The sequence below is a fragment of the Melospiza melodia genome, chromosome 1, assembly GCF_035770615.1.
Source record: "Melospiza melodia melodia isolate bMelMel2 chromosome 1, bMelMel2.pri, whole genome shotgun sequence".
NCBI lineage: Eukaryota > Metazoa > Chordata > Aves > Passeriformes > Passerellidae > Melospiza > Melospiza melodia.
In genome coordinates this window covers 6,589,652-6,830,579 of record NC_086194.1, presented here as the reverse complement: position 1 = coordinate 6,830,579, position 240,928 = coordinate 6,589,652, and the positions used below count along the sequence as shown (strand labels likewise).

Here is a 240,928-nt window from a genome sequence, read left to right as displayed (position 1 = left end):
AATGTGTGAAAACTTCCTTCTTACAGGTGTCTTTCATGACTAAAAATATTCCCTTAGTACATGATGGAAACTGTTCACTTAGACTTTCTTCCACTTTCTTACCTTGTGAAAAACACTGTCAGCACCTTTCCTGACTGAGTAAATATTGACTCTGTTCCCTGCAGTTCCAGGTGATACTGAACTGGAGCAGCTGCTTTGTCCCGAGAGCAACAACCTGGTGCTGGTTGCTGCCATCAGAGCTGCCACCAGCCCAGCTCTGATTGTCCTCACGTGGGAGAGTGATTCAAACTACAAACAGTGGCTCTCATTCCTCATAGGGTGTGTGGAGGGGAGAATCTGGTAGGAAAGTAGTGCTACCTGGAAATGCCATAGAAACCACATGGATGCAGCTTTGGAAAGCAAAGTTTGCTCCAGCCCAGGCACTGCAGCCTCCTCTGGTAGAGGGGGTGGCAGGGAGGTGCCCAAAAGCATCCTGGCATCTCCCTATCACTCGTCTGCACGGGCACATCCTTCAGCCCTCTGGCCAGGGTATTTTTAGAGATAAGGGTTCAACCACTGGTAATTTTTTAATATCTGTTTTATAGCACAAATTCTGTCCCTGTTCATGCAGATGCTGTGGGCCTGCCTGCGTGCTGCAGTGTGCAGAAAGCCAGAATGAATTTGCAGTTTTCACATAACCACATTCAAGCTTCCCATTTTCACATTATTACAACTGCTGTTCACATGCTGTGGACACAGGACTAGCAAAAATAGGGAGAAAATCCTCCTCAGTAGCACAAAACTGTGTTTAGAGAATTTCCACCCATTCTTTCTGGAATTCAGCTCTGAAGTGTGCATTTGTGAGTGGCAGAACCACGATGTGACCCCACCAGCACGAATGAACAGCAGTGCCACCAAAGCACACTCTGCTTGTGCTGGCACTTGTAAACAAAACTAAAGAAATCTTGTCGTTTTTAATACAGATCAGTTTTCCACAGAGCTAGAGAAATGCTTGTTCCAGCATAAGGGAGGGACAGGAGTAAGTAAATGAGGGTGGGGAGAGGAGGGGTGACTCAGCAGCACTGCAGCATGTTCCAGATTAAAGGCATAGTGTAACTAAAGCTGTGCTCTAGGGCCCTTCATGTGGCTCATTAGAGGTCTCAGCCATGAAAAAGAATTAATAAAATGTCATTAGACTCCAGTTCTTGTGCATTCTCCCCTCTGGACTGGCAGCAAGCAGTGCTTACAGATCTGAGGCCACAGCAACAGCTCCAGAAGCTCCTTTTCTTTCACAGGCAGGACCATGCTGCAGATGGAGGGGTCAGTAAATGTCCCCTGTGGCTCCTGAAAGCCTGTTTAGCAGTGCAGGTGCAGAAATGGGTTCTATTTTAACCAGCAGGACTGTAATAACTTCTGATTGATGCCTCTGCTTTCCTGTGCATTTCCTTGCACAGCAAGATGTCTGTGAAAGATAATTATTCTGAAGGGCTTGTCTTGGAAAGGTTTTCACCTACTCTGGATATTTTTAACTGCTTGGGTGTAAGAAAATGTTTCTTAGTAGACTTCAGCCCTCAGTATTTTTCAGAGATGCTCTGAACTGAGGAAAAATCCCCCTTTGCTGACATTGATGAAAAACATTTTCGTGTTTTATTTCTGGAATCCTTTAGGTAGAGGGTCTGAGATCAGCTGGTGTTTACTGTTTGCTAGCAAGTGAAATCAGTTGTTGTGTATCTGAGGCCTATTCATCTTTTATTGAGGGATACTGTGGTGCTGGGAATGAATGTTGGAGTAAAACAGAAAGAACAAGCCTTGATTTCCAAGGCCTGAGCTTTTGTGCTCATGGCAGACAGGAGGAATCTGACTGAAGCAGTTCCAAGACATGGAGAACACTTCTGGCCATTTTTGGAGGGAGCACAGGGTGAGTTGGAGCTTTTCAGTTTGGGTCCAAGTAGAAGTGAAACCACACGTGCTTAATCCTGTCTCACAGCAGGCCCTGTAGCTGCTCCCACTGAGCTCTCCAGGCAGCTTTAGGAGTAACCAGTTTACTTCCAAAGTTTCTGTGAACTTTCACCCATATTGAACACTTATTAAGGGTAATTTCCAGAGGCAAATGCCATTCCGGATAATTTAATGCTGCCTTTGTAGCCACATAATGCATTTATGCAAAAGGAATGTTCTGCAGACACTGCTCTTTACTCTTCAGGACTTCATTTAAATGTGGTTTTGAAAGTCACTTTCTTGGTACTCATTTGTTTTTCTGGTGGTTGCAGTCAGACCTGTTCCTGCTGAAGTGAATGGGCAGGAGGTGACCTGTACTCACACATCAAACTGATTCCTTCAGAAACAGCCCTGTGGGACTTGTGTCCCTGCCAGCTGCACACCAGCCCCTGCAGGGCACCCACCCCTCTGAACTGGATTAATCCCTTAATTTGCTTCTACCAACATTTTTCCAGCGTTTCTATGTGAATCTTGCAAGCTGCAATCCCTGTGAGGAGGCAGGAGGGAGCAGAAACAAGAGCAAGGCTGAGCTGGATGTACTTTGTAACCTCTGCAGCAGCAAGGGCTGTGCTGCGCCTGTGGAAGCACGCCCAGAGCAAACACTGGACACACTTCAAAACACTCCTTGGGAAGGTCCTGCTTTGCTGAAGGACAGGGCAGGTAATTGTGCTGCTAATTGCTGCTGCAGGAGCTGAAGGTACAAGTCAGAGCTGTTCTGCATTTGGGAGGGGGTGGCTGTGCGTTTGCATGGGCTGGATCAGTGTAAAAATACTTGGTCTTGAGTTACCTTTACTACCTGGAATCTGTTGTGGTTCTTTCTCCATCAGAAAAAGTAGGTACAGGCAGCAAAAGGGAGCCATGTGTCGCAGACATTTTTTCACAGAAATCCTTTCTTTCAGATTTCTGCATTTTCTGGGAAGCTGAGGGCCCCCAGAAAGAGAATGTAAACAATTGTTATCAGCTGCTGTAGAATACAATGAGATGCACCTTGTTTGGCTCATGTTTCTATGTTTATAATTAAAGGCCAATCACAGGAGCAAGCTGGGGACAGAGTCCCTAGACACAACTTTGTTATAAATTCTTTCTTTCTATTCTTAGCGTAGCTAGCAGCATCTGCAAACTTCTCTCTTTATTCTATTTAGTATAGTCATAATGTATTATATATCATATATCAATAAATCTGGCCTTCTAATCAAGAAACAAGATTCACGTCCTTCTCTCACCATAGAGACCTTCAACAAGTCTCTGTAATAGCCATGCACTGTTTGTCCAGCCTGATTTCCCCACAGACACTCACCCCAGCCCTGCCTTGCTGTTTTCCCCCTTGGTATCTTGTCTTTCAGAGCCACATCTGATGTGTTGCATTCTTTGAGCGTGTTTGTGATGGTGTTCACAGGGGTCCAAGGAAGAGGGAAAAGATGAGGATCTGACTCCATGTTTCAGAAGGCTTGATTTATTATTTTATGATATATGTTACATTAAAACTATACTAAAAGAATAGAAGAAAGGATTTCATCAGAAGGCTAGCTAAGCTAAGAATAGAAAAAGAAGGAATGAATAACAAAGGTTTGTGTCTCAGAGAGTCCGAGCCAGCTGACTGTGATTGGCCATTAATTAGAAACAACCACATGAGACCAATCCCAGATCCACCTGTTGCATTCCACAGCAGCAGATAATCATTGTTTGCATTTTGTTCCTGAGGCCTCTCAGCTTCTCAGGAGAAAAAATCCCAAGGAAAGGATTTTTCATAAAATGTGTCTGTGACACGTTATCTTATTTGTCATTAATGTCATTTATCATCTGAACTGATCCCAAGGCTGTGCTTGATTTGAGGGAGAGCCTGGCAGAGGGAGATGGGGGTAGGCCTGGAGCACAGCCAGGGCAGAGGCACACAGGGGATGTCACTTGTCCCACAGCCCTCTGAACTCCTCGGGAGCTCAGTTTGCAAACACTGCAGCAGTGAGGAGGCTGCAGCAGGAGCAGGGAATGCACAGGCACAGCCCCAATTCCTCATGCAATGATGCTGTGGAATGCTGCCCTGGGAAAACACAACCTGAGCATCACACCTGGGTTGCTACAGGGAGAGGATTTCAGCAAAGGGCCCCTTGGTGTGTGGGGCTGTTCAGCCCTAAATGTATAAACAACAGGAGCTCAGATAATGCACAGTGCCTGGATTGGACATTCACAGCCACAGGTGTGCTGTCCCCCTGCTCACAGCACTCCAGAAGTGTTGAGATTTCACCTGAACAGGAGAAATGCAGGAACACCTTGCCACAGTCCAGATCCTCAGCTCTGCTCAAGCTGCTGCCTCTTGAGTAGCAGCACCCCAGAGTGCTGCCAAAGGCCATCAGCAGTGCCGCCCAGCCCTAGAGCGTGGAAAAGCAACAAACTTCCCTAAAAGCTCTGTAATTCCCTGTATTCCCAGTGCCCCAGCCAAGACAAAATGAAGCATTTACAGGATCAGGATTATTAGGCAACTCCCTCCAAAGGAGCAGTGGAAGAAAAGGAAGTTAAAGGTTTTTCTTCAAAATAAATCCATGCCCAGGATGGATGAGTTCTGTGTTGCTGCTGACAAGCATCCTAAAGTGAGACAACTCCATTGCAATTTGGGCCAATAAAGCAAATAAAGAGGGAAGAACAGAAACCCTGCAGTGGTGAACTCCCCTAAACAAGCACAGAGTGAGCTAGGGGCAAGGGAACAGAAACCAGATAAATAAATAGACACTGCTTCAAAGGGAGAATGGGATGAGAAAGAGAGAGTAAGGGAAAAGACCTAATCAAAAGAAGTGGAAGGAACAAAACCAGAAACTCCCACAAATGAAAAAAAAAAGCTGATGCTCCCCTCTCTGACCATGTGGAGGAGTATGGATATATATCCTGAAAATACAATTTAGGTTTTAACAGAGTGAAAAGCCCAGTGCTGGAATATGACAGGCAAGTAATAAGAACTGTAAGGAGATAGAAACTGAAAGCATCACTACTACAAACTTCAGCTATTTTTCCAAATCCATGTATGGCATTGGAAGGTATTTCTTATCTCAGTCCTCTCAGTCTTCTGGCTCAGTAAATAGACAAAATTTTGGACCATAGCATGGTTCCAGAGGGAGTGAATGTAAAGATGATGGCACAGCTCCAAGGGTTGGCCCTGCAGGATCGTGGCTACTGCAGTTCTCATGTGCTTCATGGACAATTGTGTCTGTCACAAACATGAACAAGGAGGAGTCTGGTGCTGCACATCAGGCAGGGCTGTCCCTCTGCACCTCCTGGGGAGCTTTGAGCAGGATCCCTGCTCACAAACACTGGATTTCCAGGCTGCTGCTTTTCTGCAGGCTCCCCAGATCCCACCAATCCCATCCTCAGGGCTGTGATGAGGTGGGAATCTGCTGTAGGGAGTGGGAAAGAAGGCTGGACACAGGGAATGAGCATGCAGAGTTGTATCACCACAGCCATCACTGAGAAATTACAAAACCCCCTGATTCCTCAGGAAATAGCTATCCTTCCATCATGTACCTATTCACTGAAAGCTGTTACTCCTGCTGGTTACCAGCACTTATCCTGTAAAACTCCATAATCCAGAAGACTAAAGGTACAATTAGACTATCCCAAAAAATGCAGGTCTCTCCTAAAAGCCTGTCTGCTCCTCCAGGAGTGAATCACTTTTGTGTATAAATGGCTTTCTTTTGCTTTAGTTCCCAGCTCTCTCCCCAGGTTGGATGAATATGTGGTGTTGCAGTGTGTTGGGGATGGGTGAGATCAGGGAGCAGCCAATCTATGTCCCTTAACATCACCCAGCTGTTAGGCTGGTTTGTTGTGCCCTGGCATAATTGCATGTTAGGTCAGTGTTCCCCAAAATTACAAGATGCACTTAAAAAAATAATTCTAACATTCATTTTTCAAGTAAATGTGTAAAGGGTAGATATTAACCCAAAGTGTTCAAAATCTGTAGTAGAGGGGGGAAATACGACTTTCCTGTCTTGGTGTCTTTCTCCCTTAAATTCTGCATCCATCAAGTGCTGCAGTCACCACCAGACCCCGCAGCTCTTTCCACAGCGAACTCTCCAGCGCTCGGATCTCGCTGTTAACCATTCCCAGGCTCCCAAACCCCGCCTGCCCTTCCATGCAATCCCCAGCACTTTATCGACGCCGGGACCCGACGTTTCTCCATCAATCAGCGTGCACGGGGAACGCTCGGAGATAAATTCTATTTATTTATTTATTTGTTTATTTATTTATTCAAACTCAGCAGCCCAGCCGAACGGCCCCTCCCGGCACCGGAGCCTGCGGGACAGGAGAGGGGCAGCGATAAATCCCCCTGCCCGGGGAGGAGACCCTGGGATGAGAACGGGGATGGGGAATGCGATGGGGAAGGGATGAGGAAGGAGATGGGGAGAGGAACGGGGATAGGCACCGGGACAGGGATAGAGACATGGATAGGAAGGGATGGGGATAGGAACAGGGATGGGCACGGGGATAGGGGCTGAGATGGGGATGGGGAAGGGAGGAGGAAGGAGACGGGGACAGGAATGGAGACAGAGACGAAATTGGGCTGGGGCCGGGGACAGGACTGGGACGGGGATAGAGATCAGGATAGGGACAGGGATAAGGGACGGGGACAGGGGCAAGGACTGGGATAACTAAGGTGATGGAGATCGGGGAAGGGCCGGGACTGGGACTGGGACGGGCATAGAGACCAGGACACGGATAAGGGACGGGGATCGGGATGACGAAGGTGACGGAGATCGGGAAAGGGGCCGCGGGCAGGACTGGGACGGGCATAGGGACGGGGATAGGGACTAGGACAGGGACAGGGATCGGGACAGGGATCGGGCTGACCAAGGTGACGGAGCTCGGGGCCGGGGCGGGGATAGGGAGCAGGACAGGGACAGGGACCGGGACAGGGACCGGGACAGGGATCGGGCTGACCAAGGTGACGGGGATAGGGAGCAGGACAGGGATAAGGGACAGGGACCAGGACAGGGACCGGGCTGACCAAGGTGATGGAGCTCGGAGCTCGGGCCGGGGATAGGGAGCAGGACAGGGATCGGGACAGGGATCGGGCTGACCAAGGTGACGGAGCTCGGGGCCGGGGCGGGGCCGCGCGCGCGGGACGCACCAACCGCCGCACGCTGCGCGCGCACGCGCGCGGGCCCTTGGCGCGCGCCTTTCCCCCCTCCCTTTCTCCCCCCCCCACCTCGTCCCCGCTCGCCCTTGCCCGCCCGGCCCCGCCCCCTCCCCTTCGAACGCGGCCGTTGCCGCTCCCCGGCCAATCCCCGCCCGCCGCCGCCGCCCCGCCGGCCAATGGGCGTGCGGCGGGTGGGGGCGACGCGCGCGCCAGGCGGGGGTGACGCAGGGAGTTTTTTCCTGTGACGCGCAGGTGCGTACGCGGGGCCGGCGCGCGGCGGCGGCGGTCACGTGGTGCGGCCCCGCCGCTGCCAGCGCCGCGCGTCCCGAGCGCGCTCCGGCCGCCGCCGCTCCCCCCGCGCCCCCCGCATGTCGCTGGCGCCGCGCCCCGCGCCCCCACAGCCGCCCGCCGCCGCCCTCCGCCGCAGCCGCCACCGCCGACGCCCTTGATGTGGTTCGGGGCCGGGCGGGGGAGAAGATGCCGCCGTCCAAGTCCCGCAAGATCGCGATCCTGGGCTACCGGAGCGTGGGTGAGCGCGGTGCGGGTTTCGCGGCGGGGGTGCGGGCGGGGTGCCCCGGGTGCCGCCGCATCGCCCTCCCCCGCGGCGGCGGCGGCAGGTGCAGCGGAGGCAGCGGCGCTTCCCGCCGCCCCGAGCGCGCAGCCGCGGCCCGAGGGAGGGAGCGAGGGAGGCCCCGCCATGGCGGCGCCGCAGAGCTGCGGGCCCGCGGCCGCCGTGCCCTTAATAGGAAGTTTCGCCCCCCGCACTCGCCGAACGCAGCCCGGAAAAACGGGATCGGGGCAGCTGCGGAGAGGGTCCCTCCCCGCCGGCTTGGCTGCGCTGGAGCCCAGCTCCATGCAGGCTCCGTATGGAGCGAGCCCGGAGAAGGGCAGCGGAGCTGGGGACGGGTGTGGAGCGCGTGTTCTGTGAGGAGCTCGGCCCGGGGAACAGGAGGCTCAGGGGAGGCCTCATCGCTCTGCACAAGTCCCTGACAGGAGCTGCCGCCAGGTGCGAGTCGGGCTCTGCTCCCAGGCAACCAGCGGTAGCACATGAGGACATGGTCTTCAGCTGCGCCGGGGGAGGGTTGGGTTGGTCACCAGGAAAAATTTATTCTCAGAAAGACCGGATCGGACCCTGGAACAGGCAGCCCAGGGGGATGGCGGAGTCACCGTCCCTGGAGCTGTGTAAGCAAAGACTGGACGTGGCACTCAGTGCCGCGGGTGACACGGTGATGTTGGGTCCCTGCTCCACTTCAGAGCACTTTTGCAGCCTCGGTGGTTCTGTGATTTGAGCCAGTTTGAACCCTGGGGAGGCCGGGCGGGTGTGTTGCCCGTTCCTGCCCCCATGGAGGTGTTCGTGAGGCGGCAGCAGCAGCGCAGCCGCTGTTCCCGAGGGGCCGCCTCGGCTCCGGGCTGTGCCCGGCACGGAGCGGGCCCCGCCGCTGGGACGAACTGCCTGGAAGCGTCCAGCACGAGTCCGTAGCAGCTGATAGAGGGTTTTGTTCCCTATAAAAGTGTGATCCTCTCTCCTGCTGCATCTGATGGAGAGCGGTTTCGGATGTTTCAGCGTTCGGGTTCTTGAAGCAGAGGGGGGAGCAAGCTGTAGTACAGGCGGTGCTAATCGATCAAGCTTAAAAGCATAGATCAATGTGGAAGATAATGTGTGGTTGGGGAAAAAAAAGATGCTACAGAGTGATACTACTCTGATATAAATGGGGATTTTACATTGAAAGCAGACTATATCACTGATTTGTTTTCCATGGCACACATCATAAAGAACTCTTTAAAAAAAGCATTTTTAAATATAAAAAAGACTAAATAAGGAGAGTTTTTTTTTTTTTTTTCGCATAGCTGCAGCCATGCAGCTTGATGTTTGAATTTGTTTGATAAATTTGTCCAGCCCTTAAACAGAACAGTGAGTAGTAGATTGATCAGTTTACACGGTCTGTATGACATCACTTGTTGCAGTCTGTTCATTGTCTTGTTGTTATGTTTTCTTTCTTCTTTGAGCACTGGTGGGAGCAATGCAATGGGCAGTGTAAGTGGGAAGGGGAAATGCTTGAAATTCTGTTCTTAGGAAGTCTGTGGTGGGGACTGAGTGTACTGTTGAGCTTTGGTCCTTCATCTGTTGACGCTGACAAGCAGCAGTCAGAAAATCAGATATTTGTGGGGTGTAGAACCAGTTGAGGAGAAATAGAGAAGTAGTGTAATGTTGTCATTTGGTTGGTGATGTGAGCAATAGTGCTCGTGGAAAGGATGGCCAAAATGTTACCTAACTGTTAAGACCTACTGCTGAACTTTAGCTAAAGTTTTCTGGGATTAGTGTTGAATTTGGCTCGATAGGACAAGACCAATTTTATTAGGAGAGCTACAAGTTGTAGGAACATAGAATTAAGAGGAAGGGAAAAATCTGGAATTTGCTTTCGTTTTCATTAAGTTTCTTGGCAAATACTTAGGTAAAGGTTCAAGCAGTAGAAATGGGCCATTGAGGTTCTCCTTCCATCTTGTGAAGCTGTTAGAGAAGCAGGAAGGTTAACCTGTGAGATTTAGATTGTCCTCTGCTTCCCCAAATGTGCCTCCTAAAGTGTGGTAGGATGGGGGCCGGGTTTGACTTCAGGGAAACTTTTGATTAAGTCTTGCTTTGTATTATGATGGCAAGAATATCACTTGGACCCTGGGTAAGAAAGGATATAATCTCATTTTAGGACAAGTGTTTGGGTGGCAGAAAAGGAAGTACGTTTCTTTTGGAGGAAATGCTGCATTGTATAGAGGTAATGCTCATTAAAGTGGGGAATAATTCCAGAATCCGAAGGAAATGCTTTCTACATTTCCTTTTGTAATTCGGGAACAACATTGTTTTGCCATTAACATTAATCTCGACTCTGGAATTAGGGAGGTTAACTTTGGTGAGTTGTAAAATGCTTGCAGTTTTATAGGCTAGCCCTAAATGCTTAGGGGGCCTGCTCTGGGAAGTTGGGAGCTCCCCCTGTAACTGCAGTGTTTGAAATGAAGCTGTCATGAAATGAGGAGCTGTTTTTCCCATGTGTCTCTCAGTTAGGCGCTGAAATAACCAGGTTTTGATGATGATGTTTGTCAAGCAGGGAGCTTTTCCCCACAGCTGTTGATGGAACAACCCCGTGGGCCTCTCAGGTTACAAGTGTGTGCAGTGAAGGGTGGGCACGCCCTCCCTGGGGATTTGTGAAACAGGGGCTGAAAATTGTACTGGATTCCTGCTAAGGCCTTGTTTGTTTCATTACATTAAAATTTAATCTTATCCCGGTGCTGTTGTCAGGTAAACTGGAGCTTGGGAGTGGTATTCTGGTATAATAGTTCTGAGAATAGAAAATTCAGGAGTCTGCTTGTTTGAATACACTCCCTCTATCTTTCAACACCGCCATCAAGCCTTTCATATGTGAAACTTTTATTCTTTGCTGATGGGAGAGATCACAGTGGAAGCCTCGTGAATTCCCAGGCAGTCATACTTTCTGAGATGCAGACAGAGTATTTGCCAGGGTGTTTTTTGGTGAGGAAGACTGATTATCTGTGGATACAGCATGCAGGTCGTGGCATGACGTGAGACAAAATCACACAAGAATGTCTCTGTTGGGTTTTGCTCAGGCTTAAATTGGTCTAAGAAAGTTCAATTCCATTATGTAATTGTGCTTGTCTCAGCAAGGTTCTGGGTAGAAATCAGATGGATTTCATCCCAGGGTCTGAGTTTCACAGCAGAGGAACTTGACTTCCATTACTGTTAGTTGGGAAGTGAGCAGAGTGGATCAGCTATTTGAGATTTGATTCTGGAAGAAATCTATCTTGTGCATGATGAAGCATAAAATTTTATAAAGTTACTGCCTTCACTAAAAAGAATTTTCATATTTGTGTTTTGTTCATAACTTAATATCCCAAATATAATTGGAAATAATGGATTTGCTTGGAAATAAATCAAGCAGGACTAAGATTTTCTGAATCTTTTTAGAGTAACAGCCTCTCTAAGAAGCAGGGTAGAGTTGCCAAAAATGCTTTGTGTTCAGTTTCATTCTCTGTTTATAGAACAGATGTGCAAATTCAGACCACAAATGCGTGTAGGAAAGAAGAAGTTTCTTAGATCATGTTGTAAAGCACCTTATTACTGGGATTCTCTGTGTTCTATTGAATGGATGGATTTAAGATAAGCAGGAAGGTATTGTTTGGATCTGCTGCTTCAGTTGTAGGTCTTTATCTCAGCCTAATTTCTTTTGTGCTGTTTGGGTAAGTTGTGCTGCTGGTTTTACAGATGTACTTGCAGAAACAGGAATTCTCTTTCTGAATTTTACATGTTTGGACTGGTCATCTGAAAACGCTGTCCTGGGCAGTTTATGGCTCTGAGGGGAAAATCCAGGTAATAATAGGGAACTTACCTATTTTCTTCCCTGGATAAATAAATCAACTTCTTTTGTGTGAGTAGGTGTAGAGCAGACCATGCTGCAGGCAGAAGGAGTCATGGTCTGACTGCGGCATGCAGGTACCAAAAAAAAAAAAAAGTGATGGAACAAAATCATCTGTCAGGATTAGATTTGTATGGAAAGGCTTCCAGGTGATTGTATTCAGCTAAAAAAATGCCTCTGCTCCCTCCAATTTGCTTGGAAAGCAGGAAGGCAGAAAAAGCAGTAACTTCAATATGGACCTGTAAATAGTAAAAATAATTGTTATGGCAAAAGGTGGTTTGAAAAGAGGAGTTGTGTGAGTGTTAGGAGGTTAGCGGGGTAAAATGGAGCTGGGGCTTTGCTGTGGTGCCTGAAAGATGGCATCTGCTCTCACAGCAGCGTTCCGCCCCGAGCAGGGATCCCTCTGGGATTGGATGGGAAGTGGTAATTTTAGCAGGCGATAAATTGCCCGTGTAAATGTCAACAGAGGAGGAACGGAGAAATTACCGCTGTCGTGTGCTGTAATTTGGTTTACACAACCGGCTGTGGCCGCAACACGGGCAAGCCTGAGATTGAGCGGGGAAACTGAGCGGTTCGGGAGCCAGCTGATGTGTGAGGTTACATTTTGCTGTCCCCTGGAAAGTGCCAGGATGACTCCAGGGCCCTTCCCTCGCCGGGGCCGGGGCCGCGGTTGGCGGTGCCAGGGCCGCAGTTGGCAGGGCCGCGGTGCCAGGGCTGCGGTTGGCGGGGCCGCGGTTGTTGGTGTCAGGGCCGCGGTTGGCGGTGCCCGGGCCGCGGTGTCAGGGCCGCGGTTGTTGGTGCCGGGGCCGCGGTTGTTGGTGCCGGGGCCGCGGTTGTTGGTGCCGGTGCCACGGTTGGCGGTGCCAGGGCCGCAGTTCGCGGGGCCGCGGTTGTTGGTGCCAGGGCCGAGGTTGGCGGTGTCAGGGCCGCGGTGTCAGGGCCGCGGTTGGAGGTGCCGGTGCCGCGGTTGGCGGGGCCGCGGTTGGCGGGGCCGGTGCCGCGGTTGGCGGTGCCAGGGCCGCAGTTCGCAGGGCCGCGGTTGTTGGTGCCAGGGTGCGGCAGTGCTGCAGGAGGGAAGGCTGCAGCTCCCAGGGGACGGGCTGAGGCTGGAAATGCCAGCTGTAATTGCATTTCCGTGTTAGTGCTGCCATAGTGGCTGCAGCAGGGAAAGTTGCTACGGAGCGTTTGATAGCAGTAGCTGGAAGCGCTAGAGGCAGCGTGTTCAGCTGTAATATCGAGCCACCGTGGGGTTATTTGAGGACGCTGCTCGAGGATTAACTCTTAAATTGCCTGCTCTGATCTGTCAATGGTAACGCTTGCACGTTTTGCTTGTATGTACGGGGGCGTTTTGGTGTTTGATTACACAACTTGAAGTTAACATCGACAGGAAAAGCCAAATGAAATGTAGCTCCTGTAATTGATAAGCTATATAAAGTTGGAGCTCTTCATTTAGATGTACTCCGGTGCCTGGTGTGTAGGCTCTGTCTGAGGCTGCCCCCTCTGCAGTACAGGCTGTGTGACCACGCAGCCGGCATTAGCAGAGCAGGCTAAAAAGTGATAAATGCCATTCTGATTAATTTCCTGTAGCTCTCCTGAAGGTGACATCCAAGGGCGTGCTTTAAAAACTGCTCAGCTTCATTGTGTATTCCATCCAAAATCGAAACAGCTTCTCTGTGGGATGTTCATAATGCACTCAGGCTCTGCGAGTGCTGCATGAGTCAATTGGTTGGTGTCATCTCAAATTCTCCTAAATCAGAAGCTGCAGACAGGGAGCGTGGTGTGTAAAAACACGAAGTGGTCCTTGCCAGTCGTGAATTGGTCTCCTTAAGGATTTGAGAGGTTTCCTTTGGTTTTCCAAGGTTTGTATTTGAAGTGAATGGAAGATTTGTTGTGAATTTGATAGTGTGAAAAAACAAAATCTGCTTCCTGTGTTTGGGGATGGTTGTTCCTTAAAATTTCTCTCTTCCAGTCTTGGTCAGGATATTGGCATTACCCTGTGGTCCTGGCCTTTGAGGGCAGCTCTCCTGTAAATGAGGATATGTAGGATGGGGAAAAAGGGAAGTGTGGACAAACTCCATGTTTTGTGTTGCCTAGCAGACCTTTTAACAAGATTTCAGATTAAGTTTACTAAAAGCATATTAATAGGGACCATTACAGGTTGCATTTCCTTTTGGAGAAATACAAAGGATGGTGGATGCTGAATTGGGTTTTGTGTGGGGTAAAGTTGCTTGTATTGAACTTGTCACAAGGAAGGAAACTGAGGCAATTTTTGAACAAAGTGCCAAAACAGGACTTCAGGTGCAGCTTTTCTCAAGAGACATCCAAGCCACTTTCTTTTTTAATTGCCACATAAGGAAGGCAGATGCAAATGAACTCTGTAGGGTGGGGCACCTCTTGGCCCAAGTTGAGTTAACCCCAAACTGTGGCTGGAAGTTGGACCTTGCTACTCCCACCCAGGGGTGTGATGGAGGCTGTCCACCAGCTCAGGGGATTGATTTATTTAAAAAGTGAAGCAAAAGGAGGGAAAGTTTTTGTATCCTTCAGCTGGTCAGCTCAGTGAGTGCAGCCTGACAGGGGGAGTGGGGTCAGGAGCACAGGATTTTGTTTGAAGGTGGTGTAGGCTCTTTGTGGCAGTGCAGATTTCCCTTCAGTCAGACTTGCTATGGAACCACATCTGTAAGTGTTTTCCTCCACCACCCGAGACAGGCAGGGATGCCTTTTGGTCAGCTTTCAGCAGTGGAACTTCTGAACTGGACCTGTTGTCTTGATGGAAAAAGATGGCCTTGTGCAGGGGGTGAGATGTGTGCTAGGGAGCCATGAGGAAATTGAGTTCTTCAAGGTTCTTGTTTAAATAACCTTCTGTAGTCTAATCTAATCAATTCATGCAGAATTGAGGAAAAAATTGCTTGACCTGGGGTAACCTTAGACCTTGTTCCAGAAGTCTCTAAATTCAGATGGTGCCTCAGGTGATACAATCTGGAATTTTCTGGAAACACGTGCTAGTAAAGATGTTGCAGTGGAGCAAAGCCAGAGCTTCAGGAAAAGACCTGTAAGAACATGGAGTCCAACCCTTAACCAGCACTGCCAGGCCCACCACTAAACCATATCCACACACCTTTTAAATACCTCCAGGGCTGGTGGCTCACCTGGTTCCCTGGTCAGCTGTTCCAATGCTTGACAACACTTTCTGTGAAGAAATTTTTCCTGTCATCTAATCTAAACCTCTCCTGGCACAACTGTTTTCTCTTGTCCTATTGATTGTTATTTGGGAGATGAGGCTGACTTCCCACTTGGCTACAACCTGTCCAAGGATGTGAAAGGCTACAGCCTGTCCAACAAATGAAAGGATTTGGAGTCACTGATTTCCTTCCTAGGTGGAAAACCAGTGGAAACAACTCTAAACTGTGTTGCTTTTCAGCTTTATCTTCTGCCTTTGGTAGGATACCTTTGAAAGTATCTGTTTCTGGCAATTACTGGTTGACCCCTCAACCTGGCTGACTCCTCCTTTGGTTGTGTTTATCAGCATTTGGAGCCTAGGGTGAATCACAACTAGTTCATTGTTGAAATGCTCTGGTTTTCCTCAGTTTACCAAATGCATGTTGATTGCTGGGCATGCACATTTTAAGAAATGAAGGATGCTGGATGAGACAGTGGTGAATGAAGCATTGGTCAAACAGATTACACAGGTTCTTGTAGTTGTTGGTTTTTCTGGGTCTGGATTGAAGGCACTTGAGACACTAGTTCATGGCAGACTCAAGTGTTTATTATTATAAATAAAACAGGCTCACAACCATGAGTTTGGCAGCTCTTCATTAGCAAGGCACAAAATGGCCAACAGTCTCTTGTTCCAAGGTCTTTTAAAGCTAAACTATCCAATTAAGAACTGACACCTGGATTATTTCCCTTTTAACCCAATAACTGATCCCACAGAGCTGCAATGGGGACTTTTCTTCCCCATTACAAAATTCCACCCAAACCCATGGAGAAGAAGGAAGGAGAAGCATGAAGGAGAAACTCAGGACAACATCCTGTGCCCTCCATCTTGAAACTTAAATTTCTCACCAAGTGATACACCTACACTGCTCTCTATAATCTATTTCACACTTTTGTGGATTCTGGTCTATCTTGAAGTCTGGGAAACTTTCTCCATGAATGAGGGTCAGAGTCAGTGCTGCCCTGGGGGTCAGGGCACCCCAGAGCAGACAGAAATATTCCCAGTGCCCTGGGTTTCCACAGGTTCTGAAAATGCAGATTTTGCATTATGAAGCACAGTATTCCACAAGATGAAGTTAGGACAAGCAAAGGACCAGCTTGAGCCTTGGGGGCTCCTGCAAAAGGGAAATCTGCAAGAATTTCTTATGGGAGTTCTTGTGTGAATTAGAGAACTTGGGGCTTGAACAAAAGGAGGAAATGTACAGCAGTTTGATTTGGGTGGAATCATCAGGAGTTTGTGGGTAATGCCCAAAGGTTATGAGGCATAAGACTGAGTGCACGATTTCTGAAGGGCTTTTAATGAATGAAAGATCATCTGTGACACTTGGAGGGTTAGTTCAGAAAAGTTGTGGTCTGTGTTAAATAGATATCAGCTGCAGAAATCACAATTCCCTGATAGATTATACTTAAAAAATTTTTTTTTTTCTTTCAACACTGTTTTTAAATATGACACTAAAATCTCAAAGATTGAGGAGTCAGTATTTCTGGGATGGTTGTCAGTGTTGTTGGGTGTTTTAGATTACAGGAACCAGAACATTGTGTGTGCCAAACCTAGTTATTTGTGTTCTCTGGGGTATGGAGCTAAATTAATTTTAATTTGGAAAAAGATGGAATATATAAGTGGTCCTCAGTGTGTGGATGTAAACATGTGCAAGTGTAACACAAAATTAGGATATGAAAGTGTCTCTTGACAACGTTGTCTCCAGAGTTAGTGGGATACATCTGTCTAGCTTCAACAGCTTGTCAGATTGTATTGCCAAAACTTCATTCAATATGTATGACCTCCTTTAAAGGTACTCTTGCTGTATGCAAAAGAGCTGGGATGCATAATATGTAGGAAAACTCCATTAAATCTGCCCTAAAAACTGTCAAAACAATCAAGCACTTGACATTAATGCAGTAAAGTGTATTTTGCTTCAAGGCTTGTTATTCCATCAATAACAAATTTTTGGTCTTCTGAAATCTGTTTCAAAATTAGCATTTTTTAATTAGAATTGGAAGTTTCTGCTTTGAAATGTGCATATAAACAAGCACCATGTTGCTTAGTCTGCTGAAGTACCTTCATTGCTTTCTTGGAAATTGTGTTTCCTTCTTTTGTATGGTTTGACCCTGGTGAATAAATTCAAAAGGAAGGTGTTGGTTGTGCTGTTTCAACCTTCATATTTTGAGAAAAAAACATCAAAACTCTTCATAAACCTTTTGAAGTTGCTAAACTTAAGTATAAAAATGGTTCAGCTGGAAGGTAATGCAAGTTTTTCTGGGCAGTGAAAGCAGAAAGAATAAGTTGTTTGAACGTTACAAAATCTTGTTCCTTATACAGAGTGTACAGGAGTCTTAGGGCACCTCAGCCTTTTTTCTGCTTCTCCTTCTACAACTGCACATTTTTATTGCTTTTATCCCCAAGTGTGGTGATGGGACAGAGGAGGAGCTAATGTGAGACTTGCAGAGCTGTTGGGTTGGTGTGCAGACAGACAAATAGAATGTTGTGCTGTGTCTCCTGAAGCCTGAGCTGACTTTAGGCTCTCTTCAGCTGTAGTTCAATGCTCAGCTGCTTGTCCAAGCTGTGTGGTTGTGTCACAGGAGCCCTGGGAAGTGAAGTATCCAGCTGGTGTTCTCAAGGGCTTCCTCAGGTGGGGCTGGACTGGCTGGGAGGTGCTTGACTTGTGAAAAAGTGGAAAAATAATTTATTTTCAGGTTGCAGGTGTCATCCTCATTTATCCTCCTGGGATACTTTCAGAGGGGTTGAGGGAGGATGGGAATGAGGTGGCAGGGGTGAGGTTTTTTTGATTTGTTCTGTGTTTTTCTTCTTCCCTGCAAAGGTCAGAATTCTGTATTGTGATCTTTTAGTACTACATAAAATGAAAACTGAGAATAGGCAAGTATGATTCTTATCCAAAATCTCTTAATTTGAAGCATCTATTGAGCCAACAGATGGATACATGCTGGTTGGGAAGGTAAAGCCAGCTGGCTGCCATGGCAGGCAAGAATTTGATAGTAAGATACAGCAAACAAGGGTTACCTATTCTATCTTCTCTGCCCTGTGGCAAAATCAACCATGTCATGTCATATCTGACAGATCTTTGGCTTAAATTCCCTTCACATTTCCCAAGGTTGGGGGCTTTAATGATTCTTCTGGTATTCTACACGGTGTTATTCTTACCCTGGAGTCTTTATTTTTGCCCTGCTGTTTAACCCATGTGCATCAGGCAGAGATTTTGGTATGTTACTGCTTTAAACCTGCCTTGCTGTTGACAGATTGTCCTGTGCATTCAGCAGCCACTCTTGGGTGGATGGGAAGGGTGTAACTGCAGGAGGCTTGCAGCCAGCCTTGCTGGGGAGGGCTTGATGACTAACTGCAGCTGGGTGAAGTGCAAGGCTGTGAGGATGGCATTTAACAGATTGTGCCTTTCTTCAACCCTGATAAATGGAGGGGAGGAGCTTCCCTGATCAGCAGAAGTGACATGGAAGGTGCCTGTGCAGTTAATTCAGAGGAGATGAAATGGAGAAGAGACAACAGTAAGAGCAAAAAGCCATCAGAACCTGGTGGTGTGGAGAGAGCTGTGTAGAGGAAAGAACAGCTCAGGCACACACTGGGTTTTATGTTGGTGTGGTCATGTGCAGATCCACTGGGGTAGCACACAAGAAATAGTCAAGGCTCAACAATATGAACATTAATCAAAACTCTGTGTCCAGCAGTTGTGGACAGAGATGTGATGGAGTTGACTGTAGGGGGATAAAATATAAGAAAATAAAGATAGTGTAGAAAGTAATCTTACCCCTGAGGAGTTGCAGCTGTGCCAATTATCAAAGATCAGGAACAGGCCTGACTTTAACAGGCCACAGCTGTAACCAGTGAGGAGAAGATGCTGTAAAAGAGTGGGGTGGTGTTGAGAAGGGGACTGGAGTCAGCTGGCTGCTTTGTGGAGAAGAAAGAGGCAATGTCAGTGCTCTGAGGAGATGCCCATGAGAAACACCAAGAAGGTCTGAAACTTTTGTGATAAGGAGAAAGCAGTATGGAACCCCTCCAGTAAGATGACAGCAGCTGACCATGTCTTGCTGTGCTGGAGGAAGGAGGAGTCAACACAACTCTTTGCCAGTATCCCCAAAGACCTTCCCTGTTCTGTGCTAAGAGGTTTTGGTGTTGCAGGGTTGGTGCTGCAGTGCCTGATGCTTGATGCAGCCTTGGGGGCTCCTCCTGTGTAGGAATAGCAGGTGAATGGTGCTGGGTGCTGGTGGCAGCTGTCCATCAGTGTCAGGGTTTATTGCTGGCATTGGGTCTGTCAGACCTTGGACCGTCAGTGGTGACACAAAGAGCCTGAAACATTGACTGACCACCCAGCAGTTACACACTGCTGCAGAGTGGGGCTGTCTGTTGTTGCCAAGATCTTCTAGTGGTTATTATGCAGCTTGATTTATGTATTATTATAATCTGTTGTACAAGTGGCCTGCACTTGTGGGCTCAAATCAGTTTTATCTTCCAGCTTTTGCTGCAGTTGGTGGAGAGCTCTGTGAACTTCCTGCAGAGTAAGGCTGAAACTTCTTAGCAGTAGTTACAGAGTGTGCATCACATGATCTGATTGGATAATGCTACCAAGAGAGGGAATAATACCACTACTCTCCTGTCAGGATTTTGTCAGGAACTTGCCTTTTGCCATCTTATAACAAGGAAAAGAGAAATACATCTCCTACTATTCTTACAATTCCAGGAAACTCTCTGGTCATATGCATTTCAGTAGTACTGCCAAGATGGTCTATTCCACCCATTTCAGCTGCTTTTGGTATTACTGGGTGTTAGAGTATGCTCAGGGTCATGTTCCTAGACTTGTGTTTGTAAATGATGCCAGGAAAGGTTTAGTGATGTTTTCAAAGCCTTGGCCCTCTGCTTGGTGGATCTGTGAGCAGGGATTGGTGTGTGGTGGCCACAGTGGTGGCAGCTGTGAATCCTGTGGCTCCAGCCCTCAAGGTCCTTTTTAGGGAAGACCTGCATGTCAGTGGAACTGAGGTCTTTCATGTTGGTAAGGCTTCTCTTTCTCTCTTACTGGTCTGAAAATGCAAGTGAGATTTGTGGAAGGAAGGGTTCATCCTGTTTCCTAACAGAAGTTGAAAGTTGAACAGGCCATGTCTGTGCAGAGGGTAGGGAGCTGGTGCTGTGACTGCAGCTGGAAGGATCCTCTTGGAAAAAGAACGGCTCTTTAAGTTGTACATCCCAGAAATCTTTAGCTGCAAAAAGGAAGTGACTGGAATTTGAGAGTTTGATCCCTTGTGTGGAGACCAAAACCTTGAAGATAGAAAAGGGAAATGCATGGAATGTATTAAAGCAAGGGAGATATGTGATTTCTCATGACATAGCATTTTAAAATGATTTAATGATGAAACAATGGCAGTTCCTGAAAGGATCTTTCAAAGACATTTCATTTCATGTTGTACATACCCAATGATCCAAGGAAAGGTCAGGTTTATTCAAACACCTCATGAGCTGCTTGAAGTGTGTGTACAGGGAGAGAGGACTTGGGTTCTACCCAGCAGCAGAAGTTGAATTTTGGCCCTTTGGAGAGGAAGTCAGCACACATTTCAGGCTCTTTACCTTTAGGTGTGTCATAAACTGCAATGTTAGGGTCTGATCTTTAAGCTTAATAAACTTCCCTTTAGGAGTTGTTAGGGTTTAACCCAGCAGCTGAACACCACACAGCCCTTCATTCACCTCCCCAGTGGGACTGGGGACACAGGTGGGGAAAAGATAAAATGGAATTGGGATAAAGACAGTTTAACAGGACAGAAAAGGAAAGGTAAATGATAGTAATGGTAACAAAATATACAAATGATGCACAAAGCAGTTGCTCACCACCCACCTACCAATGCCATTGAATTTCTGCTGCCACCTGAGATATTTTAAGCCTTGTGCTGTGGGAAGGTGCTGCAGGGATGCACAGTTTCTGCAGGAAGTCTGAAGGGGATACAGAGGATGATATTTATCTGAGAAATACAGGTTGACTGTCTGGGGTAGCAATGTCTGAATTTCCTTTGCACTTAAGGAACACCAGGATGCAGCTCCCCTGACCTGTTTGAAGCATGCATTCCATGGCCTGGTGAGGTATATGCCACAGAGGTTGTTGTTTTGGTTTTTGGGTTTTTTTGGAAGCTTTGTAACACCTTTTCCCATCTTTGACAACTGACAGTAAACACATGGAATTAAAATTCCTGTAACTTATACAAAGGGAAACAGGAGGAAAGCTGCAGCCTGGTGCTTTCCTGCCAGCAAGGGTAGCAAGCAGAGGTAACTGGACTGTGTGCTAAAATGACTAAAAGATTTCTTGACTTTGCTGTAGTTACTGACTTTATTGGAGACAAAATGGACTGCCTGGAAGTGTAAGCCATTGCAGGAATGCAATGGAATTTTTCCCCACATACTTGCTTGGACATGTGATACATTGCAACACAGTTTAAGTGAGCACTGAGGGATGAGCACTGCTGTAGGATGGAACAAGCCTGCTGCTCAATATCAGGGAATAAAGCACATGCTCTCTTCTTGCTTTCTTTACAGGAAATATGATCTAGATAGCATTAGGACCCTTGGCTTGTGTTCAGAAGGCTGCTGACCTAGCAAAGGCCTGCAAGTACTCGTGCGAGTACAGATTGCTTTGAAAGCTGAAGAAAATAAAGGAAGCCATGTGGCTGCTCTCAGATTTCCTCTGGCTTGCAGAGGAATACCTTTGATAAACCTCAAGAAGATTGTGCAATGCAGATGGAAGGGAAACAAGCATCTCCCAGCAGGCTCATGCTCTGGGGTGTTACAGACCATCATGAGGAACTCCTCCTTTACAGCAGAAGTAGTTCTTGCTACAAAACCTTGCTTGAGACTTCAAATGTATTTCCTTAGATGCTAATTTAATAAAATAGAGCAGGAGAAGGCAGGGAAGAGTTGTAGCAACAAGACAGAGTGCCAAAGAAGTTAAAGAAGAACTTTGGTTGTTCTGAAAAGCTCCTCTGCTCTTTGGTTTGTCATAAAGGGTTCTGCAGTGTTTGAAGCTCCTTATCACATCACCAGAAGATGTGTCATTGAGGTCCTGCAACTTTCACTCCTTCAGAACTAGAACCTTTAGTCTGTCCTCCAGAAAGCTCAGAGAGCATGTTGAGAGAGGAGTGCTACCAACTACCACTCTGTTGCAAATCAAGCACGAGTACCATGAGCAAGTGCAGGAATTGAGGAAGAGTTTTGTCTCTAAGCATCAGAAAATATTTTTCTAATCCCGTTACTGTAATGCTGACATCACGAGGGAATCACTACAAAAATGTATAAAACTACAGCTCACTGTAGATGTTTATTGAATTCCTCACAATTAGATGCAACTAAATTCTATTAGACTTTTGAGTAAAACACAAACTACTCATTGTATTTCTGTCTCCAGAGATTTAGAAACAGAATTCGTTATTGACCCAGATGGATCATTTTTATAGTCATTAGACTAATTCACCAAATACAAAGCAATGATCAGCAAAACAGGAACTACACAGCCATAATTAGTACCTGGGGGGGTGTCTTAATTAACTATAGAAAGTTGCTAACGATGTGGCCTGAGATGAATGATGAGCTAGTGATGGGTTCTGAGATAGTCTGCAATCTTGTGAGAGGATCTTTGTCAGAGAGGGATGCTGTAAATCCTCTTTGCAACCCAGTCAATCTCCCTTAGCTCCAGGAAGTCGTTCAGTCCCACTCTGTGCTCTGAGGATGGATCATCTGCACTGTGGAAATGCCAGCGTCTCCATTTTGTGCATCTTGGGATTGTGAATCAAAGAAGATAAAGATCCCAACATTCAAGTTAAATCAGGTGTATCTTTTGGTATGAAAACTTCATCTCTGTGCAGTGCAATAAGTTGAATGTGCTGCCAGATTTACCTAATTTGATGTGACTGACAACATTTCATTATGAAATTTGTTGTGTGCTTTTTGTGACAAAGCCTAAAGTAGTTTGTTTTGTAGGGAGACTGGGTAGACCTAAGGAGACTAACTAGGTAAGTCTGGTTACTAAGCTGGTCTAGAGACTAGCTTGGGTAAGGTGCTGTGCTTGTGGTAGGAGTAGATGAGATGCTGGCAGCTGTTCAGTGTTGAATGATTATGCAAACCACATAACCATGCATTTTAATAGCAAAAGATGGGTTAAAGAAACTGCATCTACACTGCCAACAGAGCTGCAGCTCCTCAGTAGCTGTTGTTCTTGAGCAGGACAAACTGTTTACTGATGGCTTGTGTGGGCAGTTGCAGGGATTGAGAAACCCTTCCTGTTGAGATAAGCTGCTCTGTGCTGCCCTGCTTGCACAATGCCCTGCTTGTGGAGCTGTTGTTTGACTGATTCGCTGCCTGCTTGCATCATTTCTGTCTCCTGGGCTCGGGGAGAAGTTTGGCTGCCGATGAGGGTTTAATCTGGGCTTTCCCTGTGTCTGTTGCAAGGAGGGCAGGGTGTGAGATGGGGACAGCAGGCCGGTGGTGGTGCACAGAAGGGGGGCATGACCTCTTTGGGGAGGCCAGCTGTCCTGAGCCCACCCAGGCTCTGTTGCTCATCTCCTTGGTAAACTGCCTAGTGTTGTAAAGCTTGAATTTTAAGGCTAGATTATAAATACCACAGCTCTTGTCCAAGTAGTAAAAAGATGAGTAAAACGCAATTTGGCAATTGTTTTGCCTTGACAGTTGCAATGGCATTTGAAACTGATGTGCTATGATGGCACTAGTCAGAGTGCTTATGCATCCTCTTTATGGTGCAAGTGGTCTAGTGTATGAACAGAAACACAACAGCTTTAGCTTTTGAACTGGATTTCTGTCTGAAAATCTGCTCCTTTTCTGTTTTGACAGTGGAAAACTCTTTTCTTTACCACTCTCACATAATACCATAAATAATGAATTGTGTATGCAAATACACTTTGGGTACTTCTGGACAGCTTAAGCTGAGTTTTCAGTTACCTGGGACTCATTTTCTAAACTTTCCTGAAACCCATTTCTTGCAGCCCTTCCCTTCTGTGCCATTCTTTCAGGGAGAGGGAGAGTCAGTAAACTTGGAGGATTTTGCTTACAACTCTGCCATGGAGTACCTGGGACTTTGAGTTCCTGTAGCAAAGCTCTGCACCCAGCTTCCAGCCTTGCTTCAGCTCATATCACTTCTCCCTTTGCTATCAATGGAGATTTATTTTCTTGAAACTCAGATACAGTGAATATCTTGAATTTACCAGCATGGAGGATGCTACAAGGAGAAGCTTAGCAAGCTGCAAAAATGTGTGGCTGCATTCCAAAGGAGAATGTTAGAGCTGAGCCTCTTTGAGGTGTGCACCCTTGAGAAATCAGCTAATCAAGCCTCTGCTGCTGGTGTCAGACTCGCTGGTGCTGCTGAGGCCGAATGTGCCCGTGGTGCCTGCAGATGCAGACAGCCTGTGTTCCCTGCTGTGCCCCCAGATGGAGCTGGCAATTGGCAGGGCAGTTGTGTTTGTGTTGCAATCCTTGCTGAAAGCCTTGCCTGATCTCTGTGGGGCAAGAGCAGATAGGAGCTAAACTGTCAGCTCGATTTTCCACTCTGTCCATGAGCATAGGTCAAAGACCTGGAATAAAACCTGTGGGACAAAGTTCAAGCCAAGCTGTTGGTCACAGGGTTCTGCCTGCTGCTTGCTTATGGGCTGAGACACGGGGTGTTAATGACTCATGGTTTAGATTTGTGTCCATGGAAGCCTTGGTTCAGTGGGATACAGTTGCCTGCACTTCCCCGAGGGGTAGGTGCTGAATCCCAGACTGGAGAGTTTCCCTGTGCCTCGTGATCATGAACACATCATTACTGGAAAGCTTGTTATAAAGCTTGGAGGAATTTAGGAGGAGAGTGTTGGAACACTGGTTTTATCTGTTTCCTCTTCTGTCACTGTTAGGAGGAAAGCAGTAATTAATACAGCTGGGTGTGAAATGCAGCATTTTCTGTTGGCTCTGACTTCTTTCTGCTATTCAGTTTCCAGGCTTAGCACAGACAGAAGGCAGCAGTCAAGTCTTTCAGTTAGTTCAGAATCCTTCTTAGGAGGAAAAAAGTTCACTTATAATCTTTACTGAATTTAGTTCTCTTACCTTGAGGATCTAACAGCCTAATATAGGGGTAGTTAACCTTTTCTTTTTTAAATGGAGTGCTTAATGTGCTGGTATTGGCAAAGAATCTGGGAGCATGAACTCTGGGTAGCAACTTCATAAGTTTATAGCTAAAGGAGAAATAGCTTGGAAGTTTGCTCACTTTCTAAATGGTGTCCAAAATACACAGTTTCAGAAAGTTCCTGGGAGGCACAGTTTCAGTCCTTAATCTGATTTTATTGGGATGATTTGGGGGTGGGGTGTGTGTGCCTTGCTGGGGGAACAGCAAATGAAATTTAAAGTGAAATGTCCTCTGTCAACTTGTGCATTGTGAGGATGACACTTTCATGATGAGAAGACCAGGAAATGTATCTTAAGAACTTGATGTTAGAAAAAGCAACTTGATAAAATCTTGGTGATGGTTGGTCTTTGTGGGGTTTGTCTGGAAATCTTTTTAGCATTGTTTCTTGAATAAGCTGATGATTGATAGGAGAGAGCAAAGGAGTAAACATGGCAGAGAATGAAATGGAAGACAGTTTTTTTAATATCTCCTGAAGGAATGCTTAGGAAAGAACATTTTCTGAGTTCTGGAAGTGGGCAGTTTTTTTACCCAAAGCAATTTATTCTTTTAAACAATGATACTGTATATTTCCACCACAATGTTGCTTACTTGAGAGGTCATTGAGAGGTTTCCACTGAGTTGGGTGGTTTTGAGTCAAAATTTTAACTTGAGGTTGTATTTTGTTTGTGCTTCTTGATGGTGAAAAGAGTATAAAGGAGCATGAAGAATGTACTCGTGTCCAAAGCAGCTAATGCACTTGGCAATCTCTGTAAGAGGGTATTTGTCCAGTAAACATAATGTAATAGGATCTAGGAGATTCCCAGATGTACATGATGTGCTGTAATGGAAATTGTGTTAAGGCTTCAGTAATGCTTTGAGAAGTCTTCAGTTGCAGAGCTTTAAAGGTGCTTTTTATGGTCAATGTATGTGATTTGCCATCTTATAAAATATTTCATGACTAAATGAATTCCCATTTTTTCAGTTTGCTACGAAGTTCAGTGCTTTGCATTACTCTTGAAGTGAAATGGGGAATGTTGTCTTCTAAAGTAGCAGTTAAATGGCTTTAAAGAAAAATCCAATTATGCCACTTCAGTCACTGCTTAAAATACAGCATCCACTGGCCTGTTGTGGTGTGGCAGTGGGAGGATTAATAGGAGAGTATATTGGTCTCAAGAATTTTGAGATCATCCTTTTGTCATGGGGAATCTGTCCAGTCTCCTAGTAAAACCAAATTTGGCTTTTTGATCCAAGTTTTCTCTGTGGTTACTGAAAATTATTTTGAATTTTACTTGCATCTTGACAGAAAAACGTTCCAAGTATATCAGTTTGTTAAATTTAATTCTATGAGGATCATGCAGTGCTGCTTTTAGATTCCTTTTAAACTGGAGGAATAATTTAAATTATGCCCTGTTAAAACAAAAGCAGAACATATGCTGAGTAGCTTTTGCAGTGCTTTTTATATGTTCAGGAGACCCAGTTACTAGAAATAGGCACTTAAATTAAAAATAGGTCAGTTGTCATGTATAGATAGTTTAAATGAACCACACAGAGCTCACATTGGATAGATAAAAAATTGGTGTATCTACTGGAAAGCAGTGAAGTGATAACAAGCAGATGATTTTGTTTCATTCCAGATTTTTCTTTCCTTTGCTTTACAGGAAAATCTTCACTGACGATCCAGTTTGTGGAAGGACAGTTTGTTGATTCATATGATCCAACCATAGAGAACAGTAAGTAAATAACTGCCAAGCTCCTCTTCTGTACCAAACTAATTTATATCAGAAACCATTGGGGTTATACATATTACTTGTGTGGGTATTTACATATTAACATTAAAGTCCATTAATTACCACAGAAGTTTTATTATTCTTTGAACCAATACTGCATTGCTGCACCATGGAAATCACTGTGTGCACATTTCTCCAAACAGCTGAACTTTTAACATTAAATGAAGAGACACCTAATGAATCTGGCTAAAATGCACCTCCTTATATTTTGTGTGTTGTTGAGCATCTGCTTCCCCTAATGTACTTGTGGCACTTTAAATCTTTACATCACACTATATGAAAATGTGCCACCAAATACAAATACAAATATTCCAGAGTCTCACATAAGGTCAGTATACCCAGATGAACAGAAAGCCAGCAATACCCATCAGGATTAAACCACTTAGAAGGTAGGCTATGATAGCATGATAATCTTTTCAATTCCTCCTTTCCAGCAGCTGGATAACAAGGCTGCTACACAATCAGCTTGCTGCAAATACTGGGTATTTGACTTCTCAAGTGGTTTTTTTCCTCTTAGCAGTTCTTTTAAACATAATTTTAGTACCTTTGTGAGTAGCTGGCATAGCAGGTGAGTAAAGACACTAATGCTAAAATGCTGCCAAGAGGAAAAAGTCATTTCAGAGGTTACCTGGCGTTCATTACAATCCAGCCACCTCTTTCTGAGCTAGCAGTGCCCATAAAGTACTTGAACAACTGCAGTGCTGGGCTGAGTAATTTGATCATGTTGGCTTACTTTAGTCATGTGGCAAATGAAAGTGGTTTCATGACCATAGCTCTGGGGTTCTTGTATTTTAATGACTTGTGTAGCACACATTTTTAGTGTTTTGAACTTCTGCAGTAGGATGTTAAGCCTGTGTGATGATACTCTGGAAGTTTGAATGAAGCAATCAGCAGAACAAGGGGTTTTTTTTTAATATATATATATGTGTGTGGTACATAATTACAAATCAGTAGCTATCAGGATATTTTACTTGGAATGGTTTTATTGCCTAGAACTGAAATTCAAATGCTACTTTTTGAGAAACTCTATATTTGCTTTATATTTTAAGTCAGATTGGATAATTTGGCCCTTGGTCTCAATGTTAGCTCTTATACAGATATTAATGCTAACACTTTCCATCATCCTTTTCTACTTTGAATTATAAGTCAGGTATGTCTTGAATTAAGGCTGCTAGCAAAATACTGGGGTTTGAGTTTCTGTGTTTATAATCTTAATTCAGTTGGGGCAGGTTATTTTTCACTGTCTGTGCCATATAAATGCAAATTATTTAAAGTAATCTTTTAGTTATATGCAGCTGCATGTGAATGAAGAAGGACTGAGAGACATGGAGTCAAAGTCTTTGCAAAATACTGAATCTGTGTCTTGTTTTAGGATTTTGACACATTGGTACAAGATTTGTTTTGTTTCATCCTTTACTTGTTGTCTGTAGCTGCTGTTTGTAACTCTGTGTGTCTCACAACTTCAGCATTTCTGAACCATACGAAAGTACCCTGCAGGTGAATTTTGCTCTTATTTGACTCTCCTGGTCTGCACTGTGTGCTTGATCTGAATTGTGAAGATTTGTTGGGAGGGGGCATCTTGAAAAGCCTTAACTTTTCAGTTGGTTTCTTTCTTGTTTGGAAAACAAACATTATTCATTTGGTGTAAGTCTTGTGATCTGTGGCATGGCTGGGGGAGTTTGCTTTCTGAAAGGTAGAGAGTTGAAGGGTCCTTCTGACATCAGAAATTGTTGCTGGGAAGTAAAGGTTAAAAAGATAAAAGTTATGCCCTGGGGCTCAGAACAGTGGGAAATCTGTCCCATCTTTAAGCCCCAGAAGGTCTGATAATGTCAGAAATGCTTCTGTGAAGAACAGACAAGAGAACACATTGTAATTTAATACTAAAATTCAAAACTTACTGAAAAATTTTTTAAGACATATGTGAAACTGGGTTTGATGGGTTAAGTAAAAAATAATTCTTTTGACTTAAGAATGTAGTACTTTTTTTTTTTTTCTAAATAGAAATCTTTGTTTAGCGAAGTCTTTGGACACTCCCAGCTGTGTTTCTGATTCTGTGTAGGGTCAAAAGATACAAAGTACATGAACAACTCTTAGACTTTTCCTGGCTTGTGATTTGAGATTTGGTGGATGGTGTTGGCAAAAAGGGTTGAAAAGTCCAGGTTCTTATCCTATGGACAGTGTTGGAGAATGTTGGTTTTTCCAGGGCATTGTAGTAAGGTGTAAAACCTTTCAGTTTCATCTGGTGGTTGGGTCTACACATGTAACAAAACTTGGACATGAAAAGCATACATAGCAAAGGATAGTCTGGCCTGTGTGATTTCTGTTTTGTCTCCAGAAATTGTTCTTGATAATTTGTTACAGTATTCTATCAGCAATGAGGAAATTAGAGGAAGCTGCAGTACTGCTGGTAATGCACTCTTTATAATTTTTGTCCTCAAATAATAAAACTTGCACAAAATGTTGGCCTGCAAAGCTAAACTGTATGTAAGGCAAGCTGTAATCAAACTCTTACAGGAACAAGTTGTGTCATTTATAAGCCTTGAGCAATAGGAGTAAAACCTAATATTGTAGAAACATCAGGTTTTAAGTGTGAGAATCTCTGCCTTTGGAAGTGATAAAAGGAAAATAAGGTACATCAGATTTTCTTTACTGTTTGTGAAGGTTAGGACAGCTTCTCTGCTACATTTTCCTTTGCTTATATTACATCAGCACCAGAAAGTTAATTTATTTCTGTTCCTTCTACCAAACTTGTGTGTCAGGAAGAGTAACTTGTATCCTTTTGTGGCAGCAGTGCAGGTAAGAGATAATTGCTTTGGGAAGAGACTTTCCCTGTGTGAATGTCCCAACAGGAGTGACATCTCCAATGGATGGCTATTCCTGAGACAGCCAGGTTGAGAAACAAGTGGAGCTGCTGCTTGCAGGGGTGTTGGAAAGAGAAGGAAGATCCTTGGAGAGCAGGAGTGTGTGCAGGGAGTCTGTGTGGGCACTGGGCTGGATGGGGCTCTGCAGGCAGATCAGCTCACATCAACCAAGAGCAGTGCAAATTAAAGTGCAACAATTTTACAGGAATGAAAACTAGAAGCTGAATTTGAAACTCAAATAGGTCAGAAAGATCAGGTAATGAAGATGTGCACTTAACTCCACCCACATCATCTTTGCAGGGGTGTCTTGTGTTGCAAGTAAAATTACTTGAGTGCCCAGGTCTCAAATGTGTCCTCCAAAGCCTGCCTGGCTGCTTTTTGTTTTTGTTGCAGTTATTGAGGGCCTTCTAGCACTGTTTCACAGCTCTGTGTCTTCCTTTCTTCCCTACATTGCTTCACTAGCTCCCTAAGGAAAGGAACATCTTCCCCCATGCTTCCTGCCTCCATCCCATGTTTTTTAATACAAATGTGAGTAAAAGCATATTAGAAAGGGGCAAAGGGCTGGAGGACCCCTACTCTAGTGTAGGTTTGGATGGGTCTGACAGAGAATCTTCAAGGCTAAACTTCTGCCCATGCCTTGGCAACTGCACTGGAAGGGTGAGCTGTGTTTCTCTGGAGCTGCTGGTGAGCAGCCTTCTAAGGGGTGCAAGTGAGGCTTCTGAGGAAAACTAAAAATAGCTCTCTTGCATCACACATCTCAGTGTTGAGAAAGATGTCCTGGTGGATTAGTGGCAGGCATTGACTTTGGAATGCAGGCAAGTAGAAAGAGGTGCTGGAGGTGGTAACCAAGGAAAGCTTGGGAGGTGATTGCATTTAGCTACCAGCCATGTTGTGGCAATCATGTTACAGCACCCTTGTACCTTCCTTCAGTATCACTATTGATCTAAAGGCTGCATTTCTTTGCCTGTTACTGTTTTTTTGGGGGTTTTTTTTCCAAGTAGAATGGTTTGTTTCCACAGCAGCTGTCATGGAGCTGCACATGCAAATAAATTCATTCCTGCTGGTCTAATTGCAATGTGCTTCATCTTCAGGTAGTGATGATCACTGGAGTTATATGTTGCAAGGTGAAAGAGTGTCCTGTTCCAAAATCCATGTTCCAGTTAATGAGCAGTGTTTTGGTGATGCTCACATTATGATTTAAGGTGAGGTCAAGTCTGCTGAAAAGTGTCCTTGGCCTACCAGGAAGAGCCAAATTGTGCAGGGATTGTGGTTTGTATTGTTGTTTGTCTTGTGCACAGGCACAGCAGAAGTCCTAGGATGATAGGTGATGGAATTGGAAATGAACACTTTGGCTGGATCAAGGGGACCGGGTTTTTCACAAAATTAAATTCTTAACTAGGAATGGTTTTAAAAAGCTTCAGCAAAGAAATGGAAGTCATTAGTTGTGACTTCATTGAGGCAGATTTATCTTCACACAGTGGGCTGTGCTTGGTGCTGCAAGGCTCTGCACTGCACTAACAGCTCTCCTCACCAGGCTGTGCTGACTCCTTCACTGTTCCCCTTCTCCTGTCTCTGTCACACTGTGCTTTCTGTAATGATGGTAATGACATCATTGCTGGCTTCTAGAACAGTCTGAAAAAACTGCTGTCTGTCCCTTTTTAAATATTAACTTCATGATGCCCTTGAAGTTACTTTGAGTGCAGATGCTTTGATGTGTATGTGCAGTGTCAGGAGACTGGAGAGCTGTTACTGCACACCTGTAAATGCAGTGTGTCTCCAGAGGAGCCTGTTTTCCCTCTGACTCCAGGCAGGGATATTGTCTATAGCAACACTGCCTCAGTTTGTCCCCATCACAGCATTCATCCAAGATAAAGAGCCACTGTGGATCTGTGTTTCATAACCTAAAACTTTGAGTTGTGGGCAGCAATCACAGCAGCATCCAGACTGGTTTTGGGGCAGCACATGTGCTAAAGCAGCTTTCTTAGGGGATAACAAGGGTAAGTAAGGCAGGAGCTCTCTTTGAGGCTCCATTTCAAATGTCATTTGCTGATTTTGTAATGGAAACTATAGGTACACTTGACACTGTTGATTTAGACATTGTTAGGGTGGCTTTGCTGTTTGAATTGCTCCTTTTTTTCGAGGACTGGATTTATGAGGTGGGTTGAAACCTCCAGTTTCAGCTATTTCAGCCCACTTATTCAAGATAATGCTCACATTGTGGGGACTTGACAGAGGGGCAGGCTTGGGCTGGGAGGAGGAAAGCTGGCCAATTCCATCTACTCCAGGCGTGGGCAGGGACTGCACAGCAGGGTTAGGAGCATTCAGCTGTGCAGCTTTGGGAAGCTCTTGGCCAACTCAGCTCACCTGAGTGACCTGTTCATCTCACTCTGTTTCCCTGCTCATCACTGCAGGGGCAGATGAGGTTTCTGAGGACTGCTACTAGTTGGGAAACCATCCCAACTAGAGGATAACACAGACTTTACTCAGTGTGTCAGCACTGTCCAGCAGTGGTGTCTGGAGTGTGTCTCAAAGGCCACATGAGACATCCAGAGCCAGGTTTGTGTGCTCTGCTTGGGACATTACTCCTGCAGGAGCTGTGGCACTGTTTGCTTTTGCAGTTGCATAACACAAACTCTGGGTAGGATTCCTTGGCTCACAGCATGTTGGCATTTCATGACTCTGAGGAAGAGCAGCAATTCTCATCACTTCTAGGGACTGAATGTACTTTGTGCTGGGGACTGCATGGGCTGCTAGCTGCAGCAAATGTGAAAGTAACATGGTGAACTTAGCTAATTGTCATCATTTGGATTTAATATAATCATAAGTTCTGTGTGTTTTAGCCCCAAAGATTTTTCCTTTTTTCAGTCCAGATCACTTACTCATGGTATTTACTTTTAGGAAATTGATCTTGCTAAACTGTTTGGAAACCAAGGAGAAGACCCTATAATAAGTTCAAACCTAGCTTTGATGCCAATTGAATTTTAGTTGTCTTGTGTTAACACAAATAGTGATTGTCTGGATCTTGTAGAAATGCATGTAAATCCCCCTTTTTATTCCTCTTATTCTCTCTTTTACTTAAGAGAGCAAGAAATAAGCTGCTGCATCCAGAGTGAGAATCATCTGAAATCTGAAATTCAATTTCTGAATTTTGCTACCTGCAATAGATTAGTTATAAGTACAGCATCTGATTAGCCTTTTATTGCTACTTAAAACCTGTAACTGGAGTTCTTTACTTTCTGCCTTGGCTGATGATAGCACAAAGGAGTGATTTCTGATCTCTTCCTTGTGTGTAATTCTGACCTGTTTATTTATTTCTTGTTGTAGCTTTTACAAAACTGATCACAGTAAATGGCCAAGAATATCATCTTCAGCTGGTTGACACTGCTGGCCAGGTAAGTTACCTTTCCTTGAATCTTTCTCCTAAGTTATGACAGCAGGTATTGATATTCCTGTTGGGCTAAGTTGGTAGTGACTGCATTCAGAGGTGAAAGTTGACTTAAAATTATCCTGACTTGTTGTTTAGTCACTAAAGAACTTCTTCTGTAGTGTTTATTTAAAGGCTTTGGTTTGTGTTTTGTTACTGGGCAGAGTTCTTTTTCCCCCTATCTATTGAATGAGTACCTAAAAAAGGGGAGGGGAAACTACCTTAACTCTGATGTCCATAAGTTCATCAGTAGCTTGAGTAATATTTACAGAGTAAATGAGCAGTCTTGCTTCAGATGAAAAAGGGTGCTTCAGTAAACCATGGGCAAATTTTTCATGGCTTTTTAGTATTTGTCTGCTCCAGCTCCACCACCATGACTTGTATCCATGGAGCAGTCATGGGCAGCAGACAGATCCATGTAGGTGGTACTCACTGAGTTAGCAATGAAGTGCTGCAGTTTGGCTGCATTCTAACGTGGTGGTTCATGTGTGTGTCTGTAATGGCAGGGAGGGGGTGAGGAGCAGGGAGCACGTGTCCTGCAGTGTGTCCTGCAGCCTGCTGGGAGCTCTGGCAAGGGCAGCTCTTCATTATTTACAGGTCCAGGGGTTCATTACACACTGCTGCTTGGCTGAACCCGTGCACCAGAGTGCTGTGTCTGCTGAGAGACTCTATATGAGGGAAAAAACTCATCAGGGACCACTAATTAGACTGTATTGTTATCCTAAATTTCTTTTTTTTTTTTCTTTTTTTTTTTTTTTTTTTTTTTTTTTGCTTACATGCTCTTGTCTTCCATGATCTCATACAATGCCTTTGGGTTTTTCCAAGCGATGAGTAGTATTAAACAATGTTAGTGTTGCAAAATATGCTGCCAGTACTTAAGGCTTTAAAGGATACCTGCTTCTAGCTGGGATGTTCAGAGGGGTTGTAACTCTCTAGATATGTTTGATTGCTCTCTTGGAAGAGAGCTGTGTCACTGGGGAATAGCCATGCTGTATTTATAAGGTGTCAGCCCCCGGTGCTCATCAGCAGCATGTGTGATCACTCAGAGGTGTCTGAGCACAGCCCTGGCACAGGATTGCTGGGTGGGGAGTGCTCTGCAGAGCAGAGGGTGAGGGGCAGGCTGAGCAGTGTGAGCAGCAGCAGCAGCCCCACAGGTGTCACTCAGTGCCATTGTGAGTGCACTTGCATTACAGCTCTGATTGTGCCACGTAGTGATAAGAGACAAATTCCTCTTGGAGGAGGAAATTGCCTTCTGGGAAGGCAGTGTGACTCACCACTAACATACCTCTGGTGCTGAGGATTGATTTCATGTTATACAGTATTGTGGAACCTAAATAGCTTCTTTCCCAGCCTGTGGTTATTTTCAGATTTAATTCTTCATGGAATGATTTGAACTTTGATTTCTGGCACACAGGCTTAGAGGGGGGAGATGGTGTTGGGGTTTTGGAAGGTGTGGCTTGGACAGATTTCTTTCTCAAGTCTGTCTTGCTTAATGGCCCATAGGGAGTTCTCATGTGCATACAACACAGCAAGAATTGTATTGCAGATTTGTTAAATACTTTTGAAAACCTGGCTATGGCCTGAAAAGTTGTAGCAACGTTGTTTTATCACTTGACAGATTTTTTAATTTGACCCATGAGTTTCAGTGAGCATAGCAGCTTGCCTTCCATCTCCTAACAAGCTAAAAATAAAGTCATGAATTAGGAACAGTTGAGATTATGGCACTTGTTTTTCTTGGTATTCATCCTCTGTCCTGTCCCTCTTTACTTTTCTGGTTATTTACTGAGCTTTGTGCAGTTCAGTCCAGCAAGGGTCTTGATACAGGGTCACAGAAGAGGGGTGTAAAAGGAAATCTTACCTAACACCAAATTCCAGCTGGGGCAGTCCTGGGAATTTCCAGGTAAAGTCAAGCCACTGCAGAGTGGCACTTTCACCTTTTTTACACAGACTTAGCTCAGATCCCTTCTGAGTATTGACTTTGGGATTTCATGTCCAGCTGGAGTGGCACTTTGGCATTTCAGAGAACATGGGGGAGGGCTGCCCTCAGTGTGTAGCAATAAAGGCAGCTTTTGCCAAGTGTTATTCTTTCAAACTTTTTTTTGGCTGGATCTGTGAAGTTGATTTATAAAGAGTTTTTCCTCTTCTGCCAGTGAGGGAAGTTTGATTCCTTTTGGGTGTCTTAGATTTAAGCTATGTGATTGCACTGCTCCATCTGTTCAGCCATGACAATAACAGAGAGGTTATTTGATCTTCAGCTAAAATTAACATCTTCAAAAGCATAGGTTTAACAATTTGAGAACTCATACATTAGGAAGTATGGCTCTTGTCAAAATGGAAATGTTTCCTGGGAATGTTTGTTGGAACAGGTTTTTAGCATTGGATTCATAGTATTTGTGTTGCATTATTTACAATATATCAGTCTGGTTTGTTTGCCTATTTGGTCAGTCCCTTTTCTAGAGGGGTAATAAATTCACTGAGTAAATTTCTGGTGGTTTTGTCTGGTCTTCTATTTATGTAAACACTTGTCCTATAATGTAAACTTACAGTTGTCATGAAGCAACTAATAACTGTATTTTTTGCATTTGATAAGCAAAAGTTAGCCACAATTATTCACTTCTTACCAGATTCCTGTGGTAATTTAGATGTGATCAGTGTCATTTGAAATTACAAACTGCTAGATCCTGTTGTCAGCTGTTGAAATTAAGATTTTGAAATGTATCACCAGCAAGATAAGAGGCATAATTGCTAATTAGTGGTGGGACAGAGTGGATGTTTTGTACTAATACAAACAGATAATTAAGCAGGATAAGAGGATTGAGAAGAGCTTCAGCTCATCCATAGTCTTAGAAGGAATAAACCATAAAAGCTTTAGATTAAATTGTAGGGTATACAGATAGACTTTTAGCCTTCTCTAGGTTTGGTTAAGATGCTGCTTGTGACATTATGTGAATGTACTTCCTATACAAAATGTCTTAGAGATGTGACCAACTTAACTGATGTTAATCTAATGGCATCAAGGTCTGGACTGTGTCACCCTTAATTTTAACTGCAATATTCCTTCCACAGGATGAATACTCCATATTTCCTCAGACATACTCCATAGACATCAATGGCTACATTCTTGTTTACTCAGTCACATCAATAAAAAGGTAAGAAAATCTGTTTGTGTTCTTCTCTTTAAATAGTTTCTGGGTTTAGCTACTGCCTCTGCTGTATTTTGTGTGATTATTTCAATTAGCCTTTGTCCTTTAGAAGTAGGAGTGAATATTAATGTTTTTTCAGAAATGTCCCCTCGGACCCAAATGTCACAGACACTTTGCAGACTCATGTGCAAGGTACCATGTAAGAAATGAGACAGTGTTAAACTACATTGTTTTGAGGTGTAAGAAGTACAAAGGATAATTTCAGAAATGAGTTCATTGCTCTTGCATCAGATAGAAAGGCAGACATAAATACAAAGCTGAAGGCACTGTACATTTAGGTGAAGTACCCAAGTAGTTGCTTGATCCCTCCTTCAGCTCTGTGGCTTTTCATAGTGCTGAAATTCCTTTGACTTCTTGTATTGAATTAACCATAGAAATACTCATATAAACAGTAATGGATGGCTTTTGGTCTGTAAACCCTCTCCTGGCATGCTGCAGCAAATAATCCTCCCTGGAGGTTGTCCCAGAGGGTCCCTCTTGTCCTTGCTGTTCCCTGTCCAGAGTCCATCTTGCCTGGAGTCATGCAGGACACATCAGCCTCTGTGTGGCTTTGCCATCCTCTGTTATTTTCTCCCTTCCTCTGGACATCTTGCTTTGTTTAAATACTGCTTATCCTTGAGTAGCTGTTGGTTTTCTAATATTGCACAACATCTTTATTAGGTCAGCTGAGTATTTTCTGAAATTTTTGTTTGAAGAAAGTGATTAAGACCTTAGACCTTTCAGTCTCATCAAGTAGGAGAAGTTGATGCTTTCTTTCTATTTTCAAGGCAGTTGATGAGCTTTTTACAAGTGCTGAAGTGTTTCATATATTTTCCTCTGAATCAAACAAAACTGGTCATTTCCAGCTCTTTGATAGACTGTCATAAAATACAGGTAAAGCAACTTGCCTGTTGGCTCTTTTTCCTTCTCAAAGGAAGGATACAGTCTGGTTACAAATTTCTGCTGCTTGCAAGGTCTTTAATGTTGAACAGATTTCACAGTTCTTCATTCTTGCTTTTCATCTTCAGTTCTGAAGTAGAGAAGGGCAAGCATGTGTTAGGCTTTTATGTGTGTCTAGAGATACTAAACTACCAAACTCTCTCTGGGTCTGAGCTTTTCTGTGAGAGGTTCAGTGCTGGTGCTGGGTAACTTGTATGAAATAGGAGTCAGTATTCTCTGCCTGAGTAGACAATGCTTCACTCCTAAAGCAAATACAGAGAAGTTCACTGATAACTGGGTGCTGTGAGGACAGAATTGCCTTTGACTGAAACCAGTGTACATCCCTCAGGGGATTCTGCAACCTGTGCTGTTCCCTGTTTGGCAGCTAAAGGGTTTGTTCTTCCTCAGGCACTCCAGTTGTTGCCTCATGATGTCTTGAGCTCACCAGGTGAAGAATGAACATGTTTTCCTTGGGTGCATTCAATCAGTTACACCAAGTTATGGTAAAAATACAAACAGGACAGACCAGGTTAAGGCTGTAGGTCAAAAATCTTTTCATCAGTATTTATTCTTGGTCAGTTTATTCCAAGTTTTTTGTTGTTGTTTCTTCCTTAAAATTTCAGTGTCCATGATCCTGTCTTGTTCAATTCTTGATGTTCTGTATCAAGGCAGTGTTTAGGTGATAGGAAGTCCTTCCACAGTAACTCTGTAGCTTTGATGACTTGCCCTGACAATGGGATCACAGTCTTCATCTGTCCTGACTTCTGTCAAAGTGTGTATATTGATCCAAATATTGATCCAGCTGGGTGAGAGCTTTGACAGCAGACTTAACAGAAATGCTCTTTTTAAAGTTATCAGCTTCCCTGCTAACCTCCAGTGGGAAGTTTAAATAGGACTTGAATGAAAGCTAATGCCCTACATTTTTCATATTGCCAGGCTCTCAGCAGCAAGGTTACTGGAAGGCTTTTGCTCTAGTTCAGCTTAATTAAATTCCAATTTTGTATCTTGCTAGGTTCCATGATTTTGTGTAACACATTTATCTGACAGCTAGTAATGGGGTTTTTTTGTATTTCACACATTGAGTTGTTTGCTGTAACCCATTTGCTTGACAGAACTAGAAGGGACCTCTTACAGTCTCCAAATCTCTCAGTTTCACAGCTTGATGTGATGGTGCTATTTTTGGATTGGTCAGTCCTTGCTCCTTTTTTGTCCTTGCTCCTTTCAGCATTATTAATTTGGAAAGCTTTCTAGAACATTAATTGGTTGAGCCAATTTAATTCCTGGCAGTTCTTAGCAACTTGTTTCTGTGTCAGAATTGTGTTGCAGTTTACGTAGCACTTCTTCTGTGGCTTCCATCTTGGTGTGTTAACAAGGATCAGCTTTTTATTTGTAGTATTTTCACTAAGAAAGGAAGGTTGTGAACAATCTCAGAGAAGCAGATAGGTACCCAAAGTGGGGGCATGGAGAGCCCAGGTTCAAGAGCACCTGGCAGCATTGTACAGGGGAGCCTCAGGCAAGGACCGGGGTGCTGTGCTGTGGTGTTTTTCTGGCTTAGCTGGAAGCAGCACACCTAACTGGGGAAAGGAAGCAGTGATTGTACTGTCCCAGGGATTCAGTTAGCCTGTGGGTAGGGTGCTAGGATTTTTCTTGTTGCTTCTGACTGATAAACACTTTTGTGGTCTGTAGCACATGGGTTTTTGGTACCATTTTTATTCCTTCATTTTGCAGGGTCACGTAGATCTGTGTGTACTGATGCCTCTCAACTCTGTCGCAGCCAAGCTCCATTTAACTCTTATTTTCTTAATAGTTATCATCATCCAAGATGAGTTCTCAAGACTAGAATTTCAGTAATACTCTTTCAGCATAAGCTCCTTATGTCCCTAAAATCCTTTCATTGATTTCACATTTTTCATTGATTCCACATTTTCCCCAGTGTAATTTGTAGTATCCTACTTGAGTTACCAGTAGCAATTTGTGCCAGACTAACTCACACTTCTATTTACAAAGAACTCATTTTCTTGATAGGATACACTGAAACTATTAGCTGAGCATGGGGAAGCTTTGTGTTCCACACAGCCTCAAATATTATTGCTGCAGTCAGACAAATTGGCCTGCTTGACAGAAAATTCATCTTAAATGTGGTAGAGCTTATTGTTCCAGAAGGGAGAAGTTTTGCTGCTTTGAATTGTGTTTTTAGGCACCAGGTCTTTGATTGCTCTGAGCTGGAAGTGTGTTTGATTGCTGCTCTATTTTTAAGGGTTTCAATTCTAATTGAAATGCAGTGCAAGTCAAGACACTGCCTGTAGCTAGCAACCTTGGAAACTGGGAAGTTTTTGGTCCCTTTTCTGCTGTCTAGTTGTGTGTCTCATCCCTGAGCCTCTGCCTCTCTTAAATCCAAGTTGTGCACTTCATGTACCAGCATTTTTTCCATAGTGTAACCAGAGGAGTGCAACATCTGCTCTTCAACCCTGTTTATAGCTTGTTCTCAGAAGTACTGAATGTCAAATGCAGTGGATTTTGTTAGTGAGGTTTTTGATTTGATATCCTACAGTCCTGCCATCCAAACTTCACCTGTGTGGTAGGGGAACAGACAAAGAGTATTTGAATAATCACTGTTTCAGTGCCATCTTGCAGATCACTTTACTCACTTTTCACAGAAAATTAGAGTTTTGGCTCCTTTTGGCTTTTACATAAATAAAACTTAGTAATTATGTATGAACTAAATGATGGAGCTTGCCTAACTAATTACTTTTTCTTCCAATTTGCTTTAATTTGACATACTCATCCAGGATTGTTGGACTGCAGCAGTTAAATTTCTCACTGCAGATACAAACCAGATGAGAGGTGGGAGGGACTTGGGGTGATTCTGTGTTAGCTGCATCAGTCCTGGGTAATGTTATTTATTTCTGCAAATACCATAACTGGGGAGGTGTAAGGGTAGGCTCAGGCTGGTCTCTTGCTGCTGGGACCAGTTTGCTGTTGTTGCACAAACGGGTAAGACTTTCAGCATCTGTGTAGTTGTGCATACATAGAGTAAGTTTTAAACACAACCTACATGTGCATTTAATTGCTTGTGTATTGGGTATTGAGGATAAACATCAGAGTGCATGTGTGACTTCATCCCTTTATTTTGCAGTTTTGAAGTGATAAAAGTTATCCATGGCAAGTTATTGGATATGGTGGGAAAAGTCCAGTAAGTAGTGACACTTTCATCTCATTTCATTGCAGGCATGTTGCTAGTGCTTTGTTCAGTATACTGTAACTGTTCTGAAGTTCTGAACTTTCTTTCACAGAATACCCATTATGCTGGTTGGAAATAAAAAAGACCTGCATATGGAACGGTATGTGAACTCCAGAATGTGAGAAATGCAAGGCAGCAGCCTGCATTCCTGTGGCTGCACACACTGGGTTTGTTCTTGGCTTTCCAGAGCTAAAATGAAATTGTAGGTTAAAATAAGTTACTGGCAAAGGAGTTGTGTCCAGAATGTGAACTACGAACCGTGAACTTCTGTTGTAATGTTGATTTTTGCTGTGAGGTTCCAGGGACAGTCATTTAACACTCTGTTTTTTTCATAGTAAGTAACAGAAGTGTATTTGTAACAGCAGCAATACCAGATGATATTACAGATTGTGAAAACAAAGCAATGCTTTGGGACAACTGCTCTTCTGGGTCACAGAGCAGTTTTACCTGGCCCAGAAGTGCATTTGACAGCAGCCAAAAGCAAATGCTTTGGATCAGACTTCACAAGAATTCCTATTACAATGCACTTAAGTGCTTTAGTACTCTTGAGGTATTTCTTGACATATCAGATTCCAATTCTTCTGCAAGTTATAAGAAACATATTTTTCTTTCTCTGATCAGGGTGATCAGCTATGAAGAAGGGAAAGCTTTAGCAGAGTCCTGGAACGCAGCTTTCTTGGAATCTTCTGCTAAAGAAAATCAGGTAATGGATTTAAGAGTCACTTTATTCAAATAGCAGTGTAATGGATGACTCAGAGTTCCACTAAATAAAGGAAGCTGAAATATTTGCATGCACTGCACAGATATTTTGTGGAGATGGAAGCAGAATGGCTGTCTGCACTCAGCTTTATGTACACAAGTTTTTCCCTGCAACTGTCAATGGGAGGAGGAAGTGAAGAACTGAAAGTTCAGCTTCACTGCACATATCAGAACACTTAGTGACAAATTAAAACTCACATCCACAGGGTGGGTGGAACAGGGTCTGTTACCTCAAACAGGAGTCACTGCTGCCAGAGCAGTGGCTTGGTGTAAGAGGATGAACCTCATGTTTAAGGTGCTGGGCAGGCTCAGTCTCTCTAATGGGGCAATAATCATTTTGTCTGATATTTATGGTCAACAATTCTGCAAGTTACTTGAGTGAAGTTGGATTTTTTCCCCTGAAAGAAAAACTTGGATTATATTTTGCCACCTGATATGAAACACTTGGAGTTAGTTTATCAGTATTTCTGTTTCTGGCTAAGACTTGGATTAACCCTGTCAAAACTGGCATTATGGAAGCATGAAATTTCACAATATCTTCTCTGTATGCTGGAGAGCTTCAAATGCATACAAAATAAACTGACAGTGTAAAGAATAAACCTGTTAAAAATGTCTGATCTTTTTTTCCACCCCTTTATTTTAAATAACTTCTGGATTAGGCAAAGCTGTTGCCTGTGCTTTTTTTTTTCATTTGGCATATGTTCACAATGTGCAACACCACAGCATTTCATATCCAGCCAAAGAATATCTTACTGATAAATTTTCTGGAGTTTTTATTGCTCTTGAACCAAGAAGAAAAAAGTCATGTTTATGTATTTAAATCAGCTACAAGCTTTGTAGGATGCTTGGTATGCCCTGTGTGTTAATTTGCTGCAGTGACAAAGTCCCCTGTACTGCCATGTATTTGTGCTCCTGTATTCAGTTAAACTGCCAGCTGGAGTTTGTATATCAAACATGGTACCTTTCAGGGAAGTCAAAATGGGAATTGTATGTCAGATACTCAAAATCTGTACATATCCCACCAGAAGAATTCAGAAGTCCTGTACATTCTAGCTGTCAAAGGTCTTCCTTTCTGCAGGACCCTTCAGAACAGTGATCACAGGTCACTGTAAATTCCATCCCTCTGCCTTTAGTAGCAGGTTGTTAGGGGCAGGTGCCTGAACACAATTCCTGCTCCATGCCTGCTCTATAATACACTTGGTAAATTTGCCCATGTTCAGAAGTCTGGCAGATCAGATGTCACTTCTGAGCTGGGTGCCTGCAGCCTGCACCATCCTGCTGCTCTCTGGGTGTTTCCTTTGGAGGCTGGGGATGTGTGGAGTAAAGTGTGGAGGAGCCCAACCCTGGCACAGCTGCCTCAGTCTTCTCACACATCTCCAGCTCTGAAGAGGTGGAAGATTGAGTTTAGAGAGCCAAGTGTGGAGTCTGGAGCTGTGGGGTGCTGGGGAAAGAGGAGACAGCAGGCATTGTAGCATCCCTCCCTGTGAGCTGGACCAGGAGCACTTCTGAACTCATTTGGGTTCTCTCCTCCAAATCCCAATGTGACAGGACCAAAAGAGCTGATACATAGACTTCTGTCAGGACAGGGCATCTTCTCTTCCTCTGAAGCTGTGTCTGGTCTGGGGGTGGGGGAAAAGGGTTTGTTTTGCATTTGGTAACAAGCTGTGTTGTCATTTTCCTGGTACTGAGTGTTCACCTTATGTAAGCCAACATTACTGGAAGGAGAAGTCTCTTGGCCCTTTGTGCATTGAGGTTCATCCAAATAATCACCTGTACTGGCTTGGTACTGCAGATGTAACTTGACGATCCAGATTAATTCCAAACTCCTTCCAAAAGTGCCTCAGCTTCTGTTTGCTTAACAGAAAGCTGGTTTATGCTTAAGGCATGAGCTGAACTGGATGAGGGATTTGGAACTTGAGCAGAGAGTCAAAGCTTCTTGACTGGGGGTATATCTGTTAATTCTCTCTGAAACCAAGCCCATGTGTACTTGGAGGAGTTGGAGCAGAAATGTAACAATTTCTGGTGCCTGTTCTGAGATGGGATGTGTACATGATGTTCTTCACAGTGGTGAGGAGAGGGAGTCCCTGATAGCAAAAACTTTTCCCCCTTTTCTATCTTCCTGCTTTGCCCCTGCCCAGGCCCCCAAAAAATCCTTTTTAGAGCATCTGTGAGAGTCCAAGGAGCATAACTCAAGTATACTGGGCAATTAAAATAGTTCTATAGATTAACTTAAACAAACTATGCATATTCTGCCAAGAGTTATCAAAAGATAACATGTCCCAGAAGTGGCATGACTTGGAGTAGATGGAAAGTGAGAGAGGCAAAGATTAAAGCTGTGTTGATGATAAATGATAGTGGCTGGCAGGAGTTCTCAAGGTCAGATAGAATTGAGTATGTGCCAGCTCCTGCAGAGCTGGGTGACCTGGTAGGACTTTGGGAGGAGCCTGCATATCACCAGCACATCAGTCATCAAGGGGAATCCCTGGGCTTTGGGAAGGCAATCCTGACAATGGAAGAGACCTCTCTGAGATGACTGCTGGGCTGGTACTGTCATGTCTTCTCAAGCTGCTTAATTATTACCAGCCATGGTGCACTGCTAACTTCAAGAACTTCAAGTCCTTTCTTGTGGAATTCCCTATGTAGTGTCACCTAGGCTGTGGTAGAGTGCTTCATCTTAATCCCAGTGCAATAACATCACTCTTGGAAATACAACCAGAATCCTAAGTGGTTTTAAACCCAGGTGAAGCTGGGACCCAACTTCTACTGGAAGAATTTAGGAAGTAACAAGCAACTAAATTGTGTCCATCCAGTTATGCAGAATGCATTAGATAAATTGCAAAAGGAGCAAGGAAGTAGGAAAAAAAATTGCTTCATACCAAAATGGAGCTCTCTTAAAAAGCAGTTTCTTGGTTATGCTGCTTTTTTCAAGGGCAGCTTCATCTTGGAGTTCAGAAGATGCTCTGCTTAGTAAATGCTTCACAGTAGTTTGGAATCCAGAGATCTGACATGTTTGAACTGGCAAAGGATGGGGGGAAACAACCCTCTTTTACCTGGCTATTATTCAAATTCCTGTGCCCAGTTCTGTGCTAGGATAAACCAGTAGTGTGAGCAGCTGAGGGTTTCTTCTTTGAAATAATAAATCAGCTGCCAAAGGGTGACTCTGGCACTGTGGGCTGGATTTGGGTGGTTGCATCTTCCTGCTGCCTTCTGGCAGCACATTCCCAGCTCCCTGCCTGTGCAGGATCTGCCTCCTGAGCTGTGTGCTGCTCCCACTGAGGGCACATCTGCAGCAGCAGCTGAGCCTCTGGTGTCCCTGTGGGCAGCAGGTGCTGCCCAGGCTGGCATCTCTGCTTTGCTTGGGGACAAAGGGAAAGGGAAAAGCCAGATGCCTTCCTGTGGGCTAGGTGTGACCCACATTCCAGAATTGGACCATATGGAGGCAGATGCATATAAAGTCTGGCTGCATCCTTTATTCCTTGTCACAAAACATCTCCTTGTGTTGTTTAAAGGCTCAGTCTAAAACTCCTCAGCACGTTTGAGCTGAATGCCAAATTCCAAGGCTGTAGGACAGTAATTAAACCTTGCCAGTGAATATGTATTTTCTGTGAAATGAATTAACAAACCCTGTGAACTCCTACATCTTAGTGCTTCAAACAGCACATCTCTGACAGGCAATGTGCAGCTTTTTGGTTGACAGAGTAAGTTGTGGAGGTTTTTTAATGGGTGCTGTGAAACGTGGGCAAAAAGACTTTGTTTATTAAATTGAAGCCATTGAAAATTTCAGCTCTAAGGAAACAGGGGTGCAGTATGTTTGTAACTCAGTGCATCACCAGGTTTAGATTAAAGGAAGCTCTTCATTAGTGGAAGCAGTTTGATAGCAATTGCAGTCCTGGCCATGGTTCTCTTAAAGCCTTAATTTGCCCAGGAAATGTGTTGTATCATTACTGAACTAAACAAGTCTCTGCTGCCAGGTTCTGTTGGGATTCCAGGAAACTCCATTATATGGAGGAATACCCTATTTTCCAGCTGGTGAAGTACTTTAAATAGTTCCAGAGATTGTACTGTGCACAAACAGTATAAATGTAGGAAACTAACATTAAGTCTAATCTTGTTAAGATTGCTGTGGGGCTTCAGTCAATGAGATTAATTTGGAAGTGATCCAGTTAAGAATTACATCTTGTGGAGGTGGAAAAACATCTGTTAAATCAGAATATGTAGCCATAAATCATAGGGTGCTCTTCAACCTGCTGATTAAAACCAACAAAACCCCCTTTTTATCCTCTTTCTATAATGAATATACTTTCCTATGCTGGGAATTCCTGAAGTGGATGGCCAGAGGTTGGATCAAATGTCAGTCTCAGATGGTCAGGAGACCATTTCCAAGCTGAAGATTCACACCCTGAAGCTCTAGTCATGCAGTTCAGGCTGTTTAAAATGTAACCCCTTTTCTCTCAGGAGGACTTTATCAAAGGATATTGCTCAATATTTGTGACAGTTCAGCTTGTGCTTTCTGCTGGTGTCCTTGCACTGTGTGTAATACAGATCTTACTCACAGGGACAGTGAGAAAATCAGGAGTAGTAAAGTCACCCCTCATACTGAGCTGTGCAAAGTCAGTGTTGAGAGCTGAAAAAATTCATTATCTTAAAGATTCCTGAGAGCAAACTGATTGGTTTATTCTCCAAAGCAGCACAGCATCCAGACCTTCTGTGCTGTCAGTCACTCAGGACAGGCTCACCATGCAAAGCAAGGTGATTACAGTTATTAGCTTTGTTGTGAATCTGGCTCAGTTTGTGCCTGCCCTCCCTGCTGAGGATTGCTTGGGATGAGGGTTTGCACTTCCCTTTAAAACTAAAATTACTGTGTTTGCCCTCCTCACTTTTGGAATAAGCATTGAATGTGTGTTTATCTGCTGATGTAGTTGATAAAACTGCTCATGTTTTTTGTTATTGTTACAGTAAGTGGGCAGCCCCACCTTCCTTCCTAAACTTGTGCTCTCTCTTTGCAGACTGCCGTTGATGTTTTTAAGAGGATAATTTTGGAGGCAGAAAAAATCGATGGGGCAGCTTCACAAGGGAAGTCTTCATGCTCAGTAATGTAATTCCACTGCAGAACCTGAAAACACTGGGAATACATTCTACCTGAAGAAGCAAAACTGCCCATTATCTTTAAGGATAAACTATGCTTCTTTTTTTTTTTTTTTTTCCTTTTTTTTTTTTCCAATTTTTTTTTTTCTTCTGTTAACCTGAAAGATAAACAGTTGGTTTGGAGCCTTTCCCTTCAGATTATGTTAAACTCTGACTCCTGTGCAAATGGCTTCACTTCCATTTTCAAATTTTAAGCAATCATATTTTCAATTTATATATTGTATTTCTTAATATTATGACCAAGAATTTTACTGGCATTAATTTTTCAGTGTAGTTTGTTGGTTAGAATAATCATCAAAATGATGCATATTGTTACACTACTATTAACTAGGCTTGGATATCAGTGTTTCTTTGTGTTAAATGTATACTTGTAAATAAAATAGCTGCAAACCTTAAATGTTCTGTTTATAATTTTTCGTTGATTACTCCATATCAACTTTTTTTTTTGTTTTTTTTGTGAAAAATGTTCACCTGCTGACCTTAAGAGAAGGCCTGAGATCCTTGGAGCCAATGGATTGTTTGACTATTGCTCGGGAAGTTGTTTGCGAGTGATCCCAAACGTTTTTGCTACTGGAACTCCAGGCTGGCCAAGCAGCTCTGCTTTGCTTTGTGCCCAGTCACAGGAAGGAGGGACAAGTGCCAGCTTTATTTGGAAGGGAGATGCTGGGTTTCAGTCAGAACCTGCTCTGTGTTTTCCTCTGTAACCGCTGGGTGAAGGCTGCGCAGAGCCGCCCCGAGTCCCTGCGCTACGGACTGTGCACGCAGGCTGGTGGCTGGGAGTGCTGTCAGGATGGAGTGGATTTATCCAGGTCACAAGCTTAGACTTGTTAAGAGAACAAAAATGTCATTTAAAATAAATTGCACGTCCTGAACAAATCGGTGTGGGCTGTTTGTTGTGAATTCCTGTGCTCCTGGTAGAGGTGAACGGCCTCCTGCTGCCTGGCCATGCAGAGTTCAGGGGTCCCGCTCAGCTTTCCTGACCAGCTCCAGGCTTTTCCTTGCCTTTTGGACTGGAGGCTTAGCAAGCTCTAATCTTGGAAATAAACTCCTTACAACTATATATTTAAAAAATTTGAGTTGACCTACTTTGTATTGAAAAGCAGAACAAAACCCAAAACAGTAAAAACAAACAAGGCTGATTCGGGGATGAGCTAATTAAATGAAATATTTTGCCTGCACTTTTGTGTTCATTTGAAAACTTAAATTTCTGACAGGAGTAGATAGGAAGGGAAAGTTGGAACGTATTTGCAACCAGAATTAGCTTTTACCTTCCAGTCTGTGCTGAAAGATACAAATGAAGCATTTTGTTCCTTTATTTTCTTTGTGCAGTTGTTCCCTCATATGATACAAAAAGTGGTCTAAACCTCTCAACAGTGTACGTTGGTAAGCTTGGGATTTTCTTTGGTCATCGCGAGAGCAACTAGTTAAAAAAAAAATGCCCTTTTTCTCCACTTAGGATATTTCCAGTTTTTCTGAAAGCCCATTTTCCATGAATTCACACACCTTGTGCCAAGCACAGGTAGAGTAGCTGGATCATTGCTCTGCATGATGGATTGCTGGAGTTCGAGTCCATGCTTTGATTTTGGACCCAGACTGAGCTGGGGCTGTTCCCTGCCCAAGAACCTGCAGCATTGCAGTGAGGGCTGCTTGGCTGGCAGTGGAATGGCTGAGGGTGCAGAGCATGGCCTGAGGAGCTCAGCACAGGGTGTGTCAGTCAGTGTGATCCTTCAGTGCCCCATCCCCAGGACGGATGAGCTCTCGCATGACCCGAGGCTGTGACATTGCATGACGTGTTCTGCGTCACAGGGTGGAAATTGTGGAGTAACACAAACCTCAGTGACCACATCTGCTCCATTTTTTGGTCAAACTGGCTGCAGGGGTACTGGTATCAGTCTAACCCCCATAATAGCTGCTGTATTGCTTCTTGAGGTGTGCCAGCTGCTAAGAGTTTTACAGGAGATGCATGAGGGTACGTGCAGTTTAACAGTCTGGGATAACTGAGGTCCTGCCTGCCAGTGGTGAGGCTTCCCAGGAGGGCTCAAAGACAAGTGCAGATTCTCTGGATGATTTGTGCTGGGACTTTCTGAGATTTGAAAGGGCCATTTCACAAGGCCATGTATTGAAGGACAAGGGGCAATGGCTTCAAACTGCATGAGAGTAGGTTTAGAATAATTGATAGGGAGAAATTCTTCAGGGCAGTGATAGACTGGAACAGGCTGCTCAGAGTTTATGGATGCTCCACAAAGCCAGGTTGGATGGTGAACCTGCAGAAGGTGAACCTGCCCATGGCAGGGGGTTGGAACTGGATGGGCTTTTGGGTCCCTCCCAGCCCAAGCAATTCATGCACTCAGTGCTGAGAGATGTGTAGTGCTCTTGCATTTGCCATAATAGCTGAAAATTTGAACTCATCCACATATGTTATTCCCTTCTTCCTCTTTCTGCTTCATCCAGTAAAAAATGGAAATTATTCCACTCACCAAGCCTTTCTCTGCTAATAAGATCTAAAGACCAGCCATGTGCAATAGTCTTGCAGTTCTGCTGAAATGTGTAGTCAAGTGTGATCAGTGAATTCCTCCTCGTCCTTGGCTGTACAGATTTCACTTGGTTTCTCAGGGTGGCACCTTCAGCAGCTGGAGTCTAACAGAGGCTGTGGCAGCCTTGTGCTTCCTGAGGTGGCACAGGTTGGGTTCTTCACCCTGAGAGCCCTGAAGGTGGGGATGGGCAATTGGGAAAGTCCTGTTATGTACAGAAACAAAATCCTGCTTTTGTAGCAAACTGCTGCTTTCCTGGAGTTGATGAATTTTTACAGCCTTGTTAAAGTTCTCTGATCCAGGCTAGGAAAAGAATTAAGTAGACTTAATAACTTTATTAAGGGATGATCATTTGCAAAGGTGAAAGTGCAAAGATCATTTTCCTGTTGAGAGAAATGAGCAAAATTTTTTCATGTGAGGTTGAACACAGTCCACCAGTTCCCACCTTGGACATACTCAAAAGCCCCTTGGACACGGTCCCAAGCCACCAGCTCTGGGTGGCCCTGCTTGAACAGGGCTTGGGCCAGGGGTCCTCCAGGGGTCCCTGCTGACCCCAGCCATTCTGTGGTTATGTGAGGATTGACTACTCTAAGTCATGTTAAGTTATCACTGACTTGTGTGGATTTATAATGCCCTGGTTTGGAAGTGACTCCTGCCTTGCTTGTGCCCCTGTCCAGCTCCTGGCTTTGCTGTGTGAATAATCCTGGGAGCCAGGGCTGGAGCTGCCCATCTCCCAGCCTGCAAATGCTGAGGATGAGCAGGGCAGTGGGGCAGGTGAGCTCAGCAGGGCAGGATGGACTGCAGGTGCTAAATGGAGCTTTCTTTTTCCTGTTGTTTCCATGCCTAACAAAGTTTGTCCCTGCCTGCTTAACTCCGTGACGGGAGTCATCTGTGGGTCTGTAGTGCTTCTTCCCAGCTTCTGTAGAGGGTTGGTGGGTCCATGCTGAAGAAGAAAAAAGCTGGAAGAGTGTTTCCATTGTTCCTGTGTGCCTGCAGAAGCTCTGCTGTTGAATCTGGATGAGGTGCAGATGTCCCAGGTGCTGTGTGAGGTGGTGCAGGTGCTGATGATGTGATGTGCCCAGGCTTGCTGGGCTTACCCTGCTAATTAACACTGCTGAGCCTCTCCAGAAGGAGAAATCATCAGCTTCTAATTAGCCCTTGTGTAATCTGGAGTGGTCATCTTCAGAGCCTTTTGCTAATACTGGGTGATCTTCACAACTTCATCTAAAAAGTCAGCGTTGCTCCCCTTCAAAAAGTGGGGAGGGGGAGTGAAAACCTTTGCACAGATGCCTTCAGCTATTGGGAGTATGCAGAAATGTGGCTAAACTGGTGTGAGTGATGGGTGTCCTTAGCATCCAACTTTTCCTTGGATATCCTGTTTCCTTACTGGAACTTTTACTTTTTTGAAATACAGTGAAAACTGAAAGGATTTCACACCCCAGCCTTTCTGATGCTTTCCAAAGTGAAACCCAGCTCCCATCTCAGTAAGATGCTGAGGTGTGTGATGATCCCTGGACAGAATATTACCCGAAACAAGGCTGTAATTGGCTAAACCTGACCACCAAGTCTCCTCTCCAAGGTGAGAAGCTGTTTTTCCTAATAGGAATCTGGCCAGATCCATCATTTTGTGGCAGAATTTGCTGAGTGTGAGGAGGTTATTTGGAGTCCTTACCCCACATGGGTGACACGAGGTGTTGCTGACGTGGGATGGGTCAGGGTGTGAGATGACCACCCTTGGTAGATAGAGATATTCCAGAGATTTTTATGTCCTAGTCCATCCATGCTGAGGGCAACACATTGAACCCCAAACCATTGCCTGGGAGCTGATTCCCATTTCCAGCAGCAGTGATGTGTTCTGCCAGTGAGGGTGTGGGTTGGATGTTTTGCAGAGATGTTCTGCAGGCCCCTGGCAGCTCTGGGGGGTAGCACGTGCTGCCCTCAGGTACAGGGGTGGGTTCATCACCAGCAGAAATTGGGACTTTGGGCTGAGGAGGGCCAGGTCTTTGACAGGCAATGTGTATTTCACACAGAAACTCCACTCTGAGTCAAGAGATGGTTTCTCACTCAGGTCTGTTGCTGCTCTGAGGAGTCCCACAGGATGTGCTCATCATTCCCAGCAGCAAGGCAAAAGTTTTTCAGTGAGGAGGAGCAAAACTCATGGTTGTTTCACATTTAATGAGCTCAAAGTATCTCATACTGAGGTGTGTGAAAAATCTATGAGCTTTTCAAAGCAAGATGGTGTTTTGAAAGCCCTGAGCTAGGGATTTTCCATTCCAGGTCTTAACACTGCTTTGTAAATATTCCAGGCTCCTCCAGAAGCTGAAGTGTGGCCCTTTCAGAGGATGTGGAGCAACTCCTTGGCTGCTGCTCCATTGCTGGTGATTTGTGTGGGGCTGTGCCAGCTGTAGGAGGAACCTGTGAGCAGAATGCTCATCCTCTGACAGGGAATGTTCCATTCACTCCCAAAGATTCACCTCCAGGAGCCACACCCTGCTCAGCTCCCCTGGCTCTGGCCTGGGCAATTTGGAGAGCAAATTGTCTCTCACCACTTCAGTCCTCAGCCCTGTGGCAGCAAAGGCCAGCAGAGATAGCACAGCCTGGAGCTGCCCTGGTGGACATCAAACCCAATTCCTTCCTTAAACCAAGCCCACAAAAGAATCTCAGATTTTTGGGTTCTGGCTGTTGAAGCCAAATACTCAAACTTACAAGTTCATTTCCAATGCTTCATCCTTTAAGCAGCCACAGTGGAGGAGCTGCCCAGAACTCTTTTACTGTGGGGCTCATGGTCAGATGGACCTGGGCACGAGCAGGAGGTGAGGCAGCCCCAGCATCATTTGCCTGAAACGCTCTTAATGGCCACAGGCTCCTCAGGCTGCTCTTTTCTCTCTTCCATTGGCAGCTTTTCCATCTTTGGCAAGGAGTTAAGGGGCTTTGTCCAGGAATTATGATTTGCCATTCTTCCATGTTCTTTTTTCCCCATCATTTTGCTTTTTTTCTAGAGATGGGTCGTTTCTTATTTCATATCTTTAAGGTGATTTATGAAAGAAATGAGGATAAAATTGCCACAACCTCTTTCCATCTCTCCTGAAGTAGCTTTTGAACCTGTTGGACAATTTCTAAGAAATTTGACAGCTGGGCACAAGTCTCAGATTCATCAAGCTGTTGCACATGGAATTAAACGTCACACGTTGAGAGAAACAGGAAAATCCCCTCATGAGACAGAGCCAGAGGAAGCCAGGCTTTTGTGGTTCCATAAAAACCTCCTGAGGCAGAGTTTGCTTTCCTGGGTGCTTTGGGGCAGTTTGCCATGGGTTTTCCCCTCCAGGCACCCACAGCCCATGGCCAATGCAGAGTGCCTGAGCTGTGACCCCAATGGGTGGAGAGTTGGGTCCCAGAGCCAGCAATGGTGCCACCCCATTGTCCTCATGCTCCCAGCCATGGCTCAGAAGAGGGACACGTCTCCTTCCCTCCCAGGGCACTGACTGCCACGGGGAGTGGCTGGTTTTGGGTTTTTGGGAGCACCACTGATGCCCCCGTCTTGGCTGCAGCTCTCCCAAGTGGGACTTTCTGCTGTTACTTTTCCCTGCACCATCTGGTGATTAATCTAACACCTTAAAATTAGCACTGGTGTTTCAAAGAGGTTTTGGGCAGGGTTGTTTTTTTTTATTTTTCATTTTTTATATTTTTATTTTTCATTGTTTCCTGCCTCACAGCACAACACACACGTGTGGGCCGTGTTCCTGTGACGCCAGATTTGCCCGCATCAGCTGGAGGATGTGTTTCCTCTCCCAGCACAAAGTGCCACCTCTCTCCTTCATCCCAGTCAGTGACATCCTCCAGCTCAGCCTACGTGTGTCTGCACACGTGCTCATTAACTTTTACATCTTAATTGAGAGGGTGGCACACGTTTGAGCCCTAATAATGACATCCCTTCTGCTGAAGCAGTCTTTAATCTCCAGATGAAGCAGTGAGCCAAGGCAGCAGAGTGGGGCTGCTGGCACACCTGAGGATGGGAGCAGCCTGCCAAGAAAGGAGGTTTCAGGGTTTGATTTGAAACATGTGCCTGATGGTGCAGGGATGGAGGCAGCAGCAAGGGGCGGTGATGGAGGGCCAGCGAGTGAGGAGGAGGATTCAATGAGCAGGAGCTGTGTGTGAAGTCTCTTCCAGAGCTATTAAAAAGCATAAAAGCACAAATCTCCTTTTAATGTGGCCCTTTGGTACATCTCTGCATGCTGCTCCATGGGCCACCCCCACACATCTGCCTTTACCTCTTCCTAGCCTGGCTCATTAGTATGAACTGATGGGATTTATGGGCTGGGAGCTTCCTTTGCTGTTTGTCCTGGGAATATCACAGTTTAAATCTCTGGATATCCTTATAACAGAGATGAGGACTTTATGGTACCATATAGCTGCAATTTAAGTTACTTTAATAGGGTAAATTTATGGTCCAAAAGTTCCTCTAATCCTGACTTACAGCTGTGAGTCAGGGCTTCAGTGCTGGAGGATCAAAACATTCCTGAGAATGACGCTCGTGAGTAACATCAGTGGGTTTGGGAGCCCAACCTCTGTGCTTTGGAGGGGATCAGATCCTTGGATTTTGGAGGCGCCATTTAGAGAGGTTCAAAGGTTGAATGAGAAACATTGGTTTGACAGATGGAGGGCAATGTTTGTTGGTGGGGAGTCTTCAAGGACACCCTCTCTTGGCTGCCACACTGCAGGAGGTGGGAAGAAGCTGGGAAAAAGCAAACATAGACATAGAGAAATTATGTGCCATGCTTAGAGATGCTGCTGAGGAAAAAGGACGGGAAAAAAAAAAAAAAGAAAAAATAGGGAAAAACAGAGGGGGGAAGTAAACAAGAAATAGAAATAAAGATGAAAAAAGTGTTTTAAAAAAAAAAGAAGTCCTCCAAAAAGGAGCAGTAAATGTGCACTGCTAATCGACCAAAGCCCTGCCAAGCAAATCTTTTGTCAGATCATCTGCCCAAAATGAAAAGCCCGACTCAGCAGCCCCGTTACCGGCGGTTCTGCCTACGAAGCAGGACGGGCAAAGCCCCGGTTCCCGCGGCTTTGTTACAGAGCCCTGGCCGGGCCGGCCCCCCCCCGGCCGCCCCTATATAGCGCCCTCTCCAATGGTCTGTCCATCGCAGCTCTGCTGGCTCCCGCTCTTGCTCTGGGATAGCAGCCAGCAGAAAATGTCCCAATACTCAGGAAAAGTAAGTAACGACCCGACCCTTCCCTTTCAGCCTGGGGCTGGAGCATCCTCCGGGTGGAGGATGAGGATGAGGATGAGGATGAGGATAACAGAGCCAGCAGTGGTGTGAGCGGTGATCCCGGGAGCAAATCTGGTAGCAGGGATGGGGAGGGTGTGGCAGAAGGAGCTGCATTTCGGGAGCTGAATTTCCCGTTTAAACATTCCTGATGGAAATATGTGTGAGTGAGCACGAGGCGGCGAGAAGTGTCAAATGCGGGACGCGCTGCGTTCCCAGAAAAACAAATATGCTGCTTAGGAAAAAATGCCAGTGATGCTTTTGCTGGAAAGCAGCTAAAATAACCCAAACCACCCTGAAATGATGCATCTGCAAGAAATTCCCATGTGCTTGGAATGGGAATCCGGCCATGTCCCTGCTCCTCAATGCAGGCCCTTTCTCCTCCTCCCCCCAGATCACTTTCTACGAAGGCAGATGCTTCACAGGCAGGAAGCTGGACGTCTGTGGCAGCTGCAACAGCTTCCAGGACCAAGGTTTCCTCAACAGGGTCAACTCCATCTGTGTCCAGAGCGGGGCTTGGGTCTGCTTTGACCACCCTGACTTCCGAGGGCAGCAGTACATCCTGGAGCATGGAGAATATCCCGACTTCTACCGCTGGAACGGGCGCAGCGACCACCTGGGCTCCTGCCGCCCCATCGGCATGGTGAGTGGCATCTGCTGCTGCTGTTGGCTCTCCCAGCTGGAGCACCTCTGGGTTTAGTTTATCCTGGTCACTGGAGCCAATTATGTGAAAATTGCCATAAAAATGTGTGTTCTTTAGGAGTAGGGTGTCCCATTGAGTTTCCTGGGTGGGTTTGTCCCTGTTCAGAGCAGTCTGTGCAGTGAGGCAAAGTAGAAATTTTCCAAAGTAGAAATTTTCCAAAGTATAAATCCATTTTGGTTTAAGTAGAATGGACATCTTTGAGTTAAGTATGTAGCTTGCTGTGTAGTCTGGCTAGCCTAGGCTCAGAGAAACTGCTTCAGAGAAAGACAGAGATAAGGGGAGGGGAGACAGAGAGTGACAGAGAGACAGAGACTGCTGTGAGAGCAGGTCAACCTGACCTAGGAATTCTTTCTGATAAAGAAGAACTAGCAGCAAATGTGACACGAAATTCATAAAAATGAATATATATGAACCTATTGTGAATTTGTATGCATATGTATTTGAGAAGGGGATAAAAAGAGACCTGAAGTCCCCAGAAGTACACCTGTCATTTTAGGAGAACGATTCCCACACATGTCCAACGCTGTAATGAACACACCAGCTTTACAACTTTCACAAAAGTTGTAGAGTTTTGTTTTTCTCCCCAAAACAGCAGGCCACAAAGCCAAGACAGTTTCCTGTATCCTCAGGCAGGGGGAAGATGCATCTTCTTCCTCTCACAGTGAAACACAGTGCCTTTAAGAGGATGAGGTTTTCCAGATGAGATGGCAAGGTCCTGCTGGTACCATGTGCTTTTCCTTTTAATGTAAGCTGCTGTGAGATATTCAAGGGGGAATTCAGAAGGAGATTCATTGCCCGAGGCAAGTTTGAGCTGCAGCTGCTCCATCTCCCCACGTACCCAAAGGGGGAGAGGGCAGCCCAAGGGCTTCCTAACCAGGCCACAGGGCTGCTCCTAGCAAATTTTAGTTGAATTCTCTGCTGTTGCAAAACCACCCTCCGACCCTGGTAATCCTAAACTAAACCCATTATTTTCCCTTCCCCTTATCAAGCTTTTAAAAGCACTGTCCAGAGGAAGGTTTTAAATGGGAAGATTAAAAAGTAGCAAAGAGAAATGAGTATGGGTTGGGTCTTCACATTGATTCTCGTACCACTGAGGGCCTCTGGGCAATGATGAGCCCAGCTGGAGCTGCTGGGATTTCTCACTGGCCCTGAAACTGCTTTTGGCACAGCAGCAGATCTGTTTCAGGTCTGTAACATCATTCCCAAAGCACCTCCATGATCCATTTGTGGAGGGATGCTCTGGCCCAGGCCCTGGACCCTGGCCAGCACAAGGATGTGCTCCTCCTTTCCTGGCCCAAGATGTTCCTGTGAGGTGCCAGAGAGGGCCTGGAGGGGTTTGTGCAGTGCAGATTCCCTGAGGAATGTTTGCTCAGGCCCGGTGTCCGCCTGGCTGCTGAGGGTTTGGCATGGCAGCCCAGCTTCTCGTGTGCTGACGCTGTTTATTTGAAAAATGCCTTTAGGTATTCTTTGAATTTGGCTTAAAAATATCCTTTGAGCTCTCTCTGTCCCACATAGCTCTGCCACAGGCTGCAGGGATGTCCCCACAGTCATTTGTGACACGTGACCATCGAGGGCTCACACAGCAATGATGATGCTGGGAAAGTTTCCTTTTCTCCCCCCTGTTTTTATTTTCCTGAAAGAAAGGCACAACATCTCTCACGAGGAACAGCAGCTGTTCATGAAACTGGAGGCAATACAAGTTAGTTTAGGGGAATAATCCAACATATTTGTACACTCAGGATATGTTTCTTTTTTCCTGTTTGGGTGTGCAGAGTGTTGGGGCTGCAGCTGATGCTGCACTTGGGATGGAGGGGTTGTGGGTTTGTGGGGGGATCTGCAGATGGATGAGGGGCTGTGTGTCCCTGAGCACTGGCATCCTATGATGTGTTAGCATGGGCACAGCAGCACAGGAAGGCACAGCAGCACAGGAAGGTGCAGCTGGGCACAGGTTTGAGGGATTTTTGGCTGCTTTCATGGTTGGTGTGCTGGGAGGCAGCACAAGTTTGTGCGAGCTCTGTTCATGCTGGCACCAGTGGTCTTGCATTGCTTTTCACATTCCCTTTCCAAAGCACCCTTCTGTCTCCCTCTCTGTCTGATACAAGCCAGAGGAATGATTTGTTGTGCTGTTTGGGTGTTGCTGTTGACTCCAATCCCTTTGTCCCCAGCACGGCGAGCACTACAGGATCGAAATATTTGAGGGGAGCCATTTTAGGGGTCCCAGCCTGGAGCTGACAGAGGATTGCTCCTTCCTGCAGGGACAGGGCTGGGACAAGACCTGCATCAATGCCCTCAAAGTGTACGGCGACGGCGCGTAAGTAACTCCACACCAGCCACTGCCACTCCTGCCCCGGGCACTGCAGGGGCTGCAGACACCCCTCCCTCATGGAAAACCCTCCCAGTGCTGGGGACACTTGGAGAAAGCCTAAAAATATTTGTCAAGCCTTTGGTTAAAGGTGAATGTTGGTCACTGCCCACTGTGAGCTGCATCAAAGGGGTGTGATTTCTGGAGGGTGGCAGTTAAGCACGAATTGCAAGAACTCTGAGACACCATTTTAAGGTGTATGAAACAAACCTAAAACCATCTCCCCTTCCCCTTCCCCTTCCCCTTCCCCTTCCCCTTCCCCTTCCCCTTCCCCTTCCCCTTCCCCTTCCCCTTCCCCTTCCCCTTCCCCTTCCCCTTCCCCTTCCCTTCCTCCCTGTTTCAATCCATGCTGAAGCTCTCAGGGAGCCTGGGCAGGATGTCAGTTTTGCCTTTTCTGTGACATTTGGTGGCAGTTTGTATTTTCTCAGTGGTGTTGGTCCTTTTTGTGTTTTTTTTTCTCTTCTTGTCAGACCGGCTGTTCTCTGTCTGTCTCCCCTTTCCTGTGTCTGACAATTGTGTTTTCACTGCAAGCCTGCTGAGGGCTGGGGAATGCCACAACACCTTCCCAGAGCCAGGCAGAGGGAGGCTGGAGGGAGGCCCTGGGGCAGAGGAGGGAGCACAGATTCCTTGTTCTTCACCTGTCCTGGATGTGTGCAGCTCACAGACACCTGGTGTGAGATGCTGGGCCCTTTGTGTCCATTTTTTTCCCCTAAGAATAGAGAAAGGTTGTTGCCATCAAGATATCCTGACAGCAGCAAGTGTCCTGCAGGAGCCTTTCTGATCCAGCCAAGGCCTCTCCACTTTCAAAAATCCAATTAGGCAATGGCAGCTCATTAAGGAGCAGAGCTACCCACTCCTGATGGGAGGAAATGGCTGGAGCCCCCCAGGGACCCTGTTAGTGCTGAGCATTTGAGTACCAACACCACAAGCCACAAGGGAGCCTCTGAGTACTCTGGCAAGAGCTTCAGGGCCAATTTACTGCTTGGGTCCCTGCAGCAGAGCCTGGAGCTTGGGAAATTGGGAAGCTGCCCGGAAACTTTCAAGCACTTGAATTTTTCATATTGATTTTCCCCCTCAAAATACAGAAAAGGCCCAAGGCTTGCTCTCCCTCACATGAGAGTCTGGATTGTTAGGGTTAACATTACAGGACTTCTCAAGGTCTATGAGTAGTGAGAAAAACAGAAAAAAATAAAGCACGGAGAGGAGCATGGTGAGGAAACTTGCTGAGGTTTGTAGCATTACATTCAGATCCTGGGAAGAGCGGTGTTGGACATGCTTGGAAAGGTCTGTAAAGGCAATTAAAGGCAGGACAATGCAGAGGGACCTGCTGTCCTGGGCTGCAGGAGGATGGAGGGAAAGATGAGACACCACTGCAGAGAGGTGAGAGCAGGGAGAGAAAGGGACCCTATAGCACCCCTTTTCACCTCAGGATGGGAGAGAAAGGGACTCTATAGCACCACTTTTCTCCTTTGGATGGATCTTCTAAACCCAGGTGCCTCCAGAGGTGCTGCAGGTGCAGATGGTGCTGGGCATAACCTGGCAAAGCTGTCCCAGGACTCATCCTTGGATGTCTGGGGAGCAGAGGAGATGGGGTCAGTGGAGACAAAGGCAGTTTCAGCCACAGCATCCCTCTGTGATTTTCACCCTCAATTCCCACAACACGACATCTGTTGGATACAGAAATATTTGTTTTCATTTCAAAACCCGTGGATGGTGTCATGTGCTGATAAAAAGCTGCTGCCTGCGCTTTGTGGAGGTGGCTGTGCCAGCGGGAAGCGATGATGGATCATCTGGAAACATGGCAATGGAGACAAACATCAGCCTTTGGCACAGTTCATGGTGAGCCTGAGGGGGCCAGCACCTTCCCTGCTGCCTTTCTGGGGCAGGCAATTGCTGCCCCCACAGCCAGAAGGGTGATGGCAAAGCTGTTTAAGGCACGCTGGCAATGAATTGCTGTTTTGGAGCAGTTTTGAGGTGTCACCACCCCCTCGGAAGCTGCTGCAGGTTTGTGGTGAACTCCAGTATCACAGATGGGATCATCTGATTTCAGATGAAGATGTGGGGTTCTTGTCCTCCTTTGTGCCTCAGCCACTCCACTGAGGACAGCCTGGAAACTGCAATTTTAAAAAGCTGAATTTGGTTTGCAGCCCAGGAGAGAATACCCCAAAAAGAGCTTTTCACACTACAGTGGAATAACTTGAAGGAATCAGACCAACCATTTATTCTACTGAACCATTCATGAGTGCTTGGTAGCTGTTCTGCAGTCAGGTTGTGAAATACAAAGCAGAACATGTACCCAAATGCTGCTGCCCAATGAACATCACACATTTCTCAACAAAGGTGATACCTGCCCATGGCACTGCTCAAGTCCTACATGGAGTTAAATAAGTGACTTTGAGCTCCACTGAAAGCTTCCTGCTTGGTTCAGGCTGATGCTACAGCATTCCCCTCCTCGTTTTTCAGTGTGAGCAGCCAGTGTTGGCTTATAGAGTTTGAGTTGGTTCCATGAGCATTTTATTCCCGTGTCCGCTGGGATGATGTGCTAATGAAACACAGCACTGAGCTGTTTGAGGGCTGTGTGCTATGTGCCTGGATCAGCTCTCCCATGCTGGGCTTGAGGACAAGATCATCTCTTTCTTTTTTCTTTTCTGGGCTCCTGACTGACTTGATTTCCCCTCTCAATGATGGTCCCAGAGAACGTAAATTTCAGGCAATAAAGGAGCAGCTAAGTGAGCCATACAGTCCTTCACTCATCACCTTGCACTGCCAGCACACTTCACTCCCATCTTTCTGCTATTCCTTTTATTCCTTTGCTTTTTGGGTTTTTTCAGCCTTCCTTTAAGCAGAGGGACAAGTCAATGGGGGTTCTTATCACCACACCAGGTCACTCACTGCTTCTCTCTCCACCAAAGCCTGTCCCATTCCCTCCAGGTAATGGGGCAGACACATCAACCATGTGTTTGGACAGAAATCTTGGGAAAGACAAGACAGTGAGGGGCTGCTCTTCCCCCTGCTCTGTTCTCCAGGGTCCACCTGTTGTTGAAACATGTCTTAGAGCAGAAGAGCTGAAAAGAAAGAGGAAAAATTTATAAATTGTCATTAACTAAGCTGAGGACACTTTCTGTCACTGCACACTGGGATATGTGGTGGGGGAACACTACGCTCACAGGTGAGCAGTGGGCAGCCTTCCCCACGTGCTGCAAAGGGAGCACCAAAGGAAAAGACTGGGGATGATTTTGTAATTCCAGTTTGGATATAAAATGGCTGCAACAAGTGCCAGAGAACGAGGTTTGTTTGCAGGAACCACATGTCAGCACAGGGCTCTGATACTGCAGGATGCTCTTTCCCAAAATCAAAGCACAATATTCCATGCTGGTGTCCACATGCTGGTCCTGCACAGGCTCTGGGAGAAAGGACCACCACAGTCCCACCCCATATCCTCTCAGAAACACAAAACAAATATGTCAAAGAACATGGAAGGTGCCTTGGGTAAATACCCCAAACTTTTCTTGTTTTGTTTTTTAAATAATGCCCGTGGGTGGCTGCTTTTATAAACAATTTTTCCAAAGCCTCCAGCTTTTTTGCTTTGGGTTAGACAGATCTGAGTTCACCAGCTGTTGTCTGACCCTTAAGGCCCAGCAGTCTTTGACCCCTCCAGTTCTTGAAGAAGTTTCTCCCTGGAAATCCCACACTCAGTAGGTCCCAACCCCAATGTCCCAGCTGAATTCCTGCAAAGACAGACCACAGAAACCAAATTATTTGGAGGATTGCATTTCTGCCTTGCTGTCATTGTTGAGCATATAAACAGGAAAAGCAGCTGAGATACTCATAAAATCTTTAAAAATACGGGGAAAAGAGGAAAGAGGCAGAGATGAACAGCTCAGTAATGTCAGGGTGGTAACCTGACCATAAAACTGTCAGAGCAATGGCAAAATTTGGTTAAGAAGCATGACAGACTCACATAGAGGACAGGGGTAACATTTGTGGCCACAGAAAGAGCATGTGAAGTGGAGAAAAGCAGCAAAATTGTCCTTCTTGACCATCAGAATTGCTCCTGACTCGACCTTCAGGTGGAGAAAGACATGTCACAAGCCAGGGTGATGGAGAACGATGTAGCCAAGCCAGGTGAAGAAGTCAGGCATGCCAAAGTCACCAAGGTTATTGAATGTTGTATCCATTTGACTGCATTCCAAGGGAAAATTGTCATTAATTCTGGATATAGAGATAAAGATGACCAAGCCAAGCCCTGCTCTCTGTTGGAAAGCATCAAAGACGCCATTAGGAATTATTAACAAAGAGAGAAATTACTAAATATGGTTCCCATTATAGTTAATGAACGAGTTCAAAGAGGCAAAATATCCATCAAGCATTTCATGTTTCTCCTTACAGTCCTTAAAAAAGGGACAGTTCCTAAAAAAGGGGTTTATGCAGGGGCTGAGGGGACTCATGTCCTTCTTTAGCTCTATAAATGCTATTAAATTGTTTCTGTTGCACATGGTGAAGCTCATGTGAATGTGAAGCAGGGAGCCCTTGGGCCCGGGTTTTATTGCTGGTTAACCCAAAACATCTTCCAAAGGCAAGGTCCAGTTTGGCTTTGTGTGCCTGCCAGGCCACGCTGGGGGAGGCGCCCACAGCGAACTCCACCAGGAGCATTTCCCTGTGCGGGGTGGGACTGGGAACCCAGCCCTGTGGTTTGCAGTGCAGCAGTGCCCGAATGCAGCCCCTGGAGCAGCCCCTGTGCAGGAGCAGGGTGCTGGGCCCAGGTGACCCCCCCTTTGTGCCCAGGTGGGTGCTGTACGAGGAGCCCAACTACCGGGGCCGCATGTACGTGGTGGAGCGCGGCGAGTTCGGCAGCTTCAGCGAGTGGCAGGCGCGCAGCGCCAGCGTCCAGTCCATCCGCAGAGTCGTCAACTACTTCTAGCTGGGCTGCCCCCCTGCCAGCCATGGCCTGCTGAGACTGAGCATCGCCCTCCTCCCCACCCACTGACCCCCGGAATAAATTGTTAAACACCAGCTGTTGGCTCTAAGCAGGTTTTTTTATATAACTGGCATGAGTTTATAAGAGAAGAGGCTCGTAATCTTTCTAAGCTTGATTTAGATCAAGCTGTGAGTTTGCTCTCTTGTTCTGCAGTGGTTTATGAGGAGGGGCCAGAACTGGTGGTGACACACAGATCTAGGAACTTGCCCACCCTTGTGGTTGTGGTCTGGCACATGTTCCCTCTGCCCCGACCAGGGCCACCATGTGATGGCCCCAGCTGACCCCTGGTGCCTGGAGGGGGCCACGTGGATGCACACATGGGTGGGGAGCACAGACTCTGAGCCACTGGGAGCCATGTGAGGACACATGTGAGGATCACAGCAGGAGCTGGGTGACTTGTGAGGTCTGTCTGAGCAGGGCATGCTGGTCTTTGTAAAAAGGTGAAAGCCACCATTCATCCTGAGTTAGTTTAACTTTAGATCAGCATGCATTAAAAATATATATTATAAAAAACCCAAGCCTGAAGGCACAAAACCTGAGCAACCTTCTTTTTGTTCCCAACCCTTGATGATAATGACATTTTGAGGGATCAGCAGCAGGGGATAACAGCCACTGCCCTGTCATTTATTTCACAACCCTCTTCCCGTCTTTCTGCCCCTTCAGTGCTCCTGGTCCATCCCAGTTGTTTCAGTGCCCCCAAATCCCATTCCATGGTTGGCAATTGGGATGGGAACCACTCTGCCCCTTCACGTATGGACTGTCCATGGCTAAAGGGCAGCCTGGGCTTCTCCTGGCACGCAGCCCCAATAGTGCAGTAGCCTCCTTCCTGTAAAATCATAATCTGTGTTCAGCATTAGCTAGGGTGTTTCTGGCTATTTCAGAAAGGGGTAATTTCATTCTCTTCACTCTGTTACTCTATTAGTTGTTAAGCCTTGGCTGTCTGATAGATCCTGACAGGCATGGTGCCGGCAGAGCTGCAAAGCTCTGTGCTAATCCAGTGGGAAGGCTGCTGATCTAACCCCAGCCCCAGCCCTCTGAAGGGACCTGAGTGAGGCTGACAGCTCCCCAGCACGCTGGAGCGTGAGCTGTGTGCGCCCTCAGGGCTGCTCTGTTTTGCAGGTCTGCCCTGGGAATCTGCCCTTCCCTGAGCGATGGGGAGGAGCAGGGCTGTGCTCTGTGCCTGGGGCTGCTGGGTCCCTGCTGCATCCCAGCCTGGCACTGGACCTGCCTGCCATTCCACCAACTCACACTCAGCCACCTGGATCCTGGCTCCCTGTGGCTCTCTGTGGGATCTCAGCACCTCAGGACTGATGTGCAGAGTGACCCAGACCACCCTTGGGGGGCTCGGGAGTCCTGGAATGTTGCCAGAAGTGTCTGGTGGCTGGACTTTGATCCTGCACAGGAGATAACACCTGTATGAGGATGGGAGGATTTCACTGGGTGAATGGTGAAGGGATGGGTTAATTAGAGTGTAAGACACAGGGTTTAGGATTTCTTTACAGGGGGGTTTAGAGAAGTAAGATGGAGGAATTGGGGCATGTCCTGTCCTTCTTCTTCTTCTTCTTGGCCTCCATCTTCTGTGGTGATGTTGGCACTTTGGGATTGGTTATAACTAAAAGTGCACTGGTTAATAAGGGTAAAAGGTATTGGGGAAAAATGATAAATATTGTATATGTAACTTTGAGTATAAAGATAGGTGACCGCCCCAGGGGCTCTCAGTGTGCTCATGGCTGGCTGCTGTGCAGACCTCTGTCGGGCCGAGAGAAAATCTTTTAGATAAATAGCTAATAAACACTGAAGAGTGAGAAAAAACCTGAAGCCTCTTTTCGTCCTTTGGAGCGCGGGCTGCCCAAGGCCACCCTGGGCCTTTCCAGGTCATTAAAACAGCCGAGAAACCGGCAGCTCTCCACCAGCACCAGGACTGGGGTCACTGGTAACAACTGGGCCTGAGTGAGGACATGTGCTGGTCCCGTGATGAAGTGACACTGTTGGTAGAGTTGCATCGATTGAGATTTGCCCCAGCTGCACACATGCTGGATATGTGTTATGAGGGGGTATGGAAATGCAAAAAAAATTCCACCTTGTGAATTTAACAGCAGTTTGGGTTAAGGCAGTTTGGTCTGCCTTAGCAGTGATACAGACAATCGTGTCCTCTTGTAGACAGCCTGTTGTCTGGATGTATCCTCCATGAAAATCATCACAGCAGCACTTACACCAGCTCAGCTCTGGACTTCAGTGGCCGTCCAGAGCTGAGTCCTGGGTGGCTTGTGGTGACATGATCCATTAGAGCTGTAAAAATATTTAAGATCTTTAATGGGTTGCAAGGTATTTCTGTGTCAGAGAAGGCAGGGAAATGATTCATTCATTGAGTGGGATGCACAAATGTACAACTCGTGCATCAACTCTTGCGTATTTCATTTTCTTTTAATTAGATGCAGCTTATGAAAGATTTTAGGAGTCCTTCCAGGATTAGCATTGCTCTTGCCTCATGAAGGCTGTAATCGGCTCCTGAGCAAAATGCACTCTATTAAAAGTTAATATTCAGTCATATGCAGTGCTCTCTGTTGTGACCTCCTGGACATTAATCTGTTAAAAAAAACCCCAAAGTGGTCCCAGAGAAAGACAAGCATCGAATTGTGATGAGCTTTAAAGGAGGCTTTTCATTCATCTGAAACACATTCAATGTCACAGTGCAGCACGAAGGGTAAAGAAACAAAGGCTTTTAAATATACAATAACTGGAGTCCCAGATGCTCCAAGTATTTGGGGGACAAAAGAAAAGAAAACAGAGAACAACCATCCACCCACATTCCCCTGGGAAGAAGAGCATAAGCCCAGACACCCCCACATCTGGGTTTGTCAACACTCAGTGCACCCAGCCAGGGGAGGTGACTGTCCCACTGGTGTTGGGGTCAGAGCTGTGACATCACAGACACTCTGCTCTGTGGCTCCCAGTGGTCAGTGGCTGAACTCCCCTGCGTGCAGAGCAGCTTCAGAGGGACCCATCCCGACATCCCTGCCCGTCCCCAGTGGGAGCGTGGGCCTGTGCACGTACACACAGCTGTACAGGCTGACTCCAGCATCCAGCCACTCTGTGCAAGCCCACTTCATCTATACACTTCAAACTAATTATTTGTTTATATGCTCTAGTAGATTAATATTTGCTGCTTAAATTGTGGGAGTATACTTAGGATCCCAGTCCTGGGCTGAGCCATGCCTTGTGCTAGGAGTTAAAAGCACAAAAAACACAGTCTGTTAATCTGTGCTGTTGTGTGGAACCCTGTTTGTAACCAGCGAGCGTTTAGCTACCTATAGCACATTTTACACAAGTCTGTAATATGCCTACAGAGTAAACACTCATCATTTATTGACATCTGATATCCCATTTATGAGCACACTCCCAATGCAAAAAGCTGGTCCCATGTGAAGGCTATTAAAAAAAATTCCTCTGTGTGCACAAGCCTAATCTCGCTCAAAACTGGCAGCAGGGAGTTGAATTCCATCTATTTTTTGCTTACTTGAAACCTAAGTAGGGTGGCCATGGGCCCAATCCAAACAGTGATGCTGCAGGAACATGCATTGCGTTGGCAGTGGGGGGACGTGGCTCTCGTTCTCTTCCTTTTCCCTCCCCCTCCTTGCTAAATCTGCACTTGTTCAAAGGACAGAACGTACAGATCCCATATGTTCGCTGGTGGCTTGTTGGTGCTTTATTCCCCTAAAAAAAAAAAAAAAAAAAAGTGGTTATTGACATTGCTCTAGTATGAAATGATTTGTGAATTTATAGAGTATAAAATATAAATGACAGAAATGCCAGCTCGATGTGAAGTGGATGTGAGATTGTGCAGCAGAGGTTTGAGCTGCACGTCATTAAACTGTATGGCTGAATGAGCTCTGCTGGTGAACAGAGCAGGCAAGCAATGGATTAAGGAAATTGGAAACTGTTCCACAAAATGCTGAAGATGAAACAAAGATTCAAAGTGAACAAAAGGGACAAGTTATTAATTACAAGAGAGAGAACCAAATGAAATCAGCTCCATCTGGAAAACCAGGAAAACCCTAATAATAATCAGCGTTACTGTGCTTGGCTAAGCTGCTGCAGTGTAATATTCAGAATAACTTTGAATTACATCTGGCCCCAAAGCAAATAGCTCCTGCCAGAATGCCTGCACACACGAACGTCCTTTCTCTGTAGCTGGATAATGTGCAAATGTGATGGAATATCTCTTTCAAATGAATCCTTGGAAGATATCTGAGGAGCTGCAGTGCTTTTGCCTTGCTGTACTACTTGGCACATGCACATATAGTGAAGGTAGGGAGGAAGCTGCCTACTGATGCACTGCTGGCATGTGTGATGTTGTCATGTTCAAATCAATCTCTCCTCACTGCTTACAGAGGCAAAAGGGCTGCACAGCCACCACCTCCCCTGTGGAATCAGAGATGTTATCCTGCTATTGAGGCTGCCCCACACTCACACCTTCCTGGGATTTTTTCTCTCCTCCTCCAGAGACACCTCTCTGGACCTGGTAGAAATGAATTCACTCCTTGGTGTCTGCTAGAGCTGTTTTATTACTTCTTTAAGTAGGAAGTCTGGCTCAACAGTGACCTCTTTGACTGAGTGCAGAAAGGAAATGAAGAGCTTCAAAAGGTCTCTCTGAAGTCTGGCACCAGGAGGAGAGCCCTGGTCATTGTTAAAGCCTAAGCAATGGCAGGGTAAAAATGTAGAGAAAACAGAAGAGGTTGGCATGAGAGGCTGGGGGGCCTCCTTCCCTGGAGATATTTAAAATCTCTTTAATTTAAAATCTCTTTGGACACAGTCCTGAATAATGTGCACCGGGGGACCCTGCTTGAGCAGGAAGGTTGGAGCAGATGAGCTCCAGTGATTCCTTCCAACCTCACCCATTCTGTGATTCTATAATACTTGGGACCATTGACAGATATTCTGGCTCCCGTGCTTCATCTAGTTTGGTTTTCACTTTCTTTTCTTTACACATTTTCTTCAATGTTGTATTGAAGTCAAGGGAAAATTAACTTGAGTGAAAACACATTTGGCCTTGAAATTTTTACTATCCATGGGCTCACACCCTTGTCCAGGAGTAAATCTGATAAACTTAACAAGACCTGAACCAGATAATATCTGCGTAATCTGGTCAGCATCATCAACATTGCAAATGATGATTTGTTTGGGGTTTCAATTTTAAATAATCTGGTTTATTGGAGAGGTTAAGCACAGTTAAATCAACCTTCAGTGGTTGAGGCTCATGTAGCCTTTTTTCTTCCAAGAGTCACCCTTCAGTCAGCAGAGGAGGTGCAGTAACATCCCACACAATTTGAGCTATTACCACATTTACTGGTGGCTCCATGGCAGAAACCAAACACACATGGAAAAGAGTGGAAAAGGACAGAAATAAAACAAATATTAATTTTCCACGGAGCACTGAAGAAAGAGCAAGTAGTGTACCAGGTTTTCCATGGGCAGCTGACCATCTTTACATGAGGCAGAATGAGACAGTTTGTAATCAAGTCAAGCTGTCCTGGTTTAAGCATGTGAACATATGGAGGAATGTACCAGTGTGTTCAGTCAAATTGTCTGTGAAGTAAACATGAAATGGTACAGAAATTGTTAATGTAAATTCCTGCTTTGAATATGATGATCTCTAGTGGATTGCAGTAAATCCACATGTCCTGCAGGCATTTGCACCTGCACTCAGTCCAAAAAGCACTGAATGCTGCCTCTCAGTCAGAATGGTTTTATGTGCTCCTGCTAGGGAGTTTGGGATGGTGAAGAATCAGTCCCTGCTATTCCATGATAAAAAATGCAATTTAAAAAATATTTTGTTAACTCATTGCAGCAGTTCTGGTATGCTGCCAGACAGTTTGTTTAGCCTGACATAAACTAAGCTCTTTTCTCATGTAAGTGTTTATTGGTGGCCACCAGTGCTGCTCATCATCTGTGATGGGGTAAGTGAGCACTGCAACTCCTTCCCTGCAAGACACCACAGCAGGCAAGGCTCATGGTCAGCACAGGTTTGTTCATGTTTTGGGAGAGGTGCTTTTAAGCTTTGATGTGTCTGCCCTGTGATTGTGGTGGTGAGGAGGTGGGTGAGTGATCCTGACTCACAGATGGGCAAAACTCTGTGGTTTCAGCTGACCTTACCCTTGCTTTTTTTTGGTGTTTTTTTTTTTTTTTTTGTTTTTTTTTCTTTTTGTTTTTTTTTTTTGTTTGTTTTTTTTTTGTTTTTTGTTTTTTGTTTTTTTTTTTTGTTTTTTGTTTTTTGTTTTTTGTTTTTTGGTTTTTTTTTTGTGCTGCTGGAAACCAAGAGCTTAGAGAGAAATAGCAAAAGACTGTTCATGGGACAGACCTCTTCCTTGCATGCTTTGCTGAAGGTGGCCACCACTAAAACCAGTCCCTTACCCAGTGCTACAGAATCCATAAGGCACCTGCACAAAACTGAGCCCTGTCTGACACAGAAACACCCAACATTGTGAGCCTCCTTTAGTTCTGCAGGGCAGGCTGTACAGAAATCCTGCTCTTGAATCAAGTTTTCAGGAAGACAAAGCACAGTGTGGGCCACTCCACACACAGAGCTGACCTGCTAAACTCTGTGAGGGCAACAGCTGCTCCAGCAATGTAAGTGGGAATCAAAACTGCTGAGATTTGCAAAACTTTGTGTGGTTGTCTTTGGTTTTCTTGGCTGGTAATGCAAGAAGAAAACAATAACATTTGAGTCATATGAACCAATAATAATAGTAATAATAATAATAATAATAATAATAGGATTTCAAAGGTTTTATTTAGTGTGAGTCTTCCTGTTATTGACTTGCCCTTCGAAATGATTCTTCTGAAAATAATAGAGCCTCTTTTTTTTCACTGAGGGTTGGGGCCAGATTAATTTGTCCTCTCCCTTCTAAAAAGAGAGGAAAAAACCCAGGCAAACACCATTTTGACTTCTGGAATTTATCATTTGTGTTCAGATCTCTCTATAGAGTTGACAATCAGCCTTTCAAAGGTTTCAGACTTCTCTTCTTAGAACTTATTAATAAATTATATTTAACAGTCATCTTCTTTGACAATTAAACATCACACACCCGATCAGAACCAGGGGCTTCCACAACACTGGAAATACTTCTGCTTATACTGAATTATTCATCTTTTCAGCTGCATTAGACAATACAGGTTTGGAAACACACAAAAAAACTCTGGTAGGAATCCAAAATTTCTGTAACAACCCCCCAGGCCTGGGATTTGTCTAATAGTTTGCTATTAAAGGGTTCTTTGCCTGGAAAGAAGTACCAGACAGAGTTTCCCTTGTTCTAGTTCTTTGTTTATTTTTTTTCCTTTTTCTTTTTCTTTTAATTTGGTATTTGACTGCTCAGCATAAACTTGCTGTCAAGATGATGGAAGCTCCAGGGGGGGACAGAGGTTACCAGCTTCTCAAAGCTTGCACTGATTTATTTCAGGAGTTTTTCCTTCCCCAACCTCCCAAGTAAGACAGAATAACAATAGTATGAATAATAGTAACAACAACAACAATAAAAACATTCTAATCAGTGATTTTTCCATTAAGGTTCAAATCCCCCCCTAGAAAGACCCAGCAGAGCATTTTAGCTCGTATGGAAAGGACCCAAAAGTGTGTCAGGAGTTGTCACTGGCAGCCCTTTGCTGCTCCTGCCTTCTGCTGGGTGCAGCAGTGCCGGGGACGCTCTGATTTCCCGGCAGCGCTGGGTGATTACCCGGCACTGAAGGCACTCAGTGCAATTAGTGGGAATTAGGGCAGGCCCAGAGCTGTGCCTTGGCTCCTGCAGCCTGTCCCAGAGGGACACCGGCTGCTTTAGGAGCCTGGTGCAGGACTGGCTCATCAAGCAAGCCAGAGAGTTCAATCACATTTATTTAGCATGACTGCACCAATTTAGCGCAGCTGAATAGCTGGCCCACAGCGTGCACATGTTCCTAGATGGTTAAAAGTCACTCTTCACATTTCCCTTCCTGTTCATGTGCTCCAAGGCTGCATATTTCAGTAGTGCCTCTGGAAAGTAGCTATTGTTTTTATCTTTTCAGTGGTTTAGTTGTGAAATTCATGCTTGGAGAAGGGGTGGAGGAAAGTCCCAGAACAGCCGACCGAGGTAAATAGCATTTCCTCTGTCCTAATTCTTTTCTTCTGTCACTTCTGTGCCTTTGCAGCTCCCTGAGAATCCATCTCCATGCCTTAAACATCAGATATTTGCTGACACCCTTGTAGAGTGCTGATCAGATGAAAACAGTATGTCAGATTCAAGGCTGGAAGTGAGTCAAGGCCATTTGTCTAATCAGCTTCTCTTTTTCTTCACCAACACAAAAAATCAGAGTAGAAAGCACCTTCCTCATTAACAAAGAGTAATGGACACCAAAGCAAATTTAGAGTGGAGAGAGGAAAAGTATATTCCCTAAGTTAGTAACCTTAGCTAATGCAACTGATTTGACTTAATTGAAGTCAGTTGTAGAACTGGGCTCTGAATCTTTCCCTCACTGCATGGCTCAGCCTAGCAGGGAACCCAAGGGTTAACAGCACAACTGCTGGTCCTCTTAGAATATATCTCTATCACCATGAGTAATGCATATTTTGAGCAATTGCATCCAAAATGAACAGATCTGTGAGAGGAGATGAATCCCTCACAGAGCAGAACAGGAAGAGCCCTCAGCTGCCTTCCAAAAGCAGGGGATGGTTATTTCCTAGGTCCTAGTGCCTTTCCCAGTGTATCCCAGGCTCAAACACCTAATCAGCATGATTATCATCACACAAATGCTGCCAGAGAGTCTGATTTGTACAGTCATTTCTTTGCTAAATGAATAACCTTTCCAAAACCCCGTGATGCTGGAGCCTCTGCCATAATTCTGCATTTTGGATGGCTTTTTCTGCCTGGTTGGGGTTTGGCGCTTGTGTAAAGAGGTGTAATAAGAAAAGTTACTCACAGGAGAGTGTAAGATAAAGCAGGCAGCTCAGCCTGATTGAACCAAGGCCTCATCCTCCTGGGGCTGAAGCCTGGCCATGGGGTGAGCAGATGCAGCAGCTCCTATTGCTATTTCAGGGGGAACTGATCTGCTTAGAACAGGGGAGGGATTTTATTCTGGGTGAGCAGATGTTTTGCTGAAGTGGTGTGAGCAGCAGGGAGCTGTGCTGGGTCTGTGTATTTCTTTGTCCTTGGATCTCAGTGGGTGCATTGCTGCTGCCTTGAGACAGTTTCCTTTGTTGCCATGATCAAGGGTAAATTCTGTGTGAGCCCACCCTGCCTCAGACCCCCAGAAGGTCCCTGCTGGTGTGACAACAGCCCAGGCTCAGATTTCTGGGGGTATCTCAGAAGCAGCTTTCCAAAGCACCCCTTTGGGAGCAGTGGACAACTAACAACCCGTGGGTGACTTGGCTGAGCCTCCTGGCCTTGGTTTCCTAGCACAGGCTCTCCTTGTCCCTCTTTGGAGGTGGAATGGGGGAGCCCAGCTGCCCTACAGCTCCAGAACCAGGGCTGAGCCCCAGGGCACTCTGGTGCTTTTTGTTCACCCTTTCCCAGAGCTCCACCTCTGCTGCTGGGGCTTCACAAGCCATGTGTAAGTGCCTGTGACTTTTCTCCATGCCAATTTATTCTTGGATGCCACCAGGATGTAGCACCAAGCCCTCTAAGGAGCCCAGGGCCCTCTCTCTCTCTCCCTTTATGGCCTTAATTCTTGGCTTCTTCTCTGAGTCACAAAATGTCCCTTTCCCTGCAGCCAACTCACTGCTCTTTCTCCTGTTTCTTCTCCATTTCTCTCTCTCTTTCTCTTAAATAGTTGGCAGGAGGCCCTTTCTTTCATAACTTCCAGTCATTTTTGCCAGGTGACCCTGTGAGTAATCTCCCCCAACAAATAAGGGAAGGCCCAGTTAAACGACCACTTCTGGCAGGAAGAATATTCCTCTTTTGAACCCCCTCATTATTCTCTCCAGTGGGTCTCTCAGGCAAACAACACAAAATCCGGATCACCCGCATCCCCAGACCAGACACAGCTCTGTGGCACACGCACGTGGTTCTTATTTCCCCCCCAGAGAATGGCTCTGGGAAGGAGTTAACCTCTTGAGGCCAGGAAAAAGGCAGCAGAAGATGTAATAGCTCCAGTGATTCACACACAATATTCCATAAAGTGGCACGGCAATTGCCTTTATTTTCCAGAGTCACGCACAACCATTATTTTTTTTTTTTTTGGTCAAGTTTAACCCAACAGACATTTTAAATGTCACGGTTTATACCCTCGATGAATTTCACTTGTGAGTGTTGTTGCTAAGACAGACCATATTGTGGCATCAATGTTTAATCAGGCCATTCCCTCAAACTCAACAGGGAGTTCTGCCTGAGATCTGGTGGTATAAATCATGAAGTTCTGCTGTTAGCAATTTTTATTACTCACTTTATGCCTCTTTGTGAAAATGAAGGGAAGATAAAAGGAGAGGGAGAGAGTTTAACTGAAAAATGAAATATTACAACCTTTCTGATGAAATCTGTCTACTTTACATCTGTGAAAGTGCAGCATCAGCCCCCCTTGGAATTCAGTTTGTTTTTCCTCCCAGTGCTTAGATGCCTGAGTTTGGTACTCCTGACACTTGCTCGGTGAGGAGCTGGATGCTTGAGCCCAAAGTCTGGTGCTGGGCCACATGTGAGTTGGGGTATCAGCAGATTGCTCCTTCACCATCACCTTTCTGACCATGTCATGCCAGTATCTGCTCCGTTTTCCAGGACAAAGAACACTCCCAGAATCTCCCAGCCCCACCTAACCCTTTGTTCTGGACGTGGTTCAAGTCTGCACAGACTGTATCAGTGCATTGTTTTCGTGGGCAGCTGGAAAACCTCAGGAATGAATGGAAACAGACGGTTACAGACCAGCTAAATTGCAATCTCTCCTCTCAGCAAGAGAGGACTCCAGTTAGGGTGCCTTTCCAAAACAAGAGTGAAGGGATGAACACTACTGAGAACTCAGGGGGGACATAAAAAGGAGAGCAGACACAAAGAAAGATTTATTCACCAGGAGATGTGTGGGTTATTACTGAGGAGTGAGGTGACATCCTGACACCTGATCTGTAATGCTGGCATCAGTGTGTGGCATCAGGCTTGCTTTATGTCCCCCCTCAACACAACATCAGCCACTCTCTGTGTTTTGCACTTGGATTGTGCCATTGATTTCCATGGGATTTTGCCAGGCACTGGCACTCTGGGCCCAATGATGCTGCTGCTGTCCCAGTTCTATTCAGCCCAAGAGGAACATGAGAGACAGAATGCACCCACTGGTGAGCCCAAACTCACACAGACAGAGGTGGAGGTTGTAACAGCACAGCTTCCCTGAGCAAACCTGTGTTAGATCAGGCACAAGTAAAGTCCAGTCCTAAGGGTGAGAGTATGTGAGAAGGAAAAGCCACGTATCTTGTGAGAGGAGAAATGCACAAAAAGAAAAAGAAGTGCCAAAAAAGAATAGGTGCATAATGGGAATATTTTCTCTGCAAATCCAACTTGAGATATCCCAGCTGAGCAGTTCAAGCTTTGGAGGTGCTGGTAAGCCTCATGGTGGGCTGAATGTTCACCCTGGTGTCCTTCTCTTTACCAAGGACCACTTTCATATTTTGTGGAGAAAATAAAGAACAGTATTGGCTCTCACCATGCTATGGCAGGGTCACAGAGTGGGGCATAAGCTTTGACATCCCTTGGAATGGTTTGATTTCCTCCCACCACCAACTACACCCACCTAAGACCTTCCCTGCCTTTCTCAGACTCCTGGAAGAGCTGTGCACTTCTTGTGGCAGCTGTGTCAGAAGCAGGGGCAGTCTGGACCTGAAAGCCTCGTGCAAAGCTCAGTCAAGGCTGCACAAGATTATTCTGTGGTCAGTGGGTTTGGTATCAGCTGTTCCTATAACTTTCTCAGCAATAATGAGGTGTAAGAGATCGTGACTGCTCCCGCCTTACCCAAGGTTTGGCTCTGCTAATAATGAGGCAGACAAACAACTGAGAAATCTTCCAGAGGCCAGATGTGAATGCAATTGTTAAAATACTGCCTGGGTCACTGGCTGCAGCTTCAGCATTTTTGGAAATTTGTTTTTGTACCAGTGTCAAAGGCACTGGGGCTCTCTGCTTGCATCAGTACAAATCTGGATTAATGCAGTTAAAACCAGCAGAGTTGTATCCGTGCAAAAGCAGTTAAAATGGGCTCAGAATCAGACTCAGAAAGTTACCCTCGTGTCACTTAGTAAGATATATTTCTTTTGGCTTCCACTTAGATTTGGTCCTTAAGGAGCCTGTCATAAGAGATATATGGGCTGGGCAAGAGGCCAACTTACCGTCTGGAAGGAACAGCAGGGCTCCCATCGAAGGAGGGAGCAGGGTAAAATGAGCTTTTGACTATTATTTTGTAATTCCGTAAATATTTGTGATTTTGAATTATTCAGTAAAGTTCCCACTACGCTGTGACGTGATGGAAGGGCCTTGTCATCTACAGACTGTGTGGGGAGAAACCCATTTACAGTGATCTTTGAAACAGCGGCCGTGAGATCTTACACTTCCTGGCATGTCACAGCCCAAAAATTTCTAGGAAATTGCAGCTGCTTTCTTAGCCAGGGAGATAAGATGCCTTTGCAGCAGTGCTTTTAAGCCATTGCTTCATCACAGCAGAAAGTTAATGCAATCCTCTCTCTGCCTACTCCAAGTGCACAGCTAAATTCCCATTGCTACCAGGGCCTGACATTGGAGTCAGCTACTAAGAGCCCATTTGTGCAACATTACCATTCATTAGGTCATTGGATAGCAGCTGATTCTCCAGATCTCAGGCTTTCAGACTCCTGGCATTGATTGGGGGCACCCAGGTGAGGCAGTAGTAGGGAGCAGGGATGTACATGGGTTTTTCAGATGGGTGTTCTTGTTAGGAAACTCATAAACCCAAGTATTTTCTGAAATAAATGTTTTGGAAATACAGTTTCAGATCTAGTTAAAAACCAAAGGAATGTTACATATAATTACAGAAGAATTCTGTGTAAGTGACAGTTTCCAAGTATCTTTTGTCCTGTAGGGGAATTTGCTAAATGCTTATACCCAAACTAGATTTCTGAGCACTCTGGGGCATTTTAAAGCTGCATTTTAAGAGGAAAGGAAGAACTGTATTGCCTGTAAAAGGGGCCAGTTGCAGAGGGGTCAGAAGGAGATGCAATGCTGAGTTCAGCTGTGCATCTTGGGTCTGCAGTCTCGGTCTGCAGTCTGCCCTTCCACCCCAACTTCAGAGTAAGGCAACATCTGCTCCATGGTGATAATTGAACCCATGTAAACTTAATTTGCCTTCACCAATGTCGATTTTTACTGCAAAGTGAAGCCATTTAGATGTTGATAATATTTTGGATTAAATCAAACCAGTAGAAGCTACATTTAAATCTATTTAAGGTTAAATTTTATTTACATTGTACCAGTGTAGCTGGATTGATTTTTAAATCAAATTTAACTTTAGCAGGGAAATTTTCTTAGAGTAGTTTGCTGAGTGAAGGAGCTTGCCTCTGGAGACACCATGTAACATGCTTTTGTTTGTAGTTCTCATTGACTGTAATGATGTGGCTGAATCAAAATCCAACCAAGGCTGGATGTCCATGTAGGATGTGCCGCTATAAATCTTTCAGGCCCCTGACAGCAGTTTTAAGAGAGTTAGTTGGCTTTTGCAATTTTCCAAACTGAAGGACAAGGTAATACTTAATTATCAGCAATTTTGAAAGTGATTGGTGTTGACAGCCTGAAGCAGAGCAATAGATGAAAGATAAAAAACCCTGGCAGCTGGAAAGGCCCTTCTTTAGAGAAGGAGGAGGGGCTGGGATGATGGAAAGGGTTAATTCTCCAAGAAAGATAATTTGCATTGCTGCACACTTTATTCATTTGTTTTTGGTCGAGCTCTCTGTGCTGACTTCTTTGGGGTGTTATTGGCTCTGCTGCTTTGACAGAACAAAGAACCTTTGTTGTCCATCAAAGACCATCCAGATGCCCAAGGCCCCAGGAGGGGGAGGTGGACATGGAGGAGCTGCCTGTGTTCCTTCCTCCACAAACAACAGCAATAACATTATTGGAAGCGTTCGCAGCATTACCGAAATATTTTCAAGGGAAATGTTCTTCGGCATTTATATCAGCGCAGATAGTGGGGTAAATACTGACTTAGTAATTTCTGGGATCCTGTGGTGTGTTTCTGAAGGTCTGGCAAGTGAGTGTAAGCACAGATAATTTGGGATGAAGAGGATTCACAGAGGATTTTGCACCTGATCATTACTGTCTTGTGTGTGTGGAAAATAAAGTGCCTTCCCATTCTGTGTTGTTGCTGGGTCAGAGATGTGAGAACAGGTTGAACCTTTGGTGGAATGAAGGTATGATTTGAAGATAAAAGTCTCAATTTGTTCTACTTAATTACAGAGAATCTGGAACCTTCTGATGTTGGACCCCTGTCATAATCCATGGTGAAGGGCAGAGGCATCCCTCTCCCCTTCCAAAATACAGTGTAGCTGATCTAAACTCTGCATCCTTCCTTTGCTTCTGATAATTGCCTGGAGACTCTAAACTTGGCTCCAAACTTAGCAACAGCCACTGGATCCTGCCAATCGTGTATTATGAATCCAGCCATAAACATCTAGAAGCTCTCTTAAGGTTTTTTCACTGCCTGGATGTTCTAGGAGCAGATCATGCATCTGTGTATGTACACATCTGTCTGGATGAAGGAGCATTAATTGCAGAATTTTGGCCCTGAGGAGAAAAATCAAGCAGCAGATAACTTTCTTTTACTTTCTTCATTGTCCTACAATTAAAAACCCACCACAAGAACACAAATACAATAAAGAAAACATACCTAAAATTCAGGCAGATGAAAACAACTGAAAAAAAGATTTTAAGAACCCTCAAGAAAATGAATAAATATTCATTAAAATATTCAAAAGCTCAGATGTTTTCATTAGTCACCACAGGAGGGAAACATTAATTTGAAATAATAATATAAAACCTTGAAAAGAGTTTAAAAAGAGCAAGGGGAGGAACAGCACACCCTCTGCTCCCACAGCTGATACATGGCTGAGCTGTGGCCAAGGGTTTCCCCTCTAGCTCAGCCTCCCCTTGAGATTTAAACTGTGCTGGTTTAAAATGTGCAGACCTGCTTGAAACCTAACAAAATAGCCCTTCCCTCTGAGTTTTTCCTTTTATTCACACCATAGGAACACAGGAAAATAAAAAGGAGTGCTAATCTATCCTACAGTTTCCCAAGCAAGGACTCTGGGCAGGGGTTTGTGAGTGGATTTGACAGATGTACGAGCAGATGGTGAGGGACACTCCCTGAGAGCACCCGATTCCCAGGCCTGTATGGCCAAAAAAATATCTTTTCACGGATAATGGGATTTTCAGAGGGAAGAAATACAGAATTCACGTCTCACACCAGAACTTCTCGGTCATTTCTTGAATGCACAAGGGTTGTGTGGAAACGTTTGTCTTCAGAAAAAAGCTGGCTTGGGCCCATAAACCACAGGGCTCGACCTGACCCTCACAAAACCCAAATCTGCAGCCCAGCAGCTCCGTCTGGCAAGTTCCTCCACGGCTGCATGGCTGTAACTGGCAGCTGAATCGGGATCACCTCCTTGTTTACATTGGGTGTGACATATTAGTCCCGTTTGGCCTCTGCCAGAACGTGCTGTGCAAAATAACACATCCCAGGAATTATCCATTGAACGCACGCGTTTCTGTCCTGCCCACACGCTGGGGCACCTCGTGCCAGAGCAGGGCTGGGGCCTCATTAATGTCAGCGAGCATCTGCTGAACCCCAATACTGCACCAAAATTGTAAAATGGAGCCCGGGGGATGGGGATTTGACACAAAAAGGTGTTACTCTGATAAGTTTTGCGATTTCTCTATCCTAGTCCTGCCAGCATTTTTTAGCTACAATTTAGCAGCAGCTCCCTTTTGTTGAGGGGGGAATCCACCTGAGACCCTGCTGCTGCCTTGCGGGGAGCTCACAGCCTCTCCACATTACCCAGGAGATTCAGCCTTCCTACATTTAATTGCAGCACGGTGGGACAGAACCCTTGAGCCCATGCTGTCAGAGCCCTCGGCCAGGTGGGGTCTGCAGCAGCACAAAGCTGGGGCCCAGCGCCAAAGCCGTGCCCACGGGGTGGATGGGCAAGGGGCAGCGCTAATTAAAAGAGCCCCAAAAGCTTCGGGTCGGGGCAAAGCGAGACAGCGGGTTTGGGGCTCCGGAGGGGAAACGTGGCAGGAGCTCCCCCGGGGAGAGCAGAAGAACAAAAGGCGATGGCTTCCCTCAGTCCGGCTCCCAGCACAAGCCTCTGCGTCCCCCGGCAGGCACCGGAGAAGCCGGGAGGAAACGCCGGTGCCCTCGGGCGTCCTGAGGGGCGAAGGTGCCGCAGGAAGCGCTGCCTCCCCCGGGACGAGCCCGGGGCCGATGCGGGGGTGCCGTCGGGCTGCTCCGGCTGCGGTGCGGTTCTTAACGAGACCCCAGCCCGGAGAGACCCTCCCGCCCCGCCGGGACCCTGAACTGCGGTACGGGCGGCTCAGCCCCGGGGAGGCCGCTGCCTGGCAAGGGGGATCGCGGCGGGCAGAGGCCGTCCCGGCGGGGCAGCGCTGCCGGGCACCTCCGGAGAGGAGGACGAGGCGCAGAGCGGCAACACCCCGGGGGAGCTGCACGGGCGGGGCGAAGCGGCCGCCGCGGGGGGAAGCAGCTCGAACGTGGAGCGGGAGGTAATGGAGGCAGGGCCGGGGCGGGGGGTGAGGGCCCGCCCCGGGGTGGGCTGAGGGGGCACGGCGGGAGCCCTTCCCGCCTCCCCGCAGGGCGGAGGCGGGCGGGGGGACCCTGCGCTCGGCCCGGCGGTGGCTCCGGTGCCCCGGCGGGAGGAGGTTCCCCCTGCCCGGAGCAGGAGTGCGGGATTGCTCCGCTGGAGCCGTGCTCGGGGCGGTGAGTGCCGAGATGCAGCGGGACGGTGCGGGAGGGATGGCGGCAGCCCGGGGCTTTGGGGGCCGCCTGAGCCCGGGCTCCCCTCTCGGAGGCGTCGCCTCCTCGGCGTGCCCAAAGTCAGCGCTAAGATTGCTTAAAAAGCAGCAGCCTCGGCGAGGGCACCAGATAGCGGTACCGCCGTCCGGGCTCAGTCCCTCAAGGGGCTGGAAGTGCCCCGATTGCCCCGATGCCCATGGAGAGGGCACAGCGGGCAGCGTGTGCGCCCATCCACCGCCGTGGGGCTTGGGATCCTGCGGGGAACCGGGCGCTCAGTGCCTTCGGCTCACCCTGGCTGGGGCAGCGATGCAGCCACGGGGGGACGAAACGATTTAACGCGCTCTCCCCCGTTCCCCCTTTGTGTCTCTGTGCAGAGCCCGGACCGCCGCGCTGCTGTTTCGCACTTGAGGTAATGGCAGAAGCCGGTCTGTGGGGCACGGCCGGAGCTCCGGAGCCCCACGGTGTGCCGTGATCTGCGGCGCGATGGGCAACAGCGGCTCGGCCGTGAAGGTCTGCACGGATCACCAAGGCGGCATCAACTGGCTGAGCCTGAGCCCCGACGGGCAGCGGCTGCTCACGGGCAGCGAGGACGGCACGGCGCGGCTCTGGAGCACGGCCGACAGCCAGTGCCACGGCCACTTCCAAGGTACGGCAGCGGCTTTCGCCTGGGCTCTGGGTCTGAGCATGGCACAGGCCGCTCAGCGTGTTCTGCTCTCGCTCAGTCCCTGCGGGCAGCCAAAATCATGCTGGTTTTGATTTGGTGCTTGTTACAGCAGCGTTCAGCAGGAGCTGTTTCAACCCAAAACAGGTTATCAGCGCGACTGAATGCACGGATCCTTTTATCTCAGGGTGTGCGAAGTTTAACTTATGTCACTTTCTAAAAGCCCTGTTTTACCCTGTGAAAAAAAAAACCTGACTTTCTGTTATTCTCTCTCTTTTTTTTTTTTTTTTTTTTTTGGTCCTTTTAATCATCTAATTTCCAGGTGGTCTTTATTTAGAACCTCTTGACCCACAAGTCTGGCAAGGAACCTTGCTAAATAGGTTACTTCTGTTTTCCCTCTTCATCTGACACACAGAAATGTTAATTGCTGGGCTTTTTCAATTTAAATTCATTTTACATTAAAAAAAATAAATTATTAACCTTAGACTGGCATGTCAGTAATTGAAAAGAAAAAAAACTGGAGACAGTGGACATGCAAAAGTCTAGATGTGGGCTAAAGATGTTTGTATTCCCACGAATGTTCTTTTCCTACAGAAAAAAAAAAAGAAGCTGTTAAATTTGGAATTTCTAATGTTTTTTTTTTCTTCCAAAGAAGAAATCACATTGCTGTGATTTCCTTGTTGTTTGTTTTCTTGCTTGCTTGTTTTTCACTATGGAGTATTGTCTTTCTTCCCCACATCCTGCCATGGTTCTAGCTTCTGGAAAACTCACTGCATTTGCTTTAGGCTTAGAAATCCCTTTAAACTAGAAAGAAAAATGTATTGGATAGCATCCATTATTATGGAATCTGCCAGTGTTTGGGGTAAACTCTAAAGAAGGTTGGGCTGGGTGGTTTGTGAGCTGCCTGTCAAATCAGATAATTGTATGTATTTTATAATTATGCAGGCACACAGTTGTCATGTCAATTTTAATTTTACAAGCTATAATTACTGATAAACCTGTATCTCTAATGCAGTTTCAAGCTCCACCACAGCACAACCAGCAGACTTGTATGGTGGCTGCTTTTGGCCAGACCAGCACCAGACCTTGTCTGCCACATGGGGTTTTGGCACCCTGTGTGTGGGTCAAGTATTCCTGATGGTTAAAATCTGCCTGGCAGACTTTGGTGCAGTAACCAAGGTGCTGTTTTGATCTCAGAGCTGGATTGCATGATGCTGTGAGAAAAATCCCACTGATTGAAACCTGATCCATTCATGCTGCTTTGCAAAAAGTTTCACAAATATGGGAGAATGAGTGTAGTTTTGCTTATAGCCCTGGTGATCTGTTTAATTTTTGGCATCTGATGAAGTTGTTTTAGAGGAAACAAGCCATATGTTTGTAACATGGATTCTGGTTTGCTTTTGAACTACAACAAGGCTTTTAAACTTCAGGAATTGTACTGAAATCTGGTTTTTGCAGTCAGTGAAACAGTGTTTTACTGGGCAGTCTGCTTTCCCTCACATTTTTACCATCTCTTTATTTTACAACATTCTGTTTTACTATTACCTTTGTCCATCTGTCTCTCTTTAATCACAACTGTCCTTCTTTCATTTATTTATTTTCTTTTTTTCCTCAAAGAATAGTATTTAAGTCACAGTAGGGCCCACCAACTTCAGCCATGACTGTCACTGTTGTAAATAGTGACTTAAGAGGAAACAGTTCTGCTCTGAAAAACTTTCAGTGTAAATGTTAAAGCAGAAGAGTGCAAGGTAATAGTAGTCCAATGATTAGATAGGTGACAGCAACTTCACACAAAAGGCTGGGACTTGAATCCTAAGGTGATTTTTACATGTGGTGCCTTTAATATTACAATAGAAAAATTTAATATTACAATAGAAAAATGACACATCTTGCTAAGCACTAGCAAAAGCTTGAGGTGGCAATATTGATTCCTTTTTTTTGGTGTTGCCTTGTTTGTCAGTGTGACATTTTTAAAGCAGTGGTTGTGTCTCTTTTTATTGTAACTGTAGAATCCCTGTGTACTCTACATATTGTGTAAACAATTGTGCTCTAATCCTCCCTCCCTCCCTTTCTTTTCCTTAAAGGAATACTTATACTTAGAAAATTGTGGGGTTTACTCATGTGGGGGAAAATATTGGCTGGCTATTTACTTGGTATGTCTTTTTGTTTGCTTTTCATTCTGCCTGGACAATGAAACCAAACTTGCTGGTAAGTCTCAGGTCATTTTCTCAGAGTTTCTTGCTTTGATTTATGGCTGTGTCCTGACAATTGGTGGCCTGGGTTGAAATGCTGCCTTTTTCTCCCTGCTTTCAGAAGAAGGAGGCAAAAACATTTTTTAATTAAAAATAAGCTGTTTTTTACTGGTTTCAAACTTCATTAGTCTGAGTTTTATTATATTGATATTAGTCTATCTCATTACATTTTTATAACACTGTTTGATTTACCTGCTTGGTGGAACTGCACAGTTTTACTCTTTCACTTAGTCCTGATATCAGTGAAGTTTCCTGCCGTGACTCGAAATGTGTTTTACACAAGTCTTTAAGCATGAAAAGCACAGCGGTGCATTTAAAACTGCAGTTCTGCTACATTTGTTTGCATTTTTCTTTTGGCTAAGGAGAAGAGCTGGACTGACCTGTCCTTTCTGCACTCACAGTGACTGATTCCCTTTGTTATTCCCAGGGCATGAGAGCTACATCACCTTCTGCCACTTGGAGAACGAGGCTGCCTTCACGTGCAGCGCCGACCACACCATCCGCAAGTGGGACGTGGTCACCGGGCAGTGCTTGGCCATTTACCGAGGCCACACTTCCATTGTCAACAGGTGGGCTGTCCCCCCGTGCTCCTGTCATCTGCCATCACACACTCCATCATTTCCCTGCGTTTCCCCACTGCTACACTCATGAAAGGGGCTGTGGAAACCTCTGAGTTCGTGTTCTGTGCTGCAGTGATTGGTTTTTCTAGCAACGCTGCTGACACAGATAGGAGAGAAATGAAAGGCACACAGCAGGGGAATGGAATCCAGGGCTAGGAATGGAATTCCAGAAGAAATGATCCAATTGATAACAGATGCTGCTGATAAATAGGTTTAAAAACATCCTGTCGAGCTTTTGTGTCAGCAAGAGGGATAAAGTCAGGGATTTTTCTGTAATTATCATTCCTTTTTGGTCAAATGAAGTTTAATAATAAACTTACTGTGTGTGGCTGATTGGACTTTCCATTTAAAGTGCTTATTAATAGTTGGACTGGATTTAATTAATGGCAAATAGAGCAGTCAAAGATTGGTATTTTTTTAACATTTCTTTTCTGGTGGGTGTGTGGGCTTTTTAGTTCCTTTCTAAACTCAAAACACATATGATGTGTAGTGAGATTCTGTAAATAGTTAGGAAGGCTGGTTCTGTGTTTTGGCACAGGCCTGATTTTTGCTTGAATCAGCAAAAGGGAAATGTGTTCCCCATTCATATGACTTTGTTGCCTGTTTGAAAGGTTCCAGAGGACCAAGCTCAGCTGACAAAGAAGGCAGGTTATGGATGTTTCCTATCTCTGGTTTGGAAATATGAGCTGTAGATTTTTTTCTGGTTTTGTATGTTTGTGCAACTACAACTCATTATTTTGAAGGCCCAGGAAGTTGAATTCCTGAGGTGCAATCTTTGGTTTGCTCTTCAATTATGTAATAAGATGGGTGCTCATGCTTTACCTTTTTTGAGATCCTGAGCTAAGTGGAATTAAGCATATTTTTTTTTCTCACACTCTCCTTATTCGATGATGGAAAGATGGTTATTTTGGACACTGTAAGTTACAGTTCAGATTCCTGGAATGTTGTTTTGTTGCTTTGATGTTGTTTTGTCTGTTTAAAAATAATTTTTTATAAAGAAATATTAGTGAATAATTAACAAGAAGTAGCTAATTAAAAAAACACCCAACAAACGCAAACCAAACAACAAAACAAACTTCTCGGTATTATATATAACTTCTGAAAGTTCATATTCCTTGCTGGAAGTAATTTTAGCAAAACAAAATGCACAAAGTTACAATGCCATATTGTAAAAATATCTGCATCAATATACTTGTATGAGGGATCTCAATTTTAAAAGTAGAAACAGGGAAGTGCTTGATTTTTTAAAATGCCAAAGATGTTATGTCCATGCTGCTGTGGGAATTGTGTGTGGTGCTTTGGCAGCACTGATTTCTTGACTTTCCCAGTCAGGCAAGGTAACTCAGGAGTACTGAAATTGTGACAAAAGATGGTTATGAAAGAAGAACAACACTGTTCACATGCACAACCTTTATTTTCTGCAGAATCCTGGTTGCTAAGGACTATCTCTTCAGTGGCTCCTATGACAGGACAGCTCGCTGCTGGAGCGTGGACAAGGAGAAACAAATCCAGGAATTCCGGGGCCACCGGAACTGTGTGCTGACCCTAGCTCACTATTCCTCCAGGGATGTGCTGGAAGAGGAGGAGGAGGAAGAGGAGGAGGAGGAGAAAGTGAGCAGGGACCTGCTGGTGACAGGGAGCACGGACTGCACTGTGAAGGTCTGGTGGGTGTCCAGCGGGCGCTGCTACCAGACCCTGCTGGGACACACTGGGGCCGTCTTATGCCTTATCCTTGATGCACCAAACAGGGAGCTGTTCTCTGGCAGCACGGATTACACCATCAGGACCTGGAACATTGTCACTGGAGAGCAGCTGAAAGTCTTCAAAGAGCACCAAGGATCAGTCATTTGCCTAGAGGTAAGGGCAGAGGCTTCCTTGAGGGCCTTTGTGTGTCTGTGCCTTAACTCATGTGGGTCTCAGTTATTTTTCATTCATAAAGAAGCTCTTCTGAGACAGATTATAAATGATTAGCTTAAATATTTAGGTACTAACAAAATAATAGTGCTCTCTGGTCTTGAGACAAACCCTCTAAAACACTTAGTGATCTCCTCTTATTTTCTGGTGGCTGCCCTGGTCTAAGTTCTAGCTAAACATCTATTTAAATTCCACTAGGTCATGGAACTCATGGGTAGGTGTGCTGAGAGCACTTTTCAAGTGAGTGGGATTGTGTAGTCAGGCTCACCAGACTTTGAAGAAAATAACCTGAACAAGTAACACAGGGTCAGGTAATTTAAAAAGGGGAGGGGAACAACAGTCAGTAAACCAGACAACTTCAAAAAAACAGACCCAAAACTGTGGGCAAAAGGTAAGAGGAAAGCATAAAGCTGAAACAAATCCTACATTAAAGACCACACAGACAAGATGTGAGAAAAAATAAAGAAGAAACAGATGGCCAAGACAAGAAAATGGGCAAGAAAAATGGAAAAGAGAAGCAGAGCATGGGGGAGAGAAATCAGGAAATGATGGAGGAGAGAGAGAAAAAATGTAATGAGATCTGAAAAACTATACTCTGTTTTTCTATTTGCAGTATTTTTCTATTGAATGCTGCCAACTTTGTTAACATTGCAGGGGGGAGGAGGAGGTCAGGCAAATGAAGCAAGAGGGGAATGATAGTTATCCACAAGCTCATTATCCACCAGAAAATGCTAATAGTGCATTTAAAGAGAGTACATGCTGGTCTGTCACTCAGTTTCAGGTCAGCATAAATGTTTATACATGGATGTGTCAGGCTGAAGTTAATGACAGAAGCTTTTCTCCCTCATCTCCCTGTTTGTGTTTGTTGTCCATAAGTTTTTTTTTCCCTTACAGAGGCCACAGGATGTATCTTTAATAGCTGTTTAATAAAAGTTGCCTTTGTCTCTAAATAAGGTAGTCACAGCTGACACTAGAAGACTAAAAACCTGGGAATGCTGAAGGAATTCTGATTTCCTTCACTTTTAGAAAAGAATAGAAAAAAACCCCACACAGTATCATATTGCCCTGGAGTAATGTTTGTCTTGCTTGGGTAAGTTCTCAGTGTTAAATCTTGTTTTTATGATATTGTGGTAATATACTCTGAGGATGCTGAAGTAAATCTGCTGCTGTCCTTAGTGTCACGCTATGTTTTGTTGTTTAATTGTAACCCTTCTCCAAGGCACAGATTGGCAACAACAGAGCTTGCCTTAATTTAATTGGGTTCTTGCTAAAATTGTTACACAAAGCTGGCTTGACCCTCTCCCAGAAGCCTGGGAAATTCAATTATGCCCTTTGAATGCTCAGGAATGAGCAATGCCTGTGAGCACAGAGTTAAGCAATGGCTTTAAGCAAACAGAACTTCTTGTAGAGGAGAAGAAAAGCAAAACCAGTACATCTATTTGGAAAACCTGAACAATTCAGAGTACACAAGACTGCTGCTGCTGCCAAGACTGTGTTGGCAGCAGTCCTGGCCAAATCTTCTGGAGTGACTGGTAGCCCCTCTCTTCTCTCATCACCAGTTAATGTTTGGGGCTGGGAGGGTCCAGCTGAGGTACAAACAGCCCCTACAGAGAGCATTTAGTGTCCAGGCCTCTCCAACTTAGCCCAGCTTAAGCAGTCCCTGCTGGTGAATGGCTTTAGGCTGTCCATCTTTCCTAATTCCTCCCTCTGCCTTTCTGGGTTCAACACTGTCCCTTCTGTTCCACTTGGCTGCCTCTCAGCACAGCCCACATGGTATTTTCATTCTTTTAGAAAGGGGTCAATCACCAGAATCTGTACAAAGATGTTTCAACAGAAAGGAAACTTCCTGAATAGAGGTGTGTTTTTTATTATTATTTTTGTTTTGTTCTCAGAAAGCTTTTGGGGCCTTTTTTGCCTCAGGCTTCCTAGTGACAGTGTTGGAATCTGTGGCAATGAGCTGGGATGGTATTTTTCAAACCCTGGGTCAGGAAGCACTGGGAGGTAGTTGTGAGTTGCCCACAGTAGCCAGAAGTTTTAATTGTTGACAGTAATTCATTTTCTTCAGTGCAGCAGTGAGCTGCTAATTGCATCAGATTTTCACTCTGCTGTCCTGGAGGAGCTGAGTTGGTGCCAGCAGTTGAAGGCAGTTACCTGTTCTCTGGGTGGTACAATGCTTGTGTGGGGAGAAAAAAAGGGAAGGAAAAAATAAAGACTTCTTTTCGTTTTATTTTATTTTAATAAAGATCCCTAAGGGAGGATGACCTTTCAAAAAGTTTGAGAAATGCTCAGTGTGATTTCTCATCCTGGACACAGATCAGGAAAAATTTGGATATTGAGACCATATTTTCCCCAACTTTAAAAAGCTGTTATTGATGGGAATGCCCCAGGATGTTCTGAACTGCTGCAAATTAGGTCTGGCCTGTTCCAGTCATCTCCCATTGCTTTACAGTAAACACCAATAGTGTTACTGGAGCAGTGAATGGAAATTCCTGGAGCTTCTTGAGGGAGTTTTCTGGGTAGACAGCCATAAAGCACACCCATGTTTTCCACCCTGCTTCCTGCACTGGTGGTGTGTGGAAAGCAGAGAGGGGTGATGCCCCAGACAGGTTCAGATTTTAAACATTCCCATGTTGCTCTAAGATCCTTTAAAGTGTTGTTCCAGGTAGTGTAAGTAGAGGAGCCCGGAGACAACTCTCATCTAGCATGGCAGAACAGAAAGTGTTGGTGCATTTGGGGCTCTCCCTTGTGCCTGTCCTTGGTGGCTCTGGGCAGGGCAGTGATGAGCTTGAGCTGCCCTGTTCCCCAGGCTTGTGCTGCTGTCTGGGGCTCAGGCTGGTGAAGGTGACCAGCTGAACCCCCCTCGTGTGCTCTGCTGCCACGGGGGTTCTGCAGCTTGGCACAATGCCATTTTTCTCCTCCTTCCACCATTTAAACTGGACTGAGAGGGGTTTTGCTGGGAGAACTTTCTATCTGCTGTGGGAGCTGTGTTAGGTGTTTTGGCAGCATTGATTCCTTGACTTTCCCAGTCAGGCAAGGTAACTCACAGTGGAGCAGCCAGAACTCTTCACTCTCCTCCTCCTGCAGTGTGTTGATGGCTTGGCAGACAAAGTACAGCAGCTGTTTTGGGAGCTCCCTCTTCATATAAGAGCCAATAATGAGATTTTACAGGAAGCGATGGGAAAAAGCAAGGGTGGGCTGAGTGTAACCACATAGCTCATGCTCATTCTTCCACTTAAAATTTCAGGCCTGGCTAGAGACCAGTATTTGCAATTAATAGTCAAATATGCATTTTCATTAATGTCTACCTGCAATAGGCTGAATAACCCTGATTTAAATATTTACTTATGTGTGTTTTTCTAAATGTCTCTCCTAAGTAGCTTTGCAAACTGTTCACAAGGATTGCTTTGTCCTTTGCTGATTGTTCTGCCTCTGAGTATTTATCAAAATTGTGCTGCCAAAAGCTGGCAGAGAGAAATGATCCAGCTTGGAATTTAGCTTGGATCCTACTGCAAACATTCTTGCAAGAAAACTCCCTTTTGAAGAACATGAACATGAGTGGGCAAGGGCTTGCTTCTGGTTTTCCTGCAAAAGTTCCTTTGTTTGGACCATTCCCTTCAGTTGCCTTTTAAAGCTGACTAGAAGAAAAGAATGCTTTGAACAAAGCCACTGCCTGAGCTCTGTTTATGTGCTCAACTGTTGTGATCACGGGGACAAAAATGTTTTCTTGCCACACCAGTTAAATTCACATATTTTTTGCAGTTTGTGTTTGTATTTGTTGCATCAGAGGATGAAGATGTGAATGAGTGGAATGTGAAGTTGTTCAACACCTGTAAGAACAAAACACGGAGCCATCACTGTGTACTGCAGTAAAAAAGTTGAAAAACATTCTCTTAACAGCCAGCCCAGAGAGCTCATTCTAGATGGATTCTCAGGAAAAAAAAAAACCCCAACAATTTCTTGCCCTCAGGGAGTTTGTTAGCTTGTTAAAATGGATGTGGTTTGAATGGGATCCTGAAACTCTGAACTCAGCCCAAGGCTTACATAGTTGTATCTTGACATTGGTCCAGCTTGGTGATTCTTGACTTAGAAGTGGCTGTGAACAGAAGACCCAAATTCCAGATTGTAGGAACACTGACCCCCATGAGAAGAATAAGCTGGTGATGGGGTTTGTGGCTGCTCATGTGAGCTCATCCTGAAGCTCATGAGGGCCAGTCTGAGTGCACTGACCCTCACCAAAAGGATGTGTCCAAATCTCTTTGGAGAACTAATTGCCTCTCCTTGGCTCTCCAAAACTTGTTTCTCATAGCAAAGGGTAATCAGGAGGGCAAAGTCCATTCCTATAAGGTTGAAATATCTGCTAAACAGCTCTTTTGCAGATATTTTTTGGCATTTTTACAGGTAGAGGTTGGCTTAAGCTGCTGCATTTATGCAGTTCAGCCAAGCTTGTGAAGCAATAGGATTGTGATTGTCTTGAAAACCAACCCTGGACGTGATAATTTGTTCTTTATTAAAATTCTGGTGTGTTTGTGGGCTACAACCAAGGTTTTCTCTTATTAATGAGACCTGTAACTACTCAAGTGTTTACAACTAGTCTTCTGCTACTGCTGTTACTCTGCAACTCACAAGCAGTTTGACTGAACTTTTTCAAGGAATAGTTACATGTCCAGTACTTTGGGTCGAGGATTAAGACAAATTTTCTCCATTCACATGTCAGTGTTCCATCTGGTTCAAAGCAAAATTTCTCATGAGAAAAATTAACAATCCAGAATTGCAAATATCAATGCAATGTTTTTTTTGTTTTTTTTTTCTGCTGTCTGACTGAGGCTTTAGAACTGGGCATCAAACTTTTATCAGGTTTTTAATGTTTTTGAAGCTACATGGGTTTGAAATGCCCACTCAGCCCATTGGTATCTGAGCTGCAAATCTGTTCTGTGTTGTCCACACTGCTGCAGGTGTCCTTGCCTGGCCATGGTGTTCTGTGGCCAGGAGCTGTGTTGGGCAGTTGGCCAAAGTGAAGCCAAGTGCTCAAAAGCCAGCCAAGGAAAATACAGCTTTAGAAATGTCACCTCTTCTCTGGGCAGACACAGACTGGAATATGTAACTGTGTCTGCTAAACATTCTGAAACCACAGAGTGTGGGGCCAGCTTGTGAGGTGCTTTCGCTGGGGGAACAGTAAGTGATGATAATTATTATTTTAAATATAGAATAAATGCACATATTTGAAGTGTTGCAGCTTGGGCTGGAGTTGTAAGCTAGACCTATCTTTAGTCAAGAAAGGAGTGACCCCACCTGAATTATTCTGGCCACAGCTGAGAAGGTTGTCTTTGTTGGGTATGGGAAATAATGAGTTTTAAGGCAGGTTCTGTTTCAGATGTGCCTCAGGATGAGAGGAATTGTGCCCTAGACCACAGTGACTGTAAGGGGGGTGTCCTTAGCTGTGGAGCTGTGAACCAATTTAGATGAGATTATGCCTATCATATCACTAAAGACAGATCTGATTTGCAGCTCCAGCCTGAGCTGAGAGCTCTTGAAGGCTTTCTTCACTGACAGCCATTTCATGCTGTTTTATAAAAATCCCATGGCAATGGGGGGCTGTGTGACAATCAGAGCCTGCCCTGGCTTTTCTCTTGGCTCTGCTGCAGGCTCAGTCTGTGGCATCTGGTGGATTGTTTAACCTGTTAATACTTCCTTTCCCATGCCACACTGCACTGCCTGCTTAAATGAAGGAAGGAAGGAAGGTAGGTAGGTGGGTGCATGGAAGTGTTTAGTGTTTCATGGGGCAGCACAGAGGCTTTGAATTTAATTGAGATGGTTCATGTGCTGACCACCTCACCAGATCTCAGACATTGGAAAGCCAACCCTATCCAGGGCTGCACCCAAGCCAGTACAGGCAGCAGGTCAAGGGAGGTGATTCTTCTCTGTTCTTCTCTTGTGAGACCTCACCTGCAGTGCTGCATCCAGCTCTGAAGTCTTCAGTACAGGAAGGACATGGATTGTTGGAGCATGTCCAGAGGAGGCTGCAAAGATGATGAAGAGGGAGACAAGCACAGAGAGTTGAGTTGTTCAGCCTGGAGAAGAGAAGGATCCAGGGAGATCTTAGACCCCTTTCTCATGCCTAAAGGGGCTCCAGGAGAGCTGAAGAGGGACTTTGGACAGGGCTGTGGAGTGATGGGACAAGGAGAAATGGCTTTAAACTGAAAGAGGGTAGATTTAGATCAGGAAGAAATTCTTTCCAGTGGGGGTACTGAGGCCCTGGCACAGGTTGCCCAGAGAAGCTTTGACTGCTCCATCCCTGGAAGTGTTCAAGGCCAGGTTGGAAGGGGCTTGGAGCAACCTGGGATAGTGGAAGGTGTCCCTGCCCATGGCAGGGGTTTTGAACAAGATGATCTTTAAGGTCCCTTCCAACCTAAACCATTCTATGATTCTAAGGCTCTTAAAATCCTGATGCTATAAATTACCTGAGTAAACCCACAGAACTTCAAACATTTTTGTATCTAACAAGTTAGCAAATCTAGGTAAGCTGCAGCTCTCCTGTTCATTGATACACCCACTTAAATGTAGAAATGAACTGGTATAACCTAATGTACCATTAATGCAGAATGGCATTTACCTGTGGGAGGTTATAATTTAGTGTTTTTCCTTGCTCAGTGGGTGGGTTGATGCTGCTAGCAAGATGTCTAAAAAAGAAATGCAACAACTTGGCCACAAACCACGCAGCAGGATCCCAACTCCAAGCATCCTCTTCCATTTAGCAGGTGCACATGACAATGCTCTTCATGCCTGTTCAGGGAGAGACTGAAATTTAAAAGTCCTTCCTCAGGCTAACTTGTGGTTCTTGGTTTTGTTAGTGCTGCTGGCCATTCATCCTCTCTCCTCATGGAGATGTAGATTAATGCTGTTTCTAAAACAGTTTAAAAGTAATAGGAAGTGACATTTCAAAGTACTGCTGGCTTTTTACAGTGGTTTGTGCTTTACAAGCTCCTGGCATTCAGCTGTGAAATCTCTCCCATGGGCCAGGTTCTGCTGGGAGGGAGTGTGGCATGTCCTGCTCCAGCTGAGCTGGTGGCAGCTGTGGCAAGGGAGCCTCTTGGTCTGCCTGCTCACATTTCTTGTGTGGGTTATCACAGTGCCATCACTGTAGTGCTTCATTTCTTAAAATACCTTTTGCTTCACGTTGTAACACAGCACAAACAGTGCTGTTTGGTACCAAGCTCACTTCTGATGCCTTTTGGGAATGGGGTCATTCCTTTTTGGATTGGAAGTGGAGATGGAAGGGCATGAACATTCCAACCTTACAGATACAGAGTGGGGACCAAATCTAAGGTGGCAGGAAAACCAACCCTTAAAAGTGCTCTAGAAGCAAGACCACAAGCTGATTTGTCATTTGCTGGTTTCCTGGAGATACTGGAGAAGCATCAGGGGTTTGTGCACTGCTGGTCATTCAAACCTTCTGATATGTGTGTCTGGTGGACAAATACCATTCAAATTTCACTTCTTGGTGGGGGCTCAGGGTCCTCCCTCCTGTCTCTCCATCCCTCTGATACAGAGGTTGCTACAAGTCCATAAAACTTCCCTTGAGCCACAGCTGGGTGTTGGAGTGACTGGCTGCTTTCAGCAGGAGTTGGGCTCTACATAGCAATGGCTGTGAAAACCTTCAGATTGATGTCTTTATACAGAGAATGCCAGATTTTTCTATGCACTATGGAATTTTTTTCTTGCTGAGCTTCCAAGCTTTGTGTAGCTTGTTTACTGTGAACTGGTTGGTTTTTAGTTTTGCACAGGTCAGTTATTTTCTCTCTGTCTCTGTTCCCCAGCTGCAATCCTTCCTTTCATTATTTTCTGTCCTATGTGGAACAAACTCCATCCTTCCTACCAGTGAGTTCCCACAACGTGCAGGATGCCTGCTGTCATGAGGGGTAGCACACAGCAGAAGATGATCTGCTTGAAGATGTTTAAAAACCTGTGTCAGGATAATTATTTATTTAATCATTCAATAACAGTCTAAAAAGACTTGTGGAAATGCAGATACACAACAGTTTCAAGGAAGTATTAGTGTTTCTGAATACTGACTTTGTGCAGAGTGATCATACTAAACATAAACCCTGGTTTATGGTCTGTAGGATTTTAATATAATTTACCTTTTAAAAAAGTTTTTGTTACTCAGAATTGTTCTGAACTTTTTTGTAATTAAAAAGTAACAATTGGGTGAGAGTTCTTGTCAAATATACTTTGCAGAAACAATGCTGCTGGGGGGTTTTTGAGGCTTTAGTAATATAACTGATAATGGAGGTAGGGTTAGCATTGTTAAGTTCCCTGGAATCCTGCCTGCTGGCACAAGCAGATGGGCTAGGCTTTTGTCTTCTGAAAGCTGGGGGCTGGTTTTAAGACCCAGAAATCAATGGGAGATGTGACTATGAAGAACTCAAGGTTGGTTTGCTCACCACTCCTCTGTTTCAAGTGCAGCTTGTTGCTCTCTGTGCTGGAAAATGTGACTTAGGATGGGTCCCTTCAGTGCAGCTCTCTCACAGAGGTGCCTGGGAGGCCTTTGCTGATGTGCTTTTCTCTCCCCTCAGCTGGTGAACCGTCACCTGTACTCGGGGAGCGCGGACAGGACGGTGAAGTGCTGGTTTGTGGACACTGGGGAGCGGATCCAGACCTACAAGGCTCACAAGCACAGCGTTAGCACTTTGAAATACCACGCTGGCATCTGTAAGTTGCCTTTCCTGTGTTCTCCAGCCCTCTCCAGTCTCCTTTGCCATGTCTGTGTTTGATTGAAGGTTGTTAATGGAGAATAATTTTGAACACTTGTGAAGTTTTCAGTTTTTTTCAACTCTGGCACGTTTATGTTCAGTACCAAACTGCTGCACCACTCCATGTGGGAAGCTTAGGTCTTCTCTCCATTTTCCACCTCCCTCTTCTCACAAATGAAGAGGCAGTTGTTTTGTTTCTGTCACCAAGGGATGTGGCTTAAATCCTGAGCTGTCTGGTTGTTTGTGTCTCTGTGGTTTAACCTCAACTAGTCTGGTGTCTGTCACCTGCTTCTGCTGTGTGCTGGGGACAGCAAGTGCTGCTGCTGGACACACAGCCCTGTGCCTCTCTCTGCTGCCTTGTAGGCTCTGTGTAACACCCTGTCGTGAGCCAGAATCACACCTCAGATGCTCACTGCTCCTCTCTAACTGTTAGGCTTCCTGCTGAGGCTCTGACCATCTCCCAGACTCATTTTCCACAAGTTCTTTACCTGTTATCTGTTATCATATGTGGATTTGTTCCCTAAATCACTTTCCTCTAGTAGCCAGGCCTTACTAATGCTCAGGACTCAGCTCTCCTACCTTCAGCCCTCCTGTTTACAGTGGTTTCTGTCCATCAGTGTCTATTGCTGACATAACAGTATATGCTGACCATCAAACCTGTTTCCCTCTTTAAATCCCTCTGTGCTGGCTTTCCTTCTGCATGTCTGGGCTTGGGTTGCCAGACAGCACCTCTGTTTTGATCAGTGAACCTCTCTGTGTCATCCTGGTCTTATTCTGCTTCTGGCATTTGACTTGATGTATCTTCACTTGTTTCCCAAAAAAGAACTTTCTCTCCTTCTCTCCTCTCCTACCCTGAAGGAGATGGCCATGGCTGTCTTAAGCTAACCTAGACATTCACAGATCTTCCCTGATTTTGATTTCTTCCCTTCAGCTTTGAAGTGAACACATCACACGGAATGAGTGGTTGTTATCTGGGCCTTGATCTCTCTTTTGGCAGCTCCTCAGTGTGGTGGTGATAAATAGCTGACAGGTGCAAGATGGTGCACGTTAGCAGAGTTGTACCTGCACAGTTTAGTAGCAGTTGCCTGGCACCATGCTTTCCTGATTGTATTTATAACCCAGGAGCTGAACTGATTTCCTAATTATGTTTGGAAACATAGCATGTAACCAGGCCCAGAGGTAGAATTTTAGCCAGGAAACCTTGTTTTGGTCTTCCTTTCAGCATGATCCCCACATCACTGATTTTCTCCAGTAAAATATTTATTTATAATTTATGGTTATTTCAGCTCTCCTCACCTCCATGGCAGAATTACCCCACTCTTCCCTACCTGCAGGTTGTAATTTCTGCTGGTTTCAGCTTCCACAGTTGGCTAGAAGGCTGAAATGGAAGAGGGTCTGAACCTACACTGCACCTTCAAGTTATTACTGCTCCAAGATGCAGGCAGGTAGAGCAAGGGAAATGAACCAGAAATTTTAATCTGGGATAATCACTGGTAGACAAAGTACTGATGATTTTGTGTGTGTGTTTTCCCCCTTTTAATGATAAAGACACAAACCAAAGCATTGATTTTGTCAAGACTAGCCAAAGGCCAGTGATCTGTGCTAAGCTGATGTTTGCCTGATCCTGTGCTGAACAGGAATGTCTGGGTGGGAGACAGGGATTGTCTCCTTCATTAGTGACACCTCCAGAGCTGCAGTTGCTCAGTGCTGGGTTCCTGTTGCTCATTCCCTGACTTCTGGGACTCTGGCTGGGCCCTCTCAGGGGGCTCCCCTGTTGGGGGAGACCCTCCTGGAGTGGTTTTGTGTCAGAAAAGAGACACACTGGATCTTTTTGGTCTTCAGGTTCTTTTTTATTGTTATCTTATCTGGAGTTTTGCACACTGTCCACACCAGGCTCAGGGCACTGGAAAAGCACCACAAAAATGGCCAAAAATCTCTTGTTCCAAGGTATTTGAAAGCTAAACTATCCAATTAAGAGCTGACACCTGGATTATTTCCCTTTTAACCCAATAACTGATCTCACAGAGCTGCAATGGGGACTTTTCTACCCAATTACAAAATGCCCCCCAAACCCATGGAGAAGAAGGAAGAAGCAGCATGAAGAAGAAACCCAGGATGACACCCTGTGCCCTTCATCTTGCTTCCATCCACAACACACTAAAAATCCCAAAACCTAAATTTCCCACCTAAGTGATGCACCTACACTACTCTCTGTAATCTATTGCACACTTTTGTGGATTCTGGTCTATTCTGGAGTTTAGGAAACTTTCTCCATGAGTGAGGGTCAAAGTCAGTGCTGCCCTGGTCAGACAGGGAAATATTCCCAGTGCCCTGGGTTTCCACATTTCAGTGTTGATCCTGCTCTTCATGCCACCTGTAGAGACTTGACCAAACTGTAAAGAAAAGGAAGTTTTAGCTCAAACAAAAGTTTCATTATGTGATGCCACCTCCATCAGCTCTGCAGCTTTCTCTCTCTTCCCCCTCATTCTACCACCTTGTCCCTGCCATACACATACATTATTTATCCACAACACTCTTTTTTTAAATTAAAATGCAGACAATATTGCTGTATTTAGTCAGACCTGCAAAGAACATCCTGCTAGTGTGATAGAGAGTTTACAGAGTTATTTAAGATCTTGTTTTAAATCAAATGTAAAAATACTAAAAGTGTCAAACAGGGAGTATCAAATTGTTCCACTTCAAGGGTAGAAAAAAAAGCTCTGGGAAAATATTAGGAACTTGTTTGAATGCATTATATGCACTTTAATTAGTGAAAGAGGAAATTTCCCCCTAAGGATTAATTTATAAACTATGATTGCTTGCATTATTGTTGTGCATTCATCACTTATTTCCACAGTATCTAATAATTTTGTTAGAATTAGAATTATAAAGACATGTTAACTGGATACCAGTGTTGGAAGTAGTGCAGTTTAAAATACAATCTGCTCACCTGGGACAGATCAGAACTGCCTCTCAAAAATGTGGAAAAAATTATTTAAATTATGTTTGTTATGGTTTATGTCACATTTGCACCAGTGCAAGAACATGAAAGAACATCTCAGCCATGAAGTGGTAATTTTCTGTTAGAAGATCTTAATTCTGCTGCTTTCTCTCTGATCAGAGCCCATTGCCCCAAAGGGTTTGTGGGCTAAATAAGAAAACAGAGTAGAAGAAAGAGAGGAAAAATACATGTCTGTTTCCAAAATCACTTTATAGTGTACAGGGAGTCTAAAAAGATGTGAAAACTAAGCATTAAATCATCAGAATGTGTTTCCAGTGGCTTTCCTCAGTCTGCTTGTGTAATTAATAGCATAGGGAATATTACAGCTGGTTCTCAATCTAATTTATTTAATGATATGTTGATTATTTTTCTCTTAAAGTATGTGCACAGCCATTTAAAATTTAACGTAGTTTATATTTTTTTCATGTTACAAAAGCTCCAGGGGAACCTTTCAAAACTGTTCTCCCAAGGGTCTATGAAAATTAAGTAAAAAATGAAAATTAGTTTTATTTTTTTGTTGTTGTTTATTTCACAGGTGGTATATATAAGTAAGTATTTAAATGCTAAATCTGGGTTAGATCAACAGCTCTTCTTTGAAATTCAGAGGTGGAGAGAGACTTCCTAAATGCAGAGTGACAGTTCAAAGGATATAAAGGATGTCTGTCAAAAAGGAAATCCTGATGGCAACAGCTGAAGTAAACTGGCAGCTGCATCTTGAAAACAGCTCTTAATTGGTTCCTACCCTCTGCATGTCTGTAACAGAATTAAATTATTTCCATTCACTGGTTAAAAATCAGTACCTGTTCCCTGCTTTACTTTGTTGCTGCTCATTTGCAGAGTGGGACATGATGCTTTTTCAGGACTCTGCTGGAAATTGAATTATGGTGGCCCATATAAAGTGACATTGATTTTCCACATCCAGATGTTCCTTAGATGTGCACCCAGGAGGTGCCCAGCTCCCTGCTGTTTCATTTGAATTTAAAAAGCTTGTGGCAGTACATAGTCAGTTCTCTAATTTGTTATTATAGTCCTGAATTTACAACTATGATAATTTTTTCACGCCTTTTTAGAGATTCAGTTCCTGACTTCTCCTAAAAGATAAGGAATCTGTTGGCTCCAGGCACACCAATTCTGTAAAAATCTTCCCATGCTAGTGGCTTTTACAAAGACATGAAATGCAGGGAGCAGAGAATATATTGCTTTTTGCAGCTCTGAAATATTTATGTCTAGAAAAACTTGAGGAGTTTGGGTTAACTGAAGGGAAGTGTTTATCAAGAGAGTTTGTAGCCTTTAAAGCACATGAATGGGCTCATTTTGGGGCATATTGCTAAGTACAAAATCTAAATATTAACACTGCCTTACAGTTCCTGGATGCAGCAGTCTGGGGATCTGATGTAAAGAACCTGAAGTGTTGAGAAATTGTTCTTTGAACATGTAAGGTGCTCTAAGGAAACCTGATGAATAGCCAAAATTCCTGGTCATGCTCAATTTAGTTACCCCAGCCCTGCCCCTCTTGCAGCAGCAGAAGTAATGGAAACAGTGGAGTACTGAATGGAAGGCTGTAAATAACTCTGGTAAAACAAATGAAAGGTTGAGTGGAAATCCTTAAAACCAGACTTGAGATAAATTGCCTGCTTAGAATTATTACAGGCAGGGAAATAGCTGTGGAAGAGAAGAGCAGAAATAGATACTTGAAACATGTAGAGTGAAATGCTGGTGTGTGTAGGAACTTCAGGTTTAAATCAGTTCAGTGTTTTAAAAAATACAACTCAAGTCAAGCATGCTGGGGTCAGCAAAATGGTCTGGTTTGAGGAGAGAATCCAAATGATATGTCATGCCCCCCTGGGAGCTGGTTTTAGGTACATTTTTGAACTGGTATGAACTGTCCTCCTGTGGCTGCTCACATCTGGCTGTGTGTCAGTGTTCACAGGAAGTGGAGATGCCTGTGCAAGAGCTTTCAATTCCAGGAGTGGAGTCCTGCAGAAGATCTTCCGAGGACACAAGTTCATCATCAACTGTATCCAGGTCAGGAAGGGCTTTCTTGCTGGGGTTTCTTCCTTTTGATTGCTCCCTCATTTTTTTTTGTGGGAACTGGTGTGGCTGACTGTTCTGTGTGTCTTGGATTGGATGTTGTTCTAGCATAATACTTGAATATTCTGTATGTAATTTTAGAAAAGCTTGTAACTAATCATAAGGATAAGTGAAACCACGGAACGAGTCCCCAGGGACAGCCCCATGTCTGGGATTGGGGTTTTTTCAGGTCAGGTTGGATAAGCAGCCATGAGAACTGAGGCAGATGAACTGATGCTGTGTGGGGCACAGAATGGACTCCAGCCTCATGAGACCCTTGCCATTACAAGACACTGATGATAAGTGTTGCAGTGCTCTGAGGGGAAAAGAAGTTCCTGCCTTATGCAGGCAGAATAATTATAGCATTGTCCCCCAAAGCACCCGGGGCATCTCCATGGCATCTCCAAACAGCTCAGGAGCGATATCTGACCCACATCCTGCCAGGAAAATGGAGGAGTTTCTGCCCCTGGCTTAAAACTGAAAGTTAATGTTGTTTGCAGAATGTCTAGGCTCAAGTGAGGCTGGCATTTAATAGTTACATTAGGGGGAGTTAGTAATCCTTGGTGGCCATGCAAAGACCATGGAATCATAGAGGGGTTTGCATTGGAAGGGACCATTCCAACCCACCCTGCCATGGCAGGGACATTTTCCACTAGACCAGGTTGCTCAATGTCCCTTCCAACCTGGCCTTGAACACTGCCATGGATGGGACAGCCACTCTGAGAATCTGCATCTCCCTGCACTGGGAGTGTAAGTGTAAGCTGTGTGCAGGATGAAGATTTTCATTAACAATGGGAGACATTGTTGGTAATTCTGGCAGGCTGACAGTCCAAAGAAAAAGAGAGGAGATAAAATTCCTTTTGGAGTTGATCCCAAGCACATGAAGTTGTAAATACAGTTTTCTCTTGGATATTCTTCTGAATTAGCAAGTGGCTGGATGATCTTAAACTGCAAACTCCTTGTGCTGGGCAGTTGTTGTGCAGCAGGTGGCATCTGGATGTGTTTGGGGAGTACCTGATAGAACCACCCTGGGCAGCCCCAAGTATTGATAAGGCCAAAGCTTGGCTTTTTCTTGTTCTTCTTTGTAATTGAATTTTCAAAAAAACTTGGGAAGAGAGAGGACTGAGAAGTGGCAACCTTAAGATGATCTTAGGTATAATCATGAGGGCTGGATGAGAGGTGTGGTGCTTCATGTAAGCCAGGGAGATGCTCACTGTCACAGGCAACCACAGGGCACCCATGGGGTGGGCAGACTGATACAGGAACAGGAAGATCACCAAGACTGATGGCTGGCTTCCAGGGCAGGACAAGGGCAATTGGAAACATTATCAATAGCAGCAAATGGGCCATGAAGGAAATGAAACCACAGCAGTGAATCCAAGTTAAATTACTGCAGGTTTTGAAGAACAGTGGAGTTTGAAGGAGGAATTGTACCTATAATTTAGTACAAAGAAAGAAGGGAAGTGAGAAGGAAGCATTCCTGAACCCCTGCTGCCCGCTGCTGATGATTTTGGTGTCTCCTTAAGTTGCACATCAAAACCAGCAGTCTGAAAACAGTTCCAGCAGAAATTCCCAACCACAGCCTGCTCTGACATTGGGTTTAGTTCTCCATTGCTTTTCTAGAGGATCTGGGTTATTATTAACTCTTGCTGTTTGTGGCTGTGTGAAGTGGCTGAGAAATGAGTCCTGACTTGGTAATGTCTCATCCCACTTCAGCAGCTTTTGTGATAATTTACACTGGCTCTTGCAAGGAGCTCAGGCCTGAAGTGTTGGGATCAAGCTGTGTTTGCTGTGATTGTTGGCAGTTTGATTGTGCTGTGACCCTGTGGTTCCAGATCCACAACGAGCTGCTGTACACAGCTTCCCACGACGGCACGCTGCGGGTCTGGGACATCCGGGGGATCTGCAAGAGGAACAAGCGGCGCCCGAAGAAGGAGAGGTCTGTGCAGGGCAGGAGCTCCCAGAAGGGGAGTCTGGCTCGTCTCTTCAACAATAAAGTTGGCTGTATGATACAGCAGGAGAATGGGGAGCATGAGGCTGTTGAACTGATGTGACTGTCCAGAGCAGGCTTTATGTCAGTGACCAAAGCTGAACCTTTGATTTTCTGCACCACTGTGTCCATGTAAACCAGAACTTGGAAAGAGATGGGAAGTGGCTTCGTCTGAACCTCTGTGGAAGAGCCAGGATTCTCTGTGGCTGCCAGATGGACTCAGGTCAGATCCTGTGGCTGGGATGGCTCAGCTGAGCAGCTCTGGGGTCAGCAGGGGAGGCAGCGTGGTTCAGGTGAGGAAGCAATGAGTGCAATTAGGAACTTCCCTTATCATTGCTGGCATCAGTTCCCTGGCACAGAGGTGTTTCACCTCTGGCTGCCCAGTGTCTAATGAGATGTTTTCCCATTCCTGTTGCCCCATGACCCCTGTCCAGCCCAGTGTGGCAGTGAAAGGTGGCCTTGAATTCCATCTCCACAGCTGACCTTTGGGTCAGTCCTTGGCTGACAAGGCCAGTGCAGGAGGGTTTGGCTCTGCAGCAGGACTTTAAAGCAAATTGGACTTCTCTCTGGGAAGCTGGGAGTAGTAGGACAGAAATGAATTTAATTGGTTTTTTAACAAAATATAACCCACAGAGCAAGCTAAACCTCAGCCCTTTTGTGCCAAAGTCACCTGTTTGGTGACCTTGTGTTGCCTTTCCTCCTTCCAAAGCTGTGTCTTGCTAGGTTGCCAGTAGCATTGGATAAGCAGTCAAACTCGAGTTTTCCCAGTCTTTTTCCAGGTTCATCCTTCTCTGATAACCACTGAGCCATGAATTAACAAGGGTTCTTATATTTTTCTATTTGCAGATATAACTCTTTGTAGAACCAGTACAAAAATATCTAACCACATGTTTTTATTTTTATGGCTTTATTTATTCTGTACTACAGCAAGATAAAAATGCTGTAATCCTTTTTTTAGAATGGATTAATAAACATGTGGCATCTCCAGACAACTGCCTGTCTAGTTTTTATTTTTGTCTTATATATGGGGAGGGGTGTGGCCTGGCTGTAGAAGCACAGAAGAATGGATGGAACAGGGGGAAAAATCCCCATATACACTTTTGGGAACATTTCTTGCCTTTCCCTCAATGCTGAGGTTGGAGTTGGGTGTGTGTTAAGCTGTCCTGCCTCCCAGCAGGCACCAAAGTGCCAAAGCTCAGTTCTCCTATCAGGGGAAGGGGGACCAGACACAAAAGCACAGACTGAAGGGACAGCAGGGATGACAGAGAACTGCAAGCCCTGACTCAGCACTGCCCTGGTGGCACCAAAGCCTCCTGTTCTGACACCTTAACTCTGTGTCAGTGGGTCAGAGCCATCACAGGCCCTGCTCTCCTCTCCTGCTTCAGTAGTTCTTACCTGGCAGGTTTCCACATCTAGTAGGAAACAACACTTCAATTTTGTCAAATGCCTACCAAGAGACTAATTTGGGAGGCCATCTGCATTGTGCAGCCTTAATTGCAATGGAAACCTCTCAGGCTGGTCATTGTGGCTCAGTGGCACGTGTCAGTGAGCTGCTGCTGGCTTGCCATGCAGCTGTTTGTATTTTGCTTCTGAGGACAACACTAAGTAGGAGGCCTTTAGGAGCTGGATGGAGTTCCCCAGAGCCCCTGGGCTGTATTTTGTGTTTAAAACTTCACACACAGGATGTGAGACACAAGAGCCTATCTGGGCACACAGCAGCAGAGAGAGATCTCAAGAAGTGGAATTAGTGAGTCATTACCACTTCTGCCTGTTGCTAAACATATCACAGTGCCTCCAAATGCACGGTCAAAATTAACTTACAGCTTTCAGCCACTGCCTCCTGCTCTGCTGATCACTTACAACTGCTCTGGCAGAGTTACATCACTGATGAATGGCTGCTCTGACAAGCACTGCATGTTATGATGCTAATTTTAAATTCCCCAAGGACAAACCTTCCCTCCTGAAGTTGTCGCTGCCAGTTTGCTGTGCAAGCCACTTCAAAGAGGAGAATTGCTGCATGTGCAGCTCAATGCTGCCTTCAGTGCATGCCCAGGGGCTGGCCAATGCCAGGAGGCTTCAGAAGGGAGGAGCAGAACTGTGTTTCCTCCTCCTTCTTGTTAAAACTACATCCATGACTTGCACGTTTTCAATTATAAATTCTTTTCTGTATTCTGTTTTCACTCTGCATTTTGTCCAGGGGTTCCTCGGTGCTGGCCTGTACAGAAAACAGGATATAATAGGTGCTGAAGCTCATCCTGCTGGCTTTGGAAATCCTTCAGCTTTCAGGCTAGAGACACAAAGCCATTCAATTTTTACCGCGCTTGCCCTGATAGAGAAGAATGAAATGCAAATAATTCTTTAATAGTGTAATCACTGCCTGGATTTTGCTGTGTTTGGCTGGGGGGATCAGTGTAAAACCCCAGCCTGTGCTGCAGCCCGCTCATTCCCCGTGCTGGAGCTGAGCAGTCACCCCGCAGGCCACGGCCCTGCTCCCTGCAGCGCAGAGCAGTTCACGCCCTCATTTCCCGGCTGAGCAGACACTGTCATACACGCAGCGCTGATGTTCTGGCTGGAAGTGGAGAGCGCGGCGCTTCCCTGCTCCCACCGCTCCAGACGGGGCCTGGGCTCCCTCTACCGAGAGCGTGGAGCCATGGAAAAGGAATAAACCCCGTCCAGGCAGAGGAATGTCTGTTGCCGGCGCAGAGGAGTGCTTGCACGGCAGGAAAAGTGATATTACAAAACCACAGAAACCCCCCAAGTGCTTCTTCAGAACGCTGGAGCTGGACACAACCACTGAGCCAGCACCTGAAGCAAGCTCTGTTCAACAGCTGATTGCAGAATATCCTGTCATCCCCCAGAAATCCATCAACCTTAAGCCACACACCTGCAGAGGTGTAACAGAGCTGAGGGAAAGTGGCTGTTTAGTTATGAAAGGAAATTGCAGTGGATCACTCCCCCAGTCCCAGGACAGGCCCTGCCAGGTAGTTCCCACTTTTTTAACAAAGCACAAAGGTCTCTCAGCGAGGGCAGAAGCAGCACAGAGTTACCTTTATTGCCTGTGTAAAACACCTGTAGGAAGGGACAAGCAGAACACGGTATAAACCCATGCACAACAGATACATTAATGTCTCTTAGAAATCTTTCAGAAGAAAACCTGGAAAGCTGATACACCTCTACAGCCTCATGAGCTAAGGTTTCTTGTTTATAAACTCATGTTTTTCTTTTAAAGCTGGTATTTTAAAATGGTATAGAAATGCTTCTTTGCTAAGTGAGTTAACTTATTTCACAATAAAAATATAGTTTAGTTCTATTAAATTTTCTTCTGAAAATAAATGTTTCTATTTCTCTATGACAATAAATTACAATGTATCACAAATGTAGGCTTTAAGCAGAGTTACAAATAAGCAGGAATTAAGTATTCCAAGTATAGTCTGATGGAATTCAAGGCCCTTAGTAAGAGATAAGCTGAAGGTGCATTTATAATCCAAACTCAATTTGACAAGGTAAATACATATAACTGAAGTAGATTTAATGGGATTATTGCTGCGGTACTTGTATATAGGATAAGTATTCATGAATTATCTGCTCCTCTTCCTCGAGTGTTAAATCCAGATAATCCTCTTCATGTTCAGGAATATCCTCTAGGATTTCATTGACTGCATCAGTCTCCATGTCTTCATCTGTTGGTGAACTAGAGGAACCTTCCAATAAAAAGCAGCAGCAGTGAATTCACCAAGAAACAGCCAGTGCTCTCCCTGTTTCACCAGCGTGGCTGTTCTGCCAGCCCCTTCCTGCACAACCACCTCTTACAATTCCTCTGCAAAGGACAGGGCAGGAAGGCCAATTTTCCTTATTATTTAAATATAGTGCAGGAAAGCCTTTAATTATACAGCAGGGATTACTACAGCTCTGACAAATAATGAGAGAAAAAATATATGCAAGGTTCTTCTTTTTAAGTGGAAAGTTATCAATTCTGGTTCTGTCCTGTAAGGGACATGATGGAGGAGTATGGAGGCAGGTCTGGAATAAACTCCTTCGCCCTGCCCAGGACACCCTGATGTCACCTTTTCTCCTGGGCTGCACCTGCCCTGTCACCTCTGGTCCCTTTGTCACTGTCACTACAGGGAACAACAGCTGCCTTCCTGTAACTGTGCTCCCAATAAAACCAGCCTGAGGGATTACTGCAGCCCTGTGCCACGACTTCAGCAGAAATTGCTGAACTATTTCCTACAAAAGCCAGAACAGCCTTGCCTTCCCTTCCCACCCTGCTGGATGCAACACTCACCTGCAGACTCTGTGAGCAGGTCCTTGGAAGAAGTGGATTCCTCTGATGGACTGGACCCTTCTGAGGACAGCAGCAGTGAAGGGGGAAGAACTCCCCCATAATGAGCAAGGGTTTGGGAAGCCACGTGGATGTTCCCTTTGAAGACCTTCAAGGCTTGCTCTGCCGACTCACGGCTGAAACCCATGTATGTCAGCTGCAGGGGGAAAAGGAATAATACAGAAAATGTGGGAAATCCAAGCTCATCTGACACCAGGGTCTGACAGGAATCTGACTCTGCAGCTGACAGTCATCCTCTCACACAGAGAAAAGCACTGCATGCCAGGAATTCCAGGACACTGACTCTGGTTTACTGGAACAGTTAACAACAGGGCAGTGACCTATTAAAGGCATGGGGATGTTGAGCAGGATCAAGAGCCTCTTGTCTAGTACCACACCAATTATTTTTCTGTTTTCAAAAGGAAACTTCAAAGCACTCCAGTGTATCAGGGGGGCACATGTGTTTTTGCTAGGCAATAGAGTTTTCTTGCCTGGCATCAATAACACAGCCACTCTAACTACAGACGAGCTTGTCAGACAGCCTGTCACGAGAAATACACATTTCAACTCTTTCCCTTGTGCACTGCAGAGTTTAGAGACTTGAATAAATTTCTCATTTGCTGTCTTTTTTGGGATAGAGCATTACAGTGCACACACTTTCCCTCCACACCCACACATGGCACGTTGGTGCAATGGGCAGGAAGTACACACAAATTACATGTTAGCCTGAGTGACTTCAGCATGAAGAGTGAGTGGATGCCAGACCCTGGAGTGTGACAGCCTGAGTGACATGGGTCCAAGAATACTTGTATACCTTTACTTCAGGAAAATCTGCAGTCTTTGCAAGCACAACTCAGAAACAAGGCAACCAACTCACAAGAAAGCAAGTGGTCTAGCTTACTTGCTCAATACTTTCTTGGGAAACCTGAAACTGGTCCATGGCCACAGAATCATCATCATCATCTTCCAAGAGTAACTCAGGATTGTCAAGAATAAACTACAAGAAAAGAGAGAGATCAGAATAAAGTGACAGAGCTACAACAGTCCTAAGCACAGTTGTGTATGCAGCCCAATGGTTGATATAAGCAAACCTCAGCCAATTTAAGTGACATCTGATTTATTGGGTCATGAAGTGCAAGTTCAGTCTTTACAGTTCAGAAAAGGGAGCTATGAACTAAAAAATGTAGACTACAGAAAATAGGAATCTGCTAAACAAAAAAAACCAACCCAACCAAATTTCTTTTGTACAACACTACTTCTACAGAAAGATCACTTACCTTAAAGGCTTGGTCCAGGTTTCCCCGTGTCTTTTGAAGAGCTATCTGAGCAGCTCTCTCTGAGTAGCCCATACTCTTCAGGGTGTTGATGTCCTCCAGTCGCCGCCGCCTTTTAGCTCTCTCCTCCCTCCTGATCTGCGCCTTTTCCTGCAAGAGCACAGGCACTGCAAGCTCACTGTGCATGGGAATGCTTTAACACACAGCCTCTGCATGAAGGGCTTCTTGGATTTTTTTTCTTCAAGTTTGAATCTCTTGAGGAAAAGGCTTTTTTTTTTTTTTTTTTTTGTAAATACAGACTGTGCTGCCAGACACTGGCTCCTAAATAAAGCTGCATTTCCATGAGCCAGCCCTGTCGCCACACTTCCGCTCTGCAGATCGGATCTGGTGCCATCACAGCTATTCCAGGCCCTGTGTGGTAAGTGACAAACCCATTTGGCAGATGGGCCCACAGACAAGACTTGCCAGGGACAGACAGTCAGAACCAGGCAGGGAGCCAGGGAGTTCTGTTCAGTCTTCCCTCAGCCAGCTGGCTCTTCTGTCCACACTTCACTGTCTGAAGTCTAGAAGTGCCTCCTCAGCTTACCAGGCATCACTTCAGATCTGGACAGCACTATCTTCACTCACTCTACCACAAAAAAATCTTTTCCTTCCTGGATCTTCCAAGTACAAACCCACAATAGGGGGCAGCCAAGCCTGGGAGTGTCAGCTTGGTCCTGGTGGTTTATTCCCATGTCACTGCTGAGTAGCAAACACTGGTGCAAAGCCTTCCCATGTGCCTCTGTAGCACAACCACAGGTCTTTGGCACGCTTGTCCCATCTGTTTTGAGACAGAGCTTCCCCTGTTAGTGCATTAAGTTTTGGTTTCAAACTTGTGCCAACACATCCAACTGTCAGCTACACCAACAGTGCCAGAGCGGGATAATCCAAGTCCTTAAATCAGCACCACACTGCCCTGGCCACACAACCCACATCTCATGGACACCCCAAGTGAGGTGATCTGTGATTTAATGCTTCCACTGCCCTTACCTCTCTCCTGTTGGTGATCAGATTGGCAGCATGCTCCACATTGCCGTGGCACGCTCGCAGGGCAAGGCGAGCCTCCTGCTCTGAGAAGCCCAGGAGCGACAGGCGATCCACTTTGTCAGGATCTATGGACAGCTCTGCGTACAAAGAGGATGCCTGCATGTGGGAAGGACAAAGTGACACCACTCACACTGTTGAAACACAAACAAAAAATGCCTCCCTGTTTCAAGAATAGGTTCCAGATGGAACCCCAACTAAGGGGCTGCAGTGAAGGACTCCAGAGTTTTACCCAAAGGTGTCTTACCTTCTGAATGTACTCTGCAGCCTCCTTTTCTCTGCCACTGTGGTAGTGCCCAATCCCTTGAAGGAGGTAAAGCCGCAGAAATAAAACCTTCTCCCGACCATAGCTTCCCTGAGGAATTGTTTAAAGAAGGAGAGGGGACCATGTAGATAGAAGCATGTGGTAGAACACCAGTTCATTATCAACAGAACACTCTACACATTTAGAGAAGACACAGTCTGGGTTTGTGACACTCAGTGTGGACATAAAGCACCACACCTAAACCCCTGCTGATGTCTGTGCATATAAACACAAGTTTGTCATGACCTTTTTGCCAGGCCCAATATTTTCCCTGTGCTCACAATTACAGAATCAGGTAACAGGCTGATGATACACAGGAAAACTTTAAGCTTCTAAAAGCCAGTCTTGCAATACTTGAACAGTAACTGAATACATGTAGGAAAAAAATCCAACCCTAACTAAATCAAATCCAGCATACTTTGATGTCAACAAGCCTCTCATGGTTCTCTCCATAGCATCTCTGGAAGCACCTCTGTGCTGTGGACAGCTTTTTCTCTGCATCATCCAGGCAGTCCAGCTGCTCCAGACGGAAGTAGCACCACACTATATCCAGCTGCAGCACTGCGTAATTATCAACTGTGTTCAGCAGCTCCGTGCTACACTCACTGGAAAATAAAACAGTTAATTTTTTTTTTTTTCTGGGAGAGGGTTGTTTATTTCCCCTTCCCCCCACCACTTTTTAACATTTCTAAAACAACACTAGAAGCGTGCACACTCATGTTGGAGAAAGCACACTCTTTGTATCTGAGGCAGGAAACTGATGCCAGGGGAACAGGAATCAAACGCTGATCCCCCATTCCATTCACTGACACCCAGGACTGATGCCAAGGTAAAGCATCACAGTAACAAAATGAGCTGTGGCTACTGTTTAATATGGCATCTCTAAAAGCATAATGGAATTAAACCCTGAGTAATCTTTGGGAGGACTGAGAAACTGCCTCAGTGCACATGAACATGCTGAGAACTGTGCCAGTCTCCTTGCACACCCACACAGATGAGAAACAGACAGGGACAGTATTACTTTTGGGATCTCAAAAGAGCAATTTAGGGCTCTGACAACTGATAGGAAATGAATTTACTTGCAGAAGGCCTGGTATGGTTACTGACCTCAGCTATCTGCTCCACCTTTTACAAGAAATTATTACTTCACAAGAGCAACTGCAAATGAATATCCGTAACTGTCTCTCAAGCTAATGCAATTTATAACCTGGTACAAGAATATTGACAGTTTCTGTTTATGCTGTTATGAAAGATTAACTTGCCCAGAGGCAGTATCTGTTTCAGCTGTTCTACATGAAGCCACCTGTCACTGCAAGTCAGAGCTTTATCTGCTGTTTCCCATCTGCAAGAGGGGGTGTGGAGCAACCCCAGGCAAAACTAGCCCTGATTTATATGCACAGGTAGAGGCTGTGCTGTTCCTTTATGGGCTGACAGTAAAGACAGACACAAGGACTCAAAATGTTCTTACCAGAAGTGTTTATCAGCATCCAACAAATATGGCAGTGCTACTTCATATTCTTTCTTCTTCATTAATGCTCTGCCCTTCTCATGGTAACCCATAGCCAGCACAAGTGCCTAGAAAAACAGATTGAGACTTTTGACTGCAGCTCCCCAAATCAAAGAGGTCAAAGGAAATATCCAGGAAATATCCATCAGAGTTTTTTTCTTCCTAGAAAAACACCAGTGCTATCTCACACTGCTTCACACTTTTCTCCCATCTGATAATGTCAGATACTGTCTAGTTAAAAGCAACAGATGTTACTGGCACAGGAAATGCTGCACCAAGCTCACTTTAAGTATGCAACCTCAGAGAGATTTTCAATGGTGAATGATACAAAGCTCAGCATTTTTCTGGGTGCTGCACTTTCTGACAGCACCAAACTTGTTTTGCTTTGCTATCACAATTATCTTGCAAAACCTAAGAACTCACCTCCTAAAAAGCCTCAGAACTGAAAATTAAATTTTGAGTGTGTCAGGAAAACACTCCTGCAGTATAACAAATGAAAATGTAATATTAATTCTGGATGGAAACAACCTGCAATATTTCCTCTGATCCTTGATCAATACTGATGAAATTTTGCTCACTTAAAGCACCACTGGATGCTTTAAGTCTTCAGGTGAATTATTACATTCAGCACTTCATCAGAACTGCCTGCAGACTCATCAAGTTTACAAATGGAAATAAGGCCTAAGAAACAAATACTTTCATGCCTTTCTAGGACACCCAAAATTTATAATAGCACAAAGATCAACAAAATTAAAGCTGTTCTTAAACCCCAAAGTAAGATATGGACCACACAGGGGTCAGTGCCAGATCAGACCTGCAATGTGATCAGGAATCAGAAGTTGTCTCCAGAAGACTGAAATATTCCCCCCTATAGAGTTCTACTTCAATTGTATTTCAAAATTATTTGTATTAAACAAACATCTAGTGGGCCCAGGGTTACATCCCCAGAAAGTCTGGCTGTATTTCAATCCCATATTTTAAATGTTTCACACTTTAAAGAGCCATCTTAGTGGCATTGTAAGATGCTTTTCACCTACTTTTTTAGCTTGAGGAGGAATCTGAATTGACCTTCCAGTTTGATTAGCTATATCTAGGTATGGGACAGAGTCTGGATCCAAGTACTCCTCTGAAAGATATAAAAAAGTTTAAAATTTAAACACCACCTTCAACAGAGCAACTCTACTGCCATTAAATATATTTTAGTAATGTTAAACAAAACAGCAAACAACAAAAAACCCCAGAATTACATATAAAGGCTGCCTGTCTGTTTTTCTGGACATACCAACTCTGGCCAGGTAAACATGAGGAACTTCTAGAAAGGTCACTGTGGAAAAGGCCTTGTGCATGCAGAAATTTAGACACAATATCAGAAGTTCCATGAATTATAAAGAAGTATTTTTTTTCAGAAGACAAAACACTTACGTTTTACACAACATAGCATTCAAAATGATTTATCAACTAAAGGTAGAGTATTTAAAAAATACAACTGAGCACAGTTGATAAAGCTGGAAAAAATACAGCTCAGTATTCTCCCTCCCCACATGTTTAATGCTTGTTATCAAACTACCAATTTTGTTCTCACTTCCATTTGTTTTACAATGAAAAGATGATTTTCTTGTAGACAAAAGACAGTTAAGGAAGAGTTTGTTGAGATTAAAGGCTTCTGCCCTGTGGTTTCTCTCATGTGAAACAAAAGGATTGTTAAACTCTCAGCACACTTCTCATAGACCCTTCAGCCTGGGAGCCCATTACAGACTCTGCTTTTCACTCTGGCATTGGCAAAAAAATATAAAGAGACCCAACTCAGGATTCAAAATTTGGGGTCTATACCATCCCTTATGTACAAAAAAAGCAAATACTTCTGTCATGTACTCAAAATCTGATTTTGTGGTAAGAAACCAGAAGCCACCAGCTTTGAAGCTTTGTTGGGGTGTTTCTGCATTTGGCAGGAATTCGTGACCTGCTCAGCTTCACAGCTCCTTGCTTGTGGATTTGTGAAACAATGGAACAGAGAAGTGATTTAAACTCACCACCAAGCACTGCAGCTCACAAACACAACCTCATTTTGAAGAATTATTACTGTTAAATTAACTAGATCCCTTTAACTTAATCCACAGTTGCCAGGAATCAACATCCCAAGGGAATGAGAACACCACAGCCTTGTGGCAGATGACAGTGACAAATGAGCTGCTCTGCACAATGAAACCATGGTTACACACAGCCATAGCTAAACTACAAAAAAAAAAGTGTTTAATGACTTAAAACACATTATGCACTGTGCTTTTGTCTACAATAAATCTAAAGCTTCTCACAAGTCATCAATCCCTTAACTGCCAAGTGCTAATTAAACTATTGATTCATATTATATCCTTCTCAAAGTGCCAAAGTTTTTTGTAGTGTTCTAGTTGTGTGAAAATGGTGGAAAAAAAAAGTTTTAGCCAACTTAAAATCCAGTTTTCAAGTAGGTAGAAACCTAGAAAAGTGTGAACTGAAATTCAGCCATGGTATAGGCACTCTTCCATGTTGAAAGGCGTGTGGGAATGAAATTTTGGACCCACAAAAATTAATGACCACCTCCCTCCCTCCCAGTCTAACAAGCCCACTTACCTCTCTCTGCTAGAATTTCCAAGCCCTTCTTAGTTCTCTGCATCTTGTCATTTATTTCTTTTTCTTTCTTACACTGAAGCTCTTCCTCCTGAACTTTCCTTTTGGTTTCCTCATCACTCTGTTCCAGTTGAAGCACCATCACTTTGGCATTGTGTGTGACACCCTGATCTTCAAGGGTTTTACCTGCAAAATAGAGGGTGATTAATATAATTCAACTACTGGAACTACTGAAATTGCAAGACTTGAGAACTCAGTCAAAGCCCCTAAAAATTACTGACGCAGTCAGCAAAATTTAGAATCACTCTTGCATCTCAAAAGTGCTTTTGAAGTTACTGGCATGTTTCTTTACTTGTTTTTTTTTTTTTTTTTTTTTTTTTTTTTAATACCATTATTTATATTTCAGTTTATTGATCTTCAGGCAAAAACTGCAATAAGAACATGCCCAGGATCATACACCACAAGAAAACAGGACAGAAAAACTGGGAACTGAATCCAAGTTCCTTCTGCCAATTCTGTGGTTCTAATTCTGATATATTCCAGGGCCATCAGCAAAGAAAAAGCTCTATCATCACTTCCCACATGTCTGACAGGTTGAGCATGGGCAAAACATTACAAAAAGTCTTTGAAAATGCTCTTATACAATAAGGTTTTTTGAAGAAATTTAGAGTTTCTCTTAAATGTGCATTTTCAGTGTTTCAACACCAGAAAAGGGGATTTTCTACATTCATTACAGTATTCCTTTAATTGATCTAATTCTATTCAAGAATTTGGATTATTATAATTTAATACACTTCCTGTAAAGCAGAAACCAACAAATATAACAGTTGTTTTTTGGAAATTAATGGAGTTGCAAGGCATTTTTTCTTCTGAGAAGCAGAAAACTAGAAAACTATCATAAAAGTGTCTTTAACTAGAGATACATACCCAGATCAAGCTGCTTCTTATTTATGATTATTTTGACAGCATTTTCTTGTAATGCATATTCCTGTGCTATCCTGTGAAATGAATAATTTCATCCATGAACATTAATTTTTAAGCTTATACAATATTGTTGATTCAATAGCAATAAAACCTAAAAATAAGTGCTTATAAATGGCTTAATTTTTTTGCTACAAAAGGCTGCTAGAAGTAAAATAACACCATCAAAGAGGTTTATGTACTATATAGAGAAAACCTATACTATATAGAGAAAAAAGGGAAAAAGCAAAACAGACAGAAAATTATCTGTTTTTTTTTTTTAGGCTTAAAAACACAAAAGAAAGAGAAAGTCATGTTCAGTGTTCAGAGGATCTGCCTGGTTACAGACTTGGAACACTGGTACTTGCTGGGGATTTACACAGAACTGTCTTCTTCCTGTTTTCCATCTGTTAAAGCACAGCTGCTCCCATGAAGAACTGCCCTACAGGGACACTGGACATCCTGTTCAGAGAATACATGCTAAGAGAAAGCTTAAATCAAACAAAAAGTGGGTTTGTTTGCATTTTAATAAAATGCTCTGTGACAGGGTGGTGTCTCATGAGAGGAGCACAAAGGGTGATTGCACTTACTGGGATCTGAGCTCTTTGCCTGTGATGAACAGACTGGTCTCCAGTGGGATTTTCCTGCTCTGTAGTAATTATGTTGGGTGGGGAAAAGAAAGAGGGAAAGAAAAGCATGATACCAATATACTCTGGACATTTTATTAATTAACTGCTCTACAACAACATTTCTTTTCCAAACAACAATCATATTTATGGCTGGACATACATAGCAATAATTTCCACTTCTGTACTTGCTATAATGCTAAAAATAAGCATTATAACAGCAGGATATTCAGAATTAAATAAATCTAAATTCAGAGCCAAACAATTTAAATTAATTTAATTATGCACGTCCAATCTTAACTGTGCTTTGCAATTATGCCACTCACCTGTGACTGGCTAAGTTATGATTAATTCCTATTAGTGTCTCTGGTCCCAGATTAGATAAACTGGAATTTATAATTAATTCATTCCCCTATTTGCCCAGCAGCATTATAAAGTAGAATTATGAAACTATTTGGTTGTTTTAACTGCATGGCAATCACTTAAAACTCTCTACCCTTTAGCCCAGGTAATTATTTTTCACTACAGGAGTATTTTATGCATGAAAATAGGAGTTGAAACCTGACTCAAAGGGCAAAAGTTAATTCAGTTCTCTGTTGGAGAAGGTTTTAGGAGCCTGCTCTACAAGGCTGAGCTTGGAATGGGCTGCCAGGGAGGTGGTGGAATCCCCATCTCTGGAAGTGTTTAAGAAACTTCTGGAAGAGACACTGAGTGCCATGGTTCTGCTGAACCATGGTTCTTGGTTGGTAGGGATTGGACTTGATGATCTTGGAGATCTTTTCCAACCTAATGAATCTGTGACTCTGTAATTCTGTGTATCCATGAAGGGAACAGGCCAGTGCATCACAACAGAAAATCCTGCTCCTCATGTCCAAGTTCAAGTGACATCAATATGCTGAATCAACTTTAGGTATTCTACAGCTGAAAAAAAAATCTGCTCTTCATTGCTAATACAAGAAGTTACATGAGAAGGAATCAAATTGAAATAGACACTTAAATCTAATTTACTTATCTTAATTGGAAGATTATTTGCCATTAAATCCTAAAGTGAAAAATTACTCATCTCCTCAGTATTATATTCCTTTGCCATGCTATTTCCATATACCTGGGAAACTAAAATATGCAATTTCCCCCTCTCCATTTCTTCTATACCTGACACGGATCACTCATGAAACACCTGAAAAAGCTGTAGTGAAAAAAACCTCAAAGTAAACCTACTCAAACCTCAAAACAAAGCCATCTATGCAGACTTTTCTGCAGTGTTACTCACTTTTCTACGAGGCAGATAAATATCAAGTCTTGCAATCCCAGTCACTTTAAAATTCTCATTTCCTGTCCCACGCTCAATTGCTTTACACCGGATTTCTTCCAGCATATTCTCTGTATCATTTTTATTGATATTCAGCTTGGATGAGTATTTTTCTACAAGCTCCTGAAAAAATGACAAGAAAAACTGGGAAAATGCACCAGCAGTCAGACGTGGAAGATGTATGACATCAACTCAGAGAAAATATTTACCTTCATCTCTTCACCAGCTTCCTTTTTTTCATTTGTGTATGGTGGTTTCCATAGCTGAATTTTGTCCTCTCTTAAGCAGCTTGTCAGTTTTGCTATCAAATACTTCTTTTGTGCCATTCTGTTAAAATAAAAGCACAGTTGGAAGGGAAAAGAGAGAAAAATAAAGAATCCTTTAATACAGCTTTCCTGTAGTAAGATATTCTGCTTTTCAAGAAGTCTAAGTGACATTCTGGAACTCTGCAATAAATGAGGAGTATTAAATTCATTCCATGCATTTTGGTGGGGAGGGGAAACTGAGGCCAAACTACAAGAAAGAATAATTGAAAAGAGGGTGAAATTTGGATTGGAGTAGGGATAACTTACAAGGGCCCTGCCATTTCAAGACAAATTAAACCTCTTCCCATCCTCTCATGTGAACTGGGATTGCATCAAAATACATAAAAATTGACAATTCAGTTGTTCTGCCCTGCTCTGGATTCACCAATTCTGTCTCAGCTCAGACACAGCAGGAAACTCTGAGCTAATCAGCATGACTCTGGGGAAAAAACCAAACATCCCAAAAAGCAGGGAAGGCAGACAGAGAGCAAGGAAAGCTGAGTGCAGAGATCTCAACAGAAAAAAAAAAAAAACCAAAAACAAACTCCAGGTGCATGATAAAGCATGGGAGAGTTGTGGCTCTTGGACAGCTTGGGAAATATCCTTTAAATTAGACAGAAAAGCATTTAAAATGCTGGCATACATGCACTAAGGTGGCCATGAAATTCAATTAATCAGTTTCACTTCTCTCTCAGACTGGTTCCCATCTTTCATTCTTGTTTAGTGGCACACATATCTCAGGAGAAAAGGGAAAAATTCCCTCAATTTCAAAAGCTGCTCCTGGCTCAGAAAAACACTCCTTCAGGGGGTAAAAAAAAGTAGGCAAATATTCAATTTATGGTAAGTTTACCTGTCAGCCTTACCTCAAGCCCAGTTTCTTTGAGCTACAAAGAATTCCCTGCAAGCTGCACTGACAACAGTTTCCCCTAAAGAGGAGTCAGAGGGATGAACTGGGGAAGTGGATGGTTTAATAACCCTTCCAGCTGGATTGCTGTCATTTGCACAGCGTCTGTCAAAACCAGCACAGACAAACACACATTCTTTTTCCTGCTGGGATGCCTCTGCTATTATTTGAGAGCCAAGGCAAACAATGGCATTTACAAAGCTAAAAGTGACAAAACCACTCCATTTTCAAAACATTGCTATTAATGCAGCTTTCCCCCTTTCCCAAAACACACCAGGGAATTCTCATTAAGAGCCTGTAACCATCACTTTCCCCATTTTAAGTTATGCTGAAGACCCATTTTATAGCTACAATTCTGCTTAACATTTGCAAAAAAAGTTACTCATGGTTCTGGGTCACTCAGATAAAATTTAAAATTGCAATCTACGCTTAAGACTAAGAATTGTAAATACAGGTGACATTTATAAACTGGTCATTCACCTGTTTATCAATACTATAGCTTGGTAAGTTTGTGATTTCTAATTAATCAATCAAAACAGAAAACACTACTGCAGTCTTCAATTAAACTTATTCTACTAACACTCTATTTAAAAAAATAAAACTTTTACTTTCACAAGCATGAAACCTATGATTTTATATGTAACATTTCTAACACTTATAATAAATTCCATCACTAAATTGCATTAGAATCCATAGCAAAAACATTTGTGACTTACTCTTCCATCAACCATGAAACGCCACAAGAGCTCCTGAGGCAATTTCACTTTCGCTATGAGTTTAAAGGGACTTTCTCAAAACTCACTGGGGTAAACAACGGGGTTATTTCCCCAGAAACGCTCTTAATGCAAGACTCAGCTGTTGTAAATAAAATGTCACCCTCTTAGGCCAGTTTTACGTGAAATAAAACAAGTGGAGAAGTAAGACGCGCGACCTAAGATGCAGCAACCAGGTTCAAAAGGCAAACTGCTCACGGAAGGAACAGGGGGCTGTCAGAGTGGGTGGATAATAAAGCAGGACACATCGATTTTACCTAAAAATGAGGCAAGCACAGCTCTGACACACTTCACCGCGGCTGGCCGAGGGGAAGCACTGAAACAGCGTCATGAGCAAACCCTCGGGGACAGCAGCTCCATCCCTGCGAGCCCGGGCATCCTCATCCCTCCCCAGGAGCGCTTCCAGCGCCTCCCGTGCCGGGGCAGCGCCAGTGCCCCGCTGGCCCCGGGCAGTCAGCACGGGCCCGGCCCCGGGCACCCACCTGCGCCCCGCGGGCTCGGCACAGCCGCCGCCGCCGGGGGAAGCTCGGGGGCCGACGCAGCTGCTCCCTGAGCTGCTTCCCGGCAGGAGGGAGGCGAGGGCCGCGGTCCCTGAGGGAGAGGATGGGCAGCGGCTCCTACGGCAGCCCGGAAGGCCCAGGGAGACGGGCGTGACGTGGGTGAAGCCGCGCCCCGCCCGCCATGGCCGCCCTGCCCTCACTCGGAGGCGCCGGGGCGTGCCCGCTGCTGGCGGGCGCGCAGTGTGGCAGAGTTCCCGTGGGTCGGGTGTGCTGCGGTGGTTGGTCTCTGCCTGCTTCAAGACTAGTGAAAAAGAAAGGAATTACAGAATCACAGTGTCAGTTAGGCTAGGGAAGAGCTGTGAGGTCATCGAGTCTGACATATGGCGGAACGCCACCATGTCAGGCAGACCATGGTGCTGAGTGCCGTGTTCCCGTCTTTACTTATAATCTGCAGGGACTGGGACTCCACCGCCCCCCTGGGCTGTTATTCCAGTGTCTAATCTTCTTTTCCATGAGGAAATTCCTCCAAATATACAACCAAAGCTCCCTGACACAGCTTAAGGCCCTGTCCTGTCATCCTGTCCCTAAGGGGATCCCCCATCCATGTGTAAGAGATGTGCCAGGAGCATGGCCATGTCCTGTTATCCTGTCCCTGAGGAGATTTACCCCATCCATGTGCAAGAGAGGTGCCAAGAGCATGGCCTTGTCCTGTTATCCTGTCCCTGAGGAGATTTACCCCATCCATGTGTAAGAGACTTGCCAAGAGCATGGCCATGTCCTGTTATCCTGTCCTTGAGGAGATTTACCCCATCCATGTGTAAGAGACTTGCCAAGAGCATGGTCCTGTCCTGTCCTCCTGTCCTTGAGGAGATTTACCCCATCCATGTGCAAGAGAGGTGCCAGGAGCATGGGCCAGGCTCTCCTTGGTAGTGCCCAGCAAGAGCCAGCGGGCAGAAACAGGGGCACAGGAAATTCCGCCAGAACATGAAGAAAAACTTCTCCCCTGAGCAGCGACTGAGCACTGAACAGTTTGCCCAGAGAGGCTGAGGAGTTTCCCTCACTGGGGATATTCCAGAACCATCTGGACACAATCCTGTCCCATCTAGGATGGCCCTGCTGGAGCAGGGAGGTGGGACCAGGTGACTGCTGTGGCCCCTTCCAACCTGACCCGTTCTGTGGTTCTGTGAGACATAACCCATGAAACAGCAACTTACAAGTTCTAAGTCACATCCAATTGTTAGAAAAATAAATTAATTATTGGTAGAATTGCCATGTTAAGGTTTAGGGCATGACATGTTTCAATGATCTCAGACCTTGGGGAAGGTTAAGAGAGCTTGGTAAGAAGGAGCTACTACTGATAGTGGACACAAAGAATGCAGAATTTACAAGCCACAAGGACATTTGGCAGAACTCCCAAGATAAGGAAGAAATAAATAAAACCAACTCAGTAACTGTGCTGAAATCAGCTCCAACTGGGTAAAAGGTGATTCTGGCAGGGAAACATCACAACAACTGACCCAAGAAACCCACAGATTCAGAAGATGAAAATGTGCTTATTAGCATAAGAAGTGAGAGAATCATTAACCAGTAGAAGATAGAATACTAATTAAGAAAATACCTATCCAACTTGTAGCAGATCAATAATAATGACTTTGCTTGCTAAAATGTATAAATAGTAAAAAGTAAATAGTAAACTAAATAGTAATAGTAAAAAAGTAAATTGTAAAATGTTTTGATAGTGGGTGTGCTTGATTTGTGGAAGACCACCAGCACCCAGGCTTGTAAAACTCCAAAATAAATAATGTCTTTCTCAAGTGTGTAATTATTGGCTTGTTGCACACTGGTTATTGTGACAACAGCAAGACCTTCTGGCTCCAGAGCATCTGATGGCTCATCCATGGAATGTGATGGGGGTCCCCAAGGCTGCCTGAGGGACTGTCCCTCCGGGAGAGGCTGGGTCTGGGTTGGGGGTGAGTGCTCTGCAGCCACCCCTCAGCTGCCACCATTGTGTGTGTGAGGCAGAGTTGTGCAGGTTGGAGTTTTTTTTCTGTATTTTTTGAAGGCAGCAGTGTTGCAGGTGAGATTTAGCATGCAAGTTTGTATTTCCCCATCAGTGGGGGTGACAGGGTCTTGCCTGGTTTGTGGTGCTGTCAGAAGTTAACCTGGGTTCAGAAGCTGGGCTGGAAGAATCCATGAGGGCTGTGGAAAACCTGGTGCTAAACACCCCTTGGTGCCAAACACCGGCTCAGGTTGAGGCAGTGCTCCAGTGTCACTTCCAGTCCCCAAAATGTCCAGGAATGGGAACAGGGAGCAAAGCTTCAGGAATTTGGCAGTACAACACGGCTGCTCAATACTGTGTTTTATATTTGAGGTCCTCAGCGAGTTGGGGCTCATTTCTGGAATGTTTTTGCTGCCTCTAAAAGACAAATTTTTCTTTTAATGGGTAACACCAGTTACAAGTAACTCACGTGGGCTAATTCTTTCATGTGACCCAGCAGCATGCTGTCCAAACAGCAAAGGGATTTCATTCTATTTTATTTATGTGTGACTGAAATAATTGCTCAGCAGTGTGATTTATTCTAGAATGGATGGACCTGAAGGACTGTCCTAACATTTTTCTTAAGAAGTCAGGTAAACTACCATGAGAGTCCCATTTCCAGCTTTGGAAATGGGAACCTCAGAGGGATTATGGGCTTGTGAACAAGACACTGAACTAGAATTTCAGGATTCTAGTTCCCCCATGTGCATAAATCAGTAAGGCTTGCCTACTGATAGAGTAAATTTGCTTTATGGCAGTCTTGAGTTCAGTGCTTGAAACTTGACTACATCTGTGGTGACAGCTCCTGCCCATGATGGCCAAACATGAAGAAGTTAACAGGAAAGGATTTGCAGATCAGGTGCCTTTCAGAAGTGGGACTTCCTAGTATTTGAAGTTTTAGGCTCTTTTCTTATTTTTCTGCTTCATTTTCACTACAGCTACTTTAGGAAAAAAAACCTGTAATTTTCTTGTTAGACAATTGTGTGTGTGTAATATTCCAGTCTCTTGAAATGTTAGAATAGCAACTTTTCTCACAACTGAAACTACCCCGCTAACAAGTGAAAACTTAATGAAAATGCTCTTTAATAATGTCCTTGGAAATTAAATTGAAAGATTCTCCAAAGGCAAAATGCCTTTTCTAAATTAGTTCCAGTCAGTACAAAGCACAGTAATATCCTAGAGAAGCCTGAGGAAAGGACAAAGTGTTTGTATGAAAGAGTTTACAAAGGAGTTAGTTACTTAGTCCATGCATAAACCTGCACTGACTTTAAAACCAAAGTTTTCAAGGTCCATGTTTAATTAAGATAACTAAATCAGTCAAAGGACAATGAAGTTTTTGAAGTATTTCCTTGCAGGTAGTTTCTCATTTCATGTGGACTAATTGTTATCTAGTATTTCTCCTTGTTATATCTATTAGGTATATCTATTCTTTATTTTCTTCCCCTTCTTAATCCTTCTTTAAATACTTCAACTACTGTGAAGAAAAAACCCAGTTGCTATGATGTCCCATGTCTACCCATCATGAAATAGGGAGAAATTTACCATCTCCAATTTTTGTGAAGACTACATTTGAAAAAGATGTGTCAGAACACTTGCAGCCAGAAGTGGGTGATAAAAAGATCCTGTTTGTGTCATTGAAAAGCACCTGCAAGAAAGGGTCTCATCCCTCTAAAGATCTTGAAGAAGGGGAGACCTCCTTAGTTTTCTAATTAAACACTGGGGATATTTTTATATTATATTATGGTATATATATATTATGGTAATATTTTTGTTATAAATATATTATGGTAAAATTTATGTGTCAGAGAGGAATTATATTTACTACATCTCATTACAACAATAGACATGAGTAGAGGTTTTATTAATTGATTTTAAAAATACATCAGAAATTATCTTGAATATCTTGAAAGTGAATGATGAAATAATGTGTTAAAAATTATAAAGATATTAAAGATTATGTAGTCAGAATCTTCTGTGTCTAATAACAGCAGTAAACCCTCAGCAGGCTGATCTGTGTAACTAGAAGGCTACTTTGCTATTTTATGTTTTAGTCAACTTTTTGACTAAGTTTTAGGTATTACTGAATGTCCTCATTGTGAGACATACAACCCAAGCCTCCTTGCAGCTTCGGAAATTCTGGGCCCTTTCCTATTTGGGAAAGGATAAAAGGTCAGTTTGTTGCAGGCTGGCATGCCTTTTGTAGCAGAAATGTGCTGATGTGCCCAAAGTGCTGCAGTGGGTGATTTCAGAGGAGGCTTTTGGCAGGAGCTTGAAATGTTGCAGCCGTTCTCTCTGCCGAGACTGTTCAACACACTTGAGCTTCCCAGCTGCCTGAGCTCAGCCAGTTCACTTGCCCCTGCTGATTCCTCGGTCTGCAGTGTGCCATTTCCCTTTGAAATCAGTCTCTGGTTGTCAAAACCCCATGGTGTGCTGTGGCAATGGGAGAGATCCCAGGAATCTCCTTGTCCCAAGGCCTGCCCCAGGCGGTGCCTGCCCAGGTGGACGCGCCACAGCAAATCCTCTTCTGAGTCGCCACCCTTGGTTGTCTCCAGTGGGACCTTTCTGACAGGGACGTCTCCTCTACATGACTTTGACCTTTTAACTTTCTTGTTAATTAGAACAGGGTTGATCATTGATTCTGGCAGAGCAGATTCATGTCCACCTGCAGGAGAAATGCATTTGTGCACGTTATTATGGTGGCAAAAATCAAGGGTATGTTTTCTGCAGCATTAACTCATCTGAAAAGCTTTAACATGAGTTTAAACTGTGCTCTTTCTTTCAGTGGCTGAGAGTAGTGCAAGTTCTTTTGATGCCAGGTTAAGGAGTAGAGCTACTTCATGCTTGCTTTTGCAGCATGAGGGCATAAATGGTATCCGAGATTTAGTTAAATGAAAATGGAAATTTGTCAAGACAATATTGATCTATCTGGTACTCTAAGACTCATTAACAGCACAGATTGAGAATTGACTTTCAGTAATTAATTGCTTGTAAGCAAAACTTCTTAAGGTGAGTAGGGACTTGCTCAGTGTGTTGGCAAGTGCTGTAATTTGAAAGACAAAAATGTTTTGTTTGAAGTTTGTATTCACAGCTTAATAATATTGTGATTATTTCCAGATGAAACAAGTTGTGAATGTCTTCTTTTTCTTAATGAGGGATCATTAACATTATAGGCTTGTATTTTAATATTTTACTGCAATTTTACTATTCCAGTTGGAATAAATTGTATAAATAGCTTATCACACTAGTTTTGCTTGAATGATAACTTAGAGGAATCTGCTTCCTCTGTGAATGGTATAGCTGTAACAGCTGGAGAGATTCTGGTCTCCTTTTTTGTTTAGTCTTCTACCCCTATAAGCCTAATTTCTAAAGCACTATGAAAGTTAATGTTAAAAATGTTTAAGATATTAGATAGATAAAGATATTAATGCTACTTAATTACGTGTAGCAGTCACCAAATTGCTGGACATGACCGGTTTTCTGTGTCTTGAAAATGAACAGAAACTGATCTATTACACTAAAGATAATTCACTGACACTACTTAGACATACTTCAGATGGTATAAATATAAAGTAGGGGTTTACAGAATGCCGGCCTTATTTACAGGGTTGACTTATAGTGACTGTGTCTGTTGCAGTGTAAGTTCTGAAACACATTAAGGGGAGAAAAGTAGACATAGAGGAGTGCTGATTATATTTTGAGTGTCTCTGAACAACTGTTTTAAAAGGATTGTAACCCTGAGTTTGAAATTAGGCTAGTTTGAGTAGGAGTAGGCAGTTTTTTCCCTGCACAAAAACCCAACAGCACAACCTCTGCTTTACAGCTGCCTTTTGTGTCATCTTTACAAATATGTATTAGGAGATGTCAGACCCAGCTGATTTACTGGCAGTAAATGAACCTGTAAAACAGGGATTTTGCTAAGCAAGGGCTTTCACTGCTGCCTTTCTCTCCCACTGCCAAAACAACAACCCCAGCATAATATCACAGAATTTTTCTGCTCCTTGGCCATGAAGGGTTGATCTGATAAGAGCTGTTTTGCAGCATGGCTGGGAGGGAGGACCGTGTCAGACCACACTGGCTCTCATGCCACGTTACTGGGAGAAAGGAGACTGAGGCACGTGCAGAGCTTTGAGACACAGGTGTGTTTATGCATCCCTCTGTACAGTGAGGTGTGCTAAACAGAATTTCTCAAGGTGACACCACTCAGAGACATAAGGATACACAGTTCTCTCCCCTGCAAGAGTGAGAATCAAAGTTATGACTGGACCTCATCCAAGAAGTAAAGCTGAATGCCTGTTTCTTATCCAAGAAATAAAGCTGAGCTTGGCTGGCTACAAAAACGTCCACGTGCAAATCAGAGCCCTATGTGCTGTGCAGAACAGCACCAAGCTGTGAAAACCAGAGCTTGTTCTCTGTGAGAGAAAAACCAAGAGAGAATGGAACTGAGAGACTGAGGTGAAGCACCTTTGCATGTTTTTGTGGTGTTAACTGTGCTCTTGGCTGGGCTGACATTGATAGGCAAGACCAGAACATCTAGAACCTTATAGCTGGTCACCACAATAATTATGATCTGTCTTATGAGCTGATCAGAAAGTTCAGAGTGACAAATCTAGTTCAATTTTAATAGTGTGCACTGGTTTTGAGTTCAAGGTTGATTTGATTCCTTGCTTGGCTACAGGTGCAGCACACAAAATTGAGCAATGACCTTGGATAGAAATGTGATAGTCCTGAACCACTGGGTATTGAATTAACACACCTCCAGCACTGTCCAAACTTCTCAAGAAAGCTGCAATTATACAGATCTTTATTTCTGATTTTCTATATCTTTTTCCTCCATGTAAATTGTACTTTTATATTTATATGTAAATTGTGCCATGTTGCACAGTTGTTTACCCTCTGGCCATATGCTGTCATCATTAATAGATTCTTTTAAGGTTCTGGAGTGGCAAAAGTTAATCTTATCTCAAGTTAGCTTGGGAAATACTTGGAAGAGATTTCTGCAGTCAGAGCCCCAGTATTTATTCTGTTGTGACTGCATGTGCTGAATACTCCCACTTAATTCCTAAAGTAAATACTGTTTTTCAGCTTCTTAGCCAATAAATAATGAATGCACTGCTGTATTATCCCCTAACTGGTGCCTTTCAAATCTTCTCAAGGTCTTTGTTCTCAATAAATCAGGAGTGGGCAGAAGCATGAATGTGGCTGTGTGTATTGGGGAAGAAACAGAACAATGTTGTTTTCAGGTGATTTCTTGGTTACTAACCCCTCTGTCCAAAAAAAAATAAAGAAGTTAAAGGGTCTTAAGTTCTGTTTAGAGGTCCAAAATTTCATGACTTCTGCAGACAGGAAGTGACATACAAAGCTAAAAGTCCTCCAGAAAACTTGGAATTACCATTCCAACTGTGGTGCAACAAACCTACAGTGCTCAAAATCCCCGTGGTTCCATGGAAGGACAGCAGCTCTGCCAGGCAGGAGCAAAGCAGGGTTTTACTGGTAAGAACAAAGGCCTTTGGCAGGGACTTTTAAGACCACAAGGGGCTGAAGGTGATCTCCTTCCATGAGGGTTTTGTGTGTCTGGCCTTTGAGGTTCGTGTGTATGTGTGGGGTTTGTGGTGGTGCTGTTGTTGTCACCCCTTTCCCAGCACAGCCATAATTTTACCCTCTAGGGTAAAACAATTTCCTGTCAGTGCAAACCACTGATCCATACATGGACTGCCTTTTGGAACTACCTGGAATTTCAGGATGGTGTAGGGCAGTCCTCATACGGCAATGTTCATTTCTGCTCCACATTTTCCTGAAAATTGATGCATGTAACAGGTGCAAAGTGTTGAGCCATGCAATAGGCTTTCCCAGCTCCCACAGGAATGTGTAAGGTAAACTTTTAGGACCTTGAGAACTCAGTATAACAAAAAATTCCCAAATTCTGGCTGCTTCTAACAGTGACATGAGTACTTTCCACACAGATTGTTTGAAGATAGAAATTAAGTGCAGCAGGTTATGTGGTTTTGTGAATGTTTTGGGGAATGTGCATGTATATAAAAATATTTGTATGTGGATTTTTAGCCCTACTACATTTTAAACTCCCTAGAATCTTGTGCAGTTCTACTTTCTTACATATTTTACTCTTCATCTAAAAATGTCCTTGCAAAAAATCTGCTCTAATTACATTCATTATATCTGAAACTTCATTTGAATTAATCTGAATAAAGGCTTTTGCTCCCTTTCTTTTAACTAACAGATTTTTGCTATAACTGATGAGATGGGCTGTTTTGTCTTCAAGTTAGCTGCTTTTTGATACCTGATAAAATAAGCTTGTAAATATATGTTTTTCTTCCTCACAGAGATTTTAATTCTTTTAACATAAGAATTTCAAAACATTTGGATGAAAGAATATTGAAGAAGCAAATCTGTTGTATAGTTCATAATTACATGGGGTTTTTTTCTGATTGTTTTGATCATGAAGTCTTACACAGCCAAATGCTGGAACTGCTGAAAAATGTAGAGGAAAATGTAAAAAATGAAATATTCTAAGTCCTACACTTGTTGAGGTAAATACTAATATGAGAGGTGTATGAAGCATGGGGTTTATATTAAAATTAAATTCAGAAGACAACTTCATTAGTTGTCTTAGTATTCTCAATATCACTTTAACTTGGAAAGCTAATGTATCAGTGTAGTATTGTCAGCAGGAGTCTAACTAAAAACTTTAAAATAATTGCAAGTTTCTTATATAAAATCTGTTTGATATGGGAGGTAGATGAGTGATACATATTCTTACTTGTTTTTCTATTTATGGCCTTTCCAAGCAATATGCACTGAAAATAGTTTCAAAACAGTAGCTTTTGTTCAAAACTTGTATCTTAGTTACCCACTATGACTTTTAATTAAAATTATATTTTAACAACCCACCAGCTTGTGCTTGTTACTTGATATTTGCCATTCTTTCCTGTAGTCTTTCTTTACACAGATAGAGAAGGGAAAAAGAGAAAGATGACCCAGAATTGCTGGTTCTGATGGAAGCATTCAAGAGAGCAGATATATTACAGAATACATTGCACAAGTACACTTATCATAGACATGAACAACATGGTTACTGTAAAGGTTACTGTTTCTGTTTAGGACTTTATTTTACTGATATAAAACCTGTAAAACCTTACCTCAAATATGTTCATCTGTTTCAAATACATAAAAATATTTCACTGACATGAAGCTTATAGATATAAATTTAAAACCACCTTTCAGCAAAACAAATAAAACCCCAAAATGACAGAAGAGGAATTCAGTTCTACATCTCTTGAAGCTGAACTCAAAAAGAAAAAACTGAGTGTTATTAGAGATTTAAAGAAATAATCTTTACATTACATAGGCATTTTTTTTTCTGCAAATAGAAGCGTACCTGTTTTATATACAATAATGTGTGGTTGCAGTTTTTGCTTCTGTTTTATATGGTCATACTGCTCCTCAAGCATGCTTACATCCATCCTGCTGAGCTTCTTAACACCATCTGAAACCTGTGGCTCTGAGCTATGAGTCACTAAAAAAATACCAGTCACGTATTTGTAAGCCTTCACCATCTGTTCCAACAAGGAAGAAAAAGCCAAGCAGAAGCAGGACATTTCCTTCATTGTGCTGGCAAAAAAAAAAAAAAAAGCAAATCAAGTGTGAAGCATCTGAAATCTTCCTAAATGAAGGAGTGACTTTCTTCCAAGCACGGTGCCTTGTGTCAGGAGCTGCCTGGTCTGCACTGGAGCTGTGGATGTCACTCCGGTTGTTTTCATGCCGAGTGCCCGGAGCTCCTGCAGACAAGAGTTCAGGATCAGGACTGCATAGCTGGATTCAATGTTTACTTAAGGTTGTGAGCATATGAACCTTTGCCAAAAAAAACAGTGAAGTACAAACCCTCACCGAACACAGCCAAACACAGAAAAGGCTGGGTAATACTGGTTTATGTAGCAAAGTTAATTCTTAAATGCGGGCTGTTGTGGAGGGATCCCCACGCCAGGAGTTCCACCTGGGAAATATTTTTCTTTTTTCCTGTGTATTTTGTGTCTTTCCCCCCCACTCTCCCTTCCTTAACTTTCAGTTACATTCTTGCTGACGCTTCTTGGGGCAGTGGGGTGGGAGGGGAGGGTTTATCAAGTTTCATACTTTTGTGCTTATTGTTGCCTTTCAAATAATATGTTAAAAATATTCAGGCCTGGGTGCAGAGTCAGAAAAATATGGGCCAGAAACACTAAGAATTGGGAGGCTGGAGGCAGGAATGCCTTACTCTGACTCATTTAGGACTTCTGCTGTTCTTTAAAATGAAATAAACTACAGAAATAAGAATTTTGTTAATGAGAGCTGAGAAAACTTTAAAAATCCATGGTAAGCTAAATTTTAAAACTTAATGTTAACATTATTATCTCACAATGAGGCAAAAATTTGAAAAACATGTCTTTTGATCATATCAGGTAAAGTATAAATCTTTGCTTGGGCTGTGTACTGCAAATTTTTATCCCTGAGATAGGTCAATCAAGGGCCCAAGACATTAGTATGTGAAAAAATTATGCAGTTCAACTGTAGTTTTAATACAGTTGTGTATCTGCTCATTCTCATGCAGTGACACATTTTTGGTAAGAGTTCAAAAGGACTATCTAAAAATGAATTTGAGTAAATAGTCGGGTATTTCCTAAGAGCCACTTTGAGTGCAAGACTGAAGTTTTGTAAACAAATGTCATCCTCTACAGACAATTTACCTTTTGTGTGGCATAAACCAAGTAGGGAAAACAATTCTTATCTCTATTCTCTGCCCCTGTTGTTTTTGCACGTGTGTTATGGAGATTGTTTACTGAGATTGAGTTCTTAATTGGGTTCTGGTGATGGTTGTTCATATTTATTGGCCTATGAGGTCCAAGCTGTGTCCTGACTGTCTGGAGACAGTAATGGGTTTTTGGAGACAGTAATGGGTTTTTCTTTAGTATCTTTTTAGTATTATTCAGTATCTCTTTATTATAGTTTTAATATAGTATTAATATAATATAATATAATATAATATAATATAATATAATATAATATAATATAATATAATATAATATAATATAATATAATATAATATAATATAATATAATATAATATAATATAATATAATATAATTTTAATAATGCAATTTGTTCAGCCTTCTGAGTCAATGGAGTTAGATACCCATCATCCCCATATGTTAGGGAATGCATATGATAAAGCACGACAGAAGTCACAGAATCACAGAGTATCCTGAGTTGTGAGGGACCCACAGGGATCATCAAGTCTGAGTGAATCCCATACAGGGATCAAACCCACAACCTTGGTGTTATTAGCACCATGCTCTAACCCACTGAGTTAAAGTCAGTGGAATTGTAGGGAAGATTAGTGGTTTGGAGTTGCCATTAGGGAAAAAAAAATTATAGTTTCTCTTAGAAATGGATAACATTCCTGTCACTTTGATGATAGGCTTTTATTTATCCATTGGTCTCTTCAAGATACTTTGTGAGGGGATGTTTCATTCATGGAATGTTAAGGGTTGAAAGGAACCTTAAGGACCATCTTGTCCCAGCTCCCCCTGCCATGGGCTGGGACACTTCCCACTAGATCAGGTTGCTCAAGGAATTGTCCAGCCTGGCCTTTAGCACTGCCAGGGTTGGGGAATCCACAGCCTCCCTGGGCAACCTGTTCCAATATCTCACCACTCTATTTCTTTCTAATATCCCGCCTAAACTTCCCCTCTATCAATCTGTACCCTTCACTCCTTGTCCTGTCACTACAAATCCTCATGCAAGGTGCCTCTCCATCTTCCCTGTAGGCTCCTTTCAGATACTGGAAGGTTGCAATGAGGTCTTCGCACAACTTTCTCTTCACCAGGCAGGATGTTAAATCCTCTCTGTAAAAGTCAGTTGTGCTACAACAGTTACATCTGTGTAGTTGAAATGGTTACATTCCCCTTGTGCACACATGGGAAGAGCAGGAAGATGTGTCACACTCTGGTAAGGAAGGTGTGTTGTTACATGGTATCAAGGAACTGAGTAATAAATTCCAAGTTTTGTTTCCTTACAAAATACTGGGACTGGTTGGGAAGCAACAATATGCTATTATAAAATTTGTATATAAGGAAGAGATGCCATTTACTGAGACCCATTAAACAACAACAGAAATGAGCAGAGGTTGTATTTGTTGATTTTAAAAGTTATAAAGATATTAAAGATTATGTAGTCACAATCTTCTGCAGCTAGTAAAAGAAGTAAACCCACAGCACGTTGACCCATGTAAGTAGGAGGTCTACTTTGCTATTTCAAGTTTTTGACTTAGTTTTAGGTATTACTGAATATCATAAGACATATAAACCAAGCCTCCTTGCAGCTTCGGAAATTCTGGGCCCTTTCCTATTTGGGAAAGGGTAAACGTTCAGTTTGTTGCAGGCTGGCATGCATTTTGTAGCAGAAATGTGCTGATGTGCCCAAAGTGCTGCAGTGGGTGATTTCAGAGGAGGCTTTTGGCAGGAGCTTGAAATGTTGCAGCCGTTCTCTCTGCTGAGACTGTTCAACACACTTGAGCTTCCCAGCTGCCTGAGCTCAGCCAGTTCACCTGTTCCTTCATGTTCCTTGGGTTGCACATAAATGATTGACTGAATCAGGCTGAAATCCTGCAGATCTGGGGAATCCCCTTGGAGGTTCTGTGCCTGCAGGTGACAAGACTCTAGATACGCAGTGCAGAGTTCTGGGAAGGCTCAGCAGGCTCACATGTGTAAATCTGCTGCAGCTGACTTGTTAATAATTACTCCTGCCTTCCCAATATGCTTGTGTCTTACAGTTGGGTTACCTACCTCAGCTGCAGTCCTTTCCTGCCTTAGCCAGAGAGAGAACAATAAATACAATACTCTGACAGACACTGTGGATACTCTTGAATTTGGCTTCTCTCTACCTCAGAAAAAGCATGTGTCATGTTAGAATTGTTCTGATGTATCATGGCTTTGTTAGATCTGCTTTGATACTCTGCCTTCAGCAGTGACAAACACCTGGTGCTCTCTAGCAAGCAGTGCCTCAATGGCCTTGTTTGTCCCATGTTCTGAGTTGTTGTCACATGGAGTCTGCCTCTGGACCTTCAGGCATTTGGCTTATACATTGGGACAGGAGATTTAATTAACCTCATTACAGTTGGAGCTGGCATTCAATACAAACATTATTAATGGTCATAAAAGTTACCCAACCTTTTTAAAATTCCAGTCACACTGTTTGACTCTCTGACCTCCTGTGAAAGTGACTTGTGCAGCCTGCCTGTGTGTGTGGCAGGAGGAATTACTGGGATAGCATCCTTAAACCAGAAACACAGGCTCTGTCTTCAGAGATGTGAGCTTCACTTCTCATTAGAGGGGCATTTAACATGTAATGAGTTTATATCTGATCAGAAATTATTTTTAATTATTTGTGCTGCACCATTCCCTCAGCATCAGGAAAAGCCACCACACGTATTCACGTGAGTGGTTTACACAAGTCAGTCCCCTCCCAAGCAGTGCCATGGGTAAGCAACAGAACCACAGAGCAGGTAAAGGAGCCAGATGGCCAGTGAGACAAAGGGAATGGGCCCAGGTGGTGCAGCAGAGAGGAGGAACTGCAAACAGGATTAGCTCAGCCAATCCTGTATACACTGCAGTTTGTTTGCTTCTCAGGGAAAACTTGTGAACAGAGTCTGCACAGAATTGTTAAGGCTGGAAGAAAGCTTTAAGATCAGCAAGTTGACCCAGCACCACATTCACCATTAAACCATGTTCTCAAGTACCATTCCCCAAGGGCTTTATAACCCTTTCCATGAAAAAATTTCCTAAAATCCAGTCTGAACCTCTCCTGGTGCAATGTGAGGCCATTTCCTCTCATCCTGCCACTTGTTACCCAGAAGAGACTGAGCCCCACCTCACTATGACCTCCTGACAGGAGCTGTAGAGAGTGAGAAGGTCCCCCCTGAGCCTCTTTTTCTCCAGACTGAGCCCCCACAGCTCCATCAGCTGCTCCTCACCAGTCTTGTGCTTCAGGCCCATTCCCAGCTCAGTTGCTCTTCTCTGGACACGCTCCAGCTAAGTCTTTCTTGTTGTGACAGGCCCAAAACTGCACTCAGGGTCTGAGATGTGATTGAATCAGACTCTGGAAGTGTGTATGCTTTGTGTGTATGTGTGTTTGTGCAGGTACATTTTGCTATCAAGGCATGTCTCTGTGTCTGTATATACACACACACATATATATACATGTGTGTGTGTTTTTTGTGAATAATTTGCAACCAGGGTGTGATTAATAAAATAAATTGCAGCTCTAATCTCCATGACATCAGAAAATACATGAGGTTAATTGTGACTTTGATGTGTAGTGAGCTGGTGCAGCTAATCCTTGTTATGCCACTGGGATAAACTTGAAAACAGATTACCCACAGGTTCTATTCTTACAGCATAGTGGAACAACTTCCTTTTAGGTATTACTAATAAATAAAAATAAATTCCTTTTTCCATGCATGCCCACCATTTGATTTGTTTTTAAATCAGTCAGTCAATCTTTAAATCGAGTTACCTGGAGCTCCAGAGCCCTGTACACTTTCCCAGTATGCAGCAGGTGGCACTATTGGAGTGGCATGGTTGTGTTTGCCTGATGCTGACTCCTTAGAGATCTCCATTTGGGTTGCTCTAGATTGCAGAGGAGTATAAGCAGCCAAGCCATTTCCTAGCACTGCCACATGTATCTCTGAGCAGCACCACAGGTTCTGAAAATTTATTGCCGTGATTAGGTTTGTGTCAAAACTCATTCTTTTTTAATTGAACAAATTCCTGATCAAAACATCATCTGAGTGGTTTTCACTTGATTATCCACTGAGGTCTGAAGTGCCCTATTTCCCTTAAGGCTTTTCTTCCATCACAATGGAACCAATTCTTCATTTCCTTGAGGCAAAACCAAATTTGAAATACTTCATAGTCCAAAAGCTGTGTCTTTAGAACCTGAAGTAGATGTTTACTGCCCTTGACCTTGGTTGCAAAATCTCATTTAAAAAGATGCCACTAATTTTATCTCAGACTAATTAATTTGTGTGTAGTAAATTAGTTTTTTATTAAAAATTGTTTGGAGGACCTTTTAGGAATAATTGTTGATTTAAAGATAATTAAAAATGCTCATAATTGTTAACTGACTGAATGCACTTCCTGTAACACTGGGTTTTACTGCACACCTGAGACTAGAGGTATATTATTCATGATATTCGTGTGCTGAATTATAGACATGTTCAGCACTGTTCATGGAGGTTAAAAAGACAGAATACAAATATCTGTACATTTTAACTGGCACTGAGAAGGAAAATCAAAGTTACTGTGCTAATCCCCTTTCTCTTGCTTTCTATAGTACTTTCTAAATTTTTATTGAAGTGCAGTCCTGAAGTGTAAGAAAGTGACTATTTTATTGTTAGAAAATGGAATGGCACAAAGAAAGATAGAAACAAGGTGGCTGCTATTATTTGGATTCCAGGCAGTATTAGTAGAATCAATAGTAATTGTTTACTTTTTAGTGAGATTTTTGATAAGAGCACACACATTTCTATTGTTTGAAAGCACAACCTTAAAGCATGCCCCAGCTACAGAGTGTTGTGAGTAGAGCACAGGACTTTCTGATGGCACAAGATTATTTCTGGTGCTCTTTGCATGTCCTTGCTAATGGGGTGAAGGATCCTATGGTGGAAGTGTTCAAAATGATCTTGAGATGTTTCCTCTGTCTGATCTTTCCTGTGCTTTCAGACCTAAAGGATTCAAGTATTTTAAAGGATTCAGGTATTTTAAACCTGCCCTTCAGGTGCCTCTGAAAGGCTGGTGAGCTTGGGTTGCATGTAGTCCCTCTTCCCATTTCCTTGACAGGATTCTAAATACCCATTTTACTCCTTGTGCCTTTAGGTAAATATAATTATGTAGTGTGTGTAGGTAGGTATATCCCAAATATCTCTGATCCTGCACTCTTGTCTGGATGTCTCTAAAGCTTAAATCAAGCACACCAAGTCAGCACTGAGGGTTTCATACCAAATATCTTGTGCTTTACATGCTTTTACCAAGAAAGGTTGGACCAGCTGATCCTTGAGGTCCCTTCCAGCCTGGTATCCTGTGATTCTATGATTCACTCACTCATCTGGCTTTGTGGGTGTCAGGAGCTTGGTGCTATCCAGTCTCCTCTGCAGAACCACATTCTTTGTTGTTTTTTTTTTCTTTTTGTGGATGGTAAATGTGGTCAAACAGAAATTACTGTGTTCCTGCATGTTAAATACAGTGCTGCTCTTGAGGAGCTAAATGCAGCAGATGTTCTGTATGTGTTTTTTGTGCCTGACATAAGCAGCATTTAAAAACCTCAGTTTTTCTGTCTTGACTTGCTGAGGATTAAATCCTATTCCTTTGGAGTGTTAGTTGCTACAAAAACTAAACTGAAATGTGCTTTGTTAGAAAGCTGCTCCCTCTGTTGGTTGTCTCATTGATAGAACTGGAATCTCTCCTGGGCAAACAAACAGCCTCCCAAACTGAGGGTCAGGAATTTTTCATTTTGCAGCTCTGCTATCCTTGCCCACCAAGAATTTCTGAAATTACCTTTTAGAAGTGAAAATGTTCAGAGGCAAGTCTAAGAAGAAACTGAACCTATTTACCAGTTAGAGATTTTAAACAAATGAACTTTGGACATCTTCCCTCACAGTTCCCCTGGCCTCCTTCTTTTCCGTACCAACTACTTTTCTGACTGTTTCCTATCCATGGAGTTATGAAGGCTACAGTTCTGGGAGGTGACAACAGCCTGTGATTATTTGTTCTGCCAGAAGACATAACAGCCGTATAGGAATTCTGTGGGGATTTCAAGCAGGGTCTAAAACAAATTGTGTAAGCGATGTAACTTTTCACCTAAAAATCCACCTTGATTTTTCCACCTAAAAGCTACAGGATTTTGATTGCAAGATTTTTGGTCTGTCCAGGATGGTGCTGAAAAGAGGTTTGTCCCTTATTAGTGTCCAATTCAGGTATTGTTTGAGTAGGAATGAGTTTATCTTTGATTGCTTTTAATCAATAAGATGTACTTATCTGTAAGTGAAGTTTGATAAGAATCAAATACAGCATGAAAGAACTGGTTAATGTCTTGTTAATGAAAAGTTTTATCTGGATGACACCATCTTGCTTCTGATATATTTGCTTTTGAGCACCAGAACACAAACCACTTTAGTATTCACCTTCAAGAAGCACTGCTGGGTGCATAAGTTAATTTTAATAAGCCTTGCAAATGGCTGTAGTTAGGATAGTCCTCCAAAGAGGATGGTTAAGTACTGTTACTATTGTTGGAATGAATGTGGACTTGAAGCCTGTGCAGAGGAGGAAAGTGTCCTAAAAATAATTTGTTATTCAGAAGCATCCTTCACTTCCATGCAAAAATCTCATGAGGACTTTCTACTGCACTTCATAATCACTGATAGCCTAATTGAGTCAAGGAAATTACAACTGTAAAACTAGAGTATATAAACTACAGTATATAAACTAGAGTATGTAAAACCAGATACAATTCCACAGTGCCTGATTCAGTACCCACTGAAGTCAAAACATCTTCTGATCAATTCAATAGAAGTGAAATTGGATGATTGTATGCTCATGATCAAATAAAAGCTGCAAACTGACCAATACCCATGAACCTGATGGTATAGTAGAGATTGTGTATTGAGCCATCATTTATACTCTTTTCTTGTACCCATTTTTTTGTGTGCTTGTGTGTGTTTTTATATGGAATCCTGCACCAATTCCTCATGAGTTCTCTGTAAAGGGCCTTAACTGGTTAATGCAGTACCACACCTGGCATATTGAATATGCACATGTCAAAAAATTAACTCAGCTAGTAAGTTTGTGGAGTAATTACTGTACTTAAATAATCAACATTTTTAGTCTCTATACAATGACTGTGCTTTGGGCTTCCTCTTGTGGAATTCATTTACAGGGATTTCACTGGATCTTTGACTGTGCTTTTGTGGAACCACAGAGCGGGTCAGGTTGGAAGGGGGCACAGTGGGTTATCCTGGCCAACATCCCTGCTCAAGGGTTGTCCTAGGGCACATTGCATGGAATTGTGTTCAGATGGTCCTGAAACGTCTCCAGTGAGGGACATTCCAAAACTCTACAGCCTCTCTGGGCAGCCAGCACAGTAACAAAGTTCTTGCTCACACTCCCCTGTTCACATCACAGCCAGTAAAAAAACAGCCACCTCAATCCTTTTAAACATTGAGTTCTTATTCTTACAGAGTGAAGACTTTCCACTGCTTTTGGAGGTATGGACAAACATAATGGTTACCACAAGATCATGTGCAAAAATAACTTCAACAGATAAGCACATATTTAGGGAAACAAAAACATTATTGGTATTATAATGCCATCTCAATAAAAAGAACAGAAACTTCATCTTTTATTTTATGGTACTGTGGTATTTTATATTTTCAGTACTTGGTTAAACATTGCTGGAGATTTTGTGATAAGAGTGCTTGCAATGCCAAATAGAAAGGGAATGACCTTTAGGGCAATGCCATTGTTCAGATATTGTTCTAGCAGGTAGGTCCAGTGCTCAGGCTGAGACTATTTCTTTTTTAAACGTGATGTGTTAATGTGTTACTGTTGTGTTACTTGGAGCTTAACATTGTAAACATCTCCTTCCTCATTAGCAGCAGTGCACGTGACTCAGGTTTCTTGGCAAAAAAGGTTGGCTTGCATCTGACCCAGCTTACTATGCTTTGTGTTTCTGAGGGTAATTAAAGGGCCACAAGATTTCTTATTGGGTAAAGGATAACTGTCCTGGCAGAGTTAAAAATGCTTGTACTGACACGGGCTGCTGTGGTTTATTGCATGTTTGTAACTTAAGTCTCTATTTGCAGTACCCATACCTGTCCCATTGCTTCTGCTGGGCCCACCTATGCAATGTGGAATACCTGCTTGGGGCTTAGAAACATTTGGCTGCCTGCTACTTAAAATAACTAGTTAGGTGCCCAAAATCTACTTCTGGGAGCAGGAGGATTGTTAGCTTTGTAGCTGCCCATGTGTTTCCTGTGGAGGTGTGAGTCCTTCCACATCCCATTAAATTATGTAGCTGGTATAAATCAGGTTAGCTGGACTGCTGTCAATACAGTCACCCTAATTTAGAGCAAGGATCTGGTCCATCTCCTCTCTAGCCTGGCATGTCTCAGATGATGTGGTGAAAATGAAGCCTGGAATTTAGGCTGTCACTGTTTTCCAAGGAGTTCCCCAGTACAAAGCTGAAGAGGTTGTTTAAATCTAAGTTCATATCAGGGGGGCAGTTGAGATCACAGGCAGGTTTTGATACTGGAATTGAGAATAAAAAGTGAAAAATCTCAGTGTGTAGGAATGTGGGATACAGTTAATTTGTGTTTTGCAATGAATTGCTATAAATGTGCAGTTGCAGTTAACTGGCAGTGGGGTAAGAAAAAATAGCTTTAATTGGCACCCTAGTTGTAACTTATCTAAACAGCCAGGGGCCCAGGAAAGCATGGAAGTATTGCTTCTCCATCAGGTCAGAAACTAGTTAATAGGAAAAGGGGAATAAACTTGCTTTTCCCTTTACTCTGCTCCACGTGTCTTGAGTGATTAATCTGTGCTTTGCCTCGAGCTGTTAATCTGCAGTGGTGACATTTCAATTATAAACGGCATTTTGTCCATCCCCTCTGGAAATTCTGGATTTGTCAGTGCTAAAACCTCACCAGTACATGAATGCAGCTTCACTGATAAATGCACAACTACACCTTCTTTGCTTTCAGGAGACATTTTTGGAGGCTATGGTGTGAATTTGAGTCCAGAAAGAACAGCAGCAATGCACATTTTCCATACTCAAACAATACATTTGAGACAACGCTGCCTTGATGAAAAGATGGGCAACAGAATGACCGGGTGAAACATTGATTCTACAAACTTCCTTACTTTCTTTTGAGAAACCTGAACAGTGAAAGTGGCAACAAAAACATTCCCACTTTGTCCTTCAGTGGATTCTCCTCCTGAATTGTCTTGGTCCTTTATTCCTAATGAAGATTGTTAATACAAGGGAGGTTATTCCAGTCCCAGCTTTTCTGTGCTGTTTAAGTCAAGTTATTTCTTGTTTTTTTGATATTGTTCTGACCTAATTGCTGAAGAATAGAACTGATTCTTACATCCTCACAGGATTGCTTTTTTACTTATAAACTCTGGTTCCCTTTCTACTAGCCAATACCTCCTTTGAAAAAATTAAAATCCACTCATTTTTCTTTTTGAGAAGTATTCATCATTCTTTCATTCAGATTTATGTTTCTTGTTGTTTTTTCAAATCTTTTGAATATTGCAGTGTTTCCACCCTCAGCCTTTGAATCTGTCACTGTTTACAGGGACTGTGCAGCCAATGAAAGGGCTGAGCAAACCTCTCCTCTCTGGCTCACCAGCCACATTCTGCATTAATAAAAAACCCAGCCTCTGTGTGTTATTTGATCCTTTGTTTTCTGATATAAATTACACTGAGGAAACAGTTCTTGGTAACATTTCAAAAATATTATTTCCTTCACAGCCTCTGGTTAAGTGAGACCTTTGTTCAGGACAGGTTCATCCAGCATGAGCTCTTCAGGGGCAGGCAAATTCCACCACTACCTTGCGGCCATTGTTCAAAAGCTTGTTCTTTATAATAATATAGAAATATTGTAAGTATAAATCTATGCATGTTAAGCTTTGAGAAATCACTGGATATATTTTTAAATGCTCGGTCTATGACAAAATTTGGTAATATTTTATACTTAGAATCACAGAATGTTCTGAGTTGGAAGAGACCCACATGGATCATCAAGTCCAACTCTTAAGGGAATGGCCCATACAGGGATCAAAGCCACAACCTTGGCATTATTAGCACCATGTTCTGACCAACTGAGCTATCTCAAATTAAGTGTTTGTACTGTAAAAATATTTTAAGATCATGGGCATGCAAAGCCTATTTGACTTCATTAAGGCTCTGCTGAGATACTGCCTTGATTGCAGAGTGGAAGTGTATTTTAGATGAGTCTTCTTTCGATTAAGGAACACCACTTTGCTTGTCACAGGCAGATAATGCAAAACCCTAAAACCTCCCCAACCATCCCAAGTGAAAAAAGGCAAACTAGAAAACAATAATTCAGCCAAAGTAACAATAGTGGGGTTTTTATTGGAATGCTGTGAGTGTTTGTGCTGATTAGAGTGTGATACCACAACAGGGCTGTGGGACAGCAATTGCAATAACACTATATTATAATTTAAATAATTCCTTGGTACTGTGGTTTGAGGTTGCTGATTTTGATTTGGTTCTGGACCCTGGGTGGCTCCTGCATGGCAGCTCTGGTGTTCTCTCACTGGCCTGGGTGCTGCCCCTGGGTTTCCCTGTGTGAGGGTGCTGGTTATCCGTGCTCAGCTGCCCCATGCACCATCCTGGCACAGAGTGACCCCATCACATCATCCCACCATCCCACCATCCTGATCCCAAGCCCCTCAAGATTTGAACAAGGGTCTGTGTCAAACTTTGCAGGTGTTTATTTTTTTTTAATTGCTAACCAGTAGCTGTAGCTGGACAGTTAGGATTAAGCCGCTGCATTGTGAATTCTCTATGCTTGGCTAATCTGTTGTTTTAAGGAGCAGGGAAGACAGTCCTAAGATGAATGGGCTGGACAGGAGCCACCAAGAGTGAATTCAGCAGAACTGAGCAGAAACGGGGGGAAAAGTGATCACAGCAGCAGGTAATCTCGACCATCAACTCATGGACCTACCATCAAAAGGGACTCAAATGCCGGGAAAAGTAATATAATTTGTAACCAATAAAAGCTGACGCCTTTGTTATAATGTATAAAGAGTGTAAAGGTTTGAAGACCTGCGCTCCAGCCTTTCGTGGGTTACCACCCGCTCCCTGCTTTGCTCAGTCGGGAATGAAGGGACAGCATCACCTCGCCCCGGTGTGCGAACTGGGGCTGCGCAGCGGGGAACGGGCTGTGTTCGGGACAATCCCACCGCAGCATCCACATCACCATGGCCTCGATCCTTCATCACATCACCCCCGAGCTCTATAGGGCCGTGATCGGGACAATCCCACCGCAGCATCACATCACCATGGCTTCAATCCCCCACCACATCACCCCCCGAGCTCTGCCCGGCCCCTCCATGCGAGGGATGCAGCTCTCGTCCCTCTCCCTGCCCCCTGAGCACTCATTAACCTCGGGACAATCCCACCGCAGCATCACCCCGCCATGGCCTCAATCCACCGCCACATCATTCCCCGAGCCCTAACGGGCCGTGATCGGGACAATCCCACCGCAGCACCACATCACCATGGCCTTGATCCTTCATCACATCTTCCCCCGAGCTCTAACGGGCCGTGTTCGGGACAATCCCACCGCAGCACCACATCACCATGGCTTCAATCCATCCACCACATTAACCCCCGAGCTCTTCCCGGCCCCTCCAAGCGAGGGATGGAGCTCTCGCCCCGCTCCCTGCCCCCTGAGCACTCATTAACCGCGGTGCCGCCGCTCGGCGGGGCCGGCCCGGCGGCTCCTGCCCCGGGAGGGAGGCCGGGCCAGCAGAGCCGCCTCCTTCCCGCTCCCTGCCCCGGCTGAGGGCCAGGGCCGTGCCGTGCCATGGCCGCTCCCTGCTACCTGGGCTGGGATTTCAGCACGCAGCAGGTACCGCGCCACCTCCCCCGCCTCTCCCCTCCCTCGGCCCGCGGCGGGGCCGGGGCTGGGGCTGCCCTTCCCTTCCCTTCCCTTCCCTTCCCTTCCCTTCCCTTCCCTTCCCTTCCCTTCCCTTCCCTTCCCTTCCCTTCCCTTCCCTTCCCTTCCCTTCCCTTCCCTTCCCTTCCCTTCCCGCTGCGGGGCTGCGCTGCCCGGTTCGGCTCCGAACGCGGGCCGGAGCTCCCCCGGAGGGATGAGCAGGGGATGGCGCCGCCGCCGCTGCCGAGCCAGACCGCGGCCAGGCCTTCCCTCTCTCGCCGCTTCCGTCCCCTCCCCGCGCCTTCCGTCCCCGCTCTCCTCCTTCCCAAGGCGGGTTGTGTTTCCCGGGCGGGGCTGCTCGCCGTTCCCGGGCCCGGCCGGGGCTGCGGGGAGCGGAGCGGGGCGGTGCTCCCTGCCCCGGCTCTCCCTGCCCCGGTTCTCCCTGCCCGGTTCTCCCTGCCCCGGTTCTCCCTGCCCGGTTCTCCCTGCCCGGTTCTCCCTGCCCCGTTTCTCCCTGCCCGGAGCTCCCTGCCCGGTTCTCCCTGCCCCGGTTCTCCCTGCCCGGTTCTCCCCGCCCGGTTCTCCCTGCCCGGTTCTCCCTGCCCCGGTTCTCCCTGCCCGGTTCTCCCTGCCCGGTTCTCCCTGCCCGGCTCTCCCTGCCCCGGTTCTCCCTGCCCGGAGCTCCCTGCCCGGCTCTCCCTGCCCCGGTTCTCCCTGCCCCGGTTCTCCCTGCCCGGAGCTCCCTGTCCCGGGCTCGCAGCCGCTGCAGCCCCACACGGCCGGTGCAAAATTATTCACGGAATTACACAATGTTGTGGAGTCTCCGTCGCTGGAGACAGTCGATGTCTACTCAGAATCCTCCTAAAGCAAGGAGGTTAGACCGGATGATCCACTGTGGTCCCTCCAACCTGACCGATTCTGTGAGTCTGTGGAAGGGACCTCTGGAGATCATCCAGTTCAGACCTCCTGCCAAGGCAGGGTGACCTGGACACAGGAATATGCCCAAGTGGGTTTGGAATGTCTCCAGAAAGGGAGACTCCGTGTCCTCCCTGAGCATCCTGTTCCAGTGCTCTGCCAGAGTCAATGTAACAAAGTTCTTCCTCATTTTGAAGCAGAACTTCCTGTGTTTTATCTTATGGCTGTAGTAATTCTGAGTGATTTCTGTGTTTTAAGATGTCTGTGGCCTGCACAGAGTGCATATACCTGGTTGTTCTCATATCACCTTCACCTTCATCCCTTTCCATTTGCCCCATCTGCAGCAGTGGGTTATATATCTGTGTCCTGCTTCCCCATCCTGCTAAGGATGGGTTAAATCCTGGAGAACTGTGGTCCTTCTTTATATGCAGGCTGCATATAGACCCCTCTGCCTGCTGCTGTAGGAGCTGGGATTTGCACCCTAACCCAGCTTCCCAGTGTCTTCGTGTGAATCAAGACTGAACCTGGATGCTCAGGTTTCTGCTTGAAATTCTGATCTGTCAGCACAGCCAGGTATTGCTGCCCTGTGAATAGAAACTCTGCCCAAGTTGTGCAGAGACCTGAACATGTTAAAAATAGGTGTTCGAGCATAAATCACCATTATGGTTGTGCTGAAGTTTGGGAGCTTGAAAAGACACATCCAGGTTAGGTTGATCAAGTGTTTTTATGGGGACATGCTGCAAGCAGAGAGCCAATTAAGCTGCAGTGGGTCAGAGCCATTTTTAAGCAAGTGCAGGTTGGTAATGAGTTGTGCCAGGGCATAGATAATGGCTCTACAGTGCTGTGGTAAAAATGGGGTTGGCCTTGTTATTTGAATGCAGCTCCTTGAGATGACAGGATTGTAGGTTCTTTTTTTAATCAGTTCCTTTAGCAGCAGCTTGCACTCTCCCCCTGGTTGAAATAGGCACAGAATGTGAGCTGCTTCTTGCTTTTCTTCTCAGCTCTTACTGTCTTTCTGCAGAGCTAGGTGAACTTAAGTGAAGATAGATGAGGAAAGGTTGTGGTACCCTTCTAATTCCTGCTTACAAGAAGGCTCAGCTTTATGGAGTTGGGGATGTTGCTTTCTGTGGCATTAGCTCAAAATACACTTGTATAATGCCCTCTGAGCTTTTCCAAATGGGCAGAATTTAATTTGCTCACCATCTGGGGAGCAGGAAAGGTGCTCAAGGTAGCCTAAAGGGTCTGTGAGGTTCCTTGGTAAGATAAGGCAAAAAAAAAAAAAAAAAGGAGGTGACAACAAAAAGAAGGTGTATGACATCTTTAAGATACTGTATTCTTTGGAGGAATTGGAAAAGCTGGCTACTGCGATGCAAGCTATGAGCCTGGTAACATGTTTGCCATTCTTTAACACATGCCTGTAGCCCAATCTTGTGCGTTACAGGAGAAAGAAAATACAAACAAACAAACCCACATGTTGCTGAATAGGTAACATTCTGGAAATTCTCATAACTTGTTTCATGTAAAATTATGCCCTACTTTCAGTGAGTTGTATGAATTGGGGTGATTTTTTTTGTTCATTTTGTCTGTGGGAATTAAATTATTATAAATGAGTCATCAGTGCTATTCAATTATTGCTCGATTTTGTTAACTTCCTGTTTTATATCTTCTAGTTGAAAGTCATTGCTATTGATGAACAGCTGAGGGTCATTTATGAGGATAATGTTCATTTTGATAAGGACCTTCCGGAATTTAAGTAAGGCTTTTTATATTTTACATTTTATATTTTACTTGGATAATGTAATTTAAAGCTTTGGAGATTGAGGTGAGGGGACTGTTGCCCTATTTGGTCTCACTGATATTTATGGAGGCACAGAACATTTATGTTCATGTTTCCCACTCTGCAAGGGTAGTATATGCTCTTGCCTTCCTTAAATGTAAATGTAACAAGAGCTCCCAAAAGGAGATAAATTAGAAATTATACTCCAAAATATTACATATAAATAAACCATTCTTTTTCTTTTGGAACTTCAGACTTGTGGACATGACTGGGTGGGATGCTCTCAGAACAGCATGTAAATTGCATGAGGGGAACATCTAAAAGGCATTTGGAGATAAATTCAGTTGTTAAGGTGTGGGATGACAGTATTTGCTTACTTACATGATAGACTAGAATTGACAAATGTCATCCTCCAGTCACAAGTTTCAATAAAACACATTTATTTACTTGATGAATTGAACTTCATCTTTGAGGCTCAAGTCACTAATTGTGACAGAAATAATTATGAATCACATGCAGCCAATGAGCAATATCGGCAATGGATTCTATCACAGATCTTTAGGATCAGGGCCTTTCCTTAAAAATCACTTATTTTGCAATTATGTCAAACATGTCACCTCCTAGGAGCTGGCTTTTACTTTTCCATGTTTCAAACACTGATCCTTGCTCTTAACATAAAAGCATTGCAAATTCTCTTTGGTCATTATAAACTTGAAGAACTCTACTTGGCAGGGGAAAAAAAATTGCTGAATTTACCAAGAGAAAATCCTGTTTTTCTGTAGGACTCAAGGTGGAGTCTACATTCACAGTGACAGACTGACAGTCACTTCACCAGTGCTTATGTGGGTCAAGGTATGAACAAACTTTACATGGATCAACTTTTTCCTTGCTGTGAAAGTTTTTTGTGAGCAATAGTGGAACCTATCACTCAAATCAAAATAGTTCTTTTGCTTACATTCTGTTTCTTTGAAGTGTTGTTCTGTGTCTTTGGTATGCAAATAGGAATGCTATCAACAAACATAGTAGAAATTGCTAACATTTTGATGGGTTTTTTGTTTGTTTCTTCACTTTCTACTATTATAGCATTCTACATGTGAGAAATTCCTTCCTGACTTTCTTTCACTTGAAAAAAAAACTATTTTTTCCCCCTCATACACAACTGGGACAGCTGTCACTTTGCCTTCCTTGAATCTGTGTTTTTGTAGCACCCATATTACTTAAACTATTTAATTGAGAACAAGTTCTGCTTGTCAATTGATGTTGCAGCTGGCAAGTGGTGAAAGGGCAATTTATTCACTGGTTCCCAGTAACTTTGACTGATGTTTATTTCGAAGTACAGCATTTTTAAAAATCTTAAAATAAAGCCTTTCTTACTTCCGTGCAGATTTTGCAATATTTATGTGTAGGCACAGAGTTTGGGGTAATTGGGAGTGGGGCTGTGGCTGAGCCTCATCCCCAATGGGCACAGCTGTGAAAAGCAGGTGAGCAGCATTGACAGCAATGAGCCATGGAGAGCTCAGGTGTGCCAATCACCAAGAGGAACAGAGGGCACACAGGTGCAGTACATCAAAATCAGGGGTATAAAAGGTCGGGCTGCAGAACAAGAAGGGCAGATGCCTGCAGACTTCTGAGGTGGGAGGATGGTGCTCTGTATGGGCAGACATCTGAAGCCTTCTGATGTGGTAAGGTGTTGTTGAGCATGGAATTTAAAGCCTTCTGGAATTGTGTGGTGATGCTCTGTGTGTCCTGGCCATCTCAACTGCGACACTTGCATGATACTCTGTAAATTTTTCCTACTAGAGGGATTTGAATAGTTAAAATATTAGAAAGGTCACAGAACCCCCAGCTGGTGATCCACAGTAGATGACAACGGTTTGGTAAATTTGCTTGCAGTTGGTTTTTTGAACCATAATGAAGCGGCACCGTTGTGATTATTAAATTAATAATAGAATGATATAGATATATGTGATGTTTGGAAGTCTTGCAGTGGTCCATTTGTCAAGAGAGTCTGGGAAATGCTGATCTAAGTTAAATGATTTAAAGCTAGATTAATTTTTTTTTGCTTTAAACTTCAGGAAAATGTGTCAAGAACAAAATTTACCTAGGTGCTTGAAGTGCTAAAATCACTTGAATTATCTTTCTGTTAAAGACTCTGTGAGTTTGTTGACACTGGGATTATTGGTATTGAGGTTACCTAATATCTTGTAGGATGGGGTGCAGGGAGTACTCTATTAAGAGTTCATAGATTTTCAAAAGCAAGAACAGAAAAGATAATCTTTCTGTGTGTCTAGCACTCTTAAAGTGCTTTTCAATAAACTGGAGTTCTTTAATTTTTGCCTCTTATTTAGGATTCAAAGAGTGGATCTTTGTGATTTAGTTTCTTTAAGGATCTTATTTTTTCCCCTGCGTGACTCAACTTTTCTTTTATGGACTCTCACTTAATAAATTAATTTATGTAGATTTTTGAAAAGTCCATAGTCATTAACTAATTTTTCATTATCTGCCAATGAACTCTTATCAGTGATGACATGAATTTACTGTTTAATTCCAGATTGTGAGTATGCATAATTTGATAGCTCGTTACTGTCATTCTTGATTCTGTTTGTTGTTGTAGGCTCTGGATGTGATCTTGGAAAAGATGAAGTCTTCAGGCTTTGACTTCTCTCAAGTCAGAGCAATGTCTGGTGCTGGCCAGGTCAGTTTGTACAAAAATGTTCAATTTTACTGCATTTCTTTGACTGAGTATAAGGTTGAGTGATAAATTTAAACAATTGTATGGCAGAAGACTGTAACAGCATAAAATAATATCTAAACTTGTAAAAAATAGTATCTAAACTTCTACATAAGCATCCACAGACATTCCTGAGGGGAGCTGGACACCTGAAGCACACAGAGCAGTCACTGGAAGATGGTGAGAGTGGAGGATGAGGTTTGCAGTGTAATTGTTTAAATCAGCTTAGTGCAGAACTGCTTGGCTTCATGTTGTTTTAATTCTTTGTTAATTTTGGATTTCAGCAGATCCAGGTGCTTGTGGAAAATGGGGTAGAAAAACCAGCAAGGAGCACAGTTTGCTAAAAGCACAGCAATATCCCACTGAGCAATTTTTTGTTGGCTTGGACAGGGATCTGCACAGAAACAACAAAACCCAAATGATGCAGAAATGACAAAAATGGCTCCATGATTTAGCCTGTAGAGCATAATGCCTTTTTTTTTTTTTTAAATTTATAGAACCCACCCTGACATTTAGTCAGTTAGGCAGTCTCCTCCTAGTACTCCAATGAATCAACAGAGGCTTTTATAACTTTCACAGATGATATTCAGGGTGAGGACAGCACCAAAGCAACAGCTAATTCTGACATGTGAGGTTTAGGTTATTCATCTTGATGTATCTGGGACTAATTAATCAAGCCCCTTGCTTTCATCTCCATATTCCATTGATTGCAGTTGAAAGTCTGAGCAAAGTGTCTGAAAATCAGAGCTGGTATCAAGGCTCTGTTATGAATTCTTCAGTGGAGCATGAGTTGGGGACTGCCAAGTAACCCCACCTTACTCAAGAGAAAAAAGGGGGCGATTTCCAGGCTGCCCATATTCCCTTCATTTTGCCCCCTCCAGCAAGAGGGACAGGCTTGTAACTGATGGGTCAAGGGGCTCTGCTGAAATAGCACAGAACTAAATCTTGACTGTGGAACCCTGAGTACAGCTCAAAGAGCCCCCAGATAAGTGTCTAATGCCATTAGCAATACACTAATTATCCCTACTAGAAAATTCTGTGATTCAAAATAATAGTCTGATTTAGTGTCTGCTTTGCTCAGTCTTAAATAAGAGATTTTTTTTTTTTTTGTGAGACCTTAGATTTGAAGTAGGCCATTTTTTGGTCCTGGTTTGGGGAGAGCTCTTTTGTTCCTTAAAATGTAAGATCAGGACTTTGATGCTTGGGAGGGCATTTCCAGCTCCTGTTTCTGTGTTTCCTACAGCAACATGGGAGTGTGTACTGGAAAAAAGGAAGCATCCAGATTTTAAAGAATGCATCACCTGAACTGCCTTTGCACCAATCACTGAAGGTAAGGTTGCACAAAAGCTCTGGAGGGAAGGCTACACTGTCCTTTTTCTGATCCTCACACTTTGCTTTTCTTCCTCTTTTTTGGCTGCAAGCCCCTGCAGCATAAATGAAATGTAGTAGTTATTCCTTCAGTTGCAGGACTTTTGACATTTCATTTTCTCCTGGATGACAGTATGCTCTGCTTTAAAAGCTTACAGGAGCCAGTGGGTGTCCCAGAATCTTTCTGTGTCAGAGTAACAGCCTCTTTGTTCTTCTAGAAAATGTAATATTTTTGTTTACAATGTGTAAATATCTTACATTTTTAATATATTAACAAAAAATTTGTGGTGGGACTGCTGTACCTGAGTTTCCTTGCAGGATGTGCAAATGATTTCATAAGAAAATAGATCTATTTAAAAAAGACTATTTTACACTTGCCTCTGAAAGGATAGAAGTGTAATGTAGTGTGGACTTAAAAACCTAACCAAGTACCTTGTTGACCTCAACATTTTGTATGTGTGTGATTGATGAGCTTTGAACACAAACTTGACAAGATTTTATTTAAAAAGAAAAATTGGGAGGACTCAGCTTTTCTCTGGAAGGCCCTTCTTCCCTTACTTCAGTGTCAGAAAGGGCAGATATATGTTGAAAGGGAGACTTTTGTGTTAAATGTGCTAAGTTATTAGTTTTGTAACTGTCTCATCTGTGCGAAACTCATGGAAATGGCATCAAAATGCTGGAATAAATGGTGTATTAAGCCTCAGTTGTATTTCCAGGTGGTTTTGCCATGCATTAAGGAGAAATGTGTTGTTAGAGCTGTGGGAAGATAATCTGATGGTTTGTGAAGAGATTCTAAAAGGGGCTGGGGTTTTGGCTGCCAGAAGATGTGAGAGGTGACAGCAGAAAGAGAATGTTGCTTCCCTCTGATGCCAAGTTTGGGTTGAACTTTTCATCCCTGGCCAACCTTGTACCCAATATCAGCTTTCTGTAATTGCTGAGAGAAAGGCAGCAGGCGTGTCAGAGAGCTGAGCTGTGAGCTGATACCTATAGCTGCTGTATTTCCTTACTCTAGCAGGGAATTCAGAGATCAGACTGGCTAATGGAGGGTGTTGTTGGTTACAGGGCTGCTTTTCAGTCAGTGACAGCCCCATCTGGATGGATTCCAGCACAGCCTCCCAGTGCAGAGCCCTGGAGAGAGCCCTGGGGGGAGCCCAGCACCTGGCCAGGGTCACTGGCTCCAGGGCCTATGAGGTAAGGAATGGATGGGGGGGAAATGCCCAGCAGAATCCTGTGCTGGAAACAATTCTGTCAGCCCAGGGAGCTGCAGCAGGTAACCATCAGCCATCACCTAGGAAAGACGGAGCTTCTGAAGGAACCCCAACCATACTGTGCTTTGCATTAGTCTCACAAAGGGAGATACAGAAATTGCACAGTGAAATGAGCCAAACACTGGAAATTCTGCTGCAGGAGGCAGTTGGAGCATTTGGCCAGGGGCTCCCAAATGCAGTGTTGGGTGGCCATGCTTAAATTCTCAGGGCCTGCTTGTCCCCTGGCAGCATCTTGTGTGGCCACATTTCTATTGGGATGCAAACCCAGTTTGTGTTACACTTTTGTTTAGGGTAAATCCATCCTCCTATTTGTGAATCATGCTCTAGGTTACTCCTGCAATTAAAAGATTGGCCTTTTAATATTGCCTGGAGGCTGACAAGCAGCTCCTAAGAGAAGTGTTTCAGAGGCTTGGGACACTGTCAAATTCACTGTCACTTGTCTCCTCTCCCTGAGTCTTCCCTCCTTGTAACTGTGACAATGAGTTCTGGAGTGAGATCAGGGCTGCCCTGCAGGCACCTCAGCCCCTGATTAGTCAGAATAAGGCTTCAACCTCCCAAACTGATGTTTCTGTTTCTGAATCATCATTATGGCTGATGTTGAAATCAGACTTTGCACACCACTAACACTTTTTTTTTCACTTGTTAAATGTTAAGGTGTCAGTGTTAAAAGGTTTTTTGATTAGCTGACACAATACATGGATGAAAAATAAATATTCTTAAAGCTGTTTTTAGCCTGGGCTGGAGTATATGCTTTGAGTATGAAACTTCCTGCTTTAATTTCAATTCACCTGCCTCACAGGCAGGTACATAGATTGTGTAGCTTAAACCTTTTCAGGGATTTGAAGGCAGCATTTGAATTGTGCTGGTTCCTCTGCACAGAATAAGTGTGATTCATTCCATTGAACTGTCATTTCTGAAATGTAAATTATGGATAGTAATGCTTTTCCCCATGCCTTTTTTTCAAAAGGTGAACAAAATTCTCATAATGAGACTATGTGTTATACCCTGTTTAGTGCAGATTGCCTGCTGTGCACTGACTTTCATCATGCATCAGGCAAATTAAATATCCAAAGTGCAATGTTCTGAACTCATTACACAGAGTTAATGATTATTGACTCCATTTAGGGTTTGTGTTTCTAAGCATTTGCATTTCTTTCTCAGCGTTTTACAGGAAACCAGATAGCAAAGATTTACAGCCAGAATCCTGAGGTCTACAAGCAAACTGAGGTTGGCTTAACTTCAATTCCCTTATTGGAAAACATGGTTGAAAGTCTTTTAAAATTTATTTTGTGCAGATGTTTTTACAGACCTTTTTGCTAAAGATTATTCTGACTCTTGTGTTTGAATTCAAGATGAACATAGAACTTTAAAAATTCTGTTAAATTATTAGTGGTTAGGCAGATAAAAATCTGACATTGGTTCTACTTTGAGGGTTATACTTCTCAAGCTGGTGAATTGAGCTTTAAACTGAAGTTGTTGGGGGAGGAGAACCTCAGACCATCCCACTCCTATCAGTTTGGTGCCAGAAGGAGATGCTCAGAACTTGGAGAGGGATGGCAGGTGAGCAGGAGAGCACCTGGAGGACACCAGCAGCCAGCAAAGGCACCTTCATGGGTGGAACAGATTAAATGTCTGAGCAAACACAAATGGCAGGGGGAATAAATAGGAATTAGGGGGTTCTGGTCCTTTTGGCATCATAGGGATGCCTCCTGGAGTGTTGGAATGGTAGGATACAGGCTCTCCTAAGCTGGTTCATAGTCAAGGATCATCTCCTCCAAGCTCTGAAGTGATGCACCGCAGCTAAGATTAAGCCAGGCAAAAACATCAGGAGGGCTGTGTGGATGAACAAATTGCTCCTGGACAAACTCAGACACAAAAAAGAAGCCTACAGAAGGTAGAAATAAAGGCAATAATATAGTAATAAAGGCAGAAATACAGAGAGGCCCTCTGAGCAGTTTGGGATTAGGTCAGGGAAGCTAAAACCCTGACAAAATTAAGCCTGGTCAGGGATATCAAGGGCAAAGAGAAAAGCATTTACAGGCATGTCAGTGTTAAAAAGACTTTTGAGAAATGTAGGCCCTCTCCAAAGGAAATGGGAGACCTGGTTAGCCAGGCTGTGAAGAAGGCTGGGTACTCCAGGACTGTTTTTGCCTTGACCTTCACTGGCAGGAGTTCCAGCCACTTCACCTGAGCCACAGCAGGCAAAGGCAGGGACTGGGATGATGAAAACCACCCAGTGCAGGAGAAGATTGAGTTCAAGACCATCTAAGGAACCTGAAGTTGCACAAGGATCTGATGAAATACTTCCATAGATCCTGAGGGAACTGGTGGTGGAAGTGGCTAAGCCACTATCCGTTGTGTTTGAGAAGTTGTGGCAGTCTGGTGAAGTTCCCACTGACTGGAAAAGGAGAAACATAGACCCTGTTTTTATAAAGGGGAGTAAGGAAGACCTGGTTTTCCATTACTTCAGTTCTTGATAGCATTTTTTTTGTGTGTTTATTTTTTTAAAATCTCGCCCCTGTATGAAGCAGTTCATTTCATGAGAAAGTGAATTGCAAGTGACTCTATTTGGTTGCAGAATGCTAAATTTTAATTTTTTTTCCCCTTCTTTTCTTTTACATTCTCATTGTAACTAGAAAGGTATGAGATGAAACAACACTGATACATTCTGGTCATAAGATTATGACTAAATTTAGAGAAAGATATTTTACTGGGGGGAAGTGGGACTGAGAACTGATTAAACCAATTTCAGACTTTAAGGGCTGTTTGAACTGATGGCAACTTCTAGCAATAAAACCTATGCAAAAATGCATTCAAGCACAAAACATCTCTCTGCCAGAGCTGCTCTTAGGGCCCCTCAAGGAGCACTTAACAGCTTGGCAGTCCCAATGACATGTGGAAGGTGGATGTTTTTGCTCCTGTAGGTCAGCTTGCTAAACTGGCTGGCTGATTCTCAGTTTAACTTCATCCTTTTTTCCTTCCATTTCAGGCAGCTAGTGCCCACTGGGGCACCACAGAAGGTAGGCCTTTGTTACCTGAGCACAATGTGATGTATTCTTGGGGAGAGATGCACCGAGAGCAAGTGCATCATTAAATTTCCTGGCCATTGCAACCACCTCTTAGATCTCTGGCTACAGGCTGCCCTTGAATGCTGTGAAGCAGTGATTTTGTGATCATTAATAAAAACCTGTCACTTCTGGCTCACTCCACCTGTGGAGGTTTGATTCTGTTTAGTTATTGGGTGGCAAGCATATTTCTTCTGAGTGAGTCGCAGCACAAAATGAGGGATTTGTCTGCTTTTGTGCCAACTTTTTGGCATCAGGCAGTGCCTGATCATGCAGAAAGCCTGGTGGTGGCTGGTTAGCCTGGTAGCTCACACAGCAGATGTGAAGAGGAGGAAGGTTCATGGTGGATCAGTGTCATAGGGGGCATTTTTTGGCAGCCCTGCAGCTGGAGCATGCCCTGAGGCAGAGCTGCAGGCAGGGGCTCAGTTCAAAGCTGTTTATTGTAGAGTAACTCCAGGGAGGTCCAGGGGCTCAGCTGGAAGGAAGGCAAAGGGTCACAAAGAGATGCTAAAGGTGCTCCAAGAGCTTCTAAAAGGTTCCAGACCTCTACTACTGTGGGTGGGACAGAGCAGGGTTCTGAGCATCGACACCCAGGTGGTTTTGTGTTTTTTGTTTTTTTTTTTTTTTTTTTTTTTTTTTTTTTGGGGGGTGTGTGTGTTTTTTTCCTTAGAAACTGTTTTCCTTAGAAAATGAGGTTCTGTAATAGACTCAAGTGGTGGATTCATGCTAACACAGTATGGTAACATACCAGGTGTGTTTTGCATGTTTCAGAAGGCAGAGCTATTAACAGCTTTTATCATGGGGTTACTTGTAGATTGCTATGTGCTGTATTCCTGTGATGGTCAGAACTGAATAATCCTGCTAGGTGTGTTTTTGTGTGCTTCCTGGGCCTAACCTTAAGCATCTATTAACATTTACTACTTCCAACTATTTTATTTGCTTTCTGCTTTCTTTGAAGTGATTACTGATGTGATTCACTACTTCTCACTGTTTTTGGTTTTTTTGCAGAGAATTTCTTTGGTCAGTAGCTTTGCAGCTTCCCTTTTCCTAGGAGCTTATGCACCCATTGATTACAGTGATGGTAAGTGTGGGCTTTTTTCATAGTAACAGTTTAATAAGGAAATTTTCCTTCCTATCCCCTCATTACATAGATGGGGGACAAGGTGTCTGGTATTTGTTTTCAATCTTTAAATTTTAATGACAAGTATACTAGATTTTAAGCTAAGTTACTTCTTTCAGTTTGATGTTTGCTATGCTCTTCTCTCCCCATCATACTGATTCCCACTTCTATCAAATGGATCGACAGAAAAGATTCTTAAATATAATTATAGCTTTTTTTCATTATTTTGTGATGTATAAAGGAGTGGTAAGATTTTCTAGAGGCATCAGAAAGTTGTGGAATCTTAAACAAAACTTCAGAGTTCTGATATTTGTTCTTTAGTTTTGCTGGTTTAGCTCAGAAATGCACAGGATGAATATGATGTATATTGTGATGATTTTTTTTCCCCACCTAACTGGAGTTTGGATCTACAACAGAAGCATATTTTCAAAATTAACCGGGAAAAACCCCATAAATGAAGCAAAATGCACTAAACTCAGTTAAAAAAAATCTTCTGTACCTCTCCATTCATCATAACAAAGACAAATAAGTGACAAGTCTGTCTCTCTTTTCTGTTGTGTGTTATCTTTTAAATGCTTAATGTTTAAACTGCTTTTAAATAGCAATTTAAAATGGCAATTATGAAGGAAAGCATTTTCATGGGACCTCTGCTGTTATTTCTAAAAACATTTCTGATTTCTGCTCTGAAACTAAGAGAAGGTATATTTCAGAGCTGAAAGGTTAGATAACAAGGATCTCCATGGATTTTTTGCATTATTGAGACATGGTTGACACCCCTGTGTTAAGACCAATTCATTTTTTCTCCTTTGTTATTCCATCAAATCTTGCAGGAAAAGACAAGACACCTCAATTTTAGCTAATGGACAACTTACTTGCTATCAGACCTTCCAGTTACACTTGAGACCCCAGAAATGGCAAGGCAATCCATGCTTGTTTCATACCACTTGTGAGATTATTATATCTGTTTTCTGGTTCCGTCCTTTCAGCCAAGTATTCCACAGCTGAATTTTATTTTTTGTGTATTATTGGCAACAATAATTCCTTGGAGATTTTCACTTTGCTCCCCAGCAGGTCCAAATACTGAGTACTTGGGATGCTCAGCCACCTACTGTATTTCAAAGAGAGATAGTGATAGCTTTAGCTGCCTTTTCTGATAAAGAAACATATTGGTTTTATATTTTTCAATGAGAGTGCAGTGTTAATTTTGATTTGAATGTTGAAAATTATAAACATTAAAAATATCTCCTGTTTGGGTTTATTTTTTTATTTTTTTGGTGATGTTACTTTACCTTTTCTGCTTGGAAGCAAGTGGAGGAAAGCCATGCTTCTCCAATTTCAGAACATGAGAAATTGTTGCAAAACAAAATGTTTTAAAGTAAAGAAAATTTAAATTTCCTTAATTGGTACATTTCCTTAGAAAATGAGTCACATTTTTCAAACATCTGCAGGAGAGTGTTCTGTTACACCTGTGGGTATTTACAGAACCTGAAGAAATGTTATGGGCTGTTCAGAGCATGTAAGATTATTAAATCTTTGTGTGAAAAAAGATAAGAGAACTAAGCAGGATGTTACAGTTCTCTTTACAAGACAAAAGATTTTTTGGCATTGTAATCTGTATTTTTCCTCATTCGTTCCTTTCTTCTGTTAATATAATGAGAGAATTCTAATTCCAGTAATAAAATATAAGTATAATGGATGCAGTAGTTATTTGGATGCAGCTGAAAAAGTGGTTTTCTTGTCACTTACAATTTTTTGCAATTCACTTGATCTTTTACTTAACACCTGTGTATTGTAGTTTAAAATGCATCTCTCAAAATAATATTCAGATAATAGACCTATTCTTCATTTCTGTAGGTTTAACTTCAGGTCATATCATCTTTAAAAGACCCTGTCAAATTGTTTAGCTCTACACAATAACTTATCTCCAAATTGGCAGGTTATTGTGGGAAATGTGCTATTCAGTTTCAGAATTTTTTCTTCTTAAAGGTCCAATCTTTTAAGGCTCAAATCACTTGAGAATGGCTAAGCAACCTGAGTGATTGATTTAAAAAAAATGAAATTACCTTCTAGTGGAATGAATGATTTTTATTTCTATTGTGCAGATGTTAAAAGTAAGATACATCTGGGACCTCAAAGTTGAACACTTGGAGCATTGTTTCTTTTAGAAGACACCTTTAGGAACAGCAATTCAGCTCTTGACCTAGAGAAACCTTATCTTTTGAAATGCTTTTCTAAGAGCTTTAGGCAAATTGTAGCTTAGCATATTTGTTTTTTGTTGTTCTACCAAGGATGTGTTGGACTGAAGCTTTTTCCAAAGGGGTGTGGTGGGATGGATTCACTCCTCCTGTAGCTTGTGTGGTGTCAGCAGTTACACTTGTCATGGCTTTAGCTCTCTGAAAAGGCAACCCAGAGGGCTGTAATGCAGAAATAGATGAACTTAACTGCTTATAAATGTATGCAAATATTGATCTTTACTTTGTGGCTTAATAAAACCGGTTAGTCTGCATGGCTGGGCCATTGTAATGGAAGTGTTTGTGTTCTCCCCTTTTCCCCCAAGTGTTCAAGAACTTCTGTATTTGTAGCAAATATTAACAAGTCCTGCTTGTGCTCCTGGTCATTCTGTGCTAGAAGTCAGTGATTGCAGTGAAATATGGAAATTTATTATTCCATGTTTTGACCCTTTCCTTAGTTCTTACTGTGCCATGGCCTTGGCTGTTGGCCTTCACTGCTGATGGCGTGATGGGTCAGGGCTGCCTTTGGTTTTTGCTTGTTTTCTCCCCTTTTCTTCTCAAATTATTACTGATTTTGTTAGTTAAACTTGGTGATGTTTAACAAGAGGAGAGGTGCTAGAGGCAGGAACTCCGTGTGAATCACTCTTTGTATAATCAGAGGAGCATGCAGCTCTTTTTATCTTCCACAGAGACTCCCATGCCTACAGCTGGATGGGATAAATCCAGCCCAACAGATGAATAGTTCTTCTAAAACAGTTGTTTAACATTTTTAAAATCAATTTCTGAGTTTGGGGCAAATTCCCTCACCTCTCTTTTCTCAGGGCATGTGAAAGTCTTTGTGCTACTGCATCTACCAGTCAATAAACTGAATGGTTGTCTCTGTATTATGTAAACATTCAGTTATAAAGATTAGAGGCTTTTCTGGTTTATGCAGGAAAAATTGAAGGCTGCCCTGATGTCTTGTAAAATTGCATTGGAGGATTCTGGTGAAATGTTTCTCTGGGTTTGTGGGCTGTGGACAAAGAAGGACTAAAGAAACCAAACAAAACTTGCAGAAAACAGCTAATCTTTCTGTAGAAATACCCTATTTAAAGATTCTGTTCCTCACTGCTTTAGTTTAGTGAAGAGGTTCTTGGCCTTTTAAATCATAGACTGTTCCAGTAAAATTTATAAACTTGTAGAAAGTTCTGTTATGCCTGAGAGCATGGAACACGTGGCTGCTCACACCCTCTACCTCTGAAAAGTGCAGGTGGTAACTCTGGCTGAGTTTACCTTGTCAGGACAAAGTTTACCCTGGGAAGGAGGGAATGGCTGGATTTAAGAGTGATCTCTCATAGCGACATCAGATATGCTGGATTAAATCTTTTCAAAGTGTGTGATTTTGATGGCAGAAAAGGGATCCTTTGCCCTTTGGGATGGTTGTTGCACTTTGTGCTCTTGTCAAATTCCTGCTGTTTCATCATAGGCCAAATATTTTAAATAATAAATTGAATTGATTGATTTGGATAAAATTAATTCTATTTTTATGTCATTAAGTATAACCCAAATATCCTGCTGTTTGGCTTGGGTTATTCCAGTGTCTCAGCTCGAGTGTGCAGCACTTTCTATTTACAACACCATGTGGAGCACTAGGTCCAGACAACACTGGGGCTGCCGGGGATTGTACTGATAACCATAAAGTTTGTTTTTAAATGTTGTTAAACCCATTTTTAAGCCTGTATGAAAAAGTGTGCTGGGAGTTGATAGGGTGGGCTCACTTTTGCTTGTGTAAGCAGCAGCAGAGTGTGTGTGGAGTGTATTGAAGGCGCTTTCTCAGAGCAGAAGCACTGCTGGAGCTTTGTGATGTGCTGCCTGAGGTGGGGCTTGAATCCTTCTCTCCCTCTGCATCCCAGCACTGCCAGCAAAGTCTTCTTCCACAGGCACTGCATGTGGCATCAACTTCACCATCTTCGATTTGAAAAGCTTAAAAATGTATTGAACAGAAGGAAATATCAGGCTTTCCACTGTGCTCAACTGAGGATGTGGCTGTGTTTCTGAGATAAATAAATTGAGGGCTAAGCAGTCTTTGGAATAATTTGTATTAATCTAGAATAAGATTGATTGGATTGGTATTTATCTAGAATAAGACTACTCTATCCCTGAGCAGCACTAACCAGAAATACAGATTTTCATGTCTAATGTTCAATTAAAGGCATGTTAGAATCATAAGCCAGGGGTGTGGAGTGCTCAGTGTGTTATATAGATTTGGCCACTAACCAGCTTCAATTAACTTTTAAACCAGCAATAAGACAGTGAGAAAAGAGCAATGAGAAACCAAACCAAAACTGTGAAGGCCTTTCCCAGATCTAATGATAGTTCTGGTGAGAAAACAGGTGACCAAATCAGTTATTTAGATTTTTTTTGCATCCTGTAAATAATTTCACAGAATCTGGCCTTAAGAGGTTTGCACATTTGCAGGTGTTGTGGATTTCATTGGGCTGCTCAGCATGCCTGAAAATCATGGCTTTGGTATTCAAAGCTGGATACCAAATTATCCTCAAAATTAGAGGCTTTATTTGAGAAATTGGAAAGGGAAATGTTGATATGGAGGAGGAGTAGACAGTGTGGATTTAGATGCTTATAGGATACTCTGCTCAAAGGCAGGAGTAATGTAAAGCCATCCCACTGAGGGGGGAATTTCTTCACTTTTAGGTCTCTGCTGAGCACAACACATCTCCAAGGGACATTGCTCCATCACTTTTAGTTACTTCTATGAAGTCCTTGTCTAAGGTGGAAGATTTGGGGAGGCATTGATATTCCTGTCTTTACTCATAATTTGTGAATGACTGAATTGCCTAGTGCCTTGTACATCAGAGGAGCATTTTCTGCTACTTTTGCAGGTGAAAGCCCTGCAGAGACTAAATTATCAGTACCCTTTATTCTTAGAAGGGCTGAAACCATTCTCTTTAAATGGAAAACATACATCTGTGACGGTGTTCACAGGGGTTCTTGGATGAGGGAAGAGATGAGGATCGGACTCCATGTTTCAAAAGGCTTGATTTATTATTTTATTATATATATTATATTAAAACTATACTAAAAGAATAGAAGAAAAGGTTTCATCAGAAGGCTAGCTAAGAATGATAACGAAACCTTCTGTCTTGGACAGAGTCCAAGCCAACTGATTGTGATTGGCCATTAATTAGAAACAACTCTATGAAACCAATCACAGATGCACCTGTTGCATTCCACAGCAGCAGATAATCAATGTTTACATTTTGTTCCTGAGGCCTCTCAGCTTCTCAGGAGGAAAAATCCTAAGGAAAGCATTTTTCATAAAAGTTGTCTGCGACATACATCTGTAAATTTTCAGATGGAATTTGAAAATTGTTGTTGGAGTTTTCTGGTCTTCTGCTTAATCCTGAGCACTTCCTCTTTTGATCTGTCTTGTAGGTTCTGGTATGAACTTGCTGCAGATTTGGGAAAAGGCATGGTCAAAGCCCTGCCTTGATGCTTGTGCCCCTGGATTAGAGGAGAGACTGGGATGCCCTGTCCCATCCCACTCAGTCCTGGTATGTCCCTGGCCAGAAGAGCTGCAAGCAACAAGGGGAGTTTTGCTGGGAGTTATGCTGATGGCACTATTTGTGTGTGCAATGCTGCTGCTTTAGTATTTCCAGCTGTGTTGTGAAGGTGTTAACCAAGCCTTTGGGAACTGGCATCCATCAGAGCTTTGGTCTCCTTGGATTCTTGCATGCCCTGGGCTCTGTGAGAGACTTTTTGGTAGATGCTCCAGTGATGAGAATTTCTGGGGTCCTCTCTCACACCCCAGAGTCTCTGGTCACTGCAGAGCTGTGCATGGGAGTTTATTGCTGCAGAAACAGAGCCCAACATTTGCGTTTCTCAACAGAGATCTTGTTTTAAGCTGTTTGTAGAGTTAATGAGGTAATCTTTGTGAATAATTTGGGATATTTAAAGCTCCTGAGTTCACGTAGCATAATGGTGAAATCAAATCAAGCCTCGCATCTCCTGAGTAAATGAGTTTAGTCTTACTACCCAGCACAAAAGCAGCTATTCTTTAGCTGTGCACATGTGAGGCAGTGGAGATACCTATCACCTGAGCCCTCTGAACTCACTGCTGATCTGTAATGGAGAGCAACATATTAAAAAAATCCTTATAGACCTCCTTGTGTTTTTTTTATGGGTAGTTTTCTTCTGTTTTTTCTCAATGGCTATCAAATGTGGCTTAAAAGAATACAGTTCTTGACCTCTAAAATAATAGGGGTCGTATTCCAGCATTTGATGCTGTGATGTATATTAATGTTGTGTTTCCTCTTATGTTTATATTGAATTTCTAATTTCTAGCTATTAATATTCATGTATATGTGCAAAACAGATAGATGTGTTTATGGTACTTGATGTGAATAACTGAAGAAAGACCCAAAGATAAAATGCTGCTATTTACTAGCCTACTTTTAAATCTAATCTGAGGGTATTCCTGTGAGGTTCTCAACAACTACAATTGTAGTGCACAGAAAAAAGTGCATTAAAATTTTTTAAAATATTCATTTATACCTTAAATGTTCAGAAATTATTCTTGTAGCTGCTCTAGGGTTTTTCAGTTCTGTGTTACAATACATTGTCATATATTGTAAGATTGCATTCCATTTTTTTGAGCTTTTTTTCTTCTCTTTCTTTCTTTCCTTAGGGGCCCATTTCTCCATATTATAGTCAACGTTATGGGTTTAGCCCAGACTGTAAAATAGTAGCATTTACAGGAGACAATCCAGGTGAGATGATTAACTGTGCAAGATCCAGTGGATATGATTATGTATGTGATGAAATTCTAAATCTATCTTATTGGTTCTCCTATAAAATGAAAGAATATTGTTTTTTTCTGTATTAATTTCTTTTTTTAAAACCCTTCTATCACTGATTCTTTTGAGATAGAGATAGCTCAGATAGGCTGTGTGTGACAAATTAATTCTTTTGCCAAGTAATCAGAAGTGAATTCATTTGCCTTTTGATAACTTCAGTTTTTGTTATGAGAAACCATCCCTACTATCAACTGTTAACATTTTAGCTTGGAGAATATGAATTTGAAAATGTATCTTTTTTCAAGCAAAAAGGTGCAGATGGACCTTGTTGGCTTTCTCTAAGAATTAGAGATGTCCTTTTCTCAGACTAACAGATCTCAGTATAAGGGAAGGTGTTAATTCAGGGTCAGTTTTTTGAATCCTGGAGACTGTTTCAGAGTAAAGCAAGTGTTTCTGTTTCTCCAGACTGTGAAAATAAAATACTTCCCATATTACAGTAGCTTATGCAGGTTTGAATAATGATAGAAGTTCATTATGATATATTTTACATTCTTATTCTGGGAGTTGGGTAAACTCTGCATTTCCCAAAAGTCCAATTTTTTCTTCTAGACACCCAAATTCAACTTAGACAAGAAATATGTGATTAATCTGATGAAAGTGGGAGTGTTCCTCCTTTAAAGTGTGTTGTTAATCAAGAGTCCACTGCATATGAAACCTGAATATGTAAACCATCAGAAAAGTCATGCTGTTTTGTAGTCTTGTCTTCAGCATTTTGATTTTATTAAAATAAAAATCACACCCTCACCCAAAAGTTTTGCCCATATTTTATGGTGGATACCCAAGGTCACTGGGAGCATATTTGCCATTTATATTGTACTTTGAGATGGTGTTTGTAATGTGCTATGATGCCTCAGGTAACAGGCTGTAATTAAGTCAAAGATCTACCTTTATACCTGGGATTCTTTTTGCTTTCAGCATCACTGGCAGGGATGAGACTTCAAGAAGGAGACATTGCAGTAAGTCAAAACACTCTCCTGAAAACTGTCCTTGGGTGCTTGAAATACCTGAAATGTAAATAGCTGCAGGTTGCCAGTTAAATACACCTGCTAGTGTTGATTTGCTGCTTATTGGATTCATGCTTGTTCTATTTCTATCAATCTGTAAGCTGCCTGAAAGATTTTAAGTAAACTCTTGTGACTATTTTTAACTAACACTGCAGACATTAAAACCCAAGTCTCCATCTAGTATGTATTTCACTGGCATGACAGCCTAAGTCAGAGCTAGCTTCAGCACGAATCCAATTGACTTAATGTGTAATTTAAAAACAATTAGTGGCAATAACAAATGGTTTTAATTTAATTTCTGTATTGCTTTCCATGCACATTGTGATAAGGCTTCAATTATTTTTTTCCCCTGCAGATTAGCCTTGGCACAAGTGACACATTGTTCCTGTGGATCCAAGAGCCAACTCCTGCCTTAGAAGGTCATATTCTCTGCAATCCTGTTGATTCTCAAACATATATGGCCCTTTTATGGTAATATAATTTATTTTTTTTACATCTGGGATCGATAACATATATTTCTTTCTCTGTGTTAGTGCTTTTTATTTCTTTTGTGAGATGATAATGAATAGAACATTCAGCATTCTCTATGGTATATGGCAATCTACTGCTGAAACATTTCCATCAACCTTATAGCATTCCTATTGTTTAATCTGAGGAACTGAAACTGCAGAGTTGTGGAGGATAAATTCTCATGGCAATAAAAAGCTGAAATTATTTCGGTGTATGGATAGAGCCAGGTCTCTGTGTACCTCAGGTAATGCATTTAATGTGCAGGAATAACAAATCTGCTGAGATGGGATGTGAAATGTGTGGAGCCTGACCAGGCTGTGGAACTTCTGTGCTCCTCTGGTGGTCCAGAGGGGTCATAATGGAGTAGGTGAAGATTCCCTTTCCAGAGAGGAGCTTAATCAGTGATGGGATGCATTAGGGCTGTGCTTCAGGAAAATATTGAGATCTCAAGAAGCCCAGCTGAGAAAATGGTCCTCGTGGTAGCTTTTGGCTGCTGTGATTTGGGTGTTGTTTGGCCCCATGCCAGCCAAGGAGGTGGACTGGAGCTGTGTTTGCCCTCACCGAATCACTGTGTTCTAGATTAAAATTTGCAATCTAGGTCAAGTATTTGCAAGTAATATACAGCTAAATTTAGTGCCTAAATGCCCTGGATTGTAGTTGCCTGAAACTCAGAACTTCAGCAAAGCTCAAGTCTGCCCTGGAGCTGTAGTGTTGAATCCCACCTGCGCAGTAGTAGATGAGTGTTCATGAGGCTGAGTTCAAAACCAAGATGTCAATTGCAAGTTACTGAGTTTTGTTTTGTAATTTCCCAGCAGGTTTTGTTTGTTATGCTTTGTTTTATGTGGGATTTTTTTGTTTGCTTGCTTTGTTTTTAATTTACATTTGAGTTTTTCTTCTACCCAATGTTTTCTTTACTTTTGCTGTGTAAAAGAGCTGTACAAACAACCTGTTCATAATAGGAAATCAGATACTGAGGTATTTTTTTGAATAAATGTTACACTGCTGTTCTTTCACTGCAGTTTAACATGCAGTTTGGTGGTGGCCTTGGCAGGGCTGAGTTAATCCTTCCTGCTCCTTCTGTGTAGTCATTTCTGAGCTGACCCTGCCCCTTTGGCGCCAAGGCTCTTTATTTCTAGAATATTAGAGTTAATAGGGGATTCTCAGTAGAGAATGAATGCCTGAGCTACCAGACAGGGTATTTGTATGGAAAACTCAAATAGCTTCAGCTGGTGCTACTGAGCAAGTTCAAGGATTTCCTTGCCCTCATTTTTGATATTTCTGTGCTTCTTCTGCTGAGCTGCTCTGATAACTCTGTGCTGGAGAGGGTTCAAGCTGCTTCCCCCTGGGTTCAAGTCCAGTATTTTGCAGGAGTGTGATATTCACAGAGAGGGTGACAGCATGAACTGTGTAAAGACCATAAAAAATGAAGAGATGCACATTTTACTGCATAGTTTGCTAACTGGCTGTGGTGCTTTCCTTTGCCAGATCCTGGCACAGAGCTAGACCTCATCATAGTTCTTGCTGGACCCAAGCTGGTTCCACACAGGTACCACGTTCCTGAAATCATAAATGCAACGTGGGGACACTCCTGCTGCTCCTGGCAGAGCCATCTCAGAGTGAGGGGTGGCAGGACACCTCTCTGAGGAGATGGCTCAGCTGTGCAGAGCTGGCCTGGGTTTGGCATGGCCTGCCTTGGACCTAACCTGACTCACTGGAGAAATGCACGCCCCCATCTCTGCTCTGTGCTCCCCAGCACCTCCTGTAAAAGCTTTCTCTTATCTTGCTCTTCCTTCTCTATCTCTTTCTATAATGAAGTGCTTACATCTTTTAACTTGCCCAGCTTTAATTCAGCTGATAAACTAAACAACAATGTCAAGTAAAGGAAAAAAATGCTTTAAATCTAGAGGTAAACATTTTGGAAAATACATGTGGTGTGTTTGTGTGTTTCAGTTTTAAGAATGGCTCTCTGATGAGAGAGAGGATCAGGGATGAGTGTGCTTCAGGCTCCTGGGATGAATTCTCCAAAGCCTTATCATCAACTGATGCTGGAAACAGTGGAAACTTGGGTATGAGCCTTGGCAGGGCTGGGACTTTGAGGGTTTGCTTGGACTCATACTGCAGTAGATGTTGTACCTCCTTTTTACTTGGGTCATCATAAAGGTCAGGAATGAAGTTAACTAGAGCAAGAGAAATTCCTAATGTGTGCTTGGAAATGCTCTGTTGACAACCTAAGTGTCATCACAGTGTTTTCCTTCAATGTTCACTGACTAAGAAAATTATATTTATGGATCTCCTGTGGTTGTTGGAAGGATGTTAGTAACATCTTAGCTGCAGAATGTTTAAAACTAGTAATTTCTGAAGGAGGTTTTCATTAAAGTTTATTTCTTTTTCTGAAGACTCAAACCAAGTGAATTAAGTACCTCCATATTATTTATTTCTCAGTCATTACTCTAGAATCTTGTTCATGCATGTGTACAAAGCAATGATGTCAAGGGATGCCTGGATTTCCTGCATTTTCCCTAGTGTGTGTCACAGAATCATTTCATCCCTGTTTTTTCCCCTGTGTTATGCTTAGTAAGTGAAATGTAACAAAATTCTGATGATGGAAATATTTTAAAAATACTATTAAACTCATGGATTTGAAGTTTTTCATTATTTTCTCTCCCACAGTTTAACATTTTACAAGTCTAATATATAGCTCTGAAATAAGCTGTTGAAAAGTGAGCACATGTCTAATCAAGATTAAAATGGACCCATTGCAGAGCAGGGTATGAAATCATCACCATCATCTCAGGTGTGAATTGATATAGGTAAAATTAATGTAAAAATTACAGGCAGCAAAGTTTTTAAATGTAGATATTTAAGCTATAGAAGGGTTCACTCCTTAGCAAAGTGAATTTAAGATAGAGCCTCTGACACTTTGAGATTAGATTTTTCATTTTTAGAAGCTCTGTTATGTTGTCTGTCAAATCCAGTCTCTGTGGGGTATTAAAATGACCAGGAATCTCCTGTCACTAGAAGACAAATCAATTCTAGTGTTTTAGAAAATGGGAAGAAATTATTCTAAAACCCCAAAGTCAGCCAGTTTAGACAATATTAAAAAAAATTTGAAGCTGATGAAAATATTGTTACTGAACCAGGACAGTGCCTTAAAGTTTTAAAGCTTGTGTTATAGTGTATTCTCTTGAATATTTCACTCTCCTATAAAATGGGTGTTTCACGAAAGGCATCCTCAATAATCTGTGTACTAGGATAACCTCTGGGTATATCTGTAACAAATGGAATAATCTCCATAATTTAAGTGCCTGGGGGGAGCAAAGCAAAGGCACAGCTGTTTAAATACCCCTCTCCTTTTATTCCCTGTGCTCCCTGTGGTGTGGGGATTGGCCTCTGCAGAGGTTTGGAGGTCAGGACTGGAATGTTGGGATGTGCTGCCCCTGCAGATCTGTGGCACACAGAGTTGCTTGCTGGCAACTCTGCAGAGTGTTTAACCAGAAAGGTTGTGCGTGCTAAAGCACAGAATTATTTTGGGTTTTATTTTGCCAGGTCTGCTAGGGCAGCACAGTTTTGTTCCAAGGTTAGAACCTCAGAAACTCTCCTTAGTTTCTTAGCTATTCTGTCCAGTTTTTCTGTCCTCATTTTTTTTTCTGGTCTCCTTTCTTGAATATCTTTTCTGACCAACCCAAAGAAATCTTTTCTAGCTGTCTACAAAGCATTACAGCATTTCCTCAGATCTCATCAAAACTATTCAGAGACCAGCTCTGCTTCGTGACTTAAAATATCTGATGTTCTCTAATAAGCTCATGAAATCTAATCCAGGGTATGAGATGTTCCAATATTCCTGTACTCTTCTTACCAACTTCTCATTTTTTTCTGTGTGTGGTTTTTTCCTCCTTTCACCCTTGCATATGACCTACTCAAATATTTCTAGTGTGAGTTGTGTATTAGCTGTGTTACTTGCAAATGTGTGCATTGTGGTAGATGTATCCTTTCTTGTAGGCTTGGTGTTTATTACATTTTTTGGCATGTTTAATATCCATACTTGGGAAACTGAGGGAAACACAGAATTATTGAATATCCTGAGTTGGAAGGGATCATTAAAGTCTAGCTCCTGGCTCTGCACAGGAGAGCCCCAAGAATCTCACCACATGGCTCAGAACATTAAGAAGTTGATGTGTGGACTGAAATTAGTAAAGAGACAGGCTGTGTGGTGACTCATATTTCTAAGTACATGATAAACATCTGTCATTTTAGCTGTGTGCAAAAATAAAATTCTAGCTTTGGACCTGGGAGCAAACATGACAACTTTAATGTTTCTTGATGCAGGTTTCTACTTTGATGTGATGGAAATTACTCCTGAAGCAGTTGGTGTTCATAGATTCGACAGAAACAACCAAAAGGTAGTAATAATCTGGTTAATGTCTCAAACTTTGAAGGAATGCTGTCAAGGTTTCAAGTTTTTGCCATTATATATTTTTTTTCTTTCTGTCTGAAATATTTGCTGTCCAGTTCCATTTATTGATGCAAGTCCCTGGAATGATTTTCATAAGGAGGTATTTGGTCTGTAGCTTGAGAGCATCTACAGAGCAATGTCTGAACTAGAACTTGTTTGGTATTTTTTTCATGATATACTTTCTTTACTGGAAAATGTGGATTTACTGAAACCAGCACTGTCTTTGAGACAGGATTAACTTTAAGCTTACTGAGAACTTAGCACATGTACATGACTGAGGCCTTGTTTTTTAAATTTTAAACTCATAGATAAAGGTGTGTTGAAACTTTGGGCTGTAATATTTTGTCTATATATGTGTGAACTTACAGACCTCATTTTTCTGTCCTGCATGACTTGGAGTAACCTACAAGCCACAGAATGGTATTTAAGTAAGCACAGGCTCAAGTCCAAGTGGAATAAAATAGAAGTTATGGAAAGTTCTTTGTATATTGTTTTTTTGTTTTTTTTTTGAGGAATGGCTGTTATTTAGATGCCTGGCTTTCCGGGTGGTACTGAAACTCAGGAGATGTCTTTGATCAATCATGACTCCCAGTCGATCAGACCTCACATAGGTGAACAGAGATTGATGCTATCTGGTGTTTGCAGTGCAGCTCTACTCTCTGAAGTGTTGGCTGTTAAATGAATGCTTAATCACTTCTGGCTGTTACACAAATGTAGGCACTTAGTGCAGTGCATGGAGAAACTCAACTTCATGTGAAGGATTCCCTCTATTTGTTTGCAGTTCAATATTCTGCTGCTTCTGTTTCCTCATTGATGAAAGGACAGAAAAATGTTATAGATGGAAACAAAATAAATTAATGAAAAGATTACATGGTTTCACTTTTGTGAAGACAAATTTTGTGAAATAGATTTAGACTTCTGTGGCATTGCTTAATTCATCTGAATTTTGTATTATTTTATAGTCTGTAATTGCTTTAAATTTATATTTTTGAGATATTGATTCCTAAGCAGCTCTTGGTGATGGGATATGCTTAGGGAAAAGTTTACAACTTGCCCTAAACTTCTTCCCATCGTGCATCAACTTCTAGTTTGGTGTATTTGCCAACAGCATTGAGGTTATGGGTTGTGTTCTCTGTCATGAGTCTTTAGGTCCATCTTGTGTGTATGAGTGCAGAACTGAGCCTAGATGAGAGCAGACTTCAGGGTGAAGGCAAAGATAATCAATTGTAAACCAGTCCTGTGTTTTTAACCACTCTGCAGCTTGGCAGTGAGTGCTGGGTAAGGAGTTGGTAATTCATCCCCTCTTTGGTACAGGTTCCAAGGTTTCCAAAGGAAGTAGAAATACGAGCGCTGATTGAAGGGCAGTTCATGGCCAAGAGGATTCATGCTGAGAAGCTGGGATATAAAGTCTGTGAGTATGATGAGAACTAATGGCACTGGGGGCCAAAGGCAGCAATGTCAGTGCTGTCATCCCTGTCCTGCCTCATGGATACAGAAACTGGTGTGAACTCTGAGCTTGGTCTCAGAAAAATTATTGATGGTGTGTTGGATGCAAGTTTTTGCAGACGGTAGCATTAGAAGGACCAAAGAGGTTTAGCTTTAAGAAGACTTCTTTTTCAAGTATTCTTGCTGTCTCATTGTTTCTGAGCTGCATTTTCCATTTTTAAATAAGAGTTTGGCCTTTGATAGATGTTTAAGTGAAAAGAAGACCAGTCTTCTGCCTGAAGCACAAGACTGTAACTTAGAAAATCTGAAATCTATGCTCAGTTCTTGGATCTGCCATAAGCTGGTCACACACCTCTTTACCTCAGTTTTCTGTTAATAAGGCAGAAGCCCTTTCCCTGTCTTGTGATTTAGAAAGCCAGAGCTCCAGCTTCCTAGAATTTTTGGTATGAATAGTTTTTAGCACACTGGAACAGCAAAGTCAGCCAGCATTTTACCTGTAGAAGTGGATTCAGATCATTACTTGGTGTACAATTATACAAAAATAATACAGACAAGCCTGAAGATTTTTATTGATGTTTTCTCACAGTGTATCAGCTAGTGGTATCTTTAACATGCTGAATTAACTCATCTGGAGGATTGTTAATAAATATTTTATTTTTAAAAATCATATTTTTATTTACATCCTGATCTCCTTCACAAGTTATTCCTACCCCCAGGCTTTTATCAATAATTATGAAGGACAGAATATTTCTATTGTTTATTTTTAAGAGAGAACTCCAGGAGCTGAAAGTTGAGAAAATGCAGAGATACTGGAACAAATCACAAGGCTTGACAGCACCACCTCATAAATTTACACTGTAAAGGTTTTTGTGTTATATATTTTCTTATATAGTTGAAACTGTATTTATCTGTGGGGATAATTTATGGAGACAGGCAGAGTTTCAAATAGACTGTGTTTAAAATACCTGTTTATCCTTCCTTCTTAGATTCTGCTGCACCAAAATCTTGGTTTGTATAGCCCAGAAAGCTCATGGCTGAGGATACTTTTGCAGTCTGTAAATGTCAGGGGTTAGACAAGCACCAGAGTGTGAGAAGAGCTATTTGAGATATCAGACAACCCTGACACAGGAACAAATGTGGATAAATTATCTGTAAATACATTTAGGCTGAGTAGGACAGCCAAAAATCCAAATAGTTGTAGGACGTGGCTTAATAAGCTTTGAGAATTCTCCATTAGTATTTTTTAAAATGCTGTAGATGCCTACAATGAAAAGGAGACATGTGTGATTGGATTATATTCCTATGGATTCTTTGGAATATTAGATACATTTTTGTTGCATCCCTAGGGCCTTTTAGCTATTTGGTAACTTAACAGATGAGTTGCTTTAAAAAAGAGCTGCTGTACATAGTGTAGGCTGTGTGCATCTCCCACTTCTCCTTAGTGGTATTATTTAAATGTCATACTCTGTTTGTGTAGTGATGGCAGGCTCACATCTGCATTTGTTGTGTGACAGCTCTGGAAACAGGGTGTGTTCTCAATGTGTTTCAGGGTAAGGATGAGCTTTGTGCAAATTACTCCAGCATTGCCAGACTTTCTCTTGTTTAATAGCTGCTGTTTTTCAGGCTGCCTCTCTTTTTTCTTTCCTTTTAATGTGATTTAAAAGCTTATTTATTTTTTGGATTAAATATGCAGTCTGGACCCTTGTGTTTATTCAATTCCTTTTAGGCCTTGCCTACATGGGGGATTTACTTTGATATTTCCAGGAATCAAGCTGATTTACATTCAGAAATATAATCACAGCAGGGTAAATCTTAGCTTTTTTTTATTGTTGTTGCTGTTGTTTGCACTGATGGGAGAATACAGTAAGAGGGGCTCACAAGCTCTGGAAGGTTCTGTGATGACACCCATTAAATCAATGTGTGACAGAAATGGATGTGGCATGGTCAGTGACAACAAATGCCTTGCTGGGGTGCCCTGAGGTTTGTGTGGTGCTGTCACAGTGGTGCATATGAGTCAGAAACCTGGCTAAGAATTTCCCTAGCTCTGGCACCAAGGTGCTGGAAAATGATTTTTGGCAGCTCTGATCCTGCCTCTCTGTTCCTGGGCCAAATGCAGTTTGGATGGCTGTAATCAGAAAAGCAGCAGCGTACGTGAGAGAGAATTCTGTAAAAACAAACAAATAAAAACTGCCATATAGAGTTCTTGGTTATGCACTGTGAACATGAAAAACATTAGATAATCCCTTAGAATTAGCTTCCAGTTAATGAATATATTATCTTGCAAGGAGCAGTGTTTTGAATCCTCAGTCTAGCTGGTGCTGTGGGAAGGAGTGCAGTGATGCTGAAAGAGCTTTTTATATGTGAGCTTTTATTCCCAGCTGGATGTGTCCAGCACATTATAAATCTGATATAAATGACAAATAATAGTTTGAAATACCCCTTAAAGCAGCTCCTCGGGTGCTGTTTGTGCTGCCTGTGACACGAGCTCAGATTTCAGTGTGGCTTTGGTGCCAGTAGAGGGCAGGGGATTCTGTCTCATGAATTTTGTCTCCGAGGCTGGGACGTGTCAGCCTTGTTCTGAAAATGGCACACAGTCACCAGATGATCCTTGGGAGAAAGGTTAGACCTTATATTAATTGTGATTTAAGGGCTTTCAAAGTGTGTGTCACTCTGTTCTAATTGCTCTAATCTTTCTCAATCAGGTTTCAGAGGAAATCATTCAGTAACACCCTGTATCCTGTTTTGCTTATGTGCTTAAGGGGTGGACTGAGTATTGAATCTAGAAACAAACAAGTGAAGTTTGGTCTGTCCCTGTTGTTTACATCCTCCCATTCAGAGATTCATGAAGATAAGGTGAGGGTTTGCTGTTCTGCCTTTATTTTCCTGAATTTTGATGGTATCATAAACACCTTCTATTTTTTCACTTCCTTTTACTGCTTGCAGCCATTCCCCTCGGAAAGCCAAGCTCACAACTGCAGTTCAGAGGATGGACTTAGAGCCATAGAGCTTGCAGCATGGTTAGGGGACTCTCTGAAGTCAAAACCATGGTAACTTTGTGGAGAAATGACAGTGTCTGCAGTCAGTGACACAGGTGGTCACAGCAGCTATAAAGCTGTCAGTGGTACAGACTGATCTGCCAGTATATACTTCAATAATCTTGATGATCACTTCACAGTTGCTGCTGTTCCTGACCAAGCAATCCTGAAGTTCATCCTAAAATTGACACTGGCTGGAAAATGTTGCCGTGGTTCTTGCTTGGACCTAGTGAGGCTGTCCTGGTGGAAACCCACAAAACTGAATAATTTTGGGAGCAAAATCCATCCCCCACTTTACTGATAGGTGAAGTAACTATGCCATGATGTATGTTACATATGCTGAAGGAAAACAGCACGCAGGTAAGGGCTCTGTGCTGATCACACATATAGTCAATAGATATTTAAATTACATTTTGCTCTAGAGTGTAGGAACCTTCATGACAATGGTGACCTGAGCCCTGAGTCAGCGCATATTGGATCAGGTGTGTGTTAGAGTTGTGTCAAGTCAGCTTTTGTGGGACTGCAGCAGCAATTAATAAATCCTGCCATGTAGGAAGGCTGATTATCTGGGGTGGGGTCTGTGTTGAAGCTGTTAACTTTGGACAGGGCTTTCTGTCTTGTTTTTGTGCCTATCAGTGATCCATAATACTCCAATTGCCCAAGGTGCTGTTCTGTCACCTTTGCACCCTCAGGAATCTGATTCTGCCACCCAGCTGTGCTCAGCAGGGGCAGGTGGGTAGAAGGTGCCACATTTTATGAGAGCAGGCTTTGTCCATAAAATCCTGTCTGTGATTATTGTGTAATTTATAGTTGCTTACATAAATCCAACACCCACAAATGATGTTGGTGCCTTGAATTCTAGTGACTGTATTGGTGCTTAAGTGCTGGCTGGGATGACACTGACATCCCTGGGGCTTTGCACTGCTGTAAGAATGAGCTGATCTTTTTTGGGTGCATTCTTGAAAAAAAATAGCAGTCCTGAAGTGCTAAGAAGAAAAAGAGGAATGTCTGAGCATGCTGGGCCTGATTTCTCAGGGATTAGAGAGGGGACTTACATTTCTGAAGAACTCAGTTTAAGATTACATGAGGGTGAACCCCAAGGTGATGAATTTTCTTTTTCCTCAGGTGGTGTTTCCTTCTGATGCTCTTCTCAGCAGGCTGGAGGTAGCAATAATGTGGGGCTGTTTTCCTGCATGGAAGGCAGTCTGATGGAGTCAGGAATGCTCAGAAAATAGAATCAAGGAATCCTTAAGGTTGGAAAAGAACTCCAAGGTCATCACATCCAACATTTGACCTAACACCACACTAAGACATCTCATGAAATGCCATGCCTACGTGTTTTTTGAACACTTCCAGGGACAGTGACTCCACCACTTCCCTTGTTCCAAACTATCACTTAGTACAACATGAAGCAGTTGTGTTTTACTGTTCCTGTTATCATGTAGAGGCACAGAAACCCAAAGGTGAGACCTGAGGCTGTTACTCCACAACAAAATATTGGATTGGAGGATGAAATGGCTCTCCTTCTTAGCAAGGCAGGATGTCACTGGTCCTTGGGATGCTTCAGGGATGCCTTTGTGTCTGGCTGTGAGACAGATTTTCCTGCTGCTGGTTGTCCTTGACTGTCTGGCACTTGTGACTGTGCTCTCCAAAACTCCTGTGAATTATTGGGAGTGGGGATTCTTGTTCTATCAACCTTTGCCTGCACTGCTGAGTGTGTGTTTACTCCAGTTGTAGCAGTGTTTTGGCTGAAATAAGGAACGCTGGGAGTGAGGCCATTTTGTAGTTGCATACGGATTAAATTGATGTTTATGCCCTGTGGGATTTAAATTTCTTGGAGAAATCAATACTAAAATGTTGTGTTGGCTTCGTGCTTGTCTCTTGCTGTTTGCTGCTGAGAGTGCTGACGGTGTTTCAGCAGCACGAGGCTGCTGGCTTTGTTAGGAGCCTTTTGCTTCAGCAAGCTTGTGAAAACAGTTTAAAAATTATTAGAGGACAGTGACAGGTTGAAGTTTTTGTTTTGGAACAATAGTGAATAGCAGTAACAGGCAGATTCAAATGTGGAACAGAGATGGGGCAGAGTGTGCTGCTTGGCATGCAGTACAAACAGAAATGCCTTGCCATTACATCTTAAACCTATATTTTGGGGGGAGGAGTGTTGGCTCAAAAAGTACTTTGAAATTCATCAGAGGCAGGATCTTCCTCCCAGATAAGCCAGTCATTCTGCTGCAGAGGATATTTGTATTTTCTGATGAAACTTCTGCCTGATAAGAGTGCCAGTGTGAGGATGGGCAATAGCTTGCCAAGAACTTGACTCTATCCACTTTAATTTTTCACAGAGCATCAGACTTTTATCACGTAGCTGAGCCTTCAAGGCATGATCAAGCAAGGCTTGGTTTTAAGCCAGTGATCTGGAAAGGTTGGTTAGCTCATTACCAATTCCCTGACCAAGTATTTCACAAAAAAATGGCTTTTTATTATTACTTGGCTCAGGAGAGTAAAGTATTAGTTTAACTAATTTTTAAAGGGTTAGATAAAATGTCTCTGAAGGAAATGACCTCATGTGCTATAAGGAAGCTGCTTACGTGCTCTAGAATTCTTCATGCACTGGCTATTGTCTTGCTTTTATTTTGCTTTATTGTTGTCATACATATACAGGAAACACAACGAAGACAGAAAATCTGAAGAGTTAATAAAAAAGATTAGAAGGGGTACTATCTGTCTTTCTTTTCTGGCACCATGATAAAATGCTGTCATTCTTTGAACAATTGCTTTTAATGTTTGGTCAGCAAAAGACCAAGTCTGTAAAGGGTTCAGTTCCTGTGCCCTGATGTTGGGAGAGATTGTTTATGGCTCTGTCAGTGGCTGTGCTGTTCAGGCAGTACTCAGAAAAATAGTCAAGCTGTCAGTTTGCTGGGTTTGTTAGAGCTTTGTGGATCTCTGGAAGCTGGGGACCTGGAGATCAGCTGGATTATCTACTAAATCTCCTTTTATTGCTTGTTTTTTGAGACTGATCTACAGTTTTAAATCCAATTAGATTAGCAAGGGAATGACACGACTGCAGTCCATAACTGCCTTCTTGGGGAAAGGAAACTTGATAGTATGGGACTCTTGGGCCTTACAGACAGAAACATTATGGTTCAATAACTGGAAGCTGAAAGCAGGCAAACCTCAAATGACAAGGAAGGTGCAGATTTTTAACAGTAACTGAAATCAAACTGCAGAAATTGACAGTGGTGTAGTGAATTCTTTAGCACTGGCAGTTTTTAAGAACAAGATTGTTTTTCCTCTAAAACCAGGTGCACTGGTCTAAAGAGATCAGTTATGTTACAGAAGAGAGAGTTTAAAAGATGAGACTTGCCCATTCCACCTCAGACACATGGGAATCTGTAAGAAAAAGAAGTTAATCTGATTCACAGCTATATAACATTGCTGTTTAGTAATCATTTATATCCATAGCAGCTTCTGGTATCACTGTAAATGAAGGCCTGTTTTCATAATCATTCTGCTTGTAAAATACTACATTTACCTCTAGTTGACACTTAGTGAAATGCCACATATTTATTACTTTAAATCTTTCTCCTGGTGTGTTCCTGTGTTTTCATTGTTGCTCAAATGTGACAGTCCTGTTAGTGAGCTCTAATCAGCTCTCCCAAGACTATCCTAGTCCTTCCAACTGTATTTCCTTTTTTTTTTTTTTCTGGTTTAAGGTTATTCAGCTTTTTACATATCTCAGGTTATGCATCACTCCTGAGCATGAGTGTCTCAATGCTTTCAGCTGCATCAACCCACACCTGAGGTTTTCAGTGTTCACAGGGGTTCCAAGCCATTCTTTCCCTGCTTCCAGCACATACAGTGGTTTTTAGCTGTGATTGCTGCATGAAATTAGGCAAGGCAATTTTCCCTTACTTATAAACAGATTACTGCCTAAATTTCAAAACCAATTTTTGATATCTAAAGCTTTGTTTCCATCCAAATTTTCATTTCCAGAGGACAGCTACTCAGTTTTTACTCAGATTATCTTAAGGAAAAAGATGGCCAACAACCTCCCACACTTGTTATTTAAGCAAGACCCAAGTAAAGTTCACACAATTGTGGACAAGAGTTATTTTTCTTTTGACTTGCATAACTTCAGTTCTCTTCAGACATGAGGAATTAATATGGGCAACTTTTAAAATTTTTCCTCTTTCTGGCCTGTGGTTTTCAAGAACACACATGAAGGATATTCTTAAAACTATAATCTTATTTAACTTGCATGTGGTGTCTAACTTCTGCACTAGCACAGATATGTGTGGGCAATGTAAAATGACAGGCCTCAGCCCCAAGGTTTTCCCAACTTCAGTTTAGTCCAAGTGTAAAAGGTGGCAAAAGGTGGAAAGCTAATGAAAAACAACCTTAAAGTGCAGTGTGTACTTGTCCAGTTGTCTGAGGTAAGAACAGAAATGTGTTACCTTTGCACTTGGAGGCTGGAATTTGGGATCAGTGACAGGACCAACCCAAGGGAGAAAATTTGGTGTGTGGAAGAGTGAGATTTAGAGCATCCACAGCATTAAAATCCCAGCTTCCAGATTCCAGCTTCTGGACAGTGATATAACTTTTCTCTTTGATGTTCAAAAGGCTGGACCTGACAGTGCCTTGCAGTGACCTCCAGCTTGTCAGTGCTATAACTTTCCGAGCTGGAAAATCCAAAGAATGGATAAAAGAGCACAAAGAAAGTTTGCTTGAATCTGAAATTGTCTTTTTCTGACTGCAGTTAGAGTGATTGTACAGCATCAGACAAAGTAAAACTAAACCCAGGAGTACCTGCTGAGCATTGTACATCAATTACTACACAAGTAGAAAGTGAGTTTAAAAATGGCCACTTCTCTACCACTTCTGTTGGTTTTAAAGTATTTATGTTCCATTTGACAATATCTGAAGATTATTAAGAATGTCAAGAAATCTCTGAAAGCTGGAAATTTGAAATTAAAATACAAGTATGAATATACATAGAAGCAAAGGGTAGGTTTGTAATGGTTTTATTTTTCATAGTATCTCAAAGTGAATTAGTTCTTTAGAGAATACCTCTACTGCAGATAATTTCACTTGTCAATATTTATCTGAAATGTTCCTAAACTGTTGCTTAGCACCTCATGCTTCACCTTGTATTGTGCCTATTTCCATGGATTTGTCTGAAATGCATATTTATTAGACATTTTCAGAAGTTCTGGTGGATGAAAGTTCAATTAGCTCCTGGTTGTAAAAAATCAGCTGCATCTTTGTCAAATATAAATCATTTCCATTTCCACTTTTGCAGTAACACTAACAAATGAACTTACTTGTGAGTTGGTAGCACAAGTTTCAGCGTGCTTGTCTATCTTGCCAAGGCACTCCATGATTTAGCAGCTTCCTCGGGGTGTTCTTATATCTAATTTTCAACAGCTTAGTATCACTTTTGTTGTATTTTAACAGTGGGTTTTGTTGGTAGAGGGTTTTGTACCCTGGAGGCATCCACGATCTGGGGACTCCATTTCAGGGCATCCCTCCTTTGTGTCTCCAGGAGTGGTCACTCAGCTCCTTCCCTCTCCATTGCCAACATCTGTTACTGAGCAGGGTAGATGTCAGAATTTATCTGCACACAGCCATTTTCTTGGTGGGAAGCTTAACACATACAGAAATGTTGTATATTCTATCCTGTGTGGCAGCAGCCCTGTGAGTGGTGTTGGAATGAAGGTGGTCACTGGTCGCAGAGCCTGAGGGATTTTGAAGGATATTTTCAAAAGCATCCATTCTCTTCACTAAGATGCTCTTGATTTTTTTTTTTTTCTCCCTCTGTGTTTATTCTGGTCAAAAAATGAACTTTTTGTTATTTTGAAGTAGTTCTAATTATAATGGCAATACAAATGTACAAGTGAAGAGCTGCTTGACTAATCTCTTCAAATTAAGAGCACTTCTAGTTAAATGGCTTAAGGTTACCTGCAAATGAACAGTTTTACTGCAGAGCAAGTGATACAAAGCTCATGTGGGGCACTTAGTTTTGTGAACACAAAGGCTTTGTACCCGCTAAAATGGAGGTGAACATCTGAAACCATTGTTTTTAAGTATGACACATTAGAATAAGAAATTGCTGGCATATCTATTGGAAAATGTGAAACTCTGTTTGTAAGTAAACTGCATGAAATAACTCCTTTAATTATCATGTGTATCTGATGCTTTGGAGCAATGCCACAAAATTGTGAAAAAAGTGATTTAAGGGATGGTGTGTACCTAAGAGCTTCACATAAAAGGCCTAAAGAACAATTACCTAAGTTGAATGCACTGTTTTAAAAACAGCTTCATCCATTTTCCTGCCTTTTTTTTGTGCCTTTCCTCTAAATAACTCTAATGTATATTAATTAATTGCTTGAAATAATACCAATAAATTTAACAAGGTTTGTCTAAAGCTTCACTGCACAAAGGAAACTTCATGTTTGTTTCAGTGGTGAGAGGAAAAAAAATAATTTACTGAAAATATTAAGAAAGCTAATATTAATTTAGATGGAACTTAATGAAATCTTTAATGGCTTTTTAAAATTATTTTCCTTAGATTGTAATTTGAATTAAATCATTACTATTGTTAAATTAGTTAAACACTAAATTAAGAAATGCAAATGAAGTGAGCCCAAAATCCAATGTGGTTGTTTTTATTGATATATGTAGGCTAGTGGTGCGGAGCAAATTCCAATTATATCTGATCTGTTATTTGCAGTACAAGTTCCTGACTCTTCATTAAGTGTAATACATTAGATTAAATGCTTTGTTCGATGAGAGCTTGGAAAATACCACTATTACAATAAACCTCTTGCTGCTCTTCCTCTTTGTTTGGGCTGTTAGCACATGCAGGCTTCAAGGCTTTCTGGTTTAAAGTTGGAAAATCCTGCCCAGCTGTGATCATCAGAGGGAGATAAATGTAGGTAGCAGAGTCACAGGAGGCTCAGGAGTGAGGGAGAGCTGCTGAAGGCAACTCCATTACATACATGAGTTCACCTGAATAAATGTTCAGTGGCTTCTGTTTTGCTAACTTTAAATACTGCTAGCTAGCAATGAAAATGCTCCTTTCACGTGATGTATCTCTCTCTATGATTAAAACATCCAAAATAAATGAAGCACGCCTCCACATATCAGAACTGGATTGATCCAAGTTGTCCTTTATCCTTTGGTTTATATTTTTATAATTTTTGTGTTTATAAAACACTGTCTGGAATGAGTAGAAATCCAGGGAGGAGAGAGGAAAATGTGTGTGCCATTTTGGGCTTGCCTGCTTTGTGCACAGCCAAGGTACTCGCCTGCGTCAAAGCTCATTTTTCATTTTTAAGCTGCTGTTTTCCTCAGAAGCTCTCCAGGAGGGTGAAATGGAGCACACCAGCTGCCAAACCTCCCTGTGGCAGTCCCACGTGGAGAGAGGACACCATAACCAGGGGTAGGTCTGGCTGCACAGCTGGGCACACGTGGTGGGACCCACATTGCTGAGCTGTGCCAGGCTTGTGCTGTGCCTCTGCATCCACCCTGGTGCTGCTTGGCTCTGCATCAGCTGATGGGGCTTCTCAGGTGCTCTACACAGCTCCTGTTTGAGCTGAGAGAAGAATTATTATTATACCCTTATTGTACACTGAGGAAGACTTTGCCTGGCCTGTTGAGCCCCCATGCAGAAGTGCTCTTACCTTTGTCAGCATTAGTGATAAAAAATATTTTCAGCTCAGTCTGCTCCTCAGTTCAGTTTATTCTGGTGGTGTCATGGCATGTGTCCAGCCCAAGTGCAGTAGCTGCCTCTGCTCTGGCTGCCCTGCATTGGCAGCAGGGTGTAGAGAGAAAAACCATGAGACCTCATCACTGTTTTTCAACCTTCTGGAAAGCGCTGTTGCATTTGGGAATGCATGCAGGCAGGGTGCTGGCAGAGCAGTGGTGACAGCTGATGTTTGCAGCAGTGGCTCTGGTTTCTCTCCACACAGATCTCTTCTTTCTCCCAGTGTTTGAGGTGTAAGTAGCTCCATAACCACGTGAGGACAACTGATTCAGCTTCAGCCTGTGGTTAACCTTTTCCTGGCAGAATAACTGCAGGAATTGATGTGATATAGGCTTGTGAGGTTGTTGCTGCTCTGTTTTAGCCTAATGTGATGGGCATAGTTAGTGTATTCAAGTACTAGTTGGCTTTGGGAGATGGGGTTCTGCTGCTTTGGTTTTTTTAAGATTTTCTAAGCCTTCTGATGTTGATGTTCTTGTAGCAAACTTTCTCACACACTTTCTGTAAATAGCTCATTTTTTTGCATTCTTTTATGGAAGAGGAGAAAGTTGATAACTGTTGGTTTATCCAGTGTCATTGGAGAGGTGGCACTGTCACCCTCCAATTCGCTGTCACTTGTAGAAAACTATAAATGTTGGAGTCAGAAAATAAACTTCCCTTTTTTCTTCACCTTGAAACAGCGGTGTGCACTTGTGTTCTTTCGTGTCCTATAGCAACGTAGTTCCAATGCTGGGATTTAGTTTTTTTTTATGTTCGTGTCTACACCAAGAGTGTGTGGCAGAGTAGGAAAAGACACTGAGCACTGAGCATGTTTTGTGAGCCTTCTTTCCAGTTACCAGAGGAATTTTTGCCCATTGTACTCCAAATATTGAAACTCAATCCTTTTCCCATACTGTCTCTGTCCTCCTCCTCTTGTTTCAGTTTCTCAGAATTCTGAATCATCCTGCATCCACAGCCATTCAAAGGGTTCTGTGAAGGCACTAAAAGACACCAGAATGTTTTATTACTGGAAAGAATTAAAATCCTGTTTTCTGCATCATGATGAGGACCCTAAGGATATTTGCCATGTTGCTTTGTTTTGTGCATTTGAATGCTCAATAACTGCTACCATACAATTAGCAAAATGCTTCCCTTTCTTGGTTTCCTCCAATGCTCCTCATTGCACAAATCCATGGAGTGTGGCTGCAGAATGAGTATCTGAAATGCATTTATCTGTCAGAGTAGCCTATTCATCCCACTCTATTCCCATGATCATCCCTGATCTGTGCTGGGAATGGAAATGGGACCATTCTGGCTGGAAAAGCTCCTGGATGCTGTGCTGGCATAGCTGCTGAGGGTGGTGGCAGCTGGACAGTGTCTCCTCACAGTGGTGGTGTGTAGAGAGGAGTTTCTGGGCTGGAGACAGATCTTTACCTTCCAGGAGGTGTCTTGTGGTTTTGAGGCTGGTATTATTGGCCTATTCCTCTTGAGGATTTTTGAATATGCTCTTACAGAGATGTTTTTATGTCCTTCTCCCAGGCCTTTTTGCCACACTGCTGTCAGAGGATAACTAGACTACCAGAATGATCCTCTGGCCTTCTAGGACCATGTTGCAATGGCATCATCTTGTACTTGTGTGATGCTGTTCACAGGTGTCTCAGGTTGAGGGAAGAGATGAGGATTTGACTCCATGTTTCAGAAGGCTTGATTTATTATTTTATGATATATATTACATTAAAACTATACTCAAATAATAGAAGAAAGGGTTTCCTCAGAAGTCTAGCTAAGGATGGAATTAGAAGGAATGAATAACAAAGGTTTGTTGCTTGGACTCTCTGTCCAGGCCAGCTCACTGTGATTGGCCATTAATTAGAAACAACCACATGAGACCAATCCCAGATCCACCTGTTGCATTCCACAGCAGCAGATAATCAATGTTTAAATTTTGTTCCTGAGGTCTCTCAGCTTCTCAGGAGGAAAAATCCTAAGGAAACGATTTTCATAAAAGATGTCTGTGACATACTTGAACTGACTTGAATGTTGTGGCACCAGCAACCTGCAAAGAATGAGGATCTCAGTGCCCAGGCAGAGCAAGCAGAGGTTATTTTAATGCATGCTGTGAAATGGGAATCAGTTGTGGAGAAGCTCTGGAAGCACTGGCAGAGAGGAAGTGTGGTTGGTGTTGACCTTTAAGGTTTGGCCATGCTGCACAACAGGAGCTTGTGCTGCTTCCTCCTGCAAATCAGTGTCAATGGAAGCACTGGGTTATGAATAGTGCAGCTGCTGTGAATAGTGAGGATAAGTAGTGCTGGATTAGAATATAAATCTTAATCAGGATTAAGCCTCAGCAAATATGTGTCTATGAAGCAGAATGTGCTGTATGAATAGGGAAGAAGCCAGATAAAGAGATTCTGAAGCCCTGCTTCAGTCTGCGAGTGGTTGTGTCCTTTTACACTCCAAGGAGCATTCTTCTTGCACTGATGTGAGGCTTTTCTTTGAAATCAAATTTATTCACAGAATTGCAGAACTGTTTGGGTTGGAAGGGACCTCTGGAGATCACCCAGTCCAACTGCCCTGCCAGGGCAGGGTCACCTGGAGCAGGTGACACAGGAATGTGCCCAGGTGGGTCTGGAATGTCTCTGGGGAGAGAAACTCCATGACCTCCCTGGACAGCTGTTCCAGAGCTCTGCTCTGCTTGTTGGCCCACAGCTGAGAAAAACTTGCTGCAACATTTGTGAAGGATTCACTCACCCCATCTGAAATTCTATCAGGGCTGAAATGAAATGTGAGCAAGAGGAAGAACCATGTAGCAGTAGAGGCTCATTTGTTTTCACATGAATACATTAGAGCAAAATCTCACTTTCATGAATCAGCATTTCCTTTGTCAATAGCTTTCAATATTAAACAGTAAGGTGACACCAGGATTACATTGGAGGAAAAGTAAATTAAACTGCAACAAAAGATTCTAGAGGGTAAATTGACACTTCAGGTCTTGATTTAGGTTCAGCTACAGAACAAGAAGGAAATAACTGTTTCCTCCCCACAGTGTTTCAAATTGTTGTGTGACTGAGAGATAAAAAGGACATTTCCAGATCCTCAGTGGATACCAGCTCATCCAAAGCCCACACTCTATTGAGAAATTATTCTGTTATTCCCTTCCATGTTCTCTGAAAATTGTAACACTCAGTTTGCCAAGATATGGAGCATATAGTGGTGCACATCCCTTGTTGCCTAGAAAGAAAATAGCTGATGTTTTAATATCTTCATGTGCTGAAATGTCATATTCTTCTGCTGAAGTGCACTGTTTCCTTCTCTTCCTTCTTGCCAAATCCATTTTGTGTTTCCACACATTAACCTCTTCCTGACCTAGTGCTGCTCATGCATGAAATGCCCAAGTGCTTCTGGGCTGCAAGCACAGCAGTTATCTGATGTGTTAGTCTTGACAATGACGCAAAGGAAATGCCCAGGTGTATGAATGTTACCAATAATTTTAGTAAACAGTCCCTGCAAGTTATTTAGGGATGTGTATTTTGGTGGAAAGGCAGTCTTTAAGTATTCTGAAACCATTTTTAAAATTACACAGTTGTCTCTGCTATTCTGATCTTAGCAGCAGAAATTATTTTACTTTGAGACACATTTGGTTGATACCCATAAGTATCCATGGGTTTGCATAAATACAAGTGCATGCACTTCTTGACTTGTCAGTGTAATGGCAGCTTCTCCCTCACCCTTAGTTGTGTGGGTCTCCTGTATTCTTTTATTTGCCATTACAAGTTCAGATGGCCACTCCTGAGATGTTTCCAAAGTTCACAGCAAGTTTAGAAGGCAAACAAAACCAAAAGGGAGCACACTTTCTACAGGATTGTTGGTAGAAATTCAGCTGCTGTTTTAGTTGTAGAATAGGTTCTGTGGAGCCAATAGCAGTGAAAGCTTCCCTATGCTTCAATTGCAGCTGTGAATTAAGGAAGCACCTTTAGAAGAAAATATGTCTATCTTTATTAAAATGGACTTTACCTCGAGTCTGACTGTGACCATGTTCACAGGGGTCTGAGGATGAGGGAGGAGATGAGGATCTGACTCCATGTTTCAGAAGGCTTGATTTATTATTTTATGATATATGTTACATTAAAACAATACTAAAAGAATAGAAGAAAGGATTCCATCAGAAGGCTAGGTAAGAATAGAAAAGGAATGATTAACAAAGGCTTGTGTCTTGGACAGAGAGTCCAAGCCCGCTGACTGTGATTGGTCATTAATTAGAAACAACCACATGAGACCAATCACAGATGCACCTGTTGCGTTCCACAGCAGCAGATAACCATTGTTTGCATTTTGTTCCTGAGGCCTCTCAGCTTCTCAGGAGAAAAAATCCTAAGGAAAGGATTTTTCAGAAAATATCATGGCTACAGTCTGACCATTTTTTTTTTTTATTGTGAACCTAGATTTAAATACAGACATTGTAATCTCATTGACTTGTGGATACTAATGATGCTATTTGTGTTTAGGCATGTTCTGAAGCAGTTTCCTAAGATCCTGACTTGAATTTTTCACCTCCTCCTGAAAGCCACCAAGAAAACTGAGTCTTGTCATTTGTGAGCCGGTGCGTGCTTAGCAATTCCTGGCAGAAATCCCTCCAAAAGGGATGTGAGTCTGTCAGAACAGAGAAGTTTCAGCAGTGAGACCCCCAGTGTGTCAGTCACTGTGAGTACAAACACTGAGAGAGCTCTTGTGATCTAATGAGAAAAGGCCAAAGAGGTGAACTGTGCAACACACTTCTCCGCCCAGTGTACACCTAATCCTGTCTTGCACATTCAGCTCTATCTCCAGGCTTATCCTCTGCTGTGGTGATGAGAAGCTCATGCTTGTGAGTTGAATAAATCATGGAAGCTGCATGTTAAACAGAGGAATGGTCCGCTGGGAGCCTCATCAAATTCAACAAGGAAAAATGTCAAGTCTTGCACCTGGGGCACATAGACTCTCCCTGCCTGGATAAGGATCTGGGGGAAAGCTCAGCTGAAAGGGATGTGGGAGGTCTAGCTAAAAATGAGCCAGCAGTGTGTTCCTGCAGCAAGGAAGGCTGAGAACATGCAGGCTGTACCAACAGAAGCACAGCCAGGCGGTTGAGGGAGAAGAATTATTGTCCTTTATTCAGCAGCCCAGCAGATGACATCTGGATGCTATGCCTCACTTGGGGCCCCTCAATGTAAGAAATTTATTGAACCAAGAGCCACCAAAGTGCTTTGAGGCTGGAGGAGCTGGGCTTTCTCAGCCTGAAGAAGAGGAGGCTTTAGGGGGCCTCATGGCAGCATGTTGAGGTGCTCTTGTCTGAGCTGCACAGCAGAAAAAGGTGAGACAACGTCCATAAACTGATAGAGGAGAGTTTCTAATGGGACACATAAAAAACAGAGATCCCAGGGAGGAGTATAAATATAAAACATTTTATTAGTGAGCTCTTTTTAACTGAAGGTCTTAAAACCTTGTCTGGGAAATGTAACACGACAAGGCTAATTTTATGTTGTCCTCCTCCTGAATAAAGTTGGTGTATTGACCTAGTTCTGTCACTCTGCTGCCATGAGCCAATTGGATCCCTCAGCTGCCATCCCATCTCATTTTGCCCTCTTTGGAGAGATAGAGCTAATTACAGTAGGTACTTCATCCAAATTTTTCATGGATTAATTTACAGCATGATGAACAGAGTCAGTGATGGAGATGCAACCAAGGAAGTGAGGGATGCTCTGACCTTGTCACTCACAAGATGTGGAGACATACTGCTCTTTTCCCAGATGGCTTTTGAGTTTTACAGAAAGTCAGTGACAAGTTTAATTATTTCTGACAAACAGAGAATGCTCTCTCTTCAATCTGCCTTGTGTTCTACCCTTCATGACAGTGGAAGAAGGCAAAGCAGCATCTTGACCAGCCATCCCTTTGTGTGGAATATTTTGGCCTAAAGTTTTGGGATTGAAGTCCAGAATTTTGGCTCCAGTTGGCTCAGAGCTGTCAGGATCAAATATTTCTGATGCAAGAAGGTGCTTAGGTACTTCTCAAGCCAATGAAACTTCATTGCCTAATAATGCTTAGCAGGGAGATGTTTTCACAGCAATCAAGACGTAGGTTACATGCTATATGGCATTTGATAACTCCTGCTAAACTGAGAAGATTAAAGATTAATGTGAAGTTGCATTAGCACGTGGGTAAAAAGGTCAAGATTGTTGCAGTCTCCAGAATTATGATAAATATAATTAAGGTTGTAAGACTTTTGTCTTTTTATGACTTTTGAAACAAAATTATTGAGGGGGAGAATGGCTGCACTTGGACATTTGATGCTGGTAGAATCAAATATTTTTTTGCAAGACTTGAAGGTGCCTTCTTTTTGGCTTGATGGTGAATTTTTTAAACACCCATTGTAAAATACTTTCATGTATTTTGTGACAGGGAAAGGAAAATTGTGCAAGCTGCGTCTTCCCAGCTGAAAATTCTTTTGCAACACCTCTGGCTTGACCTGATTTGCAGGCTTTTGTTCAAAAGAGAATTAAGGAGAGGTTCTTTCAAGAGTGCTCAGAGATGAAGTCGTTTTGCTGCTGTTTGTGAAGGCAGAAATGGTTTTCCTGAGTCAGGCTGAAGGCAGATCTGGGCCAAAGTCTTCCTCTGGCAGTGGCCAGTCTCTCACACACATGCAAGGCTTGAACGTCCTCCTGCTTTGCAGCTCAGCAACTTCCCAAACCTCAGTTTTTTTATGTAACATTTGTTGATGGGCTTTTCCCCATGATTTCTTTAAAATCATGTAGGTTTTTGGTATCCTGCAGCACCGAGAGCTTCACCTGAGCTGTGCATTGTGTGAGATGTCTGTTTTTTGTTTGTTTTAAGCATGTCCTACTTCATTTGCACCTTGGTAGGATTTGTACTATGAGAAACAGAGAATAGTTATTCTGTATTTATCTTCTCTGACTTTCTGTGCCCTGCTGGCCTCCTCCTGGTATCCCCTCAGCCATTTCTTTCTTGGCTGAATAATTGTCATCAGGATTACTCAAGTCTGGTTGGAAGCTGTCCCACCTTTGATCAGCCTTGTTGTGTCTCTCTGTATTGTTTTCATTTCTTCTACATTCTTTTTGAGATGTAAGAGTGGTGCTGCACTGTGCATTCAAACAGAGACTCAGCTTTTATTTAGCTGGTGGCAAACTGCTGTTTCTGGCTTTATTCTTTTTATAAAAGTTTTTAATGTACTTGCTTTTCCCATTTTTGTGATTGGTATTGATCTGGTATTTCTATGAAATTTTTAAAATTTACCATGCTTTACTCAAAGATAATAGTTCAGAGCCTGTTGGGTGTACAAATTTAGGTCTCTTCAGTGTTGGGCTTGTTGTCTAATTCTCTGTGTTTCCCCAATTTACCTTTCAATAGCAGCTGTGGAAACTTATCACTTACTTCTACCCTTTGTGTTATGTAATTTTAAAAAATGATCTATACTTTGTGAGACCACTTCCATTCTTGTCCTGTGGCAGCCTTCTTTCTCCAAGAAGCTTTGGTGAATGACCTCATCTAAATACCTGCTGGAAATTTATGCTTGTGTAAAGCATTTATATTTTCCACAGGTAACATAATAATTGGGCACTCCATTTGTACACAACTTTTGCTTGGGTAACATATGATTTGTTCTAAACATCCCTTGTTGACCTCCAGAACTCGAGGATTTTGTGCCCAAGTCAAAAGCTGCTTTGAGTTTTTTTCTTAGGTTTCTTGATGTTGTAGCAGAAAGCAGATGTGATTTTTAGCCTAATATTTATTAGTTTCTTAATTTATCCTAATACAGAGACAACTGTAGTGTGTCATGGTTCTTGTGTTGCCTGTCCAGGCAGTCTGTGAGATCTTTGTGTGTGTTTTGATCACTGCCACCATCCTGGGCAAGGAGGCTTTTATACGGTCCTGGTATTGATGTGATATTCAGACCATATGGATTATGTTACAAGTTGGTACAAATAACTGCTTTGTCTGCTCTGGCTTCAGGTTTTCATTAGTGTATGGCAACACTCACTGCCGTGGTTTTCCTATATCTTTGCAATATAATTTGTTCTTTTATTTTACAGTATGTAATGATTGCCTGCCTTTCATCAGTGTGTTGATTCTATCAATATCCTCAGTGAAAACTAGGCATTTTAAGCCTTTCTATCTTATTTTTTTTACATTTCTAGTGTCAATATAACAGCACTTCCACACTTAGCTCAGTAGCTTATTTTCATGCTATGATTAAAATGGAATTGCGTCCTCTTTGTGGTTACTTGTTAAGATTTATTAATGCCTGCCCTATGTTTTATTTATAGATACAAAGTTTTAATGATTTCAGCCCTAGAAAACATGTAATTTTCATTTATGCCAGCCTTACTGTACTTCTAAGTTTAGGGATTCACTTGTAAGATTATTAATTGTAATTGCTGGTAGTTTGGTTTGGATGAAAACCATATTTTATATATAAACAGAATTTCTTCCAAAAGTTTTGCAGCTCCTACTGAAACAAATGTTCATAGTAAAAATGAGGAGAGAGTTATACCAGAATGGAGGGTTTTTTTTAAAAATACTAACTGAAATATTTGACAGACTTTATTAATGGAAAGAGATTTGTTAGAACAGGTGAATACTGTTGATATACAGTAATCTGTGGATACTGGAAAGGCAGAGTGGGAGTTACCAAAGCAATGGCCATTCAGGTGTTGGCTGTGACTTAGGAAGAACTAAGCCATAAAATAACATTTTGTTCTTCTGGTGACTTGGCAAAAGGCATTCAGAGTCCTCAGCAGAGGGGAGAATCAGGCTAAAAAAGGCAGATTCATGGTGTATGGGTAGGATTTGGTTGTAGGAATTTGAAAGTTGAAGACAGTAAGCTAAGCAGCTTAACATCTTCAGAATAAGAGGGAGTGAAGCTTGTAAGTGCGTCAGGCTGTTTGCTTAGATCTGGACTAAGGAGCTTAAGTAGCTTATAACACCACAAGCTCCTGAGCTCCAGAGGAAGGGACTTACAAGCTGTGCAACAGCCACACTTCAAAGGCCTCACAAGTGCAGCTGATGGAGCCTGCAGGGCTTCTGGGGAGCGTGTCAAGCGAACGTGTCCGTCTGTCTGTCTGTTTCCCTGCCGCATCCGAGCGCTTCCCTTTGTTTCCTCCTTACGGAGTTACAGACCACTCTCCCCCCTGGAGTTATCACAGTGTTAAATACCAGGCACTTGGAAGTCAGGAGGTTCTGGAAATTAATTTAGTCATGTCCTTTATGCATATTCTGTCCTTTTTACTCACTTAAAAACCACAGTATTGTGCATGCTGGGTTGTACCACTTGTTTTTCTGATTAAATGTGTGAGGACCTTGAAAATGCAGAGTTCCCTGCTTACAATGGGGGATAAAAAATTGTCTTAATTGTATGATCTCCAAATGTAAATTAGCTGTCTTCAGGGTCTTCAGCTCTAAATGCATTTGGTTCTTGTTGAAGTCTTTAGGACTAGATCATCCCAGCTTGCAAAGTTGCACTGTGCTGCTGTCTCACCCAATTCCCACTGAAATCAGTTGACTTGGTTGGACTCAAAGGCTCCTGCAAAGCAGAGATGGCTACTTTCACAAACTTTTGCTCTCCAAAATAGCTGTGATGTCCTCAAGAGTGTCATTACTTACTAGTCAAAAAAATTGCTTTCATAATGGTGCTTTCTTAAGTAATTTTGTCATCTTGAGCTTGTTCTGTCCTGATTTTATTAAGTCTACTGAAGATGCACTTTAAATTAGAGGCATATGACCACATTTCTGTTTTGCTCTAACTCCTTGCTCCCTAGCTATTTAGTTTCTATATATTTCAAAGTAGGTCCTTACTTGCAGCTTAGTATTTTTGTCTGTACAGACTGAGGAATATGATGATGAAAAATGGATCTTTGTACATTAATACCTCACCCAGACTGATCTTGCAAAGTAGTCTTTCAGGATATTTTGCACTGTTTGCAGTTACATGTAGTGTGATACTGAGGGTAATTCAAATCACAGTGTGGAAGAGGATGGAAATGATCTCAGGAGCTCTCCTTGTCTCAGAGAAGGGCCAGTTGGGGGAGATGGCCCAGGACTGTGTCCAGTTTGGGGTTAAATCACAGAATGGTTTGGGTTGGAAGGGATCTTAAAGATCATTTCATTCCACTCCCCTGCCATGGGCAGGGACACCTTCCACTATCCCAAGTTGCTCCAAGCCCCAGCCAACCTGGCCTTGGACACTTCCAGGGATGGGGCACTCACAAGTCTTCTGGGCAACCAGAGGGTGTCTTAATGCCTTCATAGTAAAGCACTTTTTCTTTGTAGCTAATCTAAACCTACATTTTGTCTCAAAGGGTAGAGGTTCCAGACCCTCTCTGGGAAACTTGCAGTAGAATTTTTTTTTTAAAGTCTATCTTTGAAAGGATTTTTTTTCTATGTCAGTTTGTGCCCTTTGCCACTTGTTCTATCACTGGACAGTACAGAGAAGAATCTGTCTTACTCTCTTATCAAATATTTATGCTCATTGATGAGACTCCCTGTGAGTTTTCTCTCCTCCAGGCTGAGCAGTCTCAGCTTTCTCAGCCTTTTCTTGGATGCCAGGTGTTCAAGTCCCTGAATCATCTGCACATTCCTGCCCTGGCTCACTCCAGTGTGTCCATGTCCTTGCACTCTCTTGCCCAGCCTGGACCCAGCCCTGCTGTGCTGGGCAGCTCCTCATCCTGTTGTTCTTTCTAGTGCCACCCAGGATGCTGCAAGGGCACAGGGCTCGATTTGTTTGCCCTGCTGTACTCCAGGATCCTCAGATCTTTTTCTGCTAAGCTGCTTCCCAGCTGATCTGCAGCCAGTTGGTGCATGGGGTGTTTCCTCCCCAGCTGTAGAACTTTTCACTTCCATTTATTAAACTGGATGAGGTTCCTGGTCCATTCCTCCACCCTGCTGCTGGCAGCAAAACCCTCTTGTGTGTCAGCACTCCCCTCAGTTTTGTCACCTGCAAACTTGCTGGGGACTTCCTTTGTTCCATCATCAAGGCTGTTAATATTGAACAGCATCAGACCAGTGCTCAGCACTAGTGAGTTGCCTCCAGCTGGACTCTGTGCCACTGTTCACAACCTTTAAGTCCAGCAGTTCAGCCAATTTTCAGTCCACCTCACTGCCCGTGTATCTAGTCTGCACTTCATCAGCTTGTCAGTGAAGATCTTATGGGAGACAGGGTCAAAAGGCTTGCTAAAATACAGATAAACACCATCCCTTGCTTTCTCCTCATCCATCAAACCAGTCATCTCATCTTAGCAGGCTGTGCTGACCAATGCCAGTCATGTTTCTATCCTTTGTGTGCTTGGAAATGGTTTCCAGGAGATTTTGCTCCATTTTCCCAAGGATCAAGGTGAGGCTGACTGACCTGTAATTCCTGGTGTCCTCCTCTTTGACATTATTGAAGCCACATTTGCTTTTCTCTAGTCCTGAGGAGCCTCCCTGAATTGCCATGACCTTTCAAAAATAAAAGAGTGGTCTCACAATTGTGTCAGCTAACTGCCTCAGCAATCAGGGATACATCCCATGAGGCTCCATGAATGTCTGTGCATTCAATTTATGTAAATATTCCCTAACCTGGTCTCTTCCATTGAGAGTTTTCTCTGCTCTGGATTTCCCTCCTGGCCTCATGGACCTGCCATTCCTGAAAGCAAATCAGACTGAGGCAAAGTCACCATGGATGATTTTGGTCCTTCCTCACCCAGTCCTATTCCCTGGCTGTCTGTGTCTCTGTGTGTGTTTACTTGTGGGCTCCTTTCCAAACAAACAAGCCCGAGTTTTGTGCTGATTTCCCAGACAAGCTTTTCCTGTTCATGGCTCAGGATGTCAGCCAGCTGCCCCAGTGAGCCAGCAATTCAATTCCAGGGGAAGTTCAGCTTGGGTGAAAACAAAGACAGCAGTACACGTTTTTCTTTGGCTTTTTAATTACTTCCGTCTCTGTATCTGAAGCATTTTTCTTAAAAATATTTCACTTTGCAGGTGTTGCCTCACAGACTTTCTCTCATCATAACTTTTCTTATCATCTGCAGCCATTAAGGAGTTCAAAATACTTTTGGCAGGGGGGTTAACACAGGTGCCCTGGAGCAACTCCCATTGGGATAATTGCATTCTTTTTAAAGTCCCCTTTTTGTCAGGTGTTATCTTAGGGTTCATTTAATGTCAGGAGTTGCTGTGTTGTGCTGTGCTGCCTGCCAGAGAGGGATGTATTTCACTGTGGACTTTTCTAGGGCTGAAACTTCTGTATGCAAAGTAATTTTTTTTTTTTTTTAATACTGGAAGGACAATCCAATAAACCATTTTCTTTCTTATTGGAAATTGAAATAATGTTGCTTTTTTTGGATGGAAAGACGTGTAGAGGCTGGATTTTTGTGTCTCATTGATTGTCAAGCAGAGCCATGGCTGCAGCTCACAGTGAAGACGTGGGGTGATTTCAGTGCTGCTTTGACCCTCAGGACACTTGGCGTGCAGTCCTGTTCATCTAGATGAGTATCTTCTGTTTTTCTCACATTTGGAATCAAGATGCTGATAATTCCTATCTGTCAAGGGTGTTCTGAGCACAAATTGACTATTTTTAGACTGGGATTATCAACTCCCTCAGTTGTTAAATGGGAAATGAGATTCAGACCCAGAGATTTCTTTTTTTGGTGCTTAATTCTCAGATGAAAGATCTGCTAATGACCCTGAGCACCAACATGTGCAAGGGTCCAGACCTGGATCACTGAAGTTTTCAGGTTCACAGAGGGTTATTTGCAGCTTGGATGAGATGTTTGTGCACAAGCAGAGGAGAATAAACCAGGTTGACACTCAGCTCTGGAGAGCAGCAGTTGTTGCTTCTGCAAACTTTGAAGCATATGGTTTGCATTTCTGTGTGCTAGGAAAATGGAAGATGCTTGGTAGGGCTCCCATGGTTTCTCCTGGGAATTTGTGGAAGGAAATAGTAGCTGATAGGCCATGAAGCCTTTGCATGGTGAGCCTGATGTCTATGATATGTCAGATCTCTGACACATGTAGTGCACAGGAGACCAGGGCCCATATGGCAAACCTTGATGCATTTTGAATTCCTCCCTTGCCAGCCAGTCAAACTCTGAGCTTAAGAAAGGAAACATGAAAGCAGAAATCTGACCATATGGCAACCCTAATTAAGGGGGTGATGTTAGTTTTTTTCTACCTTCAAACTTAAAGCAGTCATGGTGACCTCAGTGCTCTTTGCCTTCCTATGGCGCATTTCAGCATGAAAAGTTTTCTTCCCTGAGCAGGGAGACTGAGGAAGCATTTGCAATCAAACACTTGTGGTTTAGTTTCATAGGAAATCATGTGCCCTTTCAAAATTTCTGTTCAAACTGTCTCATAGTTAAAGTCACGTTTTAGGTGCCTTTTGTGAGGGAACATCAAGGATGCATCTCCTTTAGGAGACTGAGATCCCTTTTTTGAGTGATAACATGAATGATTCTTGAACCTAAATTTAACATAAATCAAGCCAGTGTCTTTGCTATTGGGCTTTGAGTCAGTCTGTCTTCTGCTTGGGGCTATTCTGCCTCTTATGAAATATTCACCAATCCAGAGAGACAGTGTGACTTTGTTTAAGTTGATGGTGAAGGAAAATCTGCAGGATAAAGCAGATCCCAGTTCAGGTTCTGTCCCTGCTCTAAATCAGGGCATTTATGTCCTAACTGAGTCCATAGGCAACAAGCTGATAGTGTTCACTTACTGTATTTCAGATCTTTCTTCAGCAGCACCTTTTCCAATGTGGCCTTGAAAAACTTCTCAGTTGGCTGTTCTGGTCCAACAAAACGTATCTGGAAGAAAAATTCTTGACCAACTCCTTCAGGATTACTTGATAAGTTATGAGTTACAGAACAAAGGTGCTGATATGTTCCAGGTAATAGTACACAGGGTTTCCCATTTTATTTAGTCAGTCTTTGCTGAAGTCAGCACTTTGGATTTTTGGCTTATTTGCTGCTGCTATATCCCTACTTTGCATGAGACCATGTAAAGAGAGGTTCTAACACTGCCTTCCGCATGACCAGACCATTGTTTTTCCCTTTTTGTGTGATTTTCCATAATTTAGATATCTTGACAGTGTGTCTTAGTGGATTGTTAATTTTGCAGAACTTTGAGTCAATTTGCCGCTGAAAAATTAACCAGTCCATGCCCTTGAAAAGTCATTGCATCTGTTATTACCTCCACATGTGATAAGTTTAAGAAAATGATTAGCAAAGGTGTCACTCATTTCTGCATGCTGTATATCAGATCAGACTGGCTGTGAAGTAGTGAACCATATTAAAGCTGTGAAATCAGCCCTGCTCTACAGGGACTACAACCAGCTGCACCAATTTTACTATTTTTTTTCCCTTGCAGATTCAGGAATGATTGGAATGGAGTTTGACAGTTTATTTACAGATTTGCTGTGACTGACAGGATGCCAGAGGGGAAATGTTTGTACTCCCTGAAGATAGTTTTTAGTAACTAAGGCTAAATATCTGACAGGACTTCTGTTGCAAAACAGAGTGTGATCAACAGTTGTGTTACTGCAGGATTCAGTGCAGTTTTTCATTTAACATACAGCTAAAAATACAGAACTAAAGCCAGCACTTGCTTTAATGTAAAATGTCTCCACAGAGAAGTGTGACACTGGTGAATTCAAACCTTCCAGTCCACTACTAATCCCTCATCCCTGTGAGAAACTGGGGACAGGAGGATGAAAACTGCTCACATGCCACTTTCTTTCCTCTTGATCATTGATTTTCAAACTTAAAATTTCTAGGGTCCTAAATTTTTCAGTGTGGGGCTGGCCTTCTTGCATGGTAAGTTCAAGTCTCCTTGGCAACCAGTGTGTTTCTCTTGCATTATGGGCTGCCAGGAGTTCATGGACCATGCACTGAAAACTTGCACCCATGTGGGAGATGTTAAGGTTCTTTGAGGTTTAACCTTGAAATGAAGAAAACAAAATTAATCTTGGTTTTCCCCTTACATTCATCCCTGGGCTTTCAAACTAGTGTGAGTGTGAGTTTTCTTTATAATGCTCATTCTTTTTCTGGTTCCCAGTGTAAATCCACAGTAACCTAAAGTATCCTTGTGGTGTATAGAAATCTTATACAATGGTAATTTGAAAACAGAAACCTTTTAAAAGAAGATGCATGAGCTATATACTGTATTATGTACAATATATGGGTACTAATATTATACTTTGTATTCCCAGAATTAATATTAACTTTTAGTCAGGAAAGTATTTTTTGTTCATTAGGAGCTCTTTTTTCATTTATGAGGCACAGAAGCTTTTGTATATTGCAAAGGTTAACTGTGCTCAGAGTAAAGGTACTTGAATAAATTGTTTTATGGGTAGCAGAGGTTGAAGGTGGGCAGATTTGTCTAGCACAGAGAAAAAAAAAAATTTATTAGATTGTTAGGTGCTAAGAAGTGCTGCCAACTTGCCAAATGTAATCTGAGTATTCATGAGCAAGAAATGCTGAAATATTGCAGGGGATAGAAAAGAGGCACCTGAGTGCCTGTGTCCTTAGTTCTATTTATACAGTCCTGGTTATGTCAAGTGTGACAAATTTTAGTAGAGTTAATTTTTTCTTAATTTTGTTGTTTTTCTGGCTGTATTGATAACCTTCTGCAGACTGTATTATTTGCTGTATGTTTTTGTCATGATAAGATTGTGCACCAAGGAAGAGATGTAGAGCCCAATGAGCAAGGAATAAATGAGAAAAGGCAAAATGAACCTTTCTCAGTCATGATCTTCTAGTGAAAAAGTCCCTTTTTAGAATATTGATATGTGAAGAATGGCTTACAGAAAGACCTGAATACACTGTGCTGTGCCACAGCCCTAGGGAAGATTTCTCTGGTTATCACCAGGCTGAGCTCACCTCCCCAGCAATGGGGCTCTTCCAACATAGTCTTTATTCTGGTGCTGCCTCAGGTTTTAGCTTTTATATTTTTCAGGTTCTGTGTTGCTTTAGTGTGTAGTTCTGAGCTTCATATTAGGGAATGGTGAGCTCTGTGCACAGAGCAGGGAGACAAAACAGTTCCTGCTTCAGCTGGGGACCAAGGGCAAATGATCCAAATCTCAGGGCCAAGAGCAGGAACAACCAAAGAGAGAAAAACAAGAAGGATGGGACTTCATGGGCTAAAGCCGGAATTGGACAATGAACTCCAATATGCAAATGGAGCAGAACTTACAAAGTGAGAGTCCATGACTGTGCATCCATTTTTTGTGACCATTTTGGTTCATTTTGGGTGCAGCCCTGGCTTGTGCTGCCCAAGGTGGATCCATTGAGTCCTCCTAATAAATCCCTATTTTATTCTTAAACTCCATCTATTCTCGGTTCTAGGTCAGCCTTCACAAGGCATCACTGGATGCTACAGGGGAATTCTTATTTGCCTTTTTAAATTTTTGGTAAAAAACCCCATACTTCTGGGAACAGAGATTGGCATCCAGCTCAGACCTTTCCTGGTGAATTCTGTTTTCATTATACTGTATGGCCATGGTTGTTCTGGACCCATGGCTCTGGCAGTCCTGGCTGCAGAGTGACTTTTCTGTTGTGGCAGAGTGAAGGTTTTCTGTGTCTGCACCATTGTCATCCACCCAGTCAAGGAGTTCCTCAGGGAATGGGAATGGTGGTTAACCTATTCCTGTTACTCTTGCTGTCCTATCAGAATCTTTTCTTGCGGCAAGCCCAACTTTGGGGTGTCACAGGCTAAAACTGCCAGGCTCCCTCCTGTTTGTGCTGGCTGTGGGGTGGCAGTGATGGCTTTCTCTGCCTGTTATCCATGCAGTCAAGCAGTTCCTCAGGGAATGGGAATGTCCAGTGTCCAGTCCTGGCCCCTCAGTTTGGAAAGGACCTTGGGACACTCGACCACATCCAGAGGGGACAACGAGGCTGGAGAGGGGCTGGGAACACAAACCCTGTGAGGAAGCCCTGAGGGAGCTGGGGGCGCTCAGCCTGGAGAAAAGGAGACTCAGGGCTGCCCCCATCACTGCACAGCTCCTGAAAGGTGCCTGTGCTCAGCTGGGGCTGGGCTCTGTCTGCAGCAGCACTGACACAGCCAGAGCACACAGCCTCAAGCTGCACCAAGGGAAAAATACAGGTTGGATATCAGGAAAAAGGTTTTTACAGAAGAGTGATAAAGTTCTGGAATGGCTGCCTGGGGAGGTGGTGGAGTCCCCATCCCTGGGTGTGTTTGTAAAAGCCTGGATGTGGCACTGGCTGCCAGGGTTTAGTTGAGGTGTTGGGGCTGGGTTGGATTAAATGGTCTTTAAGGTCTCTTCCAACCCAGAAATTCTGTGAATTCTGGTCATTCTGTGAATTCTGGTCATTCTGTGAATTCTGTGAATGGTGGTTGTGGCACTGTGGCTCTCTGGGGCCTTTTAAGACTTCAGAAAAGTGGCCAGAATAGTTAAAGAACAATCTGTGGCCAGTGTGCCTGAAATTATAGTTGAAGTTCTTCAGCAGTTGGATTATGCTATTAAAAAGGGATTAGATGATATAGCAGGAATGGAGTGCTTTGAGATCAGCAGCAGAGCTGTGAACTGGGATCATGAGCATTACTAAGACTGTCACCCAGTGCCTAAAGACAAAAGTATAATTACCATCAGAAGGTCATTTTTCTAAGCAAAGGACAGTTGTAAACTGCCTTTACCAGGAAAAAAAAAAAAATCACTATTTGTTGCATTGCATCACTGAATTATTCATCAAGATCAGACACTTTCTTGTTCAATTTACTTTGTCATTTTCTTCTGGCTTATTCTCAGCAGTTTGGATGAAAACACAGTAGCACCTGCTTACAAGAGACATTCAATTCACTGGATGTCTTGATTGGAAAGACATTTGATCTGGTCCAAGGTAAAATCAAATGCTCTTTGTTTTAATGGGATATTCATGTTTTATGGACAAATAGCTAGAATTGGTGTTATGATACCTTTCTGTTGACCTGGTCTTATTACTTTAGTGAGTTATTGCAGACCCTTAATTTAGAATAAATGAGATCTACTCATGGATCAGGTCCTGCATCTTTTTTTCTGTTCTATACAGCCTGTGTTGAAACAAGTGTTTTCCCAGCAGTAAGATTTGATTGTTGAGAGAGGTGTAAACATTCCTTTTTCTGAAATTGCTTCATGTATATAGGTGAAAATAACACTCTCTTAGGAAATTCTAGGCATGGTTAGATTGTTTCAAGACCCTGGTCAGAGTACTGAGATGAGTAAATAATAATTTCTCTGTCACTTCACAAGCTTTCTTTCTTACACACATGTATATGGAGAAACTCAGAGACAAAAGATGATCAGAATTTGCCCCCATATGTTCCTCTCCATTTTTTCCTCTTTTGTTGCTTTCCCCCATAATTTACTTCGTTTGCATATTTCAGCGTTTCATACCGTGGTGCCTGAGTCAATTTTCTTTTGAATAATTAAACAGGTACATGCCCTTGGAAAGTCATTGCACCCTTTATTGCCACTTCATGTGTTAACTGTGAGGAACTGGGGAAAGATGTTGCACATTTTTTGTTGACTGCTGTTCTGTGTGGGAATTGGATATGGTGTACTGAAAGGGACTCAGAGTATGCTGCATTTTGGTGAGCCACATCTCAGGTACCCAGAGTGGAAAATCTTATCCTTTTGCATTAAAAAAAAAAATGTGAGCACCCTCTTACTTTAACAACAATAATGATAATAATTAAAAATTAAAAATTATAGTTTCAGTGTGGCTACTCAGTGATGTCTCATACTTAGCTGGGGCTGGGTTTTAGGTAGTGGAAGATTTTGGCATTTGCAGAAGAAAATTCTTGAGAAAAGGGGAAGAGAGAGGGAATGGATAGGAGGAGTTTTTCAGCTTTTTAATGAAGACAGCTGAGACTTCTCTGGAGGGATGACAGAGGCAGGTGGGGAATGGGGTGGGTAACACACCCTGAGCTGCTCTGGGGAAGGCTGGGCTAACAGGGAAGTTTCTGAAAGCAGTGGAGAGCTCCAGCTTGTCATTAAAATCCAGAGCCAGGTGAGCTGGAGCATAGCTGTGCTCCAGATGCAGCTCTAGCAGTGATTTTTATAGGGGTTTGTTAAAATTGTGCTGGTTTAGATAAATGAGTCACTGTTTCTGTTGTAAGAACAAGGAGTGTGTGCCAGGGTAGGCCAATGACAAAATGTGCTTTGCTAAATTGCATTTTATTTTACTATTGTCTGGTAGTCATGCTTTACTTTACCCACTCCTTTTTCTAGAGAATGCACTTAATTGTGTACATATTTCAGTGTCTTTGGTCACTCTAAATGACATTTAAATGTTGGTTTGCCTTCATTGCTCATTCAAGCTCTACTCTTTGCAATTAGGGTGCTACTAGAAATTTATATTGATTTCTATGTGGGTTTTTTTTCTTTTCTTAGGATAGGACAAATCTCTGCTTAAATGCTGCAAAATAAACCAAGGCAGTTTTTGCTTTTTAATGCCAGCAAATAGGTTTTTGGGATTGTGTGGCTCATTACTCAGCATGCAGCGGGATCTGGGGAGAGATCCCAGCTGATCCCTGTGGCCAAGGCAGCTCTGTGGCAGGGAGGTGAAATCTCTGCTCCAGCTGACAAAGGCTGAGAATTCCTTTAAAATATAAAACATAAAACTGCTTGGTCAAGCTTGAGAAAAGAGTGCAGACTGAGTCTTATGCTTTTGATGCGTGAGTTGATTAATAAACGCAGAAATAGGAGGAAGAGGTTATGGCAGGGTGGGTTTGGGTTCAGTGCAATCAATAGTGATTTATCCAGAGAAAAGGGACTCCATCCACTGAGACAGCTCTCTTCTCTTGGCCTTTGGAAGAACTTTCCATAGAATTGCTCAGCTGTGCTTAAAATACTCCCATGTCAGCAAGGCTGATGTGTTCAGCTAAATGAAACGCGCCTGATTTTGGGGTTCATCAGTGGAAAAAAACATGGGGAGTATGGCAGCAGTTTATAAAAGAGCAACCTCTTGAATTATGGAGATTAACATCTCAGGGAAGGCTACAGGCACAAAGCATACCTAAATAATGATCATTGGCTAAAAGGCATCGGTGCCTTGGAGATAAAGAACTGCTATAGATTGTCAAAGAGATTATCAAAATCTTCAATCCAGACAGTGTTAATGATGCAGATCATGAAATGTGTGGTGACTGAGACTTAAATGTGTATTTTGATATGGATTGTATGATCACTCATCAAAGAATTCAGACCTGTTTTTTTTTTAAGAGCGTTCTCTTTACTATCTGAATCAAATATGTCAGCTCTGCAATCTGTGGCAGGTTAATTGAAATGCAGTGAGAGTGCAAAATCTGAATCAAGCATGAGGTTGGCAAACTTTGTTTATACTTTTATTTTTTGTAGATCTCTAAAAGTAACTGCTTAACTTGAGAACTGTTGGTGAAATTAGTGTGATTTTTTCCATCCTTCCTCACATAGAAAGTATTTGACCCACAAAGGAATGATTTTAAAGATATATTATTTGGCTAGATTGAGTGAAGGTATATCAGGGGCTTGAGGAACATCTTATTATTAGTAGAGTTGTAGTTAGGTTTCAGTGGCCAGTGAATGGACTTATCTGACTTGAGTAAAATTCTGTAAGAGGCATGACAAAAATATGCCAAGGTAATTTTTGTCATCTCCTTTTTCCTCAGAAATTATTATTTAGTTATACCCGGTGACACTGAGTGCACATTAGAGGGAGGCATTTCCAATGATGACTAAAGCAAAGGTTTGGGGTATTTCAGGTTCATCCTTGTGAGCTGTTCTGGTTGTTCTGCCAGGCCCATGTGCAGCCCTGCCTGTCAGAATCCTGTGCCAGAGCCTCACTGGGCTCCTGCCTTTACATCCACTGAGATCCCCAGGCACCATCAGCAGGAGAAAAACAAACCCATCAAACATGGATCTGTAAAAATTACAGTGTGAGGGGCTGGAAATGTTCTTTCCTTCTCCTTAGCTGGACCTCTGGTTCCCATTGCAATTTTAGTCTTTAAGTTTTATTGATTGTACAGGGAATGTGAGGGCAACAGGGGATGGTTCAGGTACAAAGATGATGCACCAGGTACAAGGATGATGCACCAGGTCCATGTATGCACATCACAGCTGCAGGGGATTGCAATAACAGGAATTTACAAAAGCCCTTTGTCGTCAGAAATTCCCCACTTTTCAGTGGCATGGAGCTATTAGGGTGTGTGAGAGAGTGTGTTTGTGCTGAGGGGTTGCATTGTTCAGTAGCCAACAGTGCACCCCTCCTAGATCTAATATTTCATTTAAAAGCAATTTGCCTGAATGAAATAAAATATGCATGACGGGTGAACACAGATGAGCTCTGTTAATGTATTCTAATTAACTTGCTAAAAATATTTTAAAATCTTAATAAGCTTAAAGAGAATTTCTGATGATCAGATGCAATGTTAATGAGCATGGTATAAAAACATAAGAAGGTAAAGTGAAAAGCTGATTGGCAGTTGCAGTGCTGTCTGTATACCTAACACCTTTCTTGGACAAAAGAAACATCTCTGGGTTAAATTTCGTCTTTTGTCTTGGTAGCTTATTTCTCAAGATCTATTTCTACAAAGTTTAATGAGCAAAAGATTAAAAAAAAAAAAGGAATTTACCTGTTTGATTTGGGGTGTAGTGGGAATTTTATTGCTTAATTATGCCTTAGAAAAACATGCTAAGGACATTTATTATAAACTATCTGTGTTCTTTGTGTGTGGGAGAATGACTCTTTCCCTTTTATATATGCCATAAATCTCTGATTGTAGCCCTTTTTCTCTCCAGGCTATTAGGTTTCTGCAGACTGTATTTCATTCCTTAGCACCTATAGTTGCTTGGCAACAACATCTGATTTACATGAGCCCAGCCCTGTGAATGAATGGCTACCTGGAACCTTTCTGAGCAGAAACCCCCAGAAACGCAGCAGCTCTCCCATTCACCGTGACAATTATTAGGAAATATTAATTGCTTCTCTCTATTCATCCTTCCACAGCCTTTGTTTTTCAGTTAAATGGGAACAAACTGTATTCTCTGCTTAGCTCTGGCCTGCCAGAGGTCACAGAATTCATTTATAAATAATCCACTTGGAAAGGAGGAGATTTATTAATAACAGAAGGCTTTAGTGCTGCTCAGAGACCCAACTGGTACAAGTGGTCCCCAGTGCTGTGTTCTTTAAGTACAGGAAGAATGAGTTCAGAGGAGTGAAGTGACTCAGCACAGTCACACAGAGCAGGTCAGCAGGATTTTTTTTATTTTTGTGAGTAGGTCTGGTGTAGTTTTTAGGGAGAAAAATGTTACTGCCTTAATTTATTTTCTTCTCTTCTTGATATATGGAACTTACCTGAACAAACAAAATAAACAGATTTTCTGCTACCTCAGCTCTTGTTTGGTGAGCAGTTACACCCTCCTATCAATTAATTTTATTCTTGTGAAGTACTTTTCAAGCTGTAGGCCTTTTCTATTGAGAGGAGGAGGAGATATGAAAGACAAAAATCAAGAAGAAAAATTCTTCACAAGGCACTGAATGAACACAAACCAGCCTTCCTGGACTAGGAGATGAAAAGCTACAGGCAATATTTGTGGAAGCCAAAACAGTTGTAATAATTCTTTTGAAAAAATGTTTAATGAAAACACCCAAATTGCCTTGTTTTAGGAGTTTTCTGTTTTTTATCAGGTTTATCCTTTGCAAAAATAAAATATTGCTTGGGCTTGGCTCTTCTCTGTCGCATTTCCAGAGGCTTTTATTGCTGCTGTTGATAAGGCACAAAGGCTGGTGTGGAGGGAAGCAGAGCAGACCTGAGACCTGGTAGAGATCTGCTTTGCAAATCTAGATCCCAAACTGATTTTCCCCCCAGGTTTGTTGTGCTTTGGGTTTCTCTAGAATCAAAATACTTGATAGCACATTCTTTTTTTCTCATCACTTGAGTGGCATTCAAGGTCAGGTCATTGCACCCTGTGCCTTTTAATTATATCCTGTGGCTTTGGGTCCTGCTGAACTTGCAGCTCATCATTATTATATTTTCTCCTGTGGACATGTCTTGCTACTGATGCTCATGCTCTGCAGATTAACTAATGCAGAATTGAATGCATTTGTGATCTAAGTAATGAAGAGGCCTTTGTTCTATTCCTGCTTGTTCTTCTGATTTTGTGTGACCTTGGGGGGCTCATTTATCTCCTTGCTTGCTTTTTCTCATTTTAACGTTCGATGGATGGTGTCATATGTTGATTTGCCAATGTAATTTTCCATTTCCCTTAGAAGATTTTCAAGGCTGGAAATTGGTGTACGAGGACAAATCTTTATTACAAACGGTGTTCTTTGTCTCCCTGAATAAGTCAGTAACAAGCATTATTTACTGAAGGGTGATCTGTAAAGCCACATGTGGTACTTACACGCATCAGAATTGTGATATGTGTGGGAGGATGTGTATTCTGCTGAGTTTCAGGCACAAGTTTCTCCTGTGTCAGAATACCTTGAGGAGATACTGAGCTGTGCTGCAATGCTGCCTTCAGAGCACATTGAAAAAATTGGTTTTAGTGAGTGGAGAATGCCTAAAGTAGCAGCAACCATTTTATTAAAATAATTTGTGAGCACATCTTGCATGTGCCTGTCTGGGGGAGTGTCCCACCTTAGCCTGGGAGCTGAGCAGCAGGAATTGTCAGGGGGCACTGGGATGTAGCTCGGGGCAGAACTCTCCAGAACCCTGGGCTCACTGTGATGGGGACCACAGGGCGCTGCTCACGCATGGCCCTGCAGGGAATGTGCCTGCTGGAGCTACACACAGAGCCAGAACATCCCCTCCAAAAAGCTCTCCCGGGGGATTCCCAGTGCAAAGTCCTCTGTGATTTATCAGGAGTTTTTATAAGCTGGTAAATATCTGTATAGCCCATCATAACATGCAGTCAGGCACTTCTGTGCCAGGCATTTTTAGTGCTCTTCCCAGCTCTGCTCTTTTCTTTGATAGTGGTTTCAGGGGTGAAGACCAAGGCAATGGTATTAGGCCAGCAGCACTAAGCATCAGTGGTTTGTGGTCTTGAAATTATGCCTTTTAATGAGTGGCAGAACATAATATCTTTAGCTTAAAAGAAATACAAGATGTAATTTAATTGTGGTCTGTAAAGTGCCAACATGTGAAGAGGAAACCTAATTTTAATAATAACATTTTGACCGGAAGGCTAAAGCCACAAAGATTAGGTGACTAGAAGTTTAAAGAATAAAAATATAAATTATGGGAGGAATGCAGCTATTTGAAAGTATTAAACACGAGAACAGTCAGTGGACACAGCAAATTCTCAGTCACTTTAGCTGAGGCTCTGTGTCTCTCTAAGGTCTCTGTAGCTCAGTGACGACAGATCTGGACTCTGGGATCACTGTGTGGAATTTGGGTGATCTCATTTAGGCAAATGGTCCACTCTGATATTTTACTGTTTAGGAGCTGTCTGCAGGTATGCTATTAAAAAACTGGATGTGATGGCCAGATTTAACTGGCCTGGTTTGCATCTCCTCTAGGTTTTGTTTTCAGACTGGCACCACCTGCTTCAGAACATTTTTTGGGAATTGGTTAATTTGTCACATTGGTTCCAGATCTCTTGTTTATTTGCTGAATAACTGGAATTCTGCAGTGGAAGGTGAAGGTAGAGGTGTTGCCAAGAGTCTCATGAATAATTGTGGCAACATAGGGTAAATCAAAGCAGGTTGTTCTTTGTTAGGCTAAGCCTTTAATTGGAGCCTTGACTACTTTATAGATGTTTGAATAACTGCTGAATAGTTTTTGTGGTTGTCAGTATTTTCCCCAACACACAGTTCTTATAATATCCAAACTATGGGTAACAAAAGACGAAAACTGAGTGCCAAAAAATGAAAAAAATAAACTTGATGTAAGCAGTTACGTTGGTACATGAATCTTTTTTACCTTATTAATGAAAAAATATTATTTTTTCTTATTTTTTCTTTAATGAATTGATTCAGATCCTAGAAACTAAACAAGAGATAGCAAGGTTCATTAAATTGCTTCTAGTAGTAATGTCTTCAGGAGAAGATTTCCCCCCAAGACAATTTCAGTGTTGACCAAACAGATTTTGTGTTCCTAGAATCACAGAAATTCTTGGGTTGGAAGTGACCTCAAAGATCATCTGGTTCCAACCCCTCTGCCATTTCTTCCATCTCTTTCCTTAAAAGCTTCAGAGAAATATTTTTCCAAAATATTCAACCTTTATCTACAAAATTTATTTGTCTGAATCTGCTGCTTTTTTTCCCCCTTGCTGTAAGCTCTAGTGCTGAGCTGTGGAATTTTTTTTTAATACCTTACCTTTGGAATTTGTCCCAAGCTCCATCATAACATTCTGCCAAATAGAGATCTGTGTCTAAAAAAATAAATTAAAAATCACTGTGAATTGATAAGCAATTGCAGCTCTGCAGCATTTCTACAAGAATTGCAAATATTTCAGAAGCCTTGTTGCCAGCTTCAATGTATATGTTATAACAATGTTATGACTATTGATCTGCTTGTTCCCAAAGAAGTCTTTACCACTCATGTACCAAAGTTTTCCCTGCAGTGTAATTCTGCTGCAGTCAATGAAGCTGAATTGTATCTTGAGTAGATTTTGTTTCCTCTGGAGCACCTCTTGGGCTGTGTGGGGGTTTTTTGGGGTGATCTGCAGTAATTTAAACTGCTTTTAAGAGGTAATTTATGTGCATGCTTTTCTTTGTTTATTTCTTCTTGAAATCCATCAAGATGGAGAAGGCTTTGAGTCAACATTAAATTTAAAATTAATCTCTGAGCTGAGCTAGACTAGGAGGATTTTCAATGAATGATTTGGTGTCTTCAAGCTTCAGGTTCTGAAATCCTAAAATTTTGCCTTGATTGAAATAAGGTCTTAGGAAAGCCAAATTTGACATTTTCATGAACAATGTTTCTTGAGAACATAGAATGACCTGTGACTATCAGTGGCACATGAGCCTTGGTTAATAAACTGTTCCTACTCTGTTTCAACTTGATTGTTGCTCCTCTGCTCATTTTAGTGGTGTTATTCTTGCCTTACAGCAGTGTGAGCAAGAAGAATCATGTCTGGTCTCCCCCACATCATTGCAGAGACTTTATCTATGTAAGTAGCATAAATGTTGAGAATATTAGGCAAATTTGTCACTGCTGCTGAGAAAATCCAGGCTTTTTTCTGCCCCTCTGTTGAATTACAGCTGATTTAATGGTAGCTCTACTACAGTGGCCTTGGAGGCTGATGATCAATTCTATCTGTAAAAGTTGTTTTTCTTCCCCCGGCACTGCATTTAACAAATAAGACTGAATTTTGTGTCAGGAAAATTCCTGACAAACATTTGAGCAAGTCTCAGTGAAATTAAAGCACGTTACAAAATATATGAAAACTTCTTCACTTGCCAGTTAAAAAGCAACCATCCTCTATGGCAAACCTGGCTTGCTTTTGTCAGTAATAAATTAGCTGATGCTTCAAAGTGAAAGTCAGAAACACTTCTGAAGAATAAAAAAAAAATAGTTCTTGAATGGCTTTTACTTGGGCAGTTATATTTGTCTAAATTAAAAAGGAAAAGCAGAAAAAGGGTACATTCCAGTCTCCATTGCTTTTGCCTCATTCATGTAGATATTGTTCAGGACCCAGACCTATAAGTCTCAGGGACATAAAAGGCCATGTTTATAGATGATTTAGATAAGAGAAATCTTTTACCATAGCAGGAGTTAAATTTCAGTGTCTTTATATGAATAAAGAAGATTAGCATGAATTTTGGAAGAGTTAATAAGCAAGGAGGATGATTTTGGAATATTTGTTTGATAAATGGGACAAAAAACCCATATATTTTTTTCTTGAATGAAAAGCTAGCAAATACTGTTTAAAAAAATTATAGTCTTTGAAGTTAATCAGAGAAATAAAGGAGGGGCTTTTCTTGTTGCTTGCAAATTGTAAATTGCTGTTATTTGCAATCATGCTTATAACTGGCGTGGGTTCGTGTGCATAATCAGCTGCTTTTTGAATACATGTTCTATTGTTCTGTTTTATTTATGGATTCAGTTGTGATGAGAAGGATGTTATGAAGCTGTTTGGATGAATTCTTGGAATTGTCTTTTAAGAGCTTTGAAAGTCAGCATGTGCCTGGAGTTTGGGGTACAAACTAGGACTGTGGGTAGCACTGAAAATTTAGATGAAAAAGTTGAGGGGTTTTCAGTCTCAAAATGGAAGGTAAAATTCTGGTTGTGGACTTCGAAGTGCATGAACCAGCAAAATTCTGCAGTGACACAGACACACCATTTCTGTCCTGCTGAAATGCAGCAAGATCCAAACGCCCTGAGGTCAGGAGCCATCCCACCAATTCCAGCATCTGGATCTGTCACCAGTCTGATCTGACCCATTCCTGGGGGGCAGGAGGCTGAATTTCAACCTCCAGTCTCTGTCCATGAATGATGTGGCAGAAGATTTTGGTGACAATTATCAGCATTACCCTTTTGACTGGTGAGTTTCCCAATGTAATTGTTTTTCTTAATAGTTCTATTTATCATCATAGAATCACAGAATGCCCTCAGCTGGAAGGGACCCACAAGGATGACAGTCCAACTCCTGGTTCTGTGCAGGACATCCCCAAGAGTCACATCTGTGAACAAGAGCATTGTCCAAACACTTCTTGAGCTCTGTCAGGTTTGGTGCTGTGTCCTGGGGAGCCTGTTCAGTGCCCAACCACCCTGTGGGTGAAGAACCTTTTTCTAAATCCAACCTAAACCTTCCCTAACACAACTTGAGGCCATTCCCTCAGGTTTTGTCACTGTCACACAGAGCAGAGATCAGTGCCTGCCCCTCCTCTGTGTTTGTAAATACACAGTGATGCAGGACTGCATTTTTTTTGGGACTACTGACAATGCTGAACATATATCATTGTAATTTCCTCCTATTCGCAGTGACAGATTTTTTTTTTCTTTTCCCTATGTACCTTTCAATAAAAGCAATATTTTGGCTGAAAGCAAGAGACAGGAGATGAACTTTAACATCACTCAGTTCTTGCTGGATCTCTGTTGAAGGCACAATGAGTATTTTGTGTGCATGGTGATGTGCACAGAGTGTGCTGCCTTCTCATCCTTGTGGGAAAGTGCCTTTTGCTCAGACTTCCCACATAAACTTCTTTACTTGGGGCTTTGTCCCTCCTCCTGTCCAGTGGGAACCATTATTTCAACTCTATTTTGTTAGGTCAATCATCATGTTCAACAGAAGACAATAGATCTCCAGAAGATGTGCATATGGCAGAACAACACTGTGCCATGTGCAGCTGTAACCCTTCTAGGTAGGGTTAAAATTCAGCATCAGCTCTCTAAAAAATAATTAGTTTTTCAATAAGAAGGAAATAAACTGGTTGGTTAGGTAGTATGCAGGGAGCTTTTAATTGAAAGATGCTTAAATCTGATTCTCTCAACTGTTAAAGAATTGAATTCTTGAATTATGTTTGCTGCTGTTGTTGTTGTTGGGGATTTTTTAGTAACACTGTGAAGTTCTCTTTGTGCAGTGCTGCAGGGGATGGATGGTAGCTCCTGACAGATTCAAACACAGCTGGCTGAGAACACTGCTGGTGATGGATGAACAATGTCTCTGTTAATGCCTTTTATACATAAATGATGGGCTTGCTTTATTTATTTATAAGATGTATCCAATTACACATCTCGGAGCAAATGTCCACTGTTCACTAAAGCACACACTATTGGCATTAAAAAGACAATCCCTGAAATCAGTGATCAATGTATTTTCCTTGCTCTTTGGAGAGAGACTGAAACAAGAAGTAAACCTGAAATTCAGCAAATTCCAGAAGTTGTTTAGAGACCTAATCCTTGTCTGTAAAAAGTGACTGAAACTCAAGGGGGATTGATGTTGTCTCTTCTCTGGCCACTTGCAGAGCTCCACATTCACCTGAGATTTTGCTCCCATGTGGCCTGGATGGATCAGTCCCACCTGTAGAGCAGCTCAGAGTCTGCCATCCCACAGTGATGGCTAAAGCTCACTTGGCTGGGATGTGTTTCAGTGGAGTGAGCCATCTTATCTACTCCAAGAGGAGGAGAATGAATGGTTTTGCTTTTCATGTATCTTCAGCGCAGGTTTTGGGTGGGTTACTGCGTGTCTGTGGGTGTTTGTACTCATGAGTGGATCCAATTTAGAACATGAGCTGTCTAACCAATGTTAGAAACTTCACAGTGTAAATTAAGTTAGTTTCTTTTATCAAGTAGGTTAGGTATATTCTGAAACAATTCTTAGTATTTTGCTGCAAAAGAATTAGTCTGGATTAAGGTGGGTGTGCAGATAGCAGCATGTTAAACAATTTTAGACTTGAGATCTGGCTTGGCCTCTTGGAAGACACCTAACTCAACTGATAGTGGGGTAAATGCTTACTTAAATATTAAACAGAAAATGCACTGTAAATTTGCCCCTATGTTTCTGATAACTTGATTGTCCTGTGTTTCTGATAGCTTATTGATACACAAGTCCCTTGAATTACAGTGATGGCATGAATTTGTAACACAGCCAAACCCTGAAGGTGCTGGCCTAGCAAGGAGTGAGTCTCCTGTCCGTTCCTGGATCCGAATGCAGGCATTTGGGAGGTTGTGGAGCAGCAGCCCTGAGCCAGAGCTGGTGTGCAGATGGCAGCGCAGGGAGCAGCTGAGCTGGGCTGCGTTTGCTGCTCTCACAGGGTGGATGCTGTTTGGCACTTTGGTGTTGCCCACCGCTCTTTCCTGATGGTGGGAGCCCAGCAGGGGCCCCTTTGAGAGGCACTGGAGAGCAAGCCTGGCTTGTTCCTGGCTTGGAGGTGCTGGGAGGCGCAGCCTGTATGTCTGCTCCTCATCCTGTCCTGCTGTCTGCCTCTGGAATGTGGTGTTTGCACCTTGGATGTGGTGGTTCCGCAAGAATTTATATCCTCAACAAGGCAGAATTGTGACTACCAGGCAAATAATTTAGAGTTTGGTTTGGTTTCTAGGAACAGAGGCTTGCTAGTTATTTTTCACTGGTTTCTGCGCTATTATGTTGTTGTGATAATCTTGGCAGGAATCTGTCACTCTGTGTTGGTATAATTGAAACTTGTTTTCCCTGAGGAATCACTCTGCTGTTTGTTTTATTTGTTTACTGACATTGACAGAGATCCTAATGGCTTTTAAAACCCAATTTGTGCATCACTGAATATCCTCCAAAGAGGAAAATAAAATTAAATTTATCAGTTAAAAAGGGTCCCCCATGCAATGCTTTGTCTGGGTCTTGGGCTCCACCTGAGCACCCAGATGGGGGTCTGGAAATGGTGTGGTGAGCTGCATTTTTCTGATTATTTCTAATTCTTACTTCGGGGCTTTTGTCATTAAGATACTTGAAAGGATAAATGACAATAAGTTATTTAGGGCATCAGTGTAAGCTGCCCAACTTTGCCTTGTGAGAAATAAATTATCTTTAGCTTTTATTAAAAAGGAAGTTAAGATAACAAAACAATAACCACAGTGAAATTTCCCTTTTGGGAGGGTATACATGATGGTATCACTTATTATTGTCATAAATCAGAGTAATTAAGTGTTTAGATTTTTTTAAAATGTACCATATCAAAGTGTTTATGCATTTATTTTGTTTTAAGCCTTTGAAGAACTTCAGTGAGAACATTTGGACTATTTATATTTGGAATCTCTTGCTGAATTGTGATTGTGGATTGTTGCATGCTGTGCTCCAGAGGAGCATGCACACAAATAAATGGTGAGGCAGACATTTGTGACAGTGTTCACAGGGGTCTGAGGATGAGGGAAGAGATGAGGATCTGACTCCATGTTTCAGAAAGCTTAATTTATTATTTTATGATATATATTATATTAAAACTATACTGAAAGAGTAGAAGAAAAGATTTCATCAGAAAGCTAGCTAAGAATAGAAAAAAAAAGAATGATAACAAAAGCTTGTTGCTCAGACTCTGTCCCAACCAACTCAGTGTGATTAGCCATTAATTAAAAACAACTGCATAAGACTAATCACAGATCTACGTGTTGCATTCTACAGCAACAGATAATCATTATTTACATTTTGTTCCTGAGGCCTCTCAGCTTCTCAAGAGGAAAAACCCTAAAGAAAGGATTTTTCATAAAAGATGTCTGTGACAGACATTCAGGAATGTAGAAGAAAGGATGGATTTCTTTAAGCCTAAAGAACACAGGGTATATTTTTAACTTCCCCAAAGCTGTGGGTTTGCACTGGATGAAGATTCAGAATTTTGTTTTTATTTTAGTGACATGATTTAGACCATCTGTAATTGCCTTTTGACACACTTCCTTGTCACTCAAGCGCATGGGGATTGCCCAGGTTTCAGTGAACTCTGACTGTGAACGTCATGAGGAGATAAGTTTGGAAAATACTGCTGATTTTAAAGGTTATCTGTCAGTTTGTATATATACAGCTATGAGCCAAACCAATCTGACCTCAAAGCAGAGCTGTAATATAATAACACTGCGTTTCTTACTCTGTATCTCCTTTGCAAATCTGCCTGACATTGATAGCACTACAATAATAATAGATCTGCAATATTTATGTTGCCTCTTCTAAGGAGGAGTTCTAATGTGCCTTGGAAAAGTGGGTAATTAGTGTTATCTCCTTTTTTACAGAAGGTAAATTAGAGGTACAGAGAGAGAACCCTGTCTCCCACCTCCTTGTTCTCACTGTACTTGGTTCAGTAGCACAAATCCTGACCATATGTACTGTCAGTCTGATTTGTACTTTTAATTGCATTGCAGTGCCTAAAACAAGGATTTTGGCTACTGGTGGCGCATCCCACAATAAAAAGATCTTACAGGTAAGTAGAAAATTAAATCCTGAACTGAGCTTGCAGTTACATCTCCATTTTTTATTTTGCTGTACTTAATCCAAATCACTACAGCTGCACAGGAAGGTGTGGATATGGAATTGTGAATCTGCTGCAGGTCTTTGGGGTCTTTCTTCAGGTTTAGTGTGAAAACCTTTAGCCCAGTGCTAATTTTACATTCAACTTAGAGTTTTTTTCACACTTGACTGGTTTTGTGAATGTGTATCTAAAGCACTGATGATTTCCATGTCTCATCACTTAAATCAATCAGCATAGAAATCACAAAGAAACTTCTTATGTAATACCTGAGGGGTTTTTTTTGTCATTCAGGTCAAAGTTGAACCATTGGTTTCTTTCAGCTGAAGGGGAATTATGCTGGTGGTAAACATTGTTTTTATTGTTGGGTTTTTCAAACACCCTCATACATACCTCAACCCCTTGTCTTTGTGTTACTTATTACCATCATGTAATTTGCTGGGAGGAGGCTACACTTTGGTTGGGTTGTTGTTTGCCCCAACCTTCTCTTTTGCTGCTGCTGCACATCCAGCCTGGGTGAGATGCTCCATCCATCGTGTGGAGAGCAGAGACTGTGTGCTCTCTGCTCCTGCCCACTGAGCCCTGGCAAAGCCTCGCTCACAAATGGTGAGAGGCCTCTCAGCTGGCTGTGACAGCACAGAGAGAGACATCTGGGCTGGGATTCGTCCTGCCCAGATCCAGTAATCTCTGGTGAGATGTCTGGGTATGATCTGTCTGCCCTGCAGCAGCTGGGTGAGGTCCCGTCTGTTGCAGCACAGAGAAAAGCAACAAAAACCCAATTGGGTTGGTGCTTTAACTTAACAAATGTAAAATCTCCTTCTGGGGGATCCCAGGAGCTTTCTGGGCTCCAGAGGCTGCCTTGACAAGCTCCCCTTTAACCACAGGCTCCAACACTGACCTGGAGGTAGGGATAAACACCAGAAGTCCTAATCTTGGGCCCTTCTTATCACTGGTGATAGCTCCGAGGAACGACACTCACTTCCAAAAATTTAAAAGGTTTATTGAAACCTTATCAAAAAATACGACAGAAGACTGAATAGAGAAAACAATATAGTGCCAGGAGTAAAGAATTTTTTTCCCACCATGGTAAAATTTTTAACCCTTTAGCCCCTCCCAAAGTCTTTTCCATTGACTTTTTCTTTGCGGTCCAGTGATGGAGATCACTTTCTTCCATCTTGATTAGAGCCCAGGTGCTGCCATAGTAATGAGCCAACCCTCCCAAATGTCCCAACTACCCAGGCCATCCCATGATAACAATGCAAGGAGGGGGTAAAACATAACTATCAATTTTAATAAGAGGCAAAATAACAAACTTTTTACAGAAAAAAATTGATCTAGGTGCAAGAGGCTTTCTTGCCCTTTGTAAAACATCTCACAAAAGCAATTAGTTTCTTTGTTTTCTTTTTTTAGTAAATTGCTCAGGCAGGACTTTTTGGCTCTTGTGTAATTAGCTTTTTTTAAAGTTTGAGGTGAATTCCTCTGGGTCCTATAAGATGCCTTTTTCACCTAATCAAGGAGAGAAACTTCTGGGCTTATTTCCTTTTTAAAAGGACAAAGAATAGTTTTGTAACTCTGTCAACAAGGGACACACTCCTACAATAAATCTATAAAACTTTATATATAATATTTGTCATTTAATTGTGAGAGTCAACCATTACACTGCTCATCTATCACATAGTGAACACAGGGTGAAATGTTTTCTGGAGATTCCAATCCTTCCTGTCAGGGCCAGCCTCAGCTGCACACCATTCTCTTTGACAATTGCACTCAATTCTCTGCTCCACAAAACCTGGGCTGGATTAAATGGGAGTTAAAGAGCAAAAAGGCAAAAAGCTGTTTTCTCCTAAGGCATCTAAACCACGTGTGTGTGTAACTGCTGCCTGTGCAGCTGGAGCTGATTGGGGAGCAGCAAATTTGGCATTTTTTGCCTGCAGATGTCACTTCTCTTCATCTGCTTTGGTTCCTTTGCCTAAGAATGTGACATTGGAAAATTAACTGATTGGTTAATTGCTTAAAACATTGGTCCTTACAGGAGTAATTCTGCTAAGGAAAGATTGGGTTCACAGATGAGTTTGTGTTTAAGGCTGTATTTCAGTTTGGGTGCCAGGAGGATCTCCTTGCTGTGGAATGAAGGCAGAGAAACAAATGTTCTTAAAATACATAATTTGGTAATAGACACATCTGAAAAACCATGGGACTGGGAGAGTGGTGGCTGGGGTGCTTGTTCTTCACATATAACAATTCAGCTGGCTTTAAAACTCATTAGAAGTGCCTTAAAATAATATGATCAATACAGTGTCATTCACTTAATTCAATCACTGGTTAATTGGATCTTTCTTTTTAATTTAATCAAAACCTCAGAAACCATATCAGTTGCATAAAGAATAACAGCTTCCACCCTTATCATGGTCAATTTTGGGTAATTTGTTCCAGGGCTACAAAGGACTACCATTTAATTAATCAACGTTCAGGAACTCCTATATTTTACACCACAAAGGAGACAACTTAGGAAAATCTGTTTAAAAAAAATTTAGTAGGGCAGCTTTCTCCACAGTTCCAGGAAGCTTTTTATAGCATATGTGGTGCTTGATTAATGACCACATGGAACACAGTGAATTATCTTAAGCAGTAGAACCTCTAACAGTTTATTTTTAAATTATTTGTGAGAGGTACCACAGTTCCGAACAACTTACCAAATATGTGAACTTTGAATAATTTTTATTTTATAATTGTGGTAAAAAAAAGTTATTTGTTAAATTGTTAAAATATTATTTTTAGTATTACAGAACTTCTTAACAATCAGTATAGAGTAGAGCTGCATTGTATGAGGCTCCTCAGAGATACAAAAAAAAAATGTTGTCCAAAAGTTTGTACAATTTAAACTTGAGAAATGCTTGTTAGAGATGAGGTGAAGATATAGGTGGGGAATGTGTTGAAACAAAGTGGCTTTGGCTGGTAGGATGGGCAGTGGGACTAGAGCTCTGTGACCTTACAATTTCCAGAGTAGTTTTTAATAAATAACCATGACTTATTTTTCATTTGTTCTCTAGCATTGAAGCTCATGTGCTGCTCAGTGCTTGCTTGGAAATGAAATTAGCCAATCCTGACTTTTCTGTCTTACCAGAAGACAGTTTTAAGTGTATAAGCTCAGGCTTCCACTGGGTTCTAGTTAGCAAACAGCCACTTTCATTTAAATTGTGAAAATCAGTGATTTTCAAAGGTTTTGATTTGCAGATTCACCACAAAATTTCAGAGAAAGAAAAATCCTTTAGAAATTCCATGTACTCCACATTTCTATAGGTAATATGGATTGAATTTCTTACTCATCTTTTATGAAGCCCTGGGGTCCATCCCCAGCAGGGTTATAAATTCCAGGATCAGGATTGCCTTGCACTAATCCAAATGGTTTGGAATTCTGGACATTCTGGCTTTATTTTAGACTCAATTGTATGGATTTAAGTCAGGTGAGACACTTTTCCCTTTGGTAAAAGTAATAAAATCAGCACAGGTTACATCTGAATTGTTTCCTGCTTCTTGTATTGCTCATCCTGAGGGGCACTTGCAGTCCTAGAAGTGATGAAACCAAAATGGAAAGCATTTGTTGACAATGTTTTTGGAAAGGAATTATTAAACCTCCTATGCCCTTATCCAAATATGTCTTAATTTTCCCAAATCAGTATTGTTTTTCTAAACCTAAACTGTGGGGGAGAGCAGATGTGAGGTGTTGATGGTGTTGATTTCAAAGCAGAATGATGAGTGGTCGAATAACTTTAGTATCTGTTGGATACCATAATAATTTCTTTGCCTGTAAAATTTTATTTGTATTACCCAAGCCAAGTGTCTCAATATATCTTCATAGCTAAAGTTCCCTTAAAAACAGGAAAACTGGTAAATTTAGAGACTGTGTAATCAGCTCCTGTGTCCTTCTCCCTGCTGACCCTAATAGGATGGGAATGGTGGAGACGAAGAAAGGCTTAGCAGGCCTTCATGTTGCTGGAGCTTTATTTTTATCCAAGTTTGGAATGGAGGAGCTGTGACTGGTTCTTCTTTTCTTCTGGAACAGACGACTGGTTCTTCTCTCTTTCCTTTCCACTAAAATCAGCTTCAACATGATGGAAGCAAACAGACTCCAGTTGTGGGTTCTTGAGCAGGTCTCCTGAGCTGACATAAGCCTTTAGCATGTGCTGCCTGTGTGAATTTTGAGGAATGATGCTTGAACCAGGGCTCCTCTGGACTGTAACCAAGACATCTGGAGAGAAATGGGACTATTTCCTGGCTTGAGTTACGTCTGTAGCTCAGAATTACCAAATACCCTGCGGTGTGACAAGTTCAGTCCTCACTGTTGCCTGCGGCTCTTCTTTCCATGGGTTCCTGAGTGCTTGGCTGGGGCTTGGGACAGCTGCTTGTTTTCCTGAGCAGTGATGAAGGATTTTTCCTTTCCCTTTGTGTTTCATGGATGCTTTGATGCCCCGCAGGTCCTGTCTGACGTGTTCAACGCACCCGTGTTCACCATTGACACGGCCAACTCTGCTTGTCTGGGGAGTGCTTACAGAGCAATCCATGGTAAGGCTGCCAGGAGACTCCTGTGAGCAGTCAGGGAATTTAATTTCACTTGGATAGTACTTGGGATTAATGTTACTGGGCATGAGGGGGGAGTAAAGCTGTGTGCATCCGATTGGAAGGTCACACAGGTCAAAGAGGGATTTTTTGCTTAGTACACTTGGATTAGGGCAGAGAATATAATTTACATTGTAATTCCATGCCTGGTGGCTGCTTCTCAGCCAAGGGATGTGGTGTGGGAAGTGTTGGTACTGTCTAGGAAAGGTCTAGGACCTTCACATGTTGAGTTACATCCATGGAAGAATACAAACAACTGAAGGTGCTGGTGCAGCCTGCTGCCCCAGTTTGGAGACTGGGCTGTAAACTGGGATGCTGAAATGGCCAAACCACACAAAATGTTGATCCCAGCAAAGAAGATCATTGAGAGCAGGGACAACAAGACCTACAATACTGCTGGCCAATATTAAACCTATATTTATTTTCTAGTTTTTAAACATCAAGTTGAATGATATGCAAGGTGTCCTGGGCTCCATGCACTTACTCTTGTAAAAGTATGAATCTTGGGATACTCTTAGGTTGTCCAGTCATCTTGCTTGCTGTATTACACCTCTCACTGTAATATAACAGTCCAAGCCCCAGGATTTACATGTTAATTCTCTTATATCATCTATTAATGCATGTGGGTGTGTGTTAAGGGTGGGCCATCAGCTACTTAAGACTTGAATCCCAACCATGAATTTTTATCCATGTATTTTAAAATGGTTTCTAATATCTTACAAGTAAACAATTCAAGGAGTGTGGAAGTCCTTGTTTAGGTCAACTTCAGTTAGCCTCAGATTTTTAAATTTGAATCTGTAGGATTTGGGCCTTAAGACATGGGTAACTTTTCTACAGGTTCATGTAAGACCATGGGACTGTAACAAGCATGGAAAAGATAGCACCAGCCATCAGAAGAAATCAGCCAAGTTTTAATTTTAGAAGCAAATTCTGCTGTCACGTTATAGCATCTAAAGACTACATGATCTCTTGCATTTGAAAACAGCAAAGAAAATTGCACAACCAAAACCTGAATTGGTGTGTTTAATGCACACAGCATGCTCTCCTCTTTATTTCCAGAAAAGGCACAAGGATTCTGTCAGGCCAAGCAGGCTTTTGCAGGACAATGGAAACACTTGGATTATCTTTATATTTGAAGCCACAATGGGACCATTTTTGCACCTTGTGGGTCAAGTTTCCAAATAGTTTTTCTTTATACTCAAACTTTGCCTTCTGCTTCAAAAGTCTCCCAGCACTTAATGCTGCAGGCAGATTCCTTGCCCTTGAATGCATGTGAAATGGGGAGGCACCATTAAAGTTGGCGCAGATATTTTGTGTGTGTGTGATGTGCATTCCCTCTGCCAGTTGGCATTTGAGCTGTGGAGGCTTGGCTGACAGAGCGTTTGGGCTGCTGTGCTGATGGAGGGACTCCTGGGCTCACATCCTCTGCCAGCCAGGCCCCAGGGGGTTTGCTCTGTGTGTGTTCCTAAATGGCATTTTTGATTGATGCTTTCAGCTGCCTCTCTCTTGGCCAGGCAAAGGGATTGAGGAAAAGTGGGGACTTGCTAATAGAAATTAAATACTGATGGCAAGGGCTCTTTAATAATATTGCAGTGTGCATCTGGGGTGTTCCACAGTTAGCCTGGGGTTCTTAGCAGGTGTGCAGGGAGCTTCTGAAATGCTTTGTGATTTGCTCACAAAGCAAAATGCTGTCGTAGCAGAACTCCCCTATTATTCTGCTTCCTTACATATAAATATAATTAATAATTTGTAGCATATTTTCTTGAAAGTGTTTTCATTTCTCTTCATTTTTATGTTTAGTCACATTTTGTCCTTGAATCCTTTGCTTCCACCTATTTTCACTGCTGTTTACTGTACTGTTGTAACCATAAATAATTGCTGATATTGTTGAGTAGCATTTCTGCTGCTTACCTGTTCCCCAGGGTACGAATTGAGTGATTGGCAAAAACTCAATCACAGAGTCCCCACTTCCCAGGCTAGCTCATAGGAATGTAAGATCTTCTGCCATTTATCCTTCAATCCTGAATGCTGACCTGACCAGGGAAGATCAATATAATGTATTAATTTGCCAGAGAGTCAAGGCATATCCCTCATGGTGTTTTTTTGCATTGATCAGGATTGTGATTCTCGTTGCAGGACTTGTAGCTGAGAGGAATGTGCCCTTGGCTGATGTTGTGAAATTAGCACCAGAGCCCAGGTTGGCTGTTACACCCACCCCAGGGGCTGAGGCGGTGAGCAAGTTTGGGAATGCCATTTTTCTTTTTATTTCCTATCTGCTTCAAAATGTAGTGGTTTGCTAATTCTTCTGGTAAAATAATTTAGGAAACTGTTGGTTACACAGTTCTTATTCCTTATTGTAAAGACAGATTTGATTTTGAGAGGTATCTGGTGTTGTAATGATGCAATAATCTGATCCCACCATTCAGGTCTGTGAGAATGAATTTTCCTAACAAGGTGTGATCAGAGAGCAGAATGTCTTCCTTAAGGGACAGAAAAAGTTATAAAATAGATTGAATTTGGACACTGGTCAGTCAGGTTGTAACAGATAATCTTGAAAAAATAATCTAGACTTGTTTGCAGCAAGCAGCATGGACAAAAGGGAGGTGATTGTGCTTTCTGGCTTCTTGGAAAACATCTCCAAAACCCCTTCCTGTCTGTAAACAGTGCTCAGCAATTGTAGATAATCACTGGTATCTCCTCTGAAACTATGGCAGCTGGGAGGACTCAGTAGGCACAGCTCTTTGGTCCTGTGCCCATCCTGTGAGTTCTGGCACGTCTGAAGGTGAGTTTGTGCTTTATGGCCCACGTAGACAAAGCAGAGGAGAGAGTCATTCCTGGTAACTATGTGATTCCAGCCCTTGTAAAACCAAGGAAGGAATCATTGTCTCAGGCTCTCCAGTGCAGCCCTGCACGTCTCACCCCCAGCCCAAGGCTTTAGTTTACAACAGCTTTTCAAATATAATGCACAGTAATAAATAAACAATACAATATAGCAAGATTCCCGGAGAACACATGTTTAAGTAACAAAGGTGAATTTCACCAAGGTCTTCAGCTGTGCAAAAGCTTCTTATACATCAGTGCAGCCTTACACACTCCACCATTTATGAGATTTGGAAGTGGCCTAACTACAGGCAACAAGGTTTTAAAGCTTTTATTTAAACTGGGAAATTAATGATCTGCCAAAACTACTAACTCCCAGCTACACATGTAGAGGAGCACCAGATATCATCATGAGTAATAATAGAAATGATCATGCTGCATTGTGCCTGCCAGCATATTATTTAATTATTAACTGAGATGGAGGAGCTCGGTAATCGAATAGAAGTCCCCTTCAGAAATATTAAGACATTGAATAATTTAAACTTGATTGATCTGATCTCATTTACTCAACCTTCCCCCCTCATTTTAAAAGATAAAATAATTAACAGCAGTGGCCTGTGCCACGTGTGCTGCAGCTGAAGCTCCCTGCAGGGAGCACAGCACAGGAGCAGCTCCCTGGTGCCTGACCCAACCTCACGTTGCTGCCCTGTTCCTCCCCAAAATGCTGCGTGCTGAAAAGCTGGGGAGGGCTCAGAGACCTGCTCCTGACCCCCTGGTGCTGCTTCAGCTATAAAACTCAAGGGCAGAGGATACAGCTGTCACTCACAGGGGCCCTGCAAGCACCTTGTACCCCTGCAGGGGCCGAGCAAACCTGGCAGAAGAGGTCACTGGGGAATTCAGCTCCCTCTTTCTGCTTTGCTCTCTGCATAAAATGGCCTGGAAGCTAAAAGAGTTAATTATCTCCTTCTCAATACTTCCCTTTTCCACATGGTTAGACCTGGCTCTCCTTGCACATCTCTTTTATTGGTTTTAAATGATGTACAGTAGTGAATTGTTGCCCCAGTAGATAGGAATGAATGACAGGGAGGCAGTGGCCAAACAGCATGGGAAGGAATAACCATTCCTGCTCTTTAGCTTAGCTTTCCAGCTTCATTCCATTAAAATCAGCTTCTTGCAATTACATATTCCACACCATTTCTTTTTTTTCTTCCTGCCTTATAATTTTGCAGTTGATGGTGGATTCCCTGGCTAGTTTCATGGCTGTGAAACTGCAGAGAGCCAGAGGGCCTGTCAGTAATACAGTGTGCTAGCATGAACAGTGCAGCAAAAATTCATAATGCAATGAGTCAGTTTGATTCTGTTTCATACAGAGCTGCATCTCCCTGTCCATCCAATTTCGTTCTGTTGGGGTTAGAGCCTTTCACTTAAATGATAGTTCTTTTTATAAACTTCAAAGTCATCCTGAGGTTAAGTCCTGTCTTGCTGAGGAGCTCTTCTGAAAGAGTCTGGCTCACCAATGTGAAATTCCCCCAACCACTTCTTTACATTTTTTGGACAGCTACAGCTAGATCTTGGCAGGGTGGAGAAAAAACAGGTCATAACACAGCAATCTGCTCTGGTTTCATCCTTTCTTCCTGGTATAGGTTGGAGACAGCGTGTTAGATCATTGGAGAGAGGAAAGCCTCCTGTAGACAGAGGTCAGATGGGACAGTTTGATGTAGCTTCTCCTGCCTTGCCAAGGCCTATGCACACAGCAGGGGTTTCCAGGAACCAAAAATGCAAAAAGCTTCTCTCTGATTTCTGAGGGATCATTTGTGATAATGAATGTGATTTTAAAAAGCAAGGGCAGGGCACACAAAGCAGCTCTTCTGGTTCAATTAAACTGATGGGCAGGTAAAACTGAACAAAGTCACAAGATGGGGAACACAGGGCTTGTGGTGGGCCATGAATCAGTAGTTAGTGGAAACTGAAGTCTCAAAAGTTCCAACTTGCCTGGCAACAATGTGACTTTGTCCTGCAGCAGACCATGGTGCCTTGAAGAGACCATTTCAAAGAGAATGAATCCCTCTCTGTGGGTATGACCCCAAGTCTCTTAGCTGACCCTGATTTCCCAGTATTTTTGTAGGATGGGGGTATTAATCTGAACTTGTTTCTAATTCTGTCAATACCCAAATGGGTCATGAGATGTTCTTGTGGGAACCACTGTGGTGATAGTCCTTGGTCACTCACTCAACCACACCAGCTCAAGTCACTAATTTTTGTGTTAATATGATTAATCCTTCTTCCTTTTTTTCCAGCATAGCAAAAATTAAAGAGTCATTTCACCTCTTTGGGGCCTCCTCTCTTCCCCGAGGAAAAAGATTAATCAGAACCACGAAGCATGACAAAAATAACCAGGAGATTCTAGAGCAATAAATAGATGATAACAGACAGAAATAATCTGTTATTTTAGCATTAGAATTCAGATCTATTTTAGTAATCTATTAAAACAGGGATGGTTGGCTAGTTGGTTAATTAAGCAAAAATAAAACATGAGAGGGAACATGATTGTCTGGGAGTTGGTCACTTGTGTTTATACAAGCTGTGTGACAGAGTGCCAGATTGGTTGTGATATTGTCCTGTGGGGTTTTGCAGGGAGAAGGCATGGAGCAGCTCACTACCTCTGGATGTGTGGTTTTTGATTGCATTATTGACTCTGCTGAGATGTATTAATCTTGCAAAAATTCAGGAAGGGAAAATGTAAACCTAACAGGTTTTCTTGACTTTGGTGAATTGCCTTGTAAGTGGGTGGATTTATAGAAATGACCCTATTACCCAGGAAGGTTATAATGACCTATTTATTGATTTAAAATAATTGTATTTTGTTGAGTTAGGTTTTGGAGGGGGGAGGTTGTTTTCTAGAATTGGTTTAGGTTGGTTATTTAGTGCAAAGTAGGTAATAATAATACAACCACAAAAATATAATATGTATTGATAGAAGTTTGATTAAGGTGATTTGTGTAGCCAATAATTTTCTAAACTGATTAAGATGGGCTTGCAGAATGGATATCTGAAGTAAGGAATGTAATTGTTTCAGGTGTGGTTCCTTGGAGAAGTCTTCAGAGTATTTCAGAACACTGTTTTATTGTTTCTGCTTTATGAGTATTCTTTCTCTGTTAAGAATAGTGAACAACTGCTTTGATTTGAAAAATAAAAGAACCCTTGATTTCTTAAGCAAATCTCTATGACTAATTTGACTTTGATTTAAAAAAAAAAAAGGAACATATCAAAAGTAGCAAGTGTTTGTGAGAGACTGATTAATTTTAATCTATTCAGGGTAGATTAAATGTACTTGGGTACATTAAATTGGGTAGATTAAAATTAGATAATCATCAGCATCATCTTTGTGATTTGTAAATTTTGAATTGCTCCAGTGATTGGCTAACAGAGCATTGCAGAAGACAGGTGGATCCATGTGGATTGTCACTTTTAGTAATAATTTGTAGCTGCTTTTGCTCTTAGAAGGTGGCAGGGACAATCTAAACAGTAAAAGCCCAGTTGAGTACATAGGCTGGTAATGTGGTGAGAAGCAGTAACAGGATGAAACATTTGATTTGTTCTAGAGAACAAGGTAGCATTGCACCAATGCATTTTTCAGAGAGGGCAAGTTAAATTATTCCCTGTTATAATGTATTATTTATCATTGGCATTTTCTTTAGTTGTGGGACTGTCAGAATGTGACCAAATTGTCCCAGGAGAGAAGTTTAGGGTTTGTAAATGAAACAGTCAGAGTACTGTCAACATTGTGGAGTAGGCTATAAAGATAAGCTGGAGAAAGGGCCATAATTAAGCAAGGACAATTAAATTATGGACAATAATAAGGTTTGTGTTGTGATACATGTAATTACTTTTATTAAATATCACGGTTTGATAGATTAGGTTTGAGGCTATGGCAGAGAGGGAATTTATGTCCTTGGGTTTTTATGCATTATTGAGAGTCCTTTATTCCCTTTGGACCTTAATTATAAGAGCACATCTCTATAATTGCCTCAGAAAAGAGACTCCCAGAACTGCACAGGAGGAGTTGCCCAAGGTGCTGTGGAGGCACTTCAGTCATGGCAGGTGTGGAGAACCCCCTTCCACAGACACACCTGGGTGCACACATGCTCTGGGCTGGTGCTGTTTGGATTTTCTCTGTGTTTCATGGGAGCTGCCTTGCCCCAGACCTCAGCTGGCATGAAGAATACTGCTAGTGAAAAGCCTGTGGTACTGCTGCACTCATCAGCTATGACGTACTGGTGGTATTACAGCCCAATTCCCTGAGGAGGAGGAGTTTAAGGCTTTGCTTATCCCTCTGAACTGCACAGCTCTTTGCCCCAAAGAGCAGGAGTGGAGTACAGGAAATATTCTTGACTGTTTGTTTGCAGTTTTTTTTTCATATGGTCCATAATGCAGGATTCATTTACACTAATGGCTGAGAAGCTTATTGCAAATGCCTGAATTTTCTCAATTAGCAAACTAAGTGCTTAAGTCCAATAAACAGGAAAAGAAACTGTGTCTGTAAATGTGGTTGTTCATTTATTTTGACACATTTTAATTTAGAGTGATGTATTAACAATAATACTTCCCAGCCTTCTGGTAAATGTGTGTATTTTGTAAAAATACTGATGGGCAAATAATATGGAGCCTGCTTTCTCAGTGCCTGAGCTCACTTACCAATGCAGCTTTGCTGTGCTGAATCTTTGCTGAGAAGCACTTAGCACTTATCAAATTTACAGAATAGTGAAGTAAGAAATAGCCAGTCTTCATTACAGATGCTTCAGTGAATAGAGGAGCTAGTTTTATTTGAAATACTGATACTCCCAGTATAGCCATAGTTGCCTGCTCAATGTTTTGTTTACTCTGATGTGCATATTTACCAGAAATGGGAGCAATATTTTCATGTTCTTTGGGAACATGAAAAGAATATATATGTGTACTTATGTGAGCCTTCCAGGCCCTCATGTAGTTAGTTAAAAATACCACGCTGAGTAATGTGACATTTCATAATAGTGGCGCATTTAATTTTCTAACCCCGTAAATCTGCATAAAGCTCCAGGATCTCAGTATCACTGTCCTGTGGAGAAGAGGAGCTGGGGCACACACATGTTAAATGCCTGGCCTGGGGTCACTGAATGAGTCTGTTTCAGAGGCAGGAGTGAGCAGGATTCTCTCTTTAATCAGTGGAAGGCACCGTAAGACTCAGTCACTGTGAGATGACTTTAAAAACCATTTTCTGATGTCTTAGCTAACAGACAGTGTCTCTTTCCACTTGCTGTGGATGCTGCTTCTCTTCTACCCCTTCTTGTACTTAATCTGTTGTAGAAATGTAGAAAGGAAACTTTATTTTCTATAACATCTCGTTTGTAAAAAGGAAGGAGTTGGTCAAAACTAGATCCATCTGCAGAATGTGTCCATTAAGTCACTTCCACCTGCTTGTGGAAGGTGGGAATGGGAATGAAGAGATAAATCCAGTTTTCACTGGTCTATCTTAAACTATCATTCAGCAGAAGGGAAAGATAAAAACTGGGTATTTTGCCATCAGTTGAAACAGAAAACAAAAACCCACTGTTTTTTATTTCCTAGATGAGAAAACTTTGTGATTTTTTTTTTAATTATTATTCTGGGAAAGTGTGGCTGTTACAGACACTGAGGCCACTGCAGGACTGTACAGAGACCTGCCCAGGAAGAAGCTGCTCTCCTACTACATCCCCATAGTTTACACCTGAAACATTTTCCTCCTGAATTTTTCACACTTGTGCACACACTGTTGTTGGCTGAAAAGGATAAACCACATGGAAATGCTAGATCTCTCTTACTGATGAGAGCAGTAATTCAGTTTGCTGGCTGTGATTCATTATGGCTCCATAACCTCTCTGAACCTGGAGCCAGGAGTGAGGCTGCCCTGATTATGAGTCAGTGCCGAGGGCTTGTGGAGCAGACTGGCAGCCTCTAGGATTCACTGTGGCAGGGATCTGACCTCATGGCATCCTCCTAGGGACTGCTCAAGCCTGCACCAGACCCTGCTCATGGCATTCCCTTCTTTGTGCTGGAGCCAGCAAATGTGCACAGCTGTCCTGGTGTGGCTTGTCACAGTGCTGGTTTTATTGGAGAGACAGATAAGGGAGGAGATAAGGAGAAGGGTGCATCTCCAAGATCTAGATGAAGTACAGTTTTTGATTGGTGGCAGAGCAGAGATTTTGATTTTTTTTTTTGATTTTGAGATGGATCTCACCCATATCTGAAAGTGCAGGATGTGCCCGAGACTGGGGGTTTGAACATATTTGAGTCTTGATTCTTCTTTTTATGGTTGTAACAATACTGTACCTAAAAACTGCTGGAAAATTCTAGCTAGGAAACTACAAACAAGCTACTCAGATACTTGGTGTAGCTGTGGATAGAAGCTGGGTCTGCATTTGTCCCTCTGAGCTTGGGGAGCAAGGAACGTGGCCATGGAGCAGCCTGTGGATGGGAGAGGATGTGGCTGTGAAAGATGTGTGTGGGAATCCACAAAATCAGAGGGTTTTGGGAAAGCTGCAAAAGGCAGGCCTCAGAGGCAGCAGAACTGTGATTAGAGCTAAGCAGCAGCCATGAGATTGGCCAGCAGAAAAATTTTTTAAAAAGTAGAAAAGCAAGGACAAACAGAACAATGGTCTGTGTATTAATGCTTGTCTAGAATAACTCTCTAAGCTACAGACAAGCTTATCTAGCAAGATATTAGGAAGTTTGAAGCTTCATAATGGAGCTCTGTGCATTGTGTTTTAAGGCTTACAAGCATATTTGAAATAAGTAAGCATTGTTTTAACCAAAGGTACGTGTGCTTATAGTGATTGTATAGAACTACTGTCAACGTGCTTTTGCTTTGTGTGATTGGTCAAAAAACTTAAAGTGAGTTGTAACATTAAGTTCTTGGTCTGCTGCCTGGGATGTGAGCTGGTGGCATCTTCCCATTGTCATAACCATGTAATGAAGCTGATGCTGAAAAATAAAACAGCTCAAGGCACGTTCGACAGCAGTCCTGTCCCATTCGTGATTTGTACACAGCCCCCAGCTGGCCATAATGTGGAGCAGAGAAGCAGCTCAAACAGGTACAGGAGTCTGAGAGGGAGTGTGAGGTGCACTTTAGAAGGGCCTGGTCAGCACATTGGCCAAGGAGCACCCAGCTGGCTGTTCTGGAGGGAGCAGTGGGGTGATTAGTGAGGCAGAGGAGGAGGGGACAGAGGCAGTGATCCATCCTGGGGCAGTGCAGGGAGGCAAGGACAGGAGTTCTGCCTGGGTGATTAGCACAGCTATTACTGAGGGGGCACGGCACACTGGGAGAGGTGACTTTAGCTGAGCTGCTTCTGCTGGAAGTAATGGCTTCTGCTTATAGCAAGAACCCAGTCACAATAAGAACAACCTGTGCATGTCATAAAATTAAGCTGTAAAGGCGATGGTAAAAAGGACTGTGACATTTAAAGAGGGAAAACTCTGCAGCACTTTCATGAGCAAATTGGGCAAAAACCAGCCCAAACCTTCAGGTACCTGTGAAGATGCTGCATTTTTCATGTCTGAAATGCTTTTTAACTGCAGTGTAATTTAAAAATCTAATTTTTCAATGAGACATGTTTATTTCTTTTTCCTTTTTAGCTCTATCGTCCACTTCTGAAAAGATATGCTGAGCTTGAACAGAAGGTTATCTACAACCCAGCCTCTTCTTGTCTTGTGAAATAGAAGCAAATAAAATTTATATGTTGTCTGAGCAGGCTCCCAAGGAGAAGATCAGAAGAGATTTGCTCAGAATTTACTGGAGCTGTTTAAATCATTTCGTTCCTCTATGTAGACAAATAATTTTTAAATGTCTGTGTTTGAGTGTGTTGGTGGGGAAAAAATTACATTGTGATTGAAAACCTGATTAAAAAAGCGTCATATTGCTCTGTGTGTTTGTGGCCTCAATTTTTCTTAGGTACTTTTCAGACTGTGCTTGCTGTTTTGGAGAGCTGGGTGACAAAGTCAAGTTCCTTGTGTATGTGAGTCACTCTACCCATCTCTGTCAGCTTTGATTCCATGTGTTTGGCATGCCAGCCTCTGCATACCTGTCTAGCAAAGTGTCTCAATTCCTCATTTTCTCTTCCTTAAATGTTTTCAGACTATCTTTCTTTTCATCTGTGGCTTGGAGATGTTTATATCTTTGCCCACACAGAAAGCATAAGCACACTGACTTAATCCCATCTTTCTTTAATATGTGGAGGAGGTTGATTAAAGTCTTTAAAGACTCCCTGGGATCCTCTGGGAAGGGAAATTCTTGTCACATGATACTATGGAAAGCCTGTTGTGTGATAAAGCATGATATGGCAGGGGTTTATAGATTGTGGAAAGCACAGAGATCTTCTGTGATACAGACACCACTGTGCAATGTTTCACTTGACATCAATTTTGTAAAAAAAGAAAATAAAAGACCAAACATGGGAAGTTTCAAACACCTCCTTTCTGCTTCAGAAAGCAGAGTCAGTCCATCTGCACACCAGCTTGGGGTTACTCTTTCTTCCTCCTCCTCCTCGTCATGGCTGTGAAATTCTGTGTCATGCTCTGCCCTTGACAGGGCAGGAGATGATTTTTTTTTTTTCACTCCCAATATCGCCTTTCTTTCTTGGAGATCTTAAATAGAACAGCTTGACTGTCTTGCTCTGTTGCTACTGCTTCCCTTCAAATGTTTTAGTCCAGTTTAAGTAGCATCTAGCTGAGAAAATCTTAGAAAATGTGAGCCAGGAGATCTTTCTGCAAAGATGTGTGGAAGTTGCAGAATTTGAACGAACACCCCTGTGCAAGTGGGAACACTTTACTGCATTCTGTGGAGCTGGTATCTTTCCCTTAGGATAAAATTTCTCATGGGAATAAAGAAGATTGTTTAATGAAAGTGACTGAAGCCTCTCTTCCCCTCCTCTGGAAGCTGTAATGTGTCTTGGGAATAAGCCAGGGAATTGTAGAGAGTAGAGAATCTCTTTATTGACTGAGAGCTGGATTGTGCCCTGCTGGAGCTGGATGACTCAAATTCATATTCTTCACATTCTGGGGGCATAGGAGCGCTCTCCCTGTCCCTGCCACATCCTGTTGAGAGTGGGAACCCTTTGCTATGACTCACCTCTGGAGTGGCCAGGGAATACTCACATTCCTCCTTTGGTCTCTCTTTTGTATTTAAGTGCTCCACTTTTGAGTACAAACAGTACCTTCTCTTCTTCATGACTGAATAATTACAACTTCTCCTGATATTAGCATGATTACTCAGGAAGGTCAAGAATTACATTTCCGAGTTGCTAAAGCAGGATTCTTTTAAGCAATTGCTTTAAAAGGTGGCATTAGAAATACACATCTATCTCTTTTATGTGCTTATTATTCTGGGTCCAAAGGTACAGTGCTAAAACATATAATACTTCTTGCAGGCCTCCACTGTCAGCAGTTGCTTTGTCATTGAGCAAGGCTGTAGAGAAACGCAGAAGGATTAATTAATGGAAGTTAAACAATTCCTGCTAGTTTAAGCAGCATTACCATCATCATTAGCCTGAGGTTCTGCCAGGTTACTGGTTGGTTAGCCAGTTAGTTAGCCACACAGGGAAGGGGTTTGGAGAGGTCACAATCACAGAATGAGTCAGGTTGGAGGGGCCACAGTGGTCATCTGGTCCCACCTCCCTGCTCCAAGAGGGTTAACCCAGAGCACAGGATTGTGTCCAGATGGCTCTGGAATATCCCCAGTGAGGGAGACTCTGCACCCTCTCTGAGTGCTCTCATCCAGTGCTTGGTCAATGCCCAGTAAAGAGGCTCTTCCTCATGTCCAGGTGGAACTTTCTGGGCATCAGTTTCTGCCCATTCCTCTTGTCCCATTGCTGGGTGCCACTGAGGAGAGCCTGGCCTATGTCAAGGCTGAACAGCCCCAGCTCCTCACCCTTTCCTTGCCAGAGAGATTCTCCAGACCCCTGGTGACCAAAGGACGGTCTTCCCCCTGACATTAATTTACCCTGGTCTCCTGGGTTAGAGATTCCTGAGGTCTGGGCTTGTTGGTGAACACTGATGAAAGGAAGGCATTCAGTAACTCTGCCTTCTCTGCATCTTTCAGCTTTGTGCAGTTTTGGTGACAATTTCTTGAGTAGCTCATTGGTTTTGTCAGGGTGAGATGATTATTGTCTCTTGTAGCTTCCTGGTTTTATTTGCTTGTGAAATGGGAGGCTCAAGATCAGTTTCTTACTCGGCTGGGGAAGATTAAAGCTCCCATTTCCCAGCTCATAGCACATTGTAGAACATTTCTAGTTAATATCTTGGCTCCTAGCAAAGTATTTTATGGTGCTAGTAGGATATTGTCTGGATGATTTAACTACTTTCTGGGCCTGAGCTCTTCTCTGGATAGGGAGAAGAGACTTCCTTGCCTGTTGGGCTGGGCTGGAGCTCTCTGACATGCCCCACATTAAAGCACTGTGTCCTTAGGGCAGCTGATGCACAGTGTTTGCTGCAGGAGCCCCTGAGAAAAGATGCAGGGCTCTGAAGAGTGAGCCACCACTGAATTATGGTATTGCTGTGATGATGGGTTTATTAGGGCTGGCCTCTGAGGAACAGTGTCTGGAGTACAAGAATTTATAGACAAGCTCTTTTTTTCCCAGCTCACCCAAGTTGCACATGTTCACTGACTAGTGTCTGATAGAACAAGACTCAATAAATCTCCCCCTTGAAAGGTCCTTTGAAGAAATTCTGCTGTAAGACTTCTACTACTCTTTTATTTTTGTCCTTCTAGGAAAGCACAACAGCTCACCGAGGAAACGCAAGTTCTTGCTCTCACATCCCTTTAAAAAAGTGATGGAAGGATCTGGTGCCCTTTGGTTTCCAAAACCACATGGGCTTTTTGCCAGCTTCTCTACCTTTTGGTACTCTGGCTGTCTGGAGCAGAGGTGGTTTTATGGTATCAGCTGGACTCGATGATCTTAGAGCTGTTTTCCAACCTCAGTGATTCTACAACTTAGCTTAGCTAAGAGAAATCTAAAGGCAAGGCAACAGCTTCTACTTCTAAATATTTGATGGAGGTTGATTCCCTCCCTCCTTCACAGGGGACCTTACTGTTCTTCAAGGTGAGCAACACAGCATGCCCATCTTACCTAGATGAAAGTTCAGCCTCTGTGTTTAAATATCTGATGAACTATTCCCAGTCTAGAATAACTTGATGGAAAATTGATCTCACCTCCTGTAAAAAAAACCCAGACCCTTGATTGCCACAAAGAGATTGTTCCCTGCTGTCTTGCCTGCAGCTCCTGTCCCACACAGGTAAAGCTGCTCTAGGTTGGAGGTGGGTCATGGAGTTACCTGGAAAAATCCAAGAACCTTTCCCAGCTCGATGGCCCTGTGCTCTCAGCAGTCAATCAGAGCCTCACTGGATTCACCCACAAGCTCTTGCTGTACGACAACCCAAAGACAAACAGTTTTATTTGCAGCCTCAAGTCTTTAAAGTCTTTTGTGATGCAGCTGGAAACAAACAGGGAAAGATGTTTGCTTTTTCTTAAGGGATCAGTCTGAGAGAGTTGGAGCCCTGATTGAATAAGTAATGTACTGAAAAAAAATCTATGCTGTGTCGGTGCTTTAATAAGTAATTGAGCTGAATACTGCTGTGTGTGATCCCGGGGGGACCTTTTTGTTTTGCAGCTTGCTTTTACTTTGGGGTTGAGCTACCACCACAGATCACAGAGCAGTGCAGTGAAGGATGTACATCTAAAGCCACGAAAAGCCAAAGCAGGACTTTGAACAAATAATTTGTTTTATCCTCATTTCTATTACCTTGATCCCCAGACTGCTGGATGCAGGTTAGGGGCTGAGGGGAAAAAAGACCAACATTTTGGAGAGCTAAACTATCTGGTCTTGGTGTTGTCATTAATGCCAGGCCAGTTTAGAACCTCCTCTTTAGGAGAAAGAGACTAATTTGGATAATTCTTCTTCTCAGCTGGTGATTTTTCATGTAACCTCTCTGATTTTGGTTTTGGTGAAATCTTGACCCTCATGTTAAATTTGCATTTCAATGCAAATTGAAATGTCCAAACAAATGGCAAAGGAAAATAGGCAGAGCATTCACTCATCTGATACCAAGGCACCTCTGTTCTGTGAGAAGCAGTTCCCTAACAAGCCTCTCTGAAGGTGACTGTAGTCCTGATTCCATGTGGCTTGAAATTTTATACTCCTGTGCAAATTTGGTACAAAATAATGTCTGCACCAAAGAATCTTACCTCTTTATTACTTTAAGCTTATTTTGTGCAGGTCAAAAGCACTAGGTGATGTGCAAGTCAAAAGAAAGCTGAATGAATTCTTTGGGCAACCGCTGCTCACCTTCCATGCTTTGCAGTCTGGATCAAGCCTCTGGTTGGTCAGCTCATGTTTAGCTTTCAGCCATCACAGCTTACATTGCTAGAAAGTAATATTTTTAGATTATTTTTCTTCCTAGAACCAGTTTTTTCCTCTTTTGCTGCAGATAACTACCTTTTCTTTCTGTAGATTATTTACCCTGTTGGCTGTTTCTGCTTCTGAGGGATGCTGAGAACTTTTCTTATGTGACACTTTGCTGAAATCCAGCCCCAAGAGAAATTTTGCTTTCCTTGTTCTTCTGCTTCTCTGCTACTTCCTAAAGTTGGCCTTGACAAACAGAGCAATGTTTCTGTGGTGATCCCAGGCTTCTGGGAATTTCTCAACCACTGTGGGAGCTCAGTGACTTGCTTCAGTGATCTTGAAGCACAAATTCTGAAGGAAGGGTGAAGGAGTAGCTATCACTGCCTATGGATACTGCTACAATCTCTTATTCCAGTCTTTCACTGAATCACTGTCTCAGTTTGGAAAGACAGGTGTCTGCTAAGGAAGGCAGGAGGCTCCCCTGAAATGGAAAATGTAAACCTCCTCCCTCAGAATTGCTATAAATTTTAAATTAAGGGGCCCTCAGGCAAAAATATGGGAGCAGGAATAACAGTTCTTTAATAGGGAAGATATTAAAAAGATAAAATAAACAATGCAGTAAACTGAAACAACACTGACAGAGTCAGAACATAACCTGACACCCTGTGGGTCAGGGTGTTGGTGGCAGTCCCATTGGAATTGTGGCTGCAGCCCTCCTGCAGTGTCAGGGGTGGTTCTGCTGGAGCAGGGATCCTGTAGAAAGGTGTATTCTTCCTCTGAAGATCCAGTGGAAGAAGAGACAGCTGCTGTTCCTCTGGGGAATCCAGTGGAGAAGCCGTGCTGGTGTTCCAGAATCTCCAGATTATATCCAGGTAGGAATGCTTGGCTCCTCCCTCTGGGCTCACATCTCCCAGTGGGATGCTGTAGCTCTTATCAGTCATGCAGTGACATTCAATGGCCTCTTCTCAGCAGATGTCCCCTCCCAAGGGAGGAGTGGGTGGGGAAGAGATAAGGAAAATTGCCCACTGAACAGAAGACAACTGCCATACAGATGGCAAATAGAATACAATTTGCTTGGCAATCCAGGACAGGCACCTCATCCACTGATGTGTCAGCCTGCCCATTAGCCCATTAGGCATGATGTTCAATCACCAACCTGACTGCTGGGGATATCATTAACTGTGTGAGATGTTTTTTGCTCTAATATCTTTGGATGACAGGAATTTGTGACACATTCTTAAGATGCTTTTATTTGGTGTATGATAGCAGAGTACTCTGTAATGCATCCATCTGGTTGTCGTTCCTCTTTTAGCATCTCATCAGCCAAACAGGAGTCTGGTCAATCAGGTGTGGGATTCATCTGACCAGTGTAGACATCTCTGTCTGCTGTCATATGGGCTCCTTTAGCAATCAAAGGAGAGGACCACGAGGGAGAGAAGTTTCTGGCTGTTGTTCATCTTAACTTGTGGCAGATGTTTACAACAGATCAGGTGATTTGTCTCTTGAGTGAGCAGTTTCTCCCTGCTGAGTAGAAAGGCAGTGGTGTGGAGAAGAGGACAGAAAAAGCTGATTTCTCTTGTGCCAAAACTCCTGAAGACTTTATTGAAAGCTTGTCTCAGTTTTGGAGATGAGATTTGTCCCCATTTACTACTCTACAGCTGGAAAGCTTTCTTATTCCATGACTGCTCTGTCTTTACTGTCAAATCCATGAGACTGGCCTCTCCAACTCCCCTCAGACACACCTGCATGGAGGTACCCAACAGACACAGCTTGAGAGCTTTGTTACCCACATTCTTGCTTTTTGTCCTTTATTTGCATGCCCTTGCTTGTGTTTATCCCTTCAAGCTGGACTCTCCCAGGCATTTGTGTTATGCCTGCAAGCTCAGAACCCTGGTTCAGTGAAAGGCAGCTCCCTTAGGGCTGAGACAAGCTTTGCACAGGAAAACAGAGGAAAACAAAGGTCTGCTCCACTTGCTGTTGGAGGACACTGTTTACTGTCTGATTGACATGTATGCACTACCCTCCTGAAACCTCAACTCTCTTCCAGGTCTGATAAAAACTGATGTTTTGGAAGATGGAATTCTCCATAAAAAGTCATCCAAGCTATGCTGTGTAACAACTTTGATATCACAGCTTATGCCACCTGGGAGCATTTCTTCACATGGTTGTCATAACTTGTTAGGTTAGTGTGGGACATTCCCCTGTCACTCCTGGAATAATTTCTTTGCTGGGTTACTGCCCTGCTTGAGGACAGTTGCATATAGCAGAAATACCCTTTTGATCAAGAAAGATGTTGTTGAAAGGCAACAATATGTTTTCCCAATTTCCATTTCTCAGTTAAATTATTTGGGTCCCTGCAATTTTTGTCCCTTAGAAGGAGCACCTACCCAAGCAGAGGAAAGAGAACACATTGAATGCTGCTAATCCAATATGTGATTTAGTCAGAGAGTTCAACTGAATGAATAAGCAAATAAACTTCATTTCAATCTCTGCCTTACTGTGAAAGTATTTTATTTTCCTCAGAGTGATTCTTGGCTGAGAAAACACAGCTGTTGTTTTTCATTTGTGGAAGGTGTCCCTACCCATGACAAAGGGATTGGAACTAGATGATCTTAAGGTCCCCTCTTACCCAAACCATTCTGTGATTCTGTGTTTGGCAGACTCTCCCAAAAACCTTTCAGCACAGACTCATTTTGCTGTTTGTCCAGTGAATACAGATTTTTTTGTGTTGTGTGTGGTTTTGGCACGATTTATAAATGGACTGGTTAAACAAGTGTTGCTCCAATTGCCCCTACCTGTTGTCAACCCTCCTTCCTCATGGGCTTCCACAGAAAGAAAGATGAGCCTCTGTGGGACAAAGGACTTCCCATAAAGGCCAGAGTAAATGTTAAAAGGCTCTTTTCCCTTCCCTCCTGGCCCAGAAACTTTTTTTGTAACTCAGGTTTGCTGGACAGGCAGTGTTGGATTATCTATAGTACAAGTGGTTTGAAGTAAAGGATGCTGATGTTCAGCCAGATTGTCTGGATGAGAAATCACTGAGGTGAGACTGGACAGGCAATTTGTATCAAGTTCTGCATTTTGTAATTTATACCCTGAATCTTTAATTGACAAAGTAAATTAACTTGCTCAGATGACTGAGAACCATGTTTAGATAGGGAGGGAGAATTCATCTGGACTCAGGAATTCTTGGTGAGGAGAGCCAGGCACTCAGAGGCTCTCTTTTTTCCTGGCCTGATGCATCCTGACTTTTTAATGTACAGCAGCTCAGGTTTACAGCAGACATGGAAACTTCTCCCTCCCTGAGGTTCCTGCAGCCTACCAAAGGTGGTCTGCAAACTGGCACCTGGGGTCAAACCCAGCAGGCAGGGGGAGCACCCAGAGCTCCCTGCTCATGGTGATTGGCTGTTGTCCTGAGGCTGTTGTCCAAAAAGTTGTCTGCTTTGCATCAGCTGGACACGAGGCTCTCTTTGGGGGCTGAGTCATGGTCCTTCTTGGATCTGCCTTGGACTAGAGTTCAACCTTCAGCAGGAGTAAAGGAGGTGAAAGGTAAAGACATCCTAGTTTTTTTACATGATGCCTAAGAACTGTGAGTATGACCTGGCCATGAAGAAGGTGAATGTTGTCCTGGACTTCACCTGTGTGCCTTTCCAGTTGAGATGGAGCATTGCCTCATGCAGAACTTTGGTAAGACCCTGCCAGATCTGCTGTCTTGTGCTGAAGAAAGAAGAATTAAAACTGGAACAGGGCTGATACCTTGGTGGGGCTGATACCTTGATCAGGGGAAGGGCTGTCCTAGGAGAGCAGGCTGAAAGTTTAACTTGCTTTGCCAGAAGCACAAAGAGGTTGAGTTATTCAGTAAAACTTATTTATTGGGTTATTCAGTAAAAATCCTTCAGGTTGGGGGTGGAGGATAGAGAAAGCTCTTTAAGCCAAAGAACAGTGTTGGCACATGAGCAAGTGACACACACTGACTGGGAATAAATTTGCACTGGAAATTAGGAGCGAGGTGGGGGCGAGGTGCTTAAGGACCTCTTGTACTCTGCGTGTGGTGCCAGGAGTGCAGAGCCCCACACCTGCAGCACAACATGCTGTGGCGGGTAACAAGGTGTTAGAAATCCTGTGTGAAAACTGTTTTGGACCAACAGTGACCTTTAGAAAAACTGTTGTTTGCTGTGTGGACAGAGCAGGTTTTCACACTTGACCTCTTCCTTCTTGACTGTGTTTGTTTTGTGGGAAGGAAAAAGTAAGGAAGGAACAAATAATGGAAAGCTTCCAACTCTACTTCTTAATCTTGGGATATGTAATAACCCAGTTTGCTATCAGTTTGTTGGGCTGGTCCTCTACAAACAAGGGGAATTTACCTCACGGCAATCTTTCTTCACTAGAACCCTGCAAAAGGAAGTGAGGTTTAATTAGCATTTTAAAGTGGACAGCCTTGAAGTTAATGATATTCAATAAAGAAAAATTGTTTTAACCTTATTTGCACTTTTCAATTTACTTATTAGAGGCCATCTGTTATATTTTAAGCAAGAGCACTGGGAGCTAAACTCTCAGATTGTCAAATGAGGTTTTAACTGGCTAAGCAGAAGGGAAAGAACAGGCTGCCTTAAATGAGCAGTTAGGCTGTTTTTCTTCAATTTCTCACTTTTGTGTCAAAAAGCAAATGGTCACCCTTTCAAGAAACAGTCAAGTTGCGACAATGACATCTGTTTTTACAGGAGCTGATGAGTCTTGGCCAATGTCACTTGTCCTCAGATCTCAGATACGCTCTAAGAAATTCAAAAAGCCAAAAGTGAGATGAAACTGGTGAGGGTGTGAAGAGCAAGAATAAGGATTTCTATAAGTAAATCACCAGGAAAGGGAAAATAGGAACATATTGAGTGCTGCTGAATGCATTGGCCAACCTAGTGACAAAAGGCATGGGGAAAGCTGAGGTGCTCTTTGCCTTTGTCATTACTGGCAAGGTAATGACAAAGGCATTTCACCCCTGGGAGCAGGATTTAGGAGAGGCAGGTGCCACCTGTCATAGGAGAGGATCAATTTAGGGAGTGGTGAAGCAAAATAGGCATACATGGGACCAGGTGGGATGTGTTGAAGGGTGCTGAGGAAGTTGGTTGATGCCATTGCAAGATGGCTCAATGTGATCTCTGAAAGGTGGGTGTGATCATGGAAGCTCCCCAGGGACCCAGGGACTGGGGAAGAGGCTGATGTTGAGGTCATCCTCAAGCAAGGAGGGCCTAAGAAAACTGCAGGCTGGTCAGCTTCACCTTTGTCTCCATGAAGGTCACAGAGCAAATCTCCTTGGGGACCATTTCCAGGCATGGGAAGGCCAAGAAGTCACTGTGGAATGTGGGGACCTGATCTCCATTGACTGTCACAGGATTTTGACTCCTAAGCTTAGCTCTCTTAAGCTTGATCAGATTCCCACCATGCCTCTGAGAAACTGGGTGTTTTTCCTGTGTTCCTGGCCAAAACAGGAACCTTTGGCACGACAAGAGTCACACCTTGGTCTCCCAGGTCTCATGAGAAGAATTTAAATACTGGGCAACCCATAATTCCTCCTGGAGGGTTGGGAAAGGAGAACAAAGTGTGCTCTCCACATCTACTGAGAAATGTCTGGGATCCAGTACAACTCCTGCAGTGCACCTGGATTTCGGACTGTGCATTCATGTATGGTTCCTTGGATTCAGAGGTGTTGCTATAATAGATAAACTGCTGTCCACCTGAGCAGAGGCTCTGAACCCTGGTCTCTGGGGAATTTGGCTGTGGTGGCTGCAAGGTTGCCATGCCCAGATTGGGGTTGGGATAATCCCTTTAATCCCTTTTGCAAACGAATGCAAATTGTGATCAATGCCGTGGAGCAGCAATGTAAATTGCTTCAGCCTGAATCCCTCTGAACTGGAAATCTGAAGACAGATCCCACAACTGCTTGAAGATTTAGCTCTCAGGCTGAAGTCGCGAGGTTTTTCTCTCTCTGTGAGATTTTGTGTGTATCCCAGATTTTCTGGGGACTGACCCAGCAGCTGCTGGTGGTGCCAAGCTTGCTCCACAGCCAGCTGTGATTCTATCCTGCGTGGTGAGTTATGGCAACAGAAGGAGGGAGAAATGATCCAAACAAAAGAAACAGGGCAGAAATGCAAACTAGATCACATTGATTCACGACACCTCTTGATCATTAGGAAGAAAATCCCCACTAAACCAAATGAACTATGAAGTATCTGTAGCAGTGAAATCTGGCTGCCAAAAATGTTATTGTAAAACACAGTCATGGGTACTGTTAGTTTGCTGTAAGCATTGAAGCTGAATGAGTGGGCAATAAAATTGCTTTTATAAAACCTGTGTTTTGTGTCATTCCAAGTCAAAAATGCTATTTGGTGTTCACATCCATAGATTGAAAAAAATCCCCACACCATAACTTGGGGTGACTTTTGTTTTAAGACTGTTTTAAATTTATAACTGAGCTGGCTAAAATGCTTTTCATCAAAGTACAAAAGTTTCACGCCGTAATTAATGGCAAGTGATATCTAATGCAATAAAACACGATCATTTGAGTGTTCTTACAAGACTATTTATGACTGGATATTGAAACTGATAATGATTCTGCCATTTGTCCTCATAATTTATTATTCCAAGGAGAGGCAAGTGGTGTTAAGGGTTCACGATCCGTTTTATGGAAAGAGTGCTGAATTCAGCTTTTTATTGGTGTAAATGACAATGTTTGGCTCTCTGCGGAAAATGAGCTTGTGACAGTGAGTGCAGGCCCTATGGAAAGGTGGAGGTGGGGGATGTTGATGCTCTTTCTCAGAGAGCTGAAGCCTCTGGCTGTGTGATCTGATTGCAGGTACCCTTACTGGGAACAATACAAAGGCTCAGCTGCCATCCCAGCAGGATCCCTTGGAAAACCAGGTCAGGATTTTTCTGAAAACCTTCTGCCTGGTTTCTCAGCTAGATGATATCTTGAGGTATCACCTTGGGCAGCCAAAGCTGAATTCACTATAAGGAGCCTAATCCAAAGTCCATGGAAGATAATGGAAAGAATTAACGACTCAGGTAAAATCTTGTGTCAAGCCAAAACAAAACGACTCTGGAGGAGACTTCCCTTGGTCTTGTAAATTGCCAGCCAGGCTGTGTCTCTGAGCACAGCCGTTTCATATGGTGCCAGGCCAATTTATGGAACTCTCAGGCTATGATCATCACCTTATTCAGGCTCATGGAAACATGGAAGAATTTCTCTTAAGTCAATGTTGATGCAACTAATGGAAAATCTGAATTAAGTTAGACCTTGTCTTTTTTTTTTTTTTTTGGACTGCTATCTGAAGAATAGAGATTACACTTCATTCTGACAGACTCCCAGCCCTGAGAATACAGATTTTTGGTTTTCCCCAGCCTGCTGTTAATTTGCTGTGGAATAAGGTCCTGTAGGTAAAGATTTGCATTTCCATCAATAGCCCTAGCAGCAATCTAATGAGTTTCTTGCCGTTTTGCAAATAACTTGCAGTGAATCTGATGGCAGAGAGTCAGGGAGCAGGATGTGGCCCGTTGTCTTTGCTTTTCAAGAGCTACAGTCACCTTCCTCTTCCCTTCCACCTCCCCTCGTTCATTCTAATCAGCGTGTCAACAGGGAGGGCACTCCTTTATTGGAGGTTATCCATGTCAAGGGAAGTTATGTTTCCATCACTACCTGGGGGCCCATCAGCAGATGAAGATGGAGAGCAGTGACTCAGAATGACTTTGAAGCAACGCCCAGCAGCAGCTGAAGACAAGAACGTAACCTCAGCTGACATTTAAAATAACCTGATTCACAAATAAAACTGTTCTGCTAAATTATGCATCTTTTTACTCTTGGCTGTTCTTAAAGGAAAGCGACTGGGTGAGTGTTTTCTCTGTGTGTGTCTCTGCTTTTCCCTGTGCTGGGAGCTGAGTGACAGATGCACACTGATGGAGCAGAGTGGATTGATTTTTGTAGCTGTGGTACTTTATGCTGAAAAGAAATACAGCTTTTAAAATGATGGAGAGCCCCTTTCAGAGAAAAAAAGAGAGGTGTACAGGTTCAGATTTGCTGAATGCCCCTTAATTATCTGCTTTAAGCACGTGCTTAAATGCTTTGTTGACCAGCATTGATGGAAGTACACTTAACAGTAAGTTTGAGTTGTACTAAGTAATGGCTAAAGAAAAAGCAAGAAGAATAAGATAATAGGCAAAATGAGAAAAGAATCTATCTCTGTTTTAGTAATTGAAACCAATTTATAATGTGCTGTGTTTAAATCTTGTTGCCTAATGGCACAAACACAGGTTAAGTGCAATTGCTTGAGCACTCCTCTGTTTTCCCAGCTGAGATGTGGGAACAGTGAGATGCTCTGGTTGGTAGTGGACTGTGAGTCAGCAGTGAGCCAGGACAGCCAAAAAGACAAAATCCATTCTGTGGTGCCTCAAACACAGCAGGACCAGCTGGTCACAAGAGGTGATTGTCCTGCTCTACTCAGTGTTGGGGTGGCCTCATCTGGAGCACTGTGGGCACTTTTGGGCCCTGCAATTTAAGAAGAGTGTGAAGGTCTTTGAATGTGCCTGGAGGAGAGCAACAAAGCAGAGGAGGGAATGTCCTGTGAGAAGCTGCTGAGGGCTTTGAGTTTGTCCTGTTCAGAGAAAAGGAGGCTGGGGGGCGACCTCATTGCTCTCTACAGCTTCTTGAGGAGGGGAAGAGGAGAGTGAGGTACTGACCTCTTCTCTCTGGGATCCAGTGACTGTGTGGGAATGGTTGAAAACTGCACTGGAGGAGGTTAGATGGGACATTATGAAGCATTTTTTTACTGAGAAGTGGTCAAACACTGGAACAGGCTTTCCAGAGATTTGGTCCATGCCCCAAGCCTGTCAGTGTTCAAGAGTTGAAGAGAGTGGTCATTGTATGTCCTCTCCTCTCCTCTCCTCTCCTCTCCTCTCCTCTCCTCTCCTCTCCTCTCCTCTCCTCTCCTCTCCTCTCCTCTCCTCTCCTCTCCTCTCCTCTCCTCTCCTCTCCTCTCCTCTCCTCTCCTCTCCTCTCCTCTCCTCTCCTCTCCTCTCCTCTCCTCTCCTCTCCTCTCCTCTCCTCTCCTCTCCTCTCCTCTCCTCTCCTCTCCTCTCCTCTCCTCTCCTCTCCTCTCCTCTCCTCTCCTCTCCTCTCCTCTCCTCTCCTCTCCTCTCCTCTCCTCTCCTCTCCTCTCCTCTCCTCTCCTCTCCTCTCCTCTCCTCTCCTCTTCCTTTCTCCTCTTTCCATCCCATTCACAGGTTCCAGCTCCTCAGTTTTACACTCATGTTTCTCTCACCATCACTGATTTCACCCTGCTCTCACCAACACAGCCTTTGTCACCTTCCTGAGGTCCTGTGGCCAAGCCTTTGCCAGATGCAATTTCCACGAGGGAGATGCATTGATTGACCTTGAGCAATGGCCTCCCCTCCAGCTTTCCTTTAATGGCTCTTATTCCAAATTTTTGGAGAGGGTAGAGGGAAGATGAAAGACATCCCATTTGATTTGGGTATCACTGTAGTAGTTCTCCTACTGCAGTAGCACTGAGCAGCTGTGGGTGTGGATGACTGAGATGTTGCACTAACATAGATCAAATATCAGGTTTGGACACCAGCTTCTCTTCCTTTTGTGACTGAAGTGCATAACTAGAAAATACAAACCAATTTTACACAGTTGTCTGCTACTCTTCTTTAGGTTCTTGCTGTGGCAGGCAGGATAGAGAGCCACCAAGACCTGTTTTCAAAGTGATGTCCTCTGAAGCACTGCTTCTGTCAAGTTTCTACACCAAGATTATCTTTCTGTGGGTTCCAGAAAGATTCAAGCATCACACATGTCAAGGGAGCTGTGGTTTGCAAGTGGAAGGGCTGATATAAGGTAGTTGTTTTAATGTTTATCCTCCTGCCATGCATCCCAAAAAACCTGCTGCTTCTGATGGGGGCTGGTGATCTGGGCATAACTTTGAGGCCTTTAATATGGCTCGAGTCACCTGTGATATCTTTAGCTCACTGAATTCAGTGTACTCATTTCTGGTGGGTCTCTGGTTTGAAAATTATAGCTGATTTTATGAAGAAATCTAATGTCTCTAAGGGGAGGAGGGGGAAAATCACTCTTTTGTGAATATGTTGATCAGCTGAGATCAGTCTGTCCCATGGATGGGCTCTGTGAACATGTGTCCACATCATAAAATGGCTGTGCAATTTAGCATGACAGGCAAGAGGCTTTTTAGAGGTTATTGAGGGGATACATTGGCTGATCTGCCCGTGAGAGCTTGCACAGATCCTGGCTCAGCCTGTGTTTTGTGTCCCTGCATCTCTTACACTAACTAGCAATAAAAATTTAAGCCGTGTAACAAAATTACTTTTGTTTCAGGGGCCAGGCAAAGGTTCCAGGTTTTGTGTTTATTTATAGGAGATGAACTTGCTTGTGAGATGGGTTTTGTAAAATTGGATCCAGCTTTACCCAGAGCTCAGCCAGATCCATGGCTTGCATTACTGGCAGCTGGTTTTCATGGGGAATATCCTCCTGGTTCAGAGGAGCACAGGACACAGAGGAGGGTGGTGAGGATGCAAGAGGTGATGCAGGAGACTGATGGCCCTGGTTTTCCCCTACCCAAGTAGAGTCCTCCGGTGTTGGACTAACAGGACAAGGAAGAGCATGAGCTTGTAGAGAGGTGAGGGTTGGTGTCTTTGAGGGGACCAGAGGAAATGTCCTGAATTTGTGCCTGGGGAGGTTTTAATTTGATATTGCTAAAAATTTCTTCACTGAAAGGGCTGTCAAGGATTGGAAAAGGCTGCCCAGGGCAGTGGTGGAGTCACCTTCCTGGAAGGGATTTAAAAGATGTGTAGATGTGGCACTGTGGGATATGGTTTAGTGGTGGGACGGGCAGTGCTGGGTTGAGGTTCAGGCTTGATGATCTTAGAGGTATTTTCCAACCTAAATGATTCTATGAGGGATGAGGGTACAGGACTGCTTTGAGGTGACAAGCAGGCCCTCAACCAAACACAAACCTCTGTGAAGATCACAGAAACCTCCAACACATCAAAATGCCAGAATGAGGTGTCAGGCAGGGGTGACCTTCACTGGCACAAATGTTGGTTAGATTCCAGGTCTTCAAGGTCAACAGGGACAGTAACAATAATGCAGTTGCTGTACCACTCATGTGGCCTGTTTGGACTTGGCCCTGTCCTGTCTCTAATGGCTGCAGCCGCTCCTAGGACCTACATCCAACCTACACCATCACAGCTGCTGAAGGTCAGGCCACCAATCCCTGTCCCATTGCCATGTGGTCTGACCCTAAAACCCTTTTGCTTTCAAAGCCCTGGGAGAGAAGGACATTTTGCTCAGTAGTGTTTGTGGAGTTGGTCCCAGTGCCTGGGAGGGGATGGTGCCCTCTGGGTTGGGGTGTTTTATCTCCTCTTGCCTGTGCTCTGTGTTGGTTCCTTGGTTCAGAATCCTCATCCTGAGGAATACAAGGGTGCCTGTTTGCCATTCATGGAGCAGCACTGCTCCGATGACACAGCATACATTACCCAAAAGTTCACTGGGGGACAGTGAAGGTGATTAGGAACGGAAGAAAGTTGTTTTTCTTCCAGAGACTGAAAGCCAAATCATAAAAAGTGAAAAGTGATTGGCTGCCTATGCCTCTGCTGCTGGGTACGGGCTGGATGGGACGCCCTGGCCTGTCCTTGGTGTTTTTTTTTTTTTTATTTAAACTCTCTTGATACAAATGTCCCACCCCAGATGTCACACAGTCAGCTAAATCTGCTCTCTCCCAGCTTAATGCTGTCCAACAGCAACATGTCTAATTTCCCAGCATGTGCCCTGGGACACATCAGTTTTCATGCCCAACCCTGCACATGTGGCGCTGCGAGTGATAGTGGCCCTGATGTCCTGGCATTGGCACTTCTTTACCCTCAGCCACACCAGGTCCCGGTCCCCAAAGCTTTGAAAATCTCCTTTAAAGCCTCTTTGGGCTGTGCATCTCCTTCTGGTTGGGCTCACACAGGCTGGATATCTTGGGACACGGCAGGCTCATCATGAGGAGATGCCGCTTGCACTAATGAGTTTCGTGTCTTGCTACAGTGGATGGTAATTAAAGGGGGTTGATGAGACAGAGCCTGTGGGCACAGGTGGTCCGTGAGGGGGTTAGGAAAGAGGCTGCTGAGGAACAG

At 43.0% G+C, this 240,928-nt stretch overlaps 6 protein-coding genes across 10 annotated transcripts; 4 read left to right on the top strand and 2 right to left on the bottom strand.

The window, feature by feature from the left end:
* Window positions 1–7,489: 7,489 nt before the first annotated feature.
* Window positions 7,490–47,095, top strand: RHEB (Ras homolog, mTORC1 binding). Its single transcript, XM_063179333.1, has 8 exons — window positions 7,490–7,628; window positions 26,540–26,611; window positions 32,854–32,921; window positions 36,020–36,102; window positions 40,211–40,267; window positions 40,368–40,415; window positions 40,937–41,018; window positions 46,081–47,095. The coding sequence occupies exons 1-8, from the start codon at window positions 7,577–7,579 to the stop codon at window positions 46,171–46,173; spliced, it is 555 nt and encodes a 184-aa protein (XP_063035403.1). The 5' UTR covers window positions 7,490–7,576; the 3' UTR covers window positions 46,174–47,095.
* A 7,257-nt stretch (window positions 47,096–54,352) lies between these two features.
* On the top strand, window positions 54,353–62,085 carry CRYGN (crystallin gamma N). Its single transcript, XM_063176330.1, is given in 4 exon segments — window positions 54,353–54,401; window positions 54,404–54,660; window positions 56,886–57,031; window positions 61,868–62,085. Coding segments are annotated over 4 exon segments (588 nt in total). The 3' UTR covers window positions 62,004–62,085.
* Window positions 62,086–78,929: 16,844 nt separating this feature from the next.
* On the top strand, window positions 78,930–101,296 carry WDR86 (WD repeat domain 86). Of its 2 annotated transcripts, XM_063179228.1 has the most exons (8): window positions 78,930–79,010; window positions 79,421–79,692; window positions 82,387–82,528; window positions 84,004–84,243; window positions 84,328–84,436; window positions 93,067–93,202; window positions 98,166–98,269; window positions 100,150–101,296. In XM_063179228.1, the coding sequence occupies exons 2-8, from the start codon at window positions 79,530–79,532 to the stop codon at window positions 100,366–100,368; spliced, it is 1,113 nt and encodes a 370-aa protein (XP_063035298.1). In that variant the 5' UTR covers window positions 78,930–79,010; window positions 79,421–79,529; the 3' UTR covers window positions 100,369–101,296. The 2 variants fall into 2 exon arrangements, with proteins under 2 accessions (XP_063035298.1, XP_063035231.1); XM_063179161.1 differs by having other exon boundaries at window positions 84,004–84,436.
* A 2,030-nt stretch (window positions 101,297–103,326) lies between these two features.
* Window positions 103,327–116,882, bottom strand: NUB1 (negative regulator of ubiquitin like proteins 1). 3 transcript variants are annotated; one of them, XM_063179061.1, is made up of 16 exons: window positions 116,532–116,629; window positions 115,461–115,606; window positions 114,502–114,619; window positions 114,254–114,415; window positions 112,948–113,006; window positions 112,325–112,395; window positions 111,401–111,583; window positions 109,831–109,919; window positions 108,755–108,861; window positions 107,705–107,891; window positions 107,230–107,337; window positions 106,929–107,081; window positions 105,903–106,049; window positions 105,527–105,622; window positions 104,590–104,782; window positions 103,327–104,005 (listed from the first exon to the last, which is right to left on the bottom strand). In XM_063179061.1, the coding sequence occupies exons 3-16, from the start codon at window positions 114,616–114,618 to the stop codon at window positions 103,842–103,844; spliced, it is 1,836 nt and encodes a 611-aa protein (XP_063035131.1). In that variant the 5' UTR covers window position 114,619; window positions 115,461–115,606; window positions 116,532–116,629; the 3' UTR covers window positions 103,327–103,841. The 3 variants fall into 3 exon arrangements, with proteins under 3 accessions (XP_063035131.1, XP_063035046.1, XP_063034967.1); XM_063178976.1 differs by lacking the exons at window positions 115,461–115,606; window positions 116,532–116,629 and adding an exon at window positions 116,757–116,882; XM_063178897.1 differs by lacking the exon at window positions 115,461–115,606 and having other exon boundaries at window positions 116,532–116,696.
* A 3,773-nt stretch (window positions 116,883–120,655) lies between these two features.
* On the bottom strand, window positions 120,656–126,612 carry C1H9orf152 (chromosome 1 C9orf152 homolog). The gene is made up of 2 exons (XM_063176319.1): window positions 126,206–126,612; window positions 120,656–121,474 (listed from the first exon to the last, which is right to left on the bottom strand). Exons 1-2 carry the CDS (start codon window positions 126,432–126,434, stop codon window positions 120,903–120,905), a joined length of 801 nt encoding a protein of 266 aa, XP_063032389.1. The 5' UTR covers window positions 126,435–126,612; the 3' UTR covers window positions 120,656–120,902.
* A 12,767-nt stretch (window positions 126,613–139,379) lies between these two features.
* XYLB (xylulokinase) lies at window positions 139,380–224,281 on the top strand. 2 transcript variants are annotated; one of them, XM_063178786.1, is made up of 19 exons: window positions 139,380–139,512; window positions 142,125–142,207; window positions 143,014–143,083; window positions 144,846–144,926; window positions 146,206–146,292; window positions 147,393–147,521; window positions 148,760–148,825; window positions 151,672–151,744; window positions 157,447–157,565; window positions 158,699–158,780; window positions 159,783–159,823; window positions 160,227–160,342; window positions 162,332–162,447; window positions 164,708–164,781; window positions 166,149–166,245; window positions 208,809–208,867; window positions 213,388–213,475; window positions 215,666–215,760; window positions 223,997–224,281. In XM_063178786.1, exons 1-19 carry the CDS (start codon window positions 139,468–139,470, stop codon window positions 224,078–224,080), a joined length of 1,605 nt encoding a protein of 534 aa, XP_063034856.1. In that variant the 5' UTR covers window positions 139,380–139,467; the 3' UTR covers window positions 224,081–224,281. The 2 variants fall into 2 exon arrangements, with proteins under 2 accessions (XP_063034856.1, XP_063034781.1); XM_063178711.1 differs by lacking the exon at window positions 139,380–139,512 and adding an exon at window positions 140,328–140,459.
* Window positions 224,282–240,928: the final 16,647 nt, after the last annotated feature.

Bases quoted from the DNA above. Each gene is read 5' to 3' on its own strand.
- XYLB (XM_063178711.1), top strand. From the start codon at position 140,349: ATGTTGTGGAGTCTCCGTCGCTGGAGACAGTCGATGTCTACTCAGAAT. The intron at 143,084-144,845 runs GTATGAACAAAC...TTGTTGTTGTAG, and splicing joins CAGTGCTTATGTGGGTCAAG to GCTCTGGATGTGATCTTGGA. The intron at 151,745-157,446 runs GTAAGTGTGGGC...TCTGTCTTGTAG, and splicing joins ACCCATTGATTACAGTGATG to GTTCTGGTATGAACTTGCTG.
- C1H9orf152 (XM_063176319.1), bottom strand. From the start codon at position 126,434: ATGAAGGAAATGTCCTGCTTCTGCTTGGCTTTTTCTTCCTTGTTGGAA. The intron at 121,475-126,205 runs GTACGCTTCTAT...TTTCTCCTGCAG, and splicing joins CATTATTGTATATAAAACAG to GTGGACATGAATCTGCTCTG.
- NUB1 (XM_063178897.1), bottom strand. From the start codon at position 116,605: ATGACGCTGTTTCAGTGCTTCCCCTCGGCCAGCCGCGGTGAAGTGTGT. The intron at 107,082-107,229 runs GTAAGACACCTT...TCCCACATGCAG, and splicing joins CTGCAGAGTACATTCAGAAG to GCATCCTCTTTGTACGCAGA. The intron at 106,050-106,928 runs GTAAGGGCAGTG...GTGCTCTTGCAG, and splicing joins TGATCACCAACAGGAGAGAG to GAAAAGGCGCAGATCAGGAG.
- RHEB (XM_063179333.1), top strand. From the start codon at position 7,577: ATGCCGCCGTCCAAGTCCCGCAAGATCGCGATCCTGGGCTACCGGAGC. The intron at 7,629-26,539 runs GTGAGCGCGGTG...TTTGCTTTACAG, and splicing joins CCTGGGCTACCGGAGCGTGG to GAAAATCTTCACTGACGATC. The intron at 36,103-40,210 runs GTAAGAAAATCT...TTTATTTTGCAG, and splicing joins TCAGTCACATCAATAAAAAG to TTTTGAAGTGATAAAAGTTA.
- WDR86 (XM_063179161.1), top strand. From the start codon at position 79,530: ATGGGCAACAGCGGCTCGGCCGTGAAGGTCTGCACGGATCACCAAGGC. The intron at 84,437-93,066 runs GTAAGGGCAGAG...CTCTCCCCTCAG, and splicing joins GATCAGTCATTTGCCTAGAG to CTGGTGAACCGTCACCTGTA. The intron at 98,270-100,149 runs GTCAGGAAGGGC...CTGTGGTTCCAG, and splicing joins TCATCATCAACTGTATCCAG to ATCCACAACGAGCTGCTGTA.